Source organism: Crotalus tigris, unplaced genomic scaffold (genome assembly GCF_016545835.1).
Source record: "Crotalus tigris isolate CLP2741 ecotype Arizona unplaced genomic scaffold, ASM1654583v1 scf7180000023625.2024221, whole genome shotgun sequence".
NCBI lineage: Eukaryota > Metazoa > Chordata > Lepidosauria > Squamata > Viperidae > Crotalus > Crotalus tigris.
The window spans coordinates 1,034,281-1,322,638 of record NW_024100087.1 but is presented as its reverse complement, the minus strand read 5'-3'; the positions used below and the strand labels follow the sequence as shown (position 1 = coordinate 1,322,638).

At 37.8% G+C, this 288,358-nt stretch overlaps 2 protein-coding genes across 18 annotated transcripts; both read right to left on the bottom strand.

Annotated features, from left to right (window-relative positions):
* Window positions 1-64,514: 64,514 nt before the first annotated feature.
* Window positions 64,515-83,070, bottom strand: ADAD1 (adenosine deaminase domain containing 1). 5 transcript variants are annotated; one of them, XM_039320231.1, is made up of 12 exons: window positions 82,451-83,070; window positions 82,005-82,216; window positions 79,727-79,909; window positions 77,984-78,151; window positions 76,488-76,574; window positions 75,116-75,241; window positions 74,903-75,026; window positions 74,585-74,755; window positions 73,956-74,182; window positions 67,933-68,170; window positions 67,585-67,717; window positions 64,515-65,965 (listed from the first exon to the last, which is right to left on the bottom strand). In XM_039320231.1, exons 2-12 carry the CDS (start codon window positions 82,204-82,206, stop codon window positions 65,852-65,854), a joined length of 1,773 nt encoding a protein of 590 aa, XP_039176165.1. In that variant the 5' UTR covers window positions 82,207-82,216; window positions 82,451-83,070; the 3' UTR covers window positions 64,515-65,851. The 5 variants fall into 5 exon arrangements, with proteins under 5 accessions (XP_039176165.1, XP_039176163.1, XP_039176166.1 ...); XM_039320229.1 differs by having other exon boundaries at window positions 82,367-83,069; XM_039320232.1 differs by lacking the exon at window positions 76,488-76,574 and having other exon boundaries at window positions 82,367-83,069.
* Window positions 83,071-83,748: 678 nt separating this feature from the next.
* KIAA1109 (KIAA1109 ortholog) lies at window positions 83,749-254,164 on the bottom strand. 13 transcript variants are annotated; one of them, XM_039320215.1, is made up of 89 exons: window positions 254,026-254,122; window positions 247,948-248,015; window positions 245,310-245,360; window positions 241,739-241,865; window positions 240,160-240,276; window positions 236,953-237,031; window positions 234,740-234,804; window positions 229,546-229,732; window positions 224,289-224,370; window positions 223,802-223,995; window positions 222,802-222,881; window positions 218,242-218,392; window positions 216,515-216,671; window positions 214,858-214,936; window positions 214,058-214,149; window positions 212,865-212,982; window positions 212,609-212,764; window positions 209,847-209,944; window positions 208,608-208,786; window positions 208,388-208,494; window positions 206,207-206,409; window positions 205,352-205,579; window positions 204,033-204,170; window positions 203,319-203,495; window positions 197,299-197,427; window positions 195,133-195,252; window positions 193,979-194,259; window positions 192,873-193,123; window positions 192,215-192,473; window positions 190,588-191,431; window positions 188,232-188,302; window positions 186,815-186,988; window positions 182,846-182,966; window positions 181,438-181,581; window positions 180,244-180,371; window positions 179,732-179,934; window positions 177,782-177,979; window positions 177,483-177,694; window positions 177,045-177,196; window positions 175,957-176,107; window positions 173,268-173,420; window positions 172,112-172,352; window positions 169,171-169,310; window positions 168,624-168,843; window positions 159,596-159,754; window positions 158,552-158,727; window positions 157,829-158,004; window positions 156,885-157,591; window positions 154,716-154,961; window positions 150,025-150,118; window positions 146,784-146,834; window positions 144,463-144,669; window positions 144,094-144,332; window positions 142,823-143,067; window positions 141,145-141,250; window positions 140,043-140,140; window positions 139,643-139,828; window positions 137,714-137,882; window positions 136,027-136,238; window positions 134,376-134,574; window positions 134,008-134,067; window positions 132,868-133,094; window positions 131,954-132,154; window positions 131,629-131,759; window positions 130,310-130,433; window positions 127,728-127,837; window positions 126,236-126,320; window positions 125,378-125,440; window positions 122,154-122,398; window positions 120,920-121,132; window positions 111,766-111,946; window positions 110,196-110,370; window positions 105,764-105,925; window positions 105,539-105,678; window positions 104,369-104,549; window positions 103,139-103,333; window positions 102,549-102,728; window positions 101,020-101,157; window positions 99,910-100,170; window positions 98,602-98,752; window positions 97,975-98,132; window positions 91,264-91,456; window positions 90,885-91,099; window positions 88,684-88,932; window positions 88,145-88,348; window positions 87,179-87,373; window positions 86,372-86,506; window positions 84,671-84,836; window positions 83,749-84,276 (listed from the first exon to the last, which is right to left on the bottom strand). In XM_039320215.1, the coding sequence occupies exons 4-89, from the start codon at window positions 241,833-241,835 to the stop codon at window positions 84,060-84,062; spliced, it is 15,201 nt and encodes a 5,066-aa protein (XP_039176149.1). In that variant the 5' UTR covers window positions 241,836-241,865; window positions 245,310-245,360; window positions 247,948-248,015; window positions 254,026-254,122; the 3' UTR covers window positions 83,749-84,059. The 13 variants fall into 13 exon arrangements, 12 of the variants coding, with proteins under 12 accessions (XP_039176149.1, XP_039176152.1, XP_039176148.1 ...); XM_039320218.1 differs by lacking the exon at window positions 245,310-245,360 and having other exon boundaries at window positions 84,671-84,833; window positions 254,026-254,123; XM_039320214.1 differs by lacking the exon at window positions 245,310-245,360.
* Between the last annotated feature and the right edge of the window lie 34,194 nt (window positions 254,165-288,358).

Sequence of the window (288,358 nt, the reverse complement as noted above, 5' to 3'; positions counted from 1 at the left end):
TAGAGGGAGATATGCCTTAGAACTAAGGAGGAATTGCCTGACAATGAGAGCAATCAGTGGAACACTTGGCTTCCGGAGTTGTGGGTACAACCATCATTAGAGGTTTTCAAGAAAAGATTGGACAACCATTTGTCTGGGATACTATAAGGACTCTTGCCTTAAGCTGGGTATTGGATTAAAAGACCTCCAAGGTTCCTTCCAGCCCTATGATTCCATGAATCTATGAAGTGGTTTGCCGTTGCCTATTTCTGAAAACTGAGCCTAAGTGACCAACCCAAAGTCACCCAGTTGGCTTTCATGGCTAAGGTGAGACTAAAACTTAATGGTTTCCTGGTTTCTAGCCTGGTAGTTTAACCGCTTTTGGTAGTCTTCTCTTAACAGCAGCAACTGGAACCAGAATTTTTATTGCTAAACACAATGTTACAAGACCACACTACTTAGCAATGGTAGTTGTCATCATTAAGAAAAGACCCCACATGATCTTGACTTCTGAACACAAAGAGTCACGAATCTGATCACATGACTGCTGGATGCTGTGACTTAGAACTTTGGTGACTGATTGTAAGTACCACTTGTTCATCGCTGTCATGGTCTTTTGAACAGTCTGAACAAAGTGGTCATTAGCTAAGGACTACCTGTTCACCCAAACTGGCTCTTACGATATATTAGAAGCCCAAAAGTTCCTTATGTAAATTATAAAAACCAATCAGATTTTTTCTCCTGATGCATCTATAGCATAGTGCTGCTTCATTCAAGATCTTCTTAGCAGTTCTGTAATTAAAGGATATTAAATTAAGAACTGCAACATTTCTCATATTTCTGTAATGCTGATAATCAATATGATTTTCTTCCCTAGCAGCATTATCCACATGGCAACCTGAAATAAGTGTTGTGTTTTCTCTACCATTAGTTATAAAAGATTTCCCAAACTGCTTTTTATGTCTGAATAGTCCCCGTAGATCTATTTTAGCTTTGTTTTCAAAAATATAGTAAATTTTTGACAATTGTGGAGTCAGTTTTAAGGAAAATATGTTGGCACTTGGTTATTCAAGTGCCTACTCACCTGTTTAATAGTCAAACTATACCAGATGCTATAGGTGAGAAAAAAGACTAGAAGTCTCCCAACTGATTAGTTTTTGTATTTATATTTTGTATTTTAAACTGGCAGGAGAAGGGCTATTATTAAATCCCATGGCAGAGAGTCTTTCACTTTTTTTCTTACAAATTTCCTGTCCAATCCCCCTCAGACTGCTTTTTCTATTAGAAGAAAATTCCTAAAGAAAAATTTCAACACCAAAAAATGGAGGCAAGCAATTATCTGCCAAACAGTGGAAAACAACTTTCATTAAAAGATTCAAAAACTGAATTTAGCATGTATCCTTTGACTATTTTTTATTGTGTCCTTTCACCCTAGTAGCAGATTGTTGAGCAGCAAAACTTAGTTTGCGAAGGATTACCAATGCATTGTCTTACTGTGATTTTACTATGAAGCTAAAGAACTGCTTTCCTTGATTTCTGTTCTTGCTTAACAGTGAAAACCTACTGTAGTAACTATAAATGGATAAGATAGTACAATGTTTCAATATGAAAAGAATTTTAAAGAATCCCACTGTTCTGACCACTTATATCTACATTTCACTTGCTATATTTGATGCCAATTTTTGCTTAGTTCTCTCAATTTGATTTAAGCCACTTCTGGGACTTACCTTACATGCCACTCCATATGGAAAGTGTGTATATGCAAAACTATTACAGCAGTTGAATTTTTTATCTATTGTCTTTCAACTTGGTTAAAAAAAATTAAACATCTTTGTAGGAGGCATACATTTCTGAAGGGTTTTTTAATGTTAGATGTTAATATAATTCAATACATTTGGTATACAAGGTCTTCATTTCTACAAATATCTGTTAATCTTTTTACAGATTATCAAAATTAATATATAATGGCAAACATCAAAGGGTGATTTTAATATTTTTCTGCATTTCAAACATGCTGTTATGTTCCTAAATTTGTCTGTTAACATAACAGACCCGTATGCCCAAGAAACTGATTCTTCATAACAGCTCTTCTATTGACAAGTCAAAAAGAATGCTATTCCACCAGATAACTGATATTTAGTAACCCATTCATAAATCTTGACAATTCAGAAGTTCAGAATTTTCTAATAGCTCTGAAGATATTAACATAATATTAAAAGAAATTAATTTGGTAGCATAACCAAATATGGGGCAATAATAATGCAATAGTGATATCAAAAATAGATGTGATCTGCAATTTGGTGATTCAGTTAATGTGGTTTTGATTTCCAAATAGTATAATAAATTCTGAATGTACTTATGGTGCCGAAACTCTCAGCACCAAGATCGAATGAATCATTTATTCCATCAAAGGTGATCTGTGTGCTGTATTCATAATGTCCAATGTATTCATAATTCTTTTGGCTGTCTATGTATATGTATGTTTAACACAGACTAAATTATTTTAACTTTGTATTATGTTGTATACTACTATTTTGTTTCTAATGTATTATTAAGACAAACACAGATTTTTTCTTCTTGAAATGGCCATCAAAGAACAAAAATCATGATCTATGTTGCCAGAAATTAGACCCATCTGGGGCAGACTGGAAATTAGAACAGAATAGAGTTGGAAGGGATCTTGGAGGTCTTCTAGTCCAGCCCCCTGCTTAAGCAGGGGAACCTATACCATCTCAGACAAATGACTGTCCAGTCTCTTCTTAAAAATCTCCAGTGATGGAGTGCCCATGATTTCTGAAGGCAAACTGTTCCACTGGTTAATTGTCTTCACTGTTAGGAACTTTCTCCTTAATTCCAGGTTGCTTCTCTCTTTGATCAGTTTCCAACCATTGTTTCTTGTCCTGCCCTCTGGTGCTTTGGAGAATAATTTGACCCCCTCTTCTTTGTGGCAGCCTCTCAAATACTACAATGCTGCTATCATGTCTCCGTATTTCTTCTTTTCTTTAGACTAGCCAAGCCCAAGTCCTGCAGCCATTTTTCATTTGTTTTAATCTACAGGCCTTGGATCATCTTAGTTGCTCTTCTCTGAACTTTTTCCAAGATCTCAACATCTTTTTTGTAGTATGGTGACCAAAATTGGTTGCAGTATTCCAGGTGTGGTTTCACTACGGTTTTACAAAGCTGTACTAATACTTCGTGTGATCTGGGTTCTATGCCTCTGTTTATACAACCCAGAATTTTATTAATTTTTTTGGCTACTGCTGCACATTGCTGGCTCATAGTCAAATTATCGTCCACTAGGACCCCAAGGTTCATCTCACTGTTTTTGAGCCAGGTTTCACCTAATCTGTACTTATATCTTTGAACTTCCCTGCCTAAATGTAAAACTTTGCTTTTCTCCATATTAAAAGTCATTTTGTTGGATAGGGACCATTGTTCCAGTTTGTCAAAATCTTTTTGAATCTTGAGCTTGTCTTCAGGGGTGTTGACTATTCCTGCCAGTTTAGTGTCATCTGCAGATTTGATGAGTTGCCCTTCTATTCCCTCATTTAGGTCATTGATGAAGATATTGAAGAGTACTGGGCCTAAGATGGAGCCTTGTGGTACCCCACTGCTTATTTCTCCCCATGTGGATGTAGTACCATTGAGGACTACTTGTTGAGTACGGTTTGTCAGCCAGTTACAAATCCATCTGGTGGTGATGTCGTTTATCCCACCTTTTTCTAAATTAGATAAGTAGAGATGAAAATTATGGAGAAGATTGTGCTTCAGAACACATCATGTGCAATAATAACCAGATGCTCCAGGGAAAGAACCATAATACAAGATAAGGAGTCTGCCAAAGACGAAAGGGGATTTCTATTAATATAGTGCTTTCACATAAGATTAAAGGATAACTTTGGAAAGATGATTCCCACCTACATTTTTCTTTAAGTTTACAGTAACAATACAGAACATTTTTTAAAGTTTCATTTTGCAATTCATAGTGAAACTGACCTTGATTAAAAGTTACTTTATGTGCAACTCTGGATTATTTTTATAAACATTTATTTACATTCACAGCTTAAAATTATCAGCTTTATCATTCAAAACATAAAACACAAAACTCCTCTGTAGAACTATTTGAAAATATTCTCACTCTGTGTGTACTTTTGAATCCAAAATAACTTTCAATTTTATTCTATGTACAGTATGTACATACTCTCCAGTCTCCTGTTAAGATTAAGCCATGAAATACAAAATGCAGAAAATATGAAACAGAAAATAATAGAAATGGAAGGGAAGCAGTAAGGAAAAACGGACACCAACTTTGTTTATAACAACTCAATTTATCGTGCTTTTTCATATCTTTCTACGCTTAGAAATTCTTCTACTCTATCCATGTATTATTTCGTATGTAATGTTTTTGTTCTCACCTCTTGAGTTCATGAACAACATCTGACAATGTCTTCCCCATTCATTCTCTTGTCAAATATTTGCATCCCAATTTTCATTCCCTATATGTGCAAACCACTTCAACAACTAATCCTATCTTTTGCCTTCACATTTATTCAGTATCCATTTTTAATTACATCTTTCTTGAATCATCAACACACTACTAATTTTTCTCATTATCTTCAACTTCTTCATTTCTCTTGACATTCTCAATATGTATGCAGGATACAGACAGAAATGTACTCTTACACATTATTTTCACATCCTTTGACAAAGATGCATTCTTTTTCACAAATTACATGCTATTCATCACTGTGCTTCCAGAATTTGCATATCTTCAAATTTCTTCACTTGTTTTCCACAATTAACATATTAAAAGTACACATCTACTTGCTCTTGGTTTTTTCCATTTATTTTTATTCTGCCTTTATTACTTCATTAGCAACTTAAGGCAACAAACATACCTAATACTCCTCCCTCCTATTTTCCCCATAACAATAACTCTATAAGGTGAGTTGGGCTGAGTGTGACTGACCCAAAGTCAGTCTCCCAGCCAATGTCATGGTTCCGATAGATGAGACTAGTAAAAACAGAATTCCAAGGCAAGAGGTTTCCTTAAAGAACATATTTATTGGCTACAAAGTATCGGCATGATCAAAAGTGAAACCAAGACAGAAGTTTCCTCCTAAAGGTTACAATGTTACAAAGTTGAACTTCCCACCCCAGTAATATGTCATTAATCACATTCCCCAATAAACTACTTTAGCGGGCTTTCTAATGGAAGCCTCAGCCTGCCAAAACCCCAGCAGCAATGACCTTGGTTCCCACAGGACAATTTATTGTTTTGTCTAAACTTAAAAGTACCCATCCCCCTCCTAATACTGTGGCAACCGAAAACGAAGTGAAAATGGCTTCAGCCAAATTCGTTGCAGTGTTGACAGCCAGCTTTCATGCCTATGGCACAATTAGAATACATAGTCTCCTACTTTGTAGTCTCCTGGTGTGATCATTACACCAGACTGCCTTAGTATAATATATAATAATTTACTTTTTCTGTCAAACACAATTATCTTAGTCTTTTGATACTTTTTTTTAGATTGATAATGCTTGCTGTATCAAACAATCTAATATTCACTGTCAGCATTTGCTCAGGTGTATTTAACAAATTAATTACTTCTATTTTTTTCATACATTGCTATTAACTTTCACTTTGCAAATGGAATAAATGTGGATGTGGTTTTCTTCCAATTACCAAGCACAGACACTGACATATATGTCCAAGTTGCTATACTATAAGCAAACCATATCCACAAACATTTATCTATTTTTGCACTACTTACATGTGCAAATCTTTTTTCCTAGATTCAGCATTTAGGACTTCTTTTTCATGGACATTGACATGATGGAATTTATTTTAATCTACTCTTGGACATATTGGTATCATTCCTATACTAATCTTTAAAATACTCCTAGTATTCTCTTGTTCCAGTTTCATTCCCCAAAATCATCACTTTTATTCTTAATACCCTTTATTCTGCCGAAGGTTCTTGTTTACCTCCATTTCCAAAACAGTTCTTTATTTCCATCAAAATTGCTCTTTATTTTTTTCCTTTCATTTAATCTTAACCATGCCTTGATAAAGCAAAAAAAAAAGTCCCTTATTTTGGTTATTGACCAGTATTTTGTACAAATCAAATATAAAACACAAAGATTCAAATGAAAAAGAAATATGAATCAGTTCATAAAAGTGCAAAAAATAAACAATAATAATAATACACATATTAAAATATGAAGAAAAAATAATAGCAGATGACTAGAATTTTATAAAATTACCAAAAATCTAATAAAGGAAAATAAATTCAGTCATCAAATACTTTGTGCTCTTTCATACAGCAGCACCTTATCCAAAAAACTGGCAGCAAAGCAATGTAGTTCTTTATTATTTTTATAGCCAAAACCCAGTCAAATATCAAACTTTATCAAACAATATTATGATATTAATACATTATTGAATTGATTATGACAAAGCACACAATACTACAAGGGAGTTAAATTATGATCAGCTGTTAGTCATTAGCCAACATAATCTAAATATTGTCTCCTGGTAGACGTATGTGGTTACCCAAAATTTGCTATGTTATGTTTAAAATTTAGAAATTTAGTTTGTTCCATTTCATATACTGATGGTGGCACAAACCATTATCTTGGTTTCTCACTAGTTTATTTGCAAGTGCTCTTCATTGCAAAACTGGACAAAGACTTCAGAGACCTCCAAAGATCAATTAAATTTTTATCACAAAAGCAGAATTGAGTTAGTATAAATTAACATGCTTCTCTTTGATGAGCCCTTGGTACTCTGAACTTGTTTCTTTTCTTGCGGATACTTCATTACCCAAACTAAGTAACATAATCAGTGCTAGTACAGTAAGGGTTTTGCTAACGCTGGGGGAACTAAGGCTGTTGTTTAGTGAGGAAAAGTGAACTGAGAGCTTCACAAACATTATTATTTGCTCAGACAAAGATGTCTACTTGTGGGATTCTGCCATGTGGCCCAGCAATGGAGCAGCCTGTCTTCCTTCCCTACCCCAATCTCCTGAGCTTTGAAAGGTAAGTGAGCAATCAGTGGCAAGAGGTTGGGGAGAAGCATGTGGAACACGGAGGGGTGACAAAGCAGGACCAGCACCTGTGGGGATCCAGTGGGGCAGGATGGAAGGGAAATAGGCAGAGGATACACACAGCATCTTTGCAGTAGGTTGAAAGTGTGAACAAATGCAGGGGTGCTGCAGTGGACGTAACTTCAGGAATGAATCATAAGTACCCTTGTGGGGAGGTCTGTTGTATTTTTGAACAGTTGCTGTGTCACCGGTTGTAACTGAAGGGCTAGAGTAAAGAAGGCCATGCTAATCATTAACCACAATTAGATATTTAGTACTAAATCAGACTTTAAATGTCCAAGAAAAAAAGGCATAAATCAAAGTCCAAGTTTGGTATAAGAGCTCAAAAAGCAGCAGCCATTTTCTTGAATGGATGAAGAAAGAAAATCAGTATATGCTAAATTTCTTCATAACAGAAATTTCAAATAGCAAAAGAGGAAATCTGTATAAATTTAGATAGCAATCCCTATAACCAATGATTTCAGAGTAATAAATCCCACTCAGTTTATAGGATTATTTCAGGTAAATTAAATTAGGTTTTAATGGCAAGAATAGGTAGGTTCCCTATGTTTTTATTCAGAAGAAAATCTCGGTGAGTGCAGGGAATTCACTAGATAAAAGGTTCTGATTGGAATTTCTGTTCATGTCCATTTACATGCAAGAACGCTTTGAATTTGAGAAATCAGAGTGGGTGACTCTATTGTCACTTTTATTCATACTAAATGCATCTTATGTGGCACAGGAAGATGAGACTCTGAGGTGGCCGTTTTCTGCATACTGTTTGATAAGAAAGTTTGACATGCAATAGGTTTATACTGCAGCTGCAATTAATGTGATTAATTCAATTGAACTAATTTTTAGCAGAAATATATCTGTAATTAATTAAAAATTAAATCCTAATATCACTGGTTTTCTATGTTTTACACATTTGTTTTCATTAAAAATGTTACTTTTTGTTACCTTGAACAGCTTACAAAATTCTAGTTAAAACACTACTGAGGTAAAACCTGAACATACTTGGCAGGAATGTAATTAGAAATATTACTTCTAGAAATAATAGAATTACTATTACTTCTAATTAATGAAATTAATATCCTGGATTTTGCTGCTTTTGACAATGCTAAATCAAGTCTACAATTCAATTAAGAAGTCTTTAAAAGGATTTTTTAATAAAGAAGTTTAATTACAATTAAACATAATTCACTAAAGCCTGTATAATATTTTCATTCAACCTGCCCCATAACTTTACTGATTAATTAAGTCATTAGTAGATTTCCTTAAATTTATATCCAATTTTTACCTAGTGTTCCATCCTCTAGCAATAGCCTTGTGAAGTAACTTTGGCTGAGAAAAGCTGGCTCCAAGAAGAGTATATAAAAAGCAACACAGGCAGCTATTCTGCATATCATAGGAATACCTCTGCTGGATCAGGCCAAGTGTTAACTGTTGAGTCCGTGGCGGGAAGCAGACACGAGAAGCAGTTGAAGTTCTCAGTTTTCTTTATTCTGCGTTCAGCTTACAAGTAGATGGCTTCTGCAGCTCCCAAAACCTCCCAACTTCTTATATAGACATTTCCCGGGTAAATGCGATACTTTTCCCGCGCCAGCACCCACGCATGCGCACGGCGCTGGCGACAGCCTGTCTGGTCCCGGGCAGCTTTGCACCTGCCCGGGACTGCCTGCAAACGCCCGAGCTGTTTGCAAGGCTCGGGACATAACACCCCTTTCTCCCGGGCTAAAACTACTACCAACATATAATCATTTATTTTATGCAGTGTTCTGCTTCTCAGTGCTCCTATCGTTACCTGGCTTTTGTTTAGCCAGCAATGTTATGTAATCCTCTAAGTATTTAGGAGACTTCTTTGCTCTCTGTGACCTTCTCAGCTTTGGGTTACTAGCATGAGTTCCCTGACTGGAGGGAGATGTGAGCCTGTTCTCCTTATTTTGCCTTGGTGCCTTCCAAGGACTGTGCCCCGCTGCCTGGCCTGCTTGCTCGCCCACCAGGCTCGTCAGGCCAGGGCTTCTGTCACTTTGTGACCTGGTTGACCTGCCTAGCTGTAGACCCTCGGGCCCCTTGAAGTGATAGCCACTGCTGGGCGTCTCTGTTGAACCTCTAGGTCCATCCAAGAGTTGTCAGGAGGCTGTCCATTCCCTGAACCCCGTTCTGTGTCCGGGCTTGTGTGGGTTTCTGTACTTTCCCAAAACTCAGTTACTCCCTGATTTGGGCTAGAGGTGTTGTATTCGGGACTTGGTTCCTCGACCACCTCCCTGTATGTTTGACCCCCTGTAGGATTTGGGGTAAGGTCAGGCCAACCTTGGGAATTGTGTGCCAGCTCTCTTGCGGGGAATGATTTGTTGGGATGCCCCCAGGTATCCTCCGTGACTGGAGTGCTGTGTGATGTGTGTGGAAAGTGAGTATGCCCCTGGGGTGACTCCCTGGCTGGAGTAGGCGTGGATGCCTGGTAATTAGGTAGGCTCGTAGAATTCTTGTTCGGAGCTCTCGCGGAACCCTGGGATGGGCCGTTTGTAGCTCCATCAGTGGAGATGGGCAGCAGCTCGTGCCCTTCCCTTTTCTCCAAAGGGTCCCCCTCCCCCCCTGGAAAAGACCCAGGAGTCTCATCTGAAAAGTCCCGCCTAGGGCGGAGTTGGTCGATGTGCCGACGCAGGACACGACCGTTGTCCAGGGCAACCTCGTAGGAGAGAGGACCTGTGATCCTGGACACAGAAGCGGGGACCCATGTATTACCAGGCCCGTAATTGCGAGCCCAAACCGGGGCACCCACAAGTAGTTGTCTAGGTACCCTAGGATGTGAGGTAGATGAAGGCAGTCTGTCCGGATGCAACCGGTCAAGTTTAGTAGTAAGTTGACGCCCCCAACGAAGTTCAGCTGGGCTTCTCCCTGTAGAAGTGGACGGTGTGGTGCGTTAAGAAAGGAGAAAGTCAGCCAACCTGTGATGCCAGTCCCCGTAGGTGAGTCTTTTCAATGCGTCCTTTGTGATGCGCACCATACGTTCAGCCATACCGTTGGTGGACGGGTGGAAGGGTGCAGACGTGGCATGACGAATCATGTTTGCCTGTAAGAAAGCTTGGAATTCGGAGGGAGTGAATTGAGGGCCGTTGTCGGACACAATGACATCTGGCAGCCCGTGTGCAGCAAAAATCCCCCTCAGTACCTGAATAGTCTTTGCAGTGGTGGTGGATGAGACAGGTACAACCTCAAGCCATTTCGAATGGCTGTCAACCAGGACCAAGAAGAACTGGCCCTGAAAGGGCCCAGCGTAGTCAATGTGCACCCTAGACCATGGGGACTGCGTTTCCTCCCATCTATGCATGGGAGCTTGGGGCATCTCTGGGCGAGATCGTTGGCACAGGTGGCATGCATGCACCTTAGCCTCAATATCTTTATCTAAACCAGGCCACCACAAGTGGCTGCGCGCAAGGGCCTTCATACGAACAATGCCAGGATGACCCACGTGGAGGGATTCCAAGACCCTAGTCCTCATTGAGGTGGGAATGACAACTCTGTTTCCCCAAAGCAGACAACCCTGAGAAAGGGACAGCTCGTTCCTTTTGGACCAGAAACTCTGAAACTCAGGACTAGGGCAATGCTCAGGCCAACCGGACAAAACCCAGGAACGGACACGTGAAAGTGTGTGATCTGTACCTGATTCAGCGGCAACATCCCTGGTACTAAGAGGAAGCTCGGGCAAGGCTTGGATTGATAGAATGTTGACAGCTGGCGCAGGGTCAGCTTCTACTACTGGCAGAGGCAATCTACTGAGGCCATCAGCATGGCCCATTTCTTTGCCAGGCTTGTGGAGTAAGGAAAAATCATATGCAGACAAAAAGATAGACCACCTAAGCATTCTAGGGGAAATGATTTGGGGAGTCTGCTTACGTGTGGTAAACAGTCCCAGCAGAGGCTTATGGTCAGTGAAGACCGTGAAGTGCCTGCCATATAGAAAGTCGTGGAATTTTTTAATTCCAGCAACAACAGCCAGAGCCTTCCTGTCTATCTGAGTGTAGTTGCGCTCAGCAGAAGACAATGTTCTGGAGTAATATGCAACAGGAATCTGAGTTCCATCAGACCTGAGGTGGCTCAGGACAGCTCCAACCCCGTAAGGGGACGCATCACAAGCGATGCACACAGGAAGAGACTCGTTGAAATGTGCAAGTACACTGTTAGAAGTGAGCAAAGCCTTGACTTTGTTAAAACAACCCTCATGCGTTTGTGACCACTGCCACACTGCTTGCTTGTCTAGTAGCCTGTGAAGAGGCTCAGCTACACTAGCTTTTTGTGGAAGAAAAGAATTGTAGAAATTCAGGAGGCCCAGGAAGGCCTGAAGTTCGGCCTTGGACTTTGGCCTAGGTGCTTCTAAAATAGCAGTCAGTTTGGATTCAGCAGGGTGAATCCCAGCAGCATCAATTTTGAACCCCAGAAATTCAGTAGAAGGCACCCCAATCTTGCATTTGTCTTTTTTGAGCTTGAGGCCTGATTTCCTGAATCTTAACAGAACAGCCCTTAGCCTTTCAGCTAGAATGTGTGTGGAGTCTCCTGCAATTAAGACATCATCAAAGTAGGGGCAAACCCCCGGTATGCCCCGTAGTGTGTTTTCCATTACGCTTTGGAAAATCCCAGGAGCGACATTCACTCCAAACTGCAGCCTTTTTACCTTAAAGGCTCCCCTGTGGGTCACAATAGTCTGAGCTATAGCAGCATCATCATCAACAGGCAGCAGCTGTTGATGCTTGAGCTAGGTCAAGCTTTGCAAAAACGCGCCCCCCCTTGAGGGAGGCCAGAATATGACTGACCACAGGAACAGGATAGGCATGTTGCTGCAATGCCTTATTCAGAGTGCATTTGTAGTCAGCACAAATGCGAATGTCCCCATTTGCCTTTAGAGGCGTGACAATGGGGGTCTCCCAAGGACTGGAATCAACAGGTTCTAGGATTCCCTGTTGGATCAGTTTGTCTAACTCAGTGTCAATTTTACTCTTTAAAGCAAAAGGGACCCTTCTTGCTTTAATTCTAATGGGAGTGACAGTGGGGTCTAGCTTTAAGGACACAGGGGGTCCTTTGAATGTGCCCAGCTGGGGGCTGAAAACATCTGCAAATTCTTTGCAGACTTCCTGTAGGTCGAGTGTTTGTAAACTGTTGAGTCCTGTGACGTGTATCCCCAGGGCCTCAAACCAATCGAGTCCTATGAGACTCGTTCGTTCACCCCCTACTACTAATAAGTCTAGTGGACCTTCAAAACTCTTGTATTGCACGTTAAGGGTGGCCTCCCCCTTAACACACACTCTTGAATTTTGAAAATCTGTTAACACAATGTCAGAAGGCCTTAACTTGGCCTGAGTTCCACTACCGGAACAAATCTTCCTAAATGTATGCAAGGAGATAATTGAAAAGGCAGACCCTGTGTCTAGTTCCATAGATAATGGAACCCCTTGTAGCTTCACCTTGAGTGACAGCTTTTTCTTAATGGGCTTGTGTGTGCCTGTCCTAAGGATGCTTCTTCGCGAAGCGCAAAACCCTACCCTATTCTGGCTGGGGAATCTGGTACCTTTCAGGCGCAGTTCTTCCTGAGGTTGTACCTTTCGTCGGCCCAGACACACAGCTGCAATGTGTCCTTGTTTGCCGCATGCCCGGCAGGTAGCGGAGCGGAACTTGCAGTCGGTTCTCCTGTGGCGACTTCCACAGCCGATGCACTTGAGCGGAGCTGGAGAGCTTCCCTTCTGTTTTTCTTCCTTCGTGGGGTGGAGACGGTCGACTTCCTCGTCCGGATCCTCCTCGGAGTTTCTTTGGACGTCTTCCTGGTGCACGGATGCAACCTCTGGACTGTTTCTGATCGGCCGCATGTTCTTGACAGCGCCGCCTGCTGCTTCTTCTGCGGTGACTTCCCTTAAGGCATCTTGGTAGGACAATTCTTCTTTAGCGAAAAGTCTCTGTTGTAGATCTCGATGCCTTAACCTGCACACAAATCGGTCCCTCAGTTGTTCTTCGAGGTCTTTGAACTCGCAGTGCTTGGCGGCCTTCCGTAATGCGGCGATGAATTCTTTGGCCGACTCACCGGGCCGTTGATCCCTCTGCTCGAAGGTGTGGCGCCATGCGATGACGGACATCTTGGGGTGGAAGTGCTCCTTCAGTAGCTTCTTCAGATCTGCGTAGCTTACAGACTCTACTGGAACAGGTGCTGCAAGGTTTTCTGCGATGTCGAAGGCGTCTTGGCCGCAAACACAAAGCAGGGTGGCAGCCTTCAAGCTCTCTTCCCTCACTTGGTTTGCCTTGAAGTAGTTCTCCACCCTGGCTACGTATGACTCCCACCGCTCTGGATGTGAGACGTCGAATTCCGAAAGCCTTCCGATTTTTGCCATCTTCAGGAGACGGGTCTATCAGCCAGCCTACCCCCGAATGCGCACTGGATTGGCGGGTAGCTGCCGAGTCGACCGTTCCGCCGCTCAGGACTCACTTGGGTAAGCTTACACTTCTTCCTTTCCAGGCGGTGTAAGGCGATCCCACCTTCGTCGCCAGTGTTGAGTCCGTGGCGGGAAGCAGACACGAGAAGCAGTTGAAGTTCTCAGTTTTCTTTATTCTGCGTTCAGCTTACAAGTAGATGGCTTCTGCAGCTCCCAAAACCTCCCAACTTCTTATATAGACATTTCCCGGGTAAATGCGATACTTTTCCCGCGCCAGCACACGCGCATGCGCACGGCACTGGCGACAGCCTGTCTGGTCCCGGGCAGCTTTGCACCTGCCCGGGACTGTCTGCAAACGCCCGAGCCGTTTGCAAGGCTCGGGACATAACATTAACCCTGTGTTTTTCACATGTTAAATAGTAGCTTTGGGAGCCAACATAAGTAGGAGGGAGTTATACTTCTCCACTCCTGTTTCCCTGCAACTGGAATTAGGTGGTAGTTTCAGCCTGTAGGTAAAACTAATACACCTGTCCTTCATTAATTTTTCCAATGCCCTTTCAAGGCATCCACATCAGTGGTCATCACTAGATTCTGTAGTAATGAATTCCACAGGCAGCATTATTTAGGCAGAGTGGAAAGGGAGTGATTGGCTGTATTCTAAATCTTCTTCCAATCGTTGGATGACTCCTGGTCTCAATACTATGAGAGAGGGATAGAAACACTTTCTGTATGCTATGCATAACTTTGTACAGCTTGATTATGTCTCTACTCTGTTGCCTTTTTTTTCCAAGCTAGAGAGTGTGTTCTGTACTTTTTCCAGTTCTGTTGTATCATTTTTGAAATAACTAGAATTGAACACATATATATTTGTATAAAAACATTACAATGTTGATAGTTTTCTTTTCAATCCTTTTCGCATTTTCATTATCTTCAGTTCAAGATAATTAATTAACAAGTTAAAAAGCTTTGGTCCCAAAACAGCTCTTTGATGGACTCCAGTTTTTAATTTTTTTCATTAAGCAAATTGCTTAATTATCCTTATTCACTAGTTTTTGCTTTATTTTTAACTAGTTAATAATTTATAAAAATATCTCATTCAAGTTCTATTTAGGGTACCCAGATAACATGATTAGAGATGCTTTCTATCAAGGTTTTTACTGTGAAATCATTTTGCTCATTCACATAATTTTATGGGTAGTAGGAAATAAGAAATTTTCCTCTTTCACTGATAAGCTCCTTGTGTTTTTCTTTCACTCCTTCCAATCTTTTCTTATGCAGAAAAAAATATTACAAGGAAAAGAATGGATTAGCTGTATAGTGGATTTAAATAGGTAAAGCTATGAGTCACCAATATGGAAGAAGATACAAAAGAGACAGAATATTTATTCACAGGCTACTTGTCCAGTGCAAAAGCAAAAGTTTTCTTTTATTTTAATCTCCTCCACACCAGCCCAAAATATTTTGCTGCCCAAAGAGGAAAAAAAAAAGTCCCATTCCTATTCTTCAGTCCATGTACAGAAAATGACCATAAGTAGTTAAATAGTTTCTTCTATATCTAAGGTTGTAATGCAATATCTCTGGTCACACCAATTCACCCTTAGAAAGGAAAGGGGAAGTATGTCTCAGAAGAGAGAAAGGCAAGTGCATTTGGTAATGGCAGAGGGCAACAACAACAAGGAGAGTTGAGGGCATATTTGGTTCAGATCTAGATACAGTATGATGTAGTAAAATCTTATTTTATTCTTTAAAATAAGATTCTTTCAGCCTTCCAAACTTCCTTCTGACTCTGAATTGCTCAGCACTCTGAGTCACATTCACATCCCGAGCAGACATTCAATTGCCCATCCAGTTTAAGACAAATTAAGCTTCTTAATTCACAGGTGATAGGCAGGGAGCAAAAGGGGAACAATTAGGAATTCAGTGTTGTTTAAAATCATGCTGTGGCATTTAATATAAAAGCCACTCATTTTGTATTTTTGCTCTTATTGAAAATATTCCCACACTACTGAATTGATTGAATAAGCTGCAATGTCTTCTTTTTTATGTACTTAGAAGATACCAAAGGTAACTATTTCTTAGGAGAAAATATATTTTCATCTTTCACACAAATTTATCTAACTGTTTATACTGATTAGTGTTCCCATTTAAATGTATGTGCCTCAGATATCTGATCTAAAATACTGATAGGAAATAGTATGAATGTAAAAATAATGAATAGATTTTTTTTATGTTTTCGTTTTAACTGCAGGATGTCATTTTTTTAAAATCTTAGCATATTCTGTGGAAAATATTTACTAAGAAAAACAGCTTAGTTTTCATTGATGTCATGAGAACTGAGGTAACCAGCAAAAGACAAAAAAAAAAAAGTCCCTAAACACAGCATACCAGTTTCAAGTAAAATGCAACCACATTGCCAGAATAGTAACCTCAGAATTGCAATGCTTATGATCATGCAAATAGGGAGGGAACACAATGACAATTTCAACAATGAGATAGTTAATCATACCTGTTTAGTTTTTAGTGGTCTGGGGAGAAAGGGTGAATCATCTATTTCCGAAGCATTTTTCTTTGGCACTTACGTAATTCATGAGCACAAAACTTGCACAGGCTAAACTCTCAAATAAAGCCTCCAACAATCTCTTGAGATCTACAGTCCACAATTATAATGTACTTGGCTTCACAGGGGACCTGAAATTTCACAAGCTAATTTTGTCACATTCTTTGAAAGCAAGCCTTCCCCTCAGTTATTTTTAACTGATGAACTGCATCTAACCCAGTAATGACTAAACTATAGGAAAATAATTTCTTAAGATTAAAAATGGGTGGGTGGGGAAAATTAGATATGAATTATAATGTAAGACAGTAAGATAACCGGTAAGTAAGAGACGGAGAGTAAATGGGAGGAGTGAAGTAAAATTGCCTGAGCTTTCCAGAGTGGAATTAAACTTCAAAGCATGAAAATTGTTGATTCAGCATGTTTTCAAGGTACAGGTTAGAAAAAGCATTTGCTGTTATCAGATGAGATGTATATCAGGCTTCAGAAAGAATGACATAGGGGATTATGGAGCGGTTGTACCACTTTAAATCAGTACTGATACCCCCTCTGGGAACCCAGTTCCTAGGAAGTCATTGCTAACAATATCCATTGCCAGTCTGAATAAGTTGTGTGTGTGCGTATTCAGACTTTTAAATCTATTTTACTTCATATGAATATTTATTGAATGATTTTTGGTTATATTCTGTATACTTATAACTGATGTTTAGACTTAATTTTAAAATAAAAACATTGTTATTATTATTTTATTTATTGTTAAATTTATACGCTGCCCATCTTGCAAAGACGGATGTTTGGATATTGCCCTGGAAATGCCAAAGAAGACTATTAAGTACAAAAGTAAAATTATTTCAAAAGTATTTAATTCACATACATCATAAAAACATTAAACTAAAGTTATAGAAATTGATACAAGTACATATGTGCTACTCATGCATAGATTAAGATCTATGACTGAATTTCTGCATATGGGTTAATGATTTGGCTCAGTATACTGTTAGAACCTGCTATTATGGTTTGTAAGCCAAGATTTATGGCTTTACAGAATGTGCAAACTTAGCCAACACTGACCTCTTTAACAAACTGCATTTTCCCGAAAATAAGGCCCACCCAGAAAATAAGCCCTAGCCTGCCCACTCCATCCCACCATCTGGTTGCACCATCTGGTTGCAACAGGGCAAGAGAGCACGCATTGCACTGGTACCACCACCAGGAGTTAATTGAGGCAGGTGGGGGGTGGGGGGTGGAGCTACAGCCAAGTCATTCCCCACTCAGCAACCCCCCCACCTGTTCAATGACCCAGCTGCCCACCCATCTCTTCCCTTTCACTCCCCTCCTGAGCCAGACTGCCATGCTATGAAGGATGGGCAGGGAAGGCTTGGTTGCCTTACCCAGTCCCCCTCCACCATTTTGATCCAGGGGGGAGTAATGGCAAAAGGCTCCGCTGCTGCCACTGCTGCCAGTGCACAACATCCACATTTGCCACTGGAGGGACTTTCTTCAGTCTCAGCTGCCCCTGCTTCGCCCCGCAGATCACCTGCCCAGCAGCAGCCACCATGTCCTTCTCCTCCGCTAACTTTCCCATGGTTTGTGCCATGACCGGGCAGTGCAAGCCTCCCCTGCTGCTTCCCTCCACCAGCCCTGGTATAACTGCTGTGGCTACTGCAGTCACTGCCATTGGAGAGATCGGAGAACAGGGAGGCTTTTGCTGTGGGGCTGACCGAAGATTTTATGCCAGGTAAACGCCGGTCTCCGAGGGTTAGGATAAAGCCCAAAGAGCAACTTAAGGACACATAAAGGCATGGGCTTCCGTGAATGCTAAAAGTAAAGGGTGGAATAAGCTGCATGAGGGAGAGGCAGAGGCAGAAAACTGCCTGTGCCTTTACGTGTCCTTAAGTCACTCTTCAGGCTCTATCCTAACTCTGGAGACCTGCATTTGTCTGGATTAAAAACTTTGGTCACCCCTATATAGCAAAAGCTGTTCCCCATTCTCAGTTCTCTCCGTGGTGGCGATGGTGGCAGCTGGAGCAGTTATACCAGGGCTTGTGGAGGGATGCAGCAGAGGAGGCTTACACCACCCCATCATGGCACAAACCACGGGAGAGTTGGTGGAGGAGAAGGAGGCTGCTGCTGGGCAGTTGATCTGCAGAGTGAAGCAGGGGCAGCTGGGACCGAAGAAAGCCCCTCCAGTGGTGGACATGGCTGCTGTGCAGCAGCAGTGAAGCCTTTCACTGTCACTCTCTCCTGCCTCCAAAACAACAAAGTGGGACATGGTAAGGCGACTGAGCTTCTCCTACCAATCCTCCATAGCATGGCAGTCTGGCTTGGCAGGAGAGTAAAAGAGAAGAGGCAGGCAGGTGGGTGCAGGGTATATGGGGCAGCTCCACCCCCTGCCTACCTGTCTCGCCTTAACTCATGACAGCAGCACCAGTGCAATGTGCATTCTCCTGCCCCATTGCAACCATAAGCAACCGAACAAGTGGGGGGGTCCTGGTGGACAGGGCTGCTGCTGCCGTTGGTGCCACCGCCATGAGGCGAGGCAGGTGGGTGGGGCATGTGTGGCCTGGCTGCAGGGACTTGGAAGTAAGCAGGTGCGGGACATGTAGGGCAGTTCTACCCCCCATACATACCTCGCCTCACCTGGCAGCAGCACTGGTGCGACGTGTGCTCTCCTGCCCCATTGCAGCTGCAAGCAATGAGACAGTGGGATGGAGTGGGTGGGCTGCTGCAAAATAAGACATCCCCTGAAAATAAGCCCTAATGAGTGTTTGGTCCAAAAAAATAAAAATAAAATCCGGGCTTATTTTTGGGGAAACTCAGCATGAGAAAATAAAGTACACTATGAGTTTTTGAAATGCTTGGCCCAGTAACTGTATGATAGTATTTCCACATTGGATTTACAGAAATTAGGAGACCTTTAGATGAAAGCAAAGAGATACCAAAAACTCCAATGCTTTGATGCTTTCTAGAGGTTGCCAGGGGTTCTGCAGCCTAGATATGGTAACCCAGGTATGTATATTTTCAGTATGCTTGCATACTGTGTGTGAGACAAAATGATGGGCTGTGCTTATTTTATAATAAAGGTGTCACAATTCTGAAAGGTCTTAATTCCAATACATTGATATGTCTTAACTTTTGCAAGCCACCTTGGGAATCTGTAGGATGTCTAGAAATGCTGACACATATAAGACTGTGACCACAACATCATTTTAAACCAAAGTGTCAGTGAAATCTGTTTCATAGAACTGAAAATGAAAAAAAGTTATAGCAGTTCAATGAAAGAAATCCAGGAAGTTATTAGTAGGCAGACTTATGCTGTTTTTTTCCAAATTCATTCCTTAGTCTTATTTACTACCAAGACTGTAAAGGCAGGGTGTGTGGACATAACTCTTTTTAAACTTTTTAAAACAGTTGCCTCCTTTCCTAGAATTCTCTGTCTCCCTTCTGCCTCCCTTCTGTCTCCCATATGATCTTAGGAAAGGATGTCACTGCTTTAAAGAATTGCAAATATGTGCTAGTTTACATCCCATTCTTGTCTTCTAAGGCACTTGTTTGGAACTTTAAAATTCTTAATAAATATAAATACTGATGCTTGAATGGGCATGTAACTGACTTCTGACCTCAACTTGCAAGCCACCACCAAGTCGCCTCTGCCAACTCACAGCAGCCAAGTCACTGCAGGACAACTCCACATGGCCAACTTGCCACACAGCCAACTTGCCTCACTGCTGAACTCCCAGAGCTTGGCACAGCAGTGGCAGCAGCAGCTGGGTATGTGAAAATAGGACATGCCCAGCCACTGCTACTTCCTGTTGCTTGACCTGCCCACTGCCACCACTGCTGAACAGTCTAAATACTGTCGCTGCCACCAAACAGCCAAATCAGCATTGCTGATGCTGAATGGCCTGTGGCAGCCGCAACAGGGGTAAATGTGAAAATGCCCAGCATACCCTTCACTGCCACACACCGCCATCAAACAGCCTGAACATCACCACTGCCACTGAATGGCCTGAACTTCAAATAGCCTGGAGTTCGGTGTGGCAGCAGTGGAGGAAGCAGCAGGGAGTATGAAAATGGAAAGCTCTGTCTACTGCCGCCCTGTGTTTGCCTACCCACTCACTCATTTGCCTGCCTGGTTCTCCCTCTGGTAGGAAGCCCCTAGCTGCCACCACTGCTCTGAACTCTGCCCACCCATTTGGTTGCCTGCCCACCCGCCTGAGTCTCCCTCTAGCTGCCTGCTGTGAGTTGTTCCTGTGGCGAGTTGGCCATATGGAACTGTCCTGTGGCAACTTGGCTGTATGAGTTGGCAGAGCCAATTTGATGGCAATTTGTTGGAGGTGAGCTGGCCATGCCAATTTGTCTTACAAACTCTTGAGGTTACCTTGCTTCTTCTAGTTCAGCAGCTCCCAATCTTTTCTATACCACGTACTCCTAGAACAGTTCTGATATATTCTCGCACCCCTTACAAAAGTTCAAAATAATAAATTATGCGTATACACTATAATTTTGAAACTTCTAAACCCAAGTTTTCATACTCCCTGGAATATTGTCTTTCACCCCCTAGGGGGTGCGAGAATCCCTGGTTGGAAACTCCTGTTCTAATGGATTATATATAATGAAATATAAAGAAGAATTGAGGGGAGGAGAAATGCAAACATTCTAAGCACCCAACAATTTTAGGTATTATGCTGCAAAACTATTAGATTTATATCATATTTATATGGTCCCAGTAGTTTCCGGATTTAGAAATAGGATTACTGTTCTAATCTTTCTTAGACAAGATTTTACAGAAATCTTCAAGCATTTGTCTTGTTTTCCATGCTTTCCAATATTTATAACTGGTGGCTGAAATTATTTGAAAAGTTCAAGATTCAAATATTTGCAATGACTGGGGTTCATGTGTCATCTACTCATAGACAAGGAAGTTTGATGAACTAGACCAGTGATGGCGAATCTTTTAGAGACTGAGTGCCCAAACTGCAACCTAAATCCCACTTATTTATCTACGGGTGCCATGTGGGCGTGGCCCACTGGGTGGGCATGGCTATGGTGGTCATGGCAGATTGGGTGGGTGTGGCCAAGGTGGGTGTGGTTACCTCAATGTTGCTTGTGGGGAGGGACGCCTGTGGGGGGTGGGCAGGGTTGGGGGAGATCCAGGGGGTCTCTGGAAGGTGGGGCAGTAGGCAGGAGGATCGTCCTGCGGGGTGAGGCGAGGCAGGGTGGGGGTGCCATTGCTATGGGGCAAGGCAAGGGCCGGGGTGGCTGCTGCCTGACACCATCGGCCCCCGCACACAGAGGCCAGCGAGTGCATGCCCGGGAAAAGGAGAGCATGCGAGGCCAGGAGGGATGGGATGGGGGGGGAGGGAAACCAGCCATGCTGGGATGCATCCGGCCATGTGTAACCTTGGCAAGTTAGCAGGCTGTGGTTGAAGAGGGATAGTTGCCATCTCCAGGCATGACGTGTGTGCCCACAGAGAGAGCTTTGAGTGCCACCTCTGGCATGTATGCCATAGGTTCGCCACCACTGAACTAGACATAGTGAACAAACTGAAATTCAGATACAGTATAGATATTAAGAAATGTTGACAGTGTCTTCTGATAAGCACATTTTCTGTGAAAAATAGTCTTTGATTCAATTATCTTTCCAGATATCCACACAATAGCTATGTGTAGGCCTTTTTTTAGGCACTTAGGCCTTTCCTGTTTATTTGTTTTTTGTTTGTTTATTTATTTCCTTATTTATTAGATTTATATTCTTTTTCTTCATGTCATCATAGTATCTTATAAGGTTGTTTCTATTCATTTTATTTGCATAACAATAACCTGTGAGGTTAATTGGAAAGAAAAAGAAAGAAAGAAAGAAAGAAAGAAAGAAAAAGAAAGAAAGAAAGAAAGAAAGAAAGAAAGAAAGAAAGAAAGAAAGAAAGAAAGAAAGAAAGAAAGAAAGACTGCCCTATCCCCTTAGGTAATTTCTTTTCAATTCTAGATTGCTCACCTTGGAGTTCAAGTCCAATTATGGGCCTGTCACAATACCTCACAACCTGCTTTACAGGATTATTGGGTGAGTAGAATAATAAATGACCTTTTTGAATGGAGGAAAACATTCAATAAACACATGCAAATAGTCTACTGTAATTCTCTCTGATCTATAAAGGTTTGATATGATACTGAATTCTAACAGGGGGACCATTTCAAATCTATATATTTTTAAAAATAATCTGACACCAGTTGAAGAAGACTCCTTTTCAATATCTTAGGTGATTTAAACCACCCCTTAAAATATAAATGGTCAATTTGTAATTATGAATAATATTGGAATATCCCATCTCTATCATGCTTCCTTCCATACCAACTTAAGTGTTCATAAGTAGCAGAAAAAATCCCAAAACCATTTAGCCACCTTCAAGTTTAGAAGTTGATGCAAAGTTTGTTTTGCTAATAGATTTGTTACATCAAGATATGTATACAAATGTGTTGTATTGTAGTGTCTGACTCATACTGAAAATGGGAATTACCCTCTCACTTTTTTTCCTTTTTAATGTGCGAATGGGACACATTTTCACTAGCTTCATAAATCCTAGCTCCTACGCACAAACTCACTTACCTATATTCATCTAGCCAATGGAAAAGAAAAAGGGTTACTCATTAATCCATGAAATAAAGCTTTCCAAACTGAAATGCGTGGTTTTTTCTTATCTCTCCATAAAATGTTAATAAATAGGTAGTGTACTTGAGGATAGCTAAATTAATTGAACTCATCAGAGAACCCTTAAAGTCCTGCAGATATGAAACTGTTTGCTTGCTTTTTGTTTTGTGCCTTTTCATTCAGTTTGATAAACACTACACCCATTAAAGATGCTGTTATGTATGATGAACTCATTACGACTGTAGAAATTCTGAATAAAATTATGGAAGTGGTAAGTATAATATCTATATTTTTATTATAAATTACTTGTTAATTATTATGTGAAAAGTCACTTCTAGAATACTGAAAACTGAAATATTTAACAATGTGTGGAATTGCAAAGAATAATATGTGTTTACTTTTGCATTTATTTAGGGTATGCAAAGTCTACATTCACCCAGAAATATCCCGGTAAGAGTTTATCAAAATTTGCTATAACTTGTTTTATTATAGGCACATATAAAAGATTTTGAACAGTGTGTATCACAAAGTATAATATTCTGAAGTGACAGATATCTGCAACATATCTTGCTAAGTCAACATTGTATGGCTGTCCTTTATCAGACAAATGGCCTGATAGAGATTCCTAATTAGCCAGCACTGTGGCATTAGTTCATAAAGTTTGCTTTTATGGAGTAAAGAATTCCATGTAACAAGAATTCTGAAGCAGGTAAAAACATTTACTGGAAGTTTTGAACATGTTTCATAGATAATTACATGTAGCAGAATAGCATTGCCGCATAAATCTGCAAATTTCCTGTTAACATCAAAAGTAATGTTAAAAGAAAGGATATTTCTGAAATCTGAAAAATGCAAAATCATTGGTTCCATGCACTGACATTTCAGTAGTACATGGCAAATGCTTTATATTCAGAATTGTAATCTAAGTGCAAGTTAAAAAACAAGATAAACAACTTCCACTCACCTGTTCCTTCTGTTTTAGTATATTCAATATTACAGAGTTGTTATTTTGGGTGCTAATATGAGCAAAATATATATCCCACTTCTTTGTTGGACGTGCTTCTTTTTTAACATAAGAATCTCTAAACAGAATTACATTCTATGAATGCTCCAATGTTTGCATCAAATAGTCTTGTTTATCACTTTTTAAAAATTGCCAGTGTTCCACAGACAAAACAACTACAACTAGCAACTAATTGCTTAATCATAACTTCTCAACAAATATGTCTGCCAAGTTCAGGAAATTAGTGGTTTCACACACATGCAAACTTCTTTTAAAGATCTGGCCAACTTTTCTTCAGCACAGTAGACACTTCCTGGAGTATTATTTTAATATATTTGCACTTTTCCATTGCTAAACTGCTTTTATTATCCTTGACTAATGTAGCTGCACTCTTTTCAACAGCTCAACAGTTATGGCACTAGCAAAAAGGTTCATAACATTGCCAAAAAATTCTACATCAATATAGTATGTCTGTGAAGTCACCAAACTTGAGCTCACCCACTGAGAGACTTTTATCTTTATACAGAATTAGATTGTTTCAATGCCCACATGGAGCTATCTTTAAAGACAGTATTAAACATGCAATTCAAAATGTGGAATATTTATATGAAGATATCACATTGTGTATTGATCATGTTATTTAGTTTTGGTAATGAAACATCTGCAAGAAAACAACCAAGCTCAAGAGCACCAAGAACCCCTAATATAACTGTGTATCATCAGAGTTCCCCCTTCCCCCCATTCAATTTAAAGCCACAGATAATATAATCTTTTATCTCTTTGGCATTGCTTCGCATCAGTGAACATGGTTTGCTAGAGTAAGCAATGTGGAATTATTTGCTTAAGTATACTATGTTGTAAAATAGATTTCCTTCAGAAGATGTTTTTAAAAAAGGTTTGTGAAAAAAGGATATTGCAAGTACATAGTATAATTTGTTAAAATCAAGATACTATTGAGATAATATCTCACAACAGTTATATAACTCAATTATGTACATTTACAGTGCAGTGACATAATTGCTGAGTCAGTTTTTAGCACATCTAAATCTAATTGATGAAGCTTATATAGGTGAAGCTTTACATGATAAATATACAACTGTTTATGTATCTCAGAAGTAACTAAAATATTCTCAGTTTATCTGGAAAATGGAAAGTTTGGAACTAATTTTTCATTTCACCAAATAAATTAAACTGATTATAATATAGCAGGTGATAGAAGAATAAATTTAAATACTGATATACTGCCCCTAGAGTTTTTAAAAATGTATGTTGGTAGAATTTCTTCTTTATCTTAGCTTAAAATAGAAAATGGAAATAGACACCCTTACTTTACATTACTAATCTAAATAATTAATATAGATAAATAGGGCTACCCATGCAATCCCTGGATAAGATGCTTTAAAGAGCAGCACATAAATACCATATTTGTGGTCCTCTGCACTCTGAACATCTTTTCTTAATTTCCAAAGCAATGCAGATCCCTATTAGATATTAAACTTTTATTTTTACAATATTCAGTGATAATAATGTTTGGTGTCCTGTGCCTTATGAACTGTCTGCTACTTCTTGAGAATAGAGTTTTAATTTTTATCCAAATGTTAAATGCTTTTTCCTTAGAGTACCAGAATACTATCTATTAAAAATAAACACCATACTATTAAGTGATATGAGTATACCAGCCAAAGCATTAGGAGAGGCCTTCTTGGAGAACTGCAAAACAGAATGCAAGCTTTAAAGAGTGATAGTCGTGGGCAGACATTTTGACTTTTTTGATGCTGATTATGGAGACATTCAGCAGAACCCTTATTTATTTTGAACAATTTCTTTCAAATATAGTTGATCATAGACAAATCTGTTAAAGTTAAATTTTAACTTATGCAAACATCAGAAGAAGAAAAAAAATACCTTTGAATGTTGAAAAATCACTTCTTACTATGCACAATAATAATCACATTTGCTCAAAGGATCTGAAAGCTGCCAGAACGGCGGTATAGAACATGTATGAAGTTGCTTGTTCTGTTATTGAAAATTTATTGTACAGAAAGACCATGCAGCACTGATCTATGTGATTTTTGTTCCAGGAACCTTGTCTCTGGTCTGCATTTAAATGCTTTGTAAATGAAACCTTACTTTTAAAGCCAGCAGCTAGTCAAAAGGAGAAACTTTTCAATACCACTGTTTCTCGCATCCATTCTTCTCGGCGTAATGTTCAGCTCTTACTTTGTGGTTCTAATTCTGATTGTGATTCTGAGAAGGTATGGTTTATATTTACAATATATTTTATAATAAATTGGTTAACAGCTTCACAGACAACAGATATGTTCTTTTTAAATCTACTATATTATAAAAAGGAAAGTTTCTTTCCATTTAAGTTCAACTCCTGTCATTACAGGTTTATTGGCACCAATATGAAAAACATTTTTCCTTGCTTTGGTCTAGTGTGTTTTTTGGCTATTCTTCAGTAGCTCATCCACAATATCAGCAAACATGCAAGCAATCATGAGATCACTTTTAACACATGTTTATTGTTAATTTGTGAATGTGTTTCGAAAGAGCTCTTAATTAATCAGCAATATTTGGTGTGGCACAAGAGGTCATAATAAGAAGACTTCAAAACATGTGACTTTTATGGCTACAGAAAGCCTGGCCTTAGGTAAATTAATACTGCTGACGCTAAAGCAATTCAGTATTTTTATGCAAAAGAATAATCTTATGAATTTTATAAGCATCTCCAGTTTTAGCATATTTTTAACATACTGTACAAGTTCTATTAACTGGAGTGATTTTGATTTTAAAAAATGCTATAATCCAATAACAATGCTGGTATTATGACAAATTTTACTTTCTAAAAATATCCCAGACACAATATTATATTGCTGAGCACTGTATCTAAGATATGAATTGACATTATGAATAATGTTTTCATTCTAAAAACATGGCAGTAGAATCTATTCCAACTATTCCCACATTTATTTTAGCTTTTAAATCAAGCATCTGATTTTATGTAAAAGAAAAGGCAATGTGCTGTAAGTTTTTGGCATGCTTTCATTTGTCCTAGAAATAGACCTGTGTTTCTCTTTTTAGTGTCTGGCTTGATTCTGGGACTTCTAATAGCCATTAGATTCTCTAACAGAGAAGGTCTTCTACATCCAGGCTGATAGATTCAGAAAGATGCTGTAATATTTCTAAAGATTAACACTGGGGCAAGGATGTCATTCAGCTAATGTTAGAAAACAATGAATGAATGATATTGGAACATAGCCATTTATTTATGGTTGTATTTGCCATTTGTAATACAAAGGTGTTATTTTCTTAAATCTTCAAAAATGTGTTACAATGAGTTATATTGATTTATGTTACACAATACTGTTAATAAGATCACATTTTATTTATCTTCCAGAATTGTTATCCTTGTGTGAATTATCTAAAACAATCAGAAACAATTTTTTTGAAGGATTTTAAAGCATTGCTACAAAGGGTAATGATTTATTTTTATTCTTATTAACATTTTCTCTTATAGTTTCTATGTAAATATTTTGTTATGGTAATTTAACATTTTAAATTCTTTTCATTTTTTTACAGCTCTATCGAAGTACTTTTAGGAAATGAAGGCAACAGAATATTCCTCAAATTTTCATTATAATACATTTGTTGTTTCAAGTTGAGGTTGTTTTTGTTGAGTAGAATTTTTTCAGGGTTTGTCACATCAGTATGAAAAAAATGTGCAGCTGCTTAATAAGAAGAGAGGTACTTCATACATATGCTAGATGAAGTACTTCTTTTTAAGGATCTAACATGTACATGAAAATTATGTAAAAACAGACTATTTGAATTCATTGAAAAGAAATTCATTTTCACATACAGTATATTTAAAAACGTATTAATTTATCATTTTATGGAGATATGCTATTTCATTTTTTAAATGTATTGAATGTATCCATTCAATACCTTGAACAATAAGCTATGCAAGTATTTGAAGACAGCTATAACATTGATCATTTTTGTGTACAAAATATTGCTTTAATTTCTATTAATAATAATGGTTAAGAAATGTAAAGAATATTCAAATTTAGTATTATCTTTCTTCTGCATTAGCTATCCACCTTGAGTAGGTATACTGGGCACAAATGTGCATGTTCCCATTGCAGTTTCTTATGTATACCTTTTGATCAAAAATCACTATAGATTTCCATCTGTAATTACTAACTTTAATTAAATATCCACAATAACATGCATTGCATATTCAGCTATTTTTTTCTTATTTTAAAAGTAGCATAAACTAAATACCATCCACATGAAAATTCTTTCTTACTTCTCCCTTGTTGTCTTTCGTGAGGCTAATATGTTTTCTCGTTAAAATAAAATCATAGACTATATTAGTTTTTAATAGAGCAGATTTTGATTCTTAAAGAATATTACTGTTTTTTTCCATGTTATAGACCACATTAATAGTAAAGCAATAGTCAGAGCTACATCCCAGTACTTATTTACTATAGAGCAAGACCTGGTAGGAAGTCTGAGTAAATGAGGCTATGTTCTAAGTCAGGATTTATACACAGAATTCGTCCCAAGTGTATGCCATTATGACCATATATTCAGTTTGATGCCATGATTTTTTTTATGAGTCAATTTTGCAAAACTTGTGTATATGCCAATGGGCTGCCTAAATGAAATTGTTGAAAGAATCTATCAAAATGTATAGTTTCAGTCTATCAAGTAAATTAATATAAATGTAGGCATACCATTTTGGACATTTTGCAGCCATAGAGAAAGACATTCTTCTTTTAGTTTTTGGTAATGCTATGTATGTCAGGCACAAATGAAAGCTAACAAGACAGCAAGAATGTACTTGATCAAATTGAAATCACTTTAGATTATCTTTTAATATCATTTGCTGAGAACAGGTTGCAAAAGACAGGAAGCTGATGAAAATTTGCACTGTGGCAAATAATGGAAAATAATTTATTCCTACGGAAGATTAAATATTTGTTTATGATAACAATAATAATTTATCAGCAGGTATTTCAATATAGATTACTATGCGTTGGATGCTACCTGCATTCCTGTGTCCTTCTAACTATTTAATTTAATATTTATTATACTTGTTTAATTCTAAAATATGTTTTATTTATATATCAGTTGAACTATTGTATTTAAAATTTGAACATATAAAATAAATTCAAATATATGATTTATTTCTTGTTGTATGTATTCTTTTACAAAACTATCACTTTGAAGCAACTTGTTTATCATAAGCCATGGGATTCCTATTCTGTAAATTATATTACATTCAGAAACTGTTATTTTGTGATGTTTTGTTTAAAGTTAAAGAAGTCAAGGTTTCCTTTGAATTGGTATTGACTCCTGGTATTTCGATGGATATGACCTTGCTTCCTCCCTTGGCATTGATGGTTTGTCATTTACTTTTTCCAAAATGTTTTTTGCTCACTTCTAAGATCGCCCAAGGCCTTACATTTTCCTGGGTAGTCTTCTTTCCCGCAAATAGCTGACTGGCTCTGATTCTTTCTAGCTTTTTCAAGATCAGCCAATGTTGACAAGGTGCTGCCACCTGCTGTGGCATTCAAGCAAAACACCTAAACTATATATTTATTTTATTTATTTTGTCATATTTAAGAACTGCCCATCTTCCTCACAGAGGGACTCTGTGTACAATAAACTATTAAAAGCATGAAAACAGTTTTTTAAATGTAAAATTAAAAGAGGCAAGGGCTAGGTTACATGTTAAGAATTATTTAAAAGGCAGGGGAGGGCTTTCAAGATACCAACCAGCCCCACTACAGCAGACTCATCTGCAAACCCCAAGCAAGGGTACAGAGCCATGTTTTTACATCTTTATGGAAGGCTAGGAGGATGCACACCTCCAGGGGGAAGCATGTTATACCGGGCTGGGGTAATAGCAGAGCAGGTTTTCTTCCTGGATTCTACCAGTTGGAATGCTTTGGGTGACGGGGTCCGAAACATAGCTTCCTTGACCACCGGGTGGGACAGACTGATGTAACAGGATGAAGATGGTTCTGTAGTAACTTGCCTCCATGTCATGTAGGGTTTTAAAGGTCATAACCAACACCTTGAATTGGACCCTGAAGCAAAATGGCATCCAATGCAGGTTACATTGCAGAGAGTTCATGTGTGACATTATTTGGGCATAAAAATCTGCATTTTGTACTGTCTGAAGCTTCTGGATACTTTTCAAGGATAATCCCATATAGAGTGCATTGCAATAGTCAAACAGAAGATGACCAGGGCATGAGTGGCCAAGCGGATAGCCTCCCTATACAGGAATGGGCATAACTGGTGCATAACACAAAACTAAGCAAAAGCCCTCCTGGCCATGACTGCCACCTGCTCTTCAAGTGAGAGTTGTGAGTTTAGGAAGACTCCAGATTATGTACTGGGTCTGCTGGAGTAGTGCAACCCATCTAAGACCAAAGATTTTAAATGCAGAGGGGGCCCCTGCCCACAACCCCTGCATCTTACCATGGTTTAATTGAAGTCTGTTGTTCCCCACCCAGGCTTCTATAGCCTCCAGGCACTGTGAAAGAACATCTACAGCATCATTTACTTCACCTGTGATGGAAATACATATTGGTGATACTTCATCTCGTGGTGATGGATGATCTCACCCAATGGTTTCATGTAGATGTTAAACATGTGTGGAGAAAGCACTTAGCCTCACCACCCACAAAGCAGGGCCAAGAGTTTGACTTCTCACTCTTTATCAACACCAGTTAGGGCTGACCTCTGAGGAAGGAGGCAAACTGGCTTAGAAATATGCTCCCCACTCCCAACTCCATAAATCAGCCCAGAAGGATACTATGGTCAGTGGTACTGAAAGCTGCTGAGATGTGAAGAAGAGCAAGGATGGATGCACCACCTTCATCCTTCTCCTCCCAGAGATCATCCATGAGTGTGACCAATGAAGTGTCAATTCCATATCAGGGCTTGATAGACCTGATGAAATCCATTTCCTCCAGGATCTTCTGAAGTTGCAAAGCCATATCCTCTCAGCCACCTTTCCTGAAAGGGAAGTGGAGATTGGGCAAAAATTGTCCAAAATGATGGAATCCAGCAATGCGTATGGAAGGGGTATTAATTTATGGAAATTGCTTAAAGTGCAATATCAAAATGCCTGAATCTAATATTAGTTTGACTGGTTTCTAATTTAGCTATGCAATTAGAAGTATAAAGTTTTAAAACCCTTTGGTTATTTTATTTATGTTCCTTAGACTCTTCACCCAACATCAATAATTGAAAAAACAATAACAATTCTCTCTTCTACTTGCCTAGTTATAAATCAAAACCTGGTATTGTGCAGGCTCTGAGGTGTTGCTTGATAAAAAAAAGTACAGGAAACCAGAAGTTGCCTTTAAGCTTTACGTTTTTATTCAGCTGAACAAAGACAGGCTCCTCTAAAAGAGAGAAGTCCCAAATGACAAGAAATTCTTGTATTTATTTTTTCTGATTACATAAGCATCCACCCAGCAAAGCTGACACACATAAGATAAAGATTTCACCCAGTCTGGCACACTGTAGATAAGAAGGGAGAAAGCAGAAGTAGCTAAAAATGTTCCCTTTGGGGTATTTCCCTAAAGACATCCTACATTCCCAGGTGGTTAGTGTTGTGTCCTGAGCCTTGTAAGCGGGCTCGGGGCGTTGCAGGCAGTCCCGGGCAGGTGCAAGCTGCCCGGGACCAGACAGGCTGTCGCCAGTGCTTGTGCGCATGCGCAAGTGCTGGCGCGTGAAAAGTAACATATTGACCCGGGAAAGTCCTATAAAAGGAGGCTGCAAGGTATGGGCTTTTGCCGCCATATTCCAATGTAAGCTGAACTGAAGAATAAAGGTTTCCTGAGAACTACAACTGCTTCTCGTGTCTTACCATTTCACGACGGACTCAACACTGGCGATGAAGGTGGGATTGCCTTACATCGGAAAAGAGAAGGTGTAAGCTTACCCGAGTGAGTCCGGAGCGGCAGGAACGGTGTTGACTCAGCAGCTACCCACCAATCCAGCGTGCATTCAGGGGTAGGCTGGCTGATAGACCCTTCCTGATACGAAATGGCGAAGATTGGAAGGCTTTCGGAATTCGACGTCTCACACCCAGAGAGATGGGAGTCCTACGCAGCCAGGGTGGAAAACTACCTCAAAGTGAACCAGGTGAGGGAAGAGAGCTTGAAGGCTGCTACCCTGCTGTGCGTTTGCGATCAAGACGCATTCGAAATCGCTGAGAACCTCGCAGCACCTGTTCCTTTAGAGTCTGTCAGCTACGCAGATCTAAAAAAGTTACTGAAGGAGCACTTCCAACCTAAGATGTCTGTCATCGCGTGGCGCCACACCTTCGAGCAGAGGGATCAACGACCCGGAGAATCGGCCAAGGAGTACATCGCCGCACTGAGGAAAGCCGCCAAAAATTGCGAGTTCAAGGACCTCGAAGAACGACTGAGGGACCGATTTGTGTGCGGGCTAAGGCATCGAGAGTTGCAACAGAGACTTTTCGCCAAGGAGGACTTGTCTTTCCAAGATGCCTTGAGAGAGGTCACCGCAGAAGAAGCAGCGGGCGGCACCATCAAGAACATGCGGCCGATCAGAAATAGTCCAGATGCTGCATCCGTGCACCAGGAAGAAGTCCAAAGAAACTTCGAGGAGGATCTGGACGAGGAAGTGGACCGTCTCCACTCCACAAAGGAAGGAAAACCAGAGGAAGTTCTTCAGCTCTCCCCAAGTGCATCGGTTGTGGAGGTCGCCACAAGAGAGCCGACTGCAAGTTCCGCTCCGCTATCTGCCGGGCGTGCGGAAAACAAGGACACATTGCAGCTGTGTGCCTGGGCCGTCAGAAGAATTGCGCCTGAAAGGTACCAAATCATCTCCCCCAGAATGCTGAGATGGTCTATCTTTCTGTCTGCCTATGATTTTTCCTTACTTCACAAACCTGGGAAAGAAATGGGCCATGCTGATGGCCTCAGTAGATTACCCCTGCCGGTAATAGAAGCTGACCCTGCACCAACAATCAATATCCTCTCCATTCAGGCCTTGCCTGAGTCCCCTTTAGATGCCAGGGATGTGGCTGCTGAATCAGCCACAGATCTCACACTTTCGCGTGCCCTTTCTTGGGTTTTATCTGGATGGCCAGAGAGTTGTCCAGGCACTGAGTTTCAGAGTTTCTGGTCCAAAAGGAATGAGTTATCCACCTTCCAGGGATGTCTGCTTTGGGGGAGCAGAGTTGTCATTCCTGCCTCAGTGAGGACTAGGGTCTTAGGTTCCCTCCACGAGGGTCATCCTGGCATTGTACGTATGAAGGCGCTTGCGCGCAGCCATTTGTGGTGGCCTGGGTTAGACAGAGACATTGAAGCTAAGGTGCATGCATGCCACCTTTGTCAACGCTCGTGCCCTGAAATGCCCCAAGCTCCTGTACATAGATGGGAGGAAACACAGTCTCCATGGTCTAGGGTACACATTGACTACGCTGGGCCCTTTCAGGGTCAATTCTTCTTGGTCCTAGTTGATAGCCATTCAAAATGGCTTGAGGTTGTACCTGTCTCTTCCACCACACTGCAAAGACTATTCAAGTACTGAGGGGGATTTTTGCTGCACACGGGCTTCCAGATGTCCTCGCATCTGACAATGGCCCTCAATTCACTTCTTCCGAATTTCAAGCTTTCTTACAGGCCAACGTGATTCATCATGCCACCTCTGCACCTTTCCACCCGTCCACCAACGGTATGGCTGAATGCATGGTTCGCATCACCAAGGACGCCTTGAAGAAAATTACCTATGGAGACTGGCATCACAGGTTGGCTGACTTCCTCCTTTCTTATCACACTACACCTTCCACTTCTACCGGGAGGAACCCAGCTGAACTTCATTGGGGGCGCAAACTGACTACCAAGCTTGACCGGTTGCACCCGGACAGACTACCTTCCACAATCACACACCCCAGGGCACCTAGACAACTGCTTGTGGGTGCCCCGGTTTGGACTCGTAACTACGGGCCTGGTCATTCATGGGTCCCTGCCACTGTATCCAGGGTCACAGGTCCTTTGTCCTACGAGGTGTCCCTGGACAACGGTCGTGTCCTGCGACGACACATCGACCAGCTCCGCACTAGACGGGACCTTCCCACTGAGACTCCTGGGTCTTTTCCGGGGGGGAGGGGGACCCCTTTGGGCAAAGGGAAGAGTGCGGGCTGCCGCCTATCAGTAACGAGGGAGCTACAGGCAGCTCATTCCGAGATTCCACGAGTGCTCCAAACAGGAATCCATGGAGCCCAACTAGAACTCAGGCACCAGTGCCTACTCCAGCCAGGGAGTCACCCCGGGGGCATAATCACTACTCACCCGCATCACTCAGTACTCCAGTTAGGGAGGATATCCGGGAGCGTCCAAACAACCCACACCCTGCAAGAGAGCTGGCACACATTCCGTCTAGTTGGCCCGACACTACCCCTGTCCCTAGAAGGGGGCAAGCACACAGAGAGGTGGTCGAGAAACCAAATCCCGACTACAACACCTCTGACATCACTCAGGGGACAACTGAGTTTTGGGACAGCACTGAAACCCTAATAAGCCCAGGGACAGAACGGGAACAAGGGGAAAGACAACCTCTTGACAGGTCTAGGACAGACCTGGGAGGTTCTACAGAATTGCCCAACAGAGACAGTCACTTAAGAGGGCCAGAGAGCCTGCAGCCAGGCAGGACAACCAGGTCAAACAGAGAAAGAAGCCCTGGCCTGACGAGCCCGGTGGGCAAGCAAGCAGGCCAGGCATTGGAGCACAGTCCTTGGAAATCACCAGGATGTAGCAAGGGGGACAAGCATACATCACCCCTCAGTCAAGGGGTACTTGGCAGGTACCCAGAAGTCAGGAGGTCACAGAGAGCCAGAAGATCTCCTAAGTATTTAGAAGATTTTGTAACTCTACTGGCAAAACAGAGTTAACAGAGAGTATTCCTGTACACATAGGAAAATAGAACACTGGGAACAATAGAAGCAGAGGGGATAACTGGTACAAAGTAGTATGGGCACCACGCTCGTATTGGGTTGTATATTATTATTGTATGATCATAGTCTTAGCCGGGGGGGGAAGGGGTGTTATGTCCTGAGCCTGTGGAAGCAGGCTCGGGGCATTGCAATGGTCCTGGGCAGGTGCAAGCTGCCCGGGACCAGACTGGCTGTTGCCAGCACTCGCGCGCATGCGCGGGTGCTAGCGCGCCAAATGTTGCAGTTTGGCCCGGGAATCGCCTATAAAAGAGGCAGGAAGATTTGGGCATTGTCGGCGTCTTGTAACCAGTATGCTGAACAGAAATAAAGAGTTCCTGAGAACTACAACTGCTTCTCGTGTCATTGCCATTTCGCGAAGGACTTAACAGAGTGGATGATCCAATCCTGGATAATGGAGGGCTTGAGAAATGGAAGAAACATCATTAGCAAGAGAGTGCATATATTCCATGAGGGTCTGGTCTCCCCCCAAAAAAACAGGGAGGGAAGTGGATAAGGAAGAATAATAAAGAAAGGGCCAACCACACATGATCTCAAAGGGGGACAGGCCTGTTCCACATGTGCCGAAGACCAGGGCCTATAGGCTGAATGAAGCTGCCAAGCAATACCTAGGGCCTGAGACACCTGCTGGATAATGTTAGAGATAAAGTGGGATCCATTGTCAGAGCCAATGCCTTGGTATGGGAAGGAAAAATGCGGAATAATTTCCTTCGGGAGAGCCTTAACCACCTCACATGCCTTGTTAGCATGAACCTTCAACTAAGCTGGATAAGTTCATATAACACTTGAGACTTATAAAACCACTTCTTAGTCTACTGCATTGTACAAATCCAACTAATGTGAACAAAAGTGATAGTTATTATTAATATAGTTATTAAATGTTGGATGATGATCAGAGAGATCTATTCTTGGCCAATCCAACTTACTTTACAGAATATTGATGTGAAGAAAAATAGTAGAAGGAAGTACTGATGTAAGATTCCTAAATAAAGGTAGAAGTTAAGTAAAATTCATAAGACCATACATGATAGATTCCCATGAAGGCTGTGTTAGTCTTCTGAAGACAAAGTGAATATAAAACTTAGATAACAAAACAACTTGAGTTATACAGATAAAGAGGAAGATTGATAGTTTTCAAGCTGTAGAAATAATCTTTGGAGAATTACCTTTCAAGAGATTTGAACAGAGGAATGGAATTGATCTTGGCATGTGTTTTCAATTTGTATATAACTGAATTCAGATTTCTCTTTTAGAATTGGATCTAGATTTTCAGGATGGACAACCCACAACAGTATTTTAAACCTTGTTATGAGGAAAGATTTATGATAAATTAGATATTTTTTGTTCACAGAAGGAATTACTATCCATGCTTCTGCCTTAAAATGTAATCAATAGCATATTGTGTTATTTTAAAGGTTAAACAATCATACTGGAAGATATAGGATTAAATCCCTACATTTAATGAGTGATGTTGAGGCTATCAAACTTAGGGAAAGGTTTCAATCTTATCCCTGTCAGGTCATTTCTAGAATAGTTTGCTTGAAACTGATGTTTTTCTTTTTGGGCTGAGGAATATAAACACAAATAACTTGGTCCATATGTTAAAACCTGGAAAGTGATACTGGATGCAGAACTAAACCCATTTTTGGCAATTCTGAAGCTTCAATAATATTTGGGCTAGCCACATCACTTTCAAAACTTATGGGAAAACAGATTTCCTCGCATATGATCCTAACTCTAGAAGCAAACTCTCTTCAAATCTGTTCATAGTCGTAAGTTTTTTTTAATACAGTATGCCAAGTGATTTATACAATGAATGGTTTTCTAAGCATTATAGAATAAGGCCTACTTCCTTTCTTGAAATATATTTCCAAATGTCTTATCTGCAGAAATTTGAAAACAGACCCTTTTTATAAATACTGTTGGAGCAAAGAGATTCCTGCTTGCATGGAACATAGACAATAAAATCAAGTCAAAGCAGATCTAAATCCCAACACACTTGCATACAGGCTTTATTGCTCAATGCTTGATTATTGTGATGCAGAAGTATACAAGTAGTCCTTGATTTATGGTCACAGAATTTCCATTGCTAAGCAAGGTGGTTGTTAAGCAAATCACACACATATTAAAAATCATCACCCCTTTGGAAGTTAAAATTACATATTAACTTTTACTGAATTTTACTGATTATGAGCTATAATCAGACTTCAACAACATTTCTTGTCATCAAATAATGGTTGAGTATGAATCTCACTGAGTCGAGCTACTGAAATCTGATAGCATCCTTGCCTCAAGCAGAAGAAGATGTGAAATCAACTGCAGCAAAGACTGTGTTAATATCTTCTCTCTCGTAACAGGTTCTTAAATTACTGCAAACTGTATTAATCAAGATTATATTTTTCCACTTTCAATAATAATCATGATAATTGTAATGATCACACAGACTGAGACAAGCAATGACATGACAAAGTAGAAACAATGATGCACCAGAATATTATTTGCCTCTAATCAAGAACTGGTGAGACCATAAAATAGAAGCAATAAAGAATGAAAGATTTAAAGTGCTTTGGGACTTTTGAATTAAACAGACATCTTCCCACATAAAACCCAGATTTAACTGTTGTTTATAACTGTTGTTTATACATTGGAATACCTGGAAGGGGCAGGTTTATTTACGGACCCTGCCTTTTAGCTCCAAGAAGTAATGTCCTGCTGAGATAGGATCGAATGCCTTCCATAGCACTTAGAAGAATATGTAGTATTCACATTTGTTAAGAATTTTTAAAAAATCAAGGCAAATGAATAGGAAAGAGCACTGAGACTGTAATATCAAAGCAGTTTTCCATAGCCACAAAAGCACTGTCATTTCTGGACACTATTACTGAAGAAAAAGCATCTAGAACTAGAGTCAGAAACGAAACTGTATTAACATAATGTGAAGCAGGAATAGGAAACATCTGGTCTGCAGAAGAAGAACTGTTAAAAATTTGGGATGAACACTCTACCTTAATCTTCAATACTTTAGTACTAATTTTGCCCTAAAATAAGTAATAGATTATGCATAATTCTATTCTATATCATAATTGATACTTTTTGGAAGTTCATAGCCATTACAGCTATTCAAATGACAATTACAGCATGTTTTGCCCAATTTATACCACCTTTATTCATTAGAAGCTTCAAAATAAGGGGACTAAAACCTAATTGGCTAAGCATTTATCTATAATTTCCAATGTCCTAGGGATAGCTAGTTTGAAAGACAAGATATCCGCAGCAGAAGCAGTGAGTTAGTAAGATAAAAGGAAAACCCCATAATTGACACAATCAAGGAAATGCCATTTCTGGGGAATCCCCTGTGTTCCATCCAATTTATGCCTCATCCGTGGCACTAATGCTGCTAAACCACAAATAGATGTCTTGATTATTCATAGACATTATTAAGAATGGGAGAAAAGGTAGCTATGTTTCAGATTTCGCTTGTATCCATTCATGAATTTTAATAGAGCAATTATAGGTGTAGGGAAATACCCCATGTTATCTGAGCATTCTCTTAAATTATGAGAAATGCACCCTTTAATGCTAAGGTCTTCCTACAGACCTCAGTGTCTTTGATGCTGATAGACTCCCCACTCCTCAGATTTATTAACTATTTTTTAAAATTGATAAAAATAATTTGGAACTGGCATGATGCAAGTAGGCAGTGATTTCTTTGATAGACTACAAGATCAGAATTGAATCAAGGCTATTTATGGAAAAGGATAGAATATGTCTTATTTTACCCCTTTCATGATTCTCAGCCAAAAGCCTTCCCCTGCCTGCTTCAGCTGTTTTAATGAAAATATGAGTGCCTTGGTCCCTGGGTTCACAAACAATTTTAATTTGGAGAAGTAGAAAAACAGATCTTTTCTAAGAAACTACCTGGCTGAAAAGCTGGGTTTCAGACCTCTGAATTAACCCCCAGGGTTTCCTTCTTCAATATTGCATTCTCTATTTATCTTTTACAAAGAACATCTTGGAATTCCAATGTAGATGGCTGAAGAATAGCCTTCTTCACCCAAAGAGTAAAAAGTAATATTAAGTCAGGCTAATAAAAGAAAAGGCACTAATAATAGTAAAACAAGCAAAATTTACTTTGAATCAAGCTCATCCTAGGGAAATTCACAGACATAAATGATAGCTAGGGAATTCTGGAAGTTTCAATCTTAAAATTGCTGAGATTGAGAAACATTTACCAAAACGTTGCTGGCTACTGCCAAAAAGCCAATACAATGCCCATCTTCCTCATCTTACTAAATTCTGGTTGCCAGCTCTACTGCAACCAATCCTGGACATTTCCTATTCACTGCCCAGTATGCTTTCGGATGCGGGAGGTGGGGAGAGATATAAATACATCAGATAAAATAAATAAAGGCAGTCCTCACCACAATTGTGACCAGCAACTTAGTCATTAAATGAAACAGTCACAAAGTGAAAACACAATTATGCTTATGATTTTATTTCTGCTTTGTTTTGTTTTATAGACCTACAGAGTTCGAAAATGTGAGGATTGGTCCTCAAGTTACTTTTCAACACTCTTTTATTTAGAGTCACTAAATAAAACAGTTGCTGAATGAGAATTACCTGTAAATGAATTTCTCCTGACTCAGTAAATAGATGCTGTAACACACCTGTATGTAAAGATCTGCTTGTAGACCGACCAAAAGCCATGCTCAAAAAAAGGGCAGAAGCATAGTGACTCCCACTAAATATTAATTGAACAATTGTTGATTTATTTTCATCTGGCCAAACTATCAGCACTCCCACCAATAAAGGAGAATATTTGTAGCTCAGGGTTTAAATGAGGGATCCTTGATGCTCTCTGAGCTTGATTGTTTTCTTGCAGACCTTTCATTAAGCAAACTAGGTAACAACATCAGTTTGGGTAATGAAATGTCTGCAAGAAAACAACCAAGCTCAGAGAGAACCAAGGACCCCCCACCCCACCCCTTATCACATACACATAAGCAATCCCATGCAGAAATATACAAGTTCATAAAAACACATTTCCCTCCTTTCCTCCAGAAGAAATAGTAAAAAAAGAAAGGGGAGGGGGTAAAGTTGGGAAGAGAGAAGGAAAATTACCACACAAAGAATGGAAGAAAAGAGAAAGGGCGAGTGAACAAACCTGGATGGAAATGAGAGGGGAAAGGGCAGGAGAAAAAAAGCAGAAAAACTCTGTTTAGACATTACAAAGATTTAGATTCACCATGCAAATAGCTGTTCCTCAGCAACAGTTTACTGAGACTTTGAACAGCAATGTCTACATGTTGCTTATTGTTTTCATTACAACCCTTTATTTAGTCATAGTCAGTATTGCAATGATTCCCCTTTCAAGTTACAAGTAATTATTGTCTTCCTACAAGAACTGTTGTTGCATCTTCAGTACTTAAAAAGAGGAAAAACTGGTTCAGCTCCTTTCCCTGGCTGGACTTGCAGTCTTCATCTCCAAATGCTGTTTGGACTGTAGGTACCATAACCGACTGAATGGGCTGGTAAAAAGGTCCAGTGTCTACTTCCTAGGTTTCCTAAGAACATGTACGCTACACTGACTTTTTCAATTTTCTTACAAGAAAATAAATCTGAAGTTACCATTATGTGGTTATTGTAAGCTCTTCTCTTAGCTTTGTGTGTTAAATTTAAGTAATAACCAATTAAATGTCTAGAGAGGAGGGGAGAAAATAATCTCTTTCCACTGCACAAATTGATCTAAACAGCTGTGAAGAAAAAAGGGAGGACAAAGCAGGACAAAGCAAAAGCAAAAAAATAAGCACATGACAGTGCTGAAAAAAGGCTAGGAATGTGATAAATCCAGCAATATATCAGTGTGTGCATAATAGTTAAGATGTTGAAAAAAACTTTGGGTCAGGTACCTCTAATCCAGTGGTTCTCAACCTTCCTAATGCCGTGACCCTTTAATACAGTTCCTCATGTTGTGGTGACCCCCAACCCCCCATCCAGCTGGCCGAGGGGTATCAAAAACTTGACCAAAAAAAAGGGAAAAAATGGGAAAGTATAGGTAGTCCTCGACTTACAACAATTCGCTTAGTGACTGTTTGAAGTTACAACAGCACTGAAAAAGCGAATTATGATCATTTTTCACACTTATGATTGTTGCAGCATCCCCAGGGTCATGTGATTTACATTTGGATGCTTGACAACTGATTCATGATGTTCACAGTGTTCCAGGGTCACATGATCAATGGCCAGGGGACGTGCCCAGCTGATCACTCAGGTTGCAGAGTGCCTGTGGGAGGGAATCTGTGGATCTCTGGGATGGGACTGGAGTGGGTGCCTGCCTTCCTTCTCTCCCTTCTCTCCCCTTGTCCCTTCCTTCCTTCTTTTCTTCCTTTCCTTCACCTCCCTCTTAGTCTCTTCCTCCTTCCCTCCCTCTCCCATTGTCCCTTCCTTCCTTCTTTTCTTTTCTTTCCTTTACCTCCCTTAGTCTCTTCCGCCTTCCCTCCCTCTTTCCCATTGTCCCTTCCTTCTTTCCTTCCTTTCCTTCACCTCCTTCTTAATCTCTTCCTCCTTCCCTCCCTCTTTCCCATTGTCCCTTCCTTCTTTCCTTCCTTTCCTTCACCTCCCTTAGTCTCTTCCTCCTTCCCTTCCTTTTCCCCATTGTCCCTTCCTTCCTTCCTTCCTTCCTTCCCTCCCTCTTGTCTCTTCCTTCTTTCCCTCCCTTCCATTGTTCCTTCCTTCCTTCCCTCTCTCATTGTCCCTTACTTCCCTCCCTCTTCATCCCTTCCTTCCTCTCCCCCTCTGTGCCCAGGAAGGGACAAGGGGAGGGGGACAGGCTGCCAGAGGCAGAGGAGAGCTCCGCCCAGCTCACTTGCTCAGCTTCACCAGAAAACATGCCGCTTGCTAAGTTAGCAGAAGCCCCAGGATCAGCGCCAGGCTACAGCTGATTTGTGCTTCTGCTAAGTTAGCAAGCGGCATGTTTTCTAGCAAAGCTCGAGCAAGTTTGCTGGGCAGGAGCCAAGGAGAGCTGCTACAGCTGACCTGCTTCTTGGCTGCTCTGTAAAACCATGGATCAGCTGTAGAGGTTCGCCCCGATCCTGGACACGAGGGAAGGAAGGAAGGAGGGAAGGGACAAGGGGAAAGAGGGAGGGAAGGAGGGACAAAGATGGAGGCGAAGGGAAGGAAGGAAGGAAGGAAGGAAGGAAGGAAGGAAGGAAGGAAGGAAGGAAGGAAGGAAGGAAGGAAGGGACAATGGGAGAGGGAGAGAAGGAGGAAGAGACCAAGAGGGAGGGAAGGAAAGGAAGTTCCAGCCAGCAGAGGCTTGGCAGCCCGGCTGCTGAGGAACAGAAGAGTGCAAACCCAAGGAGAAGAAGATGTCAGTTTCCTCCCAAAGGGGGCTCCTTTTCTCCACCCCTTCCCTGGGTTTGTGGGGAATTTCTCATCACCAACCTGACAGGTGCTCCTTCAAGCCCGCCATGAGCTTTCTCGCCCCCTTTGCTTCTCCCCTCTCGCTTTCGTGAGGATTGTGGCGCCCTTGGGAAGCTGATCGTGCTTTGAAGCTTAGGAGAGGAGGAGGAGTCCCTTCTTCCTTCCCTCCCTCTCTCCCTGTCAAGCCCCGGCGGGCTTGACATGAACGGGCAGAGGAGGAGTTGAGGACGGGCGGGGTGGTAAAGGAGACCGGCGGCTGTTGCCAGACCTCCCAGCTGACAAGCGCAAGTTCAGGGGTCTCCAGCTGACAGGCGCAGGAGTTGGGTGCTGCGGCGGCCTCCCCTTTGCTGACCTTTGAGAAGAAGTCAATCCAGTTACTGCACAATGAGTCTCTGGGGAGAGCAGGGCCTTGCTTTGCGCCTGCACTCTTCATGCACCCCCTGCAGGGCACATTTGGTAGAATTTGTGCAGACTGCCGCCAAGCAGCATATTTTCCACAAACAAGTGAGGTAGAGCGGAGGTGGGTAGGGAGAGAAAGCGGTTGACAAGCTCCTCCTAAGACCATCGGAAATATGTGTTTTCCAATGTTCTTAGGCAACCCCTGTGAAAGGCTCATGTGACCCCCAAAAGGGTCGCGACCCACAGGTTGAGAACCGCTGCTCTAATCTAACCTGTATGTATGTTTGTATGTATGTTTGTATGTATTTATTTGCATCCTGTCTTTATTATTTTTATAAATAACTCAAGGTGATGAAAATATCCAACACACTTTCTTCTATTTTCCCCCAAACAACAAGCCTGTGAGGTGAGTTGGGCTGACAGATGGTGATTGGCCCAAAATCACCCAGCTGCCTTTCATAGCTAAAGCAGGATGAGAACTCACAGTTTCCAGCTTTCTAGTCTGGTGCCTTAACTACTAGACCAAACCCACTACTAGAAGTCATATTAGTTATAGATTTTCTAGTATAGTACAGGAAATTTTCAACCTACAACCATAATGGAGCCTGCCCCTAATGGTTGCATGTCACAATGGCCATTAAGAGAGCCAGCCTCATTTAAGAACCCACCACACTCCCTGCTCTCCCTGGTGCAGTCATTAAACAGTGATGTGGGTCATTAAGCAGACCAAAGGGTCCCTCAGGAACTCTTAGGTAAGGTGACTAACTTTTTTACAATGAAAAGGAGGACACAAATAAATTGAAGAAAAAATATTGTAAATAAAAGAAACATTTTATTCATTGCAACAATAATACAGAATACGCTATAATATGATAAATGCATAATAAAAACATTTGTAACAATAACATTTTATATTGTAAATATGCTTACATGCCATGCCCCTGCCCACAGCCGCCCTGTCAGCACTGCTGCCCCGCCGTTTAGAGTGGGCCCCGCAGCTCCCAAAGCACCAGCTGTGCCGACTCCGGCCCCGGGGGCAGCCCGCAGTCAACACACCTTGCCTGCAGCCACCCCGCCAGCACCACCACCCACCCTGCACAGCCCCATGTAGAGCAGGCCCCGCGGCTCCCACAGCACGGGGAGCAGCCAGCCACCGCCGCCCCTCACATCCCCGCCCGCAGCATCCCCGCTGCCCCTGCTTCTTGCGCCCATAGCCATTATTGCCCTAGCAGGGCCAAAGTTCAGAGAAAGTTACTGTGGCGTCGCCGCTCCAGTCTCCTCCAGGTAGAAGAGGGTGTCAAACTATTTTCCAAGACGCCTGAAGGCAGGACAAGAAGCAATGGATGGAAACTAAGCAAGGAGAGAAGCAACCTAGAACTAAGGAGAAACGTCCTAACAGTTAGAACAATTAACCAGTGGAACAATCTGCCTCCAGAAGCGGTGAATGCTCCAACACTGGAGGTTTTTAAGAAGAGACTGGACAGCTATTTGCCCGAAATGGTATAGGGTTTTCTGCCTGAGCAGGGGGTTGAAATAGATGACCTCCAAGGTCCCTTCCAACTTTATTATTATTATTATTATTATTATTATTATTATTATTATTATTATTATTATTATTATTATTATTATTATTATTATAAGTTGGGTAGCAGGGAGGGGTGCAAAGTTCCTGCCAATTCGCCTTCGCGGCAGACAACTTACATGTGCAAAGTTTACCGGCTGGGTGTTTTGGCACGCTCAGCAGCAATTCCTATTGGCTTTCGAAAGCAATAGGGGGAGTAGCATAGCTCATGCAAAAGTTGAAAAAAAAACTATAAAAAAGGGTGCCAGAACGCTGTTCTGAGCGTTCGATGAGAAAAAAAGCCCTGCAGATTAGTCTTCAAATATCAAAAAGGAGGACATGTAGGAGGACACTTTTCGAGGGAGGACAGAACTTACAAAAGGAGGACTGTCCTCCCTAAAGGAGGACGGTTGGTCACCTTACCTTAGGGTCTCCACAGCCATTGGCCTGCTTTCCCCACACACACACCAGGTGTCTGCAGGCCTTTTCCCCCAGTACTTTCACCGCATAACACAGGGTTCTCAGTGCAGTAGAAAGCACTGGAGCTCCACAGCTTTCTGCAGAGCTGAACAATGCTACACAATGCTGTGCAGTCTGAGTTAGGGAAGCAGAACCTGTTGCTTTATTGCATGGCAGCATAGCATGATTCTTGAAGTGACCACCATTTTCCAAGCACCAACAATTCACTATGGCCACTTGGAAAATAGTGGCCGCTTCCAGAATTGCATCATGTAGCTGGGCAACAAAATGGTCCATTTTGCTTCCCTAACCCAGGCTCTGGAATGATAGAGATCTTCAAAAAATAATTGAGGAGGAGGGGATAGGCCTAGTGGGGTGGGAAGCAAATATTAGTCATGCCAAATATAAATCCATTAAAGTTAATAAATTTACTCCATAGTGTATATTATCCTTAATCAGATCCGCTATTGCTTTTGAAAAGTAAAATGAAAAGTTCCCAATTCCCAAGCTGCTAAAATGTAGTTTATACATTTTCACTCACTGCAATCTGGTTAGAAGTATGTGGAAATGAAAATATATTTAGTAATGCAAAGGGAAACTTTATTCAAATCAATTACTAAAATGAGAATTTTTTTCCTGTCTGATTCAGGTTAGGATTAACTGTGTTCCTTTAAATTGATGTGATTTACAGTCAGATAGTGATGACAAATGATGAAGTAAAAAAAAATGACTACCTTCTACATTCTATCCACTTGAAGATTCTTTAAATGTCACCAATATGCAATGATTCTGAAACCAGCCTCTGTACCTGGATCAGAAAGCAGCCCGTATAACACTGAATCTTAAAAAGACAATGTAAAAATGTTGGGAAGCAAATATGTTGCTCAAAAATATAGTGCCTTGGGCAGGCAGAAAAAAAATGATGCTATAGATGGAGAAAATTTACCAGGGTGTCTAGAAGAACAAATCTAAGATGAGAAGGGAAGATTCATAATAATACATGTTCAGATTGAATCCAGACAAAATAACAATTTAAGCTGCAACCAGAAATAAAACAAAGCTGATTCAGAACTGAACAAGTCAACAATCAAATGGTTGCAGAAGTACATTTAGTAATAGATATACAATGATGGAAATTTCAGAGGCAGAAGAATGTTAAATTTACCCTGAATACTAGAAGAAAATTGGAATAAGATGTGAGGTGCTCTGGCTAAAGTTTGGACTCAAGGGAACAGTTGGAACACTGTTAGTGTACCACCCTTCCTACCGCCTAGAGATTTCCTTGCCTAAGATGCAGATTTCCATTCCTGGGCTGTTAGTGGAGTCTCCAAAACTGCTGGTTCTTGGGGATTTTAATCTGCCACCTTCCAATGTTGAATAGGGGGCAGCTCAGGAGTCTATGGACTCCATGGCAATCATGGACCTGTCCCAAGTCATTGATTACCCAATGCATAGTGGGGGTATGTTAGATCTGCTTGGTTGAAATATGATCTGGGAGAGAAGGACATTAACATCAGTGCATTGCCATAGAGAACTCATTCTCTGGTTGCCTTTCAGCTTTCTGGGGTAACTCCTCGTTGTCCTAGGCAATTGATGGACCCAGAGAACTTCCAGTTCCAGAAAGAGCTTGGGTTTTTCCCTAAGCACCAGCTGTTGTTGAGTAGCCAATCACTGCCTGGAATGTTACAGGTGATTGAGGCCTTGAACCATATTGCTTCTATGTAGTTTTTCCATGCATGTTGATCCCAGAGTGCACCTTGGTTTTCTGAACAACTTTGAGAGATGAATTACTGCTGGAGATACCCGGAGCAGCATTGGAGGAAGGCTCAGTGTCTTCCTGGACACAGGTAAAAGTCCATATTAGGCATTATTCATGGTGATAAGAGCAACAAAATGTCAATTTTCTCCACCTTTATTGTGTCTGCTGATAGCCATCTAGTGGTCCTAAGATTCATTTTGGATTTGGTATCATCCATATGCTAATGATATCCAATTACATCTTTTAACTCTAGGCTGGTCAAGTGAGGCTGTTGAGATTCTGTCCCAAGGTCTGGTGGCTATGTAGGCTTGGATGGGGAAGCACCATCTCCAACTCAATCCTATCAGGACCAAATGACTGCAGATGTTTGGAGTGCCGAGATCTGGGAATATTCTAACTTTGACCTTGGATAGGTTTACCATTGAAGACCATCAGAATGCAAAATAGTCAACTGGTCTACAATGCAGCAGTGTGGGCTGTGATGTAACACCTTATAACACCTCTGCTTCATAAGCAGCATTGCTTGTGAGTTTGCTTCCAAGTGCCATTGGCACCTATAATGCACTACATGGCATAGGGCCTGGTTACTTGAGTGACCACTTGACTCCTATAATATTTGCCTGGACAGTTTGATATAGCTGGCTGGCACATTCTGGGTTCCATCAATTAAACAATGTCATTTGTCAAAACCCTCCAAAATTTAACTAACCACCACTCCACTGGTATTCCATAGAGTCTTAAAGACCTGGCTTTTCACCCATGCCTTTGGCAAGAATGCCCTTTTCTTCTTTTTGGTTCTTTAGAGGTTTTTTTCTTTGTTATATTTCTATCTTGTGGTGTGTGTGTGTGTGTTTTGTATTGATTTTTATTTGTATATTTTTAACAATTGTAAACTATCCAGAGTTGCCGGGAGTCGGGTAGCATATAAATCATCATCATCATCATCACCACCACCATTGTCATCATAACCAGTTCTGATAACTAAAATACATAATTCATTTTCTTAAAATATCCCTGGAACTGTACACCAGCTTTTTATTTCATATTTTGCAGCAATATTGAAAAGCGCAACAAATCACATTTCAAACTGTGATACTTTTTATTAAGGTTTACTAAACAATATATTCATTAAGGAAGAGAATATTTGTAGCTCAGGGATGAAATAGAGCCCTTGGTCCTTTCTGACCTTAGTTGTTTTCTTCCTTCCTTTTTGTTTGCAGACATTTCATTACCAAACTAGGTAACATCAGTGCTAGAAGGAAGTGGGGTTTGCTCTCAATTTATATTCTAATGGCTTGCCCTGCCATTTTTTGTGGGAGTGGTCTTGATGGTTCCTTGGCTGGGCTATTACATTTAACTTGTTTGGCAGTTCCTTGATTGGGGTACTGTTTCCTTCTTGACTGTTGATCTGATGTTAATTTTGGTGTTAATCAAGCTTATCTGGGAGTTGATTGCTGGTAGGGTGATGTGGTCTTTTTGTTCCCTTTTGCCTTGTTGATTATCTCATTTGAATGGTGTTTCTGTCTATGAGTTTATTGATGGCTGATTTGTAAGAGTATCAGGCTTCCAAGAATTCCCTTGTGTTTTGGACTTGGCTTGGTCTAGGATGGTCACAGTTTCTCAGTTGAAACTATAGTTTCCATGTGTTGTGAAATTAAAGAGTTTTCATCATGACTTCTGATTGCTAGCTGATGGATGCATTTTGCTAGTCTTCTGCCTGCTTGTCCTACGTAGGGGGTGTTGCAGTCTTTACATTGTATGCTGTAGATCAGGCATGTAAAACTTGCGATGTCACGTGACATCACATGATGTATCGTGACTTTTTCCCCATTGCTGGCAATGGGGTGGGCACGGTTTCATTGTGACACATCTGGCCCATGGGCTGGCAGTTTGACATGCCTGCTCTAGGTGACTTCTGCTTTTTCTTTGGAGGCTGCTAGGTCTGTTGGTTTACTTAAGATGTTTTGGAGGCCTTTAGTTAGTTTGCATGCTATGCTGATGCCATATGGCTGTAATAGTCTGTTGGTGGTTTATTTATTTATATATTTAATATATGGCAGTGTTATCCTTTTCACAGCTTATGTTGGTTGTGCTATATTGGGTTGCATGGTCAGGCACTTTTTGGTGAAGTTGCATAGATATCCATTTATGTTTATAGTGTTCTAAATCAGAGATGTCAAATTGCCAGCCCGCGGGTCGGACGCATCATCGGGAAACCATGCCCACCCATTGCCGGCAATGATGAAAAAGGTCTGATACATTGTGTGACATCATGTGACGTCGTGAGTTTGACATGTCTTTTCTAAATAGTTTCCTACACAGCTTCTCTTGTGGGAGTTGAGTTATTACTTTGGTAGTTGAATATTTGGTTGATGTGGGTGTTTTTTCGGTGGACTTGGGTTTCTAGTTTGCCATTGCGGTCTCTGCCTATTAAGGATATCCAGGAAGGAAAATGTTGATAGTTTTGTGGGTGTTCTCTAGTTGATCCTTTTTATTATGGTAACATAATAATCTTTTTTGCATCGTAGCAACCATAACAGGATGCAATATTCCAAGTAGGATCTTACCAAGGCTTTATAAAGTGGTACTAACACTTCATGTGATCTTGATTCTGTCCCACTATTAATGCAGCCTAGAACTGTCCTGGGCGTTTTTGGTGGCTGCAGCAGAATGCTGGCTCATATTTAAGTGATTGTTCACTAGTACTCCTAGATCCTTCTTACAGTTACTATTAGTAACAGCCAGGTGCCCCCTATTCTATACATGTGCATTTGGTTTTTCTTGCCTAAAAATAGATCCTTACTTTTCTCATCACTGAATTTCATTTTGTTAGATAGGGCCCAGTGTTCTGTATGAGCAAACCACTTCTTAGAAGAAAAACACTTTTTTATGAGAAATAACTAATAGTAGCACATCCCACCATTATCTCACCATTTTGTCCTGCATCTCTCACCGTGTAGTTTCAAATGGTCCTAAATTAGGAGAAAGTGAATAGCACTTTTTTTATAAAAAATGATGACTCAGGTCCTAAAATTATGAGAAAGGGAACACGACTGTCTCATAAAAATATGGTTTTCCCTTTCTTATAATTTTAGGACCTGAGTCACCATTTGAAACTACATGGTAAGAGATGTAATAGTGAAATGTGCTTCCATTAGTTATAACAATATTTGTCATAAATTCATAGATGAGAAGGATTACATGATAAGCATTATGTGATGTTCAAAATAAAATGTTGCCAATATGTTAGAGTTACCGATCTAGAATCCTCTGAATTCAGCAAATATTTGCTTTATTGTTTTCTGAGAAGAGGGAATCTTAAATATGAATGCTTCTTCTTCTTTTTTTTTAAGCTCTGGCCAATAATTTGGGGTGGGGTGGGGAGTTGAAAGACAATTGACAGTATGCATTTGTCCATAAAACATTTTTGACTATATAAATGTTTTAAATAAATATATAAACTAGTTTATTTGGCAAGAAGCAGTACAGTGTCCAAATTTATATGCTAAGCTTTATTCATTGTTTGTGGAAATATTGTAGCAGGGTTTTGTTTTGTTTTTTAAATAAAACCTACTTATGTAGGAAGCAAATTATGATTTTTAGAGAAACTTTTTTTTGCTTTCTTAACTTATTAAAATATTACATTAAATTTTTTATCACAGGAAAATAATGTACCCAGGGAATTTGTAAATAAACATGATACAATCAATAAAAAAAATGAGGCTGCTTTACAACGGAACAGTGGCCCGCCCTCCACCTACATGGCTCATAGGGTTTAGGAAGTGATCAAGTGCTTGTCCCTGTCTAAGCAAAGTAAGAAGGTGGGGAAAAAACTTGAAGGGAAAAAGTATAGTTTATTGGCAGGTTTCTGTTGCACATTTGTCTGCATTCCTTCAGAATAGAAATTCCAAAGTGTCATCAATGGAAGGAAAAAATTATTTCCCAGTCAGAATTTGAAAAGGTGTAAAAAACCTGGGTCACCTAGCTTTTCTTTTTTCCTTTCTTTCCAAATTTTATACTGTGTGTGTCTAGATATAGAGAGCTAGAGACATATATCCACACATATCAACTAGCTAACTCTACTGAAACAATTGCACAATGTATGAAAGATTACATTTATGTGTTATTGTACTAATCTTAGTTTCTGTAGATGGAATACCTTTAAGCAATCAAGTTGGTATAGATGCTATATTGGCAGATATCAGCATGCTTCTAACTATTTTGCCAGTAAGTATATAAATTTATTATTTGTTGCACTTATTTTGTTATATGTTAAATCTATTTTATTTCTTTTACAGCCAAATGGAGATAAATTATACACACCAAAGAATACAGAGGTAAGAGGAATGTATTTATGCATGTTCTGCCTTTTATGAATCAAATAATGGAACCTTGTATTATCTGTCAATAATATTAGAGAATACAGATCTCCAACAATTATTTTTACCTCAAAATCCCAATGATTTCAGTCGAAAAGTTAAATTTTACTAGCTTAAGCTTCCCCGCCCTACATATCCAATGTTTTCTATCCAGTATTAGTTTTAATATATAAATATACTAAGTAAAGTGGCTGTTGTTTTACAAGTTAACACAGGTATGTATAAATAAAATACCAGAAATGATATGATTTGAATTTCATGTACACAGTTCTGCTTGAAAATCCCAGTTGTGCTTTAATGCATGATGTTAGCTAACACATGAAAGATGAAGGTAGCACTATCTAAAAGTAATTGATTTTTTATCAATAGGCATTGTATAGTTCTTCAACTATTGTTTCAATGTTAAGTACAGTTTCTACCTTTTCACACATTTTCAACTAAGTTGTCAAGAGGATTGTTTCTTGCTGCATGAATTACAAGGGAATAGCAATATTGAAGAGAATAGATGGGGTAGAGGAAAGTTTTATTTAAACTTCTCAAAGTCCTGTTGATTGTTATGCTGGGGAAGGGAGTTGACGAGGAGAATTGGATTTGTGAACTCTCTACCCTAGCACAATTTCAGTACCATCAAAAATAGTTTTGGGAAGAACCTGGTAGAGGATAATATGGAATGCCTCACTTGATTGCCTTATTCTTCCAGTGAAAGGAGGTGGAATGTCTTCTTGAGCCCATCACTGTTTTGTGTCGTTATCTACTAACTCATAAATTTACATTAAATTATAAACTGAATGACTTGGGCAAGTAGAGTATATGTCAAGCTTTATGTTTCATTCAAGTCAAAAGATATCTTTAATCTCTAGACAGAAGATAGAACATAGAATAATAGAGTTGGAAGGGACCTTGGAAGTCTTCTAGTTCAATCCCCTGCTCGAGCAGGAGACCCTATACCATTTCAGAAAAATGATTGTCCAGTCTCTTTTTGAAAACCTCCAGTGATGAAGTACCCACAATTTCTTAAGGCAAGCTATTCCACTGGCTGATTGCTCTCTTTGTTAGGAAATGTCTCCTTAGTTCTAGGTTGTTTTTCTCTTTGGTTGGTTTCCAACCCTTGTTTCTTGTCTTGCCTTTTGATGCTTTGGAAAATAGTTTGACCTCCTCGTCTTTATAGGAGCCTCTCAAATATTGGAACCATGCTATCATGTCACCTCTAGTTGTTCTTTTCATTAGAACAGGCATAACCAATTCCTGTAACCGTTCTTTGTATATTTTAGCCTCCAGCCCCCTAATCATTTTGTTACTCTTCCTTGCACCCTTTCCAGAGTCCCAAAATCTTTTTTATATTGTGTGACCAGAACTGGATGCAGTATTCCAAGTGTGGCCTTACTAAGGCTTTGTAAAGCGGTACTAAAACTTCACATGATGTTGATTCTTGATTTGTTTCCCCAGTATTCAAGTCATCATATGTTCAGGCAAACACCTGAAGATGTCTAGGTTACCTTGTATGAAACTAAACTTTACTTTAGGTCCAACTTGAGATGAACCCATTATTTTTCGTATGGCTCCTTCTTTTCCCTTTGATCATTGCAGCCTATATATTTCCACATATTTCTGCTGTTCTGTAACAGCAGAAAGACATAAACACCAAGGTGACTTTTACAAAAACCACCTATTTTTTGTGAAATATGTCTTTTCCAAGACTACCAACTCTACTGTTACCAGCACCAAGCCAGCCATGTAGTGAGTAAAGTAACAATTTAGGAAATGCAAAGATGTTCAAAGTGTGTTTTCCCAAAACTAAATAAAACTTAAATTTAAGGATGATGTTGTAGAATTTCTCCATATATTACACAAGTTACAATTCTACTGTATGTGTATTCAAAACAGTCATGGATTTAATAAGCATGCAGAGGACTATAGGTAAAATCTCTGTAATTGTCCATAAAGAAATCCATCCATCCAACTTGAACAGGAATGAAAGGAAAGGAAATTTTTTGATAAGAAATTATTTCTTAGGTTGTTTGCAGTTAATGAATTTATATTATTCATGCAAATTACATGTTTTACATCCTTTTGTAACATATGACACACTACTTATTTAAGGTGAATTGTAAAAGAATGGCCATAGAATGTTTTATGAAAGAAGTTGAAGTTTTAAAAGAGGAAAATCAAGATAACAAAAACATCACTGATATTATTCATCGTATCCAAAGAAATATTGATGCTACTTGGGTAAGTGTTTTTAAGCATTTACGTATTTAAAAGCCAAAATCTTTAAGTAACCTAAATCTTGAAAAGTGCAGGAATCCAAATGACTAGACCCTAATTCTCATTACACTTATAAACTATGCATGAAATCTAAAAAGAATCATTTTTATGCAAGTCCACAAAATAAAATTATATATTTATCATTTAAATCTTTAATGAAATGTCATCTAAGACAACATAGGAAGCTACATTTTGGTTGCTGCTCTCAAGAAGAATTTATGCACTGAGGTCACCAATGAGATATTAACAGTTTATGCCAAAATAAATAATATATGTTGGCCTACAAAGATAATTGTGACCGACAAGACATAATCCTGCTACATTTTGTATTAGGAATTGGTAATAAGGTGAAATTTGGGAATCAAATTCATATGGAAAACTTAATCCTGTTATATAAACTTGGGTTGTTGAATTCTTCTCTTTTCAGTATGTTAGCAATTATGTATAGAAAAATACAGATAAGCTTCTCCATTTTCAGTCTGAACTTATATTTATTTATGCAAATCTTGATTTGGGCAGGTTGGCTTCAGAAATAAATTGCACAAATTAACATATTTTCTATGGCTATTTTTTCTTAATATTATATTACTATTATATTATTATACTGTTAGCAATATAAATCATATTTGTGACATGAAAGCCTTCCCTCTCATTTTTTTATATGAAATAATTGTAGTCTCATATCTTTAATTGCAGAGAGAACATCCACACAATGGTACCCAAGAGAATGCATGTCCTCAGTGTGAACAATATGAAAAGCAACATTCTAAAGGTTTTTTTAAACACCTGATTGAATTTCTGCAGTTTGCACGTGACTCTAGACTTTGAAAAAGACTATACATTTCAATCAAAAAAATCTACTTGGTTATTTAAAATATACTTTGAATTATTTAAAATCTAATTTATTATTTTTGCGTTGCTTAATACTGTATAGCATAAATGAGTATAGCAGCATTTAAAAGTTCAAATGTTAGCTGCCTCTATCCATAAAAATATATTTTATATATATGAATATGAAAAATGAGCAATGTTTTTATCAACAATTCATAAGTAATTACATTATCTTCACCTAAGCTACCGTCTTTCAAATACAAGAAGCCTCAACTTACAACATTTTGTTTAGTGACCGTTGACATTACAACGGCATTGAAAAAAGTGATTTATCATCATTTTTCACACTTATGACAGTTGCAGCTTCCCCATTGTCACATGATCAAAATTCAGAGACTTGGCAACCACTCATATTTATGACAGTTGCAGTGTCCTTCGGTCATGTGATTACCTTTTGCAACCTTTTGACAAGCAGAGTCAATGGGGAAGCCAGACTCACTTAACAATTGTATTACTAATTTAATAACTGAAGTGATTCACTTAACCACTGTGGCAAGAAAGGTCATAAAAGGAGGCAAAATTCACTTAACAACTGTCTCACTTACCAACAGAAATGTTGGGCTTAATTGGACTACCTGCAAGATGAACAACTCTCAGTCTTAATTTTAATTTCCTGATAGGTCTGATATTCACACAACAGTACGTTATATATTTTATTTGTATCAGATTTTTCTTACTATAACAATAATAATTTAAAGTGTAAAAATGAAAGTAAACTAAGAGCTCAAACTCTCCAAATAATTTGCAAAACACTTTTTTTTCTCCATGATATATTTATCTTTCATTATTTCTATCCACAACTCTAAAAAATTAAATCCACAAATTAAAATTATTAGGCAGATATGAAGTATGAGTCACCTTGAATTGCAAGATGGGTGGCAAATAAATTTGATAATAAAGAAACCAAAGCTAGTACCAATAGTAATAGATACTTTGGGTGCAATCCCATAATAACTGGACACCATCAGCATTGACAAATTCACCATTAGTCAACTGCAAAAGGCAGCTTCAGTTGGAACACCATGCATTCTGTGAAGATACCGGTATCTACAATAGCATCAAACATCCACATCTTCTATGACTGTTGTGGCAGCTTGTGGGCCATCCAAAAGCAATTTTCAAGGATTGTCTAATATTTTTATCCCATTAATTTGACAATAAAACTCTTTGAACACACCAAACCCAGAATGTATAACAATTTTTGAAAAAAGTTTAACCCATGGAAAAGAATAATTGTTTCCTTTCAGTTAAATGTTCTGAACAATAAACAATGAACAATGAGTTAATACAATGTTGGTATTTCAAGTGTTGCTTTCATTTTTTTTTTTTTGAAAAAATTATGTAAGAAATCCACTGAAATTTCTAGAGACAGCAAACTTTATTGGGCCAGGAATAACACATTGACAGGCCATGGGCAACATGGGACTACCTAAAAGCTTTGTTTGAAGGCAGCATTGTTGTGGTTTCCTTTTTAGCACTCTGGAAGTTGAAGCTGAGTTTCTCTGCCTCCATGTGACCATGATAGCTAGCTCATCAATAGGATTGTACATGCTGTTGAACCCTATGGCACTATATTCAATTATCTGCACCAACAGTTCCATAATAGTATGATCTGATATTCACTGGCAAAAATACCTAATTCATGTTAATGTCCTATTTCAGGTATTAGACCATCAAAATCGAGGCAAATGAATTTGTTTTTCTCTTAGCAATCAACTTGCAATCAGAGTTTGGGGCAAAAAGCAGTCTCAGACCCAAGTCTCTGCTCACTATTAGAATTCAACTTAAAGCAGCCCTGACAAATGGCTATTTAGCTTCCTCCTGGATATATCCAGTGAAAGGACACCCAACAATTGTTTGGGTGGTTGATCTAGTGCCAAAATATTCTTTTAGTTTCCTCCTATTTATTCAGGAGTCCTTGCAAGCAATGAATTTGAGATTCTTGTTTTTTTATTATTATTTCCACTGCTTCTCATTTGTCAAATTGTGTAAACATAAGTGGAGAGTCAGGGAGATGACCTTGAGAGAAACAGGCATAAAGAAAGTGGGAAACTGAGAAGCAAGTTAGTATTTGAAAGAATGGCAGTATTTACTGAGGAATAAGAGGGAGGAGAAGTAAAACACAATCAGGCTTTCAAGATTCTATCTCAATGTCATGGCTCAAGAATAAGCACTGAGTCTGAATTTGAAGAATGTCCTCTAGTGCAGTGTTTCTCAACCTTGGCCACTTGAAGAGGTATGGACTTCAACTCCCAGAATTCCCCAGCCAGCTGTGCTGTGCTGGCTGGGGAATTCTGGGAGTTGAAGTCCATACCTCTTAAAGTGGCCAAGGTTGAGAAACACTGCTCTAGTGGAACCTGAGGAATATCAGCCTCAGGAGTCACAAAGCCAATAATTATCTGAGGTTGATTAAACACACACATCACCTGAACAACTGGAACAGATGAACAGATGAAGATATCAGGCCTCCAAGCCCCTGCACTGAGTATTGCAGAGAACAGAGCAGGCATGTTCTGAGGTTCCTTGCCAAGCAAGGGAGTAAATCTCTTGATGAAAGACAATTGACTGCAGCCTGATTTAAGAGGCAGCTTTAACCCATGGTTCTTTGTTGGAATCAACTGTCTGATATCCAGCTGTTGCATGAGATTCTTGTGGATTTTGCTCCTGGAATTCTGACTCTGGACTGGTTGACAACCTTGACCTGTCTCTTGGTATTTTGGACTTGGTTTTGACTTATGTGCCAATATATGGAAGTTGCAGATCTTGACTGTTATTTTTGGTATATGACATACCATTTCTGTAAATAAAGCACAAAGCTTGCTCCTACTTCTCTCCATTATTTTCAAAAAAAATTAAAAATACTTGCTAATAAACTCTCCCCAAGACACTATCTTAATTTCTACATCATCTTAATTTTCTACATCATCTTCTTTCTGCTGCAAGAGATAATGAAGTAGAAAAGAGCTAGCTGATCTTGGTGGTTCAATATGCAATTGGTGATCTACTTGAATAATGTCAAAGTGCACCACACTTCCCAATGAAAATAAATCAGGAACTTCCTCAATATGGAAAAAGAAAACACAGCACAGCGCAATTACCAAAAGAAATAAAACTAAAAACTAATTCATTAAGGAGCTTAAAAGAAAATATGACTTACAGTAAAAAAGGCCTTTTCCAAAAACCTGAATTAGTCAGGCCCTCCCTCTCTATTCCTTACTCTAATGCAGGGGTAGTCAACCTTGGCTCTTTTATGACTCGTGGACTTCAACTCCCAGAATTCCTGAGCCAGCTTAGCTGGCTCAGGAATTCTGGGAGTTGAAGTCCACGAGTCATTAAAGAGCCAAGGTTGACTACCCCTGCTCTAATGTAAGAACTTCATCTTGTTTACAGTGTCAGTAAAAGGTGATAGAAACAATGAACTTACCAAAAGAACTGGAGAGGATCCGATCATTTTGCTGTAGTTATAAGTGAGTCACTGAACCCTAAGGTTTAAGAGAACCAGGAGCTCAGATTTCTGGAACACATACTGTACAAGTTACAAAATTGTGCTAGGAGCCTTATTTGTCATTAAGTTGTCAGGTCTCCTTGGTAACCTAGTATTTCCTCTTAGAACAAAGAGGCCCTACTTTGCCCTGTTTGCCACTATTTACTATACTCTAAAATTTATGAGGTTTTTTTGAAACTGCACTGTTACAAAAACAATTTTTCATTGCTATTCAGTTTTCTCTGGTTGATTTTTATTGCAAGTGGATCTATTTTAATCACTAAGGTGACCAACATTTTTACAATGAAAAGGAGGACGCAAATAAATTGAAGAAAAAATATTGTAAATAAAAGAAACATTTTATTCATTGCAACAATAATACAGAATACACTATGATATGATAAATGCATAATAAAAACATTTGTAACAATAACATTTTATATTGTAAATATGCTTACATGCCATGCCCCTGCCCGCAGCTGCCCTGTCAGCACTGCTGCCCACTGTGTAGAGTGGGCCCCGCAGCTCCCAAAGCACCAGCTGTGCCGGCTCCGGCCCCAGGGGCAGCCCGCCGTCAACACACCTTGCCTGCAGCCACCCCACCAGCACCACCAACCACCCTGCACAGCCCAATGTAGAACAGGACCCGCAGCTCCCACAGCACGGGGAGCAGCCGGCCACCGCCGCCCCTCACATCCCCGCCCGCAGCATCCCCGCTGCCCCTGCTTCTTGCGCCCACAGCCATTATTGCCCTAGCAGGGCCAAAGTTCAAGAGAAAGTTACCATGGCATCACTGCTCCAGTCTCCTCCAGGTAGAAGAGGGTGTCAAACTATTTTCCAAGGCGCCTGAAGGCAGGACAAGAAGCAATGGGTGGAAACTAAGCAAGGAGAGAAGCAACCTAGAACTAAGGAGAAACATCCTGACAGTTAGAACAATTAACCAGTGGAACAATCTGCCTCCAGAAGCGGTGAATGCTCCAACACTGGAGGTTTTTAAGAAGAGACTGGACAGCCATTTGTCCGAAATGGTATAGGGTTTTCTGCCTGAGCAGGGGGTTGGAATAGATGACCTCCAAGGTCCCTTCCAACTATTTATTTATTTATTTATTTATTTATCAATCATCGCACAGTCAGCCAGATGTTCAGACTGGATTTGGCATTTTGTCTACCTATCGAGTCCTTACCCAGGACCTGGGATAGGCAGATGTGGATGTTTGATGGTATTACAGGTATCGTCGCAGGATGGAAGCAGTTACTAATAAGGCCGCCTTTTGCAATTGACTAATAGCGAATTTGTCAATGCCAATGGTGTTCAAGTGGTGCTCCAGTTGTTTTGGGATTGCACCAAAGGAGCCTATGACTATTGGTACTACCCTTGCTTGCTTTTGCCACAGCCTTTCTATTTCTATTTGTAGGTCTTTGTATTTTGTTATCTTCTCCAGTTCTTTCTCTTCTATTCTGCTGTCTCCAGGCACTGCCACGTCCACTATCCAGACTTTTTTGTCTTTCTTATCGACAATTGTTAAGTCTGGGGTGTTATGTTGCAGGTGCTTGTCTGTTTGAATTCTGAAGTCCCAGCGCAGTTTAATTTTATCATTTTCTATGACTTTCTCTATTTTATGATCCCACCACTTTTTGCTTACAGGCAAATGATATTTTTTGCAGATCTTCCAATGCACCATTGTTGCTACTTTGTCATGCGCTGCTTGTAATCAGTCTGTGCAATCTTCTTGCAACAGCTTACCAAGTGGTCCACTGTTTTTTCAGCTTCTTTGCATAGGCGGCACTTACTGTCTTTTGCTGTCTTCTCAATTTTGACTTTGTATGCATTTGTCCTTAAGGCTTGGTCTTGTGCAGCCAGAATTAGTCCCTTGGTCTCTTTCTTCAATTTTCCTGCTCTTAGCCATTGCCAGGTTTTATTATTATCTGCTTTCCCAGCTATTTTTTTCATGTATTGGCCAGGTAGTGCTTTGTCTTCCCATGCCTCTATTCTGTTCTTCATTTGGTCTTTCTTGTAGGCCAGTTTGGTCTCTCCAGTAGTCAGTAAGCCTTCCTGATATACTAATTTCAGTGCATCTTCATCATGGTTCTTCAGATATTCTTCCAAAGCCATTTTTTCTTCTTCAACCATCTGATGTACTTGTAGCATTCCACGCCCACCTATTTGCCTTGGTAGATATTATTATTATTATTATTATTATTATTATTATTATTATTATTACTATTATTACTATTATTATTATTATAAGTTGGGTAGCAGGGAGGGGTGCAAAGTTCCTGCCAATTCGCTTTTGCGGCAGATAACTTACATGTGCAAAGTTTGCCGGCTGGGTGTTTTGGCACACTCAGCAGCAATTCCTATTGGCTTTCGAAAGCAATAGGGGGAGTAGCACAGCTCAGGCAAAAGTTGAAAAAAAAACCCATAAAAAAAGGGTGCCAGAACGCTGTTCTGAGCGTTCTATGAGAAAAAAAAGCCCTGCAGATTAGTCTTCAAATATCGAAAAGGAGGACATGTAGGAGGAAACTTTTCGAGGGAGGACAGAACTTAAAAAAGGAGGACTGTCCTCCCTAAAGGAGGACGGTTGGTCACCTTATTAATCACTAGAAATGTCTTCCCAATCCTTTGTATCTTATCTTTTCCACCCAATGATAGAAATTTTTTTTTGTCATTATGCTTATAAACACCTCCAAATGCCAACCATCAGTCTGAACAAAATCATTGAATTTTGCCCATTCAACAATGAACCCATGGTTTAGTAGTCCATCTATCATTTGATGTTGTCCACTATCTTATTCAGGAAGTCCTCTTATCAAGAGTTTTATGACCCTTAAAGACTCCAAGGGCTGTTGAATTCCAAGAAAAATGCTCTTGAACTTCATGCCTTCTAAAATACTAAAATGAATTTGTGTGACCAATGCAGCCTCATGGAGAAAATGAATGATTTCATTGGGTTTAAGACTGGGCAAGAAATATATTAGCTCAAAATTATTTTTTAATTTTGAACTAATATACTTAATATTAGTTAAATATATTATTTTATATTCAATAAGGCAGTGAGAGTTTATTACTTTATAAACTTATTTCATTGGAAATAAGCAGTAAATATATAAAACACTGAGTAAAAATTGTATTTTTAACAGAAAAAAGAGGCTTGCTTATTTTTCTATAAGTCTCATGAATTCTGGATTTAATTTTGAACACTGCCACTCTCATATATCAAATGGTGGAGTAGCTGGAGTAGTGTCTCTTTCCTTAAAAAAACCCTTCTCTTAAATTCTTCCCAAGATTCTGTAAATTGCAAAATATGGCCAGGCTGTAAGTTCCCAGAGCAACCACGCTGACATAGCATCTGCTTTCTCTTCCAGTATGGTTATGTCTCCTCCCACTCTTAAAGTTTTCTGCTGTCTGCTTCCTTACAGCCTTTTGGTCCTTCTGGTCTATGACAATTCCTTCTAGAAAGCCAGGATCAGAATCTGGGAATGACACTGCCTCGGCTGAAGGCAAAGATGACAGCAAAAGGAACACAATTTTAATACAGGATGCTGAAAGTGTTACTTGTGCGATAGTAACTCCCCAGTACTGTCTATCAATCTGATTAGATCTGTCAGAAGAGGCAGGCTCTGTATTCCATCTGCAAAATTGTCACTTATCAGGACCCAAAATGAAAGACTTTTTGTTGCGTCCTTCGCGAAATGGCAAGACACGAGAAGCAGTTGTAGTTCTCAGGAAACTTCTTTATTCAGTTCAGCATACAAGGTACAAGACGCCGACAACGCTCAAAACTCTTGGCCTCTTATATAGGCCATTCCCGGGTCAATCTGCAACTTTTGGCGCGCCGGCACTTGCGCATGCGCACAAGTACTGGCGACAGCCTGTCTGGTCCCGGGCAACTTGCACCTGCCCGGAACTGTTTGCAATGCCCCGAGCCTGCTTGCACAGGCTCAGGACATAACACTTTTCATCCATCCTATGGAACATCATCTCTCAAAAATCAGATTTCCCTCGACCCTGGCCTTCCACAAGACACTAAAAACCTTGGCTTTGCCATCAACCCAAAACCCTGATTATATGAGTGAACCCATTTCATGGTTAATTTGAATGTTTATAAGTTTTCTTGGCTGCCATTCTTTGTTATTTCTATTGTTTTTAATTTTGGTTGTATGTATTGTTTTTATTTTATTATAATTATTAATAATCAAATACACAATTGAATCACATAAACTACCCTTCCAACTTTATTATTATTATATTATTAAGATTTGCCCATCAGGTTACCAGATCTATAAAGCTGCAACTTTGTGATCAGAATGTGTTGGAGTTATCTAGGCTCCGATTTTTATCCCCTGAATATGAGTTCTGGTTGGATTTTGAATTTCACAACTTCCATGATTTTGTCCTGTCATATCTGGCCTGAAACAAATGATCATATACTAACTTTTAGTATAATGGCATGATCTAAACTTGGAAGACATTGTTATCAATCCACTGCTGTAGTCAATTCATTATTTTATTCATATAGTTATTATTAGATTGTGTGACCGCAACAGGGGTGATAGGTCAATCAAGCTGATTTGACACAGGTATTTCACTGAGTCAAATAATTTATTAATAGCATAATAAATGTTAAGGCACAAGGCAAGATTGCATCTAATTAACATCTGCAGTTTCACGTCTCAAGAGTTTCCTTAGTTCTCTAAAGAACACTAGAAAATGAAGAAACAGCTGCACTGAATTGTGGCTGCTTAGAAAAAGATAGCCATTTCCAGGATCGCACCACACAGCTCAGCAAGAGAGGCTTGTGGAACATGAGCTCCACAGCATTCAACAGCATCCCAGAACTGAGGAATGCTGCAGAACTCAAGTTAGTGAAGCCAAGTAGGTTTCTCCACTGCTGAGATCACACTGCACTACACTACAACCCCACATGCGGTCATCATTTTCCAAGCGGCCACTTCTGGAATTATGCCATGTGGCTGCAGGGAATCATCCTCAAAAAATGATAGCTGCTTGTGGGATTGCACTGTGCAGCTCAGCAATGAAGAGGCTTGCATCTGCAGTGCCAGAACGCTGGGCCGTGCAGTACAATCCTGGAAGTGGCTGCCATTTTCTGAGCAGCCATAATTCAATGCAGGCGCTCAGAAACTAGCAGTTTCTTCCAGGCTAGGCCTCCCAGGGCCTCCCCTACTCAAGACAGCCGGTGCTCCATTTACGTGTGATTTGGCAACATCAGGAAGAGGAGAGGTGGGGGAATTAAGTCCAAGACTATCTGTATACTGCGAGCTTTGCTAACGGTTATCTATATCCATTTGCCTGGAAATGGAAGATGTATGTTGGCTGCTGTAATAATTTTCTCATGCTATTTGCAGATATTTTCATTTACTCAAGACTTAAATGCCATTGAGGCAGTCTTATAACATTACCACCAGTTTCCAAGAGCAATCAGGATTCTTTTGAGTTCATAAAAACTGTGGGAGTGGATAATATTCCCTAGGGGTTGGTTTCTTTGAGTGGCTGGATAAAGTGTGGTGTAAGATTTTATTTGGTAAATGATCAGTTAGAGTGGGGGAGGTATCAGCTTTGAAGAACATACTGCATGTTTCTACCTAAATAAGGCATTTCTGAATCCATTTGTTTTAGGACAGATTCTAATTACTCATCTTCCTTTTTTATGGAAGATGATGAGGTTTCAACTTCAGAAAATGTTAAAACAGATTGTCTTTATCCCTTGGATGCTGTTGAAGTCCTCATCCAATGAAGGGAAAAGACAAAGTGAGTCCAAACAAATTCCAATTGAATTCTTATAAAAGAAGAGTTATTGTCTATAGTTGATGCATTCAAATTGATTTTAATCCCTAATTTGGCTTTGGATGAGTTTGCTGTCTCTTGAAAAAACCTCCCTTGAGGTTCTTAGACTCACAGCTTCTACTGCACAGGACCACAGGCTGCATGTGGTCCTGAACAGCTAGTAATGTGGCTCCATGTTATGATAACTCTATTAAAATAAGTTTTTACATACGTTAGCTCTATAACCCAAGACAATTCCTCTTCACTAAATGTGGCCCAGCAAAACAAAAGGTTGGACATTCTTTACATGGAGCTTCCTTTCCCTATCCCAGAAGTTGCAGTTGGTTCAGGAAGTGATAGATCCAGGAGTGTCACATATATGTTGTAGTTGCTACATTAGTTACTACTCATTTCTTGACCAATTCGGGGTGCTGGTTTAAGCCTTTTAAATATTACAAGGCTTGGCACTCTGCTCCAGGACTGTTTAATCAAAATCAACTCATCTGCATATCCATCTCAAGAGACGCTGCCTGGGTCTTTAACCCAGATAATGTAAAACTACTTAAAACTAAGAGGTATTATTATTAAATGATAGCTCTTAGAATAGTTGATTGATTAATCTTGCAACCTCATCAATTATGAGCAATCTTTGCCCTATGGCTCACAGTAGCCCCACCAATGCTTTGATTTCAATGGTTTCATATTAGGTTATCATCATAAATTAATGAAATACATTTTTCTTTACGGCAATTATCTTTGTTTCCTTCTACTTTTGTAGATTGCATTTTGGTAAATTGCAGATTGTTTATATTATCATCTGCAAAATTCAATCATATACAGCAGGGGTCTCCAACTCCTGGGCCATGGACTATTCAGAACGGGGCTGCAGAAGTGGCGGACGAGTGTGTGTATGCAACACACAAGTGCACACAACTCCCTTTATGTGAGTGGTGGGTGTGCATGTCCACTGCTTGCGCAAATAGGGCTGCTCGCATGGAACCATCCCCTCTCCTCCCCCACCAGCCTGCAAAGCTGAAGAGGTTGCTATACAGGTTCATACAACTAAATATTTGCTGTTAGGAACAAGTGCTTTTCTATAAATAGGTCTATAGGCATGAGATTTGGAAAAAGGACAATGTCATTCGCTTCTTTGGAATTCCTAGCAAATCTTGGGACTGAATAATTTTTCAGCGAGAGAGATATATATAGAATACCTGCTTATTAAGATACTTGTTGAATGCTTAATTTTATGATTGGGAAGAATAATCCTTTCAGAGATCTGTTGTAATACTACTTGAAAAAATTACTCCAGGGAAGGGAAAATGACTCATTTTCTTATAAAAGGAAAATTTAGATAACTCTTGGTTTATAGCAGAGACCAGTTTTATTGGTAAATACTAAATTAGCAAAGAAATAAGCACTGAATATTGCTAATTTTATTATACATTTATTCCAATATACAAATGAAATATAACAAAAATGCTTGTACACAAATTCTTGTGCTAAATTTAAACATAGGAAGTCTAATCACTAAAAACTTAAAACAAAAAGATTGACTTTCAGTGGTTTGGTTGCTTCATAAATAAAAGGAAGTCATATATAAGGGTAAGGGCTCTACAAGGTACATAAATGCTATGTATTTGTATAATTGCATGAACAATCATTCTCAATAACCATCATGAAGATTCCTTCTTGAACTAAAACAAATCCATAAAGTGAATTAACCATTAAAGTGATTAGATGATTTACTCCTTCAAATAGTTTTAATTATTCCATAGGGCCATTCTATAAAACATTTACTTCAATGAAAATATTTAGTTTTAAGGGCTCTCCCACCCTCAAAATAGTTTAACTTCTAAGGACATTCTCTTTTGCTTGTAGCTTTGCATATTTTCTTGCTTGGTGCTATTTTTAAGCAAAAAATACTTTATGGGCTTTGAGTTTCAAATGTGTTTAAGTATATTAACCACACTCTCCAGAATTAGTTGAATCATGCTTATTTTACTAGAAATAAAGTGTAGTATTACTATACAAAGCAGTATGAATATCAAACTTAAGCCTTAAAGTGTCAAATTACAAATTAAATATTTTCAGATAGCCACTACATTTTCTAAGTTGTTTCTGTTAGTGATCCAAATACTGTTTGAAAGTTCTTCAAGTTACAGAATTACTTCCATAATATACAGCAAACAGATTACACACTTTGTTCAAAATGTATTTGTAGGCGTTGACTCTTGTAATGCAAGCATAATTTATGTAGTTTCCTGCAGATAAATTTAAGTCCCACAACTGAAAAGGGATTTAAACCCACAAAGTTTCAAAATGATTAACAAGGTGAACTGTGGCTTTTTATGCCAGAATTGCACATAACTTTTCAAAAAGCAAGCCAATGATATATAATAGTTTGTTCTGCTATTATATAACATGGTACAGATCAAAATCATAGTCAGCCACACTATATTTTCCCAAAAGTACTCCACAAATTCAAAGGAGATAGCAGTTAAGTCTACTTTACAGTAAATATGTAGCACAAACTACTTCAGCTTTTATTATTTTTACATTGACAAAGAAATAAAAAGACCTGCATATATTAACTAAATAGAATATTTATTTTGCTTATGTTTATGCACATTTTTTATCTATCAGCTCATATTACTGGTCAGCACTGATCTAAATTTTTAACCAATTAAAAAATTATTCTCAGAGCAAAAGCTTATTTCAACAGGTCATAGAGCTGGTATATTAACCTTTTACATGGTGAAATATTCAATGTGTGGAGACTTCACAATCCATGATCCATAACCATGTTGCTCCAAGTAGGATTTCAGCAAGTATTTTGTCCCTTGATAAGATTCTGCCATAATCTAAATTTAAAAAAAATATTGAGGAATTGATAAGAAATTGGTAAGAAATTTTAACAAGAAGCCTTTTCAAGAAATGCACTTTCTGATTTTAACTGATGTAATGAATGGTTGCAACTTTTCCCTAGATCAGCATTTCTCAATGTTTGTGTGACGGCGATCCCGTCACACGGACGCGGCGCGCATGCGCGGCGCTGCCCCCATGCGTAGCGCGCATGCGCGCCGCTGCCCCGAGGGGGGGAAATGGCGGATCGCGTTGTTTGGCGACCCCCGTAAAATGGTCGTTCGACCGCAAATGGGGTCGCGACCCATAGGTTGAGAACCGCTGCCCTAGATCTTATACTGTGATTATTATGGTTTAGACTTTTTTATTCCGTGACATTTTGTTTTAAATAGAGTTAAAGAAGAGCTGTATGTCACCTGTCACATGGATGAATGATCTCAATAGTCACTCAATGGTCCTCAACTTACAACCATTCATTTAGCAACTGAAATTACAAACAACACTTAAAAAAAGGGCTTATAACCAGTTCTCACACTTATGACTATTGCAACATCCCTGTGATTACGTAATCAAAATTCTGGCATTTGGCAACTGGCATGTACTTATAACAGTTACACTGTCCTGGGACCATGATCACTATTTGTAATCTTCCCAGCCGGCTTTTGATAACCAAAGTCAATGAGGAAAGCCAGATTTGCTCAATGACTGCATGATTCACTTAACTGCAGTGATTTGCTTAACAACTGTAGCAAAAAAGGTTGCAAAATGAGGCATAGCTCACTTAGCAATGGAAATTTTGGGCTGAACTGTAATTGTAAACTGAGGACTACGTGTACATGGAGAGAAATAGTAAGCAGGATTGGAATTCATTGGATGGAAGATATAAAAAAATCCTAGGGCTGCACACTGGTCCTTTAATTGCCAAGAATGAAGCTGAGCTTCAATGTTAGTTTTTACTTTCCACAATCTATTAATCTAGTGGTTTGGGGGAGTAGGAGAAAGCCTATGCAGATCGTACAGGCAATACCAATTTTTCTATGACTGCTCGAATAGATAGCCCATATTTTAGATGTTAAATACGAGTTATCACAAAGTTTGCTTTTAGATGACAAAAGATGTATATACAATATTTATTTTCTTCTCCATTTTGTGATAAATGGAGATAAATGATAAAAAAGCACACACAATATGGGACGCTTCTCTTTACATATCCTAAATTCCTCAAGGCCACAATGAAAGACTACTCAATAACTTTTCTTTTGTTACAAGTGTAAAAAGGAAACAAGGGATAGAAAGATGGGCAGAAATTTTGAAAACAGTTATTAATTTAAATAAAAGTGGCTTGTTTTGGGTAACATGATTCCTACTTATAGACTAGGCTGTATCATGAAGTCATCCTGTGAAATTAAGACAAGATATATGCAGATTCGCTTTCCAAATCTAGTATCAATGCAGATCCATTTCTGCAACAGATCTCAAATAATGGCTATTCTCTTTGCTAATACTTAATCACACAATGATTATTACTTAGCTTTGAAGTCAATAATTCAATAGCTATAATCATACATTAGAAATTACAATACTTTTACTAGAACACATTTATATTAGCTAATGTTACCTTTGCTTCATGATAAGTTGTTGCTTTAAGTAAATCTTCTCTCTTTGATTCTTTAACCACTAACTTAAAGCGACTTAACATTGCAGCTTTGCAAAGACGACTTGCCATTGAAATACCACTTTTGAAGGGTGAACTAATTTTGAAAAAGATAGCAACAATAAGATGCATATTCCAAGAACAATTACCACTGGTTAAAACTGTAAGCTATCATTGCATAATAAAATTAAAAATTATTTTGAAAGAAGTCCCTGTCAAAATTATTTTAATATAAAATTAAAATTTATATAGTTTTTCTAAAGAACATTTGTTTATATTTTATTTAATGAACTTTATTGTAACTTTACTGACCTTTCAATGATTTTTCCATTTAATCCATCTATCACCTCCAACGATAAGTCTCCTTGCGACCAATTCACACTAAGAGACCTATTCTCCAGGTCAATCTGCACAGGGTATGCAGCAGTTGCCAAATTAATATGAGGTCTATTCACAAGGTAGAACATGGGAAGGTTTTTACTAAGTGCATCATCTATGCGCTGTTTGATGGCTATTTCTAATCCTCTTGTACTACAGCAGTTTGTGTCTCCTAAAAAAAATGAGTTTCATATAACAAATATTAAAAAGAGGATCAAAGAATTAACTTGAAAATTAATTTTACTGTCAAGATGAAGTTCTATAAAATTATAGTATACATTTACTTTTACATAGAGCAGTAAAATTTAAAGACACTGAAAACCAATACTGGCAATAAAATTCATGTTTATTATTTCAGTCGTGATTAAGACACATTTGTAACTAAATAGCAGATTCATGTATCAGTTTAAAAATATAGATCTCCTAAACCACGTGTGTCAAAACTCGCAACGTCATGTGACATGTCACAACTTTTTTGCCATGGCCGGCAATGGGGTGGGCGTGGTTTCGCTATGATGCATCCGGCCTGCGGGCCGGCAGTTTGACACCTCTGTCCTAAACCATTCATTATAAAACAAACATCAGTTAGGCCAAGGACTGCATATGAATACATATTGAAATCTGTATACTTAAGTTCTAAATGAAGATCTCATAGAATTCCAGCACTGCAATTTGTATACTTTGTTTAGAATGTCAAAACAGCTCATATTTATTGCAACTAAATGTAGCATTTAAACCTGCATTTCTTCTCTAATAAGCTTACTCTTACAAGTCATGTGAAAAAGGTAAATATCTCAGATGAACAAGCAAGACAGTACACCAGGGGTGTCAAACTCAATTTTACTGAGGGCTGCATCAACATTGCGGTTGCCCTTGGGGGGCCAGGTGGGTGTGGCCAGGGTGGGTGTGCGTGAATGGAGTGGGTGCGGCCTATTGGGTGGGCATGGCCAGCTCTACATCATTCGCATCAAGGGTGCATGTGGGGGCCTGGGAAGGAGTGGGACAAATCTGAGGGTCTCTGGCAGAAAGGGGTGGGACCAGGGCAGAGCCCATCAAGCCGGATATGTGAAGTAGGCGAGGGCCATTTGCTGGCCACTTCCAGGCGATGATGCATTTCTTCATTCCTCACAAAAGGTGACACCTCCCCAGCATGCATTCAGGGAGTGGGGCCGACGCGGCAGGGGCTGGTTCCTTGCTGTTTCCAAATGGCCTTGTGGAGCTAAGACTGAATGCATTTCAGCATAGATGGCCACCACAAAATTGTACATTGGTTCCCAGCTGGCCTGGGCCAGGGCCAAGGCAGCAGGGGCCATTCCCTGTTTCCAGGATGGCTTCGCAGGCCACATAAAACCACTTCGTGGGCCACATCCAGCCCCTGGGCCTTGTGTTTGACATGTCTGCATTACACTATTTATTTTAAAAAAAGCCAAAAGGAAGAAGTCATCTGTAAAAAATTAAGTACACCTTTTGATTCAATCGCGTGTAGAACCACCTTTAGCAGCAATAACTTGAAGTACGTTTTCTGTATGACTTTATCAGTCTCTCACCTTTTTGCGGACTTTTCTTTACATCATTGCTTCAGTTCATTGAGGTTTGTGGGCATTTGTTTATGCACGTCTCTTGAGGTCCCACCACAGCATTTCAATTGGATTGAGGTCTGGATTCTGCCTGGCCCATTAGAACACCTTGTTTTTTTTTTTTATTTTCAGCCATTCTGTTTTAGATTTGTTGGTGCACTTGGGATCATTGTCCTGATACATGACCCAATGCCAGACAGCTTTCATATTTGACTTTATAATATTTTATTATATAGAAAAGTTCATGGTCAACTCAAAAACTGTTAAGATGGCCAGGTCCTATGGCCCAAATCATCACCTTTTCCATCACAATTGACAGTTGGTACAAGATGTTTGTGCTAATATGCAATTTTTTTTTTCACCAAACATGGCACTAGCATTATGGTCAAACATCTACTTTGATCTCATCTGTCTGAAGAACAGTGTTCCAGAAGTCTTGTGATTTGTTTAGATGCAACTCTGCAAACCTAAGCCTTGCTGCCATGTTCTTTTTAGAGAGAATATGCTTTCTCTCTAAACAAACCATACTTTTTCAGTCTTTTTCTTATCGTGCTGTCATGAACTTTAAACATTTAACATGCTAACTAAAGCCTGTGGAATCTTGAGATGTAACTCTTGGATTTTTCTGCAATTTCTCTGAGCATTCCAGTCTGATCTTGGAGTGAATTTGCTAGGACATCCACTTCTGGGATTATTTGTAAAGATCTTGAATGTTTTCCACTTATAAATTATTTTCCTCACTGTAAAATGATGGAGTTTAAATTGTTTGGAAAGGGCCTTATAACCTTTCCCAGACTGATAGGCAGCAACAACTGCTTCTCTAAAAATATTGCTGATGATTTTACTCTTCAGTATTGTATTAGCACTCACTTCTATACTGGAGATCAGCAAACGTCTAACATTTCAGTTTTTATAGATCATCATCACCTCCTGATGATCAATTAATCAAGTATACTTGATTAGCAGCATCTGGCTGTTACTTAGCCTTTTCATACCTATGGAAGCAGTAAAGGTGTACCTAGTTTTTCCACATATGCCTTCTCCATTTTGGCTTTTTTAAAAAAAATAAATAAATGATGACATGGTGTAATACGTCATGTGTTGTTCATCTGACTTCGTATTTCCTACTTTTAAGAACTGCTAAGGACATTTTTACACGACCACCAGATATGATAATAAGTAGCATCCAAACATCCACATTTCCAACATTTAGGCTGTAAGTCAGGATACATACGAGACATTTTTTGTGGATCAAGGTGCCATCTGTAAAACATTTTATAAAAATTCTCCCTTAAATTCTGGGCTTGTGTAAATTTAACATTTCTCACCCAAATAGTTTCCCAAGTATCTAATAAAACTGGTTCACCAAAATTTTGTGCCCATTTAATCATACATTCTTTAACTAATTCTGCTTCTGAATCCAATTCTACTAACACCCCATAAATTCTCTTAATGTGAGTTCGTCTTTGATCTTTTACTTGTTTAAAAAAATTCTCATCTTCTCTAAGCAAACCCACATTACAATCTACCTTCCATCTATCCACAATTTGTCTATACTGAAACCATGAATATATAATATTTTCTTGTGCTAAATCTTCCAAAGATTTTAACTGCCAATTTTTACCATCCCATCTAAGTAATTGTGCATAAGAAACACTATCCATCTTAACTCCTCTCCTTATCCCCTCTATCGCATGCCATGGTATGGCCCATAATGGAATTTTAGAATCAGTCCTATAATATTTCCTCGAGACCCGAAGTAAAGAAATCCTTATGAGATTTAAAAACCCTGTCAACCTTTTTATTAAAAATTAAATAGGCATGCCATCCAAAAAGTAGATCCCAACCCTCCAAGAGGAGTATTTCTACATTTGTTAAGTTAACCCAATCACTAATTAATGTTAAAACCACAGCATCATAATACAATTTCAAGTTCGGTACCTTGAGTCCACCTCTCTCACGAGTATCTTGTATAATTTTAAGTTTTACTCTTGGTTTTTTCCCTGCCCAAATAAATTTGTTGATACCTTTCTGCCATTCATTTAAATTAACCTCATTCTTTAAAATAGGTATCATTTGAAATAAAAAAAGAAACTTTGGCAGAACATTCATTTTAATTGCCGCAATTCTTCCCAGAAGAGATAATTGCAACTTCTCCCAATTTTTCAAATCTCTTTGTATCTTAACCCACAGCTTTTCATAATTATTTTTATACAGTTTTGCATTAGAGACAGATAAAGTAACCCCCAGATATTTTACCTTATCAACAACCTCAAATTCTGTCAAATTAACCAAAGTCTGCTTATCATGATTGGTCATATTTTTGGGTAATATTTTAGTCTTATTATTGTTAATTTTAAAACCCGAAACCCGTCCATATAGATGTATCAATTGTAGTAACTCTACTACAGAATGAATAGGTTGTGATAAGGTAACCACCAAGTCATCTGCAAAGGCTCTTAATTTATATTCTTTTTTATTGACTTCTATTCCTTTTATTTGCTGTGATTCTCGAATTTTAATCAGCAATATTTCCAAAGTTAAAACAAACAGCAGTGGTAACAATGGACATCCCTGTCTAGTCCCTTTTACTATTGTAAAAACCTCTGACAAACCCCCATTAGCTATAAGTTGTGCCGTTTGTTTTTGATAAATAACACCAAGAGCTTGTAAAATTTTTCCTCCAAAATTCATTTTCTCAATTAATCTTAACATAAATTGCCAATTCAATTGATCAAAAGCTTTTTCAGCATCTAAAAATATCAATCCTGCAGAAACTTGATTATTTTTATCTAAATATTCTAATAAATTAATGATTTGTCTGACATTATTCTTCATATACCTTCCAGTTATAAAACCTGTTTGGTCTGTATGTATGACATGATGCAAAACCCTCATGAGCCTATTGGCTAAAATTTTCGCAAAAATCTTATAATCTACATTTAAAAGAGATATAGGTCTATAATTCTTTGGTAAAGTAAGGTCTTGATCTTCTTTTGAAATTAAAGATATAAAAGCTCTACCCCATGACGGGGGAATCTCTGAGCCCTGTAATATATTATTAAAAAGTTCTCTTAAAGGTTGAACCATCTCTTGTATCAAAGTTTTATAATAAATAGATGTCAAGCCATCCGTACCCGGTGCTTTACCTAATTTTAATTCTTTGATCACCATCTCAATTTCCTCATTAGTAATCAAACCATTAATTTCTTGTTTCTGATCTTCTGTTAATTTAGGGAAGTTGGCTTCATTTAAATAATTATCTATATCTAAAACCTGTACTTTAGTACTCTTATATAATTTTTGGTAATAATCTAAAAAAGATTTCTTAATCAGCTCCTTCTGATATACCAATTTACCATTATAATTTATTCTATCTATAATTCTCTGTCTCTGTTTCTTTCTCAATTGATATGCCAACCATCTCCCTGGTTTGTTAGCATTACAAAATGTATTTTGTTTCATATACAATAAGTTAGTTGCAGTTTGATCAGCCATCAACATATTAAATTGTGATTTAAGCAATTTTATAGATTCATGTAAAAATATAAAAGCCTTTTGGATTAAGATATGGTGGAATATTCAAAGAATTTTTAAAAGGAGGGTAAAATTTACCCCACAATTGTTTTTGTTAGGTATCGTTATTGATTGTGATACTAAGGAGATTACATTGATGTTAAATTTAATTACAGCCGCAAGGTTGTTAGTAGGACAATGTTGGAAGAAGGAATCTTTGCCTACTTTGCAAGAGTGGTTTCTTAAAGTTTCCTATTTGGCGGAAATGGCAAAGATTTCGGCTTTCTTGAAGGATCAATCGCAAGAGAAGTATGTTGCGGTATGGGAAAAATGGATAGATTTTATACAACATAAGTTGGATATAAAAATATTACTTAGCTTTTTAATAATTTATATTTAAAATGGAATATTTTTTCTTTTTTTTTCTTTGTTCTTTTTTCCTTTTCCTTTTTTTTCCTTTCTAAACATTTATTTTTTGTATTCATGTTTTTCTTTATATATATATTATTGTTAATTATTTTATAATTTTTCTAATTAATGTATTTAGATTTCTAACTAATGTTAGATTCATTTATGGTTTATATCTTTTTTAAGATTTTTTGATGAAATTTTAATTAAGCCTATATTCAGCTCTGGGAAGGTCGGGGGAGGGAATGGGAGGGTTGGGGAGGTGGGGGGGAAGATTGTTTTGTTTTTGTAAAATTTCAAAAATTTAATAAAAATTATCTTTGAAAAAAAAAAAGAACTGCTAAGGACAGAATGAGTTTTACTATATCCTGATGCGTAAAACTACAGTACTTTCTTTTTTACATGACTGTATATCTTTATAATATAGCACTGCTGAATTAGAAATAATTTACTTACCAAGAATTATTGTGCTAACATAAACTGGCTGAATGAAGTGACTCAGTAGGGCTCCTTGAACACCCAATACTTCCCACCTGGTCAGTTTATCACTGGTAGACATGCTGCTTATTGTGGCAATTTCAGCAGGACAAAAAGCTGTGAGATAAACCTTGCCTTCAACAACCACATGAAGACACAGTTCTTCATCAGCTTCAAATGCAGACACTGAGTTTGGATTGAGGTGTCTACAACAAATATAGATAAGAGAAATAGAAATAATATTTTAAGAGGATACAAAACACTGAAATAAAAGCTAGATTGAAAAGTATTTTATTGTTCTGCAAGAATATTTTATCAAGATATAACATATTAAGGTGTTGGACAAGGAGTACAAAAACACAAATTCTAATTCACTCTCAGCCGTAGGAATTCAATGGACAGCTTTTCGACAACCTATCTCATAGAGTGGCTTTGGGGGAGCAAAAAAATAGGAGAGTAATATTTATGCCACTTTGGGCTTTTAAGTACAGTGAGATATATAAATTAAATAAACAAAAAGTCTCAGGAATACATAATTAAAAACATGTTTATGAGGGAAATTGTGTATTTTTATGAATTCTGGTTTACCTTTAGAAAATAATACTTACAGCTTGGACTTTATCCGAGCAGATCCTTTTGGCAACTGATTCATGTAGAGAAATATTTTTACATTCAGTTTTAATGCAAGCAGGTTAGATGTTGGTTCAGTACAAAATATGGATTTGTCCATCATAGAAGGATTCTTACTGTAGTAAAGTAAAAGCTGTCTATAAAAATACCTTTAAAGAAATATTAACAATTTAGAAATTAGATATCAGGTCTTTAAAATCCTTATAAACTGCAGTTGAATTTCTATGAACTTCAACACTACTGAAGAATTATATAAATGTAACTGGGGGGAGGGGGAAGCATCATTATATACTTACCTAAGTAGAGAGCGCCTTGCAGTAACAATTGCATGACTATCATGCAACACTCTTCCATCAGGATGACTGCATTGGCTATAGTTAAATTCACCTGTTCCAATAGCTACCACTTCATATTGTGTAGCTATGGGGAAAAAAGTATTTTTTTGTGTGTGTTCAGGCTAAAAAGACTACCAATACCTAAACAGTATTATTTGTGGGAAACATGCCTACCTCTTTCAATTATGAAGGCAGCTACTGAACTGCTACAACTCTGGTACTCTGGATGCTTAGCCACCAAATTATCGAATGTTTCTCTGACAATTTGAGAAATTTTTTTATGTGCGAGATGCTGTCCCTCTAATAAAATATTTTTTAAAAAAGTAAACAAGTTTTTTTTAGCTATACTGATATAATCATTCAAGAAAAGAAAGAACATTAAAGTTTACATTCTTCAGTGCATAAATAGTAGGTAACTTGTGAATGGAAAATCATTTTCTTGAAACCTGTAGGACTTTCAACTACTTATTTTGAAAATACCAAAGTAAAATTGTACTTGGAACCCACAACCAGTTAGAGAACATTTAACATGTAGCCAGTGATCTTTATCCCTCTATCAAAAGATAATGGCCAGTTTAGACATTTGAACTACAGGTGATCCTTGCTTAATGACTCCATATTCAGGGATTGAATTTACAATGATGCTGTAGAGAGATAATTATCTCTCGACTTGTCAGCAGCAGCATCCCAATGGTTACATGACTGTAATCCACAATTACAACAGTGCAAGGTTTTGCAGTCACATGATCTCTATTTGAGACCTTCATGCAAATATTATTGCTCCATCTAGCTCCTAATGCAGATTTCTCTGCCCATAATCACAAGAGTTGTGTGAGTTTCAAATCCAGGCCAGGAATCCATTTACCCTTGAATTAGAGGGTTGGAAAGCCCCTCAAAGTCTAGATCAGGTATGTCCAACCTGTGGTTTGAATGTGACCCTGGATAGCTAGTTATACATATATACATACATACATACACACACACACACACCCATTGCTGGCAATGGGGAAAAAGTTCCGATATGTTACGCAACGTTGTGAGTGTGACATGTCTGATCTAGACTATCACACTGCCCAGATCAGAAATCTACACACTATCTCAGCCAAAAAGCTATCCATTTGAAAATTGTCAGCAAGGACATCTATGAAAGCAGGTTAAAAAAAAAAAAAAAGGCAATTGCAAACCAGACTTATTTTACTAAGGGGGAGATTTAAGAAGGATCCTTAACTAGAGGTTAACACTAAGTGGTACAGTTCCTTTCTTTAGTGAAACATAATCACTCTCTGCAACCAATCAACCAGATCTTCCTTGGCTGTCTTAATTAACAATGAAGGCAAGGATCAAGTGAGCATCAAGTTGGTCTCGTACTACAAGCCCTGATGAGGTCTTACTTACAGAAATTGAAATTTATCTGCAACACAGATAAGCAGGCACTTAATAGACTGATAATTCAATGCCATCACAGATACTGCATTACTTCATCAATAAAATGGATAAACTACGTGGATTAATTTAGATGTTTAAGAGTAAAACAGCACATTCCTACCATAATGAATCTTTGTAAAATAAGTAGATTCTGTTGTTATTTGAGGTTTGGTTGCATGTATAGTTTCAGCAAAATTTCTGACAGGACCTGCAAACATAGTAGCAGTTATAAAGATTACACCCTTCCATACTACTAAGATGAAGTGCTATCCTTGGGCCATCCCCCATCTATGCTGCTATGAAATTTTCTGTCTCATTACTGCTCCGTCCTGACTGCATTGACCCTGTTCCCAGTTAATTCAGTCAAAAGACTTCCTTCCAAGGTAATGGTTAACAAACCTTTGCTAGAATTGGGTATGTCTAGTTTAACGAAGAGAAGGACAAGGGGGGACATGATAGCAGTATTCCAATATCTCAGGGGCTGCCATAAAGAAGAGGGAATTAAGCTATTTTCCAAAGCACCTGAAGGCAGGACAAGAAGCAACGGGTGGAAACTCATCAAGGAGAGAAGCAACCTAGAACTAAGGAGAAACTTCCTGACAGTGAGAACAATTAATCAGTGGAACAGCTTGCCTCCAGAAGCAGTAAATGCTCCAACACTGGAAGTTTTTAAGAAGAGACTGGACAGCCATTTGTCCGAAATGGTGTAGGGTTTCCTGCCCGAGCAGGGGGTTGGACTAGATGACCTCCAAGGTCCCTTCCAACTTTACTACTACTACTACTATTATTATTATTATTATTATTATTATTATTATAGTGGGACTGCTCTTCAATGGCAGACGTTTAAGAGGGAAATCAGCACTTTAACATCGTATCTTAACAGCAATTTAAGATGTGCACGAAGCAATATCATATTGGCAGAAGAGAAAATGTTACCAAGGTAGATTTATAAAAATACTTGTGTAAATTATTTAAGGCAGCAGCTTCTACAAAAGATTAAATCTAGGACTCTACAATTTGATTTATGCTTCTCTTCATCTAAACCCATATGGGAGAAAAATTGAGTGCTTTCCAGATTGTTTTTTAATGATTTTATTAGTTTAATGTTTTTATTAGCTTTTGAGGGGTTATGCTACTCAGAGTCACATACTGTATATGAGATGGGTAGCTACATACATAATGTGTCCCAATAATGTAAACCTACCTACCACTGCAAGGTTAGGTAAAATTATTCTATTTGCCCTTTTCTCCAGAATCCCTAGTACTAAGTTTCAGATATAAAGAATTCCACTAAACTAGGGGTCCCCAAACCCCGGGCCATGGACTGGTACAAGAAACTGAGCCGAGCAAACTAGCTGTTATGGTTCCGGCTAATGAAACACTTCAAAGAACAAAGATGTGCGAAGCTCCATCTACGCACATGCAAGATGCAGGTAGCACATAAAACCACGTGTCCCCCCCCAGGTTGTTGGAAAAGTCTCTCTCCATAGAACCGATCCTTGACACCCAAAACGTTGGGGACTGCTGCACTAAACAGTGGGGCGATGTTACTTCTATCCCTCAAATTCCAATTGCATAGAGAGAATATCCATTTATGTTTCAAAATAAAAGCTTTACCTGGGTTTTCTAAAGCTTTTGGTTCTGCCTCTTCCAATTGCAGAAGTTCATCAAGAGCAAGCTTTGCTGCATTTGATTTTGATTCCTTTTTATTTTGGCCCAATCCAGTCTTATACTGAATGCCATCAACTACAGCACAAAAAGCAAAGTAAGTTCCCAAGAGATTTCCTTCAAAATGCAAAAAGAAAAGCAAACATTTATTTCTAGTTTCATATAAATTAACATGTTTTCATCCAGCTTTAAGCATGTTTTACTAATATCAAACTCCAGTCTACCTAGATCAGTGGTTCTCAACCTGTGGGTCGGGACCCCATTTGGGGTCGAACGACCATTTCACGGGGGTCGCCAAACAAGGCTGTCCGCCATTTTTTCCCCCTTTTCTTTGGCCACGCCCCTGGCACCCGGTGATATATAAGTGGTTGGGGGTCACCACAACATGGGGAACTGTATTATGGGGTCGCGGCATTAGAAAGGTTGAGAACCACTGACCTAGATTTAGGAAAAATAAAAAATAAAAGTTATGATTCTCAATGGATTAACATTTCTGTAATTTTCTGTCCTCATCCAAAGATGCAACCACATTGTAATTATCTTGTCAATTAACAGAATAACTGAAATGCATGTTTAAATATTCCAACATAGATTGTTGAGAGTTGTTTCACACTACCAAATAAAACCCTCTTTGTGATAAATGGGTGAAGTTAGCATCCATTTATCAATTCCTAGCATCATGTGTTATATCAGATTTCTAGATAAGAGAATTTTAGATTTTAGCTAGGTGAAGATAAGACACATCTTAATAATCTTATTTAAGTCTGGCATGCAATATCATAGTAAAAATATTGGAACAGCAATTAAAAAATCTGACTTCACAAGTAAGCCTATAGAACAATGTGAATACTTGACAGATGGCATTTAGAACAGCCATTACATATTTTTCAAATATATTATACCAGGATTTCTGAGTTTTGGAATCAAGATCTTTCATTTGCTTTCAGAGTGATTTTCTATAGTTTAATTCAGAAAATACATTAACTACGGTTGGTTAATTCAGGAGTGCCTCTGTAGTAATTGGGATCAATTTTTATTTTCTTTTACTGGAAGTTTAAAAAGTGCAGTAAGTATTTTAAGCCTTGCAGAAGCTTAAGGCACCTCTAATTTTTCCCCCTTTCACCATTTGCAGTGTTAAAGCACTGGATTAGAAACTGGGAGACCATGGGTTCTATTCCTCCCTTATGCATGGGAGCTGACTGGGTGACTTTGGACCAGTCTTTATCAACCCAACCCATCTCATCAGATTGTTGTTGTGGGGAAAAAAGTAGAAAGCAGGAACATTATGTACAACACTTTGAGTTGTACAAGTATAGGCTGGATCTAATAAATATAAATTACATACTGTGGTTTGTCTCCAGATCTTATACAGTAGATTGTATGAATTACTACCTTTGGAAAAGAACCAAAAAGGGCCAAAACTGGAGCCATCATGACATCTTCAGTTAAGCCTTCCTTAATGCTGGTATAAATATGCAGTCCCCAGCTGAAAAGAATTTCCCACCAGTGTGCCAAACACACTTTAGTTTAATTTCTTGCACTACACTGAGGAAAAACCACAAGTTAACAAGCAGTGGAGTTCTATATGCAGCATATTTACCAGCGTTTCCTATGGTTTTCTGATATACATAATACATATTTCAATATCCAACTATTAGAACACTGCAGATAATTTACAATTAAAAAACTAACCTGTTGCCACAGTTTCCTTTAATTCAAGCTGTACACGCTGCATTTGTGCAAACTGATGCAAAGCTGAGACTGGGTTGATCTCTCCTCGCTTGTATTTTGTAATAAATTCCTTTGGAATTTTCTTGGGAGGAAGTGAAGTAATTGGAATTACAGGCACAGTTTTAGTATATTGATAGTCATGACCTAAAGTGCATTGGTAAATAGTAGGAAAAAAGAACTAATGTGAATTATAGCATTTACTTGATCTGAAACACAGTAATGTCCTTCACTGTTATTATTTGTATTTCTTCCCTTCCAAAAATTCCTCTTTAGAGGCAATTTACAAATAAGACTTTTTGTGCATTTATTCCATTTTATTCTTGATCTGCCCCTTTAAGAACCTGTACAGGGAAGGATAGAACTGTTAATAGTTATTTTAAAAATACCAATATATGTTTATCTAGATAAATACCATATGAGAAAATCAGTAACTAGTAAGAAAAGAGATTATATAATTATATCTACAACATAATGGAATGCTTGGGGTATTCTGAACTATAAATGTATTAATCTGTATAACTGGAGCAACATCCAAAAACAACAGATCAAACAAGAGTTGTGCCAAAGATTTGTCAACCTGTATCAATGGCTAATATCAGATGGATACATCATATTCAAAGAACTCTGTTAATGAACATTGTCTGCAATAAGATATAGAAGTAACTGCTACCAAATCTAATTGTCATACTAGTATATGTGTAGCCAAATTACCAACTGTACAGATTGAAAATGTAAATCTCACAACAGTACAAGCTCTTGTAACTGATAACATGGAAGTTGCACTGAAAATATTAAATATAATTGTATTGTCTCATATTCTGGTAAGAGACCTAAATGGGAATACTGTACAATAATAACTGTAAAGTTATTGTGAAACTATTCAACAATTAATATCTTGCTAATTAAATTTTGAAGGTTCTACGAAGAGAACCATAGAAAAGAGAATAGATGTAATGCCAGGAAATTAGCACTACAGTTACCATTCCTTTTTAGTTCTTTTTTAAAATAATGATTAGCAGTGTGCTACAACAAATGATTATGTACTCCAAATTACACAGCAATCAAAACCAGATGTTTTCACTCAATGTTTTATTTTATTCAAAACATTAAAATACAGTTTCCAAAAACAGAATACAAAAACAAAACAAAGGAAAGCAACACTACACCAAAAAGTTCATAAACCAGACAAAACAAACATATACATAAATTGGGAGCAGACTTAAAACTGGTCAATGGCAAAGAATATACTTTCTTTCACATGGTTGGAGCTATACTGCAACACTTGAGAGTTGTCACCAGGATCCTAACCATTCCAACAAGAGTAGCATCTTATGAAGACAATTTCATGGTTTTCAGCCCAATGAAGATTTTTTTTAAAGAAAGCTAAAAAATATCAAACATACTGTATACACTGCCAAGTAAAAAATGTCTTGCCTCAAGATAATTTATTTCAAAAAGAACAGTTAGGCCCGTGCAATGTGAGAAGTTACTCTTGCCCATGAAATCACCCTTAAATGAAAAAGAGTGATTTGAATAGTCCAATGGTTACCTTAGATTCAAATGGAGTAGAGATTTGTTCTGAAAGTGAAAAGAATATCCGAATACTGACCTCAGAAAAAAATAAGGAAAAAAATGGAGTTTCCCACTGCTATACTATAGTTGTATACTGCAACTACATCTTGCTTTGCTCACTATACCAGCATTTCTCAATCTTGGTTACTTGAAGTGTGGATGTCAACTCCCAGAATTCCCCAGTTATTTTAAAAATTCTAGTATTTTACTCCAAATAGTGTTTATTTTAATGTTCTAAAATGTCAACATACTAATTTTGCTGTGGTCATTAAATGTTGGAAAGGGAACACTTTTGCTAATTATTAGCAAAATTATTTGAATCAGATGCTTTTATTGAACAAGGCTATCCAATTTTGCAAAAACGTTATTAGAGGAATAAAATAATTAAGAAGTGTTTTAAACTGCAAATAAGTTAATCTATTAAAGCAAAAGGAACCAGGCCTCATTACATTTACATACCAGCACCTGTATTAAGGTATTACCTTTTAAGGATGAGAATCGACATCCAAAGACAGGACTAGGCACATATCCATAGTTTAATCATAGTCCTAGTTTATATATATATTTACTACAATTTTTTTTAGAATGCTTTAAGTACTACCAAACTCCTAATTCTTTAGTGTTGATAGACAACGTAATAGGAAAAGCCATCATTCAAAACCAATACCTGTAATAGGGGTCACCTTAGATGCCAAGTTTGATACACTGGATGTTTCTGGGATTAAAAACACCGGTTTAGCATTCTCTGCTTGCCGAAACAAACCACTGTGAGACGAAGACGGGGCAGAAGGTTGAGATGGCTGGGCAGGCAAGTTCTTCTTCAACATTTGAGCAAAACTAGGTACCCTAGAAACCCAGTCATTTGCCATCTTTTCTCACCTAAAACCAAGTCGAAACAACAAAGAGCATTATTTATCAGCAGGGCATTCTGGCGTCAATATGGCGGTCTTCTGAGTGTCCGTCCCGCAATTGGGAGAAGGGGCAGCGGAGAAAACGTGTCTCCCTTAGGAAACGAAGGAGGCCACTAACCCTTAGCCCACCCAAGGAGCTCCAACGGAAACTCCGCCTTCGGGAGAAACTACACGAAGTTGAAAAGAAAGCGCGGGACCGAACCTCCCGAGTTCTAGAATCCCACGCGGGAAAACGCCGCCTTCGCCCGCTTTTAAAGCTGCCGATCACGTGATTCACACTTATCCTCCTCCTCCTCCTCCGCCCGACGCTTTAACGGTTCTTGGGCGGCGGCTCGCTGGTTGGGATGCCTCGTAGAAACGAGCGGTTTGGTGGAACACGTGCCCTCCTCCTGATCATTTGCAAAGGAAAGGAGGATTTTATCTGACCGTCCCTTTTTAGAGTAAGGGTTGCCGCCCGCTTTAAGAAGTTGGATGAATACGGAGGATTTAGGGGAGGGAGCTCTGAAGGTTCTTTATTCCGCGGCCGAATTAGTGGAAAAAACTACACCCGCTGGATCTAATGTGGCTTCGCTCAGCTTTGCCGCATTACCGAATGTGACTGGCCCGAATGTAACTTTCCAGCCTCCGCTATGCAGAATAATGAATATACATGTTCGTTCTTTGACGAAGTGCCCAAATTAATGGACCAGGGAAAATGCTGTGGACATAGTATACTTGGATTTCAATAAGGCATTCAGCGAAGTAGACCAGAACCTACTTTTGATAGGCTAGGAAAATGTGAAATAGACAAAACTGTACTCAACGAGTAAGTACGTGGAAGGAAGTAGGCAGCAGGGTACACCAACGTACTCTTTTAGGCCCAGTACTCTTCAATATATTCAGAAACGGTTTAAATAGGGGGATAGAAGGGGCACTCATCCAATTTTTGGATGACACTAAGCTGGCAGGAGTAGCCAACACCCCAGGATTCCAATGCAGATAGATAGAGATTACATAGACAGATAAGATAGATAGATTAAAGAAAGAGAAAGAAAGAAAGAAGTTACAGGGTCTCCTCCTCAAGCAGTAGGTTGGACTAGAAGACCTCCAAGGTTCCTCCCAACTCTTATTCTGTAAAGAGGAAACCTTGCTTTTTAAATTGTACCTCCATTTTTTTCCTGAACAATACTCAATTATTTGTAAATATGTTACTAATTTACATTGAATTTAGGAGGAATATGTGTAGTTCAACTTAATCCTTTTCACTCAACTTAAAACTATGTGTGTGATCAAGATATTCCAAAATAAATGGAGATGTATAGTTACATTTATATGGATATTATTTATTAAGTTGGTATTCTAGTGAGAGCAATGCAATGAGTACAATACAAGATCTTAAAATCTCATCTGAAAGTAAATGCCATTAGTGCCGGAGCATTTTATTTGACAGTATCCAGTACTTTTCCTGTGTAATATATTATTTAAATATGTTCCTTGTAAAAAATAATCAACTAAACTAGGTTATATTTGATATTTTTATTTCAAGTATAACAAATTGATACAACTGATGCAGAATATTGCACACAATATAGTTTTAAATATCAAACAGTGACCATAGTTTTCATAGTTTTCTTCACATTTGTCATGCAGTACTAGACTGAACACAAAATGACATCCTCTTTCAAAATAAAAGTTATTCATAATATTGATGATATAGCAGCAAAAAAGCTATTAGGTTCTTTCAGTGTAAATTGTTTTAAAATTATAACAGTGACCATACCACAAAACAAATGATTTTAAAAAGTCTGTTTGCCATCCTAATTCTAGGATTTTTAGTGATCTTCCTTGTCTTTTCCTTTCTTTTCTTTTTCATCCTGTAATGCAGTGCCAAGTTTTTTGATGAGAACTGACAAAACTTTATCCAAGGGATCCATGACTCCACGTTGAAGCCACTTAGGAATAGTGGTTCTTGCATGATGGAAACCAAGCTTCTGAAGAATATAATCCACACCGACAGGATCAATCTTTCTTCCAGTCCAAGAGATTAACCTATAGATTAAAATATTCTGTTACTTTCAATAATCAAGAATAAAATAATTTTCTACAGTTCAATAGTTTATTATATGTTAATAGCCATAGATTCTACAATAAGGGAATTTATAGGTCTTGCAGCTCTCCCTGCATCTTTCCAGGTCTTTCTTTTCCTGTTCTAGACCATCCCTAATTATGTCTTGTATTAATATATAAAGCAATATATATTCATAGTATAAATTTTATTTTGCATGCATTTTTGTAAATAGTTCCTAGCTGTGTATAAAACTAGCCATTAGAGTTGCCTGTAGTTAAGAATAATTATTTCTAAATGACAATTCACTGTGTAGTAACAAGTAGTGGAATATTTGTCTGAAAATCAGACTGATTATTGAAAACAAATGCTAATTACCTCAATGTAGGCTCCAGATGCCAAGTATTACAGATAAATTCTCTCCAATCCACAGTCGTGTAAGTAACACTTTCTTCCAATTCTTTTTCACTACTGTTCTGATCAAGTACACTGATGGGGCTTTTTTGTCCTGGCCGACTAAACAAAGCACGAGGTGGAAAGACTGCTAGAAAAAGAACAGAAATGTTTCTGTTTAGGCTATAATCTTCATTTTGGTCATAGACAAATATAAAATATGTAAGACTGCAACCACTCCAGAAATAAGAATTTGAGGTTTGTAACTCATTCAATATAACAAAATTATACTGATTATTAAGAAAAAACTGTTGACTTGCATACTGAGATCTATTAGAATCGCAAAGTTACGATGGCATTGAATAAGAGGGAGTGATGATTGGTTTCAATTGTTGTAGCATCTCCACAGTTGTAATTGTGAACTGGGTGTTCGGTCCTGGCTTGTGATTATGTCACAGTGAACCACAGTTACATGATTGTGATTTTCAATGTACCCTGCCAACTTTTCACAAACAGTAAATGGGGAAGCAGGCAGGAAATTGGAAGTCACTTCTGCTTTTTCACCCACTTACACTCTAGAGTGCCTGCCCACAGCAACATGCAGCACCTGTCCATGCTCCAGAATACCTGCCTACAGTACCTGCACACATCCTGCTGTGCTTACCTGGGTCTCTCTCTCCTCTCACTTAATGACCAGCACAATCCTGGGATTCTGACAACAACCAGGACTGCAGTCGCTAAAAATGCAGTCATGTTTAGCTTAATGACGACCTAGCTTAGCAAAAGAAATTGTGGCCCGAATTGCCATTGTAACCTATTGATTACTTATATAAAAATTACATATCAAAAGTTATAAGTAAGATAATTATTCAATGCCACTACTAGATTTGTGCAAATAACAAATCCTAGCAAATAATAAAGATGCTGTGAAACTCTAAACTAGCACAAGTATTTAAAATTTCAGTCACCTGCTTTAAAGCCCTCCACAAGTCTTCTAGACATGTATGCCCATATGGAAAAGCCACTTCCATTGGACAGACAGCGAAGCCCTGTACCTCACTGAATGATTTGCACAACATTATTTCTGAAGTATACCTTTATCATGTATTTTATATATTTGTGACAGTTTTTTTTTAGAAAACTTCAATTATTTTTTGAACAGATATACTTTATACTGTATATTATATAATATATACTATATTATAAAACAATTTGAGTCTAAATAGCTCAAAACAACATTATATTAGCCTATGACATTTCATAGTATTTCCATACTTGTAAAGGAAAACATTCCATTTTACATTATATAATGTGATATTTTTAAAACTTAACTGATAGCAACTGGGTCTGAAATACAAATTAATCTCTGGTACAATCAAATTAACAATACTCTTACAAATTCAGAATAGTTTCCGATGGAACATCAATTGGAAGTGTGTTTAGTTGTAGCATAGATATTCTGAATTTAATGAACCATTTACCTTTTATCATGAAAAATGGTTTGAATAATCTATTTTTAAAAAACTTCATTAGCTATATTCTCTTCCAAAAGATTGATATTCAATATGGCAGACAAAAAATAGAAATAAAGTCAAATATTTTACTAATAAAATATATAAGAACTACAGGTTAATTATTATGCAAGTTGTAAAATCACATAATACCATCTTAGTGGTAATTACATACCTTTTTCCTTTTCTTTAAGATAAGCAGAAACTAAGTCATGCAGAAACATTATTAATTCTGCATCCATAGTTACACAAATGTGATCTGTGAATTCTGTTACTACACTGCATTCTACCTTTGGCTTGGCATTGGCATCTGTAATGAAATTCCATAAATCATTCAGAGAAATGTAATTACATGATTAAATATCCTGAATAAAACATTTTAACGAGAAAGTTTTAAAATGCAAGTTAACGAAAAGTACTAATTGTATGTACTTTATTGATCTTTTTCAGCATAAATTTGAAATGAAATTTCCGAGAATACTTTTATGCTTAAGGCCATGATATCTCTGATTGATACACAATTCTTTTGTATGTACAAAATGCCTTCATTAAAACGAAGTGATTCTGAAGTGTGCACAATCAATAATGAGCTCTTATGCTATATTTGATTTTAAGCACTTGCTATCTTGACACATCAACTGTAATAAAAGCCAACATTTTACAGTCACATTTGGAAGATCAGTTATCCAATATATATTCATAAATCCATTCTCCTTTGTTTTCATATTTTATAATTAGACTATTATGCAATATTGGTCATGTTACATGCAACTGGAATTAGTGGGATGTTTTCTCAGGTAGACAATATAGAATTGCAGTGTTAAGAATTTTATCTGATTTCAATTCTCATTCACAATTGATATGGAGTCACAATTGTCATGAATTAAATTTATTTTTTTCATTTTTTAAATAAAATGTTGCTATTCCATTTACACAAAATGCAGATTAAGTTCATTTTTTTTTTTTTACAAAAACAGACTACCATGTATTAAAGGTTCCTGAGGTTGTTGAACATGAATGGATTTGAAATCCAGCTGCATCCTTGGTAATGCAAATATTGTTTCAGTCTCATGATTGTAACTGGAACCACCTCTGAAACCGCTTAACAAACTGGAGCTTTTCACTGTTGTAGTATGCTCTGTGTTGTTTGCATCAACATTTCTGAGAAGGTTTAATTCTGGAAAGAATAGCAAATAATGTTTTGAGATAACATGTAAATAAACTCATTTAAATAAATGATTCTTTTGAGGCAGTTATTAGTAATACTTCAATTTATGGAAATTACAGATTACCAAGATTTATATTTCTACACAGAATAAATGTTAAGACATGTAGACGTATTTCATTTTAGGTATGACGACTCTCTTAGATAGTTGTATGAGTGGGTGTATCTGCATGGCGGGGAGGAGAGAAATGAATAAAATTTAGGTAAGGAAAAAATTAAGTCACGTTGTAAATCCTTTAGTGAATGGAAATTGACAACCTCTACAATATATGGGGATAAAAAAGCAGGAAACTCTACTTGTGCTTGCCATCTTTTATATTTATCTTTTTTGTTTTAAAGATTTTATTTTAATTTCTTTGATTCTTATGAGTGGCCCAGAGTCACTCAGAGTCAGGTGGTATACAAGTTTAATGCATTATTACTATTATTATAATGATTTGTTGCATAGAGGTTTAAATTGGATTTGGCATTTTTGTCCACCTACTGAGTTCTTCCTAAGAATTGTGGATAGGCAGATGCTGTTTGATACTGTTAATATTATTTTTATACATATCTTTCTGTAAAGTTGAGCACATTCTTTTTATACAATTGCTTCAAGATTTAAACTAAGAAAATTATGAATATTTGGGCATCTTTCCATCACATGCAACTCCTTCATACTATTAATTGGAAATTTTGTAAATTTATGCCAGTTTCCCAAACAACCAATATATTTGTTCTTACCTTCATTTCGTGTAGCTGTAACATAATTGAACCATTCCTTTACACTTGCAACTCCATGTGGTGGATTTTCATGACGTCTCCTTGTTATTTTAGTAATTGTTGCCATGGGACTTTGCAGGGCACCACATGGTTTTGTTACCATAGTATTGTGACCCAAATGGAAGTCTAGTGTTTGCACAACATATGTAGAATGTTCACTGGATCCTAGGAAAGGTTGAACATAGCATTTTTTTTTAAAAAAAAATCTTGTTACTTTCCGAAGTCATCACTTCAATGGTCTGCCATTATATGCACAGTATCCATATTAATCCAAAATTAATCTAACAGCAAAATATCTCCTCCAAGCACAGTATCGTTTGTGGTCATTGCATATGAGCTCAGTAAATCTCTTGATACCATGGCAAACTCTCATTTTATACCCATACAGAATTTTATTAGGTTTAGTATGTAGGTCACAAAAAAAATCAGCCAATGTTTAGTCCTCCTTACAACTTAATATGGGAAAAGATCAAACAAAAGGCATACAAATGCCTGAATACCTTCTTGCCATATTTTTTGTGCTTCAGTCCAAAATGCTATATTAGGTTCTTCAAGATGAAACAGAGCCCACGATTTTGAACGAAAATTAGGTCCATGGAAACATGCCAAAGTCATGTGATTTCCATGCAAACTCATAGAGCCTCCGAACTTTCCATCTTCTGGTAAAGGAAACTGAAATAAGGATATGTGGCATCCTGACATCACCTTTAATACTCCTGGCCAGTGGCGATGATGTGCTGCATCTAGTACTAGAAAACAGAGCACACAGACATACGAAGAAGAGGATAATGACATTATGATTAACTTTAGAGATTCAAAAAATCCTTCTATAAAGAACAGGAATTTCATTAATAATTTTTCATTTTTTTCTAGACTTCAATGCTTGTGCTTAGGAGAAGGATGAGCAAATAATTGTCCTTGTTTTCATCTATGTATAACAACCAGATTTTAAAACTGTCATAGAATCACTAGTAAATCCCTGACTTATGACCATTTATTTAACAACCTTTTAAAGTTACAATAGCATTGAATAAAGTAATTTATGACTGGTTCTTGCACTTATTAATTGTAGTATCCCCATGGTCACATGATCAAAATTCAAGCATTTGGCAACAAGCATGTATTTACAATGATTGCAGTGTCCAGGGTCACATAATTGCCATTTATAATCTTTATAAGGGACTCCTGACAAAGTCAATGTTAGAAACCAGGTTTGCTTAATGACCCAATTTGCCTATGTCCATTCTCTCTGCCCTATGACTGCTCTGCACCCTGCCTTGAGGGGTGACAAACAGCCCCAGAACTGCAGTTACTTGCCATGCCTAGGGAGACTTAGCCATCCCAGCAAACACCAACAAGTATTTTTTCATCCAGCAGCCTTCTCTTCCGGTTCGTGCATTCACCTTTTCTGCCAGCCACTGTGGCTGAAATAAAAGGGCCTCGCTGCTCATTTGCAGACCTATGTGAATGTTTCCTACATGTAGCTCCCCAAACTGACCCAGAACGCTAGCAAGCATTCATTCACCCAGCTGCCTTTTCTCCTCAGTCTCATGTGGGTCTCCAACGCAGCCCAAATCTGAAGACTGAGCTGACTGTAGAAAGCTGCGTTATCTTTCCAAATATGTTCCAAAAAGTGCAGTTTTCCAAAGACTCAAGCCACATGTAGAAACCATGAAGTTGGGTCTCCAAAGGAGATAGTAAAGGCAATGAAATGCCTCAACTATAGTGGTTGGCAATACAAGGCAAAAGGTCAGTGTGGGAACTGGGAGAGAAAGCTGCTGGGTGAACAAATGCTTGCTAATGCTTGCTGGGTGGTGGCCAAAGCTTCCCAGGAGTAGCAAGCAATCCCAGAGCCACGTTTTTCTCGGGCTGCTTACTACAAGGCAGGGCAGTCACAGGAAGGAGTTGGAAGTAGGCCCTTAGAGTGAGACTTGGAGCTGGGAAGGACCAAACCTGGAATGTCCAGAAATGGGATTGGGTACTCATTTAACCACCCATGATTCTTGGTTAATGATGCAGCGGGGAATGCTGTTGTTATCTCATTTTATGTCCACATGGTTCAGTGAAGGGAATTACAATACCAAGTGTGATCATATGTCAAGGATTACTTGTACTTATTTTTTTATATAACTTACTATGTTGATACAAGTGTAGATTAAACATTTAGAAGTATTATATGCTTCAAGTGGCTTTTGTTTTTGTATGACAAAATGACTGTAAAAGAAAATGGTGCACACCTTTTTGTGTCTTTCCATAGTAGGATATACACATTATTATTTTTCAAAATGCTCACTTATAAAATTTTTGCTGAAATTCAGATTTTGAGGCTCAGTGATAATATATCAGCTCATTTTTTTTCAGATAAAGTTTTTATCTAACTCTCTATCGTTCTAAATATAGATTAGATCATATTTTTATTGCAGTACTCCTTTCTAGCCTGTCTCCAGAGTTATTTAATAAATTCTGGAAAAAAACACTGAAATGCTGCTAAAGAAGAAGATGCTAAAAATACAATTTTATCCATGGCTACTAAGGTCATAAAAGAAAAAGATGTCATTCATATTCTCCTGCCATCATAGTATCAACAGCAGCCAAATGGAGTCTGGGCTCAAACATTAGGCAGGCCAATGTGTAATGTTTTGGTGTATGGTCCTGAAAGATAAAAGCTTCATGATATGAAAGAAATTGATTTCATACATACACTGCTGTGAACATTTTTCTACATTACTGACAACAGTTTTGGAAGGAAAGTATGGAACAGGTCCCCATGTGGACAAAGCTCGCTTGCTTGTATCAAACTGCTGAGTAAAGAATTCCTGGAGCTTCATTCCTATTTTGATGAGATCTGGTGTAGTTGATCTGGAAATCATCACTTGAAAAATATCCCATTTCAAATCACCATGGACAAATATCTCACTGGAATATAAAAATAATGTTTTCTATGAATTTATAATGCTTTATTAAACTTTGAAGAAAAGATAAGTAATTCAAAAATGTTTAATGATAATTTAATTAAAATGGTTTGAAATAATAAAAGCAGATTATATACATTAAATCTAGCAAAAAAAAAAATCCTTTACCTCTTATCAGTAATGCTGGAATCCAAAGTATTATAGAGATTAACTTTCCACTCATCCTGCAGCTTAAGATCTGCATTACTGAAAATGCCCATTAGAATACTAGACCCCATGTAATCCACACGAGCTTCAGTAGAGCCCATGGTAATCTGAATTTTGTGATTTGGTTGCTGGTTGGGATGTTCTGAAATATGAGCTGAAAAACATATATCAGTTTAGTAGCAAAGGGAAACAGTGAGATACTATACTTTGGCTCTCAACACTAGTCTCCAATTAATATCAAAATGCCTCCAAGTTCTCTCTCTTTCTGTATTAGTGCACATAGAGACACACAAATAATGTTGAAAATGTCCAGAAAATACTGTCAATAATTAGTGGTTACTCAATTTAAACAAGTCTAAGTCTGACCTGGTGTGATGAGAGGTAATGAATAGATGCTAATTTTTCAGTTTAAACCAGTGGTTCTCAACCTGTGGGTCGGGACCTCATTTGGGGTCGAACGACCATTTCACGGGGGTCGCCAAACAACGCAGTCTGCCATTTTTTCCCCTTTTCCTTAGCTGTGCTACTCCCTTTTATTCTATTGGCTTTTGAAATAGAATAGAGTCTAATTCTATTGGCTTTCAAAAGCCAATAGGAATTGTCCAGGCTGTCTCTGCCCTGCTGAGCCCGCCAAAAGTCCCATTCTGCAAACGGTGCTGTAAGGACCCACCCCACTTTGCATCTTAAGAAGACAGAACTCTTGGAATAGTTCTTCCAACAGGAATCCTTTATTAAGAGAAAATGGTTGCAGGCATGCTAGACAGGACTTGGGGTCCAAGCTCTCCCATTCAAGGTTTTAAGGGGTTCCCCAGTAGTCCCACCCAATCAACCCCCCTTCCAGTGATAGTTTCAAGTATCACAATTCCACCTCCTTTCTTCTTTCTTCGTCTGGATGGAGACTTCAGATACTACATGAAAGGCAATTACCCTTCTTTGATATGTTAACGCTTAGAGGTTACAATAAACACACATTCAGCTCTTTGAAGTGTAAAGAAGGAAGTGAGGGCCATAAAGCCCCTTTGTTCTCCCCCTTCTCTCCCTCTTATGGCAGAATCCAGAGAAGGCAGAATTGGGAGTTTCTATATTTGATAATTTAAAGATGAAATATAATTGGATTCTGACATCCGGCCCTCTTAACAATAAGAGAGATCCACCTGAAAGAAAACGCAAGTAAAAATTTTAGTTAGGCTTGTTAGGATACTCTGTGTGAAACTTCTTCAATAGCTTCGGGGCTCTGACATGACGTTTATGGACCAACTCATTTTGTGAGGGAGGGAGGTGTTTCCAGGCAACTAGGTACTGAGTTGCTCCATGATATCTCCTAGAGTCAAGGACTTCCTTTATTTCGAAGTGTTGTTCACCCTCCACCATGATTGGAGGTGGTGGGGGGGGGGATTTTTGGCCGTAGAGGTGACTGATGCTCTCTTTTCAGCAAGCTGCAATGAAAAATTGGGTGTATTTGCCTGAGATTTTTGGGTAACTCTAATTCTACTGTTACTGGATTTATGATTCTTTTAATTGGAAAAGGTCCTATGTATTTTGGTCCAAGTTTTTTACAGGGCTGTAGGGACTTTAGGTATTTTGTAGATAAGTACACCATCTCTCCTATAATGAATGGTGTAGGCTCAACCCTTTTTTTATCGGCTTGTGTTTTGTAAGCCTGCCTAGCTTCATCTAGTGCTTTTCTGACTATTGGCCAGGTGTTTTGTAATTTTTCCATCCATTCTTTCAGCGAGGGGATCGTTGGTTCGTTTGGGGTTAATTCTGGCATGGGGTTGAAACTTTGACCGGTGGCTATTTGAAAAGGAGTGTAACCTGTGCTGGAGTGGACTGCATTATTGTAGGCAACTTCTGCAAAGGGGAGTAAGTCCGCCCACTCGGTCTGCTGGAAACTAAGAAAACATCTTAAATATTGCTTAAGTACTGAGTTCATTTTTTCAGCCCCCCCATTTCCTTGAGGGTGGTGGCTAGATGTCAGTCCCTGAGTGGTTCCTAAGAGGGATAAAAATTCCTTCCAAAATGCAGACGTAAATTGCACCCCCCTGTCAGAGATGATGCGTTGGGGTGCCCCATGCAATCTGTAAATGTGTTGGATGAAAAGTTTTGCTAAGGCTTTTGCAGTGGGAATCTTTTGGCAAGGGATAAAGTGCACCTGTTTGGAAAACAAGTCCGTGACCGTCCAGACCACAGTATTCCCATTGCTTTCTGGCAATTCCACTATAAAATCCATGGCTATTTCTCTCCAGGGGGCTGAGGGACTTGCCACTGTTTGCAATAGTCCTGGCACTTTCCCTTGCAACCTCTTTGCCGTGGCACATTTTGGACAACTGGCTATATAACTTTCAATGTCCTTTTTCATGGATGGCCACCAAAATTGCCGTTTAATTAAATGTAAAGTTTTTACAAATCCAAAATGCCCTGCTGATTTTGTGTCATGGCAAAGGTGCATGAAAGTTACTCTTTGAGTTGTTGGTATATATAACTTTTCCCCTATCCAAGGCAACCCGTCTTTCATTGTGCACACATTTTTGTTTTTCTGGAACCAATCATCTGTTTCCAAACTTTTTCTGAATTCAATTCCAGTTTGGCTGTCCAGTTGTGGTTTTAATTTGGCTTGGGTTCTTGTGGTTACTGGTGCTGCCAGTTGTGACTCTGCCATTATTGGTCTAGAGTCTGTGGTTCGTGCGCTGTTATATTGGGGCATGCGAGATATGCATCTGCCAGGAAGTTCTTTCTTCCTGGTAAATGTTTGAGCTTAAATTGGAATTGGTGAAAATGCTGGGACCAGCGGGCTTGTTTGGGATTGAGTTTCCTGGAAGTTTTCAGGGCTTCCAAATTTTTGTGATCAGTCCACACCTGGAAGGGGATTTTGTTGCCTTCCAGGAACTGTCGCCATGTGAGTAATGCCCAACGTATCCCATAAGCCTCCTTCTCCCATACAGGCCAGCGCTGTTCTGTTTCCGTGAGTTTCTTGGATGTATATGCACAGGGTTGCAATACTGCATCATCATTTTCTTGTAATAGCACAGCCCCCACTGCCACATCACTTGCATCTGCCTGTATTATGAAGGGTTTGTCCATGTCTGGGTGCCTTAGTACTGGTTCGGCAGAAAAAAGTCTCTTTAGTCTCTCAAACGCTGCTTGGCACTCCATTGTCCATGTTAGTGGCTGGCTAGGTTTTACTGAGGATGTTCCCTTCGTTTTTAGTAAGTTAGTGAGGGGCAAGGCTATCTGTGCAAATGAGGGGATGAATTGGCGGTAAAAATTTGCAAAGCCCAGGAAACTTTGTAGTTGCTTTCTTGTGCGGGGTGGTGCCCATTCTAATACTGCTCTGACCTTCTCTGGGTCCATTTCAATGCCCTGTGGGGATATGCGATAGCCTAGGTAGTCTATCCTTTCCTGGTGGAATTCGCATTTTGAGAGTTTGGCATATAGGTGGGCGGCTCGCAGCTTCTTTAAAACCGCTCTGACAAGTTTGACGTGTTCTTCTTTTGTTTCGGTAAAGATAAGAATGTCGTCCAAGTAAACAAGGACCCCCTTAAACAGGTGCTCCCTTAGAACGTCATTGATTAGTTGCATAAAGACTGCAGGGCCCCCTTGTAATCCAAATGGCAAGACTTTGAATTGATAGCACCCCATGGGGCAGTTAAATGCAGTCTTCCATTCGTCCCCTTCCTTGATTCTCACGCGATAGTAAGCTTCCCTTAGTCTAGTTTAGAAAAAATTTTCCCTTTCGATAGGTGTGACAGCATGTCTTTCATGAGGGGCAGCGGGTATAGGTTGCTTTCACTGATTGTATTCAGGGCCCTATAATCCACGCATAAACGTAAAGAGCCATCCTTCTTCTCTCTAAAAAGGACCGGGGCAGCCACTTTAGGCTTGGCTGGCTCAATGAACCCTCTCTCCAGGTTTTTTTTTATAAATCTTTCCATTTCCTCCTTCTCATTTGGGCTCATGGAGTATAATCTGGGCTTCGGGAGTTTTGCCCCAGGCTTGAATTCAATGGTACAGTCTGTGGGTCGGTGGGGGGGAAGCTCATTCGCCCTCTCCTCACTGAAGACTTCAGCAAGGTCCCTATATTCCTCTGGTATTTCTGTTAATCTTTTTTCCTCTCCTATGGATGCTTTTTCTATTCTTGATTCTGGTAGCCTCTCTTGGGGTTTTAAGTCCATAGGGTCCCCCTTCGGGAATTTGATTTCTGTCGTCCTCCAATTTACCCAGGGGTTCCATTTTTTCAACCATTCCATCCCTAGAATCATTGGGCATTCCATACTTGGGGTCACCACAAACGTTAAGTCCTCTTCATGGTTGCCCAGGGAGAGGTGTATTGGCAGAGTGGCTAGGGTAGCTGGCACCCCCCCTGCTATGGATCCATCTAGCTGGCCAAATGAGATTGGTTGTTCCAGTCTCCTGGATGGGATGCCCAGATTCCCCACTAGTGTTGGGCTAATGAGGCAGCGGGTGCAGCCAGAGTCTATTAAGGCTTTCACCTTCACAGCTTCGGGCATGGGGGGGATTAATATAGTCACTGTTTTGAAGATGGGTGTGATGCGTCCACTTACCAGGGGTTCGCCTTCCGAGCTGTCATCTGAGGCATCCACCGTCCCTGTGGTGTAGGCTGGAGTTCTTTCCCCTTGGTGAGCAGAGGTGGGGGTTTCTGCAATTTCCATCATTTTCATGGCTGTTTCTTTTGGCTTAGCTGAATACCCTCTGGGTTTGTTGATTGGGGATCTGTCTGGGTTGTGCTGGGGGGCCTTTGAGCGGCATTCTACAGCTCGATGCCCTTCTCTTCCGCACTTGAAACACCCCATCTGCTTCTTGGCTGTATCCGATGATTTCACCGGTTGGTGTGTCAGCTCAGGCGGGGGGCGGCTCCATTGTTTTCCTCGGCGATGCCTCTTCAATATGTCGATCTCTGCTTCCTCTGCCAAGACGTACCATTCCTCAAGTCGATGTGGGTCTCCTCGGGGCAGGCAAGCATCATATAGATCATAGTTTAGTCCGTCTTTGAAACGGCCAAGGAGGATGTCTTCTGGCCAATTCAGTTTGCTGGCAATGGCTCGGAATTCTTGTGTATACTCAGCCACTGGGCGTTTGCCCTGCCTCATCGTTGTTATTCTTTCACGGGCTTTGCGATCAGCCAGGGGGTCTTCAAATCGTCTTCTCAACGAGGACATGAAACGGTTGAAGTTACTGAGTTCTGGGGCATTGGAGTCATGCAGGTTCACCACCCAATCTGCAGCTGGTCCATCCAGGGCAGATTGCACGATCCGGATGCGGGCTTTGTCGCTGGGGATGTCCTGCCCATATTCCTCCATGTAGCTGAGGACTTGGGTTAGGAAAAACCCCAAGCGTGTTGGCTCCCCTTTGAATTTCACCTCCAACGGTGGACGTCTTGGAATGGATCGGTGCCTCCATTGTGGGTGGTAGTGTCTTCCGTCCAGATTTCCATCTGTGGTCCGGTAGGGGGTGGGAGCTCCTGGATCAGTAAATGTCCCTGGGGTTGCAGGTTCCACGTCCCCCTCGGTGTCTCTCCCTTTGTGGCTCCAGGAACTGGGGCGGGCGTAGGGCTCAGGAATCTCCTCTCCTAGGGAGCTGAGAGTTCTCTTCATCAGGTCAATAGCTCTCTCTAGGATCCAGTCTGAGTACGGCATACAGCTTCCTCCCTCTTCACTTGCGTGCAGGGATTTCTCCATCTCCTGCTTCCATTCTGGTTGCTTGGTCCCCCGTCTCAGGGTCACTTTTCTTGATTCCTTTCCCCACTCGCTTTTCTTTCCAACGCCCATCGACCAGCGAGGCTTGTGGTCCTGTGTCTCCACCACTTCTTCTTCTGAGAAATCTGGCCTCTCGGATCCCAACATCTGGCAAGGTTCCAACTGGGTCAGCGGCTCTCTTTCCAGGGAGTTTTCTCCCTCTCTTGCTTCGTTGTCTGACATGGTAAATTTTTGCAAAATCCCCCGGCAAGGGTCTACCTTCCAGGTGGATTAATTTTGCAAGTCCTGTCTAATGTAAGGACCCACCCCACTTTGCATCTTAAGAAGACAGAACTCTTGGAATAGCTCTTCCAACAGGAATCCTTTATTAAGAGAAAATGGTTGCAGGCATGCTAGACAGGACTTGGGGTCCAAGCTCTCCCATTCAAGGTTTTAAGGGGTTCCCCAGTAGTCCCACCCAATCAACCCCCCTTCCAGTGATAGTTTCAAGTATCACAATTCCACCTCCTTTCTTCTTTCTTCCGTCTGGATGGAGACTTCAGATACTACATGAAAGGCAATTACCCTTCTTTGATATGTTAACGCTTAGAGGTTACAATAAACACACATTCAGCTCTTTGAAGTGTAAAGAAGGAAGTGAGGGCCATAAAGCCCCTTTGCTCTCCCCCTTCTCTCCCTCTTATGGCAGAATCCAGAGAAGGCAGAATTGGGAGTTTCTATATTTGATAATTTAAAGATGAAATATAATTGGATTCTGACAGGTGCTGCACCAGTTGAGTAGTCCTCGACTTACGACCGGTTGAATAGTCCTCGACTTACGACCGGTTGGGGGTCGCGGCATTAAAAAGGTTTGAGAACCACTGGTTTAAACAAATACAATTAGCTGATGTCTTCACTATATTCACTGTATAAAAATAATTAATCATTGTCAAAAAATACTGGCTAATTTTCAACTTACCCACCATCTCTAAGGCATTAACATCTATGGTACCACCAACCACTCCTCCTCTAGAATCCAAATGTGATCTTCCCAGTCCAACTGACATACTAATTTCGCGATCCCTGTTACTGCCCACAGATAAACGACCCTGGCTTTTCAGACCACTGGTAGTCCACCTAAATCATGCATAGAAATATGAAAATATCATTTATCTTATTTGTCCATTTACATGCAAAAATGCAAGTTGTAAAATGCATTTAACAAATAGATGTGTATGGTAGTAAAGACACAATTCACTTGATCTCATTTAACAAAACAAAATGGGAACAAATTTTCAAATTTTTGATGATAAAAATATTAATGGGCCATCTCTAACTATATTATCACCGAATATAATAGTAAGATAAGAACAAAGATAAGAGTATTTAGATAACTCTGCAACTAATCAATGTCTTCAACAGTTTATTTTCAAGGAAGTCTCTGTTCAAAGTCCTCCAATTCTACACAACTTAACTTGAAATGAAAGTTGATCCTTCCTGAATCAAAAAGTATTCTTCAAGAGCATGCACACATACTCTTACATATTTAAAAAAATATTTGGAATATACAGAAAAATTGAATGGTTAATTAAAAAGGTTTTCTTACGTCGTATTTCCCATCACATTGCTCATATTCATTTGTACATTTAATTGTTTCAAGTTCATAGCAAATACCACCAGTGTTTCCCATGGTGTCACTTGCTGACTTCCAGCTTTATTTGATTTATTAAATGGAGTTGATGTTTTTGACAGCAGATCTGGAATTAAACACAAAGCAAATCCTGTAAATGTAATATTGCAAAGTATTACTGACAAAAATCAAATATTAATATCATTCTGCAGATTTTGCTGGGAAATGCATCAGAATAAGAACTTGCATACTGCTTGGCTCTTTACTTCGTCTCCATCTGTTTGCACACAATAGTGTTATGATATATAATCTAGGGAGGATATTTGTACTTTGTGAATGTTTGAGAACTTTTTTCTCAGTGAATAACAATTTTACATGATAGTTGTCACAACTGGGTGAGTTTTTAAAATATCAGAGATTGTTAAACCTACATGTTATCTAAATGTTTTCAACAGTGATTGTCAGAAAATATATGAGATACAAATGTGAATTTTGTATATTCTAAAATTTATGAAGTTTACCTTTCAGCTCTAATAATTAAAAAAGCAAAGTTTTTTTTACAGCTGAATAATTATATTTTGTTTAACTGACAAAAAACAGAATAGAACATTTGAGCAATTGAACTGGGATTACTGAAATTTTCCTTTTCCAAATCATCAAAGTTTGATTACACTTTTATTGTTTTTTCCTTTCTATAAACTATTGAAAATTTAAGTTCTGTTCCATTCTGTGTTGCCTGCTTAAATTTTCAGTCCTTCAGTGGACTTCCTCTATTTCAATTTTCCATTCAATTCCAGGGTACAATATTCCTCAACCCTTAGAGATGAAATAAGAACGTGTTCTCCAGGCAGACAAGCACACTTGAATAGAAATGTTTTCGTATGTTTTCATTTTCCTTGTATTACATAAGTGTGTGTTTAAAATGCATAAAGCTCATTAACTGAATTGTTGTATCAAACGACTTTCTTCTCACTTTGTAAGACAATACAGGACAATTTTGTGTATATCAGTACACTTTGTAGCGCAATAAACAAGTTAATGGAAAAGAAAATCATTCGGTTTTGTTTGAAGAAAAATCATAAATCAGAGCAATTTTGGGGTAATATTATAAACTGCATCCTTTTAGGTTCAATGACAGTATTCTAATTATAATAGAGTCAATCCATTTCAGTGCTTTACAAGACAAATGATTAACTGTTGGCAACTACTTTTATAGATGTATGATCAGTTGACTATATTACAATGGTATGTGATTCAAAGTAGTGAAATTAAGCTTCTTTTCACCTTTCTGAGGGACTGAAGAATCTGATACACTTCTGGATCTTGAAAAAGCAGGGGATTTTAGGTTATGAGACACTGTTCCAGAGGCCATATTACTATTGGTACTGTGCTCGTTGAAAACACTTGGTGATTGAGCCATATGGGTAAATGAAACAGACTGACTTGGTTGCTCCCAGGTCCTGCAATATGCTTTTCTTGATGATTCAGGCGACGTGTGCTGGTTCATTCCTTCAACAGAATCTGGGGTCCCAGGACCTGATGTTACTAGGAACACATATAACAAAATAAATGGTTTGTTTAGCTCAGAGGTGTTAAACTGCTGGACCACAGGCCGGTTTCATCATACTGAAGCTGCGCCCATCCCATTGCCGGCAATGGCAAAACCAGCCTGATACGTTGTGCAACGTCACATGACGTCGCGAGTTTGACATGTCTGGTTTAGCTTGTTATTAATTCAGCACAGATCTATCAAGATTATTACAATATGCTATGCTCCAATGTCACCTCATTATTTATTGAGAGACTAGGGGATTCTTTGTTTAAAAACAATTTAAAACCAGCTAGTTTAAGGGAATCAAGGGAGAGAGATTCATACAGCTTTTAAAAACAAACATTTTAAATCCATTTGCTACCCCGCAAATGGCATTTCTAACACCAAGTGGAAAACTACCGTATATTCCGACGTATAAGACGACTTTTGAGAGCATTGAAACAGCCTCCGAACTCGGGGGTCGTCTTATACGCCGAGTCGTCTTATATGCCAGAAATAAGGTAGTTTCTGGTGTATAAGACGACTTTCTAGGCATGCGACTCGGCATCGATCGTCTTATACGTCGGAAATACCGGTAGTTTCCGGCGTATAAGATGACTTTCTAGGCATGCGACTCGGCGTCAATCGTCTTATATGCCGGAAATACCAGTAGTTTCCGGCGTATAAGACGATTTTCTAGGCATGTGACTCAGCGTTGATCGTCTTGCGACCCGGCGTCGAACTCTGGGGTCGTCTTATATGCCAGGTCGCCCTATACGCCGGAATATACGGTAATATGTTTTCAACGTCGATCAATCACAGTAAGATTATTATGAAAAAAAAATCTTCTTTTGACTATTTACCTGGCATATTTATTGTTTGGTCACCTAGAAAAAGGCGTCTTGCAATGCTCCTTCTGTACCATGCTCTTGGAAATGCTAAAATCTCACTCAGTCTCCTCATGTCATATTTAAAAGAAGCAGATCCTATATCACAAACAGCTAGAAAAATATTATAAAAAATCTGTTTATATTTTACATTTCACATTATTTTATTCATTCTTGTAACATCTGTCATTCATAAACCAAAACCAAGTGTTTAATAAATAATAATGAATATATTCAAAATTGAGATAATTAAATTTAGATTGTATTAGCATCCTTTACATCAATCAAACTGACTCAGATTGCTATAGTTTAATTCAGCACAACATAGAGAGGGCTACAGGTTCTCCCACCCAGGATCAAGGTTATCGATATTTATTTACTTATATGATTTGTAACCTGCTGCACCAATTTGACGATAGCTATTGTAGATTGCAAATGTAAAATACATTTCATTTTTCAGAATAAATTCGTGTATATTATATATTTTTAATCTCTTCTTTTTTAGCATTGTAGCACCAAACTCTAGGCTTATTGCAGTAATAGCCATCTCAAAAATGTTTTTATTCCTCCAATATATTTAATATTAAAACTGCTTGCTACAAGAGAGCAATTACTGGCACAATTTTATCTCATCTCAAAAAAAGAATCAAGGAAAATGTAAATAGATGTTGAAAAATAATAATATATCAAAGGCTTGATTTAGTGTTATGGTGAACCAGACCCATACATACTTAAAAGGCTTTTAAATAGAATTATACAAATGTAAGTTCACAGTGGTATCAGTTTTGTTTGCAAGTTCAAAAAGTGATATTCTTCCACATGTTTCCACATTATTCCCATTTTATCAAATATTTCCCAGATGATCTGCCTATTATTTTGATTATGCAGGTAATTTTCACTTACTGTGGTAATTGGGGCTGGGACTCCATTGCTAAGTGTCATGATCATAAGGCACAATGTGATATGATCATGCAATTTACAACAAAAGTTTCAGCAGTCCAAGTTGCTGTTGTTAGGCAAATTCCGTGCAACCATAGCATCCTGCAGTCATATGATCATGATTTGTGACCTTCTACCAGCTTTCCTGTTGACTGTTCACTGGAAGCAGCAGAGACATCACAAATGGTGATCTTGTGGTCAAGGGATGCTGTGATGGCATAATTATGAGCCAGTAGTCAAATTTAAATTATGTGACTGCAGGAATTGTGCTGGTTACAACTACCCTCCCTCATTCAGTGTTGTCATAAATTTGATCAGTCACTGAATGAGAGGACATTAATCAAGGACTTATTGGCTGTAGACAGCTATGACAAAGTCAAGAAAGATCATCTGTTTAGTGGAGAAAATATATCTAATTTTATAATTAGCTTAAAATATAATTATGCAACATCCATTCAAAAGACCTACAAGTTCTACAATATCACAGGAGAAAAAAATTGCAAGTTTGATACTGTTACATGTAATGCAGTAGTATTTTCTATGTTGATGATATGATTGATAAATACCAGATATATTTATTAATGTAGTCTCCATCTTATTGGCAGATTTGCTTGCAGAGAGGGTTTCAAAAAAGGTAGCACCTCCTGAACGCCTTATTCTTGACAGGCTAACTTTTACAAACTCAAGGTTAATGCTCAATGAATCCTTGCGACCAGTAACTGATGAAGGTTCTTCATCTATATTCCCTGAAACCATGAAAAACATAATTGCTTTTTTAGCTTAATCTAAATGGGTGAAACCTATTCTCAAATAATGTCTGAATACGTTGCGCTTTGCACAAAAGTGTGTGTAAACTTTGGCTGGTATAAAATATGGTGAATAAATTATTGCTTGCTATATCATGTAATAATTTTAACAGTTTCTAAACAAACGAACAAAGGAAATTTTTACTGCATTTACTGTATGAATGCCTTACTACATAGATGTACTCTGAGATATAAATACAAAACTTATTTTTAAGATACATTCATATATATTTAAATCAGAACAAAATCATTTTTAAAGGGATTTTGTTTTTCCTTTTTAAAGGCTTCCAGTATCTAAAAAGTAAAAAAATCACCAATACATTTCTATGAACCACACTATTCTCTGTTACCTGTTCCAGAAGATAAGCCAGCCACAGTGGTTTTTTGCTTTCCTGCTCCATACGGATGAAATACATAAAGGGAAAAATCAGACATGCAGGCTGTGAAACTCAAACCTGAAGAGCTGTTGCTAGAACCTGTCAAATCTGATTGGCTGCTACTATGCCGTGTTCTGCCAAAAGAGCTGCCTAATCCAAGAGAAGAACCTAAAACAGAAAAAGAAATGTATTCTAGAAAAATCATAAAGACCAGCCAAGGTACATTCCTTGGAAAGACAAATAGAAACATATTTTGATGAGACTCGTGCAATCATGCATTATTAGAGATGAGAACTCATAGTAGTATAAATCTGAATCTTCTGGAAACATTCTTACAAATTATTTATTTTTTATTCTTTTTTATTTATTCATTTCTATCCTAACTTTATCATTTTACAAATAACTCAAGGCAGCAAATATGTCCAACACATCCTCCTTGTATCTTCCCTATAACAAAAACCCTGTGAGGTGAGTTGGGCTGAATGACCAGCCCAAATTGACCCAGCTGGATTTCATGGCTAGGGGTGGACTTGAACTCACGATCTTCCACTTTCTAGCCTAGTGCCTTAATCACTAGACCAAACTGGTATTGGACAAGCTTTCAGCATTATTCCATGAATGGCTTAATCAACGCACCTAAAGGACTGCTTTTCCCTCATACTGATCTGATAAAGAAGTCTCTTTCTGTAGCCTGATATGGATAAATCCTAGATTATTTGAAATGTGTAAGATTTTTTCTGTGTCAGCTGTCCTCCAGCTAAATTAATTAAGTGGGGTGAGATTGGGAGTACAATGTAGTCTAGTTTATTATTATAGTCACTGACCAGAATGTCATACTAGGCTAAGCTCAAAAGGAGTTTGGTAAATTGATAATAGAGCTCAGATATCATATTAAACCATTATTTAGTATCAGGTTTACAAAACAAGCAATTACGTCTGAAAGTTTACAATTTGTATTAATCATTTAGGGAAATAAGTCAACTTCAAACTTTTAATTCTAGTTTGATCTAAATCAAAGTTAATACTAGCCACTGGTTTTGTTAAGGCATAATCATGGTTGTAAGAACACATTTTAATTTCTGTCTTTTGAGAGCACCAGAAGACCCATAATTTATTCTTACAGGATTAAACTGTTATTTTATATTAAACCTGAATACACCTCTAAAAAGAACTGAAACTGTTTTTCAATAAAAATGATTTTACCTGGCGAGATAGTTTTAATTGGCATCTTTGATCCACTTTGTAAAGAATTTTCTGTAGGGCCGGTGGAACCTAAAGTTTCTAATTCTCCTCGATTAGAAGAAAATACAAGATCAAGGGAAGGAAGTTTCAACATGCATTCCACCCGTGACACAGGTAAGCAGCTGAACTTGATTTGTGAAGGCTGAAGAAAAGAAAAATGGTGTTTACCTTACATGGAGAATTGAAATGAGACGAGAAAGCAACAAGTAAGATGCAAAGATGCAATACTATTAATTTTTTTTAATGCGAGAAATAAATAATGTGTGACTATCTAGATGTTATTTAATTCAAGTCTAAATATCTTCATTCCTGGGTCTATTAAGTTGGGCTGATAGATTATAAATTGGAATTCAAGAACAACAGAAGGGACATAAAATATCCTAAGATTTAGAAAATAATTGTCTTCAAATGATGACCTAGTGTCAGAAATAAGGAAAGTAACATATTGTTACCTCTGCAGAACATTTAGAACAAGATTTTAGGGGGCCCATAAAAGATGTATTAAGAAATTCTAAGAAGGAGTCTGACACTGAAGAAAACTACACATGGAACACAAGAAGAGTATAGAGAAAAATTATATTATTAAATACATCAAATGGAATTTAGTACATCTTTGCTAATACAAGTATCAGCCCTAGTTTCACATTTCCTAGCTCTGTGTAGTTTGAGTCAATAAGCTGCACACATCTTAGAACTGAATTTTAATTTGTGCCATCTGATTAGACTGCTGAGTCTGGAATACAAGCAAGCAATATTCAATTTTATGCTGCCAAACTATAAGCAGATCAATATGTCTCAGCTTAACCCACTTTCATGAAACCAAATGTTGCTTTAGATTCCATGGAAAAAGTTAGAATACAATATCTAAACTCATAATATAGTTTACATTATCAGACAGTGAAATATTTAAAGCAAAATATGCTCTACAAATAAATACTTTTCTTTACAAGGTATCAATGATATTTCTCATATAAAATGAAATAGAAACTATAGAATAAATGAAAAAAGTCCCAATTTAAAATAGAATTCATTATTTTAGCATTTGAAAAACAAAATATTTCTGTATACAAATAAATCTGGCCAATTTACAACAGCCTTGAAGGTATTACTTAAATTGATATCCATGCTCACCTGAACTCTTACATATACCACTACATCAACAGGAAAAGAAGAATATGCTGATGTTGATGAAGATACTAAGGAAGCTGTGGATTCTTCTAAAGGATCTTGCATATCAAATTGTCCAATATCTTCATCTTGTGAACTGATGGCTTTAAAACAATAAGGAAGTGATTACATATAAATTCTCCAAAATAAAAATCAGGATATAAAAATTATAGTAGAGAAATATGATACCTGTATAATTCCTTTCTATTGGAGTTATAGGTATTGTTTCCAGGGCCTTTTCTAGAAAGTCTAACAGGCAAGGGCTAATCACCATTTCTTCCGGCAAAGATTGAAGTGCAACCCAAGCATACAATTTTGCTGTTTTTATGCCACCACTTCCTTTACCTTTGGCTGAAAATTTGAAAAATAAAGTGAAACACCAGATCACAAATGTCAAATAGAACACAAATAAAAAAGTAAGAAAAGTTAATGATAGCTCAAAAGTGAGGTTACCTTAACTCAATTCCTGAGATATCTTTCCTTAAGTTAATAATGTATCTCTGGTTAATCCAACAGATCTCAGCATTTTTATAGAGAATTGAGATTGATTTAAATCATCCATAAATTTGCAGTTTAATAAAGCTTCTAATTTTATAATCAGAATGACTGAAATAGATCACTTTCAAAAACTTTAAATGAAATTTCCATTGCTGTATTTAAACATTTTTGTAAATTGAAACATTTGGTACTTCCTGCGACAGAACACTCTAGTGTGGATTAACTCTGCTAATTATCCAAGCCAAAAAAAGGATACGTTTATAGCAGCTGTACTGCTAATTACTAATTCACTAGTTTCATCTTGTGACTAACTTGTGGTAGGAAAAGTGGGTAGGAAAAGTGGTCTAACTTAAACAAATAAGGATGCTGAATGTACCTATACAGCAGGGGTGTCGAACTCAATTTCATTGAGGGCCGCATCAGCACTGCGGTTACCTTCAGGGGGCCAGGGTGGGTGCGGCCTACTGGGTGGGCATGGATGGAGTGGGTGTGGCCTACTGGATGGGCATGGCCAGCTCTATATCATTAGCGTCAAGGGGGCCTGGGCAGAAGTGGGCAAATTCGTGCCACCCAGCTCAGCTCTCAGCGCTGTGAGGGGAGCGCCCCACTGCCTGCCGAAACTGGGCAGGCTGGGAGCTGGGCGGCCTCATGCTTCTTTTTGGATTTGCGCTGCCCAGCTCAGCCTCTCGGTGCTGTGAGGAGAGCGCCCCACTGCCTGCGAAACCACTCCCCTGGAGCTCATCAAGCCAGATATGTGAAGCAGGTGAGGGCCATTTGCTGGCCACTTCCAAGTGATGGTGCATTTCTTCATTCCTCACAAAGGATAACACCTCCCTAGCATGCACCTAGGGGGCGGGGCTGACGTGGCAGAGGCTGGTTCCTCGTTGTTTCCAGACAGCCTTGTGGAGCTAAGACTAAATACGTTTCAGCATAGATGGCCACCACAAAATTGTACATTGGCTCCTGGCTGGCCAGGGCCAAGGCAGCAGTGGCCATTCCCTCACTGTTTCCAGGATGGCTTCGTGGGCCACATGAAACCACTTCACGGGCCGCATCCAGTCCCCGGGCCTTGTGTTTGACATGTCTGCTATACAGAGTGGAACGAATGCGTACATTCAGACATTATGACAAACCAGGCTAAGGCTTGCCTGGAATTGCCCTGAGTTATATCACCTGCCATTTCCTATATATGGTATCACCCCATAGAAGGCATGTGCATGAAGTTATGCCTCAGTTTTTAATCTGATCTTGTTTGATCAAGATCATTATTGGATTCTTTTAGTTAAAACTATGAGATTTCGGATACAAACTAGAACAACACATGGTTCCTTTCGTTTGTTCTGGTAAAACCATCATCTTATAAAAAGGTTTGTCTTAAGTGACATATCAAGTGACAGTATTACAATCTGCTCAAAAGAATGCATGGGGTAAAGCAGCAGATACAATCCAACATGTTCCTAACTAAAGCACATGCCCAATTTTCCACACTGTCTGAGCATGTTCAGCATATGCCAAGTAGCCTGTAAATAAGTATATAACTCAAATGCTTTTCTCATGCTAAGCCCCCCCCCCCCCAAACACCTTTGTGGTCAATGCTTTTTTCCCCCATTCTTCATTTAGTTTGACGGAAACATCAAAACAAAGTTGAGTAACCCATGGAAAATATAGTCTGCCTGCAGCACTAGTATCCCAAGATTGTGTAACCAATATTTGTTGAAGTAGGTAAATTTTGGCAGTGTGTTTTTGGAATAATTTTTTGGGTTAAGGGCTTAAGAGTGGGAATGGATGTAACTTGTCTCCTAAAGATTTCCCAAGGCTTGTCAACTATTTATCATTTTTCACATTCAAGGGGGATGAATTAAGAGTGGCAATGGAAAAGATTTGCAAAGCACTTCCATTCCCATCCTTTAGCCTTCTAAGTAATCTCTGCAAATGTAGTTCATCATGAACTACACTATGAAAACAGTTAAGGTATCAGTAGATAATGACATAATTTATTCATGCCTGTAGTTTTCCACAGATTATTTTGCACCTCCATTTTTTAAATCAAATCTACTGTCTAAAATAGCTTCTCTATTATCCAAATTGCAGGAAAATGTAGTCAGAATTCAAATAGTTAGGTATTCTTTGGATCAGGAGTTCCCAACCCCTGGTACCGGGCCACAGCATGCCAGCAACTGGGCCATGCAAACAAGCAAAGCCCCATCCGTGGGATGCAGGCAGCACATGAAACCACGCCTCCTCTGGTTCGCGGAAAAATCTCCATAGAATCGGTCCCTGATGCCCAAAAGATTGGGGCCTCTGCTTTAGAACTTGAGTGATTTTTAGGCAAAAAGTAGGCTATCTTAGCATGGATAAATATAGATGTGTCATACGTTTTGCATGCAGACCTACTAAGCAATCACATTCTTTCATGAGCATTACCATTTGATAATTTAAGGTAGTAATACACTGAATCCTTAAGATGATGTTTCGCACAAAGAATGAATAATATATTACAACTGGTACTTGTCCTCTCCTTGATACACTCCCACCCCATTTCCACTACCAAAAAGGTTGCTGTTCTTCTGTAGGATCACTTGTACAGCTGTGGATGGTTATATAGTCACAGTAATCAGTTTCTGTCTGATTCCCAACCACATCTATTTTTGCACTATGATATGCTCCGCTGCTCCTAAGACACATTCTACATAGGTATCTCTTAAATATATTTTCTCTATATGACAGTCTCATGTTGAACAGAATTAAGGGGAAAAAAATGAAATATATACAGCATATGAAATAGACTGAAACTCTAAATACAAATATGTAACAATTGTATGATAAGAGTGGTATTTGGGGTTCTCTGAGCTTGGCTGTTTTTTGCAGACGTTTCATTACCCAAACTAGGTAACATCATCAGTGCTAGTAAGAAGTGGGGCTTCCCCTGAGTTTATATGTCCGTGGGAATGGTCTTGGAGGTTCTTTGGTTTGGATGTTTACTGTTGGCTTGTTTAGCAATTTCCTTGATTGCGGTATTTTTTACCTGATGGTATGATAATATTTCATTTAGCTGTATGATTTAGTATTTAGATTTACATCTTGTTTAAATTATAGGGCATAACTGACTTATTGATTGATTGATCTTGTTTATTTAAATCAATTTGCCTTCTCATTCATAGATTTTCTAAGAATCATGTACATTTAATAGTTGCTTGTATATTTCACATTAAATACATAATGATCGATGAAACTACACTTAAAAGATGTTTATAAACTACAAATAAAATGAATTAAATTAACTAGCAAAAACCAAGAAAGTTCAAAGCTTTAACAACTGAGGAACAATTTTAAAAGCTGTACAATTAAACCATACAGTTTCTAAGTATAAAGTTATCTTAACACTTTTTCTAAAAGTGTCAATAAATGGTGACTATTCAGTTTCACTGAGGAGATATTCTACAATTAGGGCTGAAATAAAAAGGAGTTTTCTATAGATTCATGCCTTCCAAATAATTGGATTTCAGCTTGATTATTCCTTAACCATTATGGTATCTAGACAAGCTGGTTGAAGATCACTGTACTTATAATTTAAAAAAATATTTAGGTTATCAGTCTGGGAAAGTTGTTTTATATTACTGATAGAAAGGGATCCAAAAATCTGGTCATATACAGTAGCTGAAATAAGGTTTTCATTATAAAACGTGTATATGCTTAGATACACAATTCTGAAATTAAGGATTTCAATTTAACATTCTACACTAAGGATAACTGATTTCTTGTACTCCACATATAATGGATTTCATGCATACTTAGGAATTGTGAAAATTGTCCAAATTTTATTTATAGTTTCCCCAAACATTGACACATTAACCCAGCAGATGTAGTGAGCTCAAAAACAGACCAAAGAATATAAGAGAAACCATTTATAATAGTTGATAATGTAATATTTAACAAAGGGAAGAACTAGTAAGAAAATAATAAAAAGTACAATTTTTATGTAGAAAAATTATGCCCTAAAATGTATCACAACATCAAACAGAACAGTTTATTAAGCTACAAATACTGATCTAAATATTGAACTCTACATTATGCAAAAGATTACTAAAGTCAAAAGACAAACAATGAAAAGAGAAATGTTTACCTGATGGAATAGGTGGGGGTTGAGGAGTTAGTAAGGTTTTAGCCTTGATACGAGTAGGAGGAATGGCGTCTTTCATACTATACAATTTTGATTCTTTGGAAAAGGTTCTTTGAAGAGATGAGCCTCGAGATGTATTTGGCGACTCAGTTTTTAACATCTTAGAGTTGTAATGTAGCTAAAACAAGATAAAATTAAATTAAAATCATAGGTTTTTGCATCGCCAAACTGTTGGGGGGGGGTGTTCAAGGAGTATTGTAAAGAATAGAAGAGCATAAATCACAAATAACACTTTGACTGAAATTATTAAAGTAATGGAAAATACAGGGTCTGGTGGAATTTTGATGGTTGATGCTCTGCAATGATCCCAGTTAGATAAAAAATGTTCTGGAAAATTAGTTTTCGTAGAAGGAGCCTATCAGTATATGATATACAGTTATTCCTTGCTATGCTGGAACTACTGTATTAAATAAATTATAAAATGTTTAAAACTATCTGACTGGATTTAATTAAGCTATTTTATTTGTAAATATTGTTAAATGATGCCTGATTATTTTTGAAAAGAATCTTTGCTATTTTAAAACAATAGTATTACAACAAAAATACTTTTTTAATGTGAAATGTTATATTAAGGACAAAGAAAGGAGATCTCGTTATACAAAATATATTTAGGTGTAATAAACCCTCTGTTTATTTTCTTCATCAGCAACTTAATAACATGAATCACTTTTAAAATATAGATCTTGTTGGCATAGTATGTCACACCTGTCTCATTCTCATTTCTTTATCCTAGCCTTTAATTGTCTAGGAAAAAGCCTTAGGATTTTCTATAACATATACAATGTTTATCAGCCCTTTTTAATACTGGACCAGTTGGCTAAATTTTCTTTCTCTTTTCTTCAAAATGTTACTGCCACAAAATTCCTGATGCCTCCCTATCTGAAATCCTATTCATTATGTATGCAAATAAACTGGATTTGGCAGTATATCTGACGAATAAGTTTGAGGTAAATCAGTGTGCCACACTGATTGGATGTGACACACGTCTAAAGTGGATGCAGCGCATATGTACAAGTACTATACTATCTCTAATACAGGGGCAAACAAGAAGAGAGAGATAGAGAGAAGGATTAAAAATTATAGCTGGCAACATAGCAGGAACTCTTGTAATGATTGACAGTGCCACTGATCTGTCGGATTGGCAATGTGGCACTGATTTCCTCAAACTTATTCTTCAAATAATTACTCATCCAATCTTATTACTATTTCCAAAGATAAAATTATTGTAGAATTCCCTTGCTTCCAGATTTGTTCAATTTGATATTAAAATGCTTTTTTTAAATTATGAAGACAACAAAGTAGATATGCCACATAATGAATCATACATTCTTCATTGAACTGAGGCTCTCTAAATTAGTCTTAATGCTTATCTGTAATAACATTAGATTTCCTAGCATATTTACAGGCTTCAAAGCAATAGCTACATTACATGACAGGTTCCGGAAAGTAATGTGAAACTGAAATTCTATTTTATCACACTATATGAAGGAAATATCAAACTTTTTATTTTTACCTTAACATCTACTCCAGGAATGTAAAATACTGTTGTTTCCACATCACTAGTCTTTGTTTGAAGAGATGCTGGTACTTTCTTTCCAGCCAGTAAGTGGGTAGTTGACGCATAGTTAGTTTGAAATTTCCTTTTTTTAGAGGGAGAGTCTTGATCTAAACTTCGGGAACTGCGATCATAGGTCCTAAGAGATATATATAAATAGACACACTCATTACCCTGAATACAAAGGCAATATTAAGTTATTTTGAAAGTTCTGAATAGTCATTGTTAGTCAAACTCACTGATATCACCTCAGAGAACTGAGAACAGAAATATTTGGCATGACTTGATTATGCTCTAGCTTACATTTGGCTTAAGGCTCTCAGGCACACAGCATAGTAGGCAAGAATCTTTATCAGCTAGGAAGAAGGGAGCGTAGTAGATCATGTGGTTTGGACATTGGGTTGGAGTTAGCAAGTCCACACTTGAGACTCAAGTGCTGCTACATGGCAGGAAGAACTCCTGTCATTTATTCCAGCTCCTTGATATGAAAGGAGCCCCCATGGACATCCACCCTGGCATCGGTGATATCACTGGCTAATCCTTTCAACCCAGAAGCACCTTAAATGATGCCCTCTAGCACGAATGGGGAATTAGGAAGAAGCCATTAAAGCATTAGATTGTCCTCTATCAACAGTCCAATTCATTTTTAATATACACTTTTTAAAAAATTCTAACACTTATTTCTCCCACACTTCTCACCACTTAATAGACTTTTTACTCTGTTTTCAGCCTTGAAGATGGAGAGCTTTTGATTGTTGATATAAATGATACCCCTGCCCTGAGAAACTCTCTCAACTTTCACAAAAATAACTAAAGTGTGGTTTCTCTATGTGATTCAGTGGGATTAGCTATATATTTTCTCTAGTTTTTTGCATCACTCAAGAGTCTACTGGAATTGGACAGCCTGTAAATTTAAAGGTAAGATAAAATGAGATAAGGGTTTGTTCCAGTTTTCCATAAGCAAACTTTTAAAAGAGCAAAATATTTCTCCTTCTGCCGTCTACCAGAAAATCATCCCTACATCATTGGGGAACCTTCCAAAACTAATATGAGAGGTTATGTAGAGGTGGGAGAAGAGAATCTCTTCCATGGTTAGAGTCTATTTTTTAAATGGTACAAATTCTTTGACTTCTGTAAGTGCATTATTGTACTTGTATATTTGTAATGTTTTTAATTGCATTTAACAATTTATATCCTCTAGCATCTTATTCAGTCTTACATTCATTCATTCAGAAATGCTGGATGTTGACTTCCGGTTCTGGTTTGCGGCATCCCTAGTCATACGAGGAGACTTCTTTCCTCGTCGGCTAGCCTTCCCTCTGCCAGTAGACCCTTATGCGGGTCAAAAGTCGCCCTGGAGGGTACGACTTCTGTCGAGGAGGCTTTGCTTGGCTACGGAGGAGCGGCGGCTCCTCCACCTGTCCGAGCTATCTCTGAGGGCCGACGGAGAAGATCAGCCAGTAAAATGGCCGATCACCCTGACGCTTCAAACCACAAGTCAAAGAACATCTAAGTTGTAAGAACCCCCGTGGTGAGACTTTTCCTTGCTACTCTCTCTACTCTATTTTGTTTTTTGTGCCTGTAAGAGCCTTGTTGAAATTATTTCCCTGGCTTGAAAAAGCAGCTTCTGCATGTTTGGGAAGAAAGGCGTTTTATAAAAATAGAACAAAATTCTAAAGACTATATTTTATTTCCCTATTTTTTGAGGGTACAGAATTTTTTTTTCTCTTTCTAAGAACTGTGCTATCATCTTATGCTGGAAGATTATTTCTTTTTTCACATTATACTTTAAAAGACAGAAAAAAGGTAATGGTGTCTGGAAAAGATCTTTTTTTAACCTACTGAGGATATCTAGTGGCGAAAACCTAACACTGTAACTTGTGGTTACTCTTTGAAGATGGAATAGATTTGACCTTCAAATTATTTTTGAAGAGAAAAGATAAGCTGCGCAGCTGTGGGAATTGTGGCAGTGGACACTGCCTAACTTTTATTAAATACAGCCTCTACAAAAAAGAAAAAAGAGACTCTTTTTATTTACTATCAAAATGGGGAAACCTCAGTTACAATTAAACTGTAAACTTATATTGGAAAAGATTTATGAGACTACTGCAGAAATATGTGCTACAATGAAAGAATTTACTACAGAATTAAGATCCAGAAATCTCACTTCAAACATTCAAACTGATGTCCAGACTACATCTGACTATTCTATAAATCAAAACATGCTAGAAGAGGAATTAACAGAGATAAAAGAGGAACTTATTCTATCTTATAAACTTTCCATCTGTAACTCTGAGGAACAGAAGAAGCAAAGATTTGAAACCACAAAGCAACGATGCTTTAAGGATGAGAGAAATAGATGCCTAATGCAGAGGATAGGACTCCTATCCTTTCAAAGGCCACTGCAAGCAACAAAGATAGATCTACTGGCTGAAAGGGAAGCTTGGTTATGGAAACCTGCCTGGCACAGAAAAAAAGCCAGAATCAGACTGAAAGGAGAAATTCAAAATTGTGTAATGGATTAAAAGGCAATGTTGGATTTATGGACTGTTTTAAGGATTAAGATTTAGAGTCAGAAGTGTGGAGGAATTTGCACGTGCAGCAAACTGCCATGCATTGCTCCCCACAAACCTCATAACCTTTTGATACCTTTTGTCCCAAGGAAGCAGCCAAAAGATCACCCCCTTTTGACTTAATATCTTACCTACCTAAATAATAAATTCCCCCTTATCTCTTCCTGTCTTTATCTCTTCTTGTCTTTATCAGTTCTTTCTCCTTTTCTAATTTACCTGTATTTGTTTTACCTGCTCTCAACAGGTAATGTGTTACTAGAAAATAATTGCTTATATGAAGGAATTTTTCAATTACTTTATGTCAACAACTAAAGGTTAAACTTCTAAATGTAAAATGTCAGCAGTTAATGGTAAAGCCTATGTATGTAAAAAGTGTATAAAAAACAATAAACTCAGAGTTGGAGAAGCTGTGTGAAGCTGTGTCATGCAGCTTCAAAACCTCTGCTCAAGACATGCCTGAGTCTTTTTCTTAGCATCGTTACAACTGGCGCCTTGAACTGGGACATCCCCTTCCGAGGGAAAGCAGCAACCAACATATTTACAGTCGTCTGGAACAGACCCCTTGGGCACCTTCTCGTCTTCTCGTTCTGCGAGATTTCTCAAACTGTAAGTATGGGCTGCGATATATCTCACCATCAGCAAAAGCATGTAAGGGAGTTAAAGTTTCTCTTACACAAATCGGGCATGACCATGCCTGAAAGGGAGCTTAGGAAGCTGGTGAGTGAGATAGGAAAAAACTGTCCTTGGTGTCCTGAAAGGGGGACACTCCAACTTAAGGATTGGGAAAGAATAGGTAACACCCTTCATCAGGAACCCTGAGCCTCAGTGGATGTTTTGCATTGTTGGCATCAATGTCGCCATGCAGTGGAAAAATATGGAGCTGATGCAGAACAATTAAGTTCTACTCCCTCTCCAGGTTTTAATCATGAAAAGGTTTCAGTTCCATCAGCTCCTATATCTTCCACGATAGATGTAACACCTTCAGAGCAAAAGAATTCTAGATCTTATGTTTCTATTCGCCATGTATTAGAAAATCAAATGGCGAAAGGAGAGGGAGATATGCAGGAAATAGCAGATATGCTCTCAGTTTGTCCTGTACATTTGACTGGGCAGGTAGATGAGAATGGAGCCCCAGTGGTTGAATATCGACCACTTTCTTATGCAATCTTAACAGAATTGCGTAAGGGTATAAGAGATACTGGGTTAGGTAGTTCATATGTGCAAGGTATGTTAGAAGCAATAATGAGGAATCATGTTTTGGTACCAGAAGATTGGAAAACAACACTTCGTATGTTATTAACACCAGCTCAGTATGTGGTATGGGATAGTGAGTTCAGACATCAATGTGCATTAAGAGCAGCAACTTCTGGAGGTGCTTACCTCCCAGAGCAATTATATGGCTCTGGTGATTACACTCCAGTGGATGCACAAATTGTTTTGCCTATAGCTACTCTTCAAATATCCTCTGAATGTGCTTACAAAGCTTTTGGAAAAGTTCCTATAACTGGGAAACCATCTCAAGCATTTTCAAATATTCGTCAAAAGGCAAATGAACCATATGCAGATTTTATTAACCATCTGCAAGATGCCTTGAGACGACAAATTGATAATCCTGATGCCCAAGCTGAATTGCTTATGAAATTGGCTAAAGAAAATGCCACCTCTGAATGTAAACGGGCCATCATTGGATTGGGAGCTCAACCAGATTTAGCAGAAATGATAAAAGCATGTCAGGATATTGGGACTGTTTCTTTTCAAACTAATCTCTTAGCTGCAGCTCTTACAAAACCTCAGGGGAAATGTTATAATTGTGCTAAAATTGGACACTTTAAACAGGATTGCAGAAATCCTAGGGGAGGAAAGTATGCCTCCCGACCATTTAAAAATAATGCTGGGAGACGTCCAAAAACAAAATGCCCTAAGTGTAATAAGGGATTTCATTGGGCTAATGAATGTAGGTCGGGAAACTTCAAAGCGGGCCGGTCTCTGGCCCCGGTCCAAACAGAGACCCTTCAGTAATTCCATCAACAATTAACAATAGCCCTGCTGCCACTAGAGGGAGTGCTGGATAGATTTAACTATCCAACAAGAAGTATGTTTCAAATTTACGGGAGAAGTACAAATAATTCCTTCACAACTTTCTGGACCTCTCCCTTCTGGATATGTTGGATTAATTTTGCCTCGCTCTAGCATGGGAAAAAAGGGAATTTTTGTAATACCTGGAGTAATTGATTCTGACTATACAGGTGTCATCTTTATTCAATTATGGACTAACATGCCACAGACTTTGCCAAGTAATACTAGTCCTGCACAATTATTCCATTTGCCCTATTTTGTCCCTGCAGGGGGTCATGATAGGGATCGAGGGGACGGCAGGTTTGGTTCCACAGATCCTGTTGTAATTGCATTAACCACCCCAATCACCACCCAGTCAGACAGTCTTTTTTCAGGGTAAGCCTTTTGAGGGCATAATTGATACAGGGGCTGATGTTTCAGTAATTTCAGCTAAAGATTGGCCTGCATCTTGGCCCACTGACCCATGCCCTAGTGTCTGGGGTGTAGGAGGGCGACAAGGTGCACAACAAAGTACACAATTTCTTTCTGCAAGTCTTCCTAATTCTACTGTAACTGTTCAACTTTGTCCTTTCATTTTTGACATTCATGTCAACCTTTGGGGAAGAGACTTGCTTAGTAAATGGGGGGCTACTGTCACCTTTGATGAATAAACTGTCTGCCTTACCCTTAACTTGGTTAACTACTACCCCTGTTTGGGTGGAACAATGGCCTCTTCCTCTGTACAGATTACAGGCCTTAAATTTTTTTGTTCAAGAACAATTACAAGACAAACACATTGCCCCTTCCACTAGTCCATGGAACACTCCAGTTTTTGTTATCACAAAGAAGTAGTGAGAAGTTTGTAACAAAATTTTTTCCTGTCTCTTTTGTTTTTCAACTGGCTGTGTTGCTTTAAGAGCAAGAGAGACCAAAAGAAAGAAAGGGGGGGGGAACTGTTCGTTTTAAACTTTTTTTTTTCCTTCTCTGCTTAGAATTCTAGTTTGCGAATGGAGATGAAATTTAATCCCCGCTCTTGCAGTTTCAGCTACCAAAACTTAAGTTTTGTAAATGTTTAACCTACTTAATAGAAATTTGTTTGCATCTTTGATTAACTTGGAATTTAACTTATTGACCAAAGGAAAACAACCTGGAGATCTCATTTGTAGTTCCACTTGCAGCATTTACCACAATTGAGCAAATTAAGTACTTGAGTACTCAATTTGTGGACAGAATTCCATATAAAAATTGTCACTTAACACTTTTGATATTTCTTACTAGTAAGCTACTTACAGGAGTATTAGCTGTGTTAGAAGCGCAAAAAGTATATTGTATTGAATGGCTTTACTTATCCTATCACAAAATGTTTTATCTTTTATCCAGGCTGTTGCTGAAATAACCTCAGGACACAATCAAGCTTGTCCTTGAAATGGGACTGATTTAATTAATATTGTTATTTCTATCCCAAAATTTTATTTTCAATTTTATTTTCAGAATAACTTATCTCTTCAATGCTGACTATATAGACTGTATTTTATATCATCTGCCTACACTGCAGCGCAATCCTCATCACAACGCTCAGAATTATCTGCTGCTATTTTAGCTTTCCACACCTTTTCTCAACAGACTTTTAACTTAATCTCTGATTCTCATTATGTGTGCCAACTTATTTTTAATCTTATAGGTGCTTACATCATGACCAGGATCAACTCCAATCTTATGGCTTTGTTTTTAACTTTACAGCAGCTATCCTTTGTTTCTCACATATGTATCGGTCCTTTAAGGACTGCCTTCATAAACAATTAAAAAAGGAGGGATCAAGGGTACCTAATTTGCAATTTGCATCAAGTCAATAAAGTCTTAATAACTTTAAACCAGCTAAATATTTCTTTTCAAAACACTACTGCCTACCAGCGTCACTTTCAGCAGAAAGCTGTGCTTCCTAATCCATTGGTATATTATCAGCAATTGCCTGATAAAACCTGCCTAGGTCCAATTCCCTTACTAACTTGGGGGCAAGGCTATGCTCTGTGCTTGCTCCTACAGGCCCTCTCTGGATTCCAGCCCGGTGTGTGCAACCAGCCAAAGATGTCATGGCATCAGGTCCAGAACCCAATACTGGAAATGAATCAGGTGACTCTTCAGACAGCACAACGTCCCTTTCGTTCTCGCCATCGCAGTCGGCCAACAACCTGGGGCGATGTGAAGAACCTAACATCTAAAGCGCAGGAGATTCTGAGGCAACAAGGAAAAGAACTTACACCAGAGAATTTATGCGCTGCCTTATTTGTGGTTTTGACTGCAAATTCTTTAGTCATTCTTTGCCTCTCTTTCCTTCTTAATTGCTGTGTGGAGGCTCAAGCTCTTCCATCTCATCCTTTAGAATCACGGATGAAATATAATATCTGGGTGCAATTAGCTAAATGTAACACAAGTGACAGACTTTTGTATTTCTGAATCATATGACATGGAAAATCTACTCTCTACCTGTCTTATACCTGTGTATGTCCCAGCTTCAGTTTATTTGTTATTTCAATGTTTCTGATCAATCTGGTGTTATTCAAAAGCAAATTAATGTTTTACATAATTTGGCTTCTGATTTAAAAATTGATACCTTAGGAAATTGGTGGAGTGCTCTATGGTCATGGCTTCCCATTGGCCTTCTTGGAAAGATTGTTCAATATCTCATTATAATAGTTGCTATCCTTATCAGCTGTTGTTGTTTATTTCAATGTCTTTTTTCTTTACTTAATAAGATGTTTTGCAATCTTCCATACTAAGCTAAGACCCACTAACTACTCCTGCTTAAGATGTCTTCATTATAAAATAGAAAAAGGTGGGATGTGGAGGAATTTGCACGTGCAGCAAACTGCCATGCATTGCCCCCCACAAACCTCATAACCTTTTGATACCTTTTGTCCCAAGGAAGCAGCCAAAAGATCACCCCCTTTTGACTTAATATCTTACCTACCTAAATAATAAGTTCCCCCTTATCTCTTCCTGTCTTTATCTCTTCTTGTCTTTATCAGTTCTTTCTCCTTTTCTAATTTACCTGTATTTGTTTTACCTGCTCTCAACAGGTAATGTGTTACTAGAAAATAATTGCTTATATGAAGGAATTTTTCAATTACTTTATGTCAACAACTAAAGGTTAAACTTCTAAATGTAAAATGTCAGCAGTTAATGGTAAAGCCTATGTATGTAAAAAGTGTATAAAAAACAATAAACTCAGAGTTGGAGAAGCTGTGTGAAGCTGTGTCATGCAGCTTCAAAACCTCTGCTCAAGACATGCCTGAGTCTTTTTCTTAGCATCGTTACAAGAAGTAAGAATATATATATATATATGAGGGTGATTATTAGAATAGATATTTTAAATAGATTAAGAATGTACCTTTTGGAATAATAGGTTTACTTTGATGAAAATTATTATACATTGGAATTGAAAAAATGTTGGCTTTTTAGATTTGGATGGTTTCAATAATTAACTGAGTGTTTTAAATTAGTAAGATGACCTTTCTGTATGATAACATAGATGAGATAAGGCATGATAATCAACTGGATGAAATATGAATTTTGTTTAATGAACTGAAATGATTTAAGGTTTAACATTATTTTGTTATCTTAAAGAGATTGATCTTGTGGGATTATATATGTATAGGGTAGTTTAATATTTTATTTTAGTTAGGATATCTATTGTGTGGTGGAAGAAGTAATAAGAATTAGAATATATCTGGAAGAGATACCTGAATTGATACTTGTTGATTTAAAGTTAAATTTGATTATGGTAATTGTAAACTGACAAAGTTTTAAAACAGGTTTAGCAGTAATAGAAATTTATATTAGAAATGGAATATTTTAAACGTATTATACTATTTGAGGGAAATAGAGAAGGGACAGTGAATGTATTGAGTTGAGTTGTTTATATATGTTTTCATTTTTGAATGTTTGATTACGCAATCACCACAGTGTGTCCTGAGTACTTTTTCTTAAAAATTAAAAAAAACAATAAAATGTGTTTTTTTTTAAAAAAAGAAATGCTGGATGTTTACTGAATTAACAGTAATAATGTATCAGATCCATGATGTAAAACCTCGGACAAGTTGCTTAAGTTTGATCTGATTAAACAAGATTTAAGTAGGCCAGCATTTCCGAAAAAGTATGTTCCATTGTGCAGTACTGGTTTTGTAAATACACACAATTGCACACAATATAAAAGATAATCATAAATCCTTTTATACCTAATTATGAATATTTTACATGCAATTTAAATATGATGGACCATTTTGACTACACAATTTGTATGTCAAAGTTATTGGCACAAAAAGGGGACATTCTTCAAGTTGTCAAATCGTCTTTATATGGAATATCGCAAGTGAATTGCTGATCGGTATCACTAGAGATTTCATACAAGTTTCAACATATAAAAATGTTGCTACTGCTCTAAACATAGTTTGGTAACCCTGCTCAGCTTTTTGCAGGATATTTACCTCCTTAAGCTTATGTCATCATGTTCTTGCTGGAGTGTTGTTGGATGAAGTACACACTTCCCACTGTCAATTTCAACTCTCACATCAAGTTCAAAGTCAATATTCCTCTCAGTAGTTGTTCCAGTTACACTTCTATTGGCTGGAGATGTTGGCCAACGTTCAGTAAACAGTTGGTGAACAGCAGCAAAACCTGTAGCTTTCTTACGAGCAGTCCTGCAAAATATTTTTAAAAAGTAGGTTTGACAAACTTACCTCACTGCATGCAATTTATTAAAATATATTTCCCTTGGTATAACACTGAAGAGGAGTTCAATAGTCAAACTATCTGAGATAGCCAGTATTTTATTTTCATTGAAAGTGGCTATGGAGGTTCTGTATTGGGCAGGTCTATTACAATGAGGAAGGAGGAATTAGATATTTGTCTCATTTTCTCACTAAAATACATTTAGCCTTTGAGAACAAAATCCACAAAGGTACAATAGTAATCTTCAGTGGAGTTTTTTCTCTTCATAGATCTTGGGAGGGAACCAAAACTAGTCAAAATAGCTGCTTAAAAAGAAATTAAAAGAATTTATTCACAGTGTTCTTACACTATTTACACTTTAAACCTACACTAAAAAAAACCCCATTTATGCAGCTCTGATTAAATGTTACTATAGCAGCATATAATGTTTTAAGAAATATTCCAGACACTCATTCCATTCAAAGTGACTAGCAAATTACCAACAAATGCTATATTTCCATAGCTAAAAACCAGAATAGGAAGTGCAAATGAAAATGTTGAGTTCCTATAATGTTGGTGCTATATTGTTATTTAATGAGATATAGAACAATTTTATGTGGAATTTTTCAATAATTTATTATTTGCCATCTATCAAATCAGATCTGTAATGCACTCGCTACCTGCCATCATACTTAGATAGAAATGAAACTTTCAGGCTACTTCAAATTGGCGAGGTTTTAACTTGACATCCTAAACATTCAAAGATGTGTCAAATATTGAGTTACTTGATAGTCCTTTCCAAGAGTTATGGTTATTTTCTGCCATAGGCACTTGCATTTAGTATTTTTTTTTTTTTTGTTAGCTCTGCTAGCCAAATTAAATATCCTGCCATAAAGAGTTCAGACCAAATATTGTATAGAGAAAGCTGGAGTTCTTTTTATATTCATCAATAGGCACATAATCAGAGTAGTGATACTGAAATGAATGTTCTGTTTTTATAAATATGCTCACAATGCTTTCCGATAAACATATGGCCTCTCTCTGTCATGATCTTCCTCTTTTTCTGAATCCTCACTTGATGAAGACAAGCTGTCATCTCGTCTTCCTTCTTCAGGCTGGAAAGGAATGCTTGGTGAGAAGACAGCTGGAGTTTGGGGTGAACTGAATACTGAGCATGATCCTTCACTAGTGTTTGAGTTATGGGATAGACCATCAATAGTTACTGACAAAAGATCCAATTCTGTCTCCTCTGGAAACTGATTACAAAGAGACAAAAAAGATATTCAAGTTATAGCTACCAACTATCTCAAGGATTGGGGAGGAAAAATCAGATTCTTAAAGGCAAAAGCAGTAAATGTTTCATTTTGTACAGGCCAAAGAACCGATGTCAGCCATGAAATATGTTTTAAAAATAGATGAGTGAGTAATCTTGAAGAAGTATGTCAGAAAAAGGAAGTGAATGCATGTTATTTAGATACAGCAATAGCTTAGATTGCAATAGATCCTACTATAATAATTGAAATAAACAATTTAAAGCATAAAAAGCAAGAACCTTACAGGCCTCCAATAAATGAGAGAAAGTAGCAGAAATGATTAGAAAATGGAAGCTCATGCAAAATGCTGGCACAGAATACACTCTATTATCTCCTTTTAAAGTAGTACATATGATTAATTTTAAAAGCTAGATTTTTAAGACAGTAATGTTCTGAGGGGAATTTCTGGAATGTTATTTTGATTCTGAATAAATTAAGATGTAAATCTTCAGGTTTCAAGTAAATCTAAGATATCGGTAGGTGTGGAAAAACCTTAAGGTTTGCAAAGACACAACTTTTTAAAAAATAGTTTTAGAAAAATATCCCAAAGAAGTGGTGTGGTAAAATGCTCAGTAAGTATGGAATGATAAGAAACTATGGAAAAAAATTAAGGATGGGAAGGGGAATAGAATAGAAATAAACGTTTTTGGAAAAAACATGGCTGTCACCCGGCTTTTCCAATTAGTGCCCATTACCTGCAGCACTGCTGCTCTATGCACTTCACGTGAAAGGATTGTTCATTGTAAAGAAATGATTAAATTAATGTTGACCCAACTTTAACTGAAACTAGAAGAAATTTATATCTTTATGCTTGTCCAGATAGGAAACTTTGGAGGCTGTGTCACTTATCAGTGAAAGCTTGGGGATAGATAACCTCTTTGGTTCTAAGGATCACAAATGATTTGGGGTGACGGTTCAGGAGTCTTTTATTTGTCTATATGTTCATATACAGGCATACCAAAGCACTAAGGTAAACCTTTCTTGTATTGCAAAGACCATCTTCGGCTCTCAGTAATATCAGTGCAGAGATTGGCAGAGAAAAGTTATTAAAGTCTGTTTCATAATTTACCATGTGTTGCAGTCATTGCCAATTTTCAGAAAGCACTGTTTTATCACCATGTGACTAGGGAAGTCTCTCACTGAATAAATTCAATTATCAGATAACCGTCACAATGAAAAACTCATTTGATCTATACAGAAACAGATCCTTTCAAGAAATTGTTAATGAGAGTTTGGTAATGAAAGAAATTTGCCTCCCCCTGTTGGGTAAGGCATGAATAGGAGGTAACACATGGGAAAGGAGGATTATGGGAATCAGAGTGGTACAAAGAGCTACTTCAAAGATTGTGTAAGGCAACAGTGTCCAACAGGAAACTACAGCGTGCCCATTGCTACATGTCATCCTTTTCTACACTTGTTGCTCTTGTTATATTGAAGCTTTATTTGGTAGCATGCTCTTCATACATAAAATATTATTAATACCTGTGCTAATATATCTAGGTCATGCTGCTAAAATCTGCCTGCCAAAAAAGAGTAATTTTTATTTGTGTTTTGTGTCTGTACACATTTGCATTTACACGTGCACACATGCATATACACAGAGACAAAGATTTATGTCCACTGCATCTGAAATCAATACTGCAGTTCCCTGTCCAATAAATATGTAAACATGACACATTTGTCTATCTCTGTACACATCTGCACGCATACACACACACAAATACACACAAATTCAGCCTTCTGTTGGCAGTCACAATCCACAATTGGGTGGGGGCCAGCACATAGAAGGAAATTTACTGAAGCTAATGTTTAAAATGATCTATAAGCTAAGGCCGGTAGCAACTATGGTTTCACGCATACATTTACTCTTCTATATATAGAAACATAGTACATACAAAAATATTATCCTATCCTCCTTCCATCAGAAACAGCAACTATGAAGAAAAAGGTCACTAGAGGTAGATTAAAGGAAAGAGGGAACCTTGGTAGGAAGGGAAGTGGAGGAAACTGGAGAGTAATATTGGCTAAAGGTAGGGGAAGAGTTAACTGAATGGTACCCTTAGGAAAATGTTAAATTCTTTAGGATAGCAGGCCTCTCCCAAGGATTATTAATTTATTTATACTTCAAAAATAATTTTCATAACTCGCATCATCAGTGGCTTGCATTTTCACTCATTCATGCATAGAAAAGTATTTGGGAGAAGAAACTCCCTCTTTCTCTCAAGAAATATGATATTTTTAGATTTTTTTTAAATAAAATCTATGATTTGGGTTCAAAGAAAATAATCACATAGCCCGATTTTCCCCTCTTTTTAACAACATAGGGGAACACAGACTAAATTAGATGGATTTTGTTCCAAATACAGTAAAGTAGGGAATATAACTTAACTTAATTAACAGTGCCTTAATGTGGTATCAACTGATTATATCTGAATTTAATCTAAATATTTTAAAATTAATTTCACAATTGGAAGCAATTAATTTCAGTAATACTCTTTTTGTTGCATTTATATTCTTGGACAAATCAGTTAGAAAATATAAAGTAATAGCTACTATTGAAATATCAGTGGTTGTATCAACCAAAATGATTTGCCAGTAGTATACTAATTTTTTTAATTATTTTGCAAGGTTCCAATTAGCTTCTATTGTTCAAGTTAACTGTTTCTGATGTAAAAGTTTTATCATTCAAAAACTGTTAAAAAATAGTTTTGGAATGAGAATATTTATCAATGTACCAAGGAGTAGTCCCTTGATACATTGATGAATACTCTCACTCCAAAATAACAAGAAATACTGAATTACTATAATATTGCCAATTGTGGCCTAATGTATTATAATGTACTCTGCTTAGCTGGCAGAATATGATCAATGAAGCAGATTTTCCATGCAGTTAATTAGTATACCTGTTGATTTTACAAATACCTGAAAATACCCTTCCCTTGGATAGCTGGATTGTTGTGCAATCCCCAAAACTGTTCCATTCAACTTAATTAAAAACGAAAAAGAGAAATTATTAAAACAACACGGTATATAATCCTCGGCTCTCTTGTTTCAATATTTTTTATTAAAGACCTAGATTAAGGAACTGGGTATTCCTATCAATTCTTTAATCCAAGAATATCAAATTTGCAGCAGCTAACATTTAAAAAGTGAATAGAAAGGCACAAGTGCAGGATGGGGTGAGTTCTGGCTCAGAAATAGTAAATGTGGCAAGCAATCCAAAGATTCTGATAGATCACACTGACATCTGACAAAGATTGATGAATTCAAGTGAAATTACAGCAAAGGCTACAACATAGTGAAGGATGGAAAACCAAGTCCTATGAGGGCATGTTTAGCCTGCAAAGCAAGGACAGGAAAAGCAGTTTTCATATAGCTAAAGGGTTGTCACACAGGAGTAGGTTTGCTGTCCATTAACATGAGGGATGAGTTTAAACTAGAGGGAAGAAGATTCAGATTAGATATTGAAATGAATTACCTGACAGTAAAAAGGCTCACTTAGTGGAATAGGCTGCTTCATTAAATAGTATGTTGGGTTTCACTATAGATTTTCAAACAGACAGATACACATTTGCCAAAAATGCTTTAGCAGATTGTGAATCAAGCAGGGGTTTAAGAGTAGATGATCTAGAGGCATCTTCCAATTCTACAATCCATGTGTTTGTGTGTGTTTTGTGTGTGTAAATATATGACACTGGCACAAATAAAAGGAAATTACCTCTTAGTTCATAATGCAGGTTTACCCAAAGCATTCAGTGAACAACTTAGAAATTGTCTTACCATATCTTGTAGGTTGAAAATTACTCTGGACCCAGCAGATGGCCCATCAACACAAATTTCTGGAACTTCTTCACTTTCCCCAAGCCTTGTACAACAAAATTACAGTAACAAGGAATTATGATATTTGCAAATAATCATATATATTATAATTACCAACTACTTCCAAATTTAAGAATCACCATTTAAAATATTATTTTGGAACAGTTTTCCAATGTAAAAGTGATAACTTGAAACAAGAAACATAAATAGATGCTAGCAAATTTAAATATGTTTCATACTTTAATTGCATGCAAACTGCATTTCATTTTAATATGAAAAATTACAAATGTATGAAAATTAAAGGACTACAAGATCTACTGCAATAAATATTATTTGAGCAGTTATAAACCATATAAAGAAAAAGCTGAGTAAAGCACTTGCATTTTATGATTATAGTCATTAAACATTGTTAGGATTCCAAAATACAAATAGTCCTCGACTTACAACAGTTCATTTAGTGACTGTTCAAAGTTACAATGGCATTGAAAAAAGTGACTTATGTTCCTTTTTCAGTTACAAACTTTGCAGCATCCCCATAATCATATGATCAAAATTCAGATGCTTGGCAACTGGTTCAAATTTATGATCGTTGCTCTGTCCCAAGGTCATGTGATTACTTCTTGCGACCTTCTGCTAAGCAAAGTCAATGGGGAAGCTAGATTCACTTAACAACCATGCTACTAACTTATTGACTGCGATGATTCACTTAACAACTGTTGCAAGAAAGGTCGTAAAATGTGGCGAAACTCGCTTAACAAATGTCTGTCAATGGAAATTTGGGCTCCATTGTGGTCATAGGTTGAGGACTACCTGTACAATTTAGGAAAAAGCTGTGCAGATGAAGAAATGGTATTATGCAGTTAGGAATTATTTAGCTTTCAACAATTTCCATTGAAGGAAGAAGGCAAAATATGATTCCTCCCTCCCCCAAAAGCTCCCCATTTCTCAGTTATAGTTGTTGTCATACTAATGGGGAAAATTATATACACGTAAACCTGAACACACTTTAAGCAACTATTCAAATATTTAAAAAAAACTAAAAAGAAAGTATGTGATTTAAAGGATGTGACTCTTTTCATATATTAGCATAGATTTCAAATCACTGTATCTCTAGAACTGGCAAAGTGATAGCCAAGGGAAGTACAGTACCTCCAATGGGATTTAAGAATCCTCATTTTTTAACAAATTGAATTACATAAAAAACATTAAACAGGAATAATTAAACAGGACATGCTGCAAAAGAAAGCTTTATAATTATTTCTATGAAGGCCTTTAGGCTCACAAGGGTTTAATGGGATGATATAAAATATCTTGCATGTAACTTACCTTCTCGCAATAGATGACTTATGACTGGCCACAGTCTTCATAACAACTATTTTATAAGTTTTCCCATTGCATATACTCAAAAATCAAAACGTTTCTGGTCTTAAAAAAGATCCTTATCCCATCTTACCTTGTTCTGTCCATTCTCTTCAGAGGTGGTCTTCCTGAAGCTGAAATGCCTTTAGATCGACTATAGCTGGGCTTATAACCTAAGCCCCATTTATCTTTCAAAGATGCTGCCTGAGATATACAAAGCATATTATTCTCACATTTTAATCTGACAGTATTCTTGCATAGTTCAAAAATTTGGTAAATAAAACATTAAGAGTCACACAAAAAGGATTGCACAAGACTAAATAGCTGCAATCCAGAAATAAGCAGGCTTAAATACCATTGGGATTTCTGTTTCTAAGTCATCAATATAAAGCCCTGAGCAGTTATAGAAATAGTATATACTGTAAACTGGTTAGAGACTTGGAGCTGAAAACAAAACATTGTACAAGCAGACAACAATAGATAGAATTAACTTTTTTCTTCTTGCCTTGAAATATTTTGCTATCTTTGAAAAGCCTTTAGAGCAGCGGTTCTCAACCTGTGGGTCGCGACTTTTTTGGGGGTCGAACGATGCTTTCACAGGGGTTGCCTAAGACCATCGGAAAACACATATTTCCGATGGTCTTAGGAACCGAGACACTAGTGAGAATTTCTGCTCAAGGCTAGCTCCGCCAGCCAGATCGGGCAGACAGGAAAGCAGCCGCCTCAGCATCATGGCGGGGTTGCGCTGCCCATCGCAGAGCAGCTACTACCGCATCACCGCGGCTATGAACCTCCTGCTCGGCATCTTTCAGGTCTTCTTGCCTGGCTTCCATCTGGGAGAAGCGCAGGGCCAAGGTTAAAAAAAAAAAGCCTGGCGAAATACTCCCAAGGGGTAGCATCGATCTGTAGCGGGAGGTGAAAGGGGCAGGTGGGTGAGTGAGTGTCGACCAGAAGGGAACCGGGTCTGATAAGGGCGAAAGTTGAGTGAGGTTTTCCCCCTTGCCCCTCTCTCCGCCTCCCTTTGTGCAGCGGCATCTCTGGCTGCTGCCTTCCCAGTCGCCGAGAAAGAGAATAAAAAGAGCCATGAGCGAGTTCCCCTTTCTGCCTCATTGCTTAAAGCTTTTTTTTTTTTTTAAAAAAAAAAAAGACCGCTCATTCAGAACTCCTCGGGGCATAAAGGGGTGGGGGAGCCAAACCGTCCACAGCGTTTGCACCCTGAACATGTAGATGCTGCTTTCATGACCTGCCACCACCACCACCCTCTCTTCCCGCCCTGCTCGGGCAATGCGTTGCTGCTGCTGGCTGAGCTGAGCTGCGGCGCCAAGCCGATCCCCACATCTCCTGGTTGCCCGGCCGTGCTCTGCCCCTGGCCGCCCTCCGTGCCACGCCAGAGCCTCCACCGCACCACCCAGCCTGCCTCCCTCACCATCGAAGGGCATCTGTGTGTGTCTCCAGACCTTACTCAACTATCATCCCCAGCAGCCCTAAAAAGCACTGTGGAAGAGTAGGGAATGCTGGGAGTTGCAGTTCATCACCATTTGGAAAAACATGACTCTCCAAAGATCATTCCTTCCTTCCTTCCTTCTCCTTCCCTTCCCCTTCAATCTCTCCTTCCTTCCTTTCCCCCTCAATCTCCTTCCTTCTCCATCTTCTTCCTTTCCCCTTCAATTTTCCTTCCTTCCTTCTATCTCCATCTCTTCCCCTTCAATCTCTCACTCTCCTTCCTTCCTTCCTTCCCCCTTCAATCTCCTTCCTTCTCCATCTTCTTCCTTTCCCCTTCAATCTTCCTTCCTTCCTTCCATCTCCATCCCTTCCCCTTCAATCTCTCTCCTTCCTTCCTTCCTTCCTTCCTTCCTTTCCTTCCTTCCTTCCTTTCCCCTTCAATCTCCTTTCTTCTCCATCTTCTTCCTTTCCCCTTCAATCTTCCTTCCTTCCATCTTCATCTCCATCCCTTCCCCTTCAATCTCTTTCTCCTTCCTTCCTTCCTTCCTTTCTTTCCCCTTCAATCTCCTTCCTTCTCCATCTCCTTCCTTTCCCCTTCAATCTTCCTTCCTTCCTTCCTTCCATCTCCATCCCTTCCCCTTCAATCTCTCTCTCCTTCCTTCCTTCCTTTCCCCTTCAATCTCCTTCCTTCTCCATCTCCTTCCTTTCCCCTTCAATCTTTCTTCCTTCTCCTTCCCTCCCTCCCAACATTTTTGAGCAAGGGAGAGTAAGCTTCTCCAGCGAGCATTGCTATAAATCACTATGCTTTAATTATGTTCAATTCGTAACAATGAAAATACACCCTGCATATCAGATATTTACATTACGATTCATAACAGTAGCAAAATTACAGTTATGAAGTAGCAACGAAAATAATTTTATGGTTGGGGGTCACCACAACATGAGGAACTGTATTAAAATCGCAGCATTAGGAAGGTTTAGAGAATGTTAGGAAGGTTGATGGAGAATTAATGGAGAAGGAGATTACTTCAAGTTAGATGGAAGTGGATTTAAAAGTAACTTTGTTTTTAAAAAATCTCTGTACTGAATGATGTCCCATCAATATCTCAAAAAATAAGATAAAATTAAGGGCCCATAAAGCTTGTTTTTGGCATATGTGACTATGTTCTATCTATTTTTAATAATATGAAAACAGAACTGATATGACTGAAAAGGAACTTAAAAATTGCTCACCCTCATACTTGACCTCCGTAGCTTTTTACGGACATCTCGGCGAATGTCATTGACAGCTACTGACTCCAATTGTTGGTATCGTTGAATTTCTTGATTTATTGTTCCTTCACTTGCGCCCAGTTTCCTAAAGACAAGATTGATAAATAAAATCCCGCAATCAATCATTCAAGGTAGCGATAAGAGTATTTATTAAGAATGATGGCTTATTTGCAGAGGTCTTCTCTTTCTCTTGCACCAGGGGTGACAAACTGCCGGCCCGTCAGCCGGATGCATCATAACCACTCCTTTGCCGGCAATGGCAAAAAAGTCACAATACGTCGCAACACGTCGTGTGACGCTACAACTTTGACACCCCTGTCTTGCACAGTGGCCATAAAGGAAAACAATTATGCAAAGCACTTTGGGTGACTTGATAGCCATGAAATATATTGGCCAAATATATTTGCCAAAGTAGATTAAGGGATTTATAATGACCTGTAATTTTTAGCAGAGGGTATAAATTGAAAAAAAAAGAATTCTGTCAGGCATCTCTAATTAAAGCACAAGTTCTTAAATTGAGCAACAATCTCTGAGGAAAAAAACCCAAGCCCTCTAACAATTTCATTAGAATTAATGTTGGGCAACAGCTAAATACATTACATTCTAAAATGCACAGAATTTATATCTTACTTTCTTGACTTAAGCTTATTTTATCAGTAATACCTAGAGACTGTTTTTTAGATATTTTTCTTTCCCTAATCAAAATCTTGCTTTTTGAAAAGCTAGAAATAAGAAATAATTAACAAAAAATTCATTAATGTGCACTTCCATAAGCACTCCAATAAAAATTATACTACTATACACCACATTGAAACTCACTAACTATTAGTGGGAAACTGTCATTTATATTAGGACCTTTGTGCATCCCACAGAATTAGCTACTCGCAAAAATGACTGGGATTTGCACAGGCAAATGTGGAACAAAGAGTCTAGCGAATTTTGACAGTATGTTCACACTTTTCTAGGGTCACTTCACTGTAGGCTTATGTGGGCAAAGCGGAGCAGGTTTTGACATTCCTCTCACTTCTTACATAGGTAAAGTTGGCACATTGTTAAGACTTGCCCAGAGTTCATGCAGGCAAAATGGGAGTCAGTTTTCACACCATTCCTACTTTGTCTATTGAACTCTGATTAGTTTTACAAAAAAAATGTAACTCCTCAGTTTAAAACTGCTGGGGGGGGGGTTGATCCACAAATTGAGAGTCTCTTAATTAAATCTTTGTAAAATAAACAATGATTTATTCTGATTGTAAAAAGTTGTTTGGAAACAGCATACTTACCTTAAGTCATCAATTACTTTAGCCTGTTCATTCAACTCCCTGATATCTACTAAGCGCTTCACATACTTTCTTCCTCTTTGCTCTCCAGTTTGATTATTAGATGGTCCTTGCCTCCGATGGTCAGCATTCTCCTATTTAAAAAATAAAGGAAGCATTTATTTCATTGCCCACAAGCAGTTTTAATGACGAAAATGAAGGTAGAAGAGATTTAGCACCACCAATCAAAATAGCATGCAGAATCAGACTAAGAAGCCAGCTGATTTTTGATTTGCCAATACCCATATATTCAGCATTTGTTTAAAGAGATACTACACATGCTACATACATGTCCCCATGAGCAAGACCTGCCCACTTGTAATTGTGCACTGTTAGAATAAGTCATATAACTTGATGCTGATCCCACCAGATATTCTACAGGAACAGAGTAACGTTGACTTTGGGGGCTCAAACCCAAGAGGTGATTTACAATCCGCTGCCCCAAAGTGAGCTTGCATATGTCTCCGTATAAAGAACCACCATCTGATCTCTAGATGATAATAAATAGCAAGATTAATACTTCAGGGAATGAAACTTCCATTTTTCTTATTGTCTGCCTCTTCTCTGCCTATACTATTATTTCAAACATCCTTGTTAGATTGTATTCAGGTATCGCCTAAATAGGCTACTATCTATTCCCTAACTTCATGTTGTCAGTGTGACTTGCTTTCCATCTCCTATTTTGTGATCAGAGCTACTATTTGTCATAATTCAAAATGGTCAATTAATTTAAATTTATACTATCCTGGATAAGCAAACTGAGCTAATTTCAACTAACTTTGAATTAACAATGTTTATCTTTCACCAGATAACTACTGCAAATCTAGTTCTGGAAATCCAGGGTACTTTAGATTTGTTTTCCTTAAATATCATTTCGTATTTTGAAGCTAGTTAACAATTTCCAAAGGTTTGTGAATGGTATTTGCAAAATTATTACACAAAAATGTTAAGAATTCTATTTGGATAATGTAAGTTACCAGCAAGAAACCAAGTTCTTTGTTTTTTAGTTAACAAATAAAACTTCAGCTCTGCTAAATATAACCAGCACTTTAGTGATTAACATTATTCTGTGATAACACATATAGAAAAGGATATGACAGCCTAAAGTTTGCATAATTATGCACTATTGCTGAGTTGCGTAATATATTACTTGTTTTTATTGTTAACATAATAAATGAATGAATGGATGATTAATTCACTGACCATGCTAACAGTGGGGGACATTGTATCAATTTCATCTTCATCAGATAGGTCAGCTATATTAACAGAGTTCAAATCAGCAATGTCATCTAAATCTTCTTCCCCTGTCAAAGTTGTGAGAGTATTTCCTAAAGCATTTAATCTTTTCCCAATGTTAGGATCCATGTGTACATCAATGCCACACATCTTCCACAGCACATTAAGAGTCCATGTTCCAGCACTGTTACTCTCTGTTTCAACAGAAAATGGAGAAATGTATTAGGATTATGATTTTCAAAAATTAAAAACTGGAGCATGCAAAACTAAGATAGGGTGTTGCATAAATCCTTTTAAGACAATCTTTATCTTACCTACCAGACATGCTAAGAAATATATGAACAATTTTTAAACCAAATCACAAAGAATTATTTGAACTATTTTTTTGCTGATACACAGGAAAGAAATACCATAAAGAAAAGGATGGACCTACAAGATCCTTCAAATAGAGAATTAAGCAAATGTAATAATCTCTTCTTAAAGTTGACCTCATAACTCTATAATACACCATTCTCATATGATGAACAGAAATTATGCTAAAATGTGCCATGATATTCTATAGTGTCCAGAATCATTTGTTAAAATTATATATTACTTACTATTAAGAATCAAAAAAGTAAGACTGAGGCTGACAAGACAGAAACTGGGGATCCCAGGCTATAGGGAAGCATTATGTACTTGTTGTCTCAAGGCCACCCAGAGACCAGCTGAATATCTGTTAACTTGTAAAATTATGAGTAAAAATTGAAGTTTAAATTCTGAAGTATGGGTGTATAAAAAGGCTCCAATTTCTTTGCATCGTGTTGGGCAAACAAGTCTTTCAAGCTTCACTCTTGCTTGCAATAAAACTTCAGATCTCAGAGTTTTCTGCTGTCAAAATGATTAAATGTCTGGAGAGCTAAAATTTACTACCAAACCCTGGTGTGAAATCTGGCAGTACGTTTGGTGTTGCTGAATGTAATTCTCTTAATTTAAACAGTGAGGTAGGATTGTACATGCTAGAAAAATATACTTGTTTATCATTATCAAAGCTGATTTGAAAAAAAATAGTAAGACAACATTTGTAAAATTCTGCCAATATAGAAGCCTATTTAGAGTAAATCTTACCTGCAGCAGCTTGCCCAGTTGTCCTTGAACACACTTCATAGGTGCCATCTGGTACTACACCTAAAGAATGAAGAATATAGAACATAATGGACATACCAGTATACCAAAGATTTGTTTTAAATTATATGCGAATAATCATTTAAAGTAAATTTGAATTAAATGTATTGTACTTCTCAAACTTATAAGACATTGATTTGCAGAAATACAATGCTTGGCAAATTCTTATTGAAATTTCCAGTTTTGTAGTTATTTACAAAGACCTATTTTTCTGTGATGCTATATTATGAAATTCATGTGAACTCTTTAAACTGTAGTCTAGAATATATGTTTAAGTTCTAAAAAGTCAAGTTACTAAGAAAAGTGCTTACAAGCATTCATCACAAGTTCTCCTCGTATTTCTGGCTTCCAATCATCCCAGCTGGTTTCAAAGCCATCAGCAAAGCGGATACAGAAGTTTTTAAAATGACCTTTGCTGACCAGGGATTCTGAAGAGCAGGCAGTAATTAAAGTGCTTTCAATTGTCAAGACTAATGCAGAACCAGTGTCCAGGTCAGTTGTGTGGGTTGTCTGCAGTAAGAAAAGATGACTATAGCAGTAAAATTTGTTTATTTTAATATCAAAATTCAATATTGTATTCACAGTTAAGAGTTCTCTTCCCAATCCCTATAGTCTCTTTCTTTCATTATAGACACCATATTTAGAATTACTCTAAAATAAATGGTTTTCAATTAACAACTTGCCCTTAGAACAAAAATACTTCTTTATCAATGAGCATGTCAAAAATAAACATGCTTTAAGAAGTATTTTTAAAATATTGGGATTTAAATAATAGTTAAACAATAGCACAAATCTATATAATACAGTTTTAATTCTAAAATAAGAGGTATATGTAAGCATTTCACTATTAAGATTTAATTACATTATATTTTTATTAACAAAATTTTATTAAATTTATACGGTAAGGAAAAATAGGAAAAATACAGGTATGGTAAAGGGAAGGGTAAAAAGGAAAGGGGGAGGATAAGGAAATAAGGGATTAGGATAAAATAAGGATAGGTACAATCACATATTTCAACAAACAAGCAACCATCCAGTTCATAATAATGAGTAAGTATCATATTCAACCATTTTTAACAAAGCTTAAACTGTAACATATTAAAAATAATTAGTAAACAAATATGTTGATCTATTAAGTGAACACTACTAATAAAATCACAAAAAATAAAAATAATAAAATAAAAAAATAAATCATAACAATCAAAAGTAACAAATGAAAATCAGTGAGTCAGAAAAAGTAATCGTATCAAAATGTTAGTTAGAACTCGATTAAAAATCAGTCATCTATTCTAAAATATTAAATCCTTCAAGTTCTAACGTGTCTCTAACCATTGATAATTTTTTTCCCAAGTTCTAAAATAAATTGAATCATCTTTTTCTTTCATTTCTAAAAGATTTAATTACATTATATTAAACATAAGGAAAAAGAACATGAAACAATTATATCAAACTTGTCATAAGCAATACAATTTAAGAAGAAACAAAAAACTAACATAAATATACAAAAGTATGTTAGCTATGTATACATATTCATTTTTCTACATATATATATGTATTTATGTAATACATGTCACATAGAAAAGATTCTAGTTATGTGCAAAGTTCAAAAGATTAATAGTAAGAATTATTTTCAAACCTGTGAAGATTTTATCACAGAATCTAAATATGCTTTTTAAAAAATGTTTAACCTTTGCACTTTATTTTAAACAATAATTCCATTAGCTTTCAAATAACAGTTTCATTCTGGTAACTAGCATAGAAGTTAAAAAGATCTCCAACAGGACATTCATTTTATAGTACTATTTCAAATTGTTAGCTACAAGGCAATTTATTTGTTTTTATTTTTTTAATTTTCCAAAGTGTTTTGCTGCTGCAATAATAAAATATCAAGAATTTAAGAATTGTTAATTTGAAAAGAAGTAACAACTCAAACAGGTGTTCTTAAATTGTCTTTAGTATTACCTGTGGTGTATTTGTAATTGGCAGACATATTCCCAAGTCATTAACTGTTAGTTGGAGGAAAAGGGTTCCAAAAGCTTGAGCAGATGTCTGCTGTATTCCTGGTAACATATCGACAATTTCCTTTGTAGCTCTATGAATATCTTTATTCAAGGCCATTCTCTGTTCATTCCAGTTATCATAAGCAGCTTTGTAATTCAGCCAAAATAGCACAGCTTTGTAAACAAATAAATATATTTTTCACTATTTTTAGAAGGAAATACTACAGAATGTTAATTTATGTTTTTATAATTCTTCTTTCTTTATAGAAATTTTATTAAAAATATAATTTATAACAATAAAAATTAATACAAATTTACAAATAAAAGAATAAAAAGAAAAAAAATTGAAGTTGCAGGATTTAAATAGAAAGAAAAATAGTTTAATATTTATAATATATAATACATATAATAGAAGGTAGAAAATCTATAGGAACATAATTGCTTGGATGCGGCTAAGACCAGGTAGTCTGGAAAGGAGTATTTCATGTGTCCCATAATAAACTTAAGGCAGAAAAAGCCGATCTTCTATTGCTAGATCTTTGACTCTTGGTCAAAGATTCTAGATTTTTTTTTAAAAAAAATAAACAGTTTCTGCTCCCCAAAGAATTTTACTGTGGAACAGATATAAGCACAAATATACCATCTCTCCATGACCCATTAAAGGAGTTGTGTTTTTTCCAAAAATCCAAAAATAGGTACCACACAGAAGTTTCCATTGTAATCATGCAATAATGGAAACAGATCCTTTAAGTTCTAAAGCACCTTTTAGAAATTGAATCCAACACACTACACAACCTTAAGATATCAATCTTTCTAAATCCTGTTCTACGACAAAGTAAATAAATGTTATAGCAAATCAAAGTTGCAAAATTCCTACAACTGGGTTTTTAATGTAAATTAACGGAATCCTTTCCATACAGTCATGTCATTGTATATACAGTAGGCCTCACTGCTGATGGGAGGTTCTTTCTAGCATGCAAACAAATGTGACAACACTGTGGTTAACAAGACTTTTGTGTCTATGGAAATTGGGGAGTTCATTCCTAGAATCTTGGAAAATGATTGAAAAATCATTCAAAATACAATGAATGGGATAACTATATAGTGATCAGACTTTCCTTCTTTCAGTCCTTGCAGCAAATAATGAAACAAACCTCAAAGATTTCATTACTTATATTTATTACAAATTATACCACAGGATTTTCAAAAAGTGCTTAACTTTCAAATGAAGCCTTTTTATATACTATGTTTTGGTGGCAAAATCTAGTTTTCCAGTGTTGTTTTGATCCAGAGGGCTAGAAAGAGTGGGTGAAATGTTGATGATTCCCTGTAAGCTGATCAAACTGCATCTGCTCATTGTTTTGCTAATCTCCTTATTTCAACCCTAAGAAATGGTGTTTATCAGAATTGCTGGGAAATGGGGCTGGATAGGAGAGAAACCAGAGGTGTGCTTCTGTTTCTGGGCAAAATGACAAACATATTAGAGCTGCATGACAACATTTGAGAATGTGCAAAGCCATTTACCATAAACATGTTCAAGTCTATAATTATAAATTGGGAATAATCAAAGCCATGGATAATAAATCTACCGGTACATCTATCTTTATTTTATTTTTATAAAATAAAAAGAGATTCAGTCCCATTAGTACCTCTGTCAAAGGCCACAGGCTGAGCAAAAACTATTGGCCTATTCAGAGTAATAAGCACAGTTTCTCGATCTGACGAACCATTGATTTCTTCTCTAAGGGCATTTCTTAATCCAATTCTAGTTTTAAAGTAAGCAACTTGATGGAAGTCGGAGCCAGCTTCTTCATATACCTTTATATATTCAAAACATATTTCATGTTAGAACATAGCAAAACTAAACCTGATACTATTATTTACATTTATAATTTATAACTGAATGTATAAATCTAAATTAAGAATAATTTAGACTTCTAAGTCATTTTATATAGACAGTATGTATAGTTACAAACCATATTATACGCCCCAAAGAGAAAAATAACATGAAATTGTACATAACAAGAGAGAGATTATGCCATAGCCAAGCCAAACCCAATGGGCATGACACATTCTATCCCAAAATTTAGGGGAAGAGTTATACCTTTAATATCAAATCCAAATTTCTAGGATCAGAGTGGCTCAAATCTTTAAGGAAATGTTATTTCAAATGGCAAGAATGCTTTGATGCACACATTATAAATCCCATCAGATGAAGGAAATACGAAGTGCTTTAGCTTTGTTAGATCTTACAGAGAAACATATAATAGTAAAAAGGAAGAGTGTAGGGCAGTCTGTTATACACTTACAGTGCATTCAGAAAATATTCAGACCCCCCTTCACTTTTGTTAATTTTGTTATGCTGCAGCCTGATTCTACAGTTGTTGAAATTCATTTTTTCCTCAGTACTACATAATGACAAAATTAAAACAGAATTTTAGAAATGTCTGTAAATTTATTAAAAAGAAAAAAACTGAAATATCATATTGGCATAAGTATTCATGCCTCTTGCAACAACACTTGAAATTCAGCTCAGGTCCTCCCATTTCTCTTGATCATTGCTAGCATGTTCCTGCACCTTGATTGGAGTTGGCCTGTGATAAATTAAATTGATTGGACATGATTTGTAAGGGCACATACTTCTCTGTAGAAGGCCTCACAGCTGACAATGTGTACTGTGGCAAAGCAAAAGCCATGAGATCAAAGTAATTGCCTAAAGAGCTCAGAGACAAGATTATTGCAAGGCACAGATCTGGGGAAGGCTACAATAAAATTTCTGCTGCACTGAAGTTTCCTAAGAGCACAGTGGCCTCCATAATTCTCAAATAGAAGAAGTTTGGCACAACCAAGACTCTTCCAAGAGCTGGTCACTCGGTCAAACTAAGCATATATTGAACATCTTTGGAGGGATCTGAAAATGGCTCTCCACCGACAGTCACCATCCGACCTGACTGAGCTTGAGAGGATGAATGGCAGAAAATCCCCCAATCCAGGTGTGCAAAGCTTGTCATGTCATATCCAAAAAGAGTCAAGGCTGTAATTGCTGCCAAAGGTGCTTCAACAAAGTACTGAGTGAAGGCTCTGAATACTTATACCAAGGTGATAATGAATTTCAACTGTAGAATCAGGCTACAGCACAACAAATTTGACAAAAGTGAAGGGGTCTGAATACTTTCTGAATGCACTGTACATGGATTTTGAGTCCCCCTCACAAACACATTACATATATGAGATAACCTGTATTTCTTTCTTTAAAGAATTGGAGACTTGTTTAATTTTATGTGGAAATCAGTTTCAAGATTTGAAACAAAAACAGTCTTTTCTACCTCTCACATAAATTCTTTGGACTGAGCCTTAAATACTTAAGTGTCCAACCTTGGCAACTTTAAAACTTGTGGACTTTAATTCCCAGAATTCCACAACCAGCTGTCTGGGGAATTCTGGGAATTAAAGTCTACAAGTTGCCAAGGTTGGATACACTCTGCTTTAAAAAATTTTTTTAAACCTTTGGGAGGGGGAAGAATATATCAAAACTGGTTATGAAACAGTAATTACAGAAACTAATAGTAAGCACTAACCTGATGTTTAATAATCTGTCCTAAAGCCAAATTTAAATCCACTTGGCATTTACAAAAAAGCTTCAAATAACTGGTGCCACCAGGCATAGCTTTGGCTTGTATTCTATTTGAAAGCTCCAGTTCTATCAATCCTGTTTCAAAGCGTACAGCCCACATTGATGGTGTTGTAGCTGTTACCTGGATTCCCTAGTAAAGAAAAGGTAAAAGGTAAAATGGGCTTGGTTTCTGAGTTACAAAGATGTTGGAACTACTTGAGATACTGAATGGCGTTTATAAAATAACATTCCCACCTGCCACACATATATAATTCATTCTATAGTTAATTTGATTTTAAAAATTATCTTTGGCCCAGTTGGAATACACCTAAATAAATCTCCAGATTCAAATAGAATAAAAATACCTTAAATTGAAGACTCAAAGAATAAAGGAGAATTTTTGGTTTTTCTCCATCGTTTGTTCCATCATGTTCATTCCAAAGAGGAATAGGTTGTTCCCCTCCTACAAATATAATTAGACAATTGTACACATAATTTTTGTATCTTATTATTAAAAATATTTGATATCATATTTAAGAGCCAAACTACACAATTATATGTAATTATTTTTAAAAAACCTTCAATGAGCTGCATGGTGATGTGGGTAAATATTTATATTATGCCTAATGCACCTTTATTTCTGATCATAAGAATAAAATTTGACATCCTATTCCAGCCCAGCTATAAAGTCTGATTTCTCTTTAGAAATAGAATAAAAGGCCAAGTAAGTCTGCTCCTAAAATAAATTTATTTTCTGAAATGAAGAAATTCCATAATCTTCAAAACAATCTAAGATTATAATGAAAAATCATCCCAAATGTAATTATTTAGAACTAAAAATAAGGAGATATTATTTTGATAGCTGAAGCCCAGATTATGCAATGTTAGTGTTTGGCTACTTACCCTAAAATATGCCCAGCTTTCTGAATACTATTTGTTTGATTTATAAAATAAATGTAATGGTTTATTATATATTGTTGGTTTTGCAGTAATTATTGACATTTGTTAAGTTAGTCCACATAAAGCTTTATAAAATAACACTCAATTTAATAGAACTGAATGGATTTATTATAACTGCAATCCTTCATACATTTATTTAGGAACAAACACCATTAAAATCAATATTCTTTTCTAAATTGAAAAATAAAAATGCACAGTTCAGCTGCAGTACATTAAACACCTTTCTGAGATTTAAAAATTAATAAATTCAAGAAGTTATAAGTCTTAATTCTGGCCTTTATGGAATTATATTCTATTCCAGAATAATTTTAATTTCATTGGTCTCATCAAATACTACATGATCTTTAAAAAATATTTCCATTAAAGGGGTATACATTCAGTACTTGTTTTTATCTATCCAATTTATAAAGTACTAAAACAATAGTTTATTTGTGCTTAATATAGCCTAAGAAACATTCCTGTCAGTCCATCAAGTTGATTAATAAAAGTTTAAAACCATTAGACTACCTGAGACTTTCTGTATTACTTCATTGACTTCTTTCATAAATACTTTCTGCACAAAAACCAAATGGTTCAAAAGATCTGTTGAAAGGTTATGCTCAAAGGACCCCACCTAGGAGAAAGAAGATCATGTTTTAAATATTAATTCATGAAATGTAATTATGACTTTGTTAAATAATTCAAATTAAGAATTATGTTGGATGTTGAAAAAGGGAAATTTTGAGACTGCGTATCTATTTAATTTTATTTGCAGACATATAGGACTGATTTGACACTGTTATCTACGAGGAAATTATTTTTAAACACCCATATCTCATTTATGGGCATAGTATTTTCTCAAAGTCTCCAACTGTAAGTACTGATCAGACTCAACTATATTTAGTTTACCAGCCTAGATATGGTCAACCAGGTGGTACTATATGCTTAGATTAAAAAGGACTCAAAAGATATAATTTGGGGTATACCAAATATTATACTGTACTGGATATCACTGTTTTTTATTCTTCTTTCTTTACTTTTGCATCTTTTCTTTTTAGAATACAATAGAGCTGGAAGGGACCTTGGAGATCTTCTAGTCCAGCCCCCTGCTCAAGCAGGTCCTATACCTATACCATCTCAGATAAGTGGCTGTCTAGTTTCTTCTTAAAAATCTCCAGTGATGGAGCACCCATTTTTTTTGGAGGCAAGCTGTTCCACTGGTTAATTGTTCTCACTGTCAGGAAGTTAATTCCAGATTGCTTCTCTCTTTGATCAGTTTCCAACCATTGTTTCTTATCCTGCCCTCTGGTGCTTCAGTGAATAACGTGATCCCCTCTTCTTGGTGGCAGCCCCTCAAATACTGGATTACTGATATCATGTTACCCCTATTTCTTCTTTTCTTTAGACTAGCCAAACCCAAGTCCTGCAGCCGTTCTTTGTATGTTTTAGTCTCAAGCCTTTAATTATCTTAGTTGCTCTTCTCTGAATTTTTTCTAAACTGTCAACATCTTTTTTGTGATATGGTGACCAAAATTGGCTGAAGGTGTGGTCTTACTAGGGTTTTATAAAGCGGTACTAATATCTCGCGTGATCTTGATTCAATGCCTTTGTTTATGCAACAGGATTGTATTAGCTTTTTTGGGTGCTGCTGCACACTGCTGGCTCATAGTCAAGTGATTGTCCACTAGGACTCCAAGGTCCCTCCAAAGTTTTTCTTTGCCTCTTTCTTGACTTTTGTTTTTATTTGTATTTTATCTTATGATAAAATTAAAATAAAAAAATGAGATAGCACAGAGACAGTCCTCAACTTGGAACAGTTTGTTTAGTGACTGTTCAAAGTTACAATGGCACTGAAGTGAGTTATGACCATTTTTCTCACTTATGACCACTGCAAGATCCCTTTGGTCACATGATCAAAATTCAGGGACTCTGCAACAGGTTCATATTTATGTTCTGGGTTATGTGACCTTTTATATCATTTTTTGCAACCTTCTGACAAGCAAAGGCAATCAGAATGCAAAGGTTCACTTAATAACTGTGTTACTCATTTAAATAACTGCAATGATTCACTTAACAACTATGGCAAGAAAGGTCGTAAAATGAGGCAAAATTCACTTCAGAAATGTCTTGTTTAGCAACAAAAATGTTGGGTTCAATTGTGGGCATATGTGAAGGACTATCTGTAAAGGCAAACTGTGATACAAACCTCAGCCACACAACGCAAATAGTTTCCCTGGACATAATAGCCCTGTTTAGCTGGCAGTTCATCTATACTCCATATTTGATCTGAGTAAGTATCATGTTCCTCCATAATATATTTGCCTGACATTGTCACAGGAGGGAGGTTGAGACTAGCTGAAGGAGGTATGGTAGACATATCAGTGGCAGACACTTTGGAAGTGAATCGTAACTTGTGATTTGGGAGTTCAAATGTAAATCTTGTCTGTGCACCTGGGGAAGAAAAAATATGTAAGCTCAGTGTGATAATCTCTTACAGGTACAGCGATTATAGAAATAATTTCCCATCTCCTGGTTTACTTTCTAAGTACAGACAGTGAACTACTTCCAAATGCACATGGATTCTTTTCCCATAAAACCAAGAAACCCCAGCTACATTATAAATTAACACAACATGAAGACCATCTAATTTTTGTACATTCCTGTGGGAGGGCTACAGGAATTCAGGAGGGCTAAAATTCAGAAGAGCTATTCTAATCCAAAATACTGTGAATAACATCTTGTCTAGTGACAATCATTTCAAATTTTTCAAGTTTCAAACAGACCATCTAGGAAACAAGCAAAGCTGCTTTGGATTTGTGAGTATATATTTAAAGATAACACACTGCAAAAATAGATGATATATACTCAGTGTGAAAATACTTTTAATAAGTTTGTGCAGCCCTTTAATTTAAAGGAAAAATGTGCAATGCAAGACACAGTGGTATAAACATTACATTTGTCTGCCAGCTCTTGCAGCACGCATACCTAGTTTGGGGATTACAGAAGGTAGCCCTTGATCCTGGAAAAAGCCAAAAACTACTTCAAGGGGCGGCTGAAAGATGCTATGTTCTTACCCCTGAAGCATCTTCTCCCTTCAAATTAAAAATGCTGCACAATCCAAATTTTTAATGTTTTAACAATATTTTCCATTTACATTCCAATTTCTGCACCTTAAAATTTATAGTCAATCTAATACAAGAAAAAAGGATCTAAAGAACTACTGTAACTGACTAGTTTTAAATACATGAAGTTGGTTATCAATTATTCTGTGTTAGAATTCTGAATTGAGGAGCCTCAGAGAAGTTTACCATCAGGTGTGAAACAAGGAGACAAAATCCCTTGTTAAATGCAGAAAAAATAAAGGTAATGTCCAGCTGAAGAAGCTCTTTAAATCTCAGCGGCATGTATTAGAATTTTAGTTGAGTGGAATTATGACTGTTACTTTAAGATGCTTCATATAATAACAAAATTAATTACCTGTCATTCCATGACTTCGCATTCTTCCCATTTTGTACTCTGCTTTCAATGAAGGCAAGAGTGCGGCTCCAATAGCAATTCCATCAATCATGGCACTGAATTTAAGGACTATCGGCTTCTTTTCCAAACCTTCTGGCAATTGTGGAAATTCATTTGTTTCAACAGGAGTCTGATTTACACTTGTAGGTGTTTTTTCTGCAGGTAGTGGGGTTGCAATATCTTCTTTGGGAGGTTGTGTACTATTTATAGAAATGGGACATACAATTAACATATATTCTAAACGGTTTCCATGGGATGACTGTACCAATTGCAACACCTCTAGGCGAGGGAATGTAAGCTTATTAAATAAATAAACAAATAGATACTTACACTGCAGATGGTTGTCTGATGAGATCCGATATTTGTTTTGAAAGCTGATGAGAACTGCGAACCATCATGCTGTGAAGAGTAGCTGGATGCTGAGGAATGTTGATGCTGACAGCACCTACTTTGAAGATGGCAGCATTGTTTGTTTTCACTCCTCTTTGGGCACTATAAAGAGCTTGCGATTTGGCAATACTACATTTCACCACAGTTCTAAAAAGAAAATACATGCTTAGCTTCTTCAAAAATCTTTAAAATATGTTTAGTGGCCTTAGTGAGTTACTCTGTACTATCAAATAATATTAACAATCTATGGCCAATGTTCAGCTGAGCCTGATTAGTACAATTATTTTTAGTGGTTATAGGAAGGTATTTGATTTGATCTTATATACAGGTAAGGAAGCTACAGACTGGACCAGACCTGGGCATTCTATGGCCCATGGGCAACATCTGGTCCTTTGACTGTCCCTGTCTGGCTCATGGCAGCAGCCTTATTTGGTTTGGCCCTCCACAACAGTCTGAGTTTCCCATGTGGCCCCTTGGGAAAATTGATTGCCCATCCCTGGTCTGGACAGAACATGGCAAAACAGACTGGCTCCAGGTTGGCAAAAGAGTGAGACAAGGGCGTATAATTATTATTTAATCTATGTGCTGAATCTAGATTAAGGCAATCTGGATTGGAAGATGAATATAGTTTTGGAAGAAGAAACATCAATAACTCATGCTATATTGATGACTATCTGCAAGGTCTAATAATAAAAGCCAAGCAGTGAGAGAAAAATCAAATTAAAAATAACTATAAAGACCAAACTAATGAAAATAGAACAATCAGTCTTAAAATTGATAATAAAGATATCTAGTAGATATCTTCTGCCTTCTAGGATCAACCATTAACAGTAAAAGAATAATATATCATAAATTAGCATTTGGAACGGCAGCCATGAAGGCCTTGGAAAAGATATTACAATGTATCTATATCTACAAATATCAGAACAGTGCAAGCAATGGTATTCCCAGTAATGCTCTATAGAAGCAAAAGTTGGACTTTGAAGAACCAGATGGCATAGTCATCCAAGAAAACAAACAAATGGACCATCAAGCAAATCAATCCCGATTTCTCATAAGGCACAAATAACGAGGCTCAAATTATCATACTTTGGACACATAATGTGAAAATTCAGTATTCTAGAAAAGGTTCTCATGCTGGGAAGATAGAAGGAAAGCAAAGATGATGCCAGTAGTGAGGTGGATTAATTCAGAAAGCGATGATGGGTATACTGTTAAAAGAACTGAAAGACCAGGTTAGGGATAGACTATCATGGAGCAAATCAATTTATGTTGTTATAAGTCAATGAGGACTTGATAGCATATAATTAACCAAATAATTTAAAAGTCAGAGCTGCTCAATAACATATGCAGCTTACTCAGGTGTGGCAGAAAAGTCCTGTCTTGTCACACAATTATTATTTAGGATTAGACCTCCATTTCCTCCCATGCCATTCCAGTAGGAGAGGTATCAGGCTATGCAATGACAACATCTGTTTAGAACCTGTGCTATCAGGAACACGACTATATGCATGAAAATATTTTAAATATACAGTAAATACTTTCATTGTATACAGAAAAGTTCCTTTAGATGAGACATTTTTGGGATGGAATTTATATCAAATATTTCTGTGAGGTGTAACAATTTTTGTTGCAACACTTTAACAGCATTTAATATAACAATCTATAGTATAACAACAGGAGAGTATTTTTAATCAATGCAAAGTCAGAACTAATCTTCTTTTATTATTCTCATAGAATAAAGTCAATATTCTTAATATTCTTATCATGCCAATGAGTGAGATTAAAAAGTTACAAATTTAGAAAATTACTTTAAATATCCAAACTATTCTGTAAAGTATCAGTTTGGTGTAGTGATTAAAGTAACAGGCTAGAAAGCAGCGAAACATGAGTTCTGCCTTAAGCACAAAGCCAGTTGGGTGACCTTGAGCCAATCAGTCATTCGCAGCTTTAGAAAGGAGGCAATGGCAAACCACTTCTGAAATCTTGCCAGGAAAACTACAGAGACTTGACCAGGCAGTTGCCAAGATCAACACAAACCAGAAGGCACCAAAAGAATCCCAAGCCCCATTCTGTCAATAAATAAAAAGTGTAAACACATCGTTCAAAACTTCTAATATATGCTGATTCAAATTTTATCAGTTATATTTCATAATAAAAACTAGTTAAGTATACACAAAAAATGCATCTTAACTATACTATATACATCTTCAACTATACTACATCTTGTCTGAAAGTCATTTAAAGACAATGTGACATACAGAAATTCCTGTTTGGCTGTGCTTGTTGGTGATGTAGGAAAATCCTCCAACCTACATGTGAAGATTGGATGAAAGCAAAAACAAAACAAAGCAAATTAAGGAATAAAAAGTCATGCAGAAGAGTTAGTCAGATATTGTTAATTCAAAATATGCCCAAATACTTGAAGAATTATTATATAAGTAGTGACAACTAGTGAATCTCCATACTGCAAAGAATAATAAGCAAGGCATTTATTTCAGTATAAATAATATATTGGTAATGTTTTTGGCTGCTCCAAAAGTGTCTGCATGCAAAATTTCTATCAGATCAATAACTGGATAAATTTAATCAGGTAAGAACCTTTTTCACTTACTGGATCATACACTGAACTCTCAGGACAGATGCAAATTTATAAGAAGTTCTTGTAACTAATTCTTATTTGTTATAGCATTCTTCTTACTGTAATAAGGCATTTATACAAACATTAATACATCTGGCTATCTTTTGAAATAATATGTAATCGATAAGTTTTATTTAAGTTTGTTAAGTGCAAATTTATCCAGAAAAGGATTTCATAGAATTAATAGAGTCTCAACATCTTTGATATGAAAATATATATAGCACCTGGGAAAAACTGATCCAAAAATTAGTTGTCCCCATATTCTCTTAAATAATTAAATAATACACTTTACAGACAGGAAAAAACCATTATCTACAGAAATGTGAAAAAGAAAATACACCCATTCTCCATTTTGGTTTTCTTTTTTGTAAAATAAATGATGACATGGTGTATTATGTCATGTGTTGTTGTTCATCTGATGCGTTATTTACCTACTTTTAAGAATTGCTAAGGACCAGATGATTTTTACTATGTTCTGATTTGTAAAACCACAGAATTCAAAGAGGGCGTACTTTCTTTTTCACATGACTGCAGATCGATTTGATGAAATATGTGAGAGTGAACTATACAACATACTTATAGTGTCTTGCCATTGCTATTCTATTTAAAGTGTTAGTATAGAATTTTAATAACCATATATTTTCAAGTGTGCAAGAAGCAAAAAATGAAATATGAGGGTGAAGGTTTGTTCTCTGAGCTTGTGGGTTGGTTTCTGAATGTTTCGTTACCAGGCTAGGTAACATCTTCAGCAGAGTTTAGGGCACAGGTCGGCAACCCGTGGCTCCAGAGCCACATGTGGCTCTTTGAGCCTTCTCCTGTGGCTCCCACTCCTCCTCCGCCATTTGCACAGAGAGAGAAGAGATAGAGGCACTTGCACTTCCCTTCTCTCTCTCTCTCTCTCTCTCTCTCTCTCTCTCTCTCCCTCTCTCTCTCTCTCTCTCTCTCTCACACACACACACACACACACACACACACAGAGTGGGGCAAGAGAACTGGCAGACCAAGGGCAGGAGAGAGCCAGCCCAATAAGAATGTGTGTCAGCTTGTCTGAGAACAGCATGAAGCCAGCTTGAAAGGTGAGCAGAAGATCAGAGAGAGGGAGAGAGAGAGAGAGAGAGAAGAAGAAGAAGAAGAAGAAGAAGAAGAAGAAGAAGAAGAAGAAGAAGAAGAAGAAGAAGAAGAAGAAGAAGAAGAAGAAAAGAAGAAGAGAGAGAGGAAATAGAAAGAGGGGGAGAGAAAGAGAGTGAGAGGAAAGAGACAGAGAGGAAGAGAGAGAGGGAGAGAAAAAGACAGGGGGGAGAAAGAGAGGGAGAGGAAAGAGAGAGAGAGAGAAAGAGAGGGGGTTGAGAAAGAGGGAGAGAAAGAGAGAGACAAAAAAGAGAGATGGGGAGAAAGAGATGGGGAGAGAAAGAGGGGAAAGAGAGAGAGAGAAAGAGGGGGAGAGAGAGAGAGAAAGAGAGGAGAAGAGAGAGGGAGAGAAAGAGAGAGGGGGAGAGAAAGAGAGAGAGAGGAAAGAGAGGGAGAGAGAGGGGGGAGAGAGGGAAAGAGAAAGAGAGAAAGAGAAAGAAAGGGAGAAAAGGGGGAAGAGAGAGGGAGAGGGGGAGAGAAAGAGAGAAAGAGAGGGAGAAAGAGAAAGAGAGGGAGAGAGGGGGAAGAGAGAGAACTCATGCACAGCAGCCTCTATTTCTTTTTAATTAAACACTCTTCAACTTCCTGACAGTTAGAACAATTAACCAGTGGAACAACCTGCCTCCAGAAGCTGTGAATGCTCCAACACTGGAAGTTTTTAAGAAGAGACTGGACAGCCATTTGTCCGAAATGGTATAGGGTTTCCTGCCTGAGCAGGGGGTTGGACTAGATTACCTCCAAGGTCCCTTCCAACTTTATTATTATTATTATGCCCCCCTCCTGCGTGTGCGCACTGGTTTAGAGGATGTCAGTGTTCTTCTATTTATAAGAACGCAATGAAATGTTCAGAAACCAACCCACAAGTTTGGAGAACGAACCTTCACTCTCATCCTACATCCGAGCTATAGATATTCGCCACTATTGCAAAATGAAATTAGCAAAATATTCAAGGACATATATGCACAAAAATAGAAACAAGTGTTTTAACATCAGATAAACCTCATCAAAGTTAAATGATTCGTTACCAAGCAACACAGTATTTTAAAACTATCTAAAAATATAATTAGTTCAGTTAAGCACACTGCATTGTAAAAAAAAGTTTTTCTAGGAAATCCTACACGTAATTTAGTGAATTTGTCAAAAAAGAATCCAGTGAAAGTGTGTTTATATTAAGAAAAATAACCGTTTTTTAATTATTCTGGCCAAGAATTCCATAACTATAAATTACTATAGTGTTCAATAATGGTGGCATGATCATCAGAAACAAATAGTAATAGGTTGAAACTGAATTGTTATAGTTAGGTTAAATACATTTGACAAAAAAAGACCAAGAGACAATATATTAGAGATATCAAATTAAACTGTGACAGGATTAACATAGTTTAATGATTTAACTGAAATCTTATTGCATCAAAACAGTCCTTGAGTCCTTACCTATTTCCTAATACATACCACCTGTTCAGGAAAACCTTGGACTCTAGCTATCATATTAATATTAATGAATATTTGACTCATTGTAATGATTATTGTTAACTTCTATAGTTAACTCTAAAAGTAAGATAAAAGGCATTTTTGTATCACTTCTGCCATTGTTTATTTTGTCTACATACAGTAGTCCTTAACAAAATTCAATGCTATTCAATTACTAGGAACATTGGACCTAACCTTTATACTGGGCATAACTTCGATTTTTATAAATAACAATTCAAATGTCACTTTTTATTTGAACTCACTGGATATTTGGTGTGATCCCTTCCAGGAGAACAATATTAACACCACCTATATGAGCAGTAGCACTTGTCTCGGTCATCTTTTGGTGCAGCACATCTTTAATAGGAAAAAAAAGGGTATTTAAACTAAAGTGAAAAATTATTATTTACATTCATACGTAATTATTATCAGAAATACAACAGGTAAAATATAAGACCCTTATAACAACAAACTTATAAAGACATTTCTAACATGTTTGGAGAACATGTTAGAAATGTCTTTATATGTTTATTGTTATAAGGGTCTTATATTTTGCCTGAGTTATTTCTAATATGAATAGAAATTTTTATAACAAATTTTGAAATTAGCATATTTTAATATAATTTGATCCAGGGAACTTCCGGTGGTTAGCGTCGATGATGGCGGCTACATTGTAGCCGTCCTCCTGGGACAGCGTGAGAACCGCAGAGTACAGCAGTCACCAGCTGTCCCGCGGCTCGAAATCCCCCTCCCGGGCGAAGGGAGGGGGGAGAGAACCACCTGAATAGAGGTAGAGCATCTCAAACCCCCAGGGATTTTTGGGGGGGGGTAGAAAGAGAGCTCCCTCGGAGTTTGGGTTGCCTCCGCCTCCCAGCTGTCTTTGTTTCCTTCGGGAACAAAGTGAAACGCCGCTACCATCTCCGCGCTTAAAGGGATTGGGTGAGTGTTTTTTTTTATAAAGCGGACAGAGCTGGATAAAGGATTGGATTTATTGAGTTTTATTTTGCTTTTTAGTTTAGGTTGATTTTTTTCTTTTTCTTTTTTCTGTTTGTGTGGAGAGTGAAAGTAAAATGGCAATTTGAAAGTTTTTTTTTTTCGGGGAAAGTTAAACGGAACATTATGGACTATGTAGCTTTTTCTTTTTAAACTTTTTAAACTTTTCCTCTTTTTCTGAAGGTGGTTTTCTGTTTTTGAAATATCTTTCAAACTCTCCTTTGTTTTTTTTATTTTTTGAGGATTTTTTTTTTAATAAAGAGGAAATAAGAAAAAACTTTTTTCTTAAAAATGGCTTCAAAAAGGCAAGCAGCTTCTACAGTTCCTAAGGTGGCTTCTTCTCCTGCGATTTTACCGGTACAACAGCCTACAGCTACACCAGCATCTTCTCCTCCTCTGCCAGTAATATCTGTACAAGACATGAAAGATATAATGGGAAATGCAGTAACTCAAATCAGAGGGGAAATGAAGGAGCTTTTAGATCAGAATAAAACTGAAATTAGAGGGGAAGTGAAGAACCTGTTGGAGCAGAATAACACTATTTTGAGGCAAGATATAGTGATGGCTCTATCAGGACTTGCTTCTGTGGTTGAGAAGCTTGACTCTAGAGTCGAAGAGGTTGCAGATAAGGTTGACATCTTGGAAGATAAGTTTGAAGGCATGGAAAAAAAGATGGAAATTTCACAGGATGACATTGTTATGTCTCAGTACAAAGAGATGGAATATGCTTTAAGAATCAGGGGCCTGAAAGAAGATATGCAGCAAGACCTGAGAGATTGTGGTAAATGACTTTGCTGTTATTTTGAATAGAGAGAAAGAGGAAATACGCAGAGAAGTTGGAAAATTATTTAGAGTTAATCCCTAGATTGCAAAACAGAGAAATTTACCAAGAGATGTGGTAATTTATTTTGGAAAGAGATCTCTGCGTAATGAAATTATACAAGCTTTTTATAACAAGAGATTTCAGATTGCTGCTCAAGATGTTATTATTCTAAAGGAGATCCCATCTAAAATTTTAAGAAAGAGAAAAGATTTTGCTTTTTTAGCTGATGAACTTAAAAAAAGAATGATGCCATTCAGATGGGAGATTCCGATGGGTATTGTCCTGAGCCATGCGGGGACGCGTTACAGACTTAATACAGTCACTAAAGCAAAGGAGTTTTACAGTTCGGTCCTGGGAGCAGGCTCACCATCATCTATGATGCAGAAAGTTATGGATGGTAAAGAGGTGGAACAGCAGTCTGAAGGATTAGGTGTATGGCGGTTGGAGAGTTACAGTCAGAGTGGTCCCGACAAGCAGAGATCAAAGAGCAAAGAATGACCCGTGCAGCGCATAGACGCAAGGAAAAGGAACAACAGAGGAAAGAAGTTTCTCTTCAAGAAAGTGCTTCGTTGCCGGTGGGAGGAGCAAGACCTAAGAGTTCTGCGGCACATTCTTCAGTGGCAGATCTTCAAGCAGTCTTCTCCAGGCTTCTGGTTAAGGGAGATGGTAAAGCTCCTGACTTGGAATGCTAACGGCCTAAATTCCCCCCAGAAGAGAAAGAAAATCTTTCATTATTTAAAGCAACATAATAATGATATTATTTGTTTGCAGGAAACACATATTATAGCCAAAGATCAAAAATATTTAGTCAATGCTCGTTTGGGATCTCATTTTGTATCTTCTGCTCCTGGGAAAAAAGGGGGCGTAGTTATTTATGTTAAATAAAACTTATCAGCCTGTTTGGTAGAATCTGATCTTCAAGGGAGATATGTTATGATTGAAGTTGGCTTATATGGTAAGAAAATACTTATAGTGGGACTGTACGCACCAAACCAACAACAGGAACAATTTTATAGACTGTTACATCAGAAATTAACTTTGTTGGACTATAGATCTGTGATATTAATGGGTGACTAGAATGGTGTGTTAGATACACAAAGAGACAAAAAAGGATCTTCTATTTCTTTTAAACAGGCCAAATTACCTAAAGCTTTTTTTGACTTGAAAGAGGATTGGGAGTACGAGACTACTGGCATGAACGCAATCAGGAGGAGAGAGACTTTACTTTCTTTTCAGATAGACATCAATCTTTTTCAAGAATTGATTTTTTTTTTATTACAACTGATTTATATTTTAGGGTAAAGAATGTTAAAATTTTTCCTAGGACATTGACGGATCATAGTCCAGTTTGGATGGAGTTGGTTGATGAAAGAGAGGAGAGGAGATCGTGGAGGATGAATGAAAATTTATTTAGACAAGAAAAAAATGTTCAAAAATTAAAGGAGTACTTAAAGGATTATTTTGCTTTAAATATGCATAAGGGAACTTCAATGTCAATGGTATGGGATGCAGGTAAAGCCTTCATGCGTGGGATTTTGATACAAATGAATAATGTTCATAGACAAAAGCAGATTCAGAAACGTAAGGAATTGGAAGATGAGATTAAATTAAAAGAAAAAAATTTGATCTCAAATCCCACAGATGAAAAGTTAAAGAATCTATAAAATTGCTTAAAACACAATTTAATATGTTGATGGCTGATCAAACTGCAACTAACTTACTGTATATGAAACAAAATACATTTTGCAATGCTAATAAACCAGGGAGATGGTTGGCTTATCAATTAAGAAAGAAACAGAGACAGAGAATTATAGATAAAATAAATTATAATGGTAAATTGGTATATCATAAGGACTTGATTAAGAAATCTTTTTTAGATTATTATCAAAAATTATATAAGAGTACTAAAATACAGGCTTTAGATATAGATAATTATTTAAATGAAGCCAACTTCCCTAAATTAACAGAAGATCAGAAACAAGAAATTAATGGTTTAATTACTAGTGAGGAAATTGAGATAGTGATTAAAGAATTAAAATTAGGTAAAGCACCGGGCACGGATGGTCTGACATCTATTTATTATAAAACTTTGGTACAAGAGATGATTCAACCTTTAAGAGAGCTTTTTAATAATATACTGCAGGGTTTAGAGATTCCCCCGTCGTGGGGTAGAGCTTTTATATCTTTAATTCCAAAAGAAGATCAAGATCTTACCTTACCAAAGAATTATAGACCTATATCTCTTTTAAATGTAGATTATAAGATTTTTGCAAAAATCAATCGCAGGAGAAGTATTTTGCCGTATGGAAAAAATGGATAGATTTTATACAATATAAGATGGATATTAGAAAATACTATTTAGTTTTTCAATAACTTATATTTAAAATTTAAAATATTTTATAGATTTTATTCTTTTTCTTTTTATATATATATACTTTCTTTTATCTTTCTCTTTTTTCTTTTTCTTTAGTCTTCTTTTTTCTCAAGTATTATTTTTCTGGTATTTATGTTTATTATTGTTAATTATCTTATAGTTTGTTTAATTAATGTATTCAGTATTTAGATTTATTCATGGTTTATATTTTTTTTAGATTATTTGAAGAAATTTTAATTAAGCCTATGTTCAGCTCTGGGAAGGTCGGGGGAGGGAATGGGAGGGTTGGGGAGGTTTGGGGATGGGTTGTTTTGTTTTTGTAAAATTTTAAAAACTTAATAAATATTTACAATAAAAATATAATTTGATCCAGGCAACTTACGTAGTTTTTCAGTTTCTTATGGTTTTGCAAAGCATTGTTTCATTTATATCCTTCATTTTATCAATTTACCTTAAAATGATCCATAATACCGCCCACATTTTATTCCCCAAATAAGCCAATGAGGTAAGGTAGCTAAGATTTTAGACTTTAGATAAGTAAGACTATGAACTCAAATCTCTCCACTTTTAAACTGAGATTCCCAGCAATATCCTAATTACTTTTACAGTCAAATACACTAAAGAGAATAATCCTTTCATTATTTCAATAAGAGAAATATTTTTTTCAAAAGCAGTCTGGGTTATATTGTATTATCTGTCATATTCTGTATTTCGCTTCTCACTTTTATTAATCAAAACAAATGTATTAAATTAAAAACTTCTACCTTTCATTTTTTCTTTGAGTGTAAAGCTACCATGGATTCTCTTCAGTTCTGATTCCATTGTTAGCCCACCAATATCTGCTTCAAGATGTGTGCGATTTACCATGCCAATTCCAAAGATTATGAGGGTCACATGCTGAGGTTCAGATATGACCAAACTACGTTTTCTCTGAGGTCTACTCAAGCTGTTGCTATCTTGTTCATTTTCAAATGCAACTTTACATGCAGGTTCCGTAGGGCTCCGAATACCTACAAGAAATGGAAATAAAACCAAGAAATATTAATAGAATTTATTCAAAAATAATTACCATAAAAGATATATTCATTAATTATGAATTTAACAAGGCAGCACTTAGCACTGTTTTCTGCTGAATTCAATATGTCTTTAACTTTTATATCTGCACTGTTTCTTATCTTATAGGCTGTTTTATTTAGCCTTAACAGCAATAAAACATAATGAATATCTTAAACACAATAAACACATAAGATAGTAAGCATCTTCATATTAGGATTTTGGTTTTGTAAACTGATGATATTTGCTTCACATGGATAAATGAATTTAATGAAAGTTGGTGGCGCTTTGCATTCTTCAAAATGTCAACATTTCAATTAAAATTTAGAATTATCATTATTTTAAGTGTTGCCAATAAATTCAATTTAATAATGAATGAGAACTGTTTCTGATTAATCAGAATTAAAATTTAAATAATCTAATAACAGATCAATTAACTATCAGAACAATTAATAAGAAATTGAAATAGTTGTAATGTGGGATCTGTAACGATCTATGTACAGAGAGAGCCATTTTGATGCAGTAGTTATAGGCTACAGATTAGAAATTAGGTGATGCGAGTTTTAGTCCTGCTCTAGGCACAGAAGCCAAGAGGCTGAGCCAATCACTCTATTTCACCCTTAAGAAGAAGGCAATGGAAAGTTATTCGGAAAATGTTGCCAAGCAAGCTGTATAGACCTGACCATGTAGTCACCAGGAGTCAAGATTGACTCAGAGCCACCGAAACAACTGTTTACATATGGACCTCACATTTCTGAATATCAAGTAATACATATAAATAATGGAATTGAGAACTTTCTTAATTCTTTTTATTTGTGTGTAAACAAAAAATTTAATCAAGTCAGTTACAAAATTATTGTTATTAGCTAGCCAAAGATTGGATTTTGATATGAATATTCTTGTGATGCTCAAAAGCAGCCAATATCAAAAGCTACCATTCTTATACATAAGATTTTGAGCCTAAGTATTTTTCTAAGTGATATATATTCAAACTTTCTAACTATGACAACAATCCACAATAAATCCAATTATCATTGCTTGTATGAAATGTATGACAAAATCATAAAACTACTAGAGCCAGAATTTCTTTTATTAAAGGTGTTTTGATCCTGTGTCAAAAAAGTACTTATGCCTCAATTATCTACAAAGCAAGACCTCTTCTATATAGCAAGTATTCAGTTTTGATTCTTTTTTCATTTAAATTCCTCTAATTTTATCAGGATTTATTCTTTCCCTATTATTTTACAACTTTTCTGCATTATTGAAAAAATCAGATATTAAAATGAACTATTTTAATTGCCAGTTTATCAAATTTAATTGCCAGTTTTAGAATTAAAACTTTTATTTAGCAAAAAACAAAACCTATACATCAACATAGAATTCTGTTCCTAACTGTGAAAGTGCCAAATTATGAAACATGCATCAGAGTTGTTTTGAGATGGGAAACTACACAAAAGTTAAGAAATAAGCCAGCCAAGCAGCTAAAAGTAATAAGCCAGGCATGCAGCAAACCAACAGGCTTGATCTAGTGATTAAGGCACCAGGCTAGAATCCAGAAGATTATGGGTTCCAAACTTAGACATAAAAGCCCCTGTGTGATTTTGGACCAGTCTCTCAGTCTCATAGCCCAACTCACCTCAGAGGGTTGTTGCTGTTATTGGATAAATTGGAGAAATAAGGAGTATTAGGTAAGTTTGGCATTCTTGAGTTACTTCTAAAAATAGTAAAGGTGGATATGTATGTAAGTATGTATGTTATACATGTATGATGCAAGCTATGTCCTTTGGGACATCGCATGCAGGAACACAATGGGCAGAATTCAATTAATTTGCTTTCTCCAAAAGAGGCAAATTATGGTAATTTATCAAAATATTTCTTACCTGCTGGATAAAATGTTTCAGAAGATTTTTCTAAAATCCCTGTCGGATCTGAGATAAGAGAATAAAAGTTCAAAAGTTTATACATATTTTGCCAGCACTCTGCAGAAGGTTCACTCTGTTCTGACACTGTAATTGAATCAGAATCATCCATATGAATGGTGACATGGTCAACAACATCCCTAGAACCTTTCCTGGATACTTTAGAAGTTCTTCTTTCTGCCCTTCCCAGTGAATTTTTATTCCGAGATTCTTTTTTATTATTCTCACTGTTTGATCGTTTATTTTTTGCATTGTTCACTCTGTTTACACCATTAAGACTGCCTCGAGAACTGCGACTGAAATCAGAAGAGCGGAAGTCTCTGTGTTTCCGAGTTTTAAAGGTTGGTGTTGGAGAAGCTGAGCCAGCTGTATATCTACTAAGTTTGATGTCTGTTTGTGTAGCTTTAATATCATCTATCATGGTGCTGAATTGGTGAATAAGCCGAACGAGTGCCATATCAACATGCTGGCTTATAGACTGACAAGAGATTGTAAAATTGCAATGAAACGTGCTATAATGACGTTTGTTAAAGTCATGAAAAGAAAGAGCATTGGCAGAATTTTGAGGTGTATTCACCGACTTCTCCATTATAACAGCGCTAATACTAAAAGTTTCCAACATTAAAGCTGGTTTGAATTCAAGTGGAGGAAGATTTACTAATCCTTGCCTAGGAAACAAAAACACAAGAATTAGTCTTACATTAAGAATCATAAAAGCACTGAAATTACATTATTTAGGTAACATTTCAGAAAGTGATATCCTAACTCCATGATTATTTAATTTGCCTGCTGTATGCCAATTCATAATTTTCTTAAGCATCGCATTATTTCTGACTTCCTAAAGAGGAAAATAAAATTTAAAAACCTTTAATATCAAGTATATTTTTGGAGCTCAAGTGCCATACCTTTGTGCTCTTTTGCTTCTTCTCTCCTTTGCTGTATCTGAATCAACAATGTCTGCTCTAAGGCAATCCAGAGTTCCTGAGAATGAGAGATGTTCACCAAAGTACATCCTATAGCACAATGGTACTACATCCTGTGGCTGAATTCCTGTGTGGCTCAGAAGAGGTTTGAAAACAACCTGTCAAAAATAAAGCCAGGTATTTTTTTAAATCATAACTATTGAAATTGTCATTCGTTAAATGTTACTACGCTTTTGAAAATGCTTCCAATATTTTACAGCCCTGAAAGATTACATGTTGACATAATTAATTTAGTGATCTACATGTATCTTAATTGCATATTTAATATGCAATTAAACTAAAAGAAGGAAAAACAATGTATTCTCATGCCAATTACATAACTCAAGTTGGAGAGATGAAAACCTAGGGTTGTGAAAACTATAATGTAGACAGGAAATGCATGTCTCCAATTCTTAAACTGGAAAGGAATTATGTTGATTTGAAAAGTCAAGCGGAAAAAGCTTCAAATTTAAACCCTAGGTCTAACATATAAATATAGAGCTTGAATTAGCTTGGTGTAACCCCAAAATCACCCACCTTGGTTTTGTGCCTAAGGCAGGACTAGAATTCACAATTTCCCAGTTTCTACTCTCGTGCCATAACCACTATACAATAAACTGGCTCTCTTATCATACCTATGCTCCAATTTTAAAGACAAGCATATACCTGTGCATCAGCAAGTTGAACAGCAGGGAGTCCCTGGTTCGCCTCCTCAATACCAACAATATCATCTTGGCTAGTACTGTGTTGTGAATGTGTTCCATCCAATGTGTTTTGATCACTAGACATTACTGTATTGAAGTCAGATGCTGACGGTATAGTTGGAAGATTTGGAGCCACACCTATAAAATAGGTCCTGTGTTAATTTTCTAGTAGTTCTACTATAGTTCTACTATATTCAGGATTCAGAAGGCTGAAAAATTATTCAGAAAAAAGAAAACTTCTTCAATCCTGAGGAAAATACACTCTGCATGACATCAATTTCAGCTCACGTGTGTAAACATCTCTGTACGTTTATATGTGTAATTGTACACACACACACATATCACTACTGACACAGATTATGAAGAACGATCATGAATCTTAGCAAGTGAAAAATAGCCAAAAAGTTTTTCTCTTTTCAGAACCTAAAATATCTGCACAATTATCTTACATCTTTTTCACTACCAGATAAAGCACATCAAACAAGTACTGTATTCACCTCAAAGGAATGTATTTTTTTCCAAATACAGTCTGAATTTTACTGAGAATGTAGTAATTGTGAAAAAGGAAGTCTTTCATTCTAAAATTGCTTGAGGAGAGATTATTGCCTTGAGTTCAGGACCATATTCCTTTGGAATAACTATCAGTAGTCAAACTTTTGACTTTGAGAATGATTACATAGACTATCTTTTTTCTTAAGGTCAAAAGGCGTAAATATACCATTATATTCCAAACTGACTTTGACAGGACAGTTACTAAGGAAAATCTTCTTTGAGGAATTTTTGAAAATATGTAGACAATGCTAGTAGAAACAGAATAATGGGCAAGTTTATCATTAGAGTTCAGTTTATATTCCTATTTTAAATACCTTAAGTTCAATAGTATATTATTCTAATTTTTTCATTTCAATTAACAAGCCAGAATAGATTATTTTTAAATATAGCTTTTACTTTATTTAACTTAGGCATTTAGTTATCGTATTAAAGCAAATTCTGAATTTCAGAATACCTGTTGGAAGACTGCTGTGACCAGCTTTGGTGACAGGAGACTCTTGAGCTATATTTCCTCTATTGCCAACTGCATTTGACATCCAGTTATAAAAACTCACAGATGACGGTTCTGTTAATAATGGATGTTCTGATATAATTTCGGATTGCATGGTGTTTGCTAGATAGAAATAAAAACAATTAATAATTACTGTAAGTCCTTAAAAATAAATGTTGATAATATATTTTTCAATCCAAATTGAAACTAATTTTAAGAGATTATGCAAAAAATCTGTACTTTACATACATTTCTGTCATTGATGATGAAGTGTCAACCCAGCATTATATATTGGCCAATTTCTTGTTAATAAAAAGAAAGCTAGAAGAACTTTCTTTTCAATATTACAATTAGAAGGCACAATCAGAGGACTGCAATTAGATTCTATGCATCTCTGTAGAAAGTAAGTCTCTACTGGAGTCCAAGGGAGTTGGGTCACTAATACATTTTAGTAATAATAATAGAAGAAAAAAGTGCAGAAGGTAACAAAATACAAAAACTGCAAATAGAAATAGAATGACAGGGGCAAAAGAAAGCAAAAGTAACAGTAATAGGCGACTTCAGTGTAATCCCAAAATGATTGGAGCACCACTTGAACACCATCAGCATTGTCAAATTCACAATTAATCATTTGTAAAAGGCAGTTTTAACTCAGAACAGCTTACATGTTTGATGGTGTTATAAATACCATCAAACATCAACATCTGCCTATCCCAGGTCCTTGAGAAAGACTTGATAGACAGGTAAAAATAATAATAATAATAACAACAACAACCACCAGTGAGGCACTATCTTGACGTGGTTGTGGGGCTTGTGTACTCTGAGGAAGATGAGAGCTATGCCAGAGATTCAACCATGCTGGACAGGTCTCATCAGAGGAGTCAGACAAAGAGTGTCTCTCCCATAAAAAATATGGTGAGACGTAAATTACAGAATGCCATACTGGCTCGGATGTCGCCCGGGTTAACAAGGTCCGCGCTAGATATTGGAGTTCCTGGATATCTGGTAAAAAATGGGTTACAGAACTCAGGACTGTTGGCTGAGCAACCAGGGCCAGCAGCTGCAGAACTACTGGAAGAAAAGGTGTTTACCCGTCGCAGATACACAGTGATGGAAAACAAAGAAATAATGATCTGTTACTACAGATCAAGTCCAACAAAAAGAGGATATCTAAAACGAATGCACCAGTTCTGGAAAGAACAACATCCAGAATCAGAAATAACAGAACAGAGACTAGCAGATCAACGCCGATTTATAACACGAAATAAAATATTCACAGAAACAGAATTGGACGAACTGCAAAGGTTTACCCAGGGCAAAGAAATCAAAGCCTTACCAGAAGTAATTCAGAATGTAGAGGCAAACCAGGGGGAGTTGGCAGTGAAGGAATCCAGCAGAGATATACAACTGTTCTCATTTGGAAACCAGGCACCTCTACCTCAGGAAGAACAAAACTCTCTAACTAAAGAAATAAAAGAATTGAAACAAAGAATAACTGAGCATCTAGAACAGCACAAAAACAACAGAATAAGGCTACCTGCATTGAAGCTTGTTCCAAAGAAACAGCTAGCACAAGCATTAAAAGATGCAAATACTGCAATATCAAGTATAAGCACCAATTCACTGCAAGAAACAAACCAACTAATGTACAGCACAGCTGCAGTTATAACAGAATACCTGGGATGCAAAATCAACAAAGAAGAAAAACAAACAAACAGTGCACCAGAAAAATGGAAGGTTAGACTAGAAAATAAGATCAGCAAGTTAAGATCACATGCAAGCAAGCTAGAACAGATGAAAGAAAAGAAGCTGAAGAACAAGAAGACCAAAGAATACCTAATCAAGAAATACCACTTAGAAACAAGGAAGATCAAGGAAGCACTGGAAATAATAAAGCAACAAATAACAGCTATAGCCAGGAAAATCAGTAGATATGAAGCTCGAATTGCAAACTATAGGCAGAACCTCCAATTTCAATCCAATCAGAAACGTTTCTACCAATCCATCAATGGAGAAACTGCAAGGAATCAGTCAGTACCTGACAAGGAAGAAACAGTGCAGTTCTGGAAGCAGATATGGGATAACCCAAAGAAATACAACAAGGATGCAGCTTGGTTAAAAGAGGTGGATGCAAATAAAACAAAATTGAAATGAAAGAACTAGTAATTAACAACAAAAATGGTAGAAAAAAAGAGCAAGGAAAATCAAAAATTGGTCAGCACCAGGTGAAGATGAACTGCATCTAACTGTTATACACCCACTCATTTCCAAGCAGTTCAACAATATACTACAATGAGGAGAAATTGAAAAGTGGCTAACAACTGGGAAAACCTACCTAATAATGAAAAATCCAGCAAAAGGGGCAACACCAGGCAACTACAGGCCAATTACCTGTTTACCAATAACTTTCAAATTACTAACTGGTGTGGTAGCTGATGCAGTACAACAGCATCTAGTTGAAAACAATCTCTTTCCACCTGAGCAGAAAGGAAACCGCCCCAATAGCAGAGGAACAAAAGATCAACTCCTAATAGACAAAATGATCTTGGAAAACTGCAAGAGAAGGAAGACCAACCTGAATGTGGCATGGATTGACTACAAAAAGGCATTTGACTCTCTGCCACATGATTGGATAATAAAGTGCCTAGAAATAACAGGAGTCAGTAGAAACATCAGAAAATTTGTGCAAAGATCGATGGCACAATGGAAGACACAGTTGCAGATCAATGGTGAGAAACTGGGAGAGGTTAATATCAAGAGAGGAATATTTCAAGGAGATTCATTATCACCATTACTATTTGTTATTGCACTGTTTCCTCTGTCAACAATACTGAATAACTCAGGACATGGCTATCAAACATCAAAAACATCTGCCAGACTATCCCACCTCCTTTATATGGATGATCTGAAGCTGTATGGAAAAACATCATCTGAAATAGAATCGCTGCTCAACACTGTCCGTATATATAGCCAAGATATTGTAATGGAGTTTGGCTTGGACAAATGTGCCACACTTACTATCAAACAAGGAAAAATAGTGAAAACTGAAGGAATCAAGATGCCCCACGAAAATAACATTAAGAGTCTGGATGAGGAAGAGTACTACAAATACTTGGGTATCCTTCAAGCTGACAACATCAAGCACACTGAAGTCAAGAAAAAGATTAGAGGTGAATACATCAAGAGAGTGAAGAAGATCTTAAAGTCCAAACTCAATGGAGGAAATACCATAAAGGCAATCAACACCTGGGCAATCCCAGTCATTAGGTACACAGCTGGAATAGTGGACTGGACTCAAGCAGAACTAAAAGCAATGGATAGGCAGACCAGAAAAATAATGACAATGAATCATGCCCTTCATCCACGCAGTGACATTGATAGACTTTATCTACCAAGGCAAATAGGTGGGCGTGGAATGCTACAAGTACATCAGATGGTTGAAGAAGAAAAAATGGCTTTGGAAGAATATCTGAAGAACAATGATGAAGATGCACTGAAATTAGTATATCAGGAAGGCTTACTAACTACTGGAGAGACCAAACTGGCCTACAAGAAAGACCAAATGAAGAACAGAATAGAGGCATGGGAAGACAAAGCACTACATGGCCAATACATTAAAAAAATAGCTGGGAAAGCAGATAATAATAAAACCTGGCAATGGCTAAGAGCAGGAAAATTGAAGAAAGAGACCGAGGGACTAATTCTGGCTGCACAAGACCAAGCCTTAAGGACAAATGCATACAAAGTCAAAATTGAGAAGACAGCATCAGACAGTAAATGCCGCCTATGCAAAGAAGACCACTGGTTGCAAGAAGATTGCACAAACTGATTACAAGCAGCGGCATGACAAAGTAGCAACAATGGTGCATTGGAAGATCTGCAAAAAATATCATTTGCCTGTAAGCAAAAACTGGTGGGATCATAAAATAGAGAAAGTCATAGAAAATGATAAAATTAAACTGCTCTGGGACTTCAGAATTCAAACAGACAAGCACCTGCAACATAACACCCCAGACTTAACAATTGTCGATAAGAAAGACAAAAAAGTCTGGATAGTGGACGTGGCAGTGCCTGGAGACAGCAGAATAGAAGAGAAAGAACTGGAGAAGATAACAAAATACAAAGACCTACAAATAGAAATAGAAAGACTGTGGCAAAAGCAAGCAAGGGTAGTACCAATAGTAATAGGCTCCTTGGGTGCAATCCCAAAACAACTGGAGCACCACTTGAACACCATTGGCATTGACAAATTCGCTATTAGTCAATTGCAAAAGGCGGCCTTACTAGGAAGTGCTTCCATCCTGCGACGATATCTGTAATACCATCAAACATCCACATCTGCCTATCCCAGGTCCTGGGTAAGGACTCGATAGGTAGACAAAATGCCAAATCCAGTCTGAACATCTGGCTGACTGTACGATGATCAATAATAATAATAATAATCCCCCAGTGAGGCACTACCTTGACGTGGTTGTGGGGCTTGTGTACTCTGAGGAAGATGAGAGCTATATCAGAGGTTCAACCATACTGGACAGGTCTCATCAGAGGAGTCAGACAAAGAGTGTCTCTCCCATAAAAAATATGGTGAGACGTAAATTGCAGAATGCCATACCGGCTCGGACGTCGCCCGGGTTAACAAGGTCCGCGCTAGATATTGGAGTTCCTGGATATCTGGTGAAAAATGGGTTACAGGACTCAGGACTGTTGGCTGAGCAACCAGGGCCAGCAGCTGCAGAACTACTGGAAGAAAAGGTGTTTACCCGTCGCAGATACACAGTGATGGAAAACAAAGAAATAATGATCTGTTACTACAGATCAAGTCCAACAAGAAGAGGATATCTAAAACGAATGCACCAGTTGTGGAAAGAACAACATCCAGAATCAGAAATAACAGAACAGAGACTAGCAGATCAACGCCGATTTATAACACGAAATAAAGTATTCACAGAAACAGAATTGGACGAACTGCAAAGGTTTACCCAGGGCAAAGAAATCAAAGCCTTACCAGAAGTAATTCAGAATGTAGAGGCAAACCAGGGGGAGTTGGCAGTGAAGGAATCCAGCAGAGATATACAACTGTTCTCATTTGGAAACCAGGCACCTCTTCCTCAGGAAGAACAAAACCCTCTAACTAAAGAAATAAAAGAATTGAAACAAAGAATAACTGAGCATCTAGAACAGCACAAAAACAACAGAATAAGACTACCTGCATTGAAGCTTGTTCCAAAGAAACAGCTAGCACAAGCATTAAAAGATGCAAATACTGCAATATCAAGTATAATTCACTGCAAGAAACAAACCAACTAATGTACAGCACAGCTGCAGTTATAACAGAATACCTGGGATGCAAAATCAACAAAAAAGAAAAACAAAGAAACAGTGCACCAGAAAAATGGAAGGTTAGATTAGAAAATAAAATCAGCAAGTTAAGATCACATGCAAGCAAGCTAGAACAGATGAAAGAAAAGAAGCTGAAGAACAAGAAGACCAAAGAATACCTAATCAAGAAATACCACTTAGAAACAAGGAAGATCAAGGAAGCACTGGAAATAATAAAGCAACAAATAACAGCTATAGCCAGGAAAATCAGTAGATATGAAGCTCGAATTGCAAACTATAGGCAGAACCTCCAATTTCAATCCAATCAGAAACGTTTCTACCAATCCATCAATGGAGAAACTGCAAGGAATCAGTCAGTACCTGACAAGGAAGAAACAGTGCAGTTCTGGAAGCAGATATGGGATAACCCAAAGAAATACAACAAGGATGCGGCTTGGTTAAAAGAGGTGGATGCAAATAAAACAGAAGTTGAAATGAAAGAACTAGTAATAACAACAAAAATGGTAGAAAAAAGAGCAAAGAAAATCAAAAATTGGTCAGCACCAGGTGAAGATGAACTGCATGGGTTTTGGTTGAAACATCTAACTGTTATACACCCACTCATTGCCAAGCAGTTCAACAATATACTACAAGGAGGAGAAATTGAAAAGTGGCTAACAACTGGGAAAACCTACCTAATAATGAAAAATCCAGCAAAAGGGGCAACACCAGGTAACTACAGGCCAATTACCTGCTTACCAACAACTTTCAAATTACTAACTGGTGTAGTAGCTGATGCAGTGCAACAGCATCTAGTTGAAAACAATCTCTTTCCACCTGAGCAGAAAGGAAACCGCCCCAATAGCAGAGGAACAAAAGATCAACTCCTAATAGACAAAATGATCTTGGAAAACTGCAAGAGAAGGAAGACCAACCTGAATGTGGCATGGATTGACTACAAAAAGGCATTTGACTCTCTGCCACATGATTGGATAATAAAGTGCCTAGAAATAACAGGAGTCAGTAGAAACATCAGAAAATTTGTGCAAAGATCGATGGCACAATGGAAGACACAGTTGCAATCAATGGTGAGAGGCTGGGAGAGGTTAATATCAAGAGAGGAATATTTCAAGGAGATTCATTATCACCATTACTATTTGTTATTGCACTGTTTCCTCTGTCAACAATACTGAATAACTCAGGACATGGCTATCAAACATCAAAAACATCTGCCAGACTATCCCACCTCCTTTATATGGATGATCTGAAGCTGTATGGAAAAACATCATCTGAAATAGAATCGCTGCTCAACACTGTCCGTATATATAGCCAAGATATTGTAATGGAGTTTGGCTTGGACAAATGTGCCACACTTACTATCAAACAAGGAAAAATAGTGAAAACTGAAGGAATCAAGATGCCCCACGAAAATAACATTAAGAGTCTGGATGAGGAAGAGTACTACAAATACTTGGGTATCCTTCAAGCTGACAACATCAAGCACACTGAAGTCAAGAAAAAGATTAGAGGTGAATACATCAAGAGAGTGAAGAAGATCTTAAATCCAAACTCAATGGAGGAAATACCATAAAGGCAATCAACACCTGGGCAATCCCAGTCATTAGGTACACAGCTGGAATAGTGGACTGGACTCAAGCAGAACTAAAAGCAATGGATAGGCAGACCAGAAAAATAATGACAATGAATCATGCCCTTCATCCACGCAGTGACATTGATAGACTTTATCTACCAAGGCAAATAGGTGGGCGTGGAATGCTACAAGTACATCAGATGGTTGAAGAAGAAAAAATGGCTTTGGAAGAATATCTGAAGAACAATGATGAAGATGCACTGAAATTAGTATATCAGGAAGGCTTACTAACTACTGGAGAGACCAAACTGGCCTACAAGAAAGACCAAATGAAGAACAGAATAGAGGCATGGGAAGACAAAGCACTACATGGCCGATACATGAAAAAAATAGCTGGGAAAGCAGATAATAATAAAACCTGGCAATGGCTAAGAGCAGGAAAATTGAAGAAAGAGACCGAGGGACTAATTCTGGCTGCACAAGACCAAGCCTTAAGGACAAATGCATACAAAGTCAAAATTGAGAAGACAGCAACAGACAGTAAGTGCCGCCTATGCAAAGAAGCTGAAGAAACAGTGGACCACTTGGTAAGCTGTTGCAAGAAGATTGCACAAACTGATTACAAGCAGCGGCATGACAAAGTAGCAACAATGGTGCATTGGAAGATCTGCAAAAAATATCATTTGCCTGTAAGCAAAAACTGGTGGGATCATAAAATAGAGAAAGTCATAGAAAATGATAAAATTAAACTGCTCTGGGACTTCAGAATTCAAACAGACAAGCACCTGCAACATAACACCCCAGAGTTAACAATTGTCGATAAGAAAGACAAAAAAGTCTGGATAGTGGACGTGGCAGTGCCTGGAGATAGCAGAATAGAAGAGAAAGAACTGGAGAAGATAACAAAATACAAAGACCTACAAATAGAAATAGAAAGACTGTGGCAAAAGCAAGCAAGGTAGTACCAATAGTCATAGGCTCCTTGGGTGCAATCCCAAAACAACTGGAGCACCACTTGAACACCATTGGCATTGACAAATTCACTATTAGTCAATTGCAAAAGGCGGTCTTATTAGGAACTGCTTCCATCCTGTGACGATATCTGTAACACCATCAAACATCCACATCTGCCTATCCCAGGTCCTGGGTAAGGACTCGATAGGTAGACAAAATGCCAAATCCAGTCTGAACATCTGGCTGACTGTGAGATGATCCATAATAATAATAAATAAAATCAAGACAGATTCTAGGTAGATATCAGAAGGCACAATGAAAAATATATGGCCATATATTTTTTTTAGCTACAGAGAAAATAGAACTTATACCAATAAAAGTTCTATAGAAACCTGTACAGTAAACTTTATTAGAATTACTTACACAGAGAATATATATAGAATACAATAGAATTTTATCTTCTACAAAACTGTCTACAAATTTTTCTTATACCTATTCACTAGGTCAACCTCTTTCTTCAAATTACCCGTAATCAGTGTAATGAAATGGTTAAGATGTTAGACAAGGGACATGAAAGTTCAAGTCCACCTTCAGTCATAGAAGGTCAATGGTTTGTCTGATTCAATCACACTTTCTCAAGCTAACAATTTCATAGGCTTGTTATTGTTGTGGGGATAAATTGGGAGAAGGGAAAACTACATAGTCTATTTTAAGCCTTTGAAAAAGAGGGAGGATATAGCTTAAATAAATAAATAAGAGACAAGATAGCAGATAAACATCTAAGAATAGATCAAGAAGAGATATCTTACACTTTGTTTTTAAGTCCACAAATTCTGACACAAGAATAAATTACATTTTATTAAAAAAAATATTCCAAATGTAATATGGATCTCCCTGTCTCTTTTGGTAACAGTGTTTGTACCAGTTGATTTATTGCCACTTTAATCAAATTTAGTTGCAGAGAAGTGGCTATTGCAGTTTATATCTGAACATATACCTTGGTGAAAAAAAAATTACTATAGTATCTGGAGAACTCTAAGTAATACTGAAAACAATGAATAGTGTGAAATTAAGCCATCATTCATTGCTTTCATCAATAAAATATAATAGCAATAAAATTATTTCTACCTGTTCTTGTTAAAGAGCTACTTTTGGGGACATTGGTACTTCTTTGAGGAGTCCCTTCCAAAAGATTATGTAGGCTAGGAAAACTTCCAGTCAAATAGCTAAGTAAACTCTCTTTTCTTGGGCTTTCTTTAACAAGTTGCCCAGAACGACCAACATGCACTGGTGAATCTGTAGCTGTATCTCCACTAGTATAGCTCAGAGAATGATATGGATGGATACCCTGGAAAGCAAATATATACAGAATGTTAATAAGATCACAAGAAACCACCTCCAATACATATCCATTGCTAATTCCCACTAAATTTAATCTGTTTTCTGCCCAGATTTCTTCACAGTATAAAAAATCTGGGCCAACACAAGAACTTAATCTGAATAAAACTCTAGCTGGAGATGAAGTGGTAAATGCATTGTTACTTGTTCATATTTTAATTATGAGTACTAAGATCTAGATATAAAATTATACATGTGGGTATTTTTTCTTCAACAAAAAAGTATGTTATATATATAATATAAAATTTCATACTGATGAGGAATAAAACAGATTTACCTTTATTTTAAGGCCAGAATCACTATGAGTATGAGTCTTTGATAATTTCCTCATAATCTCAGCACCAGTTACAGGCCCAGCGGGAGGTGGGGGGCGTGTACCACTTCCTTCCAGAAGCATCGTATGTTCACTGACAGTAGCTAAAATATTCAGCAAATGGAAAAATTAACAAGAGGATAAATCTAGCCAAGATAATTAGTTACTAAAATAGATATTACTTAGCTGGCTACAAATTCTTATTAATATTGGGTATACAAAATTCAGGAAAAATACTGAAATTTGAATCATCTCATTCAGTGTCTCTTAGGTACAATCGTAATAAATATATTGGACTCTTTTTACAAATACTTTTGATTAAACAACTTCCCTGCCAATTTATATTAATCATACAGATAGTCTTCGACTTATGATCACAATGGAGCCCAACATTTTCTTGGCTAAGCAAGGCAGCTGTTAAGTGAATTTTGTCCCATTTTATATCCCTTTTCCATAGTTAAGCGAATTAATGCAGTTGTTAAGTGAGTCGTACGATTGTTAATTGAATTCAACTTCCCTCATTGAAGTTAAACTAATGATTGTAAATCAAGGACTACCTGTACTTTAGAAGAACTTTACAAGAGTTTTTATTAGAGTGCATACATTATATTACAGTGGTCGCCAACCCCCAGACTGCAGTCCACTATCGGGCCTTGAGCCACAGAAGTGGCAAGTGAGTGTGTGTACCTGCATCCTCATTTGCACAAGCAGCTGGCAAGCGTGTGTGCACCATTCGCTCGAGCGGCGTGCATGTCCACTATCTGCACAAATGGAGCTGCCCGTGCTCTCTTGCCTATCGCTCACACAGACCCATCCCTTCTCTCCCTCCCCCCACCAATCTGCAAAGCTGGAAAAGTTGGGGAACTCTGTTATATTGTATATGTAATTTTTTCAAAACTTCCAAGGATTTTTGTTTATATCTGTTTATTTCCCAGAATAATTAAAATATAACTGATCACAATTAAAAAGTTACTTCAATGTATTTGTTCCTCTTTTTTTATTAAGGTGCTTTGACAGTTATGGTGTTATCTCTTTGTGGACAACCAGCCCAGATTTGGGCATTCCACAGGTACACTTAATAGGTAGGTATGGCTGGAATTCCAGCTGTCCAGTTCCACTTAATGCACCAGCTGTGGGCCAACCTGGAATAGGAGGATTGCAATGGGAACTCATAGCCTTAATACCACCCATTAAGATATTAAATTCTACATGGAGAACATACTTCTGACATGAACTCCTGAATTGTCCCAACTTAATGCCATTCAAGGAGAAATTAATATCCCCAGGGAGTATGAGCCTTTTGTTTTTTTGTACCAGCCTGGCAATAGAATCTGGGAGTTGTGGCATGGATGTTGCTATATAACAGGGAGACCAGTATTTGCTAACCACCAAGATACAGTATACAGATGATTGGAACACACATATATGCAGTTGTTTATTATAGAAATTTATAAATTCAGTTTGTAAAACAGGCTGTGTAACATATTACCAGGTATAATTATTGCTACTTATACAAGATAAGCCAGATAAGCAATTGTGGAGGAATCCACAGGCTATTAGAGAAACAGCAGGTGCAGAAGAAACATGGATAATCCTCGACTTATGACCAGAATTGGGGAAATTTCCACCATAAGTCATTGCAGTTGTAATTTGATTTGGATTTTACAACAATTTTTACAGTGGTCGTTAAGCAAATCATTAACTGAATCCAGCTTCCCCAATAGGCATTTTTTTGCTGGAAATCAGCAAAACAAAAAAATGCAAATCACAAGAACATGACTGCAGGATGCTGCAACTAACTGTAAATGTGAGTTGGTGTCTGAATTATGATTACATGACTGTGGGGTTGGTCTGATAGTCCTGAGTGTAAATATAGGTCATTGTCACAATCACTGTTTTTGACACCCCTGTAATTTCAACGACTTACAACCATTTCAAGAAATGGTCATAAACTGAGGACTACCTGTATGAAAAGTCTCAGAGGGGAAGGAAAATATTATATAAAAACTCAGACTCACTCTCCCCTTCCCAACTTCCTGGACTATAAAAATATGGACTTGCAAAATTTTATTCTTATAGCCTATCTCAAAAAAATATAATTCTAGGCTTCCTGTGGAATCTGTTTCCTAACCTGATCAACCTTGAAAGGCAGTCACCAATAGTGTCTGAACAAGGTAAAATCAGTTGCTTTAAACACATAAACACAAAAAGAAATACAAATTCATGAGTGCAAATATTCTTTCTTCACAAGACAACATAAATGGTTATTGCAGATTTGGTTTTTGAATATATAAATTACAATTCCCCTTAAAACGCCCATTCAGTACAGGTTTTTGCTTAGGACAGCTATCTTTAACTTAGTGATTGGTCAGGATTATATCTCAATATCTATTAGCTATCCATTAATTTGAGGAAATCTACCAGCTGCTATGTATAGATAAGGAAGGAACAGTAAGAATCAGCAATATTTGAATAATGTAATTCAATAATCTCAACAAAACAGTAAGTAGTAAAACTGAAGTGGTATTTTTGAAGTTGTTCTATTTATAACATTTTCCCAGCCTCCCTCCCACTTTTTAATGATTATCATGATTATGAATTTTAAAATTATATTGCTTATGCTATTGTAACTACCTATATTTTTCCATGTGATTTAGCTTAGAATATCACAAAATTTTACAGATACATTCCATAATTAAAAATGAGCACTTGGAAGAAAAATTTAATATTTATTTAACAAGGTTAAATAATTTTTAAAACATTTTTCTTTCCAAGTACGTGTTAAAGAGGAAAGAATACCATATGTGGATGGACTTCAAAATAAACTGATCTTAAGAATATGCAGAGGAAGAAAGGGAGGGAAGGGGGATGAGAAAGAGAAAGTATGTGAAAATGAATACAATACCTGCATCAAACTCAAATTCTGCTCCATCAGCACTTGTGTCACTTTGTAGTCCTCCCACATTGTCCAAACCAAAGCCATTCTCTTGCTCCTGATGTACAGTTGACTGGAGTTTTATTGGCTGAGTTGGTCTGTGTAAACTTACCCCTTTGAAGGCTGGGGTCACCACAATGAACTTCATCCACTGCCTTGCTAATGCAATGAGACCTTTTTTTAATGTCACCAGAGCAGGAAGGCCATCACTCTAGAATACAAACACATATCTAGGACATTCTAAAATCCAGACTCCAAAAGGCGACCCCCTTACATATCATCACACGCAAATTTGCTTGCAAATAAGTTTATCCAAGTTTTCTTATTCAATTAAGATCCTGGGTTTTTTAAATGTTCAAGTTATTTAATAAAGGATACGTTCTTCCCCTTTTTTCTTTTTAGTTGTTGCTTATTTTGTTCTATTTTTATCTTCTCTCTCTCTCTCTCTGTTAACATGTTTAAAAAATAAGTATAACACACTGGAAATCTTAGCATTAAGTAATCACAAGATAGAAATTTATTGTGCAACAAATATTTTGATATACTTTGCAGCTGTTAATGTTCTTGGATGTAATAGCTAATCTTGTGCTTATTAATACCAACATTTTAAATCACAATAAAAAGTGATAAAACTTAGACTATTAAAAAGAAAAAAGAAAACATTAGAATGTTTATGTAGTGTTGACTATATTAAAGTGTAGACAACACTACATAAATACCACTATATCGAAATAATATATACATATTTCTTATAATAATAAAATAAAACAAATTTAAAACGTTTGGTTGATCAGAAACACAATAAAATACTCATTTTTGTGCTTATAATAAAATATTTTTACATATGTACAGGTTTTTGAACTTATTAACAATGCTTCTTTGTTAAGTCTCTATTCTGTTTTGTTTCTTTGGTTTCTGTTTTTCTTTGGATGCTGGCAGTGTTTGTTATTAGGAATAAGCATTATTATTATTGTTAAATAGCCAGATATGTCACAAGAATTTTATACAAATTTTAACAGAAATTGCAATTAGTAAAGAATATTTTATAAATATATAACACAGTACAAAAGAGCTCTCCTATTTTAGTATTTTTTTAATCAGTCCATATTCTTAAGCAGTAACTTACCATGGTTGCTTCCTCAATGATGGAAAAAGTTGCTTGATGAAGATAATGATGAAGTATATTGCATAACAGACAGGAAGGATTTTCTTGTAGATAACGAGATAATCTTGTGAGCTTGTTGTACTTGCTTCTCAAAGGAAAGTGAACACTTTTATTCTGAATATATAAAAAGCAATTAGTTGTATCATTCAATATTATTTCACAATCTAATATTTCAGCTAATATACACACATGCTATCAGTCTATTTTTACTGAAAAACTAAATACAGATTTAGAACTTTATTAATTTTTATGATCATCCTTTCATAATATTATATTGTTGTGGTATGTGGCTTTCAAAACTAAAGATTAAGAAATGGGGGACTTCCAGTTCCGGATCGCGACGTTTGCAGCCATGCAAAGAGACTCTTCGCCGGCTGGTTCTCCGCTGCTGGTAGACCCTTAATCGGGTCGAAAAGCTGCCTTGGAGGGGCAGTTACGGCTGAGGAGGTCCTCATTGATCGTGGGAGAGCAGCAGCTTCTTCCACGATCCGAGATAGCTCCTTTGGGCCAACGGTGGAAAGATCGGCCACTAAAATGGCCGATCACTTTGGCGCTGTAACCAGAAGTCAAAGAACATGTAAGCGCAGGACCCACTGTGGCTGAGCCGGGTGAGACTTTTTGTTTTCCCCTCTCTTGGTTCTCCTTTCTTTTTTACCCTGTAAAAAGCATTTTTGAACTTATTTCCCTGTTCTAAGAAAGCAGCATTTGAGAGTGTGGGGAAAAAAGCTTCAATGGACTGAATTAATTTAAACGGACTTTTTTATTTTTATTTATTTTTATTCACTTTGGGGTCTTGGAAAAAACTTCCAGTATTGAATTTACTACTGGATTTAGTCTACATGTGAAGAATTTTTTCTTGCTTGCTTTTTTCTGATTTTGTTAACGACATTCCTGGTGTCTGGGAGGAGATTTTATAGTCTACTGAGGACATCTGATGGAGAAAGTTAAAATTGCAACTGTCTTTTTCTCTGATGGTGAGATTGACTTTGACCTTCAGATTACTATAAAAGGGGAAAAGACAAAGAAACTTAACAGCTGTATTTGTGGGGGTGGATACTGACTAAATGTTTTTGGAACACAGCTTCTACTAAAAGATAACAGACTGTTTCTAATCATTACTGAAATGGAGAAACCCTTTGCACAACTTGACTACAAACTCATATTGGAAAAAATTTATGAAACTACTGAGCAAATATGTTTGCAAATAAAAGAATGTACCTTAGTAATAAAAAACAGAAACTCGAACTTACAAACTGACCTCCAGATTTTATCTGAGCATTCTATAGACCAAAAAACAACAGAAGCGGAATCAACCAATATTAAAGAAGATTCTACTTTACTTCATATGCCCTCTAATGAGATTTCCAAGGAACAAAAAAGGACTATAATTAAACCACTTACAATTTTAAAATCAACAGAAATGGATATACACGCCCAATTAATTGAAAACTATGATAGCTTGGATAAGCAATTATTAACTACAAAGTTGGACATAACCGAGTCTGCTATTCAACAGATCCAAATGTTGAGACTTGAATCTTTAAAACAACAAGGGACTATTTACAAAGGAGTCAGGTCTCTAAAACAGAAAAGGTGACTCGTTTGCTTGACCCAAATGATACTACAAGGCACAAAAAGAGACTTGTTCATCGATATAGAGGCGTTGCTGTGGAAACCTGCCTAGCACAAAAAGAAAGCTAGAATAAGATTTAAGAGTGTGATCCAAGCTTCTACATAACGGGTTTAAAAGGCTTATTAGATATGGACTGATTTATGGTTTAAGATAGTTAAATAAGATGTTAGATTGAATAAAAATTAATTAAAGATTTGTATTTAATAAGATATTTGTTTGTGTATTAACCTGTTTGTTGTGGATATAGTAATTTTGGGAGGGGGTTAAAGGAGTTTAATACAGATATTGAGGGACTGATAGATACAGATATAATAGAGTAGAAAGATATTTCTTTTTCTGTTTTTTCTTCTATTGTTTTTCCTTTTCTTTCTGAACTAATATTTTTGTTATTAGGAATGATAGTTATTTTGTAACGGAAGAGGAATAAGAAAAAAGAAGAAATGATGCTAATAAATGATTATAGATGATATTAAGGAAAAAGGGAATGGAGAGACACCTGAAGTGTTAATTATGTATTTATAGTAGCAAAATGGAATATAACAATTGAAATAGTAAAGCTTAACACAGGATTTGGATATATCTAGTGTTGATGAATGTTTTGATTGACTTAGTTGTATTGAAATACATTAATCTGAATATAATATATTGAGGGAATAGAGAGAGGTCTTTTTTAATTATTTAATTTGAACTATATAAGTATGGTTTTGTTTTTGGATAACTGATTACCCACCACGTTGATCTTTAAACACTTCTTTGTAAAAAGAAAAAACTAATAAAACTTGTATTTAAAAAAAGAAATGGGGTTTAAGGAGAACAACAGTCTGTGTCTTATAAAGATAACAGTATATTTCACAGAGATATTATATTCTTTTGCTTGCTAAATCATTTTTTTAATCTTTTCCAACCTGGCTGCTGGTCACCTTCTCTTTCTCTTCATTTTTCCTAGTATCGTACGCATCTCAAGAGAGTTAGGTCTTTGCATAATATATCCAAACTCTTTATCTTAATAATACTTACTTCTAAGGCTTCTGTCATTATACAACCCATGACAGCACAAACACGCAAGGTTCCCTCTGTTTCTAATTTGTTTAAAGAAGACTTTACTTGATCAATAGGAACAAGCCAAGCACCAATGGCTGGAGTTGCAGTACTCAGAAGATTCAGTTGTCTACAATATTAGAAAAAAACTTAATTATAAAACAGTTGAAGAGAAATTGAACATCAGTTACATAATTTTATACATATTCTTTAATATTCATAGTAATCTATAACTGTACAAGGAATTAATTTAAATATCATGGGATCCTTCTTGCTCTCTGAGCTTGGTTGCTTTCTTGCAGATGTTTTATTACAAAACTAGATAAAATCATCAGTCAACAATTTGTGTACCTTCATAGAAATATCAATCACCATAACAATTTTCAATTTTCATTTGTACATACAGGATAGCAAATGTAGGGTTAGATAACTCAGTATGTATAAATGCCAATATTTCTATTATGTCCATTGCAATCAAAGACAAAACTGAGACTAAAAGAGTTTAGAGTAAAAATATTTAAAAATAGTAAAAAAGTAAAAGTACCACAATTCGCATGGTTATACACAAGGTTAATTTCAATTACAGAGACATATTAATAATGAGGTCTTAGGGAAAATAGCACACTCCACACTTTGGAATAAAAAGTTACCACTCTGAATTATTCAAGTATTTAAAAGCAACGATATCTGAATTTTTATCCTAACCATAACAAACACAAAAAAGATTGAACTTTTTAAAGAATTTTAAAAATTTAAAACTATATCTACTAACATGAATATTCCAATTTGTAATTTTAGCCACTTTTGTTCTTATTCAGCAACAAATTCTAAAAATGTGTTTGTTTAGTTACATAAAATATATTTTAGGTAGAAATGCCTAATGCACATTCTCAAAAAATGTTGATATCTACTATAAATTAAAAATACACAATGAAGCCCATAAATTATTTTTTATGAATTTATATCTGCAGTCCACGTAGATTTTAGATGCTTTATACATCAGGCAATAAATATGTACTACAATCCATTACCAAAGTTCAAATAATGTGAAACAGAATCCAACACACCTTGAAAATATATGGGCAGGTGAACGAACATTTGTTGGAGCTGCAAAACTGAACCAGATTTCTTTGATTGTCAGTTTCATGCTACAAGAATCAGGTGGGGGAGGCCTTAAAGGATGCTCCTTTTTTAATTCATCAGATTCAACCCCTTCATCCTAAACAGCAGAAATAAAGATCAAATGGTGCAATATTAGTCCATAGTAGACGGTTTAAAGTTTCTTAAATTTCTTTTTAAAATGTAAGCTTATTGTGTCACCTGCAAAAATAAAAAGGAATGACTTTTTCTTATCAAAATATGAACATGCACACAAATTACATATTTTCCCAGAGAAGTGAATCAAATTGAAAAGCAGCTTAATTTAGCAAATAAGAAAATATTTTTACTATCTACAGAAGTAACAGCTGGCATGGTTCAAAGACTATTTTAAAAATGTGTCTTACCTGCTCATCTGAAACTGAATTTGAACGAGTATCAGAACCAGCACTAATGCCATCACAGTGGAGAATTTCTTCAGACACATCAGTATTGTAACCACTGCCAGTTGGAGAATCTGAAGAATTATTGGATGCAAGAAATCCTCCTCTGTTGGCAGCTACAGATTTACTTATATTCCCAAATGCATTATATAATACAGCACCACATTGCCTACCACCTGTCGATATACAAACAGAAAATATCAGGTTGTTTACAGTGTTTACAGCATTATCACATATTTAAAAAATGTTGAAAGGTCATTTACCTTTTATTGTCAGATTTTCAATTCCACATTCAAACATTATCCAGCCCCATTTTTCTTGGCTAGGCCCAATTCGTGTTACATCTTGAACTACTTGATGATCAGTTTCATCTACAAAAGAAAAATCATCCAACTCTTCCAAAGTGAAAAGAACTTTTGATTTTTCAAATGGAATGGCTGTTATGGCACAGATTCCCATATCTGCAATATAAAAATAAGAGAATTTTATTGGAAAGTTTAAAAAAATTTAAAAACCGCAATGCAGTGGACTTTCTAGAAACAATCTGTTTCCTACAGCAGAATATGTAATCTGGCATGGGTATTTCTATTCCGTTTGCTCTGGAGCTAAAGCAAGAATGGTTCTAACATTACTTCTCATAAGTTGAAATACTTACCTTCCAAGTTCTGGAAAGACAAGCCAAAAACATTCTAAAAAAAAAAACTTGGATTTTTTTTCTCTCTTGCCAACCATCAGCTGATTTTGCTGCCAAAGCTGGTTCTTTGGCAATGTTGCTCCCAGGATTTGAATGGGAACACTTAGCAATGACCCAAGATGACTTTGGAAAGCTGTGGGTCCACCTGGGCAGAGGTGTCTTGAAAATTTCAGTTCCTCTGGAAGTGGTCTAAAAGTCCATCTTCCTCTCAGCAGTTCATTTTCTTAAGTATATCTGGGTTTTAACTTCAATTTTCTGTTTTACTCTGCTTTTTATCTTTAAAAGTTCACCAGTTGATTGAATGCTGATTTATTTTAAACCCCTCTAACATTTTTTTCTCTTTCTCTTTGATTTATGTTGTTGTTTTGAATAAGTTTTGCTTTCCCATAAGGAAACATGCTGTGTTCTCTGATAGGGAAAGTGCTTTCATTTGATTTAATTAATATTGAACTCTCACCATAGGATCTTTGCATTTTTTAATTAGCAAAATATGTGAAGTTCTTTTTTTATTTCTCTTTTAATCTTGGATTGAAATATCCAGAAAATGTCTTTGCCGCAGCCTAAGCTACACAGAGTAATAATGCATCAAATTATAGCAAGCAAGAATGGCTGGTTTGTGGAAAGAGGCATTTTGGTAACACACGATTCTTAGTTGAAAGTTTTTTTTAAAAGTTTGATTAATTGATAATGGCTGTAGAAAATATTCAGATGCATGTAACTCTGGATAAATTAGATTCACAAAAGGAATGTGATTTGAAAATTACGGACTCATTGGAAAGAGATATGGAACTAAATGAGCTGGCTGCATACACTTCTCTAAAGTTCAAGGTTGCACTCTTACAATAGCAGAAACCTGAGTAAAAGGAGAAGTGACAAATTGGTTTTCTTCAGGATTGGAGAAGATTGGGAAATGAATTTTATCACAATTAATCGGAAACCACTTTCATCTGGACTTTGTTGAGAAGATAGACTGATTGTGGAAATTGAATTTATTATATTTAATTAGATAAATTACTTGTTCATATTATTGTTAATATTAATTAATTAATTGGTATTAAGAAATAATTGTGGATATTTGATCCAGGACAACTGGATCAACTTAACTCTTGGGATGAGACTTAAGAGTAATTGGGATAGATAATTTTCTACAAGTTGATTATAATAACAGTTTAATAACAGGGTTTTGAAACTTTAACTTTGCCTTTTTTATTATTGTTTTTCCTGTTAATTATTTTGTCATTAATATACTATAAAGATGACAGGTCAATAATCTGTAAATAGATTTTTTAGTTTAAAAATTTGGAGAGCCTGTTTCACAAGGAAATCAATGTTTTAGTAATTTATTAATCATATTTCAACTGGGGGGAATAATATGAATTAGGTCTTTTTTTTTTCTTTAATGCACCTTTTTTGAACTTGTGTTTTTTGGGGTTAGGATTAAGAAATCCTTGCAATATTCTAGTCTTAATAAGATTTTTGTAGTGAAGCACTGCCAAGTTAGCATTACAAAAAGGCTTACCTGAAGTATCTAAGCCTCTGAGTTGCCCATGAATACGATGAATATTAAGTTTAGCTGCAATTTCTTTTCCTTTTTCTATTCCAGCATTTGATCGCAGAGAGCCAGAGGATTGGGGCTGCATTTTATTGGAATGGACATACTTCTCAAAAGTTACAGAACCTCTTCCAGTTTCTGCACTGTTTATATTCTCTTCAACCAGACCTCTTTTAATTAAAAAAAATAAAGAGATATTCGAGACATCCCAGAAAATGCAGTTTCTTTTATTAGTAATTTAAATTAAATACTTTTGTTTGTTAACAAAAATATTTTTATTAATACATACGCATAACTGAAGCCATTTGTTACTCATTTATATTATAAATCTGCCCCACATCATTTAACAAAAGGATAGAAAAACCGTATTATATAGACCAAATCTGGATTACAGGGACCCTATGGAGATGAAGAAGAGTCCTGAAGCAATGATTTTGTCACAATCTCCTATTAAAATTTTTTTTAAAAAAATGCCTTACCTGTTCATTCGGAATTGTGTAGCAATCCTGTCAAAGCACAAAGCCACTAAAGAAAAATGAGTTACATTTTTGGTTGTGGCTGTCCCCAATGATTCTTCAATCGATGCTTGAAGTAAACATAAATTTACCTAGAAAAGTTATCCCACAGATTTAAGAAGAGACATACAAATCAGTTTTTTTATTCCACTCAACAAATGTTTTTTTTAAAATTTCATGAAAGTGTGAGCACTGCTTTATCTAAAGAGATATCAACATTCATGTTGCACATTTTTCCATTAAATTATGATAATTGATGTATTATGGGAGATTGGTTATTATTGAAAGTACAATTAGTATTTGAAAAAACATCCTCGACATTCTTTGTGTTCAATAATGCTCAGCTATAAAATTCTTTTTTTACACTGTTACATGGAACCAGTATGGCCCTATTCTTTACTAGAAATAAAATGTACCTGACTCAATCATATTTTCTTTATTTAGTCATAAGTATCTTGAACCATTGTAAGTACTATTTTGGATAGTAGTGCCTTGATGTATTAATCACTTTCCTGAGTAAATACAGTCCTGGAAAGAAATGTACCTATATTTGCAATTGGCTAAATCAGCGGTTCTCAACCTATGGGTCGCGACCCCATTTGGGGTCGAACGACCATTTTACGGGGGTCGCCAAACAACGCGATCTGCCATTTTCCCCCCTCAGGGGGCGCCGCCGCGCATGCGTGCCACGCGTGGGGGCGCCGCCGCGCCTGCGCGCCGCGTCCGTGTGACGGGGGTCGCCGTCACACAAACGTTGAGAAACGCTGGACTAAATGAACCAGTGTCCTTAGTTATTGGTCCAACTAATATATATGTGGTATTTCATCTTGAATTTTTGTAGATAATGAAGGAATTCATACCGAGGTTGACTATCATCTTCCCACTGGCCAGTTTTCACATTGGCACAGCTAGTACAATTACAATGGCTTCAAACAATTTCATGCCTATACTTCTCTTCAACATATTAATGTTCTTTTCTTAGGATCCAGACTAAGTAGTCAACTTTTTAAATAGTGAAGGTGTCAGAAACCTGAATCCTTCACCCAGCCCAAATCTTCACAAAATGATATTTTGATTCTTCCAACCTGTTTATATTCAAGACAATTCTTGCTAAGCTCTATTGCATTTTTTAAGCTACTCAGTCAAACTGTTAATTACCTTAGGTACTGTAACATTGGCTTGTAGGCCTTTAATAGTCACTTTATCTTGTTTAAGGGAAACATTGGCCTGTGTCTTCACTTGAGTTGTTCCAGTAGCAGGGGTTTCAATTTTTGTTCCTCTCACATCCTGTTTAGAAGATAGCTTTAAAAGAGAAGAACAGTGGTACACATTGCAATTAAGATTTAAAGGAGATAACTGTTCAACTGTTTTGGATCAAGTGTGATATTGGCCTAGAACTGACATGTCTTGTTCCCAAAAATAGGTGAAGGAACAGTAATATCTGAAAGGACTTTAATATAATTTAAAGTTACAGTGCTACTACTTCAGATTGGCATCATTTCTTTTCTTCTACCCTTTCATCTGATAGCAATAGAAATAAGCACCTCCACATATGCTCAAAATTCAAAAAGTCTTAATTCTTTTAGACAATAAAATATTTTAAATGTAATTCCATAAATTTTCCATTTTGTTTCATATTCTCCCTACCCTTTTTTTCTCCGGAACCCACGTTATTTTTGCCTCTTCCTCCATTTTGGCAGTTAAGTTTTTTTGTTTTAGCTAATAGGAGAGAGAATGATGAGAATAGAATTTCCAATCAAATAATTCAGTGACAGGAACTGAAGTCCAAAAATATAGCAGAAAAATATTTTTCTTTACTTGTGTAAATAATTTTTTCTTTGCTAAGATTAGCATACGCACAGTTCTGGAAAAATGAGAATATACCATCAGAGGAAGAAGTGATAAGAAAAATCCTGGACTGTGCAGAGATGGACAAATTAACAAAAAAGATAAAAGAAAAGGAAGACACAGAGTACTATCTAATATGGAACAAGTGGTATGACTGGTTGGAGACTAGAAATAATAGAGGAGAATAAATGTGGAAAGGTCAAAAGTGGAAAATGTGTGTATAATAAAAACAACGGGACAAGGATAAATATTCTAAAGAAGAATAAGGGGGGAAATGTAAATAATAGAAGATTACCGTTACGAAATTGCTGTTAAAAAAGGGAGGAGTATACACTGTGTGTGTATGTGTGTTATGTTTTGTTGTTTTGTTTTGTTGGTTTAAAACATAAAAAATTAGAGAGAGAGAGAGAGAGAGAGAGAGAGAGAGAGAGAGAGAATTTTTTCTTTGCTTATGAACTATAGCAGATACTTATTTATAAAAACTAATTAGAGCAAATAGAGCGTATTCCTGTTCTATCCCATCTCTTGAAGCAAGGCTTTACTTTCCTCCTCATCTATAACCTTTGAGGACTAGATATACAATATGATTATTCTGTTGTTGTTTAGTATGCCAAATAAGAAAAAAAAAAGCCATAGCACATTTTTGGGAGGCAAAAAGCTGTATGGAAATAATAAATCTTTGCCATAATAAGAAATTTAAATAGATAATTATACGTACGTTTTCTGAAAATGATGTTTTTCTATTCTGGATAGCTTCTCTGAGAACCTTACAATGTAAATCATCCACAATGGCTGCTGCATGACGTGTGCTTGCACAGTGAACCATTGCTTCTATATACCTACAGGAAAAGTTAGTCCAAAATATATGTTGAAAGTAGGCTTCAAGCAAGATTTTATCTACATGTTTCTTTATAAAAGGCTTGAGAAAAAATATTCAAATTAACTTACGTCTAAAACTTTAAAGATATTTATAATAAATATACACATCAATAAATACACACATTTGCACATACATTAAGTTCTCCTCATAGCTAAAATACTGTTTTAAATTTTAATGTCCAATGTTTTGATATTTTTAAACTTCTAATAGCCTATATTGTTATTTATAATCTGTAAGCCATTCAGAGTTGTTTGATAATGAGATGGGCAGCATGTAAATTCAATAAATAAATAAGCAGCTAGCAGAAATCGCATGATCTGTCAACGTAAGAGAAGCCCAATAATGTTATTTATTATTAAATTTATCACTGCCTGTTCTCCCAATGGCTTTGGTGGCTTGCAAGAAAAACATTAAAAAAAATTAAAAAGTTAATTTGTGAAAACAGAATTATATCAACCAATGAACTGATATAACTCAAAATGCCAATTCCTTTGCTTTATCAAATTAACTCTGTATTCTTTTGTTTCTCTTACATTAATCAATCATAGGGAATTAAAAAAAGATTATATGTGTTAAGACAGTGATGGTGAACCTTTTAGAGATCGAGTGCCCAAACTGCAACCCAAAACCCACTTATGCATTGTCGGGTGCAGGTGGGTGTGGACCATTGGGTGGGTGTGGCTGCGGTGGTAACAGCAGACTGGGTGGGACTAAAAAGTTCAATCAATCAATTCCAACTTTTCAAGATCTTTTTTTTCCCCGAGAAGTTGAAATTGATTGATTGATTGATTGATTGAATCTTTTTTTTTTTTTTTTGTACATGGTGGCGGAGGCCTAAAGCGAAAAGGTTTTATAAAACCCAGCTGAAGGCCTAGGACTGGGACGATGGTGTGCGTGCCCACAGAGAGGGCTCTGAGTGCCACTTCTGGCACCCGTGTTAGGACCACATTAAATAAGTTTAGGATTTATTACTGTGTGCCATATTAATAAGGGGAGGGCACGATCGCTCAGTAATAAAAGATGCTGAGTTGTCAGCTGGAAAGCTAACAGCTGGTATTCAAGACCCAAGAGCCACAGGTCAGGGTGAGCTCCCATTAACTGCCCCAGCTCCTGACTACCTAGAAGTTCTAAAACATGTAAATGCAAGTAGATAAAAGGTACCACTTTGGTGGGAAGCAAACAGCATTCCATGTGCCTTGACACATAGTCATGCTGGCTACATAACCACGGAAATGTCTTTGGACAATACTGGCTCCCTTGGCTAAGAATCGGAGATGAGTGTTGTAAGTCCTCGCCTGCCAGCAGATCTGGCAGCTGAGTCAGATGAATGGGATGAGGGGGAAGAGTTGCCTGGGTTTACATTGGAGTCTGTGGAAGGCTCTGAGAAACACAAAGACTCAGAGCTAGATGTGACACCAGGCCCATCTGTTCACGCTGAGGCAGAGAGACAGCTGCATTGGGGGTCTGAACTGAGTGAAAAGGAGGAACAGCTGGGCCTGTTCCAGATGCAAGGATGTGCAGAGAGGAAAGGCATGCAGGACAACGTAGAGCGGTCGAGCGGCTCTCCAAGAAAAGTAAAAGACTCTAAGAAGCCACGCCCTGGCTGTACTATAAAGAGGAGAGGCATGGGAGGGCTGGTTGCCAAAGGCAATCATTCATGCTACAGCTTTGTGCTTCTGTTGTTGGATTTCTTGCCTCAGGATTCTTGGACATTTAACAAGGTTTATCAGATATCTGTGTATTTGAGTGACTTAAACCTTGAGCATTGCAGCTGAGAACTCAAGAGACTGATCTTATTCCTTTCAATAGCTAAAGGACTGGTTGGAGTTTTGTTCCATAAAAGCTGTGTCAAAATAAAACGGGTTTATCTTACAAAGCCCTGCTTTGTTCAGTGCAAAGAGGTTTTTCCTCACGAGTAAGTGGTTGAGCAGTATTTGCGTAGGCTGGGACAGAACAATGAGCACTTTCCCTAGATCGGAAATGATTGGACAGGGGAAACCTTTACCACAAGTTTGCTACCATTCAACTGTTATTTTCTAAATAAAATTGGTGATTAGATTCTGAATGGCCACCTGGCCAAAAAACAGCTTTCTGTCCATCTATACTTGATTAAGGAGCTCAAGTATATTTAGGCTAGTCACTCTCTTACCGCAACTTATCTCACATTGCTGTTGCTTTCCAGAAAGAAAATGATAGGAACTTTTTCCCCGTAATGGCTTGTTTTTTCCCCTAGTATCTACCTAGAACACAGGTCGGCAACCTGCGGCTCCGGAGCCGCATGCGGCTCTTTGAGCCTTCCCCTGTGGCTCCCAGCCTCCTCTGCCTTTGCAGAGAGAGACAGAGAGAGGCAATTGCACTTCCCTGCTTCTCTCTCTCTCTCTCTGTGTGTGTGTGTGTGTGTCTGGGTGTGTGTGTGTGTTTTGTGTGTGTGTGTGTGTGTGTATGTGTAAAAGAGAGCGCACTCACAGTGTTCTCCGAGGAGCTGAAAAGCTTTCTGGGCGGAGCTCCTCCCTTTGCTGCGTCTCTGAAGGAAGCAGGAAGCAGGAAGGGCAGGAGAGAGCTAGCTAGCCCAGCTAGGCTGACTCAGGAATTCTGGGAGTTGAAGTCCATGAGTCATAAAAGAGACGAGGCTGCCTACCCCTGATCTTGTTGGACAACAGCTTGAAGCTTGCCAGGTGAGCAGCAGATAGGGGGGGGGGAGAAAGAGAGAGAGAGGGAGAGAGAGAGAGAGAGAGTGGGGGAAGAGGAGTGGCAGACCAAGGGCAGATAGAGAGGGAGGGAGAGAGAGACCTTTTTGACATCTAAAATGAAGATAACACTGCATATATCCTTTTTTTACCTGTGTGTGTATGTAATTTTATTCTCTTAAAGCATTCTCTTGGTGATCATTGTTTTAATAGTATGGATATTCCCAAGAGTCATATTTTTACTTTTATTTTTAATGTGTATATGTGTGTGTGTGTGTGTGTGTGTATACACACATACACATACACACACACACACACATACACCTATAATAAAGGTAAAAAAGGATATATGCAGTCTTATCTTCATTTTAGATATCAAAAGGGTTTTGCGGCTCCCAGTGTTTTGTTTTTGGTGGGAAACGGGTCCAAGTGGCTCTTTGAGTGTTTTGGGTTGCCTACCCCTGACCTAGAATAAGCTCTTTACTGGAAATTCAAGTACACCCTTAATAATGGTTTTGTTTGGGTTATAAGGCCCAATATTTTTTAAGACAGGAGCTCAAGAAAGATTAAATGTGATCACATTTCATTTTATCCATGTAGTGGCAAATTGGTGAAGTAGATTTGGCTAAAAGAGGCTTGTGACATCAAAGTCACCTAGTAAGTTTCCATGGCTTACTTAAACCTATGTCTCTTTACTATCATACTGGCTTATATGGCCACACATTATTGGTAATGCAAGGATAAGAGATAAGAAGACATAGCAATAACACTTAGACTTATATATCACTTCACAGTGCTTTAGAGCATATTGCCTCCAACAATCTGGGTCATTATTTTACCGACCTCGGAAGGATGGAAGGCTGAGTCAACCTTGAGCCGGTGAGACTGTAACTGCCAAACTGCTGGCAGCCAGCAGTCAGCCGAAGTAGCCTGCAGTACTGCATTCTAACCACTGCGCCACCTCAGCTATGCCACATAACACATAAGGCTGCAGGAAAAAAATACTGAAAATACTCTTTATTCACATCTGTTTCAGACAACATATGTTTGTACCTTCCCAGGCCAAGAAGAAATGTGACAACCATATTATGTGCATATAGCTCTTGAAACTAAGAAATACCTGTCTAAAACTTCTGCTACAAGAGGACTAAGAACTATATCCACAGTTCCTTTTACTTCAACAATAGCTGTTGTTCTGGTGTGACAAACTGGATGATCAAGGGTCCATTCCTCTGTTACTGTTTCATCATCTGTGTTATCAAGGATTTTCTTTTCCAAGGGAGTATACGGAGTGCTAAATAAACAAGTGGGAAACAAAATATTAATTTTTTAATTTTATCTTTTTGCTGATTACATGCCACAATAGAATTTATGGGAAAAGATTATTTACCTAATCATCTTTTCAGGATAAAATGATCTACTTTTGATAAGTGCAGTAAATGAAGAAAGTGTAAATTTACTAAGTTAAAAACTAATAAGCGTTCACATAAAGACAAAGTAATAACATGATTAAGTATCAAGAAGACAATAGAACTGACTACTGAATTGGTGCTTTTTCATGTTATTGGTTTGAACTAATTTTAAATGCATTTTTTGATCTGTAATTTATTTTTTTTTTACAAAAATATAAAATGTATCCTACCAATACAGAGTAATAGAATCAGAGATAAAAATCCATTATCTAATACTATACTTACAGGACATATCCTCCAATGGCAATAAACAGGTTTGGTGTAAGAAGATGGTAGACATTATATTTCTACAATTATTATGAAAACCAAGCTTCAAGTATTTAAATGAATAAAATTTCTGGCATCAAATAAATATCACTCTGTTTGCAATATATGTTGGTTCATCATCATAGACAAACTGTATATAATGAAGACCTCTTAATCAACAATAAATAAACGTATTTCCAAATGATATATGGATTACATTTAAATGATTAAACAGCAATTCATCAGTTTTGTGCATTTGTACATTTCAAAGCAAGGAGTTTTTCTTAAGCACAGTACAGAAACTATTTGAGAGGTACAGGAAATGTAAGATAGTGTTCATAAATACTTTCATCATGTTTGTCCTATCCTTAGCAAGCTATAGCATACTATATATTAAGTCCTACATCATAAGTCTCATAATTTCTTGAACATTTTATGAATTCATTTAACTTTCCTTTAAAAACTTAAAAAGCTTATTTTTCAAATTTTTCAAAAAAGCTAGTCTAATAAATATTGCTGAATTTGAAAAATGTTCAGAATAGTCGGAAAGCAAAATCAGCTTATAAGAATAAGCAACTTAGAAGCTACTTCTGTAGTGTGAAAACTCAGTGCAAATAAATATGAACAGCATTTCATTTTCTTCTGACAGGAGCAACTGTAGTATATGAATAAGATACAAATATTCAGCACTACTGAAGGGGGACTGTTACTGTCCCAAAATGTGGAACAAAACTTTATAGGCATCACTATCTTTGTAATATATAAAAAGGAGAATTTAACTTTCAACATGTTAAAAACAAGTCATAAGTTGTTACTCACTTAGAAGTTGATCCTGTAAGCTGCATGCCTCGATCCAGTAGAGCATTAGCTTTAAGACCTTGTTTAACAATCTGGAAAAAATAATACGCTATTACTCTTTGAGAGCTTTTATCAAGTCTTTTGTCCTGTAGTGTAAAATATTTTATATTCCTTTCTACTTTTACATTTTTATATGATCAATCATGGCAATCTTAGCATTGATATGCCATAATATACTTTTTTCTAATGGAAAAACTACCAAAGGAATGAATATAAACAATTCAGCTGAGTTTGCCTGTATGGCAAGTTCAATTTAAAAGATGTCAAAATGAATTCCTAATTCAACTATGCTAAATTCCAAATGAATAAGCTCACTCATTTTGAAAGAAAAATTATTTTCTATATTTTTAACATTTATTTGAAAAATTCACATTAACAAGAATTCAGTGAAATTATAAATTTTAAATGCATTGTTTACAATTTATTTGTGATGGGAAATTCTAGAAGAAACAAATTATCTAGAGCCTTTTTAATTCCATTCTGGCCTAGTTATGAAATAGAAATGGCACTAATCACTCTGTTGCATAACCTTTCTCAAGATATAAATGGCAGGGAATGCACTCTTTTGATCCTATTAGACTTCTTGTTAGTGCATTGTACAATTCATCATAATATTCTTTACAAATGACTGGAAAGACTGAAGACACTGTTTTGGAATGGTTCCACTCCTATATCCATGGATGGTTCTAGTCAGTGATTGTAAGGCAAAACCACTTAAATCCATGAAAATGTCAATATGAAGTCCCTCATCGATCAGGATTCTATCAGAAGAGGTTTGATATTTATATGATAATGCTGAGAGAAGCTATCTGTTGGTTTGGGGTGAGGCATGCTGATGACATTCAATTATAAACTGATACCCCAGCCTGAGCTGCAGACAATATGGAAATCTTATGCTAATCTGGAAACAGTAAGGACCTATATGGTGTGAAAGAACCTCGAGATTAAATCCTACCAAGAGAGCATTAATACTTATCAATAAACATTTGAAGAACGAAGTGACATATCCCCAAGTAATTACTCTGAACAGGATTATACTCATCGGAAAGGAGGTAGTTTGTGATTTGAGGGTTCTCCTGGACTTTTTGTTCCTATTCAGTAAGCAGGCTGGGGAGAAGGAGAGCTTTTGCCCAGCTCTGGCTGGTATGCCAAATGCAACTCTACCTGGATCATAATACTCTGATATGCCTAGATCACTATCCAATTGAACTGCAGTAACATGGGGATGCATATGGAAATCTGATAAGCTGCAGCTAATATAAAATTATTAACAGAGGCATAAGAAATAATAACAATGTTAACGCAACTCTATCAGTTGACACTAAGCTTCCAGCTCCAATTCAAAGTGCTGGTCATGATACAGAAGAAAGAAAAATCAGGCAAAGCCTTGCCAGAATTGACTCTGCCATCTGATCTACTCGTCTAGAGAAAGCATGTTAGGTGCATGTAAGATAGAAATAATGACTACAGAAAAATTACGAACAAGTCACTCCTACCAGTGCATGCCAACCTTCCTCATTTATCAGCTGGAAGACTGAAATCAAGGAAGCCCTACACAACAACTTTAACATTGAATCCCAGTGGAAAGCCAAATGGATCATTGAACACCCGGACACAGGAAGACATATAAATGACCCCACAAAAAAGGTGCAAGGCTATGAGCTACCACATTAGCAATGGACAATCCTGAATAGGATTCGCACATCCCACAGCATCTGCCAGGATTCTCTGTATAAAGTATAAATGGGGCATAGTATCCTCCCCTCAGTGTGACTGCAGGGTCCCATTCAAATGGTAGATCACATCACATGGTTAGATGGCCTAGACATTGGTATTTGAACATAGGTCTTTTTAACATTTATATTTTATTGTTTTTTACTAATCTAGATGGAGTGTTAATATATGTTGCTAGTTCAGATATGTTATATCTGTATCTATATATTTATAGAGGGGGAGAGAGGGGGTGGGGATGAGGGGATGATGGATGGATGACAGGCTTCTGTGGGATAGCCCACACTCTTTGAGATACCTTTTCCCCAAAGTATATAGCATCTGCCCTATTAATGTGGGGGTTAAAGCAGAGGATTGTACTAGAAGACCTCCGAGGTCCCTTCCAACTCTATTGTTCTGTTAATGTTTCAAAAACAAGTAAACATTTGTGTTACTATAGTAAGCTATTGCCCCTAGGTAATCTGAATTAGGACAACTACCATAAATAGATAGGTTTTATTATTATTATTATTTTCAATTTTGTTTTTGCATATACATGTAGATAAGTAGGTCAACAAATAACAACAAAATACATTATGTTTTTTACCTTAAAAGTTGGAACAGAAAGCTGCTCAAAATATGAGGAACTTTCTTCACTAGTTGGAGTGTCGAGATCTAATGGCCTATGTAAAGATGATTTGGAGGTCCTTTTATTTGTTGGATGTTTTACTGACCAGTTAATCACTTGGTACTGGGTGAGGTAGCTTTGGTAGCAGTTCATTAAAGGCTGCTGGGAAGTGATTTGTTCATTCTCAGGAGCCTTCTCAGTTTCTATGATATATAAATGTTCAACAAGATCATCCTCTCCTCCCAAAGCAGAGACAAATGAAGCTTGCGAGGGATGCATTTTTATTGGTAATTTTTTTGTATCTTGACTAGTTTCTCCATGACAGGTAGTAGTAAGTGGTCCTTCTACACTATGATACATTGAGCCTCTCCCATAATCAATTTGTTTGGCTTGTTTTCTCTTCTTTTTCCTCCCAGGATAGGTTCCTGGGCCTTCATCACTGCTGATGGGTTCAAAGTCCTCAGCAGCTGAGAAATAAGCTTCACTATCAGCCATTGACATGCTGGAGTCCATAGAACGATACTGATGAAATGAATTTGAGTCTGCAGAAGGTGTATAAGGAAAAGAACCAAAACTTCTTCTTTGCTTTGGAGAATCTAACACGTTTTCATCACTACGTGAAACATCACTGCTGAACTGTACACCAACTGGAACAGGCTGCTTATCACCATAGAAGGCTGCAGTAAGACTTTTGGTGCTTCCAAGTCGACCAGAACATACTGATTCTTGCCGTTTCAAAGGAGATCTAAGAGGAGATTGTCCAGCAGGCTTCTCTTGTAGATTAGGAGATACTGGGCTATTTGCTGGTCCTTCTGCTGCACTACTAGAAAAAAATAAATTTTCATACACAGTAATGTAAACTGCACAGAATTCAATATCAATAACATTTATTCAAGGTTGACATAGACTGTGATTGTAGATTTCTTTGAAACACGATGAAAGAGCAAAGGTCCTCACAGTTGCTTTAATCCTAATTATTTTTAGGAGCAAGAAGCAACGGGTGGAAACTAATCAAGGAGAGAAGCAACCTAGAACTAAGGAGAAACTTCCTGACAGTGAGAACAATTAATCAGTGGAACAGCTTGCCTCCAGAAACAGTAAATGCTCCAACACTGGAAGTTTTTAAGAAGAGACTGGACAGCCATTTGTCCGAAATGGTGTAGGGTTTCCTGCCCGAGCAGGGGGTTGGACTAGATGACCTCCAAGGTCCCTTCCAACTTTACTACTATTACTAAATTACTAACTATATTGAATAACTGGGGTTGAACACTGGGAAACTTGAAAAGAACATGCATGACAGAAACACTAATACAGTATATGTAACTTTCCCAATGATGGTAGAAGCCCACCTCTATTAGCTTTAGCCACCATGATAAGTGATCAGGACTGCAGTTAAATGACATCTGAAAAGTCATTGTTCCCCATACTTTCTTTAGAAGTAGGTAACATGGTTCCTACTTTGTTCTTCAACTCTCCCAAATCCCAAGCACCATGATTTAACAATAAAGGGTTTATTCAAATAAAGCAAACAACAAATATTTGAAAAAACATGTAAATACAATAATTCCATAGTAGAAAAAGTTGTTATTGAAAAGTGAATGCTCACCTTCCATGGGCATCTTCTTTTTTTGAACCTATCAAGAGTGCCTTTTGTCCTAAATGGTCCTCCATGGCAGAAGAAGGACTTTCCCTATCACCTGCAAGCAAGGGGAGTGCAGCACTAGAACTACTATTCTCCTCTGAAGATGATGAAGAACTATGAGATCGCAGAGGTACTTGTAAATTTAACTGCTGGGATTTTCTTTCAGATTCTGTACCTACAGTTCGGCATTCCCATTCTTTTGTCTTTACACCATTTGCCTTACCTAAAAACAATGATATATTTTGTGCTAAATTTATGAATATTAAAGATACCAATATTTTTTCTTGTTTTTTTTAAATAAATGAATAAATACATAGCATATTCTTTTAAGAAATACTAGAAAGTGCAACAACCATTAGCAAATCAGCTTGGTTTTTAACATGGAATATTTTTAATCATGGATCTGCCTATAACACTAATTGAGGATTACCACATTTTAAACAGTATGTGTAGGTATGAGCAAAAGTCTGTATTCAGTATCACTTTTTGTGCAGCACTTCTATTAAAGGCATGATTTCTTTAACTTGAATGAGTATATTCAAAATATGCTAATGTTTAATTAATGATAAACATTTACATGTTTACAGATAAACAAACAGACAGATAGATACAAATTTTTTACCATCTGGAATTTTCGGAAGTTCTTTAGTAATAATCCATTCTCCAGGTTGCAGTAAAGATTGCCCATAAAACATATCTGATTCTGCGCTTGCATTTGAAAAAGCAGAGCTACTTGATGGTGTCAATTCTTCAAACTTGAAGAAATCTAATCCTGACCCAGGGCCACCAAAAAACCGACAGCCACCAAGACAACCACATTTGTTCTTGCTTCTTTTATTCTTTGTATTATCATCTGGCCATAAAAACCACAGTCTAGAAAAAGAAGGTGTTCATTGAAATAAATGAAGCGGAAGTATTGTTAAGAGATTTCTATGTTAACCATTATTAATGACTGCATTATCTATTACGCGAATCCACTCAGATTCCTCACCAATGCATAAACCTGTATGAAGCAGTAATGGAGTTAGTTTAGCAATACAGGCGGTCCTCACTTAACAATCATAAATGGGCCTGGAATTTTAATCATTAAGTCATTGCAGTTGTTAAGTGGGTCACCATTTGACACGACTCGATCTTAAAGTGAGTCATTGTGATTAAGTGAATTATGTGTTCATTAAGCAAATCCAGCCTATCCGATGGGTATTTTTTGCCGTTTCCTGCTGGAAAATGGCAAAAAAGTCTCAAGTCACAGTCATATGACCATGGAATGTTGCTTGTAACTAATTGTAAATGCAAGTTGGTTGCAAAATGCCCAAACTATGATCATGTGACCACGTGTGTATCTATGACAGTTGTAGCTTCCAGTTTCTAAGTACCTTTTTTTAGTGTTTTGTAAATTCAAATGGTCATCAATTGGTCATTAAATGAAAATTCTCTGTACCTCATTTAAAAAATTAATTTCGAAAAATGTCAGGTCTTTATCATCATATTATATAATGAAACTGTTAAAAACATTGCTAATAATAAATTATTTTTAAAAAAAAATTCATACACATAGATACATACAAATACACAGATCCATAATAATAACAACAAATATTCTGGAATCAATTTTCTGCATCAAAAATTTATAAAACTTTTACATTTTTGAAGAATCTATCACAAATGTTCATGTTTTCCATTTTTTAACTAACAGATCTTTTCACTAACCTATTTTTCCTTGCTTACCTCTTGGTTCTGCTATCATGAGTTTCCAAAAAACGTCTCTGTGCTTGATGCTTTGAATAGCGGTCTGCTGCTAAAGCAACATCAGCAGTGATAAGGCCAAAATTGATTGATCCTGCTTCTAGCCAATATGCCCTCCGTAGTACCGCAGGTTGAAGACTAGTTTGGCAATTATTTGCTTGTTCAATATACTGTCGTATTTGGAAGTCTTGAATGGCAGCACTTATACCTTCACCAACTGACTGATTGTGGAGATTGCAACTGGCAATGCGCACAGCACCCATCTAAACATCAAATTCAAGTAAAAAAATCAGGAGAAATCCTAGAAGAATACCAACTCAAATTACTATAAGATATTTACTTTCTCGTAATAAAAATGTGATGATTCCAAATTTCTTATTTACAAGTACAAGTTGTAATAAAATTGTTATTACGATGGTAATTCAAATTATAAATAGGCTCAACATCTATGAAATCATACTTAGCTAAGAAATCAAACTATATGTAGATCAATGTTTTTGCAATAGCGTGTGTGTAAGTATAATCCACAACTTTGTTTTTCAATTTAGACATGTTAATAATGATTATTAAAACATCTAATTTTTAGCCTATGCCAAAGATTCCCAAAAATTAGTTCTATAATAATGTCGACACACAAGAATAACATTCAATATAAAGAACAGATATGCTATAGTAATCCCGTTAAAACCATGCTGAAAACAAATGGTTTTTAATTTTAAAACACTGGCTTTAAAAAAAAAAGTACAGGCACTCCTTGGCTTATGGTGGCAATTGGGACTGGAATTGTCACAGCAAAGTGACACGGTCATGAAGCACAGTCATGTGACTGTGTCAATTTGCAATAGCAATTCCAGCAGTCTGGGTTAATGCTGTAAAGCAAGGACCATATGAATCATTAAGCAAAGACTTCATGTGACTAGAACTCATTAGCTTTGCTTCTAAAAGTTGGCAAAGAATATCAGAGATTGTGATTGTGTGATTGCAGAGACGCTGCAAGGGGCAGAATTACAAGGATCTGTCATAAGCACCACTCGTTCAGCCAATCGTAACTTTGAATGATTGTAATCTGAATGATTGTAATCTGAGGATTACCCATATACAAAAATGAAGATGTGAATTAAGACATATACTACTACCTTTATATTTGTAGCACAACCATGCTCAACAGCGTATACATCTGCACCATCTACTGCCAAGCGGATCATAGTATATTTTAATTCATCAGATGTTAGACAAGGGCCAGAAATGCAACTCATCTAAAAATTTGGAGGGAAGATAGTAGTAAATGTTATCCTTGGCATGTATTCATCTTACTTCAAATAAAGATGAAGTGATACCTTAAGGCAATTGAAGCTGAGAGTAGTATTGTTCTTCTACAGTCATAATTATGGAATATGAGTATTTCCATATTGTTTAAAGTAAAGTAAATACTTTACTAGCCTGATCAAATAAATATTAAGCCTCTAGAAGACACCAACTTGAAATGTCCTTCAGCGTCACTGCATGAAAGTCCTGCAAAAATGCACCAGTCTGACAATGCAACTTTTTTTAAAAAATCAGAAACATAAAAATACTATTTCTTTAAATCAAATGCTACAAATCAGTATCCTTGTTTTAAAATGTAAACACTACATCTCCTTTCTCACTATTGCAGCCATCTTAGAAACCATCCTTAGAAACCATCCTTATATTTAAAAACAGGTCACAGGTCTCTCAGATCCATTTGTTAAATGACTATTTTCTTTTTCCTTCAACCTCAGTTAATGTATATCTATAAAGGCTTGACAAATGATACAAGAGAAATCTATGTTTTTTAAAAAGAGTAAAGGAAAGTAAATATTGCAGCAATTAAATATTAAATATTTCCTTAAAAAACGAGAGATATTTTGGCCAAGAAGACAGCAAATACGTTGCTGTTTATTGTCAGCATTTTAAGCTTTAAAATTTGATGGTGATAATAATTCTTAAGAATTTATAATTTTAATTGTACATAATTAATATTTAAAGTATAATTAACATTTCAATTGTGATATACTGTGAAACCAGAAGACAGAGTAAATAAAATAAAATATAAAATAGATGGTTCCAGAACAGGTCATTTAGACAAGGGGTCCCAAACCCCAGGCCAACAGTCCACTACTGGGCCGTGAGCCATTCGGAACCGGGCCGCAGAAGTGGTGGGCAAGCACGTGTGCTCCATTTGTGCAAGAGACAGGTGCATATGCCCCCTGCTAGCTCAAATGGAACTGTGTGCACGCACTCTTGCCGGCTGCTCATGCAGAACCATCCCCTCTCCTCCCCCCACCGGTTTACAAACCAGAAAGGTTGGGGAACTCCGATTTAGACCAAAGGTTCCCAACCTTTCCAGCACCAGGACTGATTTTGGGGAAAAAAAATGTCTTTCAGGGATCAGGAAGGAGGGAGTGGTTTCACACGCAACCTAAATCTGGTGCATACACAGATGAAACTTTGCTTGCTCACCTGCCACTTGTGCAACCCGGTTCCTAAAAGTCCATGAACTGCTACCAGTCCACGGCCCATGGGTTTTTAGACCAACAAGCCAGTTTTTAAATTTAATTTAGATTTGTTTCACATCAAGAACTTTATATCCATATCCACATAATTTCAAATAAGTCTTAAGTACTAAAAGTCCTATTAAGCACTCAAATAAACATAGATTTAAAAAGACTTAGTTTAAGTTTATAATGGATCAGACAACTAGCCTATATACATTAAGATTGTTTTTTATGCCCAATTTAGAAGTTTGGGGCAAACCCTTAAATAGGGAGAAGAAAAGGCAATATAAAATGCTGGAAATATTGTAGCAACTATAGAATTTATTGTTTCTGTGAAGTGGTCCTTTAGTAATTTTTTTCATATTATTTCTCCAATCTCAGCTAATCTATCAAAACTATCAGCATTGCAACAACAGAGAATTATTTACATATTTATTTATTCGACATATTTCATTGTTGCCAGAAGCAAAATTATTCTCAATGGCTGACATAGTAACAAGATATAAAAATACAAATAGAAAAGCACAACGGCACTACAATACAACTACAGTGCAATGTTTCTAAACTATCAGATAAAAACTTGTCTACACTGATAACAGAAGTCAAGGTAAAAATATTTGGCCCATTATTATAAATTTAAACATTAAGAATTTTTTATAATTATTATATGTGCTTCTGCAACAAATGGAACTGAAAAAGTAGACTGCCTTGGTAACTGTATAAGACATATCCTTATTAAACCGATGTTCAGAAAGCCAAATTATATAGTTTACAAGAAGACGTTACCTTAGCTTCACAAAAACGACGATCAATTCCATGTTGACATAGGATGACAGATTTTGGTCTTTCCATTTGAAATTCACGACATGCCACATGAAACACAAATGTTTGTCCCCATTCAAACAGGCATACAAGCTGTAAATAAATAAGGACTATTATACATTTCAATAGCAAAATGGAGTAGTTGGAAATTAGAAACAGAGCAACTTCCACTGATTTGTAAAAATATAAAAGAAACTGGATGAATAAGACATATTACAGGAAGCTAGCATTTCACAAGATTATTTACTGTTAAGTGCAATCAATACTTTAATTCTATCATTTTGTTTTAAGAACTTTGAAAATAGAATGGATGCATTTTCAATCTTTACATTACGCATAAAAAAAGAATAAAAATATGGACAGTGGAAAAATAATATTTCTAAAGTGGAGAACACATGTTCAGTAGTATTCATGGAATATTTAACTGTTGCTATATACACAATATACACAATTGTATATATTTATATGTGTATACATACATACATATATACAATTGTGTATATAGCAACAGTTAAATATTATTATACATTACATTAAATTAATGTAAATTAATTAAATTGTAAATTAATAAATTAATGTAAATTAATAAATATTATTATACATTACATTAAACAGTTAAATATTGTTATACATTATTTTGAAGTTTTTAATGGACTGCACTTTTGTACATAGTCGTACATACACAAACACACCCACAACAGCGTGTGTACAGAGAAGTTTAGGTACCCTAGGTCAAACTATATGCTTTCAGTGTTTCTCAACCTTGACAATTTTAAGGCATGTGGACTTCAACTCCCAGAATTCCACAGCCAGCAATGCTGGCTGTGGAATTCTGGGAGTTGAAGTCCACATGCCTTAAAATTGTCAAGGTTGAGAAACACTGTGCTACGTGAATCTAAGTAAAAAGAAACTGACACAACCTCTGCATGATACAATGTTAAAATGTTTTTTGCTCCAAATAAATTCCTGATCCCTGCCCGGTGATCCAAGTAATGGTGTGGCTGCCCTTTCATGGTGCCTGGAGGCTATAGGGACCTGGATGGGAGGCAACAGGTTTCAACTGAATCTGATAAGATAGAGTGACTGTGGATACACAGAGCCTCAGCATCTGGAGATTTATCATGTTTAATTCTGGATGGGATGGCAATACTCCAGACCGACCCAGTGCTCAACACAAGACAGTTTTCCTAGACTCTCAACTCCTGCTCAAAGAGCAAATGGCAGCCATAGCTAAGAAAGCTTTTATTGTGTGCCAACTTTTCTGGATCATGATGCCCTATGTTCAGTCATTTGTGCCCTGCTCATCTTCCTTTCGATCATTGCAATGCAATCTACATGGGGCTACCCTTGAAAAGTACTCACAATTGGTCCACAATGCAAGAGCTTTGGAGGTCCCTATGGTGGCACATGTAATAATACTTTTATGCCAGCTGCACTAGTTGCTAATCTGCTTTCGGGCTCAATTCAAGGTGTTGATCATTACCTTTAAAGCCCTTTATAGCAGGGGTGTCAAACTGCCGGCCCACGGGCCAGTTGCATCACATGGAGGCTGCGCCCACCCCAGCTCCAGCAATGCGAAAAAGTCACGATACGTCATGACACATCATGGGACATAGCGAGTTTGACACCCATGCTCTATAACATAGGTCCAGGATATCTGAGGAGCGGTCTTTCCTCAATGGAAATGGTCCGTCCCACATCTGCTGGCAGAAGTGACCTATTGTAGACCTGAGGAATTGTGGCTAGTGGAGTCCAGAAGAGCCCTTTCTGCCACCCATTAGAACATTTTGCTGCAGGTGAGATCTGCCCCCCCTTTCCTGGCCTTCAGGAATTGCCTTAAAGCTTGTCTGTATCAGTTTGGCATACCCTGAAACCATTGGCTGGAGGTGGCTAATGCAATAACAGAGAAGCCACTATCATCTCTCTGCTCCAAACACATGGTTTTTTAGTTTGTTTTAATTTTTTTGTAATTTTAATCTTTTATATTTATAATTGTTTTTGTATCTATATGTTTTATTACATTGTAAGTCGCTCAGACTCACCGCAAACCATGAGATGAGTGCCATATAAATTTAATAAATAATAAATGGCAGTGTAAATTGAAAAAGTAAATGAAAGAAAAATAGATATGAAATTAAAGAAAGGGAAAAGATTAATGTTATTTAATCCTATAGAGCTGATGGAAGAAAAACAATTGGGTAATTAAAAATGAAAAGGCTAAACATGTATGCCAGAAAGTATGAATTGGTATCATCTAGACTGCTGAAAGTCCTGTAAAACCTTTTAACCTTCTCATGTGAATGTGAGAAACTATGTGAATCAACTTGAAACCAAATAAAAAGCATTACAGAATGGAATGTTAATGAGAATTATTATTATTATTAAGATATTTTATTGGTTTTTTAACATTCTTAAACAAAAAGTACTCAAGACCCACCATGATGGTTAGGTGGTCAAACGTTCAAAAGTGAAAATATATAGAAACAACACAACTCAATAAATTTCACTATCCCCTCTCTATTCCCCTCAGTTAACATAATATATTTAAACATTCCATTTCTATTTTAAATTTCTATCACTATTAAACCTGTTATAACTTTATCAGTTTACAAATACAATAGTTTAAATTTAAATCAAAAAATTATCAATTCTAATTCTTAATCTCTCACATCCCTCATTTTATACCAAACTCATTTATTTCTTCTTCCACTATACAATAGATATCTTAATAGCAATAAAATATTGATCAGCCCTATATATATGTAATCCCAAAGTCAATCCATCTCTTTAAAATAACAAAATAATACTAAACCTTGATTCATTCATATTCATTAAACAAAGTTCAAATTTTCTCCAGCTTATCATGCCTTATCATGTCTTTATTGTCATACAAGAAATCTATCCTAGTAATTTAAAACATTCCATAAATTATCAAAAGCATCCCAATCTAAGCAGTCATCATTTTTGCAATTCCAGTAAATAATAAATTTCATATATTTCCCAAACGCTACAGAGGTACAATCCAATACATTGTTAATCTATTTAAAATATCTACTTTAATAATCACGCTCCTATATGTATATATATTTAGTTGCTTCTAACTCTGAATCTTAGTCCTTAAAACAATCCATAAATCCAGTATTGCCTTTTATTCCATTACAAATTTTAAATTTCTCTTTTAAGTCTAATTCTAGGTTTTTTCCTGTACCAAGTAGGTTTCCATAAACATGCTTCCTTTCAATCAATAAGTCTATTTTTGTTGCTTGGAATGGCCTTTGAAGAAATAAAAGTCCCATCCTCTGCATCAGACATCTGTTTTTCTCCTCTTTAAAATATCGTTGCTTTATAATTTCAAATCTCAGTCCTTGGTTCTTCTGTTCCTCAACATTACAGATGAAAGGCTTGTAAGGTAAAATAAGCTCCTCTTTTATCTCAGTTGGTTCCTCTTCTTATGTAATTTGGTTTGTAGAACAGTCAAGTGTAGTCTGGTCATCCATTTGCATTTTTGAAGTGAAGTTTCTAGATCTTAGTTCTGAACTGGATTCTTTCAGTATAGTACAAATTTCTGCAGTGACCTCATGTATCTTTTTCAATATAAGCTTACAATTTAATTGTGAATGCAAATTCTCCATTTTGATAGTAGTTAGTAATAGTTTTTTGTTTTATTCATTTGTTTTGTTTGTGAAGGCTGTATTTGGTAAGAGTTAATCTATATCCACCCCCACAATTCCCACAGCTCAGTTTATCTTTTTCAAAAAAAAAAAAAAATGAAGGTCAGGTCTGGTTTTACTTCAAAGAAATAACCAAAAGATGCAATATTAAATTTTTGCCACTAGATGTCCTCAGTAAGTTGAAGAAGAATCTTTTCCAAACAGCATTGTGTGAAAGAAGAAATAATCTTCCAACATCAAATAGTAGTACAGTCCTTAGCAGAAAAAGAGAAATTTCTGTATCCCAAAAAGTATGAAAATAAATTTTAATCTTATGAAATGCTTTCTTTCCCAAAAATATCAAAGCTGCTTTCTCTAGCCAGGGAAATAATTCCAACGAAGCTCTTACAGGCAGAAAACAAAGTCAAGTAGAGAGAATAACAAGGAAAAATCTCACCCGGATTCACCACGGGGGCTCTTAACACTTAGATGTTCTTGACTTGCGGTCTGAAGCAGCAGGGTGATCGGCCATTTTACTGGCTGATCTTCTTCTCCGTCGGCCCTCAGAGATCGCCCGGACAGCTGGAGGAGCCGCCGCTCCTCCACAGCTGAGCCAAAGCCTCTTCGACAGAAGTCGCACCCACCAGGGTGACTTTCGACCCGTATAAGTGTCGACCAGCAGAGGGAAGGCTAGCCGTCGAGGAAACGAGTCTCCCCATACGGCTAGAATTGCCGTGAACCATAACCGGAAGTGTTAATGAGAATTATTTAAAAAGGTGCTTGATGGAAAGATCATCAAGTGAAAGAGACTATGGATGAAAATAAAAAACACATAGAACCAAATAAATGCTGCCAAAAATGTGGATGGGAAAATAAAATTTTATCTAAATTTTCTTTATACCTTATATACAAAGAGAACATAGTAAAAAAGAAAAGCATAGTTCCTTAAAGGAAACAGCTAATGCTTGAATTTGATGGAAATAACAACAGAACAGAACAGAATATACAATAGAACAGAATATTCTTTATTGGCCAAATATGATTGGACACACAAAGAATTTGTCTCTGGTGCCTAAGCTCTCAGTATATATACAAGCAACAAAGGGATAAATCATAAATATTGTTATGGAAATAAGTTAAAAGGCAAAGCAAAATAAGTACAGAATACTAAATGGAATTAAAGCTAAAAAATAGCTAAAAAAATCTTGATTTATTCACACCCACTCTGAAGATTCATCTTTTTCCTTTGAATCCAAACACTACATGGGCCTTGCAATAATAATTAACTAAAATGTTAGTGTCAAGCCCCACAGGGCTTGCCATTCACCGGTGGGGGGGGTGAACTGGAGCAGCCAAACGCTGCCCAGACGCTGTCCAAGGACTGGAGCCGAGACAGCTGCCGAAACAGGGCAGACAAACGGCAGGGACGGCCCTCCCCTTCCTCTGAGACTCCGCATACCTGTTCCCAGCCAGCAGCCAGGGGGAGGCCCGACGCCAGCCACAGCAGCTGAGCGTTGGGAATGCCATCGGTCGCCACCAGAGGCCTCCAGGAGGTAGGAGGAGGCTGCTGACGTCAGTGCAGCAGCTGAGTGTCAGAGGAGGCCGCCAGTCGCCACCGAGAACCGCCGGAGGCCTCCAGAAGGTGCAAGGAGGCTGCTGTTGTCTTGGCAACCCTACGGAGGCCCGGAGGGGACAGACAAGGGCATAGTCACCAAGAGAAGCCTGGTGAGCAAACCACTCCCAGTGCTGACTTTTCGTTTGCCGGGAATAAACCTTGCTAAGCACCTTGTACTTGCGTTCCTGGCCTTTGTTCCATTGGACGGCGACAGACGGAGGTGACAGTTAGAATTTACTGAATATGCTTTTATACCCTTAAAAAATATCCAGAATATGCAAATTTCTCATGGAACAAGAGTTGAAACTGGAGCTGAATAATCAAGGCTAGTAATGCTTTATACATGTATATTATATTTTACTAATTAAGTCAGATTTAAATAGATTCACTTTCAGTAAATTGTTGTGTCTTTTTTCCAATTTGGACTAAACAAGTCCTATGTAAACCTCAATGTTATTTGAAAGAGGTAATTCTGATTTCTGAAAATATAGATAAGTATTGAGATTTTAATAGATATTGACAAATGCATGATTCTTTCAATCTAAAATTCTTATCTAGATTATTGAACTCCTTCTATTTACACAAATATATGGCATTTGTAAAGAAAACCAAAAAGAATTTATCCTAATTAATGTTTTTTCTATTCCTATGCTTTAATACACAGAACATATATGCTAAAATAACAACGTACACATTTAATCTGAAATTTAGTTACAAACCTGTGGAACTGTAACCTTGGCTGTCAAGCTCCCCGTCTGAATATCAATTAACCAGGCATATTCCAAAGTGTCACTATCCACAGGCAAACCCTCTGCTGAAAACATAGCATGAGCACGTAGCTGTAGACCTGAAAGGCTTACATGACCCTCTCGAAGTACTTCATCCACAGTAGGTCTCTGTTAAGAAAGCAAGTTGGGTAGGGATTAGTGCTATATAGCTAGTAAACGCTAATGCTTTTGTCAGCTTTATATTATTGTCATTATGTCATTTAATGTGCAAAGCAATATACAAGCTGTTTATAATTCCAGTTTTCTTTACCCATAAATCAATTTGACAAAATGATAAAGTCCTATAATTGATATGAAACTATGGTTATATACATAAAAAAGTAACTTAGGGAACTACCCTTGGGTATATATGTATAAGGCAAACAATAAGCAGGTAAATAAGTTGAGTTCAATGGTGTCATTCCACAATCATATTGCTTATGTTATCACAATACACAAACTAATATATTCTTGATAGTTGAGAGATTTTCTATACAACTATTTCAAGGGAACATTGGGAGAAAAATAATTCAAATTGGAATAATCGTAATTGGCTCAGAGTGTTAAATGGAGCACTTTAGATTAGAGCATGATAAAAAGGTAATTACTTATGTTAATTTTTCCTGGTTATTTAACTAGCTTGGAAAATATTTTAAGTAATATTACCTGATAGCTGTCATTCAAGAATATATTTAATGGTGATAATACAAGTTGCAACATAGTTTCCTTATATCCCTTCTTCATCTCAAAACATAATCTTTCCAGAAAACCAGTAGGACATTCTGGACCATCACTGCTGCAATGCTAAATGCAGAATATTAAAATTAGAAATAACCATTTAATTAAATGTCAATAGTTCTCAAATTGTTAAATTATGAAAACATGCAAAATATTCTTAAATAGGAAAAAGTCACACTAGAAGATAATAGTTTTTCAATAAGTAGCATCACTTAGTGGATAATTCTTCTGAAACTATTAAAGTTAAGAATCATTCCTTATTTTATACTGTATTGCTAAGTTGCCCATGAAAAATTCTCTTGAACTGTTCTTACCCAGGGAAACAACTCTTTTGAGACTGGAGAAGAAACAGGGAACCATCATTTCTATGTATTACCTTCAAGAATTAAATGAGTCACTATTACTTGCCCCAGTTCCTGCTCATCTAGCCATTTGAAACCATGCAAATGCAAGTAGATAAATAGGTACCACTTCGGTGGAAAGGTAACAGCATTCCATGACTCACACTAATCCAAGGCACTCCTAATTTGGTCCCTCAGTAAGGTAAGTGCTCTTCAACTTCCCCTACCCAACTATCTGCCTTTTTGGCCATCTTGCACTTGCCACCCTGCTGTTCTGGCTTTGCTGCCTTCCTGTCCCAGCTGACTTTATCTTCTTCCAGCTGCTAAGGCATTCTCAGCCTGGCCCTTCACAAGGCAGCTGCTGATCATGCCAGGCCTTCTTCTCTTCCAAAGCCTTATGAGAAAGCCGCAGGTGATTTGGGCAAGGACACACACAGGATCAGGAAGAAGGCCTGGCATAGACAGCAGCTGCCTCATAAAGGGCCAGATTGGGAAGCATCTAGTCAGCAGCGTGAGGAAAAAAATGGCAAAGCTTATCTGGGGTGGCAGGATCAATGGAAACCAGGGTGGCAGAATCGGCAGAGGTGACAGAGTGGAGGGTAGCTAAAAGGCAGAGATGTGAGTCAGACAGACAAATTGGGGAAATAGAAGTGCCTCTGTGATGGTATGTGAAAGCAGGCTTCCAAACACCCACACTTTGATTATGTGATCATGGGGATAATATTTGTAATGTGATTTTAAGGATCATCATTTAAGCGACTGTCTATCCACTGCAGGATGAAGGCCTCTTCTGCATGTTTTAAAGGGCAAAATCTAGCATATTCATAGGCCAACCATAGGAAATCTGTATTTCTAGTTATGTGCACAATTTTCTAAAATCAGGGATTAAATATTCATAATACTTACTACTGGCAAGCGTCCATGAACTTTGTACACATTAACAAGCACTGTAATATCCCATGGGCGTAAAGTTAGAGGATTAATTTGTTTCAGTGATGTATCACGTTCTTTTTTGTTAGCATCCACTCCAACTGCTGTCCATCCAGAACTTGAAGATGTTGACATAGACAGTACAGGGCTTGAAATGACTTCTTCAAAATCAGTATACATATCATCTTCACCAAAATAATTTTCCTAGTGAGATCAATTAACAGTATTTATTGAAACAATATAATATAGATAGGTTACAACAAGGAAAAAAATAGTGTAAAGTATAAATATATAATAATATAAAATTAATAGGTAGGTGTGTTGGATATGTTAATCACCTTGAATCATTAAAAATAATAAAGATGGGATACAAATAAATAAACCTTCAAATCTTAATATAGCTTCCTATAGCAAGTAATTTAGAAATATTAATTTTCATTTCTTAATTATACAGAAATAGTCCACATATTACCACATATACATAATGTTTTAGAGATTAAGGAGAGTTTTTTTCAAATATTTTAAGTAATTGGAAAGCTGGGGGTGATGAGTAGAAGAAATCAAATATTTGAGTTATTGATAAACTAGGAGCTCTCTTTAATATTGTCTACTCTGTGAAACAGCAGCTTTGGAGACATTTGATTCTGTTCTCATGCTAGTTAGAAATGTATAAGTTATGATTTAATACATTTGAAGGACACCCCAAAATGGAAGGCTGGTTGGAGATTTTCTTCATTTGCAAAGTAAGTTATAATTAGAAAATATTGTTCTACATTTTTTAATAGGACTACAAGGCCCGTGTATATTTTACAGTCCAGAGAGAGCTCATACCTTTATAGACAGGAATGCTTTTAAAAGTGGTCCATAAAAAGTTATCTGGGAATCTGGGGAAATCTCTAGTTCTACACGAAGCTTGTCAGGTGGAAGTTCAGACAGGTCAACAGGAAGGCGGGAAGAAGCTGAAGATGTTCCTCCATCTGCCATTTTTTGTGATGGTCGTTGGGCAGATAATATGGTTTCTTCCATTTCTGACACTTTATAAATGGAAAAAGTAAAGCAATTGTGAATACTGATAATATTTCACCAATGTACTAGTGAAAGTAAAATCTGTTTTTTTAAATCAGAATATTACTGAACAAATCTTAAGAAAATAAAAGCAATATAATTTGTTTGATTGTTGGTGTTTCATATTATTTTAAATTGTATTTCTAAACTAACCTGGAAGATCTAAATGCAAGCTTTTCTTTTAAATAATAAATAATTCAAATTAACATGCCCAATAAGCATAATAGTATTTTAGGCTCTAGATTCCCTAAATGTGTCAAACTCGCCACATCATGTGACGTGTTGCAATGTATCATGACTTTTTTCGCATTGCTGGAGCTGGGGTGGGCGCGGCCTCCACATGAGGTAACCAGCCCACGAGCTGGCAATTTGACACCCCTGCCCTAAAGGGTAATAAATTAAGGAAAACTATGATAGGATTCATTTTATATACTTTTTCTTTTCAAAATTTTAATGAGGCACAAAATAATTTTATCATATGGTACATTTAGAAATGATAAAGAATGAACAGTTGATCTTATCTGTTTGATATTAAAGCTACAAATGTGATTTTGAATTTGCTCCTTATATTTTTTTAGTATGATTATCTGCTTTGTTTGATACAATTCTACAATACTTCTCAAGCAATTGCACTTCAAAGTACTTTACACTGAAACAGATTTAAAACTATATATCATATGTTTATATTTCTAACTGCCCAGAAGCCTTGTACAAAACAGAAAAGAAAAAAAACCTATTTTTTGGCGGGGCCCTTTTTTTCTGGAGGCAACAAGGGAAGAAGAGAGGCTATGATTGGCATGTGGGAAGGGGAAGAGGGCAGGAAAGCACCAGAGAGGCCTGGACACTGATAGGGACAGAGAGGCATGTCAGTGCTTTTATTCTTACTTTGCCAAATTGGGTAAGGAATGTGTTTTTGGATTGGGGAGGGGGGGATTGGGGAGGAGAAACTGGAGCCTTCCAGGCATGCACATTATAGGGGGGGATATCTAACTCAATAAAGGTGTTGGAAGGTAGGGGAGGTGAAGAACAGGGGGTTGCCAAGGGCCCTTTTGCATGCAGGCCCTGAATGGAGTAATGAGATAGCTTGTCCTCTGTTCCTGTCTCGGACCTTTGTTCTGTTTGGCCATGGGGGAGACCAGATATCTACTTTGGAAAGATGTCCCTTAGATCTTGCATATCTCCTCCTGGCCAGTCCTGAATTTAAAGCTCCAATGCCCCACTTGACATTCCAAGTTACATGCGGCTGGAGTCTCCACTCTGGTGCACTTGTAAAGAGAAGGCATCTGCAGGCAGGTTAACTACTGACTTAGTCTCTCCATTTGGCAAAGCAGGACCTGTTAATGGCCTTGGCTAAAAAATTGCAAGGAAAAGTTTGACTACAAAGAGGGGACTGTGAAGGGGCCAGAACTTGACAAGTGGCTACAGAGCCACTCTTGTTCCACCGAATGCTGCCCACTTTTGGCAGGGGGCAGGAGATGCTCCACTGAATGGCCATCAATCACTCCTCTAAAAACTCAGTTGGGAATCCCAGGTGGTGGATCCTTGGGTAGAAGGATCTAGTTTACTTTTGGAACATCATCCCCTTAGAGATCTCTCCATTCTGCCGAGTAGGAGGGGGCAGAAAAAAAAACCCAAGAAATTTCTATAGGCAAAGTGGCTGGCTCATTTTTCTCTCCTCGCCTCCCCAGTGTACAGATTAGACATATACTGACCATAACAACTGAGGGGCATTGTAAACGTCATAAGTGTGGGCTGACTATGATTTACCTTTATACTAATGAAGGTAAAAAGGACAACTTTTTATCATAAAGAAAGCTATGTAAATGAGAAGTGTGACTCTCAACTCAAGTTTCATTAGCTTTCAACTTATTCTACCTTGGTTATTTTCTCTTTCAAAATGACTTATTCTGCATTTTTAAAAAAATGAATAAAAAGAAACAAACTTACATGATTGGATCAAATGCTCCTTAACTTTCTGGGGATAAATTGGATGCCATACATAATCAATTGTAAGCATAATACTTGGTATTGTCCAGCATTCAACCCAGCCAGCCCTATTCAAAAAGAATAGTCTATGTAGTAATTATTTTATTAACGTTTTCTTAACATCAATTATTACACATTTTCTTGTATATTTTGACATTGTAGTAAGAGAAACCAAACTTACTCTTCTTGAGTCATGTTCCTCCACTTGGACTTGCTTAGTTTCTGACCACTCTGACTATCAGCAGGAGCACAAGACTCAGGATTTAATTTACTAGAATGACAATCTTTCACCAACATAAACAGGGAGTATTTACTAGGATGGCAATCAGGAAGAAGTAAGTGAAGATCAAGACCATCTCCCTGAAAATTCAATATAATACATATTTCAATCTATTATATTTAAAACATACAGAAGCGGACAAAAGTATTGGTGTATCTCATTTCTTTTGTCCAAAGAATCCCAATTTGTCATGAAATAAATTGAAACTGACACAAATAAATGGCATCCACCATTTTTTATTCCATAAGAGCAGACTCTTTCCTTTTGATGTATGACTTCATCTATTCTTGTGAATAATAAAACAAATGAAACATAACAAATATCTATTAGAAGTTAAAAGACATTATTGGGTATTAGTTATCTCTCAAGCAAACTATTTATTTTAATTAGTACCAGTCATGATGAATTTGGCACTTTGTTAACATCTATAAAAATGACAACACTCCTATAAATTTGTATAAGACAGACAGTTATTCATAATAAAAGAAAAGTATTTTAAATTTTTAAATAGAAGGAAGAAGCCATTACAATGCCTTGGGAAAGAATTAACAAGTATTTTCCACAATCGCATAATGTATTATAAAATTAAGTAGCCTAAAACCTACTGAAATAATTTCAGTACTAAAAAACAAGTATTTTTCAAATGAATCTACCGTTTCAAAAAAGGACTATACTAGTATTCTATCTGTACAGAACCGAATAAACTACCTATAGTCCCAAATGTCAACCACTTATATTTGATTTGAATTTCAAGATTACAAATGTTACTGTATCTATATATTTAAGGGTAAGATTAATGGCACAAATACTGAACCGATATAAAATTATAATAGTTTATAAAACCATTTTAGGAAGATATTAGAAGATGAATGACCAATGTGTTTTTGATGTGGGCTGCCTTATAAATCCAGTAATAAAAAAATTGAAACAAAGAGAAAATTGACAGCATGTACTCAAGCAGGATATGAACAACATCTGAGCCATAATTTTCTTTGCTCCTGCTAGAAATCATTGTTCATGTTCTTCAGATCCTGCTTGAATACATGCTGTCAATTTTCCCTTTTCCCCCCAATTTATTTATTTTTTGTTTTATTATAGAAACAAATGCAATTTATTCTGAAGATAAAGTTATCAACTTACCCTTAAAGAGAATCTAGTACTGCATGTAACTGGAACAAAGTCAAGAAAAGGCAAAGAGAAAACTATGTTTAATGTTTCTCCACAGGCAGCCACATAAACTAAAAGAGAACAGGAGGAAAAAATTGAGTATAAATTAATCATAAAAATATTTCTTTTATCAAAATGACACTATAAAGACAATTTACAATTCTGTAAGCACATTAAAAAGTGTTTCAGTATGCTTCTTAACACACTTAAGTATATTAAACTACTTAAGTACTTATTAAAAACAAGAGCACTAGAATTTCTCTGCAATCATTTTCAAAAAAAGGTTTATCATCTGTTAGAATGCTCATCTGGAAAATTAAGAAAAAATGCAGGAGAAGCCTAGCTCTCCAAGTAGTGGAACTAAGAAACAAGCTTTACATCAATTAACTAGCAGCACTTGGGTTGCAGGCTCTTCCAGGCTCTTCCGCCAGTCTTGCCTTGCCTTGCAATGCCTCGATCCAGGTTCAATGCCGGTTTCTGCTCTCCGCACACACAAACACAGCTAGTTTTTCTCACCAAAGTGGTACCAATTTAGCTACTCACAGTATTGCATGCTTTTGAACTCCTGGGTGAGCAAGAACAAGCGACAGTAGCTCATTCCATCTCACAGAGCCAGGCTCAAACTGCTGGAGTGCAGACCATTTCTGGCCAACAATTCCTGTGTCATTAAGCCATTGCACCACCACATCTCCCAATCATCAATCACTGATAATATATATGGCACAATGTCTCAGTGGGTAAAGATGCTGACTTCTTCAGCTGGAGAGCTGATAGCTTGAGTTTGAGACCCAAGCTCCACACAACGAGATGAGCTCCCATTACTTGCCTTACCTCTTGCTCATCTAGCAGTTAAATGCAAGTAAATTAATAGGTACAACTTTGGTGGAAGGCAACAGCATTCTGTGCATCTTTGACATATAGCCATGCTGGCCACATGATTATGAAAACTGTCTTCAGACAACACTGGCTCTCTCAGCCAAGAAACGGAAATCATGTTTGTGTGTGTGTAGCTCTATCTATCTATCTATCTATCTATCTATCTATCTATCTATCTATCTATCTATCTATCTATCCATCTATCTATCAATCATATGTGGACAGTACAATAAAAAATAAAATACCACTATAATATCGAGCCATAAAATTGCAATGGAATAGATGTTATAATTCAGTATCTAAGGAAGCTAATCATGTAACTGCTTTTGCCATGACCGCAATGAGATCATCCCAGGTGCCTTGAAATTTCCTGAGGAGACATTCTTGAACTATAAATGTTATAGTTTGTTCCGGTGCACCACAGTCATGTTGCGAGCTCTCAGCAATTCCCCGTTTAAAGACCTTTGCCTTAGTTCTGGCATGGCTGACCTGATTCCACTGAGGTGCCACTACACTAAATGTTTTTACCTGTTCCCACAATTTTCCTAATCAAGTTGTTTCTGGTTTTCAATATTTGACCGATTACTTCAAAGTGTTTTCCAAATATAAGGGATCAATCAAGATTATATTATTCAGAAATATTTTGGATGGCAGTTGTGTTTTATCCTCCTTCCACAAAAAGAAATGTTTAACTCTTTTTTTGCTGTACGATTTCTTAGATGGAAGGCCTATACTTCAGTTTTATTTGGGTTAGAGCATAGCTTCCACTTCTCATAATACTGTATTAGTTTAATTTTTCTATGTAGGAGTTGCAATCATATATAATACAAAAAATCCTTTATTATTATGGGAAGTGGAAGGCAGGCAATACCTGTGTGCTTTGAACATATTGTAGTAGATGGATGAAGACTTGTGCCTCTTGAACAGAAATATTTTGTGTACAAACACTGAATTACACAATGAGAAAGAGGCATCTTAGACATTTGTTTCTGTTTCTGTTCATTTGAAGGGAGAGGGACAATGAATGGACTAGAAGTAGGACCCAGTCTCTTTCCCTCTATCCAACTGACCTCTCTTGTGCTCTCCTCACTGTGAAGAGAAATACTGTAGGCAGCTGTTCTGTCTCATTCAGTAATTACACAGTATGCCAAATGACTACTTCTGGCATTGCAAAAATTACATTTGTACCTGACTTCATCTTTGTGGGAGTCGTTTCACTTCTATTTTTATTTACATTAAAAGCAAATACATGTAATATATTTTAAGAATGTTCCTTTTAGTCCATTCTTGTCTTTGTGGTTATTACAACCTTTTTTCAGTGGTAAAATGTTTTAAATACAGTAAATACCTGTTTAACAGACTGCATTCCCAGCTTGAGACTATCCTGATTTAAAATTTACTGAATCAGAAAATACACAAGAGGAATTGCCATTTTAAAAATACTGCTATCTTGTATATTGTTAAATCATTATAGTTCTTTCTTCTGTACAATTTTGGGCTTTTTTACAGTCCCTTTGAGAAAAGAACACATTTCTAAAGTGCGTGTGAAATTTAAATCATCTTAGTGCAAAACATATTTTCCTTTATGGAATATTCTTTATTGATAATACAAATCTAGTAATTGTTAAAAATGGAATCTGTTTGCATGCTAGTGACAGTTCTTTCATTGCACATTTCCCAGCCTATTACAATAACAAAGATTCAAAAGGACCTGGAATCATTTTCAGGTTACATGCTGTTTATTTAAATACAGTTGGGTCTTTTGGATAATTATAACAATGTATTACTGTATAAATATGTATTACTGCTCAAATAGCTATAAAAAGAAATTTAGTATGCATAAAACATAGAGTTCTCACCATTTTCCTGTTGCTTTGTAGAACAATCAATCCAATTGTGCTGATTTGCAGACCAAATCATTTCAAATTGATGAAACATCACTTTAAAATTCCATGTATAGGGAACAAATGAATAGATATCAGGAGAACTGTCACCACACCAATCTTCAATCAAATCTAAAAATTAAGAGAATAAGTTGCTTCAGTGGGTGATAGAATATTATCATGCTGACAATGATATAATTGAAAATTACAAATTATATATGATCCAGAATACCTGTAAAGAAGTTTTTTTGCGCATATATGAAATGGTAAGTAGCTTTATATACTTCAACTTCAGTCTGCCAGAGTTGTGGCATGTTCCATGTTCGATGATAAAAGGCATTAATGTGAAACTAAAAATATATATATATAAAATAGATATTGTTAACAATGTACAATTCCCCAAAAACTGTAACAGCAAAAATAAAACAGAGAGCCATATAACTCCTGTTTATTAACTTACAAATCCTTCTGCTAATTACTCATATACAAAACCATCTAGCTGAAAATTACCAAATGCTTTGATAACAAATATGTTGAAAGCTTTGCCCTCAGAGATTTCCTTCTGTAACTAACCCACTGACCAGTGATTTTTATTTTGTAAGGATTGCAATTATTTTGAGGTGACTACATAAAGTTTTTTAGTTCCACCCATGAAAGACGTCTGACTGTTCAGGAAGCACAAAATGATTGTAACAGGCAACATGGCATGTTTAATCTCTCAATAAAAGTTCAATTGAAGTATTTACCATATTTTTCCGTGTATAAAATGCTATTTTTTCCTGCAAACACCCTGTTCAAAAATCAGGTGCGTCTTATACAAGTGCAATGTCTTCTACATGGAAAAATAATGGTAACCTCCACAGCCCAGGGAATGTCTGTGTGGATTGTCATACTGCCTGGTGCAGGTGTCAAGCCCATGGGCTTGCCACTAACGGGAGGAGGGAGGGGGCAAGATCGTCGGCCAGCCGAACTTCCGGATTTGCCGGCTCAGCTGTTTGGTGCTCCACCTAACAGCTGATCGGCGCAGAGAAACTCGCATGCCAGAGCGTCTTATACAAGGCTGCGTCTTATAGATGGAAAAATATGGTATGCTTGAATACTAAGCAAAAATCCACAAGCAGAAGAGTCAAATCATTAGTCCTCCTGACAGCATTTCTAGTCTATCCTGATGAGACTGCAGGTAAATCTGCAACAGGCTCCTCCTCAGGTTTGAGTTACTGAGAGTAAAAACAAAAAAACCTTACTTCATTTGTCAAATTTAGGAAAATATCTCATCTTTGATGTGTTTTTCCTTACGATTATTATTCAAGATAATACAGTTATCATATATATTGTTCAGATATTTACAATCGCTTGGACCTGCTGTTGAAGTAATTTGAAAGCAAATACAACAGAAATTATTCTGAAAATATGCACATTACTTACAGCTAACATTTCTGCTTCTAAGAGAGTCCGGAACTGCATGCTACTGGTAGCATCTATATGTAAAAGTTGTCCTTTAATAGTGGGAGAGTAGCCTAGTAAACAGAATAAATCTTTATTTTAGGATTATGTTTCTCTTCAAATGCATCAAAAAAGTTAAAACAAATTGCCTTTTACAATGGTGTATTTCTCTTCAATGGCGATCTTTAAAGGTAGCCCATTCCAAAATGCTGTAGCAGATCAACACTGAGTAGAGAACTGGATAAGTTGGCATTTGAAGTCCCTTCCAACTTCATGATTTGAGGAAGTACCTATTTTCTAAAGTTATTTCATACATACTACCAGTAGTAAATATATAACAGGAACTGAACCAATTTAAAAATAAACATTTTGGATCAAATGTCTATTTTTAATAAAGGGATGTGAATATTACAGATACATTGTCAATACAACTCTTTGTAGAAAGTTTTAAGAAATATATAAGAAATATTTATAACAGAGAAAGGCAAACCTAGTCATATCTTGAATCATCAAAATTTTTAGAATTATATTTTCAGTATTCACCACATAGCTTACCCTATGGACAGAAAACTTGAATCCAATCAGTCTAACTATATTGATAGACTAATATTTAATCAAATTCCATAAAATAGAAAATAATACACAGCAAGCTTTCTATATTAATATGTGTTGAGATATATTAAGAAACACCAAGTTTTTAGAAATGCTAGTCAATATGTAAGGGCCACTACTTCAATATAGTTTACCAGGAAGAGTAGAAAATTATTTTTATTTCAACATACCATTTTCAGTGACAGTCATGGGAATATTAACTTCCAAATAAGAACCTGCTCCAACATTTACATGTACTGCATTAGTTTCCTACCAACAAAATTCAGAATTAGTTCAATTAGTTTTATTAACATGATGTCTTGTTTCAATCCACTATTCACCATATGTTAACGGCTAAGATTAAGAAAAGTAAATATAGCACAAATGATTACAAATAAGATTTAAAATTAGGAATAGAAAGAAAAGAGAAAAAAATACTGTATCTATTGAGTGCAAATCAGAGCTGTACATATCAGAGCTGTAAAACAGAATGAACAGACAAAAACCTGGAAAAAAGCAATAGTAAACCATTCCATACTCTTCCAACAAAACTGAATGCGTATACTGTGTTTCCCCAAAAATAAGAGCCATCCAGAAAATAAGTCCTAGCATATTTCGGGATGCTCATAATATAAGACCCACCCCCAAAATAAGCCACAATTAAGATCATCAGCCAGACAGATGCATTTAGTACCGTATTTCCCTGAAAATAAGACCTAACCAGAAAATAAGCCCTAATGCAGGGGTGTCAAACTCAATTTCATTGAGGGCAACATCAGCATTGCGGTTGCCCTCAGGGGGCTGGGTGGGTGTGGCCAGGGTGGGTGCGGCCTACTGGGTGAGCGTGGATGAAGGGGTGTGGCCTACAGGGTGGGTGTGGCCAGCTCTACATTGTTCGCGTCAAGGGTGCCTGTGGCGGCCTGGGTAGGAATGGGATAGATCTGAGGGTCTCTGGCAGAAGGGGGTGGGACCAGGGCAAGTGCCAAGGCATGGTCTATTGGAGGAGCCTCATTGTTCCTCTCAGGCCATGCAGGGTGGGGCTTATGGAGCTAAGACTGAATGCGTTTCAGCATAGATGGCCACCACAAAATTGTACATTGGCTCCCAGCTGGCCACTATTTCCAGGATGGCTTCACAGGCCACGAAACCACTTCGTGGGCCGCATCCGGCCCCCGGGCCTTTTGTTTGACATGTCTGCCCTCATGTGTCTTTTGGAGCAAAAATTAATATAAGACCTGGTCTTATTTTTGGAGAAACACGGTATATCTCTTTATATGTGTGTGTGCATATGTATCTATGAGTATATATACCATATGTGTATCTGTGTGTACGTGTGTGTGTGTGTGTATTCTTCACGTAATCACCAAGAATCAAATTCAGTTTATCATTCTGTCTAACAAACAAAATTCTTAAATGAATGAGTTCTTCCTATAGTATGGCAGATTTAAAGAAAATCTTGTTTTCTTATAATATGGATTAACATTATGGGAAACTAGAGAGTAGATATTTGTCTTTATGTTTGTCTATTTGTGTGTCTCTCTGTGTATCTGTCTGTGTGAATGTTTATTCTGCTCTGACAGCAACATCCTGGGTGCAGAAAAATATATTTTTGATCAAAATTAAAAATACAGATTTGTTGAGGAATACATAAAAACACAATGCTCAAATATGAAGAAATGCTTAACTACAGTTTTCCCTTAAGACTTTTTGTATTGTACTATTTTTAGTATTTCCAAAAATAAATTATAAGGTATATAAATATTTATTTAAAAAATTGAGAAATAATACATGTGTTACAAACAACTAGGATTAATTTCCCACGCTTCTAGCTAAGTTATATTTATTTACCCTATTTTTTGTAAAGAGCAAGTCAATAGTAGCATCTGCAATAATATTCATACGTAGCTCAAAAGCAAGGATCTGTCTTGGCTTCCCAGGAACTGGAACTTCTGTAACTTTCATTACTTGATAATCGGGTGGGAAAAAAAATTTCCACAAACAATCCCTAAAAGAAAAATCCAAAGAGTAAGTTATACTAAAATAAATGTCAGTCATTTATGAATATTTTCTGTAGTATATATATACAAGGGCAACACTGATGATTTAGATTCTCTATATCAGAGCTCCCCAATCTTTCCGGTTGGTGACCCAGAGGGAAAGGGGGGAGCAGGGAAATGTGTGTGTGTGTGCCTCCGTGCACACCTGCACAGGCAGGTGCGCACATGATGAGGCACTAACACCCACATGCATGCATGAATGAGCCACAGGCGCTGCACCTGCACAAATTGACTAGTGCCCACGTGCCTGCACAAACGGGGCCGCTAGCCTGCGTGGCGGTGCTAGCATGAGTGGGGGGGGGGGGTGCGTGCACACGTGCACGTACTCACCAGCCATTCCCAGGGATGGATGGATGCATGGATGGATGGACGGATGAATGAGCCAAGTTTCATGCATCCTCATCCAGCACTGAATCTCTATATACTACTAAAATTCCCCTTTGTGTATAACCTTTAATTGGGTGAAATAGTATATTGTAAGGCAAAGGTATATTGAATCAAGGTACTTGAAATGGGGCTAACTATGGAATACTTTCAAAATCCAGGACTCATGACTCCCATGGAATTAAAATTCAGCAAATTTTATAAAACATTTTATGACACAATAAAATTTTTATAAAGCATTTCTTGTGGTCAACTTCTGATGTCTGACTGTGCTATAGAGTTCTGCATGAATTATTTTTAAGGCAGATACATCTTTGAGTATCTTCCTGAATAATAATAATAACAACAACAACAATAACAACAACAACTTTATTGTCACTTTGAATATACGCCAATCAGCATACGTCAAAATAAAATTTCGATGCATACAGCTCTCAAAGGGTCACCACCTCCGATATACACTCCTTGTTCGCGGCCAGCTCAAGTCCATTTTAGTCTCTAGGGAGCGAACGATGGCAAATAGGACAGATGGAAACAGAGCTCCATGTGGATTAGCCCTCAAATTAGCTTGTATTCCTGCACGACAACCTCGCCTCCTTTCCTTTTTCTAATACTGTCTCTTCCACCTTTTCCTTAAAGAGGCCTTGCTTCTTTTCGCCCCTGGAGCATGCTGCCGCCACCGCCAACTCCTCCAAAAGCCTCTCTCTCTTCCTCTGGGCCTGCCGACAGACTCATCCAGTTCCTTCGCTCCATAAGCCCCGGGACCTCTCCTCCTCTGTCTCCTTCAGAAACAGCCCTGATTTGCAATAGAATCCGTCGCTGGGCCAGCAGACAGATCTTGCTGCCGGCAGAACAATTTCAAACAGCGCCAATGACTTTTAATCATCTCACCAACAGTTCCGAAACAGCTAAAAACTCACCATGCCAGCAAAGATTGTCAGTTGAATGTTAGCTTAGTCCCACTATGTTGCTCAAACACATTAAAACCTTCCCGATCATGTGGCCTATATCCCTTATATCCCTCCCAAAACCTTTCATTTTCGAGAGCCAATGCAGCCACAGCCGATCCAGATACCACCATCTTAGAAATTTAAAGAATTTTAAAGAACTTTTCCAATTCATTAGAAGCCTTACCTTTTCCGGTCAACCCATGGTCCATAATTAAAATCTGTTCCTTTGCCACAAACAATATCTAATCCCCAGCATGGTGGTAGGTCTTGCAATTTGCTATCTTCATTACTTGTCTCTCCCTCATTACTTTCGTCAGTTTCTTCTGGTACAAGACCTGTATTTTGGAAAACAGTCCCCTCCATAATGTATATTCAAAGAACTCATAACTGGAAGGCTCAATTAACAGATCATAAAACCAAGTACATAAAAGACTAACAGAAATTTCACAAGCCTACTAAAGTTAAAAATCAGAAATATACAGATACTACCAAAAATTCTAACAAAATAAGCTGAAATATTTTGTACTGACCTTGAATGTTAAGAAACTTAAGAATTTAGTCAGTAAAATCAAGAATTTGCCAGAATGATGATAGTCAATATTTACCTAAATGCAGTACAGGTAGTCTTCTCTCTCAATAATAATAATAGTAAAGTTGGAAGGGACCTTGGAGGTCATCTAGTCCAACCCCCTGCTCGGGCAGGGAACCCTACACCATTTCGGACAAATGGCTGTCCAGTCTCTTCTTAAAAACTTCCAGTGTTGGAGCATTTACTTGTTCTGGAGGCAAGCTGTTCCACTGATTAATTGTTCTCACTGTCAGGAAGTTTCTCCTTAGTTCTAGGTTGCTTCTCTCCTTGATTAGTTTCCATCCATTGCTTCTTGTCCTGCCTTCAGGTGCTTTGGAAAATAGCTTAATTCCCTCTTCTTTATGGCAGCCCCTGAGATATTGGAATACTGCTATCATGTCCCCCCTTGTCCTTCTCTTCGTTAAACTAGACATACCCAATTCTCGCAACCGTTCCTTATATGTTTTAGCCTCCAGTCCCCTAATCATCTTTGTTGCTCTTCTCTGTACTCTTTCTAGAGTCTCAACATCTTTTTTACATCGTGGTGACCAAAACTGGATGCAGTATTCCAAGTGTGGCCTTACCAAGGCATTGAAGAGTGGTATTAATACTTCACGTGATCTTGATTCTATCCCTCTGTTAATGCAGCCTAGCACTGTGTTGGCCTTTTTGGCAGCTGCAGCACACTGCTGGCTCATATTTAAGTGATTGTCTACTAGGACTCCGAGGTCCCTCTCACAGTTACTACTATTGAGCATGGTGCCACCTATGCTGTACTTGTGCATTTGGTTTTTCTTGCCTAAATGTAGAACCTTGCTTTTTTCACCATTGAATTTCATTTTGTTAGTTAGTGCCCAGTGTTCAAGTCTGTCCAGATCCTTCTGTACCTGAAGCCTGTCTTCTGGAGTGTTGGCTATTCCTGCCAGCTTGGTGTCATCTGCAAATTTGATGAGTTCCCCATCTATCCCTTCATCCAAATCGTTGATGAAGATGTTGAAGAGTACTGGGCCCAGAACAGAGCCCTGGGGCACCCCACTACACACTTTCCTCCATATAGATGCAGTTCCATTGAGGACCACACGCTGAGTACGGCCAGTCAGCCAGCTACGGATCCATCTGGTGGTGGTTCTGTCTACCCCACATTTTTCTATCTTGTCAAGTAGTAGGTTGTGATCTACTTTATCAAATGCCTTACTGAAGTCCAAGTAAATTATGTCCACAGCATTCCTCTGATCCACTAATTTTGTCACTTGGTCAAAGAATGCAATAAGATTTGTCTGGCATGATCTATTTTTGACAAACCCATGTTGGCTTTTAGTAATGACTTTGTTTGCCTCTAGGTGTTCGTTGATTCGTTGTTTGATTATCTTTTCCAGGATCTTCCCAGGTATTGAGGTCAGGCTGATAGGTCTGTAATTTCCTGGATCCATTTTTTTTCCTTTTTTGAGGATGGGAACTACATCAGCTCTTTTCCAGTCCTCTGGTAGTTCCCCTGTGTTCCAGGATCTTTGAAAAATATAGTTCAGTGGCTCCGATATCACATCTGCCAGTTCTTTGAGAACTCTGGGGTGTAATCCATCTGGTCCTGGCGATTTGAACTCATCTAGGCTGGACAGGTGCTCCCTAACCATTTTCTTGCCTATCTTAACTTGTGTTTCTGTTTTGTTTTTTATGGCACTATTTTTGATAGGTTGGTCTGTTTTTTCCCTTTGTGTAAAGACAGATGCAAAAAATGAGTTAAATAGTTCTGCTTTCTCCCTGTTGCTTGTCACCTTCTTGCCACTTCCACCCACTAATGGACCAATCGTTTCCTTCACTTTTTTCTTGTTTTTTACATGTTGAAAGAAGCTTTTTTTGTTATTTTTGACTTTGGTCGCAAGCCTTAGTTCATTTTGAGCCTTGGCTTTCTTCACTTCATCTTTGCAGGCTCGGGCTATTTGCTGATATTCTGACTTAGTTATGTTCCCCTCTTTCCACTTTCTGTACTTGTCCTTTTTATCTTTCAATTTGTCAGAGAGTTCTTTATGCAGCCATGCTGGTTTCTTTTGAGAGCTGTTATTTTTCCTCTTTGTTGGTATTGTGCTAGACTGTGCTTTTATTATCTCATTTTTCAAAATTTCCCAAGCTTCTTGAGTTGTTTTCCCCTTGAGGATTCTCATCCATGGAATCCTTCCCAAGCCCTCTCTAAGTTTATTGAAATTAGCTCTCTTGAAGTCCAAGACTCTAGTTTGACTGTGTTCTATTGCTTGTGCTTCTATAATGTTGAATTCTAATATTGCATGATCACTTCCTCCCAGGGTTCCTATGGCTTCAACACCGTCTATCATTTCATCTCTGTTAGTGAGAATTAGATCCAAAATGGCTAATCCCCTAGTTCCCTTCTCTACTTTTTGGGAGACAAAGTTGTCTGCTAGGTTTGCCAGGAACCTGTTTGATCTTCCACTTGGTGCGGAGTTTGTCTCCCAGTTGATGTCAGGGTAGTTAAAGTCCCCCATTACTATTGTGGTGTGCTTCCTACATACCTTAGTTAGCTGACTAGCAAAAAGTCCTCAACTTACAATCACAATCAAGTCCAAAACATCTGTTGCCAAGTGAAACATTTGTTAAGTGAATTTTGCCCACTCTATGACCTTTCTTGCCACAGTTGTTAAGTGAATCACTGCAGCTGTTAAGTTATTAACAGGTTTGTTAAGTGAATCTTGTTTCCCCATTGACTTTGCTTGTCAGAAGGTGATCACATGACCCTGGGACACTGCAACCATCATAAATATGAATCAGTAGCAAAGTGTCTGAATTTTGATCACGTGACCCTGGGGATGCTGCAGTGGTCATGTGAAAAATGGTTGTAAGTCACTTCTTTCAGTGCCGTTGTAACTCTGAACAGTCACTAAATGAACTGTGGCAAGTCAAGGATTACCTGTATTTTTCTATGTTGGTTAGTATTTTCCAGCTGTAAAAAAGCTAAGGCAAAAAGCAAAAGAGAAAACCTGGAGGCCTCACACTGTAGCTATATCAAATCTCACTCTTCTTGAAACCTAGATCTTTTACCCAAGAAATCCTACAATTAAACAGTCTTGAAATATGGACATGCAATCCAATTTCAGATGTATACTTTTAAAACTTTTCTAAGTGCTTAGTATATATCACATGTTGGCTAAGCCTATTTCAGTAGCTATTAACATACTGAGTTGGTGGGTTCAGATAAAGCAATGCAATAATAGTAAATTTAAAGCCAGATCAACACTTTTCCTATTTATTGAAAAAGTCATGCATTCTACATCTGGTCATGCAAATAAGAGATTTGCAGGAACAAAGTTATTTTGTTTCTCAATTTTTTTGCTAATATTTCTATCAAACAATTCCTGACATTTTACATTAGCAAATGCGATACCTAATCTGATAACGACATAATTATAATCATTTTTAGAGGGCTGATTTTTTTAGGGAAAAAACAGCTGATGGCTTGGGCTGGTGAGCTAATTTATTTAAGATTAGCTAGTAAACTAAGCAAGGTTTGAAATTTGCAGTTCATTCTCACAATCACTGCACAGCAGCAACTCAAATAATTTGATGATTCAAAGTTACTTGTTCAATAATTATAGGCCATTAATAACAGCTCTATAGCTATTTAGGATAGAGTCAAACTGGGTATCAACCCAAGACATTTTTTTGAAGTTAAAAAGGAAGACTAGATAGAATCAAAATGAGCAGAGGTACTCTTTGTAAAAGGGAAAGGTTAACTATTCTAGGGATCTTCCTAGTTCAGTGGTTCTCAACCTGTGGGTCGGGACCACATTTGGAGTCGAACGACCATTTCACAAGGGTCGCCAAACAATGCAGTCCGCCATTTTTTCCCCCTTTTCCTTAGCTGTGCTACTCCCTTTTATTCTATTAGCTTTTGAAAGCCAATAGAATAGACTCTCTTGAATAGAGTCTAATTCTATTGGCTTTCAAAAGCCAATAGGAATTGCCCAGGCTGTCTCTGCCCTGCTGAGCCCGCCAAAAGTCCCATTCTGCAAACGGTGCTGCACCAGTTGAGTAGTCCTCGACTTACGATCGGCTGGGGGTGGCGGCATTAAAAAGGTTGAGAACCACTGTTCTAGTTCAAAACATTGAAAATAAACCCTAAGATCTTGCAAATTGTTATTACACTTAAATGGGAAGATTCACACTTACCAGGTTCATCCATATAGTAATAGATGTCAACATCATTTGATTGCATCACAACAAAACCTTCTCCCATTAATCTTGGAGGCCTGTTATAAAAGAAATAAAAAAGGAAAAGGAAAAATGTAAACATTGCATTTATCAATGGAATTCAATATGTCAGTCTTTAAGAAGACTGCCTCAAGACCTCATGAAAATGTCTAACTATTACGTTAAATTATAGACTTTGTTTTTCTATGTTTTTCTATGTTGTAGAAAAGTCACTTAAAAACTTTAAAAAGATTTTAAGGCAATATAAAAAAATCTGTATTTTTCTTATGCTCAAACTGATCCAAAGCATTGTTGCCCAATTCATCAATAGTAACATATTAATACACATATTAACATTTTCTAGTATTAACTAAATGTTGAATTAAAAATATTTATTTTGTTTCAAAATAAGGGTTTTAATCTAATTATTTGAAAGCATACATTTTTAAACTATAACATGATAAATCTCCTAAAATTATTGGATTGAGGTAGAGAAAGTTGCTGTAGCCAAACCAAACTTTTAACTGAAAAACTTTCACAATATAATTTAAATATGTTGGTTTTAATTTTTTCTTTAAAAGTTCTATCCTGACCTATATTTCCATCATTTATTAATAGTTTCCTATTAAAATAGAATATAGATGCACTCTGAGAGTATATAGCACTATTCTTTTAAACAACATGCTCTGGCCATGATAATAAATATTTGGTTGTAATTATCCTCTGCAAGGAGATAATCTGGAAATTAACCATCAAAAAATCAAAATCATGAGTTTTGCTAGGAAACCAAAGACTTATGCCTAGCATATAGACATGTACTCAATCAGGCAGGTCTCATTCCTCTATAACTATGTCATTTTATACAGACAACCATGACACTTCCTTAGAATTGTAAATTATTAAGATTCCTCCATTCCCAAATGATTGGATACCCACCACTATATTATATATTCTATGGTTTTAACTTATAATTACTTACTCATCATTTTGAAGACCAACATATCTTGGACTTGGAACAAGCATAACTCTCACATTTTCCAGTTTGCCTTTTACAATATGCATAAACTGATCCAGATGGCTTGAAGGTGGCTTTGTGGTATAAATTAAGGAAGCATCATCAAAGTTAATACATAGAGTCTGAGGCAGATAATGATTTCCAAACGCTAAGCGACCCTAATTTAAAAGAAAAATAACCACATGTTAACTCTTAATACTTTGGTAGCAAGACATTCTTTTTAAACAATTTTACTTATCATTTTAAACAAACCATATATATCACCTATAGAAATACATATGAAAGCATGTGCGCATGCACACACAAACACACACACATATTTGAATCATGTCAACTAAACAATGCTTTTAAGATCAAAATGAAATGTTATAATGACTACTGAAGAAAGTGATCTTCAAAAACCAGAGAAAATCTAAAATGCAGATAGATGATCAGGATCTTTTTTACTTACCGTGCTAACACTGACTTTAATTACAGGAATAAGAGATCTCCATGAAGATGAGGGATCATAAGAATCACTTTTTACTTTAACACTGAAGGAAAAACAAGTGAAATTTACACACTGAACAATAAAAAATAGAAGCCCTAAAGTTACATGCAAATCAACTCATTAAGAAAATGGAACAAAACTTCATGTTCAGAGGACTGCAGTCCTATTTCAAAAAAACACAATACTTGCAAAACATATATTTAAAAAGCTAAATGAATATAACAAAGTGCTATAGTATAATTTATGATAATTACCTTAAACATTCCCACCATGCATCCTTGCTGCTATCTTATGTTAATAATCACGTACATTTACATAAGTGTAATTGGTATGGCTCAGGTTCCACTATTCAGGTGACTGGAGTAGCCTATAAGTGTGGTCCTAAAAAAAACTGTTCATGTTTCAATTTGAAATTCCACCTAAGGGAGAAATATGATTTGGGGTAATGGTAGTACGATAACCTTTATTGTGAGTATATCTGAACCTGCTCTAGCAAATTGACACATTAAAATATGTAACTTAAATGTTATATATTTAGTGTCCAGGGATGAAGAATTTAGTCCTGTGAATGCTGATAGACATTATTCATGTTTCCAAAATGGTATATGGCAGTGATTCTCAATCTGTGAGTCAGGACCCCATTTGGGGTCGAATGACCATTTCACGGGGGTCACCAAACAACGCAGTCCGCCATTTTTTCCCCTTTTCCTTAGCTGTGCTACTCCCTTTTATTCTATTGGCTTTTGAAAGCCAATAGAATAGACTCTCTTGAATAGAGTCTAATTCTATTGGCTTTCAAAAGCCAACAGGAATTGTCCAGGCTGTCTCTGCCCTGCTGAGCCCACCAAAAGTTCCATTCTGCAAACAGTGCTACACCAGTTGAGTAGTCCTCGACTTATGACCGGTTGAGTAGTCCTCGACTTACGACCGGTTGGGGGGTCGCAGCGTTAAAAAGGTTGAGAGCCACTGGTATATGGGCTGGAACTTAATACCAATAAAAATTGTCTTTTAAATGTTCTAATACAATTTTAAATTCAAAAACATATCAAACTATGTTCTAAAACCTACACCTTCACAAAAGGTTGTGTCCCTTTACAGAAAACACACTTCATAAATACTTTTAAAATATTTTGTGTGATTTGTTTATAGAATGGAATGGGGTGGAGTGGGGTAGAAGTGGAGGTGGGATGGGATAGGACAGGACAGGATAAGACAGCTTTGTTTGGCCAAATGTGATCAGACACACAAGAAATTTGTCTCTAGTGCAAAAGCTTTCGGTGTACATGCAAAGCAACAGAATAATAATCATAATCATAATAATACCAATAAGAAGTGGTAGTAAAGGAGATAGCAAGGATTATAATATACTACAACCAGACTACATGGGTGAATATACATAGACATTAGATAGATCTGTGAGAATTAGGTATTCAGCAGAGTGACTCTTCCTGTGTCTAGTTGTTTTGGCATACAATGCCCTATAGCAGCATCCCAAGGGGAAGAACTGAAACAATTTATGTCCAGGATATGAAGGATTTGTAGATATTTTCTCAGCCCTCCTTCTGACCTGCACAATATACAGGTCTTCTACGGAAGCAGACTGGTTGCAATTGTTCTTTCTGCTGTCCTATCATTTGGAACCTGTACCTGTCCTGTTTGGTTGCTGTACCAAACCAGGCCGTTTTAGAAGTACAAATGACAAGTTCAATAATTCCTGTATAAAATTATATCAGCACTCCTGGGGCAGTCTAAACTTCCTGAGCTGACACAAGAACATTCTTTGTTGTGCCTTTTTAATGATGATTCTAATGTTAGGTGTCCATTTCAAGACCTGGGAGATTATAGAACCTCAAAACTTGAACGACTCTACTGCTGATATTGTGCTGTCGAACATAGTAATAGAAGGGCTTCTCCTAAAATCCACTCTCATGTCTACAGTTTTAAGCATGTACAGCTCCAGATTGTTCAGCTGGGCCAGTTGTTCAATCCCCCATCTATATGCAGACTCATCACCATCTCAAACAAGGCCAATAACTGTGGTATCATCTGCAAACTCCAGTAATTTAACAGATGGAGCTGTAGAGATGCAGTCACTGATATAGAGAAGAGCAATGGAGAGAGCACGCAGCTGAGAGATGCCTGTACTAGGTCTAATTTTCCCTAGCTTCACCTATTGCTTCCTATCTGTCAAAAAGCTAATAATCACTCACACACACACCTTAAGTATGGACAGGCACATTTAGCTGAATCAGTTTAGAGTGAAGAATTTCTGTAATGATGGTACTGAATGCTGAGCTGAAGTCTTCAAAAAGGACCCATGTCTAGGTCCCCAGAGATTCAAGATGCTGCAAAAAGTAATGCAGTGCCATATTGACAGCATCATCTGCTGAGTAAACAAACTTCAAGGGGTCTAACAATGGATCCGTGATGATTTTCAGATAGGCCAACACTAACCTCTCAAAGGTCTTTATAACTACAGATGTTAAAGCAACTGGCCTATAGTCATTCAGCTCCCTGATGGAGGGTTTCAGGAAGATGATAGAGCATTTGAAGCAAGAAGGGACATAACGTATCTCCAATGATTTATTAAAGATCTGGGTAAAGATGGGGGCCAGTTATTCGGGACAGGCTTTTAAGCAAGGGTGCTTTTCCTATCTTTTAGCTATGAAACAGACTACACATTTTTCTAAGATCTATCAGAGGTGGAGGGGCAGAGGGATGGAGAAAGGTGTAAGAAATTTGGCTACTGTTGGTGTATTTGAAATGAGGAAGGTAGCAGTAGATGACAGTGATCTCCTCTCAGACCTATAGTAGAACCTACAGGTCATCTGCCAGTTGACGATTCTCTGTAGTAAAGGAGAGAGGTCTGCTGTAGCCAATGATGTTCTTCAGGCTTCTCCACACAGTTGCTGGTTCATTAGCTGACAACTGATTTTTCTCATTTCTGGAACAGTTTCTCTTTGGTATCTGATCTCCCTTGTTAATACATTCCTACCCTGACTTCACAAAAGTCTATCTCATTTCCTTAGGCCTTCTCTGAATAGAGAGCACATTGATGAATGAACTGAAAATAACAAATGAATTAGAAATACTAGTTTTATCTTCAGTAAATATCTACAAAAGATGGTGAAGTTATTATTAGAAAATTTCATATTTCAACAGGGTGCCTGCCATATGGAAAGAAAACTTGTATTAGTAGTACCTATTATTAGACCAATTATGTTTTTAAATACTGTAATAACATTTTCCCACAGATTTCCCAATTAAGAAAACAATGATTTTAAAAATAGTGATGTCTTATATAAAGCTGAATAATTAGATAATTTTCTGTGAGAGCTCTTAGGCCGGGGCAGGAAAGTATGGCCCATGCTGATTCAGGAATTCTGGGAGTTGGTCCACAAGTCATAAAGGGGCCATAATTCCCCACTTCTGTCTTAGGCCAAGTAATCCCTTGGACATTTCTCTGCTTCAACTACTGTAATTAGGCTAAAATATCAGGTAAAACAAAACAATTGCAGGCAGTTCCAGTAATCTTTTAAGAATATTTTCAACTGTATTATGCAAAACCTTTCAAATTAATTTCCTGCCTTATTTTGAAATGCTACATTGCTACATTAATTAATTTTGGCTTCAACCCATACAAGTAAGATGAGAGAGCAGAAAGATTATTTCTATTCCACTTGGGAACATTCTCCAAATGATTTTCCATGAATTAGAAAATTACCCTGAGTAGCTGCTCTATGGTGCAGGAACTGGACAGAAACTAGGTATCATCAATCCCAAGACATTCAGAAGATATCTTCAGTCTACAGGAGAAGTTTTTCAACAGCCTTATCAAGATTGATTAGGTAACATCATCTACCACCAAGCCCTCATTTCAGCATTTTCTAGATTCACAAGAAGGGAGCAATTTTCTTTGAAATATATGTATCAGTATTAAACTAAGGGGGACAACATATGTATATGTCTGTTTTGTTTTTTCTTTTTATGCACTTTTTGGGTGTCGTCTTGTTTTACTTTGTTTTGCGTTTGTATTTTTTTTTCTTTTGGGGGAGTTTGTAGTTTAATGTTTTGAATAAAATAAAAAATTGATTAAAAAATAATTTTCCAACAGCTGGCGATATTTAATGGAGGAGAGAAACAGCCAGAGCAATCAACAAATCCCTGTTTTGATGGTCCTATATGGTATATATTAGGATGGTCCCTTTTGCCAGCACCATACTTATGTCAAGACAGGGACTAGTATTAGGGGCAGCACATTTTATACTGATATAGTTTCTGCCAACTTGGAGACCAGTGGATGCATTTTAATTTGGTTAGGAGGAAAAACTGATAAAATAAGTGTTCTCCCAATCATCATCATCATCATTCCAGTCATTGTCTATCCACTGCAAGATGAAGACCTTTTCTGCATGTTTCCAATCAATGCAGTCTTGAGCTTTCTTTGCCAGTTCCTGATATCGTCATTCCATCTTGTTTTAGGTCTCTTTTGTGGATGTTTTTTGATCAAGTGGAATCCATTCTATGACTGCCTTAGTCCACCTGCCAGCCCATTTCCATTTCAATATAAATTGAAATTTATTTTTGTGCATAAAGATAAGAATTTGCATTTCCAATTCAATATAAAAGATACGAGTGGTGCAAAGACCATGGAATGATACATGCTCAGCATCACAAGACAAGATAGAAAGACCTGGACATGGATTAGAGAACAAATGAAAATATATGATGCCATCAAGACTAAAAGAATTGAAATGGAAATACTCCCAATACTTGGACATATTTTATTTAAAAGAGTGCATCTATTTACTATTTAGTTGTAGATAATGTATAAATTCCTCAACTGTAAAGCATATTACTGAACAGGCCAATTCTTTCTAAAAATCCAGTGCACTACTCAGTAGATGTAAACTAAATAATCACATGATCAAACTAAGTGTAAACCACTTTCTGTACTGTATTCAAATGTCTGGAATATTAGATGTTCCTCTAATACTGAGTTGCCATATAAAGGACTGAATGGTTAAAATGATCAGTAGCCCAATAAGGAGATATCTAATTCTTAGAACCAAAACAATGAATCAGTTTTAAAGGTTTATCACATTTTCTTTTTAAAAAATTAACTGGTAAATTTTAATCAAAATTAATCAAAATTTACTGGTAAAAAATAAAGTTAGCATCATATTCAAAGACTTATGTGAACGAACATTATCCTTACCTGTCAAGGTTTGTATGTGTTTGCTCTTGCCCATTTTCTCGTGCTTTTTCATCCTTTGTTTTTGGAGGAATTATGGTTGGTTCTAAACCAAATAATTCCTGAAGTTGTGCATAAAGATAAGAGCGGTTGTAGACATGAAATTCAAAATCATTCACCACTATATATAATCTTGTTTCTGCCTTAGGATCTATGAAATTAAATAAAAAAGAGGTATATTTCATTTAGCAAACTGATTTTTAAGAGTCAACCTCACAAACAAATGTAGAAACATATAATTACACGCATGTTATACATAAAATCATTAATTATATTCCACATACACAAGGATGACCTTCTAAAATAATTAATCAACCAATATGCATGAATAACATATCTAATTAAGTTTATAAACAATCACATGCATAATCTGTATTATCAGTCAACATTCAACAAGACCTATAACGAGTATTTCAATAGAATACTGGTTAGTAGCTTCTGTCTAGTGGTCAGCTAATAAGATAGACATAAAACATTATTAATTAAACACAAAATAGGTTTAACTATTGCTGGAATTCTCTTCAAAGACAAATAAAATGATTGGAAAAAAATACAAACACTCACAGAAGCAAAAACTAAAAATGCTCGCTGTTATTGTGAAGTCTAAATGACTTCTTTTGAATGTATATTTGCTGGCTAAGACACCCTTTGGATTTCTTGCATAGAAAAGCAAGATGCTTCTCTTTATCCTTTGTTTTTGTGTCTTTTTTATCCATTAACCCGCAATTTCTTAAATGGCTAAGAGGGAGGGAGGAGTTAAACAATTAGTTTGTAGAAGAGATATAGGCAAACAAATAAAAACAGCCAACAGATGTCACTTTCATACGTATTTTGCATACATTTTCACCTACAACCTCTTATTTGCTAAGCTACTACTGTCTGGAATGTGACAATTAGCCATAGGCACATGGCAGTGCCCACTTCACCAAGGGCCCACCACAAGCGATCCAAGGGATGAGTTCATCCTCAGCCCAATTCATAGCATGGGACAAGTAGCCGTGGGTCCCAGCAGCCAATCCACGCACCAGAGGATGGGCCTCTGCCTTCCCATTGGATGCAGTCCCATCACCTCAGCTTCCCAAAGTGGAAGAAGCAAAATAATACAACCCGCTGCGTTTTGTGCATAGAGATCGGATCAGATTTGATCAGGGTAATGATTGCAATCCCAAAATTATTAGGACTCTGAACATCACTGCCCTAATATGATCACTGAGAGGAGAGAGAAAATAAAAAATGGAAGAGGAGAAGACACCTGATATTTCTGGTTGATTTCAGTATAAAGCGTATCCTTTCTCTCCACCCCCACCCCTCCCAGTGATCACATCAGGGCAGTGATGTATTCAGAGTCCTAATAATTTGGGGGTTACAATCACTGTCCTGAGGAAATCTGATCTCATTAACTCCAAGGACAGAGAGGGAAAATTGAGAATAAATTTATTTATGGTCTAGATATCTGAAAAGAAGTAAATTGTAATTCTGTCTAAAACAATAGCGAACTCTTTAAACACCTTTTATTATAGAGAAAAGCACTTAGTTTTATAACATAGATAGAACTTAATCTTGTATAAGGAACTACTACTCATTTTTTAAAAAGAGGTGATCTTGTTTGGGAAGGAGGGAAATGTGGGGGGGAGGGGGGAGGGAAAGGAAAAGGTGAAAGAGGAGGAGACGCCTGATATTGAAATCCACCAGAAGCATCATTTTAATAAAATCAAAGAAAATGTATTGACTAGGAGAATAGTTGCATGACAGGTCAGGATTAATGGCTTATGCTTCCATTACAAGAAAACATATTTCTCTGTAAAGGCTACTGGATTCCCATTTGGGGATTGCGACATTTGTTGTGAACATCTTTCTGGACATTTTCATATGCATAACGTCATTTTGTCTAGTTCTACCTGTGGGGATGGGGTGAAGGTTGAGATTTTTTCCCCCTCTCTCCTTCTTTCTCTCTCTGAGAGAATGACTTTCTTTAATGTTTTAATTTTATTTTTGCTGACTACAATTACAGAGAATGTGCTCAGTCAGAGAAGCTTTTGGGGCATGGTTGACAGTTCCTTTTCCGAGAGAGGTCCTTCACATTGATCATGCCTCTTCCTTGGGGGCTTCATTATGCAAATGCTGAAATTGATAATTCCAAAGTGCTTCATTTCAGGTTCCTTTTCTTCTTTATAACCTGATAGGAAAGTTGACTCTAATTTCGGGACTACTTCTCGCTCAGGTATTATGCAAACTTTTCTGACATATTCTTCAGAACGCAGGAAGCCTGATCCTGAAACTGAAAACAAATTCCTGATTTCTGGACGTGCTTGGAAGGACTCTATTATTAGCCAATCTCTCCCTTTCAGAAGCACCATGAATCTCCGCCCACCTGCTGCCTTGCCACAAATCTGCAATGTTCAGCCAAGGGGCTCCCCTGCAATAGCATGGAACATCTGGAAAGCAGCAGCCTTCAGGGACCCATCAAATCGCTCCTCTGGTTTGTTTTCTCTCATCCCATCCACCACGCCCATCCCATCCCCCTGCGTGCACACAAAGTACAACAGATCATATTATTATGCTTCTTGCCAGGGGAAACAATATGTTTGCTCCCACCCAACGTTTCCACTTCAAGAAACCAAGCCAGCAGGACTGCACCCAGTGGGAAGGCAGAGGCATACCCTTCAGTGCGCCGACTGGCTGCCAGAACAATTGGCTACTTGTCCCGTGTTGTGAATTGGCTGTGAACATGTGTCCATTGGCCAATTGCCCGGATGAGGGTGTGGGTGAGGAGTGCCAGTGGTCCATTGGGGGGGAGGAGCACCAGCGGAGAGCCAACTGAGGATGAACATCCATGGTGGGAGAGCTGTGGGAGGAGCCCACAGTGAAATGGACGCAGCCCTATGCCCACAGCTAATTGTCCTAGACCCTACTCTTTCCTCTAAGCTGTATCCCCATCCATTTTTATTTTCACTTTCATGTTTATTCCACTTATAAATTACAAGCACAGTCAAGAATAGAGTTAAAGCATTAAAGAAGATTGGAATGGCTCCTATGTTCCAGTTAAAACATTAGAGAGTACAGATAGTCCTCGACTTAGTACAATTCATTTAATGACCATTCAAAGTTACAAAGGCATTGAAAGCAGTCATGACAGTCTGTGACTGTTGCACCATCCCCATGGTCACATAATCAAAATTCAGCTGCTAGGCAACTGACTCATATTTATGATAGTTGCAGTTTCCTGGGGTCACCTTTTGCAACCTTCTGACAAGCAAAATCAAAGGAGCCAGATTCACTTACAACCATGTTACTAATTTAACAACTGCTGTGATTCACCTAGAAAGGTCATAAGATTGGGTAAAACTCACGTAACAAATGTTTCACTTAGGAACAAAATTTTCTGCTCATTTGTGATTGTAAATCGAAGACCTCTTATACTACAGAATGTCTCCCTTGTGCCAATTAAAACACCTATGTGACTAAGGTGGACAAAATCTCATTATACACTCAAATCTTGTGAGATTTTGGCTATTTATTATAACCAACGTAATTAATTTTATTTAATGTGAGATCCCACAAAGTCAGGGGCATATATATTGCAGTAATCCATATCTTATGTGTTGTTCTTTAAAAGTTTTCAAGAATACTAATTACCAGCTTAAATTAAAAGGTCAGGAAGCACTGATACATGGCATAATGTTTAAATGGTAAAAAATAATTGTTATAAACTCAGAAAATTAAAAAAAAACTGTAAACGATTATAAATAATAAAGTAGCATATCAGTGGATCACATATTTTTAACTTCACATAGTATGACCCAATTAAACATAATTTTGTTATAATTAACTCATTATTTTTCTTTAAAGACAACCTTATTACTTGCCTACTCAAGAGACATGAACTCCTTTGGTATTTCAATAAACTGGGTCTTTAAAATGACATTATATAACTCTATAATTATCCAGAAAGTGGTAGAAAATTTACTTTTCCCCTAAAAACATGTAAGAGTACTGTACACAAATAATTTTGAATATTTTTTTTACCTGAATACTTTTAGCAAATTATACACAATGAAGAAAAATATCTTTAAGATGTAACATTTTCAACTTTAGTGATATGGCAAGATAAATAAATAATTTCACTCTTTCTAAAAATAAAACCAACAGGGTGAAGCAATCAGATTTCTAGGGCATTTATAACTTCAAATTAAGCCATCTAAATCAGTGGTCCCCACTCCCAGTCCGTGGATTGGCACTGGGCCGCAACATGCCAGAAACCGGTCCACGCAAACAAGCAAAACCCCATCTGCGGGATGCGGGCAGTACATGAAACCATGCCAGTACGTGTCCACAGAAAACCCACTCTTTATGGAACCGGTCCCTGGTGCTCAAAAGGTTGGGGACCTCTGATCTAAATAACTAAGAATTATGACAGTGAAAATTTATCTTTGCTATTGGCCTGATGTCTAATGGGCTAAAACATCAGGAATCTAAGTAATCTCTTTTTTTTCGAAGAACCAGTTTCTGAGCAATTAGTTTCTTTCTTCATTGTCACCTCTGCAGTTTTTTCCAACCAGATATCCTTCAGATGTTTGGACTTACTAATTTTCCTGGTAGGGATTCCAACAATTGTAGATCCATATTTAGGATACATTAGCTTCAAAATATCTAAAGAGATGATTTTAGTACAATAATCCTGCACATTTTGTTGGTAATGTAGAACAATACTAAATTTTTGCCCTTATCAATAGACATTTTGTTTTTTAATCTCTCCTACATCGTATCTCTATAATAAAGAACTCTGCCTATTTAAAACCATCTGACCTTCTGAAATCACCGCAAGCTAGGATAATGCAAGTGAACAAAAGTGCCTTCAAATAGCATAGATTACATGTGATACTTTACTAGTGGGAAATAATGCAACCACAAATTTAGAGAAGCATTAAATGAGAAAATTGCAATCATTTTTGTCCAATAGGCTTAAGTACCTACATTAGGCAGATTCAAAATATTTGACTTTAAAATATATTTATGTAAATATATTTTTCCCATTTCACTGCATATCTACAAATAATGACTTTCTTTTACAACTACAAATAATAATAATTATTTATCCCATAGAATCATTTATTTACGATAATATCTAGCAATATCTCTTTAAATGGCAGAAACTTACCATGTTGCTTCTGCTTTGGATTATACATCTTCCACCAACGAAATATAATAAATCCATCTTGGATTCTAAAAATTATTAAACAAGTAAAATATTTAAAACAGCTGTTAGAGTGTACATATATTCAATATGCAATTAATAAGAAATTGTTTCAAATAACACAAAGGTGAATTTATCATCCTGTTTTCAGAATCTTAAAAGATACCAAAGAGCTTCTTTGCAATTTGTTCAAGGACCTGAGCTTTTCAACCCAAACCTGCCCACAGGAAGATTTATCTTTGTAACTTTTACTAAGGCAGGAAGAAGGGCATTTTTCTATGCTGATTCTGCACCTATCATGAATTCCTGGATTTATACGTAGTTATGACAATTGAGCCCAAAATTTCTGTTGCTAAGCGGAACATTTGTTAATGAATTTTGCCCCATTTTACAACCTTTTTTGCCCTTTCTTGTTAAGTTAGTATCATAGTTAAGTGAATCTGGCTTCCCCATTGACTTTGCTTATAAGGTCACAAAAGGTGCTCACATCAATTTAACAGATTATCAAATTTTCCTTTCCTAAAGCAATGTGAAATTACTTTTAACTCAATGTCTCTTACCTTTAACCACTCCAAATAGATTCTCTCAACTCTGATAGATCATGGATACACTGAAAATCTGGCCATTCATATTTACATTTCTGTCATTTTAAAATTTTAAAATTTAACTCATTTAGACCAGGGATGTCCAACCTGTGGGCTACGGCCCTGTAGCAGGCCATGGCCTGTTAGCCACCAGGCTGTGGGAATGGCTGGGGAGTGCGCGCACATGCATGCACACATCCCACTCGCGCTAGCGCCACCCATTTGTGCATGCACAAGGATGCTAGCACTGCTGCCAGTATCACGCGGGTGCTGGTGGCCTGTTTGCGCATGCAAGCAGGCGCTACCAGCCCGCTGGTGCATGCATGCGGGCCCCAGTTTTGCCGCCAGGGCTGCCTGATTATGCGCAGCCTGCTTGCGTATGCATGCTAGTGCTACTGCCGTTCGTGGGGACTCTGATTTAGACTATTTTGTGGACCTCATTTCTGATCTTTTTATATGTAGAAGCTACCATATTCTTCATGTTGTGTGCCAGTTGCACCTTCTACTGGATCAGGAGGCTCACAGATCACTCATGCCCTGATCACCTTCAGATTGTACTATGGTAATATGCTCTACATGTGGTTGCTCTTGAGCGTATCCAGAAGTTTCAAGTGGTGCAGAACGCAGCAATGCAAACAAATATGTGTGCTCCTAGAAGAGCGCATGTAACATTTGTTATCACCTTTAAAACCATTCTTGGCTTGGGATGGGTTATCTCTGGGACTGCCTCTTCCCAATTACATCAGCCCATCCATTAGATCTGACAGAGAAGGCATGTTGCAGGTACCTTTGCCAGGGACCTACATTTGATTGGTTCCAGAATGCAGGCCTTGTCTGCCATGGTGCCCACTCTAAGGATCATTTACACACACACCCCTTGAAGTCAGGTTGTTCTTGCTATCATTCCAGAAGTCCCTCAAGACCTGGCTGTGACACTAGTCCGGGGGGGGGGGGGGGAGAGAGGTCTCAGGAAAATGGAAATATTCTTAGATGACTCCATTGTGTGGTTGATTTTTAGATTTTTTTATACTATTTTTGTTTTTAAATAATTATTTAAATTATTAACTTTAACTTTAGCAATTTAAATAGAACAATTCTCTATTTTATAATGTTTGTATTTTATATATTGCTGTTTTATTCTATTGTACATACTCACTATTTGTGAGACGGGTGGCCATATAAATATTATTAACAAATAAATATAATTAATAAATATGGACCAAAAGATATTCATAGGTTAGAAATCCTTCCTATAGCTCTTGCTGCTCACTGCCATTCATAACTATTGTAATAGATCTGCTAAATTATTGTGATCCAACTCTAGTAGGATAATAAATTTTACTACATGAGGGAAATCTTATTTCCTTAAATTTAGAGATAATCCCTTTTAGAAATTTTTGCATGGTCACAAAATAAGAACCACACTTTTTTTCTTTGAATTATTTTTCTTATTATACCAATAATGAAAATTCAAATGAAGATGTTATATTCTAAACCATATTAGGGCCTATCTTTATCTATATGCAATGCTATAATGGGAATAAAACTTAATAAAGCCATGGCTGTGAAATAAACAGTATGAAAGTGAAGTACCTAATGGAGAAATCTTCTGTAATGTAATAGATTTCTCGAACCATGATTTTTCCAGATAGAACAGAGAATGAGAAGGATCCTGCAATGAAAGGAAGGTTTCTGTTAAATCACAGAATGCCAAGGAGACCTTTAGGTTTTCTAGTCATACTTCCCTACTTTCCAGAAGAATCCAATTAAAGCATCCCAGAAAATTAATATCTTGCTTCTGCACAAATGAAGGGGAACCTATCACCGTGATTAAGAGTAAGAGTAGGTCAACAGGCTTAAAGGTTTCCCCTATCCAGTTAGGACCAACTCAAGCAGGCAGCGCTCATCTCCGATTCTCAGCCGAGGAAGCCTGGGGTGTCTGAGTGATACTTCCGTCATCATGTGGCCAGCACGAAAATATGGAAATGCAGTAGCCTTCCTGCCAAAGCAGTAACTATTTATCTACTTGCATTTGCATGCTTTTGAACTGCTAGATTGGCAGGAGATGGGGGCGAGTAACTGGAGCTCATCCCCTTACCCAGCATTCGGGTCTTAAATTCAGGCTGTCAGCTTTTCAGCTGACAAGCTCAGTGTCTTAAACTCTGAGCTACACTTACTTTTAATCATATGTCACTATCAATCTTAACTGAATACTTTGTGCTTTCCCAAGTTCTCTCTCCCCTCCATAGTTTTTCTCTTCTCAGATAGTTTTGAACCTCTGACATACAAATGCTGCACTTACTCCGCAAAGAGCTATGTGGGTGCTGCTTTCTCTTGTGTCACCCTACTGTTTTTCCAGAGCAATAAAGAATGTTCTTTACTGGAACACTGATACTGAAGAGACTATAGAAGATCTAACTTGAAGGGTGTAATGCAGGGGTAGGCAACCTTGGCTCTTTTATGACTCGTGAACTTCAACTCCCAGAATTCCTGAGCCAGCATGAAGTCTACGAGTCATAAAACAGCCAAGGTTGCCTACCCCTGGTGTAATGGAAACATCCCATCTCAAGCAACAGAAAACAAAAATTAAAGATAAGGTTCAATCAGTTCTAATATAGACAATGGGTGAAAATCATCAAAGCCCAAGAAACTCAAACTCCAAACTCAAGCACAAACTTTAATCTCTCTTTCAACTGAGCTTCTAAAAGGGGAAGGAAGGGGAGGGGTGATTCCATTTTATATTTGCTGTATCTTCTTTCTTAAGGAAGGGAGTGAGGTTTCTTTCTCTTCTGGCTCACAGGCAGATAAAGCCAAAATCGGAATAAGAGATATAAAAAATACCAGCAATTTAAGAACTAGCAGAAACTATGTAAGAATTAAAATATTTGTTTTACAGAAAATGATATTTTTGTTCCTCTTTTGGTCCTATTTGAGAATAAGAATATTTAAAAACCATTCAAACTTTTAAAATGATTATTCCTTCTCAAGGAAATAAGAAAAAATCATTTCCCCAAACAAAATTAATATTTGGTTCAAAGGACTCTCCCAAGGAAGATATTGTCTCCCACGTTCATTTGTTCAGAAGTTAGTGAACATTTTGTGTTCAAATTACTGATCTCTAGAGCAGTGGTGGCAAACCTTTTAGACACCAAGTGCCCAAACTGCAACCCAAAACCCACTTATGCATCGCTGGATGCCGGATGGGCGTGGCCACTGAGTGGGTGTGGCCACCGAGCTGTCGGCTCATGCTCACTCGCTCGCTCGCTCAATGTCCGCTCCGACTTATGCTCACTCTCTCGCTGTCTGCAGCAAATGCTGCTTTCGCCAAAAGTTGCTCCATTTATAGCCTCTCACTTATTCCCAGACTGTGCTTGCGTGGCGAGTTGCACATGCGCGGAGGAGGGAACAGCTCAGCCCAGCAATGGCTCGCGTGCCACCAGAGATGGCTCCATGTGCCGCCTGTGGCACGCGTGCCACAGGTTCGCCACCACGGCTCTAGAGCAATCTATTTCATTTCCTCCCACAACTGCCATGATGTACTGTGCATAGACACGCAATTGGATTGTTCCCTGTTGCTCCATCAAGCAGAGGCTCCTAGGTTTTTCCTCCATATTGCATTATGCAAAACTGGTGAGGTCTTATTCAGTACACTGCAACCACCTACTTTATTCCAAGATAAAATCCCTCACTGCATATGTGCATTCATGAGGAAGAAAGTGGCAAAATTTCCAGATCTTCCCTGTTTAGCTAACTGAGGAGAGTATATTAAAGGTAAAGTCCTTTCAGTGTGTAAGTCCTAATTTAGTTAAGACATGCACGCCTTTTATTATGTATCAATGCTATGGAAATGATTATTAGTTGAAAGACAAAGAGAAAAGGTGTGACTTCAGCAGACTACTGGCCTCATATTTAGCCAATAATGTACATACACAGAGCGCCAAGACAGAGTAACATCCAAGAATGGCTAAAACAAGTCTGACAACTTGAATCATTTTTCATAAAACAAAATTTAACATTCTAATTCAAAATAGGTTTATACTAGTTTCTAGATTGCTGTAAATTTCCTATATTTCCAGGAACTAAGCATCATTCACTGGGCTCTGAGTCAAACAGGAAAAACCTGCTCTGTTCCTCCCATTAAAATACAAATAAAACAATAAAACAATAAATAAAACAATAAAACAATAAATAACAATTAAAAAAAAAAACTCCTACAGGAGTGAGAGGGAAAACATCCCACTACTGGTTGCTCAGAGTTTAAGTTTCCTGGGCTCTTTTTATTTTGAAACTTAAATTTTACAGCTAGATCAAGTTGAAGTTTAACTCTTTTATGTCTAATCTCTTTAAGTGGGATTTTCTTCCGATCTAATACACAGTCTATAGTATCTTCTTATATATTGCTCAGAGAATTCTTCAATGTAAAAAGGCCTTGTTAAGAGTCCATGTATGAGTTCAATCACAGTCCCCTTTTATTCACAAGATAACCATGGATGAATCTGGTATTTTAGTTCATATTTGAATTATACTCCCAAATTCGTAATATATAAGATACAGGAGACATTTCACATATGCAATAGCAGCACAGATTTTAACCCACCATTGTAATGTAATCTCAGCCACAGGATTAATCTTTTCATCAAACAGATGTCAATAAAATAATGGGATATATTTAATTTTTTCTCTTACCAAAAGCAATGGAATACAAAATATGTAACATTGACTAGATTTTTATTAATATAATATTACAAATATGATTTTGGAATATCCTGGGCATTTCATATTAAAATTAAGTTGACTTACCAATATGGATATAGCCATTTTTATGTAATCTGTTAAGGATCAATGTTAAAATAAAACCAATGTTTCGGGAATTGTAATAAGTTAAATAAATAATCCAGGCACAGGACAAAATTGTAGCTGCAAAACAAAAGTATTCATACAATTAGAGCAATGGAAATTATTTTTAAGAAACGCAGAAGTGATACATTTGTACACAGAAGCTCTTTGGAAGTGAGAGAGATATGGACTGCCATAGACTCAATGGGAAGTAATATTACCAATTTACTTAATGGTAAATGGGTTCTTCCAAAAGGTGCTTTTTCACAAGGCAACTGGACTTTGTTTTTCTTTGAAAACATTTTGCTTCTCATCCAAGAAGCTTCTTCACCTCTGACTGGATGGCAGGGAATAGAAAGATTTAGACTCCTTGCGGACAGCTGGTCATTTGCATTTTTTAGAGAGTAGTTGAGGCCATCTGGATGTTTATCTGTGTCATCAGGGTCACCTGAGTAGTGCAAGTGGGTATGAAGCCTTTCTGGAACTGCTGAAAGGACTGTGTTGTAGACAGGATGTAGATCATGTCGTATCCCCACCCCTCTGTTGAGATAGAGCTATTCAATTTTGACATAGATGGCTCCTAGGAGAGCAAACCCATCAGGACAAGGTTCAGCAGTCCATCTGCATTTAAAAGACAAAGGCCACACTTTCGAAGAGCCCAAAGTTCAGATTTTGGAGAGGACCGCTGGATTGAAAGAGGGGTCAAAAAGGCCATCTAGAAAAAAGGCCATCAAAGAAAAACAAGAAAGTCCAACTGCCTTGTGAAAAAGCACCTTTGGGATAACTATCACTTGGATGACTGAGAATCTTCATAGACAAATGGGTTCTTGTAACCATCCTTATGGTAGCCATTTTGCAAGGCTGCTCATGATCTATTCTTAAAATTCCAAATATGCTCATTGGCACACAGTGATGAGGACACACATCATTACCTCCTCTTCTTGCCCCATTCTCATGTGTGAAACAGTTTTATAAAATAGTTTCATGTAAAGCTGCCCAGTATTATTTTGGAAGGGAAATGTCAATTGGTAATTATACTTTTTAAATAGATTGATTGCCTTAATGGAAGCTTTATTCTAGCCAGATTACTGCAGATAACATAACATTTCAAATGATGTATTTTTCTGTCTAGGTATTGACTATGTTCTATGTTGTTTACTATACATGATCCAATAGATGGTATATTATATTCATATAATTATTCAAGCTGTTACAAGATAATATAATATATATAAAGAGAAAATATGAAGCAAAATATAATTTAATGTTTAAATTGCAAGCTGATATAAACATGGCACAAAATAAACTTAGAGATGGAAAATTAAGAAGCTGCATGAAACTGTATTTAACATTCCACTAACTCCAGTTCTGAGATTAGTAATTAAGTTCTGTTAAAAATCACCCAGGATAAAATCAATGTTTTCTAAAACAAAAAACAACTTATAGCTGCTGCCAAGCCTTTCATGTCAGATGAGATAAGATAGATATGAGATATAATACTGGAAAACATAAAAAAATATTTAACAAACCAAATATTACGTACCAACAAGGAGCCAAACAACATTTGAGTTATGTTCAGTGAGGAAATTTTCCAACTGAGTGATACTAGGAACAATACTAACATTAGTATTTCTGTCCATTCTTAGAATATTGCAGCAGGGTTTAAATGACTGAAAAGAGAAAAACAAATGGAGTGTCATTTTGAAAAGTGCTATTGAAGTGATTTGTTTGAGATATATGTAAGAGAGATCAACCACTTTGAAATTAACACACAAAATGCATGTAATAGCCCTTAAGCAGGATATATAGGATGGCAGAAATGCTATTTCATTCAGTAGGATTCATAGGGAGAATTTTCATGACAGCGTAATATACACCAGGGCTTTTCAACCAGTGATACGGGTACCACCTGTGGTACATTGGCACCTGGCAGGTGGTACGCGACCATCCTAGAAAAGTGGTAGCAGGGGAGGGGAATGAGCTGAACCGGTGGCAGCACCGCACAAGCCTGAGCGAGAGATGGCTGGAGCTGCAGGGCTGTCAGGGCTCAGCGGAAGCGCCAGGATCAGCACCAGGCTCCAGCTGGAGCTTGGCGCTGATCCTGGTGCTTCTGCTGAGCCCAGAAGAAGCGCCAATCAGCTCGAATGTTGCAGCATCTCCAGGGTCTTGTGATTTACATTCAGATGCTTGGCAACTGATTCATATTTATGACGGTCACAGTGTCCCAGGGTCATGTGAAGTGACCAAAACCTGCTACAACCACCCAGCAGACGGGGGGGGGGGGGAATAAAAACCAAACACCCCCCACCCCACCCCCGCTGCCAATCCTCAACAGAAATGCTCACAACAATGAAAACCTTGGACAGGAGGAAGAGTGCGGCCGGGTGGGCAGGCAGGTGTCTTGCTCAGTTGTGGCTTGGGGGGGCACTTTTTTCAGTGCTATTGTAACTTCGAACAGTCACTAAGCGAACTGTTGTAAGTCAAGGACTACCTGTACTTTTATCACTTTTTTCCTTTTTTTGTCATCAAGTTTTTAACACCTTGCTAGGTGACTGGTGGTACTCGGATGTTGCCATATCCTAAAAGTGGTACAACGGGTGAAAAGGTTGAAAAGCCCTGATATACACTACACAGCAAAAAATGGAATGGCAGCTTATTAAAGTAAAAAAGAGTTAATAACAAGGTGAAAATAATTTCCTTGCTAAACTCAAAATACATGTTACATTCATATTTAAATATTTTTATTTTCATTTTTAAAGAAATAGTCTCTGAGCAAGACTGGGATTAAAACATTCTTTTGGACCTTGACAAATCCAAACAAAAATCACTTCCTAAAACCATCTGTTCTTCAATTAAAAGCTACAATTACATTTTAAGTACACATATCTTCAAAGCCTGCTATAGCAGACACCAAGAATCCAATAGCAAATGAAATATTAACAGAATTTTTTATGGCACATCCTTTTGTGAACAGGAAACAATACTAATGTTCCAAATAAAGTAAAGTACAACAGTGAAGTTTCTCCTGCAAAAGAACGCTCTAATACAGGGGTCCCCAACCCCCAGGCCACAGACCAGTAGGTGCCCTGTTAGGAACCAGGCTGTACAGCTGGAGGTTAAAGGCAAGCAAGCAAGCGAAACTGAAACCACCACTCCCACTCTGTGGAAAAACAGTCTTCCACAAAACCAGTACCTGGTGCCAAAAAGGTTGGAGACAGCTGCTCTAATAAACTAGTGTATTAGTCAATGCCACTCTATTGACACTAATTTAATAGGACCACCCTGTAGTATACATGGTCTAGTCCAGGGGTAGGCAACCCAAAATACTCAAAGAGCCACTTGGACCCGTTTCCCACTGAAAACAAAACACCGGGAGCCGCAAAACCCTTTGGATATCTAAAATGAAGATAAGACTGCATATATCCATATATATATGGATATATGCAGTCTTATCTTCATTTTAGATGTCAAAAGGATCTCTCTCTCTCTCTCTCTCTCTCTCTCTCTCTCTCTCTCTCTCTCTCTCTCTCTCTCTCTCTCTCTCTCCCTCCCCCTCCCTCTTTCTGCCCTTGGTCTGCTAGTCTTCTTCCCCGTGTGTGTGTGTGTGTGTGAGAGAGAGAGAGGGGGGGGGCACTTGCACTTCCCCCCTTTCTCTCTTTCCTCTCCCTCTTTCTTCTCTCCCTCTTTCCTCTCCCTCCCTTTCTCTTTCCTCTTTCTTCTCCTTTTCTCTTTCCTCTTTCTCCCTCTTTCTATGTACTCTCTCCCCCTTTCCTCTCCCTCTCCCTTTCTTTCCTTCCTCTCTTTCTCCCTTTCTTTCCTTTCTCCCTTTCTCTCCTCTTTCCTTTCCTTTCTCCCTCTTTCCTCTTTCCTTTCTTTCCTCTCTCCCTTTTTTCCTTTCTCCCTTTCCCCCTTTCTATTTCTTTCCCCCCTCTCTCCCTCCCCTTCTTTCATCTCCCTTTCTTTTCTTTCTCCCTCTTTCCTTTCCTTTCCCTTTCTTTTCTTCTTTCCTCTCTTTCTATTTCTTTCCTCTCCTCCTCTCCCTTTCTTTCATCTCCCTTTCTTTCTCCCTTTCTTTCCTTTCCTCTCTCCCCTCCCTTTCTTTCCTCTCCCTTTTTTCTTTCTTCTTTTCCTTTCTCCCTTTCTTTCCTGTCTCCCTCTTTCTATTTCTTTCCTCTCCCTCACCTTCTTTCATCTCCCTTTCTCTTTTCTCTTTCTCCCTTCCTTTCCTCTCTTTCCTCTCTCTCCCCCTCCCTCTTTCTCTTTCCTTTCCCTTTTCTTCCTTTCTTTCTTTCCTCTTTCTCCCTCTTTCTATTTCTTTCCTCTCTCCCCCCTCTCCCTTTCTTTCATCTCCCTTTCTCTTTTCTCTTCTTTCTTTCCTCTTTCCTTTCTTTCCTCTCTCCCCCTCCCTCTTTCTCTTTCCCCTCCCTTTCCTCTACCTCCCTTTCTCTTTCCTATTTCTTCTCCCTTTCTCTTTCCTCTCTTTCTCCCTTTTTCCTCTTTCCTCTCCCCCTTTCCTCTCCCTCTCCCTTTCTTTCTTCCTCTTTCCTCTTTCTCTTTCTTTCCTCCCTCTTTCCTCTCTCTCTCTCCCTCTCTTTTTCTCTTCACCTCCCCCCCCTTTACTAACAGAACCAGTTCACCTACCAAAACGTTTAACTTCCTCCTTTAGAGATGGGCAATGTGGATTCACCACATTCTGACAAAGAGAAATGCCAGCACCTCTCATCAATTCTGCTGCAGGGACAGCAAACGCTGTATGTTAGCAATATCTGGAGAGCTACAGTTCATCCGCACCCTCCTGAAAGGCTGTTCCATCCGTTGCAATCTCACGCTTTGAAAGGCCCCTCCCCCTCCTTCGCTTCAAGCCGACTGCACCCAGCAGGGAGCCTCAGTAGCCGGCGCGGAAGGGAGCAGGGGAGGAAAAGAGACAGACCGTCTCCTCGCAGCTCACTTCCAATCCCAAAGTGGTGAATCCTGCTTAGGATTTGGGACTGAGAGGGGGGAAATCCTGGCTCCTAAGCTGCAGGCACTTCCAACCATAGAGCTTGCTCGGCTCTGTTCCCAGCCAGCGCCACGCGTGCGCAAAACAGCAACAAAATACTGCGATCGAGACTTACCCGCCTGCCTGGCTCCCGGACCTCGGTAGCAAGCCATTTGAAGCAAGCAGCCTCGTTCGCAGAGAGGAGAGAAGAGAGTGAGGGCGGATGAGCTGAGTTTGTGGCAGGGATAACAAGGGTTCGGGAGAAGCTAGCACGAAAGTTCCGTGTCTTTTGACTTAGCTCGCCTTGTCCCCCACTGGTTCTTTGCCCGAACAAGTCACCCTCTCTCTTTCTCTCTTTCTTCTGCCCCCCCTCTCCAGATGAGGAGAGAGAGAGAAAGAAAGGCAGACGGCGCCAAAGGGGCAGGGAGGGGACGGAGGCAGGAGGCGGTAAAAGTCGCTGAAAGGTGCCCGGGACCCCACGGACCAGCCCGGGGAGATGCATGGTGAGCTCGGCTGCCTAGGGAACGGCCTGGGGACGGCCCAGGAAGTGATGCCCCCCTGCTGCAGCCTGCCTGGCCCAGGGAGACATATGGCCGGGTGAGTGGCCCAGGGACGGCACAGGAAGCAATGTCCCCCTGCCACCCAGCCCGGCCTGGGGAGACGCAGCCGCCGCCCCAGCCAGGATTGCCACCTGGCCTGGGCAGACACATGGCCGGCTCGACGGTCCAGGAAGTGATGTTCCTGCCGCCCCAGCCGGGACTGAAGCCTGGGGGGGGGCAGCAGGAGGAAGGAGGGGGAGGGGGAGGGGGAGGAGGAGGCTCCGGAGCCGCAGGAGATGGCTCAAAGAGCCGCATGCGGCTCCGGAGCCGCGGGTTGCCGACCCGTGGTCTAGTCAGTGCATGGGAAGAACTATAGGATGCAGTGTGGAAGGGTGGAGGTGGAAATTGCTGTTTCTAACTGCAGCAAGGATAGGAAATTGCTTCTTTAAATATGTTTTCTGGGATTTTTATTATTCTTCACTTTTTTCTTTCATATGTTATCCTTTTTCTATTTCTTCTTCTATGATTCTGTAATTTTTAAAATATTACTAAAATATTATTTTAGAAGAATTTAGTAACTTTAAACATTTTCTACAATTTTATATGTTCTAGTAAATACTAGATCTGCTAATGGGGACAGGTGCATAGACATTGAGAGGAACCTGAATTATTGAATTAATAAATTAAAAAGTGGAATTGGGTTAAAACATATCAATATCTCTGCTTCTTCAGATATTCATGTTAACCATTGCAATGCAGCCTGCATTTCATTTCAGGAGTAGAAATGCCACTGTAAATAATTTTAGATCCAAGGAAGATAACTTCTTGAACTAATTCAATTTCCTCCTTGTTGATTTGTCTCATGTCCATCTGCAGCTGTTGTCATTATCTTTGTTCTCCTGATGTTAAGACTCAATCCTACTTTTTCACTTTCATCCTTGATTTTCCGATCATTTTTTCCAGATCTTTATTTTCAGACAATAGTGTTGTATCATCTGCATACCTCAAATTATTTATGGTTCTTTCCCCAATCTTCATTCCAACTTTACCCAGTTTAAGACCTAATTTCCACAAAATCACTTCAACATACAGATTGAACAAAAAAGGTGATAAAATACATCCCTGTCTAAAACTCCCTTACTTATCCTGAACCAGTCTTTGTTGCAGTAAAGTGTTCTCACGGTTGCCGCCTGAAAAATGTAGAGTGAGCTGATGAGTCTGATCAGGGGGTTAAAACACCAAGATTGTGCAAAGCTGCCCATATCTTATTGTGTTCTACACCAGACATGTCAAACACAAGGCCCGGGGGCCAGATGCGGCCCGCGAAGTGGTTTCATGTGGCCTGCAAAGCCATCCTGGAAACAGTGAGGGAACGGGCCTCGCTGCCTTGGCCCTGGCCTTGGCCAGCCAGGAGCCAATGTACAATTTTGTGGTGGCCATCTTGGCACTTGCCTCAATCCCACCCTCTTTTGCCAGAGACCCTCAGATCTGTCCCACTCCTGCCCAGGCCCCCATAGGCACCCTTGACACGAATGATGTAGAACTGGCCACGCCCACCCAGTAGGCCATGCCCACTCTATCCACACCCATCCAGTAGGCTGCACCCACTCTGGCCACACCCACCTGGCCCCCAAGGGCAACCGCAATGCTGATGCAGCCCTCAGTGAAATTGAGTTTGACACCCCTGTTCTACACAGTCAAAAGTTTTTCTGCAACCAATAACTCTTTTATATCAATTTTAAATAACTTTAATTCATCAATGCAGCATAGCCCCTGAGACTAATATAGTTTATCAATATGTTTGGGATAATGCAGCTGAAGATATTAATATTTCATTAATTTCTAATAATATATTAGAATATTTCTTTTTTATATAAAACCAAAGATTATGCTATATGAAAAATCCAAGAGTATAGATATACTCATCAACAGTAGCTCAGATAGCATTTTAAAGAAAATAAGAGAATTCACGGAAAATGCTTTGAGATAGGAAAGCTCAAATTAACTTAAGCGAGATGTTCAAAAAACAATTTCCACAATTCCTATCAATCTGGGTTTTTATAATATTGGGGGAGAATTTTGAGGCTCATAGTAAAATGATATTTATAAAGATACTTTCAGCCTTTATATTTAATAAATCATGGGTTAATTTTTTAAGTTTACATTAATTAAAGCTGTGTTTTCACTAGAGAAAATTATTTTTAAGAGTCTTTTGGCTACAAGACATTTACATACCTCATTTACTTCCTTTTTCTATCAGGAACATACAGTATCAAGATAGCTCAACAGGGGGGAAAAATCAGCTATGGAAGGGAAAGCAGAGAAAATAGAATTAGTTATCTTGGTAAAGATACTATTTTAAAAGCCAGTATGTATGATCAAAGACTAAGATGCACCATACTTGAAAACATTATGGAAAATGTATTTCTATTTAATGGATTTTAATTCTGCCCGACTCCAAATGACTCCCAACAGCTTAAAAAATTATGGGGGCTGTGTTCATTATTTTATTCTAAATGTGATTTTAAAAAATAGAATATTGATAAAGAATTCTATCCTTTTCCACCAGTGCAAATCAAAAGAAAAAATGAATCTTATTTATAAATATAGTTCTATGTAGTTGAAATATTGTCTGTGCAGTTCATTTACCTGAACTTTCATTATCCAAAGTTATTCAATCAACACCAAAGCATCAGCTATCTCTCTGCTTGTTTTTGGTTCCAGAAAAGTTATGAATATATTTTGAATCTTCAATGAGTTGCACTATTTTTTTTTTTACTGTTATATTCTGTAAGCTAATGAGAATTGTGGCAGATCAGAACAGCATATATATTTCGTAAATCAATCAATAAACAGAAGATGCAGCTGATTTAATGGGGAGATTCATTTGTACAAACTTTTTAAATATTCAGCTTGCTTTTTTTTCAACTCTTTTGCAATGTTGTCTACAATAAGTGCACTATGGCAACGATATACCAGTATTTCATGCCATAATGATCTATCACATATATGCATGAGATGAACTTTGGATCTGAAGGTATTGTGGATAGTTCTAACAAGCTATCATGCTCTCAATAGACTGAATGACTCCTGTTCTGTTCTAAAGCTGAACTTCAGTGAAATTCCATTTCTGGTCTATTTTTCCTCAGAGAGTACAAGTGACATTATGGCAGCCACCAGGCAAAAAAAAAAAAAAGCTTTAAATCATTTACTTATTCAACATGGTAAAGAGGGATAACTGGATTTTAATGAGGTACAGCATTATTCTTAAAGCCCAGTAAACATAGTATAATTAGATCATCATCGCTCACTCTATCAAGGTGTCCTTGTGAGAGATGCTGAGAGTTAAATCAGTAGTACAATTTGACAGCTGGTTCACAGAATAATAATGTATCCAACAGCTGTTTCCAAAGCACTTATATATAAATTTATTCATACATTTCTCTTTGGAATGTCAAAGTACTTACTAAAATTGGGAAGTTGAGCTAACCTTTTTCCAATAACTCTTACTAATCCGAGTCTCATTCCTTAGACCAGCTGACCATTGGTTTCCCACAGCTAAACCTCACTACAGTATTATTAATCTATTTTTCTTTAAGTTATATGATAATATTTTTGGAACTGCATGAATTTATTTTCATTCTGTGATATATAATTTTGTAACTGTGGAATAATACTTATTTTTTCACAATATCAATATTCAACAGAAAAAATAATGAAGAATAAGAGCGATAAATTCATATTTTTATATTTAAATGAAATTTTCTGAGAAAAAAAACAATTTCACCATATTTAGGAAATTAGCTCCTATTCCACACAAACCCTCTTTTTTTTTTGTACAGCAATATTTCAGTCTATCTTTCTACAGTTGTCATGAATGCTCCCTCTCCACAGGCTACTATCACAATCTGTAGCAAAACATATACAAGTTGTTATTTATGAAATTATAGCCAAATCACTTTCACAAACTCTAGACACCTACTATACTATAGTATAACATCTTCACAATAACTTGAAACCAACAATAACATTAACAAAAACTAAAACTGAATTAAAATTTAAATTATAAATGAACGTTATAAATGAAAAATGGTCCAGCATAGTAAAGATGTCAGATGTCTATAGCAGGGGTACCCAACCCCCGGTCTGTGGACCGGTACTGGGCCACGGCTACTTGGGAACCGGGCCACGCAGCTGGAGATGCACTGAAAGCGCACCTTCACCTCCAGAAATGCGGCAGGTCTGCAGGGGTAGGAAAGTGGCAGGGCAGAAGCTGTCTTTCTCAGTGCAAGGTCCTCTGACAGCTGTCCTTGCAACTGGTTTGCAACATCTGAGCTCAATGTCCTTCCTCGTCTCCCTCCTCCTGCTTCTTTTGCTACCTCTTCTTCTGCCTCCTCTTCTTCCTGGTCCTGGTCCCTCTTCCTCCTGCTACTTCTTCCTCCTTCTCTTCTTTCTCACTTTCTCTTCCTCCCCCTTCCGGCACCCCAGCTGGCTTGCACTCCTTTCATGCAATTCTCCAAGTTTGTAAGACAAACACTCACAGCCCAGCTTGCAACTGGGGGTTCCCCCAAAGCTTCATTGATGGGGGATCCCCTCCCCAAGGTATGTGTGTATGAGTGTGTCTTTCTCAGTGTGCAAATAGAGGCAGGGAGAAGCTACCTTTCATCTTAAGCACTGCATCTCCAAGGGATTCTCTCTGTAGTCTGCACCTTTTCTAAGGCTGTTGGGCTCCATTGCACTTCAACTGGAGATTTTTGCTTTTATTTTGATGCTTCAGGTGCCTCATGTTTTGGCAACATCCTGCCTGCTTTTCGAGATTTAATATGGTGTATTTTTGTGTGTGTTCCTCCTTTCTTCATGCAGCTCTCCAAGTTTGTAAGCCAAGCACAAGCCTGCCTGGCTTGCAATGTAGGGGGGAGGCGAGAAGCTACATTTCTCCTTAATCTCTCTCTCTCTCTCTTTCTCTGTTTCTCTCTTGTTTTAATGGTTTTTTTCAGCACTTCCTCAGCATGCTTTGGTTGGTTTTGCTGGAAGGCTGAGTTTAGGACTGTCTCTTTTCCTTCCCGCTTTCTTAAAAGTGGTTTAATCTAATACAATAATAGAAATAAGGTGCATTATTTATTTATTGGTTTTTTATTTATTTAGAAAATTTACAATAAATTAATGCACTTGAATCATCCTGAAACCTTCCCTCTCCCCCCGCCCTGATCCATAGAAAAATTGTCTCCCATGAAACCGGTCCCTGTTGCCAAAAAGATTGAGGACCTCTGCTCTACAGAACAGCCAAGTTTCTAACATTTGCTAAAATGTTAAAAGTATAGGATTAATTTAAATGTTTACAGTTACAAGATTTTTTTATAAATAAGAATTTACAACCATAAATAAAAAAGAAAAGAACCCAAACCCCATACTTATTTTCTTAGATATTCCATTCCTCCATTAAGCTATATCAGGATTATAAAGCACTGTTTTCCCCAATCTTATTCTGAATCTCAGCAGCAAACTGGATCAAATGATCTCCACAGCAACCCATACAAGATCCTGCTATTTCCAAAAGTCTAAAATCTATTACTAAACTAGTTTGAGAGGACACTGTTCACCTTTAAAATTTATCATGTTTAAATTATATACATACCGTACAGGTAGTCCTTGACTTACAATTCATTTAGTGACTGTTCGAAGTTACAACAGCAATGAAAAAAGTCACTTATGGCTATTTTTCATACTTTCGACCGCATCCCCTTGGTCATGTGATCAAAATTCAGAGCTTGGCAACCAACTCATATTTATGACAGTTGCAGTCCTGGGCTCATGTGATCACCTTTTGCAAACTTCTGTCAATCAAAGCCAATGGGGAAGCCAGATTCACTTAAAAACTGTAGCAAGAAAGGTTGTGAAATGGGGAAAACTGATTTAACATATGTCTCACTTAGCAACAGAAATTTGGGGCTTAATTAAATCCAGGACTATTTGAGTTTCATAATAAAATCCTTGAATAGTCAACGGTCTTTTCTATATTAAAAAAATCTTAAGTCCACGTTAAAAAATTTGAAGTGGAATAAGCCTTGTTTTTCATCAGCAACTGAATCAACTACTTCACATTCATTGAAGCCTAATTTTCTTTCAAGTAAAAGGAATATTATTATAATTATGATTCAATACAACCCTTTTCAAACAATTATATGCATTCTATCTCAAAAAGGGCAGAAGAACCAACTCTATCCAAAACCATCTCAGTGAATTAAACAGAGTTTACTCTGAAGTAAACCAAGTATCCATGGTAAATTAGCTCTAAAACTATGCTACAATCTTAAGCACACTTTCCATAAAAAATTTCCAGTAAACCTATTGAGGAAACACTGCTACCTTACAACAATTATATTACACATTTTAGAACACAAAGACTAATTACTTCCTGCTAATATATGGGAAGTTGCAAAATCAAAAATGAAATTGTCTATAGCGCATGATAAAACTAAAAGACATACAAGAATCCAGATATTACTGTCCTATGCTCTATTATAGTCAAATATACTTATTTTAAACCAGAAAAACCTGTTTTTGTTTTTAACCATTATATGTAGAAAAATTTTCCATTATTTGTCAGAATTCATTTTTTTTCACATAGTATATTGATTTGCTAGAAAATGTTGAAATATGATATACGGCCACAATAAGTTTGGTTTAATCTATGAAGAAAATAAATTAAAATATTATTGTATTCTGTGTTATCTAAGAACAAAATACCATGTTTGTAATATATTACTATATAGTTATGATGTTTCATTTTAAACATGGTATTAAAATCTTTTTTCAGTTATGACAATTAGGTTTAAAATTATATTTAAGAGTATTGTCTTCTGCTTTGATGATTCCTTTTCTTATGCTTTCAATAGTTGTTTTATTTGATGCTTTGAAATTTATAAATTAAATTTTCCATTGCAGGCCACCATAAAGACCTTTCTGGACAGAAACATATACATGTGGCAATGTATAAGAAAATACTTTAAAAGACAATTAAATACAATTATCCAACTAAAACCAACTGAGAAACAGAATTATTACCTGAATCTGAAAGCAACTTTAATTGAGTGAAATATTATCTTATGTATATGGATACTATTTGTATGGCTGCAGTGTTGACTCTAAGCAATTACTTGGCAAGTCCCTGCAGTTTCTTTGGCAAGATTTCAAAATCAGTTTTCCATTCACAGGACTGTGAGAGTGACTGACCCAATATCATCCAGTTGGCTTTGTATCTAAGGTGAAATTAGAACTCATGGCCACCATCAAGCCTGATGCCTTAACCACTACACCAAACTGGCTCTCTTGTATAGATACTAGGAATCAAAAAAAAAGCTTAGATCTTGAATCTTCCTGCCCATGGTGCCTAGCTAAATTCACATTTCAGATTATTTTTAAAAAATCATTTAAATACTCCATTACATCAGGTGTATTTTACTTGCTGCTTTGAGAATGCTTAAAGAGACCTGAATGTTACTGACTACAATTTCTATCAACCCCAGGCAAAATGGGAAATGTAGTCCAAAAATAGCCAAAAGGCACCGAATTAAATAACGAAATTTTAAAACGTTATTTTAGTCTGACTGCTTGATTGCAAGAAACCACACATTGTACAACTTAACCAGACAACCAGATTATACCCAACGGAGCAGAACGTAAATGACTTCGAAATAAGCACACACGGAAGGCTTCCGTCCTGGGAAATCAGCCCAATCAACAACTCTACACAACCAGGATGGCCCGTCTTCACGTTTTTCGAAGCATAACCTATCTTCCAAATGATAATGTGTATAAAGATGAGCACTGCGAATCGAACTAATCCAGAGGAGGAGGAGGAGGAGAATTGGAGCTACCTGAGCGGGCGAGAGCGATCAGTTTGGCGCAACTGCGCGCTGTACAAGCAGCGCTCTGACCGGAGTGTGGGAGTGCCCGTCGACCGATGGGGATTTATGAGCTCAAAAGGTAAAAGCAACCGAGCAGCCGCATCGCGTCTAGGCACTTCGCCACCGCCGGCCTCTTCCACCTCGGATCTTGAAACGGCCTTAATTAGGGGTGAGGATGGCGAGAGTCACGACTGGACTCCCGGCAGCAACGCCCCCTCCGCTCGGACAAGCAGAGCCCGGGCATCTTCCACCTCGCTTCCACCAATAGCCTCTCGTTAGAGAAAGGCCGGGGCCGAAGCCTAGAAAAACTAGGAGGCGCTTTGCCGCCCCACCTGCCGCAGCGCACGAAGGACGGCTCCGAGCAGCCCACGCAAAACGGCCCAGAGCCAAAGCTCTCCCCGCTTACCCCATGGTCTAGTGTTTACATCCAACCCCTCTGCGGTTCTTTACTACGAATCCGGAACCCGGCGCCTCCTCCCCAACCGACGGGGGCCGCGAATAACGGCTAACTCCACCCAAACCTGCCCCCAAAGTCATTCTGCCAATCCAAGGGGCGCTCTCGGATTCACAGAGCAATGGTAACAGTCTGCAGTCGGAAGTAGAAGGCGGGGAAAGAACTGATCTCTGGCCAATCGCGTAATACGAGAACCTTGAAGTGACGCCTCCATGGAATTTTGATGTGACGAGCATAGAAAAATAAAGCAGAGTTTCTCAAAATTCCGAACTTCCGAGTAAACTTAAGACTTTCTTTCTTTCTTTGGCTCTCAAATAAGTTATGGAACTTTCAAGGAGTATAAATGAACTTTGGATCTGGACTGAAAGGAAGCCTTAAACAGATAAATTAAGGAGTCCTAGTTTACTGAAGTGTAACGAGGAGAGGAGAGTTGATCGAAATTCGATCCCAGTCCTCGATAAATATATCCCCGCTGTAGTGTAGATAATGATCTCTGCAACAGTCGGCAATGCAGTCATTAAATCTCTCTTTCCCATACTGAAAATGCTTGGTGTAGAAATGAAACCAAAGTGAGAGAAGGAGATCGGGCGGTTTATAAAGATGCTTTTACAATCACATGCCCAAAGGAGATAATTATATAAATTGAAAGTGGGAGAAGGAGATCAGGCATTGTGTAAAAGCTGTTTTTACAATCACATGCCCGAAGGAGATAACTATATAAATTGACTACTTTGGAAATTTATCGTATTCAGTATATGATATTCAGTACAACTCTCAGCTCGCGGTTGCATGACATGGTTACCCACGTTCATTCCGATCAATCTTCTAATTTTACATAGGGCTGCCGGATCTGAGCTGTAAAAATTCGGACGACCGCTAGATGGTCCACAAGAACCTTGCTGCCATCTGTATTTTGCACGCAAACGGCTCTTAGCTCTTGAGTAGGATGAGATGCTGAGCCATAAACTTCATCTGTTTTCAAAGCTATGCATAGAAAGCTGTAAATATGTGTGGGGAAGCTATCCCATATAGGCATAGCTATAAATATTTAATCTTTTTTGCTAATATTAAATCAACAAGTCTGTGTTGCAGTGATGAATAATGGCCCACAATTTTGATATATGCACACAAACCTATGCCGCAAACATGAACTATTCCCTTGATCTATTGTAATTTGCTTAATCAAATCAAATATTTATTACAGTCATAGACCAACTTGAGGGTGAGACACATCAGATTAAAAATTTTGAAAAGCTACAAGATATAAAAATACATTAAAACAATATATATATATATATATATATATATATATATATATATATATATGAATATGAACATGAATATTAAAAACAAAACAGTGATTCCTGGGTAGACTCATGTTAAATAATAAAATATACGAACACCAGGAAATTATAAAACTATAAAAAGTTTTAATAGAAAAAAACCAGAATAAAACCAAGCTTTCGCTGGCTTCTGTTAGCATCATCAGGGTAGCGTCCAGTCGATGGGAGAAGCTATTTATAAATGTGGCGCTCTTTGCGCCCGGCTTCTTGACCTTGTCATAGGTCCCAGCCAATCCACCTGCGTTTTGATCGTAGTTTCTGTACTGCAAGCTGTAATTTTCTCACTCTCCTTGCTTGTGCCGATACCACAGCTCTTCCTCCCTTCTTCGTATGACTGTAAGTCGGGGGGACTCTTTAATTCTACGTAGTTAAATGTGCACTGTCTGTGTTTATGTTGTTTATTCCCCTCATCCTCCCTCTTAGTATTCCCTATTTTTGTTCTCCCCCTATCTCTCTGTCTACGATCCTCCTTCACAATTATATCCTCATTGTTTATCCCCGTAGCCCAGGATTCCATTGTGTTCGTATCATCCTGTTTCCCGATCTTTCGTATCGCTTTGTTAACTCCCCTTTCTATTTTCTCTTCAACGGGGGTAATTTTAACATCCTCCCCGGAGTTTGTGGCACCCACAAGTTGATTGTTAACCCCTGCTCCCGAGGGGGCTGTCCCCTCACTGTTGTTTATACATTCATCCATTACTTGGGGATGTGCAACCCTCCTTAAAGGGAGAGAGGTGGGGTCCTTGCGATCATGATTTGCATCTCCTTGTACATTCCTACAAGGGGTCGTTCCTGTCAAATGTCTGTGGGAGCGTGTGGAGGCTCTAAGATTATAATAAACAGCCTCCCCATCTTCCCGTAGTTCTCCTGCATTCCCAAGGGGAGAGCAGCTCAATAGGGAAATGTTGTGGGCGGAGTTAGTTGCAGAGTCACCAGTGGAGTTACACATGACATTCCGATATTCAAATCATGGTTATTTAATAGTCCAGAGTCCATACACGATCGCTTCTTTGCCAAACTCCTCGCTGTTCCTGGGGAGATCCTCGATTCATCAGCAGTTGGCTCTTAGTTGTCAATACGCTCCTGCGCCCATGGGAGATGGGCATATGTTTCCGCAGGTAGAGAGTTACTCAGCTGCTGATTATTACCTATCCGGGCATTTCCAAGGCTCGTCTCCTCCGTCAACCCTCTTTGCTGAAGGCACGTTATAATATTACTATTATAATATTATAATTAATATTATAATATTAGTCCCTCCAGAGGAAAACAATGTAATATTATATATTACATGATGGACAGCTATCTAAGTTGATGAAATAAAATTAAATAAGCCCACATCTGTTCTACTGTTTTGCAACACTACAGCTTTTGTTTTTAATGCTATTTTCCAAACACTCTCTCATCACTAGAGATATGTCTATATTTTCTCCACTGATTTCCTAAGACTTTTCAGTGCTTTCCCTAACACAGTGGTTCTCAACCTTTTTAATGCCGTGATCCCCCAACCGGTCGTAAGTCGAGGACTACCCAACCAGTCGTAAGTCGAGGACTACCCAACCGGTCGTACGTCAAGGACTTTCCTTGCCCGGGAACACCGCACATGCGTGATGCTGCCCCCTGCGCCGGCTGAGGCGTAGCTGGCAAGGGGCAGCGACAGCACAGGGTGACCACCGGCTGGGCCACCAACTGGCCCAGCCCAAGGGAGGTAAGGCACCCGCCGGGCCCCACGCACGCCAGCAACCCTCCCTGCGCCCGCCGGCCTCCCACCTCCCACCCCTGGCCCTCTTTTACTTACATTTTTAGTAGTTGCTCAACAGGGAGGGTGGAAACTTCCAGACAGCTCGCCTTCGCTGCAGACAACTTGCAGCACCGTTTGCAGAATGGGACTTTTGACGGGCTCAGCAGGGCAGAGACAGCCTGGACAATTCCTATTGGCTTTTGAAAGCCAATAGAATAAAAGGAAGTAGCACAGCTAAGGAAAAGGGAAAAAAATGGCGGACTGCGTTGTTTGGTGACCCCCGTGAAATGTTCGTTCGACCCCAAATGGGGTCGCGACCCACAGGTTGAGAACCACTGCCCTAATACTTCTTGGCTTTTCAAAGCAATCTAGGCTCATGGATTTCCTCTAAAGTTAGAGAGAGGCCAGCCAAAATACATTTGTCAGCCCTAGGTAGTGTATTTATAGAAATGATCTTTGGCTTTGGCTAAGTAAACACATCTTCCGGATATGACTCTGTCAATTTATAATGGTTATAAGTGGGCAATAGGGAAATTGCTAAGAAACATTATTCTGGCAGAACTGAATTGAAGGGAAGCACATACTGGCCTCTGCCGCTGGCCAGGAAACAAAGGACCTCTGAAAAATTGCATCTGCAGCCTTCCAGGAAAAAATAATGAGAAGGGAAATGGCCCATTCATTACTTTGAGAAGAATCTACTGGAATCTTGCTTCTCCCATCACTCTTCTTGAAATAAAACTTGACAACAACTGCTAATTCTTCTGCGATTACAAAACTACTACTGTATATTAACCACTAGATAAGGAACCAGTAGATTTAAGAACCATTTGCCTGCAATGATTAGGTTTTTTACTGAAAATGATCATATAAATCTTTAACATTAATGCACATTTGCTGTCATTGGCATCCATTTCATAGAAATGTTTATTTATATTGCTTTTTTATTATTAACAAAACAATAATAATTATAGGTGTATTCGAAATATATACTTAAATACATTGCATAATATTTGCATTAGCTAAGTACATATTCACTTAAACTGTTTATTGTTAAAATGATTTATCATACTTTTTCCCTGTCATATTTCTTTCTCTTCTTCCATTTATTATTTTAATAAAATTATCTATCTATCCATCCAATTGGGATATTAATCATTCATACTGTTGAAAGAAAAATCTGGTTCAGGGAGTAAATAAAATGGAGGCTAGCTGCTTAGGAAAGAAGGTTTAATGATGAGCAGAACCAAGAACAGCATGCAATTCTGGGACAGCTGACCAAATGGATTTGAGAGTAGGTACCTTCTTAGGGCTTTGTATTTGAGGTGCCTGTTCCTGTGCAATGTACTTTGACCTGTGCTGTTTTGGTATTCTAATTATTGTTGCTTGACTCTCATTGTGGCTGGGAGGTCCTGTCCTGTCCTTGGAGCTGGGTGGGAGAATGTAACTTCTTAATCCCATCAGCTGTGGGGGCTGAAGGCATTTTGCTTATGAATAGTGTACCCCAGTCTTTCTGAATGGATTATCAAATCTGCATTTCTAAAGGGCAGCCTCTTCAGTTTCTGATTGAGGCAGGAAGACTAGGGCTGGTTTCTGCCTAAGATTTTTTTCCTCCATTTCTCCTTTAGGGGAAATATTCTTTCCTGCCTTTTTTAATATTCCCCAAAATATTTTATTCTCGGGAGGGGGTGCTAACTCCCTACAATACTATTTGATATCAACTTTGCACACATACACAGCTGGAGAAATGGCAGATTGGGCTTCCTGATTCCCCCCAAAGACCTCTAGAATCTAGATCAGACATGTTAAACACAAGGCCCGTGGTTGGCCCGTATTTGGCTCATGGGGCCACCCTGGAGATGGTGAGGAACTGGCCCCCGCTGCCAGGCCCTGCCCAGCCCAGCCAGGAGGTTCCCCAGGTGTACTCACAGAAGGCAGTGAGTGCACTGGGACCAGTGGTATCTGGCAGCAGGGGCTCTGCAGCCACTGCAACTACTAGGCCAGCAAGGAGAACATGCTCCATATGTGGGCCAAGGGCAAGATCTGCGAGAGGACTGAGGAGATGACCAACGGTGACCTGCAAGCAAAAACAGACAGGACGAAGTAGGTGCATCCGGTGGCCAGTATCATAAGCCTCCTCACAACTCTGCTTGCTGATGGTGCTACTGCAGCACCTGCTACTTGGACAGATGGCCCGGTGATCACAGCAGGCTGTGGAACCCCAGAGTGCAAACTGTGGCTGCTGACTGAACATCATCAGCCCCCACACACTTGCTGTCCTATGTTCATGGGGACTGATGATGTCCAGCAGCAGCTGCCCCACCCCCTGCCTCACCTAGACTTGCCCCATGGTGGCGGCACCCCTGACCTGCCCCCTGCCTCACCTCACCTCACCCCATGGGAAGAGCCTCCCGCCACCGCTTCATCTGCCAGAGACCCCTGGATTCACCCCAAACCCACCAGCCCCACAGGCGCCCCCCGACGCGAGTGATATCGAGGTGGTCACACCCACCCCAGCCACATCCACCCAGTTGGCCAGCCCACTCCGCCCCCCGAGGGTAATCACAGCGCTGATGTGACCCTCAAAGAAATCAAGTTTGACACCCCTGGTCTAGATCCTCCATCCACACTCTTCCCTTCCTCTCCAAGCTTATTCAACATGCTGCCATCATTCACTTTAGTCCAGAAAAAGTCCTCCTCTGCACTTTTACTCTGGAGGAAACAAATGAAAAACTTCCTCCCTTGCCTTTCTTTCTTTCTTTTTTTCTTTCTTTCTTTTTTTCTTTCTTTCTGTCTTCCTTCCTTCCTTATTCTTTATTTTCTTCGTTCCTTTGTTCCTTTCTTTTTTTGGGAGTGGAGGTAAACTCTTCCTCAGAGTAAGAGTGCCGAGTTAATGAAAGTCTTTTATAGTATTATGTATGTCTACATTAAGGAATTGCTTTGAGGCTGGAAGACAATAGGAAAAACAAAAACAAAATGGAGAACAGAATAATTAATTGAAGATATTTCTGTCAGCCAACTGCTCTCCAGTTAGACATGCTCAAACTGAACGAAGAGTAGAAGAAAATAAAACTCAGGATAAGAAAGTAAAGCAAAGAAAATTTCCTCAAATTGCAGATGATCAAAAATCCTAAACAACATGAAGCTGCACTCCTCATCAGATTGCCATATAGTTCTAAGATCTTTGCTTTCCAGATCCCTGGGAATTGGTTACGAACCAGTTCCATGAAAGAAGAACAAAGGCAAAATGGAATGTTTATGTCTTCTTATTAAGTCTCAATTAAAAGGGAAACTGTTGTGTCCTGAGCCTGCAAAGGCAGGCTCGGGACGTTGCAACGGTCCCGGGCAGTTGCAAGCTACCCGGGACCAGACTGGCTGGCGCCGGCGCTCGCGCGCATGCGCAAGGCACGCAGCGCGCCTAAATGTTGCCGTTTGGCCCGGGGATTGCCTTTAAGAATGACTGAGAGGCTTGTGTGCCTCAGGGTTGTAATGGGGCTACAGAACAACAATAAAGAGGCTCCTGAAACTACGAGATGCTTCGTGAGTTATTGCCATTAGCTGAGGACTCAACACTGGCAACGAAGGTGGGATGCCTTACAATTAATTGAAGAAATTGTAAGCTTACCCTGGAGTCCTGAAGCAGCAAGGAAACGGCATTAAACTCAGCAACTGCCTGCCAATATAGCGTCGTTGGAGGTAAGCTGGCTGATAGACCCTTCCTGTACTACTGAAAAATGGCAAAGATAGGGAGACTTTCTGAGTTTGATGTTACGCATCCAGAAAGATGGGAGTCTTATGTGGCCAGAGTAGAAAATTATTTCAGAGTAAATAAAGTGAGAGAAGATGGCTTAAAGGCCGCCACCCTGCTGTGTGTTTGTAGTCAAGATGCATTTGAAATTGCTGAAAATTTAGCAGCCCCTGCACCTCTTGAATCTGTTACTACACAGATTTAAAGAAATTACTAAAAGAACATTTTCAGCCCAAGTTGTCTGTTATTGCATGGAGACATACTTTTAAACAGAGTGATCAACGGGCTGGTGAATCAGCTAAAGAGTATATTGCTGCATTGAGAAGAGCAGCTAAGCCTTGTGAGTTTAAAGATTTAGAAGAAAGGCTGAGAGACAGATTTGTATGTGGCCTGAGAACCAGAGGCTTGCAGCAGAGACTTTTTGCTAAAGAAGACTTATCGTTCCAAGATGCCTTGAGAGAGGTTACTGCAGAAGAGGCAGCAGGTGGGGCAATCAAGAATATGAGTCCTATCAGAAGTACTCCAGAAGCTGTTCCCGTGCACTATGAGGGAGTCCAAGGGAGCTCGGAAGAGGACCCTGATGAAGAAGTAGATCATCTCTACCCAACCAAAGAAGGGAAGCAGAAGGAAGGCAAAGAAAAGTCTTCAGCTGTACCCAAGTGCTTCGGGTGTGGAGGTCGCCACAAGAGGACCGACTGCAGGTTTTGTTCTGCAATCTGTAGAGCATGTGGAAAGCAAGGCCATATTGCAGCTGTGTGCCTGGGCTGCCAGAAGGTACAACCCCAAGAAGAATTGCGCCTGAAAGGTACCAGAGTCCCCAGCCAAAACAGGGTGGGTTTCTGTGCTTCACGAAGAAGCATTTATAGGACAGGCACACACAAGCCACTAAAAAAGAAACTGTCACTTAAAGTGAAGTTGCAAGGAGTTCCATTGGTCATGGAACTAGACACTGGGTTTGCACTTTCAATCATTTCCATTCACACATTCAGAAAGATTTGTTCTGATAGTGGGTTCCAGGCCAAGCTTAGGCCTTCTAATATAGTGCTAACAGACTTTCAAAACTCCAAAGTGTGTGTTAAGGGGGAGGCCACCCTTAACGTACAGTATAAGGATTTTGAAGGTCCATTAGATGTATTGATAGTGGGAGGTGAGCGCACGAGTCTCATAGGACTCGATTGGTTTGAGGCCTTGGGAATACAAGTTACAGGGCTCAATAGTTTGCAAACAGTAGGTCTACAAGAAGTCTGCAAAGAATTTGCAGATGTCTTCAGCCCACAGCTGGGTACATACAAAGGGCCCCCAGTTTCCTTAAAATTGGACCCCACTGTCACTCCTATCAGAGTAAAAGCAAGGAGAGTACCTTTTGCTTTAAAAGGGAAAATTGATGCTGAATTGGACAAATTGATTCAGCAAGGAGTCTTAGAACCTGTTGACTCCAGTCCTTGGGAAACTCCCATAGTCACGCCTCTTAAGGCTAATGGGGACATTCGCATCTGTGCAGATTACAAATGCACTCTAAATAAGGCATTGCAACAACATGCCTATCCTGTACCTGTAGTCAGCCATATTCTGGCTTCCCTCAAGGGAGGGGGCATGTTTTTGCAAAGCTTGACTTAGCACAGGCTTATCAACAGTTGCCTGTTGATGAAGCTGCTGCTGTAGCACAAACCATTGTAACACACAGGGGGGCATTCAAAGTCAGAAGGCTACAGTTTGGAGTAAATGTGGCTCCTGGAATTTTCCAAAGTGTAATGGAAAATACATTGAGGGGTATACCAGGGGTTTGCCCCTATTTTGATGATGTCTTAATTGCTGGAGATTCCACTCAAAATTTAGCTGAGAGATTAAGGGCTGTCCTGCTGCGGTTCCGGAAAACGGGCCTTAAACTCAAAAAGGACAATGTAAAATTGGGGTGCCTTCTACAGATTTTCTGGGATTCAAAATTGATGCCAATGGGATTCATCCTGCTGAGTCCAAGTTAAAAGCTATCATGCAAGCTCCTAGGCCTAAGTCCAAAGCTGAACTACAAGCTTTCCTGGGCCTCTTGAATTTCTATAATTCATTCATTCCTAACAAGACTAATGTAGCTGAACCACTTCATAGGCTTCTGGACAAGCAGTGTGGCAGTGGTCACAAGCACATGAAGCAAGCTTCAATGAGGTTAAGGCCTTACTCACATCCAACAATGTGCTTGCACATTTTAATAAAACTCTCCCTGTGTGTATCGCTTGTGATGCTTCTCCTTATGGGGTGGGAGCAGTACTCAGCCACCTTAGACCGGATGGAACGCAGGTTCCTGTTGCGTATTATTCCAGAACCTTGTCTTCTGCTGAACGAAACTACGCCCAGACAGAAGGGAGGCCTTAGCTGTTGTTGCTGGAATTAAAAAATTCCATGATTTTTTATATGGAAGACATTTCACGGTCTACACTGACCATAAGTCTTTGTTTGGATTGTTTACCACAAACAAACAAACTCCCCATATCATCTCCCCCAGGATGCTGAGATGGTCAATCTTTCTGTCAGCCTATGACTTTTCTTTAATTCACAAACCTGGGAAAGAAATGGGCCATGCTGATGGCCTCAGTAGATTACCCTTGCAAGTAATAGAGGCTGATCCTGCCCCTGCCATCAACATCCTTTCCATTCAGGCGCTGCCTGAGTCACCTTTAAATGCCAGGGATGTGGCTGCTGAATCAGCCACAGATCCCACACTCTCTCGTGTCTTATCCTGGGTTTTGTCTGGATGGCCAGAGAGTTGTCCAGGCACTGAGTTTCAGAGTTTCTGGCTTAAGAGGAATGAGTTATCCACTTTTCAGGGTTGTCTGCTGTGGGGCAGCAGAGTTGTCATTCCTACCTCAATGAGGTCTAGGGTCTTAGGCTCCCTTCACGAGGGTCATCCTGGCATCGTACGAATGAAGGCGCTTGCGCGCAGCCATTTGTGGTGGCCTGGGTTAGACAAGGAAATTGAGGCTAAGGTGCACGCATGCCACCTTTGTCAGCGTTCTCGCCCAGAAATGCCCCAGGCTCCTGTGCATAGATGGGAGGAAACACAGTCTCCATGGTCTAGGGTGCACATCGATTATGCTGGGCCCTTTCAGGGTCAATTCTTCTTGGTCCTGGTTGATAGCTATTCAAAATGACTTGAGGTTGTACCTGTCTCTTCCACCACCACTGCAAAGACCATTCAAGTACTGAGGGGGATTTTTGCTGCACATGGGCTTCCGGATGTTTTGGTGTCTGACAATGGCCCTCAATTCACTTCTTCCAAATTCCAAGCTTTCTTACAGGCCAACATGATTCGTCATGCCACCTCTGCGCCTTTCCACCCTTCCACCAATGGTATGGCTGAACGGATGGTCCGCATCACCAAGGATGCTTTAAAGAAACTGACCTATGGGGACTGGCACCACAGGTTGGCTGATTTTCTTCTTGCTTAACGCACCACACCTTCAACTTCTACGGGGAGAAGCCCAGCTGAACTTCGCTGGGGGCGCAAACTGACTACTAAACTTGACCGGTTGCATCTGAACAGACTGCCTCCTAAGTTTACACAACCCAGGGCACCGAGGCAATTGCTAGTGGGTGCCCCGGTATGGACCCGTAACTACGGGCCAGGTCACTTGTGGGTTCCTGCTATAGTATGCAAGGTTACAGGTCCCTTGTCATACGAGGTCTCGTTGGATGACGGTCGTATCCTGCGACGGCATATCGACCAGCTGCGTACAAGACTGGACTTACCTTCAGAGACTCCTGGTTCTTTTCCAGGGGGGGAGGGGGACCTCTATGGGCAAAGGGAGGGGTATTGGCAGCAGCCAGGCACCAACAGAGAGGCCACAGATGGCCTATCACAAGATTCCGCAAGTGTTCCGAACAGGAATTCATGGGAACCAGCTAGCACACAGGCACCAGTGCCTACTCCAGCCAGGGAGTCACCCCGGGGGCATAATCATTATCCACTAACCCCCTTCAGCACTCCAGTCAGGGAGAATAACCGGGAGCATCCTAATAACTCACACATTGCAAGAGAGCTGGCACACAATCAGTCTAGTTGGCCCAGCACCGTTACTGTATCCAGAAGGAGGTATTCACACAGGGAGGTGGTTGGAGGGGCAAATCCCAATTCTGACATCTCCGGCATAGTTGAGGGGGCAACTGAGTTTTGGGGCAGTACTGAAACCCCAGATAGTCCTACTATGGAACTGGGGAGTGGTGGAAGGCAGCCTCACGATAGGTCCAGTATGGGCCAGGGAGGCTCTACAGAGTTGCCCAACAGTGGCAGTCTTCTAGAGGGGCCAGAGAGCCTGCAACTAGGCAGGTCAACCAGGTTATGGAGAGAACAAAGTCCTGGTCGGACGAGCCCGGTGGGCAAGCAAGCAGACCAGGCAACGGGGCACGGTCCATGGGGACCACCAGGGTCCAAGAAAGGGGGCGAATCCATATCATCCCCTTGGCAAAATGTAATTGGAGATTATCAGGGCCTAAGGAGATCACAGAAAGCTAAGAGATCTCCTAAGTATCTTGAAGATTTTGTAACTCTGTGGAAAATTAGAAATAGGGACACTGGGGAATTAATCCCCAGAATTATAGCCCGGCACCATTGGAGCAAGGGTTGGCACACCACGCTCGTGTTGAGGTCGCGTGTAACTATTCATGTAGTTGTAGTCTTAGCCGGGGGGGGAAGGGGTGTTGTGTCCTGAGCCTGCAAAGGCAGGCTCGGGACATTGCAACGGTCCCGGGCAGTTGCAAGCTGCCTGGGACCAGACTGGCTGGCGCCGGCGCTCGCGCGCATGCGCAAGGCACGCAGCACGCCTAAATGTTGCCATTTGGCCCGGGGATTGCCTTTAAGAGTGACTGAGAGGCTTGTGTGCCTCGGCGTTGTAACGGGGCTACAGAACAACAATAAAGAGGCTCCTGAAACTACGAGATGCTTCGTGAGTTATTGCCATTAGCTGAGGATGCAACAGAAACTTTCCCGTTTCTAACTTTCAGGGCTCTGATGGTTCCATCCATTTTCTATGTGGACAAGTTTAGATTTGATTGGCAATTCAGATTCACATTTTCCTTTACTCATTGACATCTGAACATTTTGGCATGAGTTTTTCACTATCCACTACAGGTTCAAATAAAGATATAAAAGAAGGTATGCATGTATTTCAAATGTGATTGTTTCAGTTTATGTTTGATGATTTCAGTGTGTTGGCAGAGTTCCTAGATTTCATTGAACAGTAATTTGTCAATTGGAGATTTAGAAAACCGTCTTTTCAGTAGTCAGTCCATAATTGAATCTGTAAGTCATAACTTTTTCATGACCAACCAGGTAAGCTTCAAATATGGAAATATTATGAAAAGTACTATGTTTTGCCAGTTTTAACTGAGTTCTGCCATTGCCTGGCAGATAAATAATTATTAATAAATTATTTTGAGCAAAACCAAAACTAGCTCTGTAATAAAAGAAATATCGTATTAGCTGAGTGGGATTTTTGGTAATTCCCTCCCCTCTCCACCTTCCCATATTTTTACTTTTTGATCTTTGTGCAGTTATGAAGAAAATGTGATAACTTCTGGTCCAAGGAATCCCGGAATATTTTAACAGTCTGCTCATTATGTCTAAATAATTGAAGAGAATCCAGAAACTAACACCTCCTGGCAATAAAGCCTGGTGTTAAAATACATTTTCCCTTCTCTTTTCTATAATTACAATTCTGTTTCATTGGAACGTTCTGATTTGCAGAAAATTAGACTGCACACAGACAGATTTTTTCAATGAGTATCTTTATGTATAAAAAGCATAAGCTGAATGATAAATAGCTCCATTCAATACAATGTCCATAATGTAATCCTATCATATGACATTCTCCAGGAATGACTTTACAGCATCTTCTAATGTCATTGAATTGTAGATAGTTGGTATTAGGAGAACAGGTTTTACATGACCTTAATACTGGCTGAGCATCAGTAGAAATTGCTATAAGTCACCAGTGGGAAAATGGCTATAGTCTAGAAATCCAATCAATTTATTATGTGATATTTCTTGAGCAGTCTATTTTAAATCATAGGAGACTAATTAATCATAGATAAATCTCATAGAAATTATTGTTCCAACCTTGAAATATGTAATGTAATAAAAGTTGTCTGAAAAAATAACAAAAAAAAAGGAAATCTATTTCTATATATAACTTTTTATTCTCTTGAGAGGAAAATTGGAGGGGAAAGAAATCAATACAAAATAACAGGTTTTAGGATGATGTTCTTCGGTGTACATTGTACCCTAAAGACTCAGTGTGGATATCCAGGGAATTGCCATCACTTGGACATAACAATGCCTTAAATAAGACCAGTGTGGAACTGCAGACAAAACAAAGCCAAGCCCTGCTCCTACACTGAAGCTAGCAGTTAGGGTTTAAAGCAGACATGTCAAACACAAGGCCCGTGGGCCAAATCTAGCCTGTGATTGGCCGATATTTGACCCATGGGGATGCCCTGGAGATGGTGAGGGGCTGGCCCCCGCTGCCCTGGTCCCAGCCCACCCAGCCCAGCGGCCCCCAAGGCATGCACACAGGAGGTGGTAAACGCACAGGGGCCAATGACATCCAGCAGCAGGGGCTGCATAGCCCGCTGTGAATATCAGGCTAGCCCTGCAGCAGCAGCACTGCAGCAGCACCAGCAGCATGCGGAGTCAGGGAGGGCACATGATGTGGACCACCAGACATGCCTACTCCATCCCATTTCTTTTTGGTTGGAGAGCAGGTTGCCACTGATCATCTTAACCCTTTCGCAGGTCTTGCCCTTGGCCCATGGGTGGAGCACATTCCCCTCGTGCACCTTGGTACCCGCTGTAGCCACGGCCACCAGCCACTCACGGAGATCCATTAGGCTGCTGCCCAGAGCTGCAGGCCCACCCAGCATGAAGGAGGCAAAGCGGTCAGCTAGGAAGCCCCAAGTAGAGGTGGTAGAGCACACCCAGGCCCAGAAGGCGAAAGACCATCCTGAGCAGGGAAATCCAGATCCCCATCGGTGCCATGGCTGCCCAGGACCAGCAGAGATGGGGGGAAGGCACACAATCCTAGCTGGGACTGGGTGGCCATGGCGCTGATGGGGATCCAGCTTTCCCCGCTCAGGGTGGCCTTTTGCTTGCTGGGCATGGGTGTGTTCTACCACCTCTACTCACGCTTCTTAGCTAGCTGCTTAGCCTCCTTTGCTGGGCGGGCCTGCTGCTCCGGACAGCAGTGGCAGCCTAACGGACCTGCGCAAGCTGCTAGCAGTGGTGGCCTGAGGTGGGGCCAAGGTGCGTCGGGTGCATGAGGGGAACAGGCTCCATGTGCAGGCCAAGGGCAAGATCTGCAAGGGGGCTGAGGAGATGACCAGCAGCGACCTGCTCTCCAACCACAAGCAAAAACAGATGGGACGGAGTAGGCATGTCTGGCGATCTGCATCACATGCCTCCCCTCCTCCCCTCCCCTACTCTGCCTGCTGCTAGAGGGCTGGCCTCAGAGTGCATTAGTCAAGGGGCCAGCAGACTGTGGCTGCAGACAGACATCATTGGCTCCCGTGCGCTCGCTGGCCTCTGTGTGCAGGGCCCGATGGTGTCAGGCAGCAGCCGCTCTGGCCCCTGCCTCACCTTGCCTTGCTTTGCCCCGCAGGAATAGCACTCCTGCCCTCTGCCCAACCTGCCAGAGACCCCCTGGATCTCCCCCAACTCTGCCGGTCCCTACAGGCGTTCCCCCCACGAGTAACATCAAAGTGGCCATGTCCACCCTGACCATGCCCACCCAGTCAGCCGTGATCACTGCAGCCATGCCCACCCAGTGGGCCACGCCCACTTAGCTCCCCTGAGGGCACCACAATGCTAATGCGGCCCTCAATGAAATTGAGTTTGACATCCCTGGTTTAAAGTAACTAGTCATCTAGTAGGTATATGCAAAGAGGTATAGTAGAATATCTCCACCTAATGGGTAGTTTTGCAACACAGATCTAATAGCCATATCAGCATACATTTTCAGGAAGAATGCTTATACAAATGTTTTACAGTTTAAAGTAAGGATTATTTATGGAATCTGTTTCCTCTATTTCAGATAAAACTTATCCAGAACAGACTCTTTTATTTAATACATTCAGTGACAGAAAATATTTACTTTGGCACTAGAATTTTAATACTGGACTAATTTTTTTAATAGGGTTGTTTAACATTGTTACTTGGATTTCAGTATTCTTTCTGACAACAGAGTGAATTTATATCACTAAGATTGGAATCAGCTAATTGATGTTCTATTTATCATAGAATACAAAATTATCCCTGAACAGATGCCAGTCAGGAAATACTGATGATCATAATGTTAATCATTATCATTACTATCATCATCATTATCATTTAAAAAAAACCAGCCAAGGAATTTGGGTGGCAGGTTGCTGCTTATAATCATAACATGTCTATTTCAAAACAGGAGTTATAGAAAAAAGTTCAAACAGAGATGCAGCACTTTAAGTCAGTATTTTAGTCTAGCTGTGTTTCATACTCAGGTTTGATATTCGTTTGGGAATTTTTAGACTCTTCTGGAACTATATTATGTATCTCATGAAACTTAATATTAGGCTCCAGTAACAGATTAACAGCCCCAGAAGAAGAAGAAAAACAGGAGTCATGTAGAACATACAGTGTAAGGATTGTAACAGCAATCATGAAGGCAGAAAACTAGCAGAATGCATCCATGAACATCAGTTAGCAGTCAGAAGACATGATGAAAACTCTTTAATTTCACAACACATGAACAGACTTAACATAGTTTCAACTTGGAAACTGTGAGTATCCTAGACAAAACCAAGTCAAAAAACACTAGAGAATTCCTGGAAGCCTGGCACTCAGATATATCATCAACAGGCACATAGAAATAAAAAACATCTACATATCATCAAAAAGAGACAACCAAAAAGCCAAAAAGGAAATTAAAAGACCAGATTACTTCCTCACCAGAAATCAACACCTAGATGAGTAGAGAGTAACGACAAGATTAATGCTAGACAAACAAACGAGAAGTAAACAATACCTCAATCAACTCAGACCAACAAGCTAACAATAAATGAAAGCCTAATCTAGGAACCACCACAACTGCTCTTCAACCCTGACTGGGCAAGCCATTAGTATATAAAATGAGATCAATTGCATTCCCCTCTCTCATTAGTTTGGTAATAAAATGTCTGCAAGAAAACAGCCAAGCTCAGAGAGAACCAAGAATGCCACATTTATTTATTTGTACAGTATCCTAGACCTTGCTATACTATATCATTTGCTGAATTAGCTCAACTTGGTTTTCATGAATTATAACCTAACCACTAATCAAAATTAACCAAGCATGTGATATGAACCCCAAAGTTTTTGCTTTTATGTAAAAAAAAAAGTTCTGGCAAATTTTCTGAAAATTCTCTTCCCATTTCCATTATTGGAACATTGGATAGTAATTCACACTTGTGGCTGCATTGGGCAAGTCAGTAAAAAGCAAGATGGTGACTTCATAGACATAAAAAGAGACAGTGCTTGGGTAGAGACACAAGTAATATTTCATGTAATAATTTTCTAAGATTTGGAGAAGTGGCTGGGTAATATTTAATTAATGTAATGTCCTTGATCTAGAAGTCCTTAAGAAAATCTCAACAATCAAAATTTGCCTACCAAATAAATGCTTTATCCTATCAAACAATTTTCTGTACCTATTATGCTATTCCCTGCTTTGTGATGTATTTTGAATCTCAAGGACAACTTGTAAAGCTGAATTCTACAATGTGTAAGTACTATGTAGAAGTTCTGACACCCCGGTTTCTCTAAAAGTGGCTGCTGAATTGTACTTTTTAATGTGACAGAAGGGATAAATTATTAAATACTGGGAAAAATAACCATATTAACTGTTAATTTGAATGAAATATACATTACAATTTAATTTTGTCCAGGCTCCACCTATTTTTTTTAGTCTGCATTCACAACTGACATGTTACTCAGTAGGTAAGTGTGATTATTGCTCTAGGTAGGACCCTCTTTGAGGAGCCAACCATTTCAAAGTGGCAGGTGGAACTTGCTGAACCCTTTTAATGGGCATCACATGCATCATACCCACATAAAAAAGAGGGGATTTGATCAGCCTGCCATTCTGACACTCAGAGTTCCACTGAAGATGCCCTGGCCGAGGCTTCTGGTCATATCTCTGATTCTACCTACCTAGCTTATACTTGTGTGCAAAACTTTGTCTGGTCTTAAAATATATTTTTCTTCCAAAATTCGGCACATGAAATTCTGATAATGAATTTGTACAAATCTATTGAAATATTGGCCTTCTGATTCTACAGCCTTTCATGTGTCGATATAATCAAGTATTTGTCAATTTCATTTTATTTACAGTTTCTTATTTAGTATTTTTGAAGTGCAAAAGTTGGCAACATATAATGTAAGTTCTCGGAATGAAAACAAGGTTATAAATAAACATACACTGGAACAAATTCTATAAAGTTGCACTGTAGGTTGCTTTCCTTATCTGGGAACTACTACGGTTATACAGTTTGGTGTGTGATCTTCTTCTGAAGTCAGATGTTTCCCATGAACTTTGTCAAAAACAAGCCTGTTGTATTATCATAAAGCAAGATCATGTAAAAGGCATGGCTTTGTAAATCTGGGACAGAAGCCAGAGGCTTGTAATAATAGACAAAGCTGATCTATGAATTATATGTCATGCCAAAGTCTGAACTGACTTATCTTCAATGATTGTGCATATACTTCTAAATAAAATACTCCTGGCATTCCTGGTTAAATTTAGTTGTTCAAAAAAGAGGAATATTCAAACAGGAGAGAGACAATATAAAACTTCTTTGGTAGATTCCTTTTTCAAGAGTTGCCCAATCTATATAGTATATATACTATCTATATAACTTTCCTGTCTGTTTGTCTCTTTGTTAACTTTAATTGGGCAAAACAGTGCTGTTATGTTCTGGGCCTGTGATTGACAGAGCAGGTGCAGGAAGCTGCAGAGACCCGGGCAGACCACGTGGCTGCCTGGGCCAGACAGGCTGTCTCCAGCCTGTTGCGCACGAGCAAAGCGGGAAAATATATTGCATTTATTGGCTGACGCTGTTCCCTGCAAAAGGGTATAAAAGGATCCACGCCATTTTGTTTTGTTTTGTTGAAGCTTGAATAAAGAAGCAACTGTTGTTACACCTGCCTCGTCTCAATGCCTTACCAACGCACAGAACAGAACAAGTGCATTCTTCAATCTTAAAGAATGCATGCAAAATCCAGGACCTGTTAGAATTTTTTCAAACCTAGTGGGATTGAAATTTTCAAAGATTTTCAGATCAGTTATACTGACACCGCCATGCCATCAAGGTCAGCCATGGTCACATGATTATGATTTCCAACACTCCCTGCCATTTCCCTCCACAACCAAAGGGGGGAAGTCAGCAGGAAGTCAGAATTTGCTCCTGGTCCCATTGCTTTGGCCTATTGCCATTCTGTTTCCCCATTTAGGTAAGAAAATACTTTTGAAGCAATGACCAAACAGGGGATGGGTTGCCAGTCACAGATAACCCCAATACTCTGCCCCCATTCAAGCTGAACCTCCTGATACTTTAATACTTTTCCTTCCTTTCCCTTTTCTTTCTGTATCTTTGAATTTAATTTATTGCTTGGGTGTTAAGCTATAATGAAGGTGGGGTTTTTTTGTTTATATTTATTCAAATGTTAGTATTTCTCCAGTTTGTACTGGAATATGCCTCTTTTGCATACATAATGTTCTTTTGGCTACAATGATGAACACAGTGACATGATGGCTGGTATGGAAAACAACAGTGTTCCAAAGTTAGAAAGTTTCCATATGAGTGCTCTAAACATTCTCCCCTGGGAGTTTAAAGGAGATTATTTAGATGTAATGGATTTGTGGGTGGTTTGCTTTCTTTTAAAAAAATGGCATAAAATTTCATTTTATCCTATGGTATCATTTTTTATCCAAAGTAAAGTTTATCATTTTATATAGTAACACCACTAGAATCTATAAAAAATATAGAATGCTGGCAATTGGTATCAAATACTCTTTGTTCTAGAGCATAATATGAAAGCTCTAATTCTCATGTTTTTATTTCTTTTTTACATTCCTAAATCTCACAAAATCAACAACATGAACTCATCCCCAGTTTTATATATAAACTACATTCTTTGATCACTGGACATTCCCATAGACATGTACTAGGATTTGTAAATAATTCTGGCCTGACCTTACGGGTGCGTGGGTATTGGTGGGGAGAAATTGTTCTTCTGACAGACATTTAATTTGAATAACAGCCATTGGCTTCTGAGATTTCTACAACAAGTAATAAGATTGTTCAGCTTAAAAATTTGTTGTGACCATTCATCCTGTTTAGTTTAGGAAAAGATAGAGAAGTATTTTATTTTTCTGTTTTCTTAAATTCCCAGTTATTTTCTATAATTGCTCAAGTACAACTTCAATCAGAATAGAGCTGGAAGGAACCTTGGAGGTCTTCAAATCCAACTCTCTGCTCAAGCAGAAGACCCTATACCAGTGGTTCTCAACGTTTGTGTGACGGCGACCCCCGTCACACAAACGTTCTGCGCATGCATGGCGCGGCGCCGCCCCCGGAGGGGAGAAAATGGCGGATCGCCTCCTTTGGCGACCCCCGAAAAATGGTCGATCGACCCCAAATGGGGTTGTGACCCATAGGTTGAGAACCGCTGCCCTATACCTATACCTATACCATTTCAGACAAGTGACTGTCCAGTCTCTTCTTAAAATCCTCCAATAATGAAGCACCCTCAACTTTGGATGGCAAGGTGTTCCACTGGTTAATTGTCCTCACTGTTAGGAAGTTTCTCCTTAATTCCAGGTTGCTTCTCTCCTTGATTAATTTCTATCCATTGTTTCTTCTCCTGCCCTCTGGTGCTTTGGAAAATAAGTTGACCCCCTCCTCTTTGTGGCAACCTCTCAAATACTGGAATATTGCTATCATGTCCCCCCTAGTCCTTCTTTTCTTTAAACTAGCCAAACCCAAATCCTGCAACCATTCATCATATGTTTTAATCTCCAGACCTTTAATCATCTTAGTTGCTTTTTCTTTGCATTTTTTCCAAAGTCTCAACATCTTTTTTGTAATGTGGTGACCAAAACTGGATGCAGTATTCTAGGTATGGCCTTACTAAGGCTTTATAAAGTGGTACTAATACTTTACATGATTTTGATTCTGTTTATACAACCAAGATATGATACAATAGTTCTGAGATAACATCTGCCAGTTCATTCAGAACTCTGGGATATAATCCATTAGGTCGCAGTGATTTATATTCATCAGGATCATATAAGTGTTCTCTAACCATTTTCTTGCTTATTTTAATTTTTATTTCTAATCTGTCTTTTACAGTTAGGTTTTTGATAGGTTGCGCTATAGTTTCTTTTGTGTGAAGACTGATGCAAAGAATGAGTTAAGCAACTCAGCTTTCTCTCTACTGCTTGTAACTTCCTTGCCATCTTTTCTCTTAAGTGGACCTACTGTTTCCTTTACTTTTTTCTTATTATTTATATGTTGAAATAAACTTTTTTTAATTATCTTTGACTTTTGTTACAAGTCTTTGTTCATCCTGAGCCTTTGCTTTCCATCTTTGCAGATCTGCTGATATTCTACCTTAGTTATGTGTCCCTCTTTCCATTTTTTTGTAGTTGTCCTTTTTGTCTTTAAGTTTATCAGAGAGATCTTTGTGCAGCCATGCTGGTTTCTTCTTGGATTTTTTTCTTTTTCTTTTTCTGTGGTTTGTGCAGAACTGGGCTTTTGTGATCATATTTTTCAGAGTTTCGCACACTTCTTGAGTTGTTTTCCCCTTTATGGAAAACAGTTTGCTTTTTTTTATTTCTGACATTTCTATAGTGTTCTACTCTAAAAGACACTGTGCAGATTCAGCAGAAACAGATATTAAAAAAATTAGAAAAAGCAGAAAAAAATATAAGCCATAATAATAGTGCAACAAAAGCAGACTAAATTTACATTCGCCAAATGCCATCTCCTAGACTCAGGGAAACACTTCTCTGAAGAGGCTCATCAGGCATTGAAGATCAAGTTTTTCTATAGCGAGAAAGCTTTATTACAAAACTCCTACAGATGGAACATTTAATGGTACAGGAAATGTATTTCAGGTATACATTCATTTAAATCTGTTGCTGCATTTTGCTACTTTTTTTAGATTTCAATAGATTCTTTAACTGTGTTACATACTAGAATCATAGAGCTGGGCTATTGTTCTTAATGTAACCAATTTCTCTGCTCCACTCTCTCAAAATACAGATTATCAATGCTGAAAGGTTTCCTTTCTGTATAGCTTTCTTCCATTTTACAGACATAAAAAGGGGGTAAAGACTTGATGAATGCTTACCATTTATTATAAAGAATACCAGTCTTAATACATAGCTATAACTTTTAAAGGTTTCAAGCAAAATATTTGCTATTAGATTCATGTCCTATGCTAATAATTTTCCATAGTATGCAGCCCAAATCTTCACATTCATGTTTTTTTTTTCATTTTCATTTACAGTATTTAAACTGCTATAGGGAGTAACATAGTGCTTGTATTATAAGTTAGGATCTCTCAGAATTCACCATTTTATATTTTGGACAATGCCCTTATATTTCTTCCAAAGAGGAGAGGGGGACAAGAGGGGGAAACCAAGCACAGGAAATATCAATGAGGCTGTGGTTAAGTGCTAAATTAATGCTATGTCCATCTAATCAAATGAATTTCAATTAGTCAATTCATTCTTCAGTCTTCAATGTTTGGAACAATAATCCAGATGTTATTAGAAGTGTTTTATAGTTTGTTCATCATTTTGGAATTTATGAACAAGAAATAATAGTATTGCTTGAGTATTCATGGAATATGTATATTTTATGTCTCAAAAGATACAAAAATCACAAAGCAAGATGTGGTCTTAAATAGCAAAGAGAGGAAAGATGATCCAGCTCCTTATATGGTAACCCAAAAAGTACAAGCAAGAGTTAACTGAAGCGTAAGATATTTACTAGGAAATGCAGACAAAAATGTATAAACAGTTTGTATACTATAGATATTGTAAATCAACTACACTAATGCTATTTAATGGAGAATGTCAGGTTCAGTCTGGAGTATTTCTAGGCAAGACCTGGTAAATGCAGTCTAAAGTACTGAAAGACTATGATCAGTAAGTCTTAACAGAAAAACCAAAGGCCTTGACTCACACATTTCTTTATATTACTAAACACTGTTAAGCTATATTGAAGCCTTGCTGCTATCTTTATTGAGCTCTTTTATGGCTTATTCCAAAAGTCCAGCTTGAATTATAGTGGGTGAAATCCAGTGCTCTGAGGGCACTAGATTGTGGAAATCTACTGGGTAGCCAGGTGCCCCATGATGCTGGAGTCCTTTTATGTGGCTGAATATGTCGTGTGGCAGGACTTGATTCTAAACAAAGCTTTCGAATATGCTTTGTTTTAAGCAACTTTGGGATTTACCTTGTTGTGTTTTCTTGGCACAAGTTCATATTAATGACCCTTTTTTCTTCCAATTATTTAGCAAGAGAATCAGAACTGCCACATTACAAGCTTCCTTCTAAAATTTCCTCTGGAGTTGCCTCATATAAACTACATCATAATAATTGGCTTCAAAGGTTTTTCAGAAGTGCATGACTAAGAAAACAGTATGCCATTTTACTGGTGCTTGAATGGACCTTAGTTTTTAGGAGCTAGTTTTTACTTCCACTCCTTTTATGCATTCAGCAAACCATGTCTACTTAGCAAGCTATTTTCATCAACCCTTCTTTGTAATAATAATAAAAAGGTGCCTGTTTGTGGGTGTCTTTTTCTCCCTGCTAGTGCAGTAATTATATGAGAGCTAGAAAGGAGAAAGGGAAACCAAGGTGAGCACTCCTATCATTAAAAACACGACAGAGATAGCACTCTTATTTGACAAGAGTCCCCTGGTGACATTGTCATTTGCAATTAATACTTTCAATCTCCATGCACCGGAACCAATGACACAACACCTTTTTTCTTGTAAAAAGGCTTGATATAAAAGAAATATGTTTGGTACCATGGAAGGCTGAAAATAGATTTGGTAAAAGACTTATGTAGTGGCTTTTGTGAGTGAAAGTTTCTAAAGTGAAAAAAGAAAAAGAAATCCCCAGTCTGACTCTATGAAGTTCAGCCTCTCAGAAGAACACTGATAGGACTTCTCTTTTTCATGAACAATTTTAACTCTTGCATTTTGCTCTATGAATTTGCACGGTGAAATCTGATTAGAATTGAGTCATAGTAGACTACTTTTGATACACATTTTCCTCAGTTCTGGCAAAGTAGCTCTTCTCTGAGTTTAAAAGTAAGGTGTTTCTTCCTAACTTGCAAGATTGCTTTTTCCTATTTACATGCTAACACACAGCCAAAGGTGCTTTTTCATGAGGCAACTGGACTTTCTTTTTTCTCTGAGAATATGTTTCACTCCTCATCCAAGAAGCTTCTTCAGCTCTGACTGGATGGTGGGAATGAAAGGATTTATACTCCTTGCAGACAGCTTCCATCTGCATTAAAGCACCTTGAAAAACACCTTTGGGACAACCATGACTGAGAATCTCCATAGATATTCAACACACAGCCAGTTCTGTTTAATAATAATAATAATAATAACAACAACAATAATAATAAAAATAAAAAAGAAAAAGTTGGAAGGGATCTTGGAGGTCATTTAGTCCATCCCCCTGCTCAGGCAGGAAACCCTATACCATTTCAGACAAATGGCTGTCCAGGCTCTTCATAAAAACTTCCAGTGTTGGAATGTGTGTTTGCATGTGTGTTTCATAAAATTAACTTGTTTTTGGCTTGGCATAATTTCTTCACAGAAGAATCTCCATTACAAAAATAATGAAGAAGGATGCAGCCTAATAGGTCCATTTAACAGGAGAAATCATGTCTTGTTTTCTTTCTTTTTGAATTGCTTTCTTTTGTTGGATTGTATTTGAAACTGACTGGATTAGTAGCATTGCATTGCTATTTTTAGACCTCAAAATGTTTGTCACAGATGAAGAGTATATAGTATAGACATCTCAATGAACGGTCCTCACATATACTATTCCCTGGCATAAAACCTCATAAAGGATTTTGTTTTAAATTGAACACATGTTTCTGAGTACTATATATCTCCTTTCCCTGTTCTTTCTAACAGTGGGAAATTGTGAAATAATTGTTGTTCTAATGGATTATTTATTTATTTATATGAAGTTTCTAGTCTGCCCCATTGGCTGCATACATTTTATAAATAAAACAATATATATCCTACTAAAATTCTCATTGTCATGACTTTCAACTGGGTGAAATGGTGCATCACAGGGCAATAATTTTTGAACTAAGGTAACTCAAATGGGCAAACTTATAGAATGTGTCCAAAATCAGAAACTATGACTCCCAAGGAATGAAATTTGGGGATGTTATGGCTGCTTCAATGCTACTACCGTGTTTTCCCGAAAATAAGACCCAGTCTTATATTTTGTATTTGTTCCAAAACACATTATGGCTTATTTTCGGGTAAACACGGTATCAGGGTGATCAGTCCAGGTGGGCATCCCATCCTACAGTGCACGCACAAGAGGTGGTGAGCGCGCAGGGGCTGACAGTGTCCGGTAGCAGCCACAGCCTGCCAGCCCGTTGGCTGACACACTCTGGGCCTGCGCAGTCTGCACAGCGCAGGTGAGTTAATTATCTGTTTAAGGAGCAGGCGGAGGAAGATGTGCAGGGGGAAGGCAGGCAATCCGGATGCGCCATGTGGTCGCCTGCTCATGGGAGGCTCACGGTAGACTCGCATGGTAGCAGGCGAAGGCAGAGGCATGGGGTGGAGGCAGGCGATCCAGTCAAGCCTGATGGCCACCTGGCTCACAGGAGGCTTGCAAGATGGCACCGGCAGCAGGTGGAGGCAGAGGCACAGAGAGAGGCAGGAGATCCCGATTCATGGCATGGTTGTTTGTTTCAACACGGCTGCAGAGAAGGTGGGACAGAGTGAGCGTTGCCTTCCCTCCCCATGCCTCTGCCTGCTACTGGTGCTGCCATGCGAATCTTCCATGAGCCAAGCAGCTGTGTGGTGCATCGGGATTACCTGCCTTCTCCCCATGCTTCTGCTCTGCCTATTGCTGGTTCTGCCGCGTGAGCCTCCCATGAGCCAGGTGGCCACACAGCGTGTTGGGATCACCTGCCTCCCCCCCATGCCTTTGCTTGGACGGCTGGACTTATCTGTGCTGCGTGGGCTGCAGCTGCTTCCAGACACTGTCAGACTCCATGCGCTTGCTGCCTCCTGTGCTGGCCATGCCCACCCCCGGGCTTCTTTTTTGGGTAGGGTTTACATTAGGAGCATACTAAAAAATCAGGCTAGGGCTTAATTTCGGATTGGGTCTTATTTTCGGGGAAACACATAGTTGCTGTGTGCTGCTGCTACGGACACATGATCTTCATTTTCAAGGTTCCATGAGAATTTCCTAGCTAATCTCACATTCCTTCACTCCTTTCCCCATCCAGCAACAGCCACTTACCTGCCTTCTGGAAAGAGAAATGAAGGGATGGAGGGAAGAACAAGCCCCCATGCACCCTTCCTTGCCCATGCCACACATCTAAGTGCTCTCCTGATCTGTGCCTTCTCCAACAGATGCTGTTGCCCCACTTGCCTTCCCTGACCTATATAGCATCTTTGGTGCACCCACACATACCAACCAGACCTGTGCACCTTCTCTGACCCATGTGACAACTGCACACATCCTTTCTATCCCATATCTCCCACACACATCAACCCTGATCTCACAGCACTCCTTGCTCACTCCCAAGCAACCACACACATCCTTCCCATAACATCAGAGAACCAGAACCAGTTATTAGTTTAGGCCACAACCTGTGTCATTACAAAAAATATTTCCAAGAAATAAATTGTTAAATTTGTGCAAATTGTCTATTGAGTGTGCTGACAGTGATATTTTTTGAAGACATTGAATTAGAGTCAAATGATGTATCCAGCAGCATTTTTCTATCCCTTTTGCCAGAGACATTGTCTCTAAATTAAAATCATTTTCATATTGCTTTTGTTCATCGGTTTCTTATGTATGGCCAGATTGCAAAAGTGCCTTGTCTGAATGAAAAAAATCTGCAGCTTTAATAGCTGTCTTTCGCCTGATGAGTACTTACTGTTTGTTTGCTTACGTTTCAGTCCACTTGATTTATATTTATATTTTTTCTCTTGCTCAGACATTGTGAGTAAGAGAGAAAAAAAATGCTACTTACAGTTCTTCAACTGTTCCTGAAGTCAGTGCCCATCATACTACATTTCCTGTTTCTCCCCAATCACGATATGTACAAGAAGAAGCCATGGCATTTAGTTCATGAAAGAACATGTCACATTGGAAAACCTAAATCCATAATATGTCTCTCAAACTACAATTAACTGCAGATGCATATTCTCTTTAGAGAAAGAAGCTGGCCTAGTCATTGTGACAAATCCCACCTGCTCACAAAGATGACCCTAGGTCAGTATCATGCTGCCAAATTCTGTTTAGCAGAATTTTACTGCTGCTCTGCTTAAGATTTGCCATTAAGGGACACCACTGTAGTATCCCTTATTTGACTATTCCCTAGGCAGCATCTCTTTGCCCTGTCTCCCAAGGTCTTTCCCAAATACCATTACAATACCGTAGTCATCTATATACACTGCTATCTTTGGGCCTTAAGCATTTATCTATTTATATGCAATAATTGTATGTTAGGATACATTTAAAATTCAAGATTTGACCTTTGAAATGAAACCTATCTTTGTATTCAATGCTTGATTTGTAGCTACCTGTGCTTCACTCAATATACCAGAACAAGTGATATACAATGCATTATTAATCTTAATTATGGCCAGATCTTGCTTGATTTATTACTTTGCTTTTTGGCAGCCAGCATTCTGCTAACAGTCTACAGCAGTGGTTCTCAACCTTTCTAATGCCACGACCCCATAATACAGTTCCCCATGTTGTGGTGACCCCCAACCACTTATACATCACCGGGTGCCAGGGGCGTGGCCAAAGAAAAGAGGGAAAAAATGGCAGACAGCCTTGTTTGGCGACCCCCGTGAAATGGTTGTTCGACCCCAAATGGGGTCCTGATCCACAGGTAGAGAACCACTGGTCTACAGGTAGAAATATTAAATATTATTCACCCTGAAATGAAACCTTGTGCATTAAAATCAACTGTATAATATTTATCTGTAATTATCTTTGTTAATTTATCATCGGCATTGTATCTCTGCTATTCTGAATCTCTCATTAACTTAATGTCTGACTTTCCAATTATGTTGTGATTAAGCTTTCTGTTTGGGCTTAGCTGTTTGCAGTGGGGAAAAATCATTACTAATTATGTACTGTGCTAATTCCACATTTGCCCATCATGACTTTGAATTTCATTTGTCACTTTAAACCTGGTTTTTAGAAGGATTATGTCATAAATAAAATTAATATTCCGGATGGAAGGCTGTGTAGTTATTTCAGTTAATGAATTCTGTATTGACATTAAAAAGGAGGAAGTTCTATACATGTTTTATCAGGAATTTGAAAAAAAATTGCTACTGTTCCTTCCTACATCCATTTGGTTTGCCGGAGATCTATCATTTGCCTGGTAAATTACTTCAGCAGAAAATATTGGCAATGAGTATGAGTGCAACTGTCTTAATTTAGAACAGGAGAAGAGACTCCATGAAAAACAGTTTGTTTTCTATAGACTCTGTTTTTCAAATCCGGTTTTATCCAGCTATCACATGTCTTGATTTAGAGAATGGGGTTCCCACTAAGATATAAATCGCAACAGAAAGTATACATGCATGGGAAAAATTGCTGCATAGCAGTTGAGCAATTGAATCCTCCAGGCTCCATTATTTATTCCAACTCCAATTTGTCCTATTCAGGAAATTCTTTGCAGCAGTCTCTCTGAACAATAAGCGAATCAATTCAGGTGAAAATATATCAATTTATATTTTCTAATTTTTCTTTGTGTATAATGTTTGTCAGTTCAGTAACACAGAATGGACTCTAAACAGCCTAAATATTTGCTATTTTATTTCATGGCATGGACTATTTAGTCAAATTTGAGAAATTTTATGGCTAGTCCTTATTTTGATAAAAAGGACACTTTCAAAATCCAGATAACCACTATGTAAATTAACTCCATAGAAATCTGTGCGAAGTTTAACTGCAATGTTGGGAAAGAGATGAAGGAGATGCTGTTCCATTGTTTATTGAGCATGCTGATCTTTTAAATTGTTCATTCCTCTAAATCAGCAGTTCCCAACCTTTTCTATATCCTGCACCCCTAGAACGCTTCTGATATATTCTCGCATCCCTTACAAAAGTTTGAAATATGAATTATGCATATACACTATAATTTTGAAATTTCTAAACCCAAGTTTTTGCACCCCCTGGAATATCATCTCACACCCGCGGTTGGGAACCCCTGCTCTAAATGATTGCAGTAATAATAATAATGATGATTATGTTCTGCCAAATTATAGAGAAATTTTCTCCAGGACACTCTGCCCCAACATGGTCCTTCAGATCTTCCAGTAGTACACTCATTGCAACTATAACTGAGTCCATTCAAGTTGCTGCTAGTTGTCTCTTTTCATTTTTATTCCACTTTTGCCAGCATATAGTTTTCTCCAGAAGCTAAGTATATGCCGGTGTATTAGGCGACCCGGCGTATAAGACGACCCCCGTCTTTATCGCCGAGCCGCATTCCTAGAACATCATCTTATACGCTGGAAACTACCAGTATTTCCTGTGTATAAGACAACTCGGCGTATAAGACAACCCCCATCTTTGGTGCTGAGTTTAGCGCTTCTGGAAGTCGTCTTATACACCGGCATATACGGTATGTGTATCATATGTCCAAATTATAGTAATAATGGTGCCTCAAATAAGAACTTGTGTTAATTTGGTCTAAGTTCCATTTGTTTGTTTTATTGGCTACTCGGCTATTCTTCAACACCATAGTTCAAAAGTTTTAATACTTTTTCTATCCTGCTTCTTCAGAGTCCAACTTTTATCTCCTAAAACATCCATTGCATACACAATTCTAATCTTGATAAGTATACATATACAACATGATTTCCCCCCCAAAGCTATTCTACCAAGCGCTAGTCTATGGCATGTTTCTGGACTGATGGTTTCATTCTGTTGATAGTAAAAGGCAGAAAGTTTCCACCACTTCAATATCTTCATTGTCAATTCTAAGGCTGGTTACTCTTCCTGCTATCATTAGATTGGTTTTCCTTTTATTTAATCTTAGTGCCATTTTTCAATGACCTCATCAATTGTTGTTACTAGAGTATCCAGATCATTTGCATTTTCAGCTATCAGAGTATGTGATCAGTATGGTCCAATTTATTAATATTTCTTCCTCAAATTTTAAACTCACATTCATCTTTTTCTAATCCAATTTTACTCAATATACATTCAGCATATAAATATGTTGAAATGCTAAGTGGTTAAATAAATAAGGGGAAAGTATGCAGCCTTTCCTCATTCCATTATCAACCCATGGCTAGTTTGTTTCACCATTTTGTTCAGACTGCGGCTTCCTGACTGTGTAAAAGTTTTGCATGAGGAGAATGAGATATTCTGAGATTCCAATTTTTCTAAACACACTCCAGAGCTTGATGTGGTCAACACAACTGAAATATTTTCTGGAGTCAATGAAGCTTACATTGACTTCTTATTTCATTTTTGTAGCTTTCTCAATTACCCAGTGTGGATCATCTATGATATCTCTTGTTTTTTGACCTTTTCTAAAGTTAGCTTGAATATTTAAAATTTCCCTTTTCAAATCTGTGTTGGATGATTCTAAGCATTATTTTGTTAGCATGGAAATTAAGTGTTAAGAGTTCTTTCTTTGGTATGAGTCTACAGGTGTGTACACTAATCTCTTCCAATCCGTTGGTCACTGTATTGTTCTCCAGATTTGCTAGCATAGTTTGGTTACAATTTAGAAATTTTTCTTCTATTACCTACCATGTTTCTGCAGGTATTCTACAATTCTTCTACCCTTTCATCTTTTTTCACATTCGTCTTTAACAACTTCTTTAATTTCATTCCATAATTCCTCTGGCTCCTTATCCAATAAAGTTCAGGACTTTAAAGTGATTCTCGATGTTCTGCTTGAGGCTACATGCTCAATAACATACTGTGATAACAAGATAATATTATGGAAACTATCTCAACTGTCATTACCTATCCTTCCATCCTCCCAGCCATCACAACTGATGAAATCTCTTGGATGAGAAATTAAACGTTTTGTTCTTCTTCCTCTAGGAAAAAACAATCTAGTTGCCTTTTGAAAAAGCACCTTTGAGACAACTATGACCTGGATGACAGAATCTCCACAGATGTTTTCTTTATAGCAACTTCAGCAACTAGAGATCCTTTTAATTTAAACACCATTAATGCAATGAAAGATCCTCAGCAGCATGTTGACTGTTCATCATCCTACACTATATAGTCAATTACTTTATCTTGTCTATCCATGTTTTTTGTTGATAAAGGAATGGTTAAACATTGCCTTCTCCCATGCAGCATAAAATGATTTCTTGTTATCCCTGGTCATCTCTCATCTGGACTACTGCCATGTGCAGCAGTGGGACTGCAGTGAGACTACCTTTGAAATCCATTTGAAAGCTTCAATTGGTGCAAAATGCAGCTATTTTATTACCCAGAGAATCTTTGGGGTCCGTAGGATGGCCCATATTACATTTCTGCTCTGCAAACTTCATTGTCTACCGGTCTGCTCCCAAGTGTAGTTCAGTGTGTTGCTTTTGACCTTTAAAGCCCCTAATGGCATAGGTCCAGGCTATTTGATGAACTGACTTGTCCATCCTATTTGTGCCAGCAGAGAAGTCCTACTTCAGATCCTATCAGTCAAAGAAGTCCAACTATTGAGATCCAGATGAAGAACCTTCTCTGTTGCAGCATCCACCCTTTGGAGCACATTATCCTCTAAGGCAGGGCTTTTCAACCGGTGGTACGCATACCACTTGTGGTACTTTGCCACATGACAGGTGGTACGCAATTGCTAGCCAAGTGTAGCAGGGGAGGTGAATGAGCCGAAGCGAGCCAAGCAGCTGCAGGGCTGCAGCTGCACAGCTGCAGGGCTGTCTGGCTTGGCAGAAGCCCCAGGAGCTGGCAGGGCTCCAGCTGATTGGCACTTCCAGAAGCAATTCTGAGCTGGAGATGAACTGAAGAAAAAGGAGGGGGAAGGGAGAAGAGGCTATAAAAGAATGTGGTTTGGGTGGGGAAAGAGGAAAAAAAACAACAGGAAAGGTTTAATCCCATTAAACCAGCAGTTCTCAACCTGTGGGTCGGGACCCCATTTGGGTCGAACGACCATTTCATGGGGGTCGCCAAACAACGCAGTCCGCCATTTTTCCCCCTTTTCCTTAGTTGTGCTACTCCCTTTTATTCTATTGGCTTTTGAAAGCCAATAGAATAGACTCTCTTGAATAGAGTCTAATTCTATTGGCTTTCAAAAGCCAGTAGGCATTGTCCAGGCTGTCTCTGCCCTGCTGAGCCCGCCAAAAGTCCCATTCTGCAAACGGTGCTGCAAGTTGTCTGCAGTGAAGGCGAGCTGTCTGGAAGTTTCCACCCCTCCCTGCTGAGCAACTACTAAAAATGTAAGTAAAAGAGGGCCAGGGGTGGGAAGCTGACAGGCACAGGGAGGGTTGCTGGTGCGCGTGGGGCCTGGCGGGTGCCTTACCTGCCTTGAGCTGGGCCAGCTGGTGGCCCAGCCGGTGGTTGGCCTGCGCCATCTGTGCCGCTTGCCAGCTACGCCTCGGCCAGCGCAGGGGGCGGCACCATGCATACACGGCGCTCCCGGGCAGAGAAAGTCCTCGACTTACGACCGGTTGGGGTCACGGCATTAAAAAGGTTGAGAACCACTGCATTAAACGAATGTAATTAGTTTTACCCCCTTTAATTGAGTCTGTCTGTGACTTTTAGAAAGTTTTCTTTGAAGGTAAACAGGCTTAGTTTAAAGCTAAAGCTTTTTGCAATTGCGAAGCCTTTCAGTCTAGAATTGCAACATTGTGATACCTGACATGCCTGAGGCAGCTTAAAGAGAAAAAAACAACTCAGAGTTTGTGTTTCTTTATTTTCTTGCTTTGCACTTGATTTTTGTGTCTTTAAGGGAACAGGGAAGGGATTGGGGGGTGCATTGTTACTACACTGTGGAAGAGCTCAGAAGGACAAACCAGCTAGCTTAGGAGTCTACAAACTTAGCAACTTTAAGACCTGTGGACCTAAACTCCCAGAATTCCTCAACCAGCCATGAGGGCTGAGGAATTCTGGGAGTTGAAGTCCACACGTCTTAAAAGTGCCAAGTCTGAAGACCCCTGAACTAGCTGGTAATGGTGCATATTAATAAATTCATCATATATTTGTCAGTGCAAAGGGAAAGTGATTCAGCAAAGGAACAGCCACCGAAGAAATTAAAACTGGTACTTTTTTACTTTTTTTCTACAGTTTGTAATATTTTATTAGATTATAGAATAAAATACAAAAATACAAAAGCAAATAGTAGGACACAGTGGGGAGGAAAAAGGGGGGAAAAGTGAGGGGGAGAAGGGAAAAAGAACATACTTCCTCTGTTGCAGTAGAAGGAAGCATTAACATTGAACCTCAACTTTTTACTTTTCCATAATATTATAAACTAGCCATTTCTATAACAACAATGAATCTAATCAGTAAAACCCCAAATCCCCCCTTTTTTAGTCATCAAGTTTTTGACACCTTGCTAAGCACTGGTGGTACTCAAATATTGTAATGTCCTAAAAATGGTACAATCTGTGAAAAGGTTGAAAAGCCCTGCTCTAAGGCACAGGTGTGACATATTGTGACTTTTTTTGCATTGCCAGAGCTGGGGTGGGTGCGGCCTCCGTATGATGCAATCAACCTGCGGGTCAGCATTTTGACACTCCTGCTGTAAGGTAAGATCTGTCCCCACCTGCCTATTCTTCCACAAGAATATAAAACCCTGGCTCTGCTGGTTGGCCCGAGGACCAAATGGGGGAGTTTCATGCTGGAGGTGGCTGTTGGATTGATGGCAGATTCCATCTCCCCACTTTGTGCTCTGTTCTTCACCCATCCATCTTTTTGGTTATCAAATTAATGTATTCTCAATGTGTTCTTTTTCATTGATTTTTTTATTGTTATTATTTTACTTCAGTTCTGTTTATACTCTCCTTTCATTTTCTTCCTTGTTTATTATTGTAAACTGGCTAGAGTAGCCCTGAAGCAAGATAGGTGGCAAATAAATTTAACAAATAAATGAATAAACATCATTACTTCATTCATTCATTCATCCCTCTTTTATTATTTTTTGCAAATAGTTCAAGGAGTGGCAAACGTGTTTAAAACTCTTTCCTCCCCCTATTTTCTCCATAACAAACCTGAGAGATGAGTTGGGCTGAGAGAGGGTGACTGGCTCAAATTTACCTAGCCATCTTTCATGCCTAAAGTGGGACTAAAACTCAGTTTCCTGGTTTGTAGCCAGATGCCTTCACCACTAGACCAAACTGTCTCTCTCAGTGTTCTCTGCTCATTTCTCCTGCCTCAATGAGGTAGCACTGAGGACCTGGTAGAAATAATAGTAATATCAATAGTAACAGTAGGACACAGGAATCCTTGACTTACAATAATTCATTTAGTGGTTGTTCAAAGTTATAACAGCTCTGAAAAATGTGACTTACAACTATTTTTCACAGTTATGACCTTTGCAGCATCCCCAAGATCATGTGATCAAAATTCAGATGCTTGGCAACTGTTCATATTTATGACTGTTGCTATGTTCCAAGATCATGTTATCACCTTTTACAAAGTCAATGGGGAAGCCAGATTCACTTAAAAACCTACCAACTGCAGAGCTTCACTTAACAATTGTGGTAAGAAATGGCAAGACTTGGTGCTGAATTAACTTCAGATCAGAAGCGCTTTGGGCAAGCAGTTTTCATTCATTGACTTAAAATAAATTTTGTGCCATGAAGTCCAAATTGTAATGCTAGTCACCAGAACAAGGCAACATTCTGGACCTTCTTTTCAAAAATTAGTTCTCAAATATTAAGAGCAGGCCTTAATGGCAAATCTTAAGCAAAGGATTCTTGAAAGCATCAAGCTGGACTTAAAGAATTTGTATAAGGGTTGAACTGATAAAGCTATGAACTATTTAAACCAGCAAGGTACCTTTAGTAACTTAAGCATCACAAATATTGGACTTTCTAACACAATTTTACATCTCACAATCTTTTTTAATATAATTTTACTGAAAGTTTTAAAAACAAAAGTAAAAAAAATTAATACATTTAAATGGGATAAAAAAGGAAAAAGAGAAAAGATTAAAAGATAAAGC

Coding starts and splice junctions, on each gene's coding strand:
- ADAD1 (XM_039320231.1), bottom strand. CDS start 82,206: ATGGCAAATGACTGGGTTTCTAGGGTACCTAGTTTTGCTCAAATGTTG. Junction 78,152..79,726: donor AAAGGAAACTGTGGCAACAG/GTTAGTTTTTTA, acceptor TGCATTTTGAAG/GAAATCTCTTGGGAACTTAC. Junction 76,575..77,983: donor AAAAGCTTTAGAAAACCCAG/GTAAAGCTTTTA, acceptor CTATGTTTGCAG/GTCCTGTCAGAAATTTTGCT.
- KIAA1109 (XM_039320216.1), bottom strand. CDS start 241,835: ATGGACAGAAATACTAATGTTAGTATTGTTCCTAGTATCACTCAGTTG. Junction 203,496..204,032: donor TCTTGAATGACAGCTATCAG/GTAATATTACTT, acceptor CTTTCTTAACAG/AGACCTACTGTGGATGAAGT. Junction 143,068..144,093: donor GCGAAGTCATGGAATGACAG/GTAATTAATTTT, acceptor TTTCTTCCCCAG/GTGCACAGACAAGATTTACA.